Genomic DNA, 250,053 nt, shown 5'->3' with positions numbered 1-250,053 from the left:
TATCACTCAGTGAATGAAAACAGTGTATACTTTGATTTATGAAGAACTTGTACAACTGAAATATACAGGAATGCAGCAAAAGATCCAATAATGATTGTGATGAATTTATAATAAATCACAATAGTTATCTGATTAAACTCAATGTAATCAAACAAGAGTTATAAAGTGGCCTGTTGGTATACATCAGCATTCTGAATGTGCTTTCACTGGCACAGGATTCATTGGCTGTCAAATAGACTATGTTGCTTTCATCATAATGTGATGTTTCTGTTTTACATAGTTCTAGTAGTCTTTGAGGCTGTGCATTAAACACGCTGTTAGCATAAAGCCTCATGATTTTACAAAACAAAGTTAAATTATGAAAGCAGCATCACTAGCCATCTTGCTATTGTTTTCAAATCATATGCACTCTTTCTGTCTCCCTAGCTGTCTGTAAGACCACCCAGAAGTGCTAAATGCTGAGATTAATAGCACTTAGTTCTAAGGAGGTCACTTTTTCCACAGAGAAATATTAACGGACCTGTCTTTATTCATTGTTAGACTTTAATTGATATCCTGAATAAGCCTGGGTTTACATGATGCAGGCACGAATATGGACACTTGAATTTCTGATGATCACTACTGAATAATGCTAGTTTTCACAGTACAAATCATTATAACCCAACCCCATAAACTTCCTACTAAACCTCTAACTGGATTCATTCTTTTTTATTATCCTGTGCTTACACACAATGTGATGTCACTACTTGATGACAAGTAATATTTCATACTGTGTATGTAACATCATTGTGTTGCAGAACCCCCCAAATACCTCAACAATGTCATTTGTTGCACTATTCTCCCCATTTAGCACTGATAGGTTTCTAGTAACAAATATCAAGGCCAAGGAAAGGAGCTTTTAATATGTACAAATATAAAAGCTAATCAAGGATTCTTGCTAGTTTGCAGTTCATGTAATGCCATTTTAGCCATTTTCTTCCCCTCTCTACAAACTATCTAAATCAGTAAACATTGTTCCATAAATGATAGTGTATCCATGCTTCTAAAGGTTTTTATATGCATTATGGTAGGTCCAAAGGTTGAAAGAGCTAGCTGACTGATTTTCACTTTTATCTACTTTGATTTCAGTAAAGGGCTCTGTCATTCTGTATACATAAAGGCTAATGCACCCTTTGGTTTGTAGAATGTACTGAAATATTTGCAACCCTCTTGGTATCAGGTCCAAAATGTGAAGCATTATTGTAAGAGGGTATCTTTCTAATGTATTTGTATGTATAGTTTACACCTCTGTGAGGTCTAATAAAGGATAATGGTTAATAACAACTGTGTATTGAACATCCTTCCTCTCTCTCTCACACACGCACATGTACACAAACATACACACACTATAATGGTATATGATTTTTCTGGAAAGAAAACTAGTTTAGACTCTGGTCTAAACTACACATTCCATAAATGCACATTCCAGTTGGTTAGAATATATCAAAACAATGACATCCACCAACACTGCAGAGATTAGGTTTTAGTGCTGAGATGTGGTTTGATTTAGGGAGATGATCTTGATGGTTACTGGCAGATGGCCTTGTTACCTGTAGGTGACTTATTTTGCAGTCAGCCTGAAGTTTGTGGGTACTTACCCATGCTGTCCCTAATGTAATATCGTTCCTTTGCACCAACTTACATTTCTATACAAATTTTCATAGAACAAAAACAATTTTAAGCACTACCATGTTAACATAATACTTAGGAAATGTATGGAAATTGTTGTTTAAAAAAATGTTGATCTAGGGATAAACAACACATATTCATCCTTTAACTCTGAGCACATTATGCAGATGCCAGAGCCACGACCAGTTGTGTGGGTTTTGTGATCTGAACCACAATTTGTTCATAATTTGAACAGAGGAACCAAGATCACTGCATGTGTATGGTTAATGCAGTAAATATTTTGCAATATGTTTCAGTTCTTATATGAACAATTGTCAATATATGTATTGTATGTCAAGCCATGTTAACAGTAAAAAATACCCACAGACCAAAAGATTTATAAAACATGACAAAGTTACTAATAGCTCAGTTAGATCACAGGTATAGTGGCAAACTCCTTTCTTCAAGAGCTCAGTGTCTGGGACGCAGGTCATTGAATCATCTATAGTACTTTTTTGATGAAAAAGTTTTTCTGAATGACCCAGGTCTGGATACTGACATAAGGGGAAACAATCTTAATTCAGCCATTGCCCTAACTTCAAAATGGGTTTTGGTAACAGCTGAGGAGAAAGTCAATTCACAATCAATTGCCCCTTGAGAAGATACTTATTCAGAAAGCACTTATGTAAGAGAGAAAGAGGACAATAGGAAAGGAGGAGGTTAAGAGAGCAGAAGGGCACGAATGTTAAAAATACTTTAAAATCAAACATTATGTGAGAAATTGGATACTTATCTGTAAGGAGAAACTTTATTCATCTGTATATTTTCTTGTGTTTATTTTTTATAGTACAATAGTTGATTAAAGAATAGCCTCGGTCACAAAATACTAAATTAAGTTCTGTTCGAGCCCTTATAATTTTAGATTCCTATTGCATCCTTTCATCTAGTGCCTTTTATTATACATCTTGTAAATACATCCTGAATGAATATAACACAGAAGAGTGAGGATGGTTTTATGGTACTATTTCCCCCCAGCAAAAGTGATTTATCCTTTATGAACAATATATCTCAATAAGTGAGACAAGATACAGGGAAAGTCACATCCATCCATCCATCCAATCTGCCCAAGGACATCTGCACAACTGAAGTCCCTATTTTGCGGTTTTCAGTGGACCTGAAGTGGAGCACAGGTCTTGTGCTGGTCCTCCACATGGGGAGAATTTTTCCCAGGAGACTATATCTTTGAGAAGAATAGTAGTGCCTAGAGAGAATCACAAGATGGGTTAAGTAATATCTTCTATTGGCCCAACTTCTGTTGGTGAAAGAGACATGCTTTCTAGGTCCATAGAGCTCTTCTTCAGAGAACCAGAGAGTACAGGAAAGACAAACACTGACTGCACCCAAGGGAGACAAAGGGGAGAGGATGGAGAGAGACACACTCCCTTAGCTCGCTGAAAAAAAAAGAGCTTGGATTGTTTTGGGAAATGAATCCATCACTTAAATTTCTACCCTTTTCATCTGACATGTATTGATTTTTTTGTAATTAAATGTACATTGTCATTTTAGGAATATACATGGTCAATATTAAGCTTCTGAAGTGCTATTTCCCGAAAAACAGCTCGATTTTCTTTATGAAGAGTGGACTGAAATTTTCAAAAGTGACTTTGATTTTGGGAGCCCAACCTGTGACATGTTAACGGAGCGTGGTTTTCAGAAGGTGCTGAGAACCTACCCTTTAAAAATCAGGCCCTTTTAAAGTGTCTGAAGTTGGGTACCCAAAAACTGATGCACCCAACAGTCACTAGAATCACTTCTTAAAATCTTGACTAGTAGATTTTTAAGATATATTTAGGGAATAGAATCTAGTTTAATACTCTCCTATTTCCTTATCCTTGGTACAGATTCTTCGTTGTCAGTTGTAAGCAGGCCAAATATTCTTCTATCCTTTATTTATTGTGTACTTATTTGAAAAATCTCTTGGACCAAATTCATTTATTTCAGTGGAGTTGCATCCAGGTACACCAGAACTGAAGTTGGTCCCTTATTTTTATTTGGGATATTTTCTTCAATTTGCCACTTGTCATTTCTTATTGTCCTTCCTAGCTATAGCTACTTAGTTTTTACTTTGTACTGCTTATTTTTACTGTTCTCCCAATTTTCCTTCATCTCTTTGCATTTTTAATGCCGTTCATTTGTTTTATAATCCACTTCTTACAGAAACATTGGGGGTTTTGCCCATTTTGCATTTGGATTTTATTGAATCAACTTTGGATTGCAACCTCCATAACAATCTATATTTCCACTGCATATTTCTCATGCATTAGTGACACTTCTTCATTTCATATTCCTCCAAAACCTATTTTTGTGGAGACCAACATTTTTTGTCACTGCCTCCCATGCCAAAATCTTCATCATCTCCAACTTCACCTTTATTAAACACAACCCACTCATTCCCAGTTGTTAGGGCTAGATGAGCCTGTGAGCTTTTGAACATTGAGACATCCAAGCTAGAATTTCCCCAATCTGAATAATCACGAGTCACCATAGTTTGAGAGAGGAAAAATGGAGAAACCCTTTTAAAAAGAAGGGTTTTGAACTGAAGACCATCAAAAAACTGAGGGACAGCCTCTAAGCAGGAAGTTACCTATTAGCTTTGAACAGTTTCCCAGCGTACCAGGGATCTAACATTTCAGAGAGAGCACATGCCAAGTGATTGTCCCTCCATTTCTTGATGAAGACCCCCATTTCTAGCCTCCTTTTTAAAGGGGCTTTTTCCTTTTCTCTCTCTTCTGGTATAAGATGAGCAGCTTTCTTGACTCTAACTGAAGTCCATGGGCATTGAGTGAGGTTAGCACCTTGCAGAACAGACCCGTAAGTCCCCAGGTTGTAATATTAGCAGATAGGATGGAGGTAATAAAGCAGGAGGAATAAATGAATGCATGCCCAGATAAAATCAGAGCTGCCATATGGGAAACAATCGCCTGACACTCTGCAGGTAGCTGGTCGGGCTACTGATTTGCACGCGGACACCAGACTGGGTATCGAACAAAAGCCCTGAAGGGAAGGACACCTTGTCTGCATTGCAGGGTGGGAACACATTCCTGGGGAGGGGGCATCAGCACTTCTCACCAAACCAGCTGTAAAACCAGCCAGCAGCAAGTGGCCTTTGTTAAAGATAAGGACACAGACCCTTCCCTAGAAAGCATTAGGAAAACAGTTTATAGCAATACCCATATGGAAGATAATAGGGGGAGACATTTTATGAAAGATAGTAGGATATACAGAGAAGCCTCAGTGGGTAAAATCAAGGGCCCCAGAGAATCCCACAAACAATGCCTAGTGCCTAAAAAGTGCAGGGCAGTGTTACTAAGTTTGGCCCATGACTATCCATTCACTGGACATCTAGGAATACGGAGGACATTTAAAATGCATCAGAAAAAAAGTTACTGGCCTGGAATAAACCTATAAGTACAGGAATTCTATAAGTCCTATGACTTGTCCCAAAAGCAGAAAGACTAAATCTCTACAAAGCCCCATCGCAACTATTATCAGTAATTGGAGAAGCATTCCAGGATGTTGCCATGGACCTTATTAGTCCATTGCCTAAGCCATCCAAAAATGGGGGAAAATATATATTGGTGGTGGTTGACTTCGCTACAGGCAGAGGCCCTAGCTCATATAGAAACAGAAACAGTGACAACTGTTCTTCTTTCTATATTTAATAGGGTGAGTTTCCCAAAAGAGATATTATCTGATTTGTCAGATTCCATGTCCCACATATTCTCTGAATTGTGGAAAAGGTGTGGGGTAAAACAATTCACATCTGACCCATATCACCAGGAGCAAATGATTTAGTTGAAGATTTAATGGACCATTGAAATTCATGCTAGCAATGTATGTAGACAAGGATGCAAGGGACTGGGACATGTTACTGCATTACCTATAATTTGCTTACAAACAAGTACCCCAAGAATCAGCAAGGTTTGCCCCATTCAACTTCGTGTATGGAAGGAAGGTCAGAGGCCCCCTAGATCTGGTCAGAGACCTGTGGGAAGTTGACGTTGACTCAGAAGGGAAACCAATGACTGAATCTGTATTAAAACTGAGGGCTGCTCTAAAATCTATTATGCAGTTGGCACCGCATAATCTTGAAAAATCCAAGCTGTACGAAAAGCATAGTATGATGACAAGGCATGTGATGGAGCCTTTGATATAGGTGACTTGGATCTGGTATTAGCCCTTGAAAAAAAAACATAAAACTCAGACCTCATGGGAAGGTCTCTTTGAGATAATAGAGAGACTAAATGAAGTGACATTCCATGCACAGAAACCATATGGAAAGGACTCACCCCAAACTGTAAATATTAACAGATTGAAAGTTTACCATAACAGAAAGGTTATAGTAAACATGATATGCTATGCAGATGAGGACCACTAAGTATCACCCAAATCAGGGACTTTCATTGCCCCCACCGCACATTTTGACACCTTGACTGTGAGACGTGCCTCCTTGAGGCTTTTCAATACCTTTCCCACATGTGTTTTATGTTCCTCCAGGGTATTGCTAAATATAATAACATCATCTATGTAGCTAAGAACAAAGGCCTGGAACTCAGGTAACAGCTGATTGACCAGTCTCTGGAATCTGGCTCCTGCATGAATTAATCCAAAGGGTAATAAGTTAAACTCAAAAAGCCCAAACTGGTAATGAATGCAGAATTTTTCTGTGACGCTGTATCCAAGGGAATCTGCCAGTATCCCGGGTTAAATCTAAAATAGTTAAATATTTAACTCTGCTAAGTAGGGCTGTTGATTAATCAAAGTTAACTCACGTGATTAACTCAAAAAAATTAATTGCACTTAAAAAAATTAATCGTGATTAATTGCACCATTAAATAATAGAATACCAATTGAAATTTATTAAATATTTGTGGATTTTTTTTATATTTTCAAGTATACTGACTTCTATTACAACACAGAATACAAAATGTACAGTGCTCACTTTCTATTATTATTCTTATTACAAATATTTGCACTGTAAAAATGATAAAAGAAATGTATGAGGTAAACTGAAAAATACTAAGTACTGTCATGCAATCTCTTTATCATGAACACATAACTTAAAAATGTAGGGGTTTGTGTTACATAATTGCACTCAAAAACAAAACAATGCAAAACTGTAGAGCTTACAAATCCATTCAGTCCTACTTCTTGTTCAGGCAATTGCTAAGACAAACAAGTTGGTTTACATTTACCGGAGATACTGCTGCCTGCTTCTTATTTACAATGTCACCTGAAAGTGAGAACAGGCATTCACATGGCACTTTTGTAGCTGGCATTGCAAGGTATCTACGTGCCAGATATGCTAAACCTTTGTATGCCCCTTCATGATTTGGACACCATTCCAGAGTACATGCTTCCATGCTGATGATGCTCGTTAAAAAAAATGCATTCATTAAATTTGTGACTGAACTCCTTGGGGGAGAACTGTATGTCTTCTGTTCTGTTTTATCCACATTTCATGTTATAGCAGTCTCCGATGATGATCCAGAATATGTTCGTTTTAAGAACACTTTCACAGCAGATCTGACAAAATGCAAAGAAGGTACCAATGTGAGATTTCTAAAAATAGCTACAGGACTTGAGCCAAGGTTTAAGAATCTGAAATGCTGTCCGAAATCTGAGAGGGATAAAGTGTAGAGCATGCTTTCTGAAGTCTTAAAAAAGCAACACTCCAATGTGGAAACTACAGAACCTGAACCACCAAAAAAAAGAAAATTTACCTTCTGCTGGTGGCATCTGACTCAGATGATGAAAATGAACATGTGTCGGTCCACTCTACTTTGGATCTTTATCAAGCAGAACCTGTCATCAGCATGGATGCATGTTCTCTGGAATGGTGGTTGAAGCATGAAGGGACATATAAATCTTTAGCATATATCTTGCGACGCCAGCTACAACAATGCCATGTGAACGCCTGTTCTCACTTTCAGGTGGCACTGTAAACAAGAAGTGGGCAGCAGTATCTCCTGCAAATTGTAACCAAACCTGTTTGAGTAATTGGCTGAACAAGAAGTAAGACTGAATGGACTTGTAGGCTCTAAAGTTTCACATTGTTTTATTTTTGAATGCAGTTCTTTTTTGTACATAATTCTACATTTGTAAGTTAAACTTTCATGAAAAGAGATTGCACTACAGTATTCATATTAAGTTAATTGAAAAAGATTATTTTTCTTTTTTACAGTGCAAATTTGTAATATAAAGTGAGCACTTTACACTTTGTATTCTGTGTTGTAATTGAAATCAATATATTTGAACATTTAGAAAACATCCAAAAATATTTAAATAAATTGTATTTTATTATTAAAAGTGTGATTGTGTTTAATTTTTTTAATTGTGCAATTAATTGCAATTAATACTTTTAATGGCTTGAGAGCCTTACTGTTAAGTATATCTCACATATCATCCACATGAGGCATAGGGTAAGCTTCTGTGATTTTTAACAGCATTAAGTTTTCTATAATCCACACAAAATCTTACTGTATGATTTTTCTTTGCGACTGGGACAACTGGGAAAGCCCAGCAGCTGTCTGAGACTGTTATGATTCCCATATCTAGCATGCTTTACATATCCCCCTTGATCTGTTCCTTGGTTGTCCTGTAAGCCCTACTAGTTACTGGGTGTGCCTCATTGCAAGAACACCATATTAACACCAAATGAGTGAGATTAAGTTTGTTACAAAATACTTTTCCTTGGCTTTCAACACAACCATGACTTCTTTCTTTTCTACTGAGGTTAGCCCTTCACCTTATGTAATATTCTCTAAGGGGATCATAAGAACATAAGAACAGCCATACTGGGTCAGACGAAAGGTCCATCTAGGCCAGTATCCTGTCTTCCAACAGTGGCTAATGCCAGGTGCTTCCGAAGGAATGAACAGAACAGGCAACCACTCAGCAAGATACTTAAACACATGCCTAACTTTAAGTACATGAGTAGTCTCTTTCTTTTACCAAGAATCTAGGATTAAAATGATCAGACATCTCTCTCAACTTATATATTTCTGGTTTAATAAACTAATAACATATGCTCATGATAGTTGTATGGGATGCGATACTATGCCTTTTCTTTCCTATTTTCTTCTCTGAACCTTTTCCTATAACATTTAATAATTTAAAAAATCCATTTACATCCAGAAAACCCTCCATATTATCTTATCTAAGGGTTTTAAATTACCATCACCATAGTATCTGAGCATCTTCCATATAAAACAACAACAGCAAAGTCCCTGCTGGGCTTTGTTGAGTCTTTGGCTCTTCTCCCCTTCCAGGGTAAAAACTTTTTCTTGGGTTTTTTTGTTTGTTTCAGTTTGGGTATTTTCTTAAGGGGGCTGTGTGAGGTGTCAACTGTGGGAGTGTTATTCTTGCTATGGAAGAAAGGCTTTTTCAAAGAAGAGGTTTCTGTAGCATTTCCTAGAGATCAGACTCTGGATTCAACTAGCCATCTCTAGATTTTCATTTCGCAGCTGGATCCCCTTGACTGAGAGTGCTTTGTAAGCAACTGCCATTACCATGTGTTATCATTAGCCATCACTAGCTTTCTGAGAGATGACCTAATAATCACAGCTATTCTAATATACTCTGTCCCAGTGAAGCAGAGTACACGTAAATGTATATATTAAATTTATATGACACCTTTCATCACAGCACTTTACACATTGTATACCTACAACACTATGACACTGCTGCAAACTCTGGGGAAAACAAAAGCCAGCCAATGCATGGAATTAGTATTTCTTATTTTCACAGCACCTAAAATGTTTTGACTGCTTTACAGTACAAATAAAAAGAGTTGGTTTAATCACCAAAGACGTTATAATCTATAGACCACTAAAACATCCTCTCTGGCTCAGCCTAAATTTTCTCTAATACTTTGAGTACCTTCTCTCTCCCTCATTCTCTTTTTAAAGTTTTCCTCTGTATAGAAGGTATCTGTGCTGAACATTTATCATCCAACCTGCAACCCTCTCTTCTAATGACATATCCAGAGAATCCTCCATGCTTGCTGGGCTTTGCGTAAGAGAATAGGTCTAGAACACAGGAAGGGAAGTGTGCTCTGCTCCATGCAGTATTCTCTACTCCTACTTTTCCAGGGGCAGATAACAAAATAAATAAAATTATTTAAAAAAATTTTAAGCACAGCTGTATCTTTCCAAAGATAGTACATCTCAAAGCATTTGACAAGAGTGGGCAAGAAGGCATGATTAACCTTATTTACAGGCCTTAACCAACATCTGCGGCATTTTTTTCCTGAGAAGCACAGTGGTCTCTAGCAGCAGGGATCTGGGTTTATCGCTCCCAAGATCTGGATTCTGTTCCTAAATCTACTACAAACTTCCTCTGTGACTTTGGGCAACGTATTTAACGTCTTTGTACCTCAGTTATTCTGATTGCAAATTGATATTTTTCTGCTAGGAAAGTGGTATGAGGCTTCACTAATGTGTACTGAATTAAGGCCAGTGAAAGGAAGTGATGGGAACAAAACTCAGATGGTCACAACTCTCAGTCCTGTGCTCATTCTGCTAAACTAAAGGGATATTTTACAAAGAGAAGTTCCAGCCCTTTTACCTGACCATGCATTTCTCTGAAACATTTGATAATGGGGCCTGATCACTTGGGAGTAATTAGGAAACTAGAGTTTACATGAACAGTCAGTTACATAGGCATATGCAATGCAGGCATACTTAGACACACACACTAGCTTAAAGAAAAATCATGCTCAAAAGCTATACTACAGGTGCAAAATTCAGTTGCCAAAGGCTCATAACTCAGTCAAGTAGACAACAAATTTTCAGTGGATCAAAGGCACCTCTTCTGAGTGATGGCTATTCCATTCCAAAAAACATTCTCTTTCTAGTTTTTTTGGCTGTTGAAAAAAAAAAAGTCAACGGTTGGAAAATTTATAGTGGGTTCTCTCCCTTCTCTATTATCCTCACACAGAAAAGTGATTGTGACTTCTTCAACTTTCAAATAAAATTCATTTTTAGGTTGATACCAAGTCTGGGAAATTTCAGCCTCAAAAGTTAAAGTTTCAGAAAACTGAACAACTGAGTGCAGGAGTGTATAGTAAAAACTGATACACAACAGTAACTATATATTAAGTGATGCAGTCTCACTTCCCAGTTTGAAAATATACCCTACTGTAGCTAAGGTTGATAAATCCTGAGCATATTACAAAGGTGATGTGCTACCTACAGCCCTGATGCTATTCCAGGAAATCAAAACCACAGATCACGCTTTATTAAGGATCTACCTCACCCAAGCAGCTGAAGTTATAACCTTAGTGACAAGGAATATAAATAGTAAGGATAACTGGCTTCAAGTACTTGGAATAAATCATATCCATTTTCCTTTAGACTCAGTGGTGTAAAGCATGATTTAAGAGAAATATTAATCCCTAAAACATAACTTCATCTCAGTACACAAGGAGGTAGCTGCATAAATTCACATACGTCAGTACTATATACTATGTGATCGTAACTGAATAATTTGATCACACGACAACATACACACAAGATTCTATAATAGCTAAAATAGAGGATGATGTAATGAGATTAATAAATAACAGCTCTGAATTTAAATAGAATATCTCAGTGTGCTTCGCAGAAAGTCAATAAGTCGTATATGTGATGCTGGCAGACCAGGTCATGCCAGACTGTATTCAGGTCAAGTCACTTGTATATTAGTATAGATCAAAGTGACTGTTGAAGGTAGAAGAGTGTATTTGGTGTGTAGACTACATAAAACTAATAGGACATTACTGGCATTGTTTTCTTTTATCTGTATTCTGTTATGATACAGCTGGAAACATTTTCATTGTGTATATCCCTGTAACTAAACAATCCATCAAAGAAACCTTATGGAATGCTAATGAAGGACTTTATCAGAAAAAATTCTAGTTTCAAAGCAAATGGCCATTGGGCGTGATGACCGGAGGTCAATGACTCAAAAGTGCATTCCTCACCCACTGTCATCAAAGGAAACTCTCATGTGTGAGAGAAACTGTCACCTTGCTTTCTATGAGAAATTATAAACATGGATTCAAGGAAAGATCCTTCATCTCTGGACTGTTTGGACTCTTACAGGGAAGTGTACCAGATGCAAAGTGGTGATCCCGAAAGACAATATGCGTGCCCTGAAAAGACTTTTGGGAAACTGGCAGTTTATTACGTCACTGCCACTATTTGGAGTTACAAAGTGTGACTCACCTGTACATATATTTCACTTGCTTTCAGCTCTGAATAACTCTCATTCTTTTTTCTTAGCTAATAAATCTTTCATTAGTTTACTAGAAAATTGGCTGCCAGCATTGTCTTTGGTGAAAGATCCAGAATACCAATTGATCTGGGGGAAGTGACTGGTCTCTTGGGACTGAGAACAACCTGATGTGATGTGATTTTTGCTCTAAGTGACCATTACCACAAAGTTCTGTTTGCCCGGGTGGCAAGACAGACTGGAGACCCCAAGGGGACTGTCTGTGACTCCATGGTAAGACTGGCATAGTGATCCAGGAGTTCACATTTGTTACTGGCTTGGTGAAATCTCATTATAGAACACACGGCCAGCTTGGGGAATCTGCCCTATTTCTGACAGTCTGCCCTGAGGCAGGCATTCACAGCTGTGAGCCACTACAGACAGTGCAACAGTATTAGCCCCCTTTTACAAACAGGGAAGCTGAGACTCAGGAGTTTTAAGTAACTTGCTCAAAACTTCAAAGCAAGTCAGTGGTAGCGCTGAGAACAGTATTCAGGAGTTCCAACTCCCAGTCGCTTGATCTTAGCACTAGACACACACTACCTCATTACATACATTTCATGTACTCTTTCTAGGATTAAGGAACAAATGGAAGATCATATGGCGCAGTATGGGCCTTGTCATAGCATTCTTTCTCAAATCTGAACCTTAGAGTCCAGGAATGAGATACTAGCATGAATTTCCCTAAGCTTAATTACCATCTTAGATCTGATAGGCTGCCACCACCCAAAAATATAGTGTTTTGGGGCACTCTGACCTCCCCAGCCTTCCGTGGGGACTCCAAGAACCCAGATCCCTTGGGTTCTTAAAACAAGGAGAACTAAACCATTCCCCCACCTTCCCCCTCTCAGAACTTCCCTCCCTGGGCTATCCTGAGATACTGATCTAACCTCTTAAATCACCATACAGAGAAAAATCTCTCTTCCCTTCCACAAAGAGGCAAACAGATTCAAGGAAAACAGAGAGAGATTCTATCTCTCCCTCCTCCAGTCTCCCCCACCAGTCCTGGTGAGCTTTCCCAGTCCCCTGGGATAAAACAAGGGAAACAAGAAAAAAAATCAATCAGGCTCTCTAAAAAGAAATCTTTTAAATAAAAGAAAGGAAAAAGTAAAGAATTATCTCTGTAACTTCAAGATGTAAATATACAGGGTCTTATAGCTTAAAGACACCAGAAAGAGACCTTCCCCCCAGTACCAATACAAATCAAAATATTCCCAGCAACTATACATATAAAAGTTAACCAGCCAGATCCACAATTGCAAATAGAGTAAAACAATTAAAAAGCCTCCCGCCTGGTTTTTACCTTCTATTTGAAAAGAAACTTAGAGAGCCTGTAGTAATGTCTGGCCTCTCTCAGACCCCCCGAGAGAAGAACAAAGAACAAAGAACTCACACCCAAACTTCCCTCCACCCGAATTTAAAAGTATCTTGTCTTCTGATTGGTCTTCTGGTCAGGTGTCCAGTTTCCTGCTTGAAACCCTTTACAGGTATAAGAGACATTAACCCTTAACACTCTGTTTATGACACGATCCAAAAGTCATGGAAATCAATGAAAAAGACTCCCATTGACCTCTGGAATGCAGCACCTATATGAATTAGCCAACTTCGACTTTTTTCCTTATAACACTTTCATTCATTAAGAGTAGCATCATTTAAATGGAAGAGGAGTGAACAGTGTATTTAAAAGATATTTCTGTTAAACATGCTTCCAGTTACCAAACATGATAGCATAATCAATGATAGAAGACCACGTGGATCATTTAGTCCAACCTTATGCCTCATGGAAGGATTTCAGTTTCTCTCTTTAATACATTTATCTAAGTTTGCCTCAATTGTTTCTCAAAGTTTAGAATTTCTATATTGTAGTATAATGTTCCACAGTCTCATTGTCCTTAGCCATTAAGAGGAGTTTCAACAGTAGTTATTCTAAATGAAATGCTCTGGACCAAAGTTCATCCTTGACTTCAGGGAAAAATTTGGCCCATTATGTTACTTTGAAAAAATGAAATAATTTACATCTTAGTGGCTTTGCACATATCATGAATATAGATGGAGAAAACACTTGACACTATAGAGATATTAGGGGAAAAGTTTATAACATTATGAACAAATGAGGATCATAGAAATTAAATATGGAAAAAACTGTAAGATATTAGAGTCTATCACCATGCAAGTTCAGAAGGTGCACAACAGTAAGCTGGCATACACTTATCTTAGCCAAAAGCCCTAGAAGTCTTCCTGAAAACATCCTGCAGTGCTTAGATCTCTAGAAATAGTATGAACAGTTACATATAGTTCACTGCATTACTACTTGGACTTTATACATATTACTAAAAGTTTTTCTTTTAGTCCAGTTCCTCTGAACTATGCCCTCCCTGGTCTCCTGAAGAGTTCCTTATGGGAATTTAAACTCAAAATGAGGTAGCATGGGGTTTCTGGACCTCAGTCAACTATTCTCTTGAGAGATTAGTACCCAGGTAGGAAGAAAATAAGATTTTGCATAACTCAAGCAGCCATGTAATGCTGACTTAGTAGAAATCAGGACAGTTGTAAAGGACTTTGCACTTGCTCAGTCAGTTGTGCTGCAGTACAGAAACCACCACCAGACAGAACGATAGAAGCAGAGAACTGGCGGATAAGAAAAACAAAGTCAAGCATGAAGATAACCAACTAATCTCTGTGGAAATGTTGCTACCCTTCTCTCTTCCCCTTCCCCCTTTTCCCCCCAGCCTTTTCCTGAACACTACATGGTGTCACCAAAAGATTTTGTATTATTAAATTCTATTTACCAAGGAAGCAAGAGAAGATTACAGTAGCCAAATAAATTGTAACAAGTATTCACTAATTTACCAGCTGTTTCCTTCTTCAATGGAAAGTGGAAAATTTAAACCCTTTAAAACTCTCAATATGAAAATAATTCCTTCAGACTCTGGCAAGTACAATCAAGTTCTTACAAGAGGAAAGACTAACAGGCAATTTAATAATTCCTTACCAGAATACAAATACAGGCAACTGACATTGAATATTCATCAGCACTTCTAATGACATTCACAGAGTTATTTTTAAGCTTAATCAAATGAGTCTCAGACAGTTTTTGAATACGGAAAAGATGATACAGTAAATTTGTGTGCCAATTTATTTGTCGTGCACTTTACTCAAAAAGGGACCAAGATTTTGATCATCATAAAGACTTGGCAAAAATGTCTGTTTATACAATTGTGTCAGGGAGAAAGCAGTAAAAACCTTTTAAGCATCTCATTATCAATTGAAGAAAAACATTCTCCTCATTTTGATTCCAGGAGTTCTTGAAGGTCAGATAGCTTAATAAGAAATTATGTCACCCATTTTCCTAATTTAAAGGAATAATAGAATCATAGAACTGCAGGGTTGGAAAGGACCCTGAGAAGTCATCAAGACCAGCCCACTGTGCTGTAGCAGGACCGAGTAAACCTAGACCATCCCTGACAGTGTTTGTCCAACCTATTTTTAAAAACAACTTCCAATAATGGGGATTCCACAACATCCCTTGGAAACCTATTCCAGTGTTTAGCTACCCTTATAGTTGGAAAGTTTTTCCTAACATTTTACGTAAGTCTCCCTTGCTGCAGATTAAGCCCATTACTTCTTTTCCTACTTTCAGTGAACATGGAGAACAATTGATCACAGTCCTCTTTATAACAGTCCTTAATATATTTGAAGAGTGTTATCAGATTCCCCATCCCCACTCCTTTTTATGCATTTACATTTTAAATTTTAATTGCCATATCTTCTGACTGAACAGGAGGAATACCTCTTGCACTACTTACAGACACAAAGTTGACTCACACTTCATTCAAATTTTCCTTGGTTAGGATTTTTAAACACACTAATTTTCTGGATTTGCCATGTCCCAGAATGCCAGATTAGCTAAAGAACACATGATAGCACAGAAGACAAAAGCATCAAGAGCCCAATTAACTTGAACACTGCTGCCAACTACACTATTGATTTGGTTATTTTATCTTTTGTTTTCTACACACAGGTGGCTAAACTAAATTGGTTCATCTTGGCATTCAAAACTATTCAGTGAAATGGAGGAGACAAGGGCCAAATTTGGCCAGGCCTAAGTAAGTGAAACGCCTTTGAAGTCGATGGAATTGCACCTACTTACACCAAGGCTGAATTTGTCACCAAGAATTGTATGCTTGTTTATAGTCTCAGGGCTCAAAAGTGGCTTTTAAATGACTATGTTCTGGAGTATTCAAAGGGGCCACATTGCAATAGGCACTCTGGGAGTAATCTGGGCTAACCTAGAAGCACTTCTGAAAATCAAGCCATTTATTTAGGTGCTCAGATATGGATTTCCTAACTTCAGGCATTCAAGTTTGAAAATTTTGGCTTAGTTCCTTGTGCAATATAGTACCATAAATCAGCATGAACAAGTCCTTTCTGACTCCTGCAAGAGTCAGGTTATGCCCCTTTAACACAAGCACAAAAAAGGATTACCATTACCTTTATAGCTATTTATATTAAAGATCATGTTATGCAATTTTTATACACAAATCCAACCATAGTATTTATCCTGATAAACTCCTGTGAATTCCATAAATTGGCTACATTCCACAAACTAAAATGGTACCTGTATTTACTATAATTGATTATAAATGTACAGCCTTTTAATTTAATTAATTTAATCTCATATTATGAAAAACAAATTAAAAAAGGAGAAACCATTTAGAATTCATTACACTCTTCATAATCTTGACGTGTCAATTAACAGGTTTTGGTATCTCAACCTTCCATTAGCGGAAACCTATGGCAAAAGATTAGTACTACTCTCTTTCTACAGCTATTAAAAACAAAATCTTAACAATCATGTGGATGCTCATATGGAGCCAGAGTTCAAATCACTACACTGGGGGGATTTCTCACAGACTAGCCCCAAAAAAGTCCTTGGTAAAAAAAAAAAAAAAAAAAAAAAAAAAAGAAACTGTTTAAATGCTTGTATATGTAAGCAGGGGAATGGTCCCACTATTGTGGGGAACTTTCCTGGCTTCTGCACTACCCCGGTGAAATGGGCTAGGCTCCTTTATCCAGAGGCCTCTCCTGTCTGGCAGAGTCCTTGTAACCCCAACAAGACTGGGCCCAGGATTCCTGGAGGGCTCAACCGCCAACCCTGCTGTGGTCACTCAGCACAGGGGCTAGGGTGTCCCCACTCTGGGGTACTCTCTCTGCATTGGACACTTCCCTGACCTACTGATCATTACATACAATGTAAAGCAAATACAATTTATTTAATCAGCAATTAGCTTAAAAAGGAATAAGGAAAAATGGGAAAGGTTGAAGGAAACTCTGTGGTAGGGAACATCACAAACATTGTCTCTGGAATGTCAGGGAAGTTCACAGTCTATTTCTTGTAGGTTGCAGGCCTTCTTCTCAGGCCCTGGCTGTGCTGCAGGTCAGACACTTGTTCTGGTGGTGGCCACACACTCTCAGGCGCTAGGTGGCAGGACCCTTCTTCCCAGCATCGCCTCTGCCTTGTCGGGGTTACAATCCCCCTCCAAGTCTGGCATCTCCCTGTGCTGGGCCCACTGCCCAGGGTCCCCCTTGCACTTCCCAGCTGCTCACTGCACCCGGCTCCAGACTGCCCCACTCTGCCTCAGCACAGTTGCTGCTGCTCTGCCTCCAGCTACCTGGGCTGCTTCTCTGGCCCCTCTAGATCTGGCACAGCTCCGCTCCCCAGCTCAGCTTGCACCCCTGCTCTCTCCTTAGCTCAGCCCCACTCTGTCTGACCCAGGCAATTCCAGCTCACACAGAGGATGGGACCCACCCTGGCCTCCTGACTCCTTGATTAGCCTGCCCGCCCTGTCAATCAGGCTGACCTGGAGCATTGGCCTCTCCCCATTGCCCCTGAGGACTGTTAGTCTCAGGGTCCTGATTTCTCATTGACCTTTTCCCTTTCTTTCAGAACTGGGAGCTAGCCAACCAAAACACCCGCACTGAATGTTAGTAAGGGGACCCCTTACATATATAGACCAACCCTAGTGATGCTACCAGCAATACTCTTTCAATTTAACTACTCATATTGCTGATTACATAGCACCAATAGCACCTCCTCCTGTAGAATTAAGAATATGCAGCACTTCCTCTTACAGAAGTAGGTCACTGGAACTCTTGGGCCTGTACAGAGACATGTATGAGAGCCTCTAATAGCATTACAATTGGGTTTCTATACTAAGCTAAGGAGTTCCTTTTAAGTGAGGGTAAATGCAGTCTGCTTGGCAACAAAGGATTGGTGGAAAGATGTTTACATGACAATAAGAACTACCCATATACCTTATTTAACTCTGCACAAAGGCCTGGTCTACACTGGGGGAGGGGTCGATTGGTCTAAGATATGTAATTTCAGCTACAAGAATATTATAGCTGAAGTCAATGTATCTTAGATCGACTTAGGTTGACTTACTTTGTGTCATCGTGGCGCGGGATCGACAGCCACCGCTCCCCCGTCGACTCCGCTTCCACTTCTCACCCTGGTGGAGTCCCGGAGTCGATGGGGAGCGCATTTGGGGATCGATGTATCGCATCTAGATTAGACGCAATACATCGATCCCTGATAGATCAATCACTACCCGCCGATCCAGCGGGTAGCGTAGACATACCCAAAGATACATTAACTTTTTTAGTCTATTAAAGACAGTATATATTCTTGAGATGCTTTTTGTGGTTATTACTATGTTATGCAAGAAGTGCAGCTCTGTTGCTGACCAAACATCCTTAAATTAAAGGGCAAAACAGAAAATCCAGAAGAAGAAATAAAAATCGGAAGACAGAAGCAGGGGTATTGCCTAAAATCAACACTTTTTTGTAATAATCAAAAAATGCTGGAAAAACTGCAGATGTGGAAAGTTTATAGATTTTAACTTTTTCCTACAAACTCCAAGATTTATTTTTAAAGAACTTGAAGTTTATAAACTTTTCTTCACAAAAGCAGCCTGTCTTATGTCAAAGTATAATTGTCCTGCTAAGCCAGTCTTCCAGACAACTGTCTCCAGCTCAACAATTTCAGAAGCAAGAGGTTTGAATTCTGCCTGTACCACATCTCTCCTCTATCTATACTCTAAAAGATGTCAACTACAAGCCAATGTGCAATTTGTGACTAATATTACCATTACATACATTTCAGTGTTTGGGCATTCTTATTAAGTACATTTAGCATTAAGAAAAACATTGTCTATATGCTTACCTTCACCTTTAATTTACTCAACAATGAGTCTAGTTATGTCAAATCATTTTGCCAGGATTAGCTCTGTGGCATGCTTTATATAAGCTCAGAGAACAAGGGCAACGGGCAGCTAAAATTGCCCAATAATAGGTACTATGGAATGGCCTCTCCATAAAGAATAAGAAAATACTTGTTATAAGCTATTACTGAGCTTGAGATCAGGACTGCAGTTCTGGTTCCATTGAAGTGAATTGCAAAATTCCCATTGACCTCAGTGGAGCCAGGCTTGCACCCAAGAAAACAAACCCCAGCTTTGAACATAGTTCCTCTCATTTGTTTCATGATATTGCATCATTTGAATTAGTCTAGAAATGTCTAGTCTAAGTACAGCTGCTAACTGTCATTGATCTGTACAGTGGGCCCCATAATAGTAAACATTTAGCAGTGCACCATCTAAATCTCTCACTCATTAAAAATAAACCTGGAGAATGTACATTGAACTAGGACCCATGTAGACTTGGTAAAATTCTTGTGTATAACATTAATTTTTGTTTTTAATTTTTGGCTGTACTCAGACTAGGCTGTCATAAGTATGACTACCTCAACTATTTATAATAACTAAAAACCTAACAATAGTGTGACTCAACTGATCTTGAAAACTTGGATGCAAAAAAGAACATTTGATTCTATGAACCTGTCATTCATGTTATATTATAGTGGTGTGGCAGCACCGCTATTGTTAAGATTACGTCACAACTTCTGTTTAAAGGTTAACATTTCTAAGCCCTCTCAAATCAAGTCAGATTCCTTTGAAATACAGTGTGCCTCAGGGGGGTTCAGGCTAGGGTTGGTGACCCAAACTTGGAGTCATCTGAGCTAGAGGTTGCAGAAATATAGGCTCAAAAATAGCCATTTTTCAAAAAGTTACCAGGGGGAGGGGGATTTTTTGCACAGAGCTAGCTATCAAACTACTGAAGTGACATAGATCAAGATCATCTCACTCTCTTGAATTTTACCAAGGTAGGGCAGGGCACCCGTTACATCTTTGGGGGACCAAAATTGAGAATGGTGTTTGAGAAAATGTACTCTTTTACAGTGTGCATGTGCCAATACAGAGAAACAGCTAAAATGTTACTGTTCCCCACAGGTACTGGAACTAGGGGTGCTGTGGGTGCTGCCACAACCCCTGGCTTGAAGTGGTTTCCATCATATAGAGGGTTTATGATTTGATTCAATGGATCTCAGCACCCTCACTATAAAAATTGTTCCAGCACCCATGCCGTTCCCATCATTTTGTGTGCTTTAAAACTTGACACTTGTAACTGCTCTAAAATGAAAATGGTTACTTGAATTGCTTTGAAATTTGGTGTGACTCATGGGGGTATGGTGTAGCATCAGTGACCTAAATGTGGTGTCCTTTGGGGACAGGACAAAAGATGCAGCTGTCGGGGGGGGGGGACAGCTCAGTGGTTTGAGGATTGGTCTGCTAAACCCAGGGTTATGAGTTCAGTTCTTGAGGGAGCCATTTAGGGATCTAAGGCAAAAATCTGTCTGGGGATTGGTCCTACTTTGAGCAGGGGGTTGGACTAGATGACCTCCTGAGATATCTTCCAACCCTAATATTCTATGAAATGAGGATGAGTGGTAGGTAAACCTTGGCTTGATTGTTTGGGAAAAATCTATATCATACTAGCCCATGGAGGAGGAGTGGAGGGGGGCAGGGAGTGGTTACTTCCTGATCTCAGAGCAGATTAATGTGGTCTTTCCACAGATTTATAACAGAGGTTTGGAACTGACAGCACAGGTACCTTGACTGCTAAGAGAAAAGAAACATCTGCACTGCAAGGATTGCCAACATGTGGATTTTGGGTAATTCCTAGATCATGACGTTGCAGAAATGTGCAGAAGAGAAAGGAATACACCCTGACACAGGGATTTTGCTGACTACATGCTGATTGGGTGGAGAAAGATGGACTGCCTTGGTATTATGTTTCTGCCCACTCTGCTGCATCTAACCAACAACTTAAGAGGCTGTGATCTACAAGACATTGGAGTGATTCACATAGGTGTGCACCTTGTACAAATTGATGAGGTGCAAATCTGATCTCATACAAGATTTGTGTTCAGGAGTTGTGATAGTTTTGTGTGATTTGGCTGAGCATCTGAATACAGCAAGTATGAAAGCTATTAAGTGTGAGAAGAACATTAATTGGGAAATGGGAGGGGGTCATGACAGAAAACGTGTGTGTGAAATTGTATGTCACAGAAGCATTACAAGCTCTGACCTCACTATTTCTCAGAGATGGGGTACATCTATTGGACGAGGTCAGAGCATATTTCTCTCAAACATAAAATGGTCAGTATTTTGGAACAGAAAGCCTGTCTGTGATTCTTTCACCAGCCTTGCCTCAAACTCCACCCTCCAACTATTCTGAAACACGACCAGGAACACTATTCTGCTGTAATACAGTTGTCCATCATTAAAGGCACTGCATGTGAGTCAGGTCACAGGAGGGAGACAAGCAATGGCAATAGAAATGTTTATATACTGGAGAGTGAGGACTTCAGGGAGATGTGTTCCCTGCTTGCAGGGAGGGGGTAGGTAGAGTAGTGGGGAGGGGATAAGGTTGGAAGGGAGAATGGAGTGAATGGGTCAAGGGCATGGTGGGGGAGACGTGCCAAAGCAAGACTGATGCAGCCCAGCTGATGTGTGTGGGGGCAGGAGGGGGCTGTTTGTCTGTTAACTGAGGCATATGTACAAGTGACTAAATGAATACTTACTCCTATTAACAACATATCTTTTCCTGTTTAAAAAAAACTAGGAAATTCAATCAATGCAGAGTTAAGGTTGCTTGGTGGTATGTCATCTGCTAGCAGAACACTGAGAGGAACAAAAATCAAACTTCTGAAAAAAACAGAAAATACCCAGGTAAGGTTTCCCATGCATCCTTAACCCTGCCGTCTTTCAGTAATGCTCCAATATCCCCAGATAACACACACATCTTTACTCTGCCAACACCACAACTGCTGGATTGCACAAGCGCTTCACCTTCTTTTACAGTGCATTCACTTTTACCCACAGGATTCCATCTAACACTATTAAAGGAGAAAAAGGGAAGAGAATAAAGTTCAGAAAAGCAAGTGGCAGCCCCAACATATTATCAGGATATACTGATGACGTACTATTTAACGTCTCTGCTCTGGTGCAAATCCTAATCAGGCTATTCAAAACCATTGGGAGCATTGTAAGCTGTTCTGCATTCTAAAAAATTAAGAGAAAAATCTCAGCTTTTGCTGATCGCCCATACTGCACACGGCAGATTAAGACACTTGGCCCTTCATACTGGTAGAAACTCCAGCAGTTACATAAACATCATCTTTTAAGTGTTGGATAAAAAGATTCCAGCTGGGAAACTTCTGCAGGGTTGTAGAGGTTATGGGGGAACTTAAGGTAGCGCCCTTCATTTGCTCCCCCTGAAATTCTGGCCCCATTTTCTCCTCTTTCAGCCCGTGCTCCCTTAGTTTGTCCCCTTCGGACTCCTATTCTGTCCCTCACTCTGCATCTTTGCCTCCCCAACCAGTTGCTGCACCTGCAGGCTCCACCTCCTCAGCCTTGCAGGCTTCAATTGACCTGGCACTCACCTGGCTGCCTGAAAGTAAGAGCCATACCAGTCCCTCCAGCTGTCAGCAGGAACTGCATTTCCTTGAACGGATGAGAGCTCAGCTGGGATGACACATGGGCCTGCAGAGTAGTCATGGGTACGAATACGGTGCAAGATATGGGACAGTCCGTTGCCTTCAAGGTTCCAGTTGTGAATTTCTATTCTCATTGATAGGCAAAACAAAATAAAAAGTTAAGATAATGAGGCTCCCTAAGGGCTCTGTACTACTCCTATTGAAGTCAATGGCAATCTCTCCATTGATTTCGATGAGGGATGGACCAGACCCTAAGTTTTCATCTCTTCTTTTAAGAGCATTCAGATTTTACTGGCATACTAAGCTCACAGTAGAAAGTAAATAATACAGTGAGAAAAAGAACCCAGATTTAAGCTATGAACTTTTTAATATGCGTTGTTTCAGAGGAGAGAAGAGGTTTGGCCTCTAATTTTAAGACTGATTACCTGTCTGACTAGTGGCAGTATATGTTGTACTCCCCTGTAGTTCAGATGCTGCATATAGCAGCTGGTCAAGCTACTGTTAAGAGCAAAAGTCTTGCAAATTTGTGCATAAGAACAAATTGAAAAATTATCTTTCCCAGCATTATTAAAAACACACATGATATGGTATAAAACTTTACAGAGTGCTAAGATTCCAGGGCTTATGCACCAGGAAATGCTCCTGAGGGACAATCTTGGGCTGCCAGAATGCCTTGGAGGAAATGAGTTCCTGGAGAGGAAAAGCAAAAAGGGGGGAGGAATGGTAGGCTTATTTCATGAAAACATGGTTAGACCCTTTAATTTAACACAGGAAAAGCTATAGGCCAAACTCTGCATTTGTTAAATTGAGCAAAAACTCCCACTGAAGTCAACAGGAGTTTTGCTCAATTAAAAACCACAGAATTTGACCCACTGTGATTGAAGCAATACAGATATTTAAGAACTACACAATTGTTAGTACCCATAGAGAATCTTTAAACTTCTCCAAATTCCCTACATCAATAGAACTGTTAAATATATTAGGAGAAAAAGAAGAGTGGAAAAATAGGGAGTTTTACCACTGACATAAGTGGGAGAAGGAGCAGGCCCAGGGTTTCCATAACGTGTGTGTGTGTGTGTGTGTGTGTGTGTGTGTGTGTGTGTGTGTGTGTGTGTGTGTGTGTGTGTGTGTGTGTGTGTGTGTGTGTGTGTGTGTATAAAAACTGGGAATGTTGTTTGATAGGTTAAATGGAAACAATGTCTAAAAGTTGTTATGATGGAAAAAATATTGCAGAAAATGTGAAAAAACTCCCTTTCAATGGCTAAATAAAGCCATCAAAAGCCTCATATTTAACAAAATAAGAAGATAGTGGTCTACGGGTAAAGGAAACACAACACAGACAATGACACTTTGGACTATGTGTTACTTAGCAAAAAATCAGGATAACTTTCATCTGGATGTGACAAATTACTCCTCAACAGTGAATCAAAGACTTCATGCCTTTCATTACAATGAAGCATGTGATAGCTACACACAATTAGGAAAAGAAAAAGGGTAAATTCCAATTAGTCTGGTAAAACAATCATTTATGTAAAAATCAGGGGATGAAAAAAAGTTTCTTCTAAAAGACTATATCTTACTGTTGCCTGCATCCTGGCTCTAACCTGAATGCGCATCCAGGAGGAGTATTTAACTGGCCAAACCTCAGATACTTATAGAATGCTGGGATTGTGCAAACAGCAAGGCTGGGGAGATAGAATGGGTATTCACTAGTTTTCTAATGACTATAAAATGCATAGGTTGTGTAATATTTAAAATCTTGACTCCACTGAAAGCCTTGGTAAGCCTGCCTTGTTTTTTTTTCCAATTCCTCCTTAAAAATGTTTTGTCATTATTTGTTTTGATATACAAGTCTGATCTCATAGACATATATACTTTAGGTTCTTCTATATCCTGCAATTCATATAAAGAAATCTAAGTGTTTCTCCCAGTCAGCTCTCACTAATAAATATGTGTTCTCATCCCTTAATGACTATACAAATCTCTTTATGCACAGATATTAAAAATTGGTAATAAATGGGATTAAAAACCTCTTCCCATATTTCTTCTGGGACTGAGATCCTTGGCCATAATGAAACATTGCCTTGGGCTATGTCTACATTAACCTGCAATTCAGAGTGAAGAGGGCGGGGCAAAGGGGGCGTGATAGCAGTGCACATCAAAGTGCTGGGCTGTATCTCCCCCATGTGGATGCTACAGGTACAAACTAATAGGTTCCTTGTTCACATTTGAACTATGTTAATGCAAACTAGGGACCTTTTCATTTGTGCCCGCAGCATCCACATTACAGCACGGCACTTTGGTGTACACTGCTATTCACACCCCCAAAATCCAAACTGCAGAGCCCTGTAGATGAGCCCGTAGAAAGAGACTGGATTAAAAACTGAGTGAGAACTTCAACATTTAGCCCTTACTGATATATTAACAGTTCTAATAAATAAGCCCATGCCAGAAATCTTTTGTCTGGTTTTCCCATTTGGAATTCACATTCTTTTCCATCTTTCACTATCCTTTTTATCTGGGGGACGTACTGTACAGGAGACCTTTAATAAGTAATTAAGAATGCAAACACACTGTGAAGTATGATAACAGATCTTTATCCTGAGAGGCTACAAATAATTCAGGAGCCAGAAAATTTTCAGAAAAGACACTAATTAGAAAAAGGATATTGCTGGAAAAAGGAAATAATTGAGGGAGAAATACAGACTGCTTCAGTCAATAGTTCATGTGAATTTTTACAACACTTAAAAAGAGAAAGAAAAGAGTAGAGAATTCTGTAAGTGGTAACAAGTAAAGCTGACATTTTCAAAAGGGCCTGTAGGGAAATAGATACCTAACTCTCATTGAAGGTCAAGGGGAGGAAAGTGCTCAACTCACTTAGGCCCCTTGGAGAGTTCCAGCCTTCCAGCCAACTCTTGCAATGAAGGGTGCACCTTCAGTTCCCTGAAATTGACTGGGGTAAGGCCGAAATAATCAGATTTTCTGAGCATCTAGTGGGTCTGGAACATGACAGAGCCCCTCAAACCTCCCAGGGACAAATGTTCAGAAGTGATCAGAATTTAAAGCCTCAGTACCTTGAAAATCATGTACAGCTACATTTTTGCAACACTTAGCCAGCTTAGTGAAGACAAGCCATGAAGGAGACAGAGTAATCATTCACATAAGCAAAGGATGCATTGACATTATGTAGACAAACACTTCACCAGTTTCACACCTTGCTGGATCTCTTTCCAAAGGCATCTGTCTCAGTCAATACAAAGGATTTTTGAAAACAAGCAGCAGTTTGTATTTCTAGGTTTAATAAAGATCACACAGCTGCCAGCGTACGGTACTGTTAACGCTGTTTAGAAGCATGCATGGCTCTGTGGATGTGTTGTTACTATCATCATCACCCCTGCTGGCTTTATCATAAGTGACAATGGAGCAGATAATGAAGGAGGAGTGTAAGGTCAGTCAGCTCTCATTTGTGCCACTCTTTCTACACTAACTCCTGCTGGTGCCCATTTTTATTAGCTTGTTTTAATGTGTTGATCATTCTGAGCATTTTTTCTCCTTGAATTGGCACTCTTTTTAGTCATTCAACAAAAGTTTCAACTCTTCTTTTTTTTTTTTTATAAGCTTCATGAAATAGTAAAGCAACAAAAATCCCTACTTCAATACACAAATATAAGAACAGTGAAGTAAAGCAAAAGCTCCTGGAACAATGGCTTCTAAATAGCAGAGAACTGCTGTATGATGTCATAATCCTACGTAGCTTTTAGCAACCATGTTGGATGTAGTAAAACCTAGACTGGTGGCTGCCAAGTAATCTGCCTCATTCATTTTCTACCATACATAAAAATTAGAGATGCTTAGAAACAAGAAGGGTTAGAATTTTGAAAAGCCTCCCTTATACTGTGGCTCAGAGAATCCCAACCCAAAGGTGTATTCAACCTCTGTTCCACTTTATCTAAACCTCCAACATTTGGGGGTTTGGATAAGTAGTTGTAGTTCTAGCTGCAGCATCTCTCTATTTAAGTAAGTATTTCCATGATGGAAGATCCCTTCTATTATTTTTACCTATCTTTCTAAAACCATCTTTTAAAACATTCAAGCCCCAAGTTTTAATTTTGGAAACCAATGAAATTCGGTTAGAAGAATAAGTTTTTAGACCAATGTCCTTGAACACACTTTGATGATGAAGACAAGCAACCAGCTGCTGCTTCACAGATGCTGAGAAAGCTTGGAACAAAAGATACTAATTGTAATGATACATTGCAAAAGCTGTAGCCGCAGAGAACTTCGGTACAAGACAGCCTTCCTGTTAAATCAAAGGTCAATAAGAGACTCTTCCTGTTGTTCTATGACAATTATAGGCTGCTAATATCTTAAACTGGCTCCGGGGTTTCTGACTAAACTCAAAAAGAAATTAAAAGGCGGCAGCTTACACAGAAAACATGAGATAAGACTTCTGTGTTAATAAGGATGCTATTCAGCTCGCTGGTAGGAAGTATGAACTGCAATTAGACAGTGTCCAAGTAGAGATTTTTATTTTATTTTAAATTACTTCTAGTGATCCTATTTTTCCTAATGTTTGCTGATTAAGATAAGTTTGCAATGACAGCCATGTTTAATTTTTAAACAAAGCTAGCTTCTTCACCTCACCAGGTCTGCTTAAGCTTTCAAGCAGTCATAAGTGCATATTTTTAACAATGAGGATAATTAACCATTAGAACTCACTACAAGTTGCAGTGAATTTTCCATCACTAGCAATTTTTTAAGTCAAGATTGATTTTTTTCTTAAAAATAATAGTTCACCCACAGCTGTTGAACTTGAAGCAGGAATTAATTCAGGAAAGCTCTATGGCCTGTGTTATGCAGGTCAGATCAAATCATAATGATCCCTTCTGGCCTTAAAAATCTATGAATCCACTGAGGCAGTTTGCCTCCTTGCTGCTTTTCTTTGTGTTATACTGAGCTTGTAGTTAGTTACATGCATGGAGACTGAGTGACCATTTTACCTCTAAAAGTGGCTACTCCAAAGGTGGTCCCAATTGCTGCTTATACTGCACTTGTTCTATGGAGGAATAGAGGCCTTCAGTTCTCCAGGTCTTTCAACTGAATTCTCACACAAAATATTAAAGTCAGAGATATGCTGGGGCAGAAAGGTCCCAACAGTTCACTCTTTTTGCTGACCACTTACTAGCTGCTTCTCATGTGCAAAACAAGTACATCCATATAGGATCCTGGCAAAGTTCCACACACGAATGCTAAAAGGCAAAACATGTTGTTGGTAACCTATCCTTCAAGGACAAATCTATTTTAAAATACTTGCTTTTCCACAAACCAGTTTCTTTAACTAAGTTTTTAGATAAAACAGAAGACCCCTGTTAAAGAACAGAAGACTATACAATCAGTTTTTATACTATTTGATATTTTTCATTTTTGAATGTGGGGGAGGGAAGATTGTAGCAGTTCTGTATTCTTGGTGATTACTGTGCTTTTATTATGGGAAAGGGTGCTCAGAGCATGGGGATAAAGGGTCCTCATGTGTATGATTTCTAAATCAAAGTAAACAATGAATAAATACTAAATCGTGAGGCCATGAACAAAATGATGAAAAATGTAAAGGGATATGAAAGACACTAAGTCTAGCATGTTCTGATGCTTGGAAGGGTTATTTCAACATCATGATTCCTTTCTGGCTAAAGAGCAAACTTAAAAAATTATTTCTATTGGCACAAGAATTAAAATCAGAAGAACTTGCAAATATAAGTCTGAATACATAAGGAATATCATTAAATTTATTATTTATAGAGCATCATAATTGTGCATGCAGCATAAGATGTAATAGAAGACAATGTCCCTGCCAGAAACAACTTACAATCTAAGTCCAGTTGTGGGAGGAGAGCCTTATTTAATTAATTTTTTTTTTTAAATGAAGATTACCATGACTGAGTTGCTGCAGAATCTTTTTACCATTACCCTTATCTTTCCTCAGCCTCACCCCCCCACCCTACCCTTATTTATTACTCGCATTCAGAGTCACACCAAAAATTAGATTGTAAGTAAACTTGCCATTTTATTTGTTCTGTAGAGTGCCTAGCACACTTTTGAATGATATTTAAATAAGAAAGAGGACAGGAGAATTACATGATGAGCATTAAATCACTCAGTGTTTTTGCCATGACTATTAAGTGTGTGTCAAATTTCAGGAACTATGTGTGCATTGTTTAAAGAAGTAATCTCTTTATAAATGGTGTATTTATCATTAAGATATATGTCCCTATCCAGCCCCACTGCTTGGATACCAGACTCAGAAGAAAACAAAAATGCCTACAGTATTCCTACTTAAAATTTTGCTGCATTCCAAACAGAAATTTTGAAGACTAACCATGGATATTTTTATAGCTCTGCAGTAGAGCTATATCCTTTTCTATGGTTTGTTTGCTGCACAGAACTTTGACCATGGCAACAGAAACCAATAGTGCCCAATCCCATTGAAACCAATAGCAAGATCCTCAAATTCCAAAAGGCAGGAAGCACAAACCAGACTCAAAAAGTCCCCAAAGTTCTTGAGAACAAAGTTTAAGAAGATGGCTTATTATGTTTTATGCATACAGCCTAAAAATATTTTATTCCTTAGAAGTCAGAATAACACCAAAGTGACACAAGACAAAGAGTAACAAAGCAGGCTGCTCCCTAGAACAGAGAGGCACAACTCACCCACCTTATTGTAGGCTGGATAACTGCTGACAGACTGCTACAAGGTCAAGATCACACCTTAGCCTGCAAGCAGGACCAGGAAACCCCTAGATATTTTAAAGCAACAGCTTACAATTTTAACAATTTTCAATATACCACAAAAGCAACCTTAGAAATTAATCTGAAGGCCCCCTTCACTCTTAGTCATCCAAGCACAGGCTTTAGAAGCATTGACAATTCACACAAGATCACTTAGGCTCAAAGAGCCCAAGATTGTCAGGAACCTGATGTGCTCTTAAAGAAAGGCTGAGCCAGTTACTCTCTATAGTAGGTTTCAGAGTAATAGCCGTGTTAGTCTGCATCAGCAAAAAGAATGGGAAGTACTTGTGGCACCTTAGAGACTAACAGATTTATTTGGGCATAAGTTTTCGTGGGCTAAAGAACACTTTATCGGATGCATGCAGTGGAAAATGCAATAGGATGATATATATCTATATACACACACACACACACACATACACACACACAGAGAACATGAAAAAATGGGTGTTGCCATACCAACCCTAATAGCTCACTTTAATTGATTAGTCTCATTAGAGTTGGCATGGCAACACTCATTTTTTCATGTTCGCTGTATATCTATCATCTATCTATTTAGATATCTTCCTCTTGTATTTTCCACCACATGCATCAGATGAAGTGGGCTTTAGTCCACGATAGTAGAGGTGGCCAAAACTTACTGACCCCCTGAACCACATATGACAATCTTCAGAAGTTCGAGAGATGGGGCACACCTGCTGGGGCTCAGGGCTTCTGCCCTGGCACGCATGCCCCATGTGGCTGAAGCTCTGAGATCCCTCTCCTCACTGGGCAGAAGCCCCTACCTCACCACCCTGCTGCAAGGCAAAGGTCCCAAGCTCCCCACTCGCCAGTCTGGTAGGTGGAGAATGGGGGAGAAGTGTGGGGGGCTTTGCCAACTTCACTTTAACTGTAAAAAATCCACATGCTTGAGCCATAGTTTGGCCACTCCTGCTCTATAGGCTATTTTAAAGCCTGGGGCAAGCTGACTTCCCTGTGCCACCTTGTGGCACACTTAGGCAGTGGTATCACCTCCATTTCCCTCTTCATCCCAACAATAGCCCTACGAGAGGCCTACCTTACCTCAGCGAGGCCCTGCCAAGCAGCAGTCTCAGTATTGCCAACCCTCACGATTTTTCTGCGAGTGACAAGTTTTGGCTGGAGCTGGGGCTGGAGCTCAGACTCACAAGTACCCTAGAAGCTCCAGCCCTCAACTGAATTTGAGCCCTGCCTGGGGAAAGCCACCCTTTGACTGGCTGCTGCCCGACTTGCCCATCTCCTGGGACAGAGAAACCCATCAGTGCTGTCACAGAAAGAGCTCTCTCCCCCACCCCATCTCCTCAGCAACTCCAAGCCATTCTCGAGGGTCTTGTGGGCAGAAAGAGCCCAGCACATCAGGGTAGCTCTGCTCCCTCCTCTCCTGTGAGCAACAGGATTGTAAGGGGGGAGAAGGGAAGAGCCATACTCTGTCCAGGAAGAGGCAAATGGGGGATGAAGATCCCTTGAATGGGGGGAAGGGGATGCAGCTGCAGCCCCCAGGGCTACCAGAGGGGATGAAGAACCCCCAGAGGAGCAGAGGTGAGGGCAAGAGCTGACCTGATTGCAGGCTTGGGGGATGCAGAACTGACGGAGATGGGAGCATGACTGATGCAAGTATTGGGGAACAGGATTGATGTGGAGGTGGGGATGGGACAAGCTTAATTGATGGGCAGATGTGGAGGCTGAGAGCTACTGCAGCAGGGGCCAAAAATCATCTTACCCCAGAAATTTGAGAGAATTGGCAAAACTAACTGTCATGTACACACAAACATTGGGGATGGCCAGGGAGAGGTCAAAAAATCCAGACCGGCCAAAAAACCCACAATATCATCTGTTTAAAACACACATACACAATTTTGGCGGTCTAACTCATGATTTTGGATTTCTTATTGTGGGTAATACTGCAGTCTCTAGTCCAAAGAACATAAAACAAAAGGTTCTTCTGCCTCTTCTAAGCTATCCTTCTACCCCATTCACTCGTAGTGCTGACCCTCTGGACTGTTCCTCTGGAATCCTTCCCCAAGTCTGGTTTTCCCCAGGTTGGATCCTTATTCCCAGTCTACCTCCAGACCATCTGCCTGGGGGTTGGCCTTTTCCCAGGCCTGCAATAGGAGTCTCCTTCTCCCCTATCAACCTTTCCCTAGGACAAGTCACAGGACACAACCCCCTTCATGCATCTCTTCTCACCAACTCAGCCTTCCCAGCCCTTGATAGCAGTCACCCAGCTCTTCCCCAGCTGAGTCTGATAATTGAATTGTCCACTTTCCCAGCAGATCATGATCAGCTGGGGAGGCAGTTGATCTTTCACAGGTGAGGCTAAGTCCCATCTCCCTTAATGGGCAGGCCGTCCAGCCAGCCCCTACTGATAAAAATAATTAGCAGAATTTTATCATGCCACCTAAAATTCATGCTTGCCATGGCAGTTTTAATTAAAAGGACAGCTCATATGGGAGTCTTACCATTGAATTAAATGGATTATGGATCAAACCCATTGTGACTGGGTCTTCCTGAAATAAAAACATTCAATTTATATTGCATACAACAATAAGCTTTTTGCTTGAAATTATTTTTCTAACCAAGAAGTTATTGTTATTGCAGCAAAGAGTCTTGTGGCACCTTATAGACTAACAGATGTTTTGGAGCATGAGCTTTCGTGGGTGAATAGCCACTTCGTGTCTGTTAGTCTATAAGGTGCCACAAGACTCTTTGCTGTTTTTACAAATCCAGACTAACACAGCTACCCCTCTGATTATTGTTATTGGTTATTCACTATTATCCTGTTTAAAAGTTCACCGTCCAGTCACAGGCCATAAGTAATACCAGGTGACTTAAGTGATCAGTTATACACCGCAAACAATGAGTAGTGAATACACAAAGCAATAGTGACAGCAAATAGCTCATGAAAAGTGCAAATGCCAGAGTTTGTTCATAAAGTATTCAATGGATACCTATGGATAACAAATACAATCATAGCAACAGAATCAATTTGCAAATTATTTCAAATGCAAGAGAAGCCAGTATTTGTCAGATGCATTTTTCATAATGAATAATTCATCCAACTTTAGCTGTGATGCTGCATATAGACTCATAGACTCAGACTCATCGACTCTAGGACTGGAAGGGACCTCGAGAGGTCATCGAGTCCAGTCCCCTGCCCTCATGGCAGGACCAAATACTGTCTAGACCATCCCTAATAGACATTTATCTAACCTACCCTTAAATATCTCCAGAGATGGAGATTCCACAACTTCCCTAGGCAATCTATTCCAGTGTTTAACTACCCTGACAGTTAGGAACTTTTTCCTAATGTCCAACCTAAATCTCCCTTGCTGCAGTTTAAGCCCATTGCTTCTTGTTCTATTATTGGAGGCTAAGGTGAATAAGTTTTCTCCCTCCTCCTGATGACACCCTTTTAGATACCTACCCTTTTAGATACCTGAAAACTGCTATCATGTCCCCTCTCAGTCTTCTCTTTTCCAAACTAAACAAACCCAATTCCTTCAGCCTTCCTTCATAGGTCATGTTCTCAAGACCTTTAATCATTCTTGTTGCTCTTCTCTGGACCCTCTCCAGTTTCTCCACATCTTTCTTGAAATGCGGTGCCCAGAACTGGACACAATACTCCAGTTGAGGCCTAACCAGCGCAGAGTAAAGCGGAAGAATGACTTCTCATGTCTTGTTTACAACACACCTGTTAATGCATCCCAGAATCATGTTTGCTTTTTTTGCAACAGTATCACACTGTTGACTCATGTTAAGCTTGTGGTCTACTATGACCCCTAGATCTCTTTCTGCCATACTCCTTCCTAGACAGTCTCTTCCCATTCTGTATGTGTGAAACTGATTGTTCCTTCCTAGGTGGAGCACTTTGCATTTATCTTTATTGAACTTCATCCTGTTTACCTCAGACCATTTCTCCAATTTGTCCAGATCATTTTGAATTTTGACCCTGTCCTCCAAAGCAGTTGCAATCCCTCCCAGTTTCGTATCATCCGCAAACTTAATAAGCGTACTTTCTATGCCAACATCTAAATCATTGATGAAGATATTGAACAGAACCGGTCCCAAAACAGACCCCTGCGGAACCCCACTTGTTATACCTTTCCAGCAGGATTGGGAGCCATTAACAACTACTCTGAGTATGGTTATCCAGCCAGTTATGCACCCACCTTATAGTAGCCCCATCTAAATTGTACTTTCCTAGCTTATCTATAAGAATATCATGCGAAACTGTATCAAATGCCTTACTAAAGTCTAGGTATATCACATCCACCGCTTCTCCCTTATCCACAAGGCTCGTTATCCTATCAAAGAACGCTATCAGATTAGTTTGACACGATTTGTTCTTTACAAATCCATGCTGGCTATTCCCTATCACCTTACCACCTTCCAAGTGTTTACAGATGATTTCTTTGATTACCTGCTCCATTATCTTCCCTGGCACAGAAGTTAAACTAACTGGTCTGTAGTTTCCTGGGTTGTTTTTATTTCCCTTTTTATAGATGGGCACTATATTTGCCCCCTTCCAGTCTTCTGGAATCTCCCCCGTCTCCCATGATTTCCCAAAGATAATAGCTAGAGGCTCAGATACCTCTTTTATTAACTCCTTGAGTATTCTAGGATGCATTTCATCAGGCCCTGGTGACTTGCAGGCATCTAATTTTTCTAAGTGATTTTTTACTTGCTCTTTTTTTATTTTATCTTCTAAACCTACCCTCTTCCCGTAAGCATTCACTATACTAGACATTCCTTCAGACTTCTCAGTGAAGACCGAAACAAAGAAGTCATTAAGCATCTCTGCCATTTCCAAGTCTCCCATTACTGTTTCCCCCTCCTCATTGAGCAGTGGGCCTACCCTGTCCTTAGTCTTCCTCTTGCTTCTAATGTATTGATAAAAAGTCTTCTTGTTTCCCTTTATTCCCATAGTGAGTTTGAGTTCATTCTGTGCCTTTGCTTTTCTAATCTTGCCTCTGCATTCCTGTGTTATTTGCCTATATTCATCCTTCATGATCTGACCTAGTTTCCATTTTTTATATGACGCCTTTTTATTTTGTAGGTCACGCAAGATCTCGTGGTTAAGCCAAGGTGGTCTTTTGCCACATTTTCTATCTTTCCTAACCATCAGAATAACTTGCTTTTGGGCCCTTAATAGCGTCCCTTTGAAAAACTGCCAACTTTCCTCAGTTGTTTTTCCCCTCAGTCTTAATTCCCATGGGACCTTACCTATCAGCTCTCTGAGCTTACCGAAATCCGCCTTCCTGAAATCCATTGTCTCTATTCTGCTGTACTCCCTTCTACCCTTCCTTAGAATTGCAAATTCTATAATTTCGTGATTACTTTCACCCAAGCTTCCTTCTGCTTTCAAATTCTCAACAAGTTCCTCCCTATTTGTTAAAATCAAGTCTAGAACAGCTTCCCCCCAGTAGCTTTTTCAACTTTCTGAAATAAAAAGTTGTCTGCTATGCAGTCCAGGAACTTATTGGATAGTCTGTGCCCCGCGGTGTTATTTTCCCAACATATATCTGGATAGTTGAAGTCCCCCATCACCACCAAATCTTGGGCTTTGGATGATTTTGTTAGTTGTTTGAAAAAAGCCTCATCCACCTCTTCCACCTGATTAGGTGGCCTGTAGTAGACTCCCAGCATGACATCACCTGTGTTTTTTACCCCTTTTAGCCTAACCCAGAGACTCTCCACACTTCCATCTCCTATTTCCATCTCCACCTCAGTCCAAGTGTGTACATTTTTAATATATAAGGCAACACCTCCTCCCTTTTTCCCCTGTCTATCCTTCCTGAGCAAACTATACCCATCCACACCAACATTCCAGTCGTGTGTATTATCCCACCAAGTTTCAGTAATGCCACTAATGTCATAGTTGTATTTATTTATTAGCATTTCCAGTTCCTCCTGCTTATTACCCATACTTCTTGCATTTGTATATAGGCATCTAAGATACTGGTTTGATCTTGCCTCCCAGCTTTGCCCTGACCCTCCTTCCTTTCTGCCATTATAGCCCGTGCTCCCTCCTGTTTCCAACCCATCTCCCAGGTCTTGTTCCCCACTTACCTGTGGGCTTTGCTCACCTGTCCCCGTCGAACCTAGTTTAAAGCCCTCCTTACTAGGTTAGCCAGTCTGTGCGCAAATAAGGCCTTTCCCCTCTTTGAAAGGTGAACGCCATCTGTTCCTAGCAGTCCTTCCTCGAATAGCATCCCGTGGTCGAGGAAGCCAAAACCCTCCTGGCGACACCATCTTCGCAGCCAGGCATTCACCTCCATGATGCATCTGTCTCTGCCTGGACCCCTATCTTCAACAGGAAGAATCGAAGAGAATACCACCTGCGCTCCAAACTCCTTAACTCATACTCCCAGAGCCCTGTAGTCACTCTTTATCTGCTCAGTGTCACACCTCGCAGTATCATTTGTGCCCACATGGATGAGTAGCATGGGGTAGTAGTCGGAAGGCCGGATAATCCTCGACAATGCCTCTGTAACATCTCGGATACGGGCCCCTGGCAGGCAGCATACCTCCCGGGATGAACGGTCAGGGCGACAGATGGGTGTCTCCGTCCCCCTCAGCAGAGAGTCTCCAACCACCACTACCCTACGTTTCTTATGAGTGGTGGCAGCAGACCTCCCAGCCTTAGGGGTATGAGGCTTCACCTCCTTAACTGTTGGGGGTGATTCCTTCTTTCCTGTATCAAGAAGAGCATAATGGTTATCTTTTACCACAGCAGGAGGGTTCGCAGCAGCGGTGGAGCACTGCCTGCTGCTAGAAGTAACCAGCTGGCTGTGTCCACCCTGAGCCTCCTCCTCCACTGGTGTATCAAACACACCCTGAGGCATCTCCTCCTCCACTGGTGTGTCGGTAGTCCTGTCAACTGGGACAGCTACATCAGCTGTCTCCACGTGGATACTGTCCAGAAATTGCTCATGGATATGGAGTTCCTCAGCCTAGCCACCTCCTCCTGTAGCTCTCCCACCTGCTGCCTGAGAGATTCCACCAGTAGGCACCTTTCATATTGGATGCCACCCCCAGCCTGGATATCAGTAAGTGGAAATTGCAAATTACAGTCTTTGCAAGCCCACACCAGAATCTGGGTAAAAGCATCCATGCTTTGGTGCTCTGTCTGGCTACAGGCGCAGGTGGAGGAGACAGAAGCAGTGCTGGCACAGGTGTTGCGGGTCCTCCTCACCATTGTAAGCCTCCCTCTGTCAAACTCTCTCAAATTCCCGTCTACAGCTCCCTGTCGGCTCTGCTCTGCTGTAAACAGAAAGGTTTTGGATGTGGCTCGGTTTATAGGTTCAGGGGACCAATGGGTCACAGATGAGACCGACAAGAGACCCTCCCTCCCGTCCTACCCCCCTTCCAAACTCCCTTGCAAAACTACCTGTTAGCAGCTCCTGGTCGCTAAGCTCCCTGGTCGCTTGTGCGCAGCTTTATAAAGCCCTGGCCTGAGTGAATGCCCCGCCCACTGGTTAAGGCTCCGCCAATTACCAGAGGCTTCTGGCTAAAATTTTCACTAGTGGATACCCAATGTTCTACCTGAATAGAGATGCTTTCCAGGATTGGGGTCTATAGTTTGTCTGGTAGAGAAATATGTAATCTCTATTGACTATTCATCACCTTTGCACCTTTTCTTGACATCAGAGCCACAGATGAAGCAATGGAAATATTAGAATAATACCACACTACTAATTACAAAATAGCCAATCATAGTGTAAATATCTTCCCAGTTAGCTCCTTGACATTACATGGAACCAAGAAATTCTGTTTTACAGATCTCATCAAAAATTTTGAAAAACTTAAGAATCTCTTATTACTCACTTTGTAAGCACCACTATTTTTGTGAGAGAAAGTGGAGCCCATTTCATATTTTTGTTATCAAAAGAAGAGAGACAGTCTTTCATCATAAACAGATAATTTAAATGAATGTTAGAAAAGGATTCCCATAGAAACAGTTTCTTCGGATAAACCAGATAGCTTGACAGTGTTATTCTGGAAGTACTACAAGCCTTGTCTTATTAAAAAAAAAAACAACAACAAAAAGGAGCTGGCTGGCATTTTTCATTTTTGTACCAAAACCTCCAAATCTATAGTTGAGTATTTGCAGACAGTATGAAATCTGTGTTGTCTCTGATTGACAATCTTCCAGATTCACTAACCCCACAAGAAAGAAGCAATGAACAGCTAAAAAGAACTGAAAAGCCCAACATATAAAAGAAATTCAATTTTAAAAGCACTGTAGCTATATCAGAACTTAAAACATATTTTTTTAAATGCTGTGAGTTTTAAAATGGTGTTCCCAGGAAAAAGGGTGGTGAGCTCTAAAATACAATTCATTCAGGAGATGATGGGCCTGATTCTTATTTATGTTAATGCCTATTTACACTGCTCTGGCTTTCAAGTATCCTCTAGGTACAAGCCAAAGCTTCAGTCTGATTTTCATGGAGTTGTCATAAACAGATAGCTAAGGGTTAATGTCTCTTTCACCTGAAGCACCTGACCAGAGGACCAATCAGGAAACCGGATTTTTTCAACTTTGGGTGGAGGGAATTTTGTGTCCGAGGTCTTTGTTTTCTGGCTGCCTGCTTTCTCTGAGCTTTGGAGAAGTAGTTCTGTTTTCTAATCTTCTGTTTCTAAGTGTAAGGACAAAAAGATCAGATAGTAAGTTATATGGTTTCTTTTCTTTGGTATTTGCATGAATATAAGTGCTGGAGTGCTTTGATTTGTATTCTTTTTGAATAAGGCTGTTTATTCAATATTCTTTTAAGCAATCGACCCTGTGTTGTGTCACCTTAATACAGAGAGAACATTTGTATGTATTTTTTCTTTCTTTTTATATAAAGCTTTCTTTTAAGACCTGTTGGAATTTTTCTTTACTTCAGGGAAATTGAGTCTGTACTCACCAGGGAATTGGTGGGAGGAAGAAATCAGGGGAAATCTGTGTGCGTTGGATTTGCTAGCCTGATTTTGCAGTCCCTCTGGGGAAATAGGAAAGTCCTTTTTGTTTCCAGACTGGAAACGGAGAGGGGGAGTCACTCTGTTTGGATTCACAGAGCTTGTGTCTGTGTATCTCTCCAGGAGCACCTGGAGGGGGGGAAGGGGAAAAGGATTATTTCCCTTTGTTGTGAGACTCAAGGGATTTGGGTCTTGGGGTCCCCAGGGAAGGGTTTTCAGGGGGACCCAAGTGCCCCAAAACACTCTAATTTTTTGGGTGGTGGCAGCAAGTACCAGGTCCAAGCTGGTAACTAAGCTTGGAGGTTTTCATGCTAACCCCCATATTTTGGACGCTAAGGTCCAGATCTGGGACTAAGGTTATGATAGGAGTACTGACCACATTCAATATGTTTTAAAATGAAATTTTTGCAGGACATCTGGTAGATTAAGGATTAGAAGGATGACTATGGAAGATAAAACCCCTAATATTGGGATATCTGCTCACCCTACAGCCAGATCAGATGGGTCCTGTTAGTACCAATCCAGCAGTAAAAACATTTGAGCCTCTCCCTGAGACAGAGGTAAACAGAGGAAGGTTCAAAATCCTACAAGAATAGTTTGAAGAATAGCTAAGATCAGGAGGAAGCTTAGGCTGAGATCTACTCTCCTATCATTTACCTTAACTGTAAAAGGCAAACCTCAAGAAAGGAGCAAGTTTGGTGGCTAGTGTGTAAATGCTGTTTGGTGGAGGTCATAATGCCACCTGCATGAAGCTTCTTAACATAACTGGCATCTTCTACAACATCATTGCTTTGAATTAAAAATAATTCTCTAAATTAGAAGCATTTTTATTTAGGCATTCTTAAACAAAAAAGGCATAACTTGGCAGAAGAGCGAATGAAAGCATTAATAACAAGATAGGTATAGAACTCAAGTGGTGTCTTCATCGATACAATGCAATTATAACCTGGAACTATTTCATTTATCTCACAAAAAGGTTTTTTTTCTACATGACCTGTGATGGAAAAACACTATGTCTTTTAATTCTGGATATTCTTTGGATGGTCTGTTAATAAGACAAGATGTCAAATTTGTTACTGCGAGTTCACATCATTCAGCACTTTACCCTGGAGAAGCTCTACGGGTGATGCAATTTATTCAGGACTTTTCATTTCTTCCACAGGCACTATTGGTTTACTCTAGACAGGACTCCTACTACTTATTTTTCAAGCAGAACAGACCATTATGAAGGGCAAAATCTAATGACAAACCCTTTGCTATTGCAGGAACACTATACCAAGCCTCCAGTACCAGCAAGTTACATTTTCCACCTGAAAAAAATCACAAGCAAAAGTAGTGATTCCTGATGATGATGATGATGATGATGATGATGATGATGAAAAAAATAACGTGGTATTGCTGCAGGTTTCTGAATCAAGAAATTGCCAACAAATAAGTCAATTTTCCTGTACTTCTTTGGTGAGCAGTCTTGTCTTACAGGTCAAACTGTCCCAATCAGCTTTCAACTAAGAGAAAGGCACTACATACACTGCACATGGCCTAGACATTAGTGATTAAATAAACAATACCATTCTGTGTTAGTTTTATCTTGGCAATCATTTTGTTTTTACAGCTTTATAAATAAAAAAAAGTGACATTATAGTTGAATGTGGTTCATGGTAAAATGGTCTAATAGGCTCATCTCTCTCAATTATTGGTAGACGCCAAACATCTTTCCCACTAAAAAAAAATCTGATTGCCCTAGTCTGTTATCACGATCTCAATAGTCATTTTGCATCAATAGAATTATTAAAATACAATAGTAACAAATATACCTATTTTGTACAACTATGCCTGCTTTGTACTTGAGTTAGGTCCAGACAGAATCATGACTAGTTAATCCAGTATTGGTTCAACATTTAAACTATTTTAAAATCACTATTTAACACTTGGTAACATAACCCCTTTAACATATACAATATGATTAAGGCTACGTTTATGTCACGGAGGTAATGAAGGTCACAGAATCCATAACTTCCAGAGACCTCACTGACAGTCTCTGTTTCAACTCCAGGGTCCACAGAATTCTGGAGCTGACAGTCAGTCGGGTCCTAACAGGGTTCTGGTGACAGGCAACAAAGGGCCCCCTGCAAAGATCCAGCAACAGGTGACAGACTTCTGAGGAGGTCCTTCGCAGGGTTCCAGCGACAGGTGACAGCCTCGGGCAAGCAGCTGGGGTGTCCCATTTTCTTTTTGGGAAATACAGTCACCCTGCAGCTCCCAGCCCCCGTGGGTGGAGAGGGAATCCCACAGTTCTCAGCCACCACGGTGGTGGGGAAAATCATGGAGCCACAGCAGCAAAAGTCACAGACAGGTCACGGCTTCTGTGAATTTTTGTTTATTGCCCATGACCTGTCCATGACTTTTACTGAAAATAACCATGACAAAATCTTAGCCTTAAATATGACTGATAGAAGATTTCAGATTTCTCCAGAGCTCTCAATCAGCACCTTCTATCAACATTAAATTCACTTTAAAAAAAAATTTTTTTAAGGGCAATAACATGTTCATTTGGATGCAGTATTCTGTGCAAGCTGTGATTTCTTTTTTCCCTTCATTCTGCAACTTTTAATGTCAGTAAGGTTATGTAATTTACATTATTCGTTTTTTGTACCAAAAATGCACTCAAAATTCAAATAGTTAACGACATTTTTAGGCCAATGTAAATGTAGGAAATGTGTACATTTTTATGCGACACAAATACAAACTCTGAAGAGCTGAAATCCTTTCCAAAAGTACCAAAACATTCTCACACAAATATCTAAGAGAATGGGAGCCAAAATGTTATTTCATGCCTCAAGCTACTACTACACTACCTAGACAAATTATAACATTTGGAGAACAATGATACTCTGGTGCATGGTACAATATATACTTTTTAAAACTACACAGAGTGAACACTTAAAGTTACATAACTATGCCTTCATACCTGAATATGGCTCAAAATAAAAATACATTGTTTGAAAAGAGCTCCCATTTTCTCTGACTTTCTCTCATGTATCACTAACAATACAAAAACAAAGAGCAATGTGCATATCCTAATGGCAATAGTACTACATCCATTTTCCTACTTATATGAGAATGCTTGCTGAAATATCAGACTTGAAATGCTTTTTGAGTTATATCGTTCCAGCCATATTAAAGCCACTTGCTTTATTAGGCCAAAACAACAATACGAGAATGAAATACCACGCCATGCATATGAGTTCTACAGCTTTACATACATGTTTTGTATGTGGTTTTGGAAGTTAAACTTTCCTTGCAAAGACCAAAAGAATCAGTGCAAGGAAAGTTTAACTTCCAAACCCTGGCACCAACATACGTACATATTTTGCATACATAGCTTGGCAATAACAAATCAGACAGTAATTTACAAGACCAATACTGAACATTTGATTACAGAAGTTTAATGTTATCTCAACAAAGGTTAACAAGTGACTTGGTCACGGTCTATGAGAACCTAAATGTGGAAAAGATTTCTGATCTTAGAAGGCTCTTCAGTCTTGCAAACAAAGGTATAAGAAGATCCAATGGCTGGAAACTGAAGATAGACAAATTCAGACTAGAAATTAGGAGAATAATTTTAATGGTGGAGTTAATTGGCCATGGAAACCTTGTCTCTTTCGTCAATAAAAGTTAGTCCAGTAAAAGATATTGCTTCACCCAGCTTGTCTCTCTCATTGGACCCATACTCAAGGATGTGGTGGACTTTGAACCACTTGAAGTTTTTAAACCAAAACTGGATGCCCTTCTAAAAGCTATGCTCTAGTTTGACCACAAATTGTAGAGTAGATGCAAGAATTACTGTGTGAAATTCTATGGCCTGTGGTATGCAAGAGATCAGACTAGATCAGTAGGGGCAACCTGTGGCGCAAGGGCTGCACACGGCCCATCAGCGTAATCTGCTGATGGGCCGTGAGACAATTAGTTTGCATTGACCGTCCATAGGCACGGCCCACAGCTCTCAGTGGCCGCAGTTTGCTGTTCCCAGCCAATGGGAACTGCAGGAAGCGATGCAGGCCAGGGACATGCTGGCCACCACTTCCCACATCTCCCATTGGCTAGGAATGGCGAACCACAGCCACTGGGAACTGCGGGCGGCCGTGCCTGTGGATGGTCATTGTAAACAACTGTCTTGCTGCCAACTCGCAAATTACCCTTATAGACCACATGCGGCCCATGGGCCACAGGTTGCCCACCACTGGACTAGATGATTGTAATGGTCCTCCTTCCAGCAAAAAAAAGTCTATGAATAATGTAGAAATTGTCACTAAATATTTAATAATTAGTATACCTATTACATTCTATTAGCTATATATTCCCAGATATATTTGTGTTCAATAAATACAATCTTTATTACTTTTTTATGTCAAGCAATGGTTAATCTACATCTATATCTTATGGGCTGTGAAATCAACTAAAAATAAATAATTTTAAAAATGGACAAAATTTCTGTTCTGTAGGTAACAGTTTCAAAAGTGCCTAAGACAATTAAAATCAACAGGACTTTGGCTCCGAAGTCATTTTTGAAAATGGGATTTAGGCTTAAGATAACGTTTTCAAAAGGAGCTACTTGAAGCTTTAAACAATATCGTCATAAACATACAGCTAAGGGTAGCATAAAATCCCTCTTTGCCCTGTAAAGAGTTAATTCCTCTTTTACCTGTAAAGGATTAAGAAGTACTTGACCAAATGGACCAATAAGGGAAGAAGATACTTGACCAAATGGACCAATAAGGGAAGAAGATACTTTCAAACCTGCGGGGAAAGATTTTTTTGTCTGTGTCTCTGGGAGCCAGCCAGGAAAAAGGGCAGGGGAGAAATACATCTCCCTAGCTATATCTGAACTAAGCATCTAGTCTTGCAGAAATAGTAAGTAATAGCAGAAAAGAAATCAGTTAGATTACCTTTTGTTTTAACTTGTGAATTTTCCCAGTGCTAAGGGGGAGGTTTATCCCTGTCTTTGTAACTTGAAAGTTTTGCCTAGAGGGGAAATCCTCTGTGTTTTTGAGTCTTTTGTTATTCTGTGAAGTACTTACCATCCTGATTTTACAGAGGTGATTCTTTTACCTTTTCGTTAAAAAAAATTCTTCTTTTAAGAACCCAATTGATTTTTCATTGTTCTTAAGATCCAAGGGTTTGGGTCTGTGTTCCCCTGTACCAACTGGTGAGGATATTATTCTCAAGCCTCCCCAGGAAAGGGGGTATAGGGGTTTGGGGGAATATTTGGGGAAGGTAGGGCTCCAAGTGGCCCTCCCTGAATGTTTGGTTAAATCACTTGCAGCGACACTGTCATAAACAGATGGTTAAGGGTTAATGTCTCTTTTACCTGTAAAGGCTTAAGAAGCTCAGTGAACCTGGCTGACACCTGACCAAAGGACCAATGAGGTGACAAGATACTCAAATCTTGGTGGAGGAAAGTCTTTGTTTGTGCTGTTTGTTTTGTTCATTGTTCGCTCTTGGGGCTAAGAGGGACCAGACGTACACCCGGGTTTTCTCCAATCTTTCTGAATCAGTCTCTCATGTTTCAAAATAGTAAGTAATAGCCAGGAAAGGCGGATTAGTCTTACGTTTGTTTTCTTAACTTGTAAATGTGTCTTTTGCTGGAAGGATTTTTACCTCTGCTTGCTGTAACTTTGAATCTCAGGCTAAGCAGGGGGGGAGGTCCCTCTAGGCTATATGAATCTGAATACCCTGTAAAACATTTTCCATCCTGATTTTACAGAGATAATTTTTACCTTTTCTTTCTTTAATTAAAAGCTTTTTTTTTTTTTTTTAAGGACCTGACTGATTTTTTTCCCCTTGTTTTAAGACCCAAGGGGATTGGGTCTGAACTCACCAGGGATTGGTGGGGGGAAAAGGAGAGGAGGAAGGTTAATTCCTCTTTGTTTTAAGTCTCATAGACTCATATACTTAAGGGTCAGAAGGGACCAATATGATCATCTAGTCTGACCTCCTGCACAAAGCAGGCCACAGAACCTACCCATCCACTTCTATAACAAACCCCTAACCTATGTCTGAGTTATTGAAGTCTTCAAATTTTGGTTTGAAGACCTCAAGCTGCAGAGAATCCACCAGCAAGTGACCCATGCCCCATGCTGCAGAGGAAGGCAAAAAACCTCCAGGGCTTCTGCCAATCTGCCCCGGAGGAAAATTCCTTTCCGACCCCAAATATGGCGATCAGCTAAACCCTGAGCATGTGGGCAAGACTCACCAGCCAGCACTCAGAAAAGAATTCTCTGCAGTAACTCAAATCCCATCCCATCCAACATCCCATCACAGACCACTGGGCATACTTATCTGCTGATAATCAAAGATCAATTGCCAAAATTAAGCTATCCCATTATACTATCCCTTCCATAAACTTATCAAGCTTAGTCTTAAAGCTAGATATGTCTTTTGCCTCCACTACTCCCCTTGGAAGGCTGTTCCAGAACTTCACTCCTCTAATGGTTAGAAATCTTCATCTAATTTCAAGTCTAAACTTCCTAGTGTCAAGTTTATACCCATTTGTTCTTGTGTCTACATTGGTACTAAGCTTAAATAATTCCTCTCCTTCCCTAATGTTAATCCCTCTGATATATTTATAAAGAGCAAGCATATCCCACCTGTCAATACAAGCTGTCAGGAACACTATCCCTGATGATGCCACAGCACAACTGGCTGCTGAGCTCTGTGCCTTTATACTTACACACAACTATTTCAAATTTGATGACAATATATATCTCCAGATCAGTGGCACTGCTCTGGGCACCCGCATGGCCCCACAATATGCCAATATTTTTATGGCCGACCTGGAACAACGTTTCCTCAGCTCTCGTCCACTCACGCCCCTTCTCTACCTACGCTACATTGATGACATCTTCATCATCTGGACCCATGGGAAGGAGACTCTGGAAAAATTCCACCATGATTTCAACAGCTTCCACCCCACCATCAACCTCAGCCTGGACCAATCTACACGGGAGGTCCACTTTCTTGACACCACGGTGCAAATAAGTGATGGTCACAATAACACCACCCTATATCGAAAACCTACCGACCGCTATGCCTACCTTCATGCCTCCAGCTTCCATCCCGGACACATCACACGATCCATTGTCTACAGCCAAGCACTGAGGTACAACCGCATCTGCTCTAACCCCTCAGACAGAGACCAACACCTACAAAATCTCCACCAAGCATTCTCAAAACTACAATACCCACACGAGGAAATAAGGAAACAGATCAACAGAGCCAGACGTGTACCCAGAAGCCTCCTACTGCAAGACAAACCCAAGAAAGAAACCAACAGGACTCCACTGGCCATCACATACAGCCCCCAGCTAAAACCCCTCCAACGCATCATCAAGGATCTACAACCGATCCTGGACAATGATCCCACACTTTCACAGGCCTTGGGTGGCAGGCCAGTCCTTGCCCACAGACAACCTGAAACATATTCTCACCAGTAACTGCACACCGCACCATAATAACTCTAGCTCAGGAACCAATCCATGCAACAAACCTTGATGCCAACTCTGCCCACATATCTACACCAGCGACACCATCACAGGACCTAACCAGATCAGCCATACCATCACTGGTTCATTCACCTGCACATCCACCAATGTAATATATGGCATCATATGCCAGCAATGCCCCTTTGCTATGTACATCGGCCAAACTGGACCGGAAAAGGATAAATGGACACAAATCAGACATTAGGAATGGCAATATACAAAAACCTGTAGGAGAGCACTTCAACCTCCCTGGCCACACTATAGCAGACCTTAAGGTGGCCATCCTGCAGCAAAAAACTTCAGGACCAGACTTTAAAGAGAAACTGCTAAGCTTCAGTTCATCTGCAAATTTGACACCATCAGCTCAGGATTGAACAAAGACTGTGAATGGCTTGCCAACTACAGAACCAGTTTCTCCTCTCTTGGTTTTCACACCTCAACTGCTAGAACAGGGCCTCATCCTCCCTGATTGAACTGACCTCGTTATCTCTAGCTTGCTTGCTAGCATATATATACCTGCCCCTGGATATTTCCACCACATGCATCTGAAGAAGTGGGTATTCACCCACGAAAGCTCATGCTCCAAAACGTCTGTTAGTCTATAAGGTGCCACAGGATTCTTTGCTGATCCCACCTCAGCCTTCTTTTGGCCATGCTAAACAAGCCAAGCTCTTTGAGTCTCCTTTCATAAGGCAGGTTTTCCATTCCTCGGATCATCCTAGTAGCCCATCTCTGAACCTGTTCCAGTCTGAATTCATCCTTCTTAAACATGGGAGACCAGAACTGCACACAGTATTCCAGATGAGGTCTCACCAGTGCCTTATATAACGGTACTAACACCTCCTTATCTTTGCTGGAAATACCCCGCCTGATGCATCCTAAAACCGCATTAGCTTTTTTAACGGCCATATCACATTGGCAGGTCATAGTCATCCTGTGATCAACCAATTCTCCAAGGTCCTTCTCCTCCTCTGTTGCTTCCAACTGATGTGTTCTCAATGTATATCTAAAATTCTTATTATTAATCCCTAAGTGCATGACCTTGCACTTTTCACTATTAAATGTCATCCTATTACTATTACTCCAGTTTACAAGGTCATCCAGATCTTCCTATATGATAGCCCGGTCCTTCTCTGTGTTAGCAATACCCCCCAGCTTTGTGTCATCCACAAACTTTATTAGCACATTCCCTCTTTTTGTGCCAAGGTCAGTAATAAAAAGGTTAAGTAAGATTGGTCCCAAAACTGATCCTTGAGGAACTCCACTAGTAACCTCCTTCCAGCCTGACAGTTCACCCTTCAGTATGACCCGTTGGAATCTCCCCTCTAACCAGTTCCTTATCCACCTTTCAATTTTCATATTGATCCCCACCTTTTCCAATTTAACTAATAGTTCCCCATGTGGAACCGTGTCAAATGCCTTACTGAAATCCAGGTAAATTAGATCTACTGCATTTCCTTTGTCTAAATAATCTGTTACCTTCTCAAAGAAGGAGATCAGGTTGGTTTGGCATGATCTACCTTTAGTAAAACCATGTTGTAACTTGTCCCAATTACCCTTGATCTCAATGTCCTTAACTTTCTCCTTCAAAATTTTTTCCAAGACCTTACACACTACAGATGTCAAACTAACAGGCCTATAGTTACTCGGATCATTTTTTTTCCCTTTCTTAAAGATAGGAATTACGTTAGCAATTCTCCAGTCATACGGTACAACCCCTGAGTTTACCGATTCATTAAAAATTCTTGCTAATGGGCTTGCAATTTCATGCACCAGTTCCTTTAATATTCTTGGATGAAGATTATCTGGGCCATCCGATTTTGTCCAATTAAGCTGTTCAAGTTCGGCTTCTACCTCAGATGTGGTAATATCCACCTCCATATCCTCATTCCCGTTTGTCATCCTTCTATTATCCCTAAGCTCCTCATTAGCCTCATTAAAGACTAAGGCAAAGTACTTATTTAGATATTGGGCCATGCCTAGGTTATCCTTAACCTCCATTCCATCCTCAGTGTTTAGCGGTCCCACTTCTATCTTTGTTTTCTTCCTATTTATATGGCTATAAAACCTTTTACTATTGGTTTTAATTCCCTTTGCAAGGTCCAACTCTACATGGCTTTTAGCCTTTCTCACTTTATCCCTACATGTTCTGACCTCACTAAGGTAGCTTTCCTTGCTAATCCCACACTTCTTCCACTCCTTATAGGCTTTCTGCTTTTTCTTAATCACCTCACTGAGATGGTTGCTCATCCAGCTTGATCTACAACTCCTGCCTATGTTTTTTTCCCCCTTTCTTGGGATGCAGGCTTCTGATAGTTTCTGCAGCTGCGACAAAGTAATTCCAGGCCTCCCCCGCTTTTAGATCTACAAGTTCTTCAGTCCAATCCGCTTCCCTAACTAATTTCCTTAATTCTTTAAAGATAGCCCTTGAGAAGTCAAAAACCCTAGTCCCAGATCTATTTTTGTTTATCCTTCCATCTAGTTTGAACTGAATTAGCTCTTGATCACTTGAACCAAGGTTGTCCCCTACAACCATTTCTTCTATGAGGTCCTCACTACTCACCAAAACCAAATCTAAAATGGCATCCCCTCTTGTTGGTTCTTCAACTACTTGGTGAAGAAATCCATCTGCTATCACATCCAGAGGAGTTTGGATCAGTGTAGCCTCTCAGGGTAACTCAGGGAGGGGAAAGTCTGGGGGGGAAAAGACGGGGGGAAGGCTAATTTCTCCTTGTGTTCAGATCCAAGAGGTTTGGGTCTTGGGATCCCCAGGGAAGGTTTTGGGGGAACAGGAAGTGTGCCAAACACTATATTTTTGGCTGGTGGCAGCGTACCAAATTTAAGCTGTTAATTAAGCTTAAAAGTGATCATGCAGGTCCCTACTTTTTGGATGCTAAAGTTCAAAGTGGAGAAAAAACCTTGACAGATACTAAGGCAAGGAAGGGATTTGTGCCCTGGGGAAATTTTAACCTAAGCTGGTAAAAATAAGTTTAGGGGGTCTTTCATGCAGGTCTCCACATCTGTACCCCAGAGTTCAGAGTGGGGAAGGAACCCTGACAAATATAAACAAAGGCAAAAAATAAAAGTAATATAACAATTCACTTCCCCTTTCCTATACTATAACTTTGGGATATCAGTTATGATGTATATTAGCTTTTTTATTTCTTTAAGTGTCCTGAATCAAGGGTATCACTCATGTACACATTTTCATCAGCGCTATAGTTTCCATAATATGGTCATTCCAGCATAAGCTGGTGGTTTATAGACCACGAGATATGACACCCTTCCCAGCAGGTTATAAGAAGTTTCTTTGGCAAGAGGGTTTAAGTTTCTTAAATCTACACAAAATAACAGAAACACAAAAGGTTTCTTTGCTTTCTAATTTCTGTACATAGAACCATAGAGACTCAGTCTCTCTTTATGTTTAGGTGACTTCTGCAAACTCAAATGTCTTGGCTTTCTACCTAAATGTCAAAATGTTTGCTACTTTCTAATTTTAAAAGTTCTGAACTCACCTCACATTTTGAGCCTCTGCGTGTGTTGAAAGGCCAAAAATGATGGGAAAACTGTGCAGCATTCAGTCTGGACAACAGAATTTGCATCTCAAAACACAACAAGGATATGCCCATCCTTTTTACCCACTGCTCTCCACATTTCCAAAAGGCCAATATTTTTTACTTAGCTACTTGGTTAATAACACTAATTAACATTTATATAAAACGTGTTCCATTCTTTGAAAAAACATTAAACTAACACACACTTACAGCATTTCTATGAGGTAGGCATGGTGATCACCATTTAAAAAAAATCAGTATTTGCAAACAGTTACCACAGAATGGTATGTGAGATATGTGGTACAAATTCTAATTATATTTTAGATTGTATGTCAGATACTATCAGTAGCGTAGTTGAGGGTAACCTCAGATAAACAATGTACCCATTTTTCATTTGGGGAATATGGAGCTTCGTTTAGGTTAGTGTATCCACTTTTTTTTTAAACTACTACACCACTGGATAGATACTACCTTCTAATAACTATTAATATAGGCATGTCTACACAAAAATTTAGTCTGAGGCAAGCTTGAGTGTGAATCTACCCCATGCTAGCCTGCTCTACACTGTGTCTGTGTGGACCATGCTACTATGCACCAATTCCTTAATGCACTTTGATCTACTCCCATTTCAAAGTGTCCAGGCCCATACTAATGTAAATACCAATACAGACATGTTACAGTGGTATATTTTCCACTTTTCTTGGAAAAATTGTATCCTAATGGTGAGATTCAACATTCACCATCATCTTAGTAAATGTTTCCTACCACTAGAGTCAATGACTAACCTGGAATTGGGAAATATCTATGGTTATCCCTGTAGTAGCCTATTAGCAACACACAGTCATGTGACAGTAACTGGTAATGCAGAGATCTTAAAAATTTCATAAAGGTATTGATGGCAGCAAAACAAAGTAACTACAACAATGCTACTATATGCCCCAATTTAGCAAAGTACATGTGTGCCTAAATTTACTCACACAAGTAGTCCAGCTGACTTCAAGAACACTACTCACATGCTTGAAATGTAGATGTGGTTAATCAATCTGCTGAAGTAGGGCCAGCTTGCTTTTTAATTCTTTTAATAGTATGAAGCAAAATGGGGATTATTCACAAAGCCTCATTTTCAGCAAGGCTTTCTTACAGTTTCCCTATGTAGAATCCCTGCCATCAGCAGTCTCTCACTTTCAGAAGTATTGAGCACAAAACATACTCCAGGAGAGTAATGTCTTGACAAGAAGTATTTTTATGGCTACATTTTTTTTAACTGAGAGGTCAGACAGAAACACTCTTCTAGTTAAAATGTGGCAAGCCCTAGTTCAAGCAAATTATTACAAGCTAAACTAATGTACTTCACTTCTGGAGATGAAAGCTAATTAGATTGTGTAATTTATTCAGAGTTTAAATGTTAAATCCCCCACCTCAAGCCCAGATCATCATGCACACCAAAGAGGGATTAGTTAAAAGACTGAGCTAATAACAACTAGCTCAAAGTTTGACTCTGTAGCAAAATCCAACTCTGGCTCCCTTCTTTAAACTTTACCAGTAGAATCTAAAAATTGCCTCAGCTGAATTGCTATCCATTACCTCACAATTTTAAAAGGCCAAATTCTGTTCTCATTTAAACTGTTGTAAATCCAGAATAATTCCAATTACTTCAAAAAAGTTATTTTGTATAAACATCAGCTGAGAGAGCAAAATTTGTCTCATTATTACCTCAGCTTTTCTTTATCACTAAAGTGTCTTTTGGACTCCCTTTATCTCACAGTTTGAAACTCTACATCATTAACAAAAATGGCCTTAGGCTTGCTTTTCTTCCTTGTTCTTTAAAACTGCATTTTAGCATAGGGACAAACTTGGTAGACCAGAACATTTACTACTGTCAATGTTAGTCACTTTAAGGAGAGGGGTGTTCTTTTGAGGGGAAGGTGTTAAATCAATTTTTCTCTACACTAGAATTTTTTTTTACCTCTAACATATTAAGTGGCAAAATAAACAAACTCAGTCTACATAAGCAGTGATAGACACCATACATTTTCCCCCACTGACTTTTAGCTGAAAAGAATCTAGGTCCACATTTTAAGAAGTTTGCAGGCAATGATAATTTATTGGGCTGGATGTACAAATTATAAAGTGAAATTATGTAAATTGGTTAAGAGGATCATAAAGGGAGGGCAGCTGAAACTCTCCCTCAGTTCTCTCACACTTCATAGCCTGTGTATCTAAGGACTCTGAAAAGCATGGATGGAAGTTGGATTGTGGGATCCATGCTGACTGCAACATCTCAAAGAGCCTCAGTTATTATAGGGTAAACAATCATACTGTCTTCTTCGAGTATGTCAGTGAGGATCCCACTGTAGATGACTGGCAAGGAGTATCCTCTTTCAGATGGTGTATATGAGGCATATCAGCTGTGTTAATCAAATAAGGATTGAAAAACCTGGTACCTGCCTTGGCTGCCTTGTTAACTGCATAATGTTTAACAAAAGTCAGCGGGGGTTATTCCATGTGGCTGCCTTACAAAGCTCTGAGACTGGCACATTTCTGAAGCAGACTGACAAGGTCATCTGCACTCTGATGGAATGTGCACTGATGTTTGGCAGGAAAAGCTCACAAGTCAGCTGACAATATGTGGAAATGCACTGTGTAACCCACTTGGAAAGTCTCTCTGAGCCTGGCCTTTCAATACACCTAATATGGCCACAAAGAGATGGAGAGAGAGCCAAAAGGGCTTAGCCCTGTCTAGGTTATACAGTTGAGGTCTGGAAATGTCCTGAGTGTGAAATTTCTTTGCTCCTGGAGACAAATGTTTCAGAAAGAAGACTGGAAAGGTGACACTACTTTGCAAATGAACATCTGGTGTCATTTCATCACCACTTGTGCCTGTGAAATAACATGTGTGGCAGTCCAACCATGAGGACTTCGGTCTCGCTGACTCTCTGAGCTGATGTGATGGTGACTAAGAAGACCATCTTGATAGTAAAGGTGGTACAAGGAATATTCAAAAATAGCTTCAAGGAAGGCTTCACAAGCTGTAAAAGGACCACACTGAGGTCTGAGGTGGGATTTGGGTCTCTAACCTGAAGGCAGGTATGAAGAAGGCCCTTGATTAATCTTGACACTGTGCCTTTCTGCCAAATATCATATGAACAAATTGGTCACAGTACCACCCCAAGAACTGCTAGAACTAACTTGATGGATAGACCCTCTGAATATGTGGAAAGGCGGGGTGAGGGGAGGTATTAGAGAGAGAAGGTGAGCGAGATAATACCTTTTACTGGACCAACTTCTGTTGGTGAGAGAGACAAGCTTTCAAGCTTACACAGAGCTCTTCTTCAGGTCGGGCAAACTTAATCAGAGTGTTTCCCAGACATGAAGAAGAGCTCTATGTAAGCTCAAAAGCTTGTCTCTCTCACCAACAGAAGTTGGTCCAATAAAAGGTATTACCTCACCCACTTTGTCTCTCACATATCCTGGGACCAACATGGCTACATTGCATACAGGAAAGGGGTGTGTCCTTCTCACTCCTATCCCTGGCAATGACTCTTATTATGGACACAATCAGGGACAGGATGGAATGCCCACTTGAATCACCTCCAACTGCAAGGAACGTGATCCCCAGATGACCTGAAGCTGTACATGAATATCCTAGAGATGATGACCCGTGGGCTGGCCTGTATCAGGCCTGGATGCTGGCTGGATGAGCATCACTGAGAGAGTGCTCCAAGCAAGTGCAAGAAATTCTCATGCAGAGCAGGAAAAACTGCCAGTCAAAGGACCTGCTCTGCAAAAAGAAGAAGGCTTTCCAAATGGGTGACCCAGAACTATGTGAATCTGGTTGAACCCCTGATTCCAAGGATCCTGGATTATATGCTGTTTCTGAAACAGTCAGTACTCACCTTTAGCTCTTTCAAAATCCATCTAGCAGCAATATCGGTGCATCATGCACCAATTTTGTCAGATTCCAATTTCCTCACACCTTACAGTGTCAAATCTGATCTCTCGTGCATGTGCATCTATAATGAATCCACAAGGACACATACTAAAAGAAGAACCACAGCTCTCATTGACCTCTTCACACATTTTAAGCCATTCTGGAATACTGGAATCTCTCTCTCTCTCTCTCTCTCTCTCTCTCTCTCTCTCACACACACACACACACACACACACACACACACACACACACACACACACACACACACACACAGAAGAAGAAGAAAGAAAAAAGAAAGAGCTCTAATGTTCTTTTACCTTCAAATATTATCAGATACACATCGTTTGGCCTAGACACTGCAGCTGTTTCATACTTTGTCATATTATCTAGCCTCCTTTTCAATTTTCATACTAAACTGAACAAAAAATTCAAACAGTTTCAGTAAATATGAATACAAAACTGTGCTTTAACTAATATTAATCTATAGGCAAAGAATTGGTATCCTGCATATGGACAGATGACATTTTCCAACTTTAGAAGATAGGTTTGAGTTTGGGTAGAACTTTGTCAGCCCTCCCAATTTCAGTTTACAATGGGTTCATGAGTTATGTACAACAAAACTGGGTCTCAAGGGTTTACAGACTATAAAGTATGAAAATTCAAGGCAAAACAAAACAAAAACTTTTATTAGACAAAGTTTGGTTTACATGTAACTGTGATTTATGCACATACTAGAAAATATTAATCGATATTTTAATTTGGAGACTGAACAGAGTTGTTTTTTTTTAAGAAGGGGAGAGTGCACATTTTAAAAAATATTTAAAAAAAATAAATGTGCTTTATAGAAGATTATTGAGGATGGTTATGTCTGAAAAGAATACTGGAGAGGGGGCACCCAACTGGAAGAATGATTTTGGAATATGCAGGTAAATGTCCCTCCTGGTAAACTGGGTAGAATGCAGTCTGGTATTAAACTATTTGTCTATAGGCAGTAGCTGTACAGGTTTCACATCAATAGTGGTGTATCCAATGGCCACAGCTCAACCTATAGAGATACACCTTTTGGTGGTATTGGAAAAACCCTCTTTACTCAAACAAGCAAATCAGCAAAGTATTCTTGCCCAAGCTGGGTACAGCCTGGGGTCAGCTTGAGAGGGGAAATGCCCATTTAGTGCATATCCCAGTCTTCCTTTTCCTCAGCAAGACCTGCAAGTCTCTCCCTAATTGCCAAATGGCCAGACAACTTGTTGACTTGAGCCTCCCCTTCCCCACCAGCTAGCTGTAGGCCTAAGACTTGTGAGACCAGCTCCCTGGAAGCTCTAGGGGTGAGCCTTCTCCTGCACAAGGCCAGTCCTGCTCTTTCTTCTCTCTCTTTCAGGCTGTAGACCCAGCTCCTTCCAGTCTTAAAAGAAAGAGATCATCCCCCTAAAAGAGCAGCCAGTTTTATCCTCAAATTGAAACTGCCAGATGTATAGGTGATGTCATGTAATAAATGTATGAGACTTTTGACTGCCTCACCTGACCCTTGCTCACTAATCCATCTTGCTAGTTCAAACAGATGCCTTTTTGTTCATTTGTTGTAGTCTGTCAGAGTAATATTTTCTTCTCTCAGTGTGAAAGTTTCTCCAAAATGATACCTGCCTGATGGCCGGGTGGAGCACTATTCAGTCTTGGGCTAGTACATCTTTGCTATACCTAAAAATGACAACTTTAAATATCAACTGTTTCACAGACATGTAGTGCTAGAAACTTTAAACCATCGTGAAGATGCCTCTAGCCCTAGAAGATTCCGAGAGGACGAACTTTAAAGTCATTCTTTTTTTTAACTAAGCAAATCTATTTTAGGTCATTATTGGAGGCATTTTAAATTTATTTTTCATTTTGCTCTCCTGTGAGCCCTGCAAAGTTGGATTCGTAGTAACTAAGGCCTTTCTGGCCTTCCTAGCTGAGGGATAAAAGAAAGTCCCAATAAAATTCTTTATAATGTACTAAGATAGTCTTAATTATACTATAACATGTGGCTTCTACAGAATACGTGGAAGACACTCATAACTCAATCACAGATTTGTCATTTGTGGATAATGCAGTCATTTCAAACCTGTGCTTACAACACACCAACATGTATTCTATATTTTCCTCTCTCTCTCTCTCTCTCACACACACACACAACCTGCAAAATAAGTCTTTTTTGTTTGGGGAGCTGGGCTGATTTAACTGTAGATTCATAGATTCCAAGGCCAGAAGGGATTGTTATTACGTTCTAATCTTACCTCCTACATAGCACAGGTCTATAGAACTTCCCCAGAATAATTCCTGTAGCAGATCTTTCAGAAAAATAGCATAATTATAGTTCAAAACTGTTATTACAAATGCACTGCTATTGTATTTGTACTAAAAATTGTCAGTTATTGTTGGTACAAAAAATACCTTCTTTAAATTTACTACATTTCCACTATTTTAGCCCCTTTTGTGATGCTTGCCAGTATTTCCCGAGAAATGTCTTGATTCAGTCATACGACTTACTTGATAAATCCTTGTTTGTTGGCAAAAAGCACTATCATTTAATAAGTCTGGGCTATAAATGATTAAAACTCCAAAAGCAAAAATTTAAAGTTGAAGTTTAAATAAAAAGGAAGTGTTAAATAAGCATCTTTTGATAACAATTATTTTATAACTGACTATTCATTACACACACCAGTTTTCTTCACAGAAATATACTAGTTAATGATAGTATGCAACAAACTAACAGTTGAATTATTTCTTTTTAATGTAAAAGTATTCAAAGGCATATAATCATATAAGTCATACAAAGCAAGACTTTGTACAGTCACTATGTGACAAACATCCAATATATTCATTTTATATGTAACTATTTAGTGTGTGAACCCATTTTAGTAAGCTGATGTTAAATGATTTCCTTAGAGTTCTAACAATGTTTGCCTGTTTAACAAACAAAAATGCAACAACAGCAAAAAATCTCAATGATCACAATTAGATATGCTTCTCTAACTCCAAACACTGTTGGCTTTCAAGGTCATCTATGGTATAAAATTGCCTGACTTTATTGGATGTTAATTCATTAGAATTATACAAAATTATTATCTGCAAATAACATTCTTGAAAAGGTCACATAATAATCCACTCTTCCTACAACAAGCCTAATTAGTGTGAATCTGATAGTATATATATATATTCAAATATGTCCAATTTAGAAGTCAAGTATCTCATTTTCTTGGCATTACATTGTTGTGTGGTACATGAAGCTATGCTACATGGAACAAACTTTTGCATATTTAGTAGAATTTCTGTTCCATTCATGGTTACTGATCTTGCAGAATTTTTATATATATTTATACATATTTTTATAGATATATTTATATATATAAATGTATGTGTATATTATGTGTGTATGTGTATACAGACACACACACAGGTATTGTTCTCCCATTAAATATCAGCAAAGACTACAATATGGTAACACAGAAAGTTCTCTCATTATCAAAAAGACCCATAGCACATTTGCAGACGTGTTCTATTACTATTTTAAAATATGTGAATGTAATACTTAATAGAACCACTGATTTCTCAATAAATGTGTGTTTAATTACAAGTAAATCATGCGTACCAATGTCTAGACAAGTCGGTTATAAAACAACATCAATAATGATTAAAAGCTATTTCAGCAGAAACCAGTGGTCTTGGGAGAGAGAGAACAATCAAGCGTACAATATAAATATAAATTAAAAATAGTTACTGTAAATGTTAAACTCAAACATTTATTCATTAACTTAAATAGCTAAACAGAAAATACATTTCCAACCCATGACCAGACAAGGTCAGATGGAAAACCAATTCCTTCTGAGCTATTAAATTAACAAGATAATATTCTTACTAATTACATACCTCCATTTACCTGTATTTCCCGAAGAGTCCAGTTTTTATGCCAGATGCAGTAGCAAATCATGCAGTCAGATCCATGTGTCCTTTTTTGGGACAGGAGACATTGCTTACAGGTATACAAAGTCTTAATGCTTTCCTAAATTGTGATATATCCATCATCAGCAGAGTGTGTAGACATGAGACTGCATATGAGTGCCAATAGGAATGCAGACACTCTAATTTATGTATCTTAAAGGAAAACTCCACCCATTTTGGTTAGCCTAGAAATCTACAAGTTCATAAAGTAAAAAAGCGCTGCTGACCATGAATAAGCTGTTAGATTTATTTGAAAATAACATTTTAAATTACAGTTGGAGTCTTAAATCCTCAGCTGGTGGCAACCATCTTGCTTTGTGACATTGGCTGTCTAGAAACTGTGTTCCAGAGATTGGAAATAAACTAATTTCAAACTTGATTTAATACTACTTCTGCAGTTCAGAGAAAATCTTTAATGGTTAACTTTTTTTTAAAACATTCAATTTTTAATCACTGAAATTTGTTTAATGATTATAAATTATTTCATAATTGTATTAACATATCAACAGAAGAAAAAATTTATAAATGCCAGTCTATGCACATTTTTATTTTCAAGTACATTTAGCAGTTTATTCAGAAGAAGAGTTTTATAAAACTTTATGTCCTTGTAGCATATTTTCAAAAAAGACAATTTCTTCTTTTTTTTTTTAAAAAAAGAGAACTGGCCTCCAATTTTGTGAGCACAGTCAAGTTATTAGATATATAAATGCTATAACTTGTGCCCACCATTAAATTCTGAGTGCAAAATTTGGAATTTGTAACTGAAATTGGACTTCAAGAGTGTGCTTTCTGAGTTTAGACAAATTAGTTAACTGTAGGTATCTAGCTTCATTGCTTTGTGTATTTTTAGTTATATTGGACAAGCTTTAATTTTATTAGTGTTCCAATGCCAAAGTTGCTGAAAACATGAATAATTTTTTTGAGGTATAGTAAAGCAAGTGTTCTCAATCTTTTTCTTTCTGAGCTCCCCTCCCCCTACACGTTATAAAAACTGCCTGCCCACCTGTGCCACAACAACTGTTTTTCTGCATATCTAGTACATTAAAAGCTAGGGCCAGCGTTAGGCGGTAGCAAGCAGGGCAATTGCCTAATGCCACACGCCACACAGAGCCCTGCAAAGCTAAGTTGCTTGGGCTTCACCTTCAGCCCCACGTGGCAGGGCTTGGGCTTCACCTTCAGCCCCACATGGTGGAGCTCATGCTTCAGCTTTCTTCCCTAGGCCCCATGACTTTAATGCCAGCCCTGCTCTCTGGTTTATCTTGGCAGCCCCCCTGGAAAGCTGCTCGTAGCCACCCAGGGGGTCTCAGACCCAGTCTTTCCCTATTCATATTTCAAAGACCTTCTGCTAAACAGTGTTTTATTCCATCATTCTAAATATTCAGAAAAAGACTTAACAGAGTTAGAGAAGTGACTTCTCCATATTAAAGAGAAGGTGGGATGTGGGGAAAGCACAAGCATGTACATTGACACTCCTCAGAGAGATTTTTATCTCAATGAGTTTCATGGGCCCTTCATCACTCTTCTCCCCCCACCCTTATGCAATTGTTAGACTCAGAAGAAGAAACGATTATTTACTTTCAAGTAACTTGTTCTTTAAGATGTGCTGGCCTTATAAATTCTATTGTTAATGCACTTGTGCCCCGAACACTTGACTTTGGATTCTTTTGGCCAGCAGTCTCCTCTTCCTTGTGCCTCCCACCCAGAGCATGAGTAGCATGGACACGGCAACAACACAGATTCCAAGTGTCGTAGAACTCCATAGTGGTAGGGAAAGAAGGACACATCATTGAATATGTATGGACAACATCTCAAAGAAGAATTAGTTATTTACCTACAATAACTGTTGTTCTTCAAGTGCTTGTCCGTACATATTTCACTCTTGGTGTCTTGCAATTGGTGAACTCCAAGTTGCTGCCCTACGTATTTCCAAATATTGGAAAATTTCTCAAAGAAGCTGTAGAAGCTCTTTGAGCCCTAGTGGAGTGGGCCATACTCTCAATAGTGGGTCTGTGTTAACTATTTCATATAATAACCTCAGTCTTTTCTACTATGGATAAAAGTATTCTGGAGCTCCAAAGAGCAGCTTCCCTCTACTGCTGTTATACAGCCACAATCCATGTTGTGAGGTGCAGAGAAATTGGATCTGGATGGAGAATCTTTCCCTCACTTTGAGATACTATATCTGGCTGGAGATTGGAAGTTTAATGGAGAGATTCATCAGGTCCGAGAAAAGATGGTTACTCACCTTTGTAACTGTTGTTCTTCGAGATGTGTTGCTCATATCCATTCCAATTAGGTGTGCGCGTGCCGCGTGCACGTTCATCGGAAGATTTTTACCCTAGCAACACTCGGTGGGTCGGCTGGGCGCCCCCTGGCCTGGCGCCACTATGGCACCGAATATATACCCCTGCCGACCCATCCGCTCCTCAGTTCCTTCTTGCCGGCTACTCCGACAGTGGGGAAGGAGGGCAGGTTTTGGAATGGTTATGAGCAACACATCTCAAAGAACAATAGTTATAAAGGTGAGTAACAGTCTTTTCTTCTTTGAGTGCTTGCTCATATCCATTCCAGTTAGGTGAATCCCAAGCCTTACCTAGGCGGTGGGGTCGGAGTGAGATACTGCAGAATGCAAAACCATTGAGCCGAAGGTTGCATCATTTCTGGATTGTTGCACTAGGGCATAATGGGAAGCAAAGGTGTGTACTGAAGACCAAGTAGCTGCTCGACATATCTCCTGGATAGGTACTTGAGCTAAGAAGGTGGCCGACAAGGCCTGAGCCCTACTAGAATGTGCGGTAATATGACGCAGAGAAACATGAGCTAGATCATAGCAAGTACGGATGCACACCGTTACCCAGGACGAAATCCTCTGAGAAGAGATGGGTAGGCCTTTCATCCAGTCTGCCACTGCAACGAAGAGTTGGGGCGTTTTGCGGAACGGTTTCGTCTGGTCAATATAAAAGGCGAACACCCTACGGACGTCAAGGGAATGTAACTGCTGCTCCCAACGAGATGCATGCAGTTTGGGAAAGAAGACCGGGAGGAATATGTCTTGATTGAGATGGAAGGCAGACATTATTTTGGGGAGGAACGCTGGATGTGGCCACAACTGCACCTTGTCTTTGTGGAACACCGTATATGGTGGGTCCATAATCAGAGCCCGAAGCTCAGAGAATCTTCTAGTGGACGTGATGGCTACAAAGAAGGCTGTCTTCCATGACAGATATAGGAGAGAGCAGGTTGCTAATGGCTTGAATGGAGGAGACATAAGTCTCGTCAGGACCAGGTTGAGGTCCCAGGAAGGGGCGGGGCGGTGTACTAGGGGGTATAGATGCTCCAAACCCTTGAGGAACCTCAAAACCATAAGGTGGGAGAAGACAGAGTGACTACCTTCTCCTGGGTGGAAAGTAAAAATAGCCGCCAAGTGCACTCGCAATGATGAGCTAGCGAGGCCTTGCTGTTTAAGATACCAGAGGCTGTCCAGTATAGTGGGGATGGGAACTTCTGTGGGTGTGGCATTCAGTGTTTGATACCAGCAGGAAAATCGCTTCCACTTGGCCAAGTATGTAGACCGAGTGGAAGGTTTTCTGCTACCCAGGAGTACTTCCTGCACTGGGGCAGAGCAGCGTAACTCCGATTGGGTTAACCATGAAGGAGCCACGCTATGAGATGAAGGGATTGCAAGTCTGGATGGTGAAGCCTGCCATGGTCTTGGGTTATAAGATCTTGAAGAAGAGGCAGGGAGATTGGGTTGGCTGTCGAGAGGTCGAGCAACGTGGTGTACCAGTGTTGTCGGGGCCACGCAGGGGTGACCAGGATCAGGCGAGCCCTGTCCCTGCAGAGCTTTAGGAGAACCTTGTGCACCAGTGGAAAGGTGTAAAGCAGCTGGCTCTTCCATGGGATTAGGAAGGCGTCCGATATTGAGCCCGGGGCGAGACCTTGGAAGGAGCAGAATCTCTGGCATTTCCTGTTCTCGCGAGAAGCAAAGAGGTCTATGTGAGGAAAGCCCCACTTCTGGAAGACAGAATGTATAATGTCCAGGAGAATCGACCACTCGTGATACAGAAAAGATCTGCTGAGTTGGTCTGCCAGAGTGCTCCGAACCCCCGGCAGAAAAGACGCTACAAGGTCTATTGAGTGGGCTATGCAAAATTCCCACAGTTGGATTGCCTCCTGACAAAGGAGGGAGGATTGAGTTCCTCCCTGTTTGTTTATGTAGTGCATGGCCGTTGTGTTGTCCGTAAGCACTGAAACACAACGAACCTGCAGATGTTGCTGGAACGTCTGGCATGCCACGCAGACTGCTCTCAGTTCTTGGACGTTTATGTGCAAAGCTAGCTCTTGAGATGACCAGAGACCTTGCGTGCGAAGATGGCCTGTGTGAGCCCCCCAGCCGAGAGATGACGCGTCCGTCGTTAGGGACACTGAAGGCTGCACTGGATGGAATGGCAGTCCTGCACATGCCAGTGAGGGTGTTAGCCACCAGTCGAGGGAGCCTAAAATGCTCTGAGGAATGGTGACCACCATGGCTATGGAATCTCTGCCTGGGCGGTAAACTGAGGCGAGCCAGGTCTGAAGGGGACGCAGGCGTAGCTTGCCTTGCTTGTTTACAAAGGTGCATGCGGTCATGTGACCGAGGAGGCTGAGACAGGTGCGAGCTGAGGTCGTCGGAAAGCTTTGGAGGCTTTTTATAATTGAAACTAATGCCTGAAAGCGGGGTAGTGGCAGGAAGGCTCTTGCGAGTTTGGAGTCTAGAATGGCCCCAATGAACTCTATTCTTTGTGTGGGCACTAGAGTAGATTTCTCTAGATTGATCATCAGGCCCATTCACCTGAATAGGTCTGTGACGATGCCCATGTGTCTGGTGACTTGGTCCTCGGAGGTCCCTCGAATAAGCCAATTGTCTAGGTAAGGAAAGACATGTATTCGCTGACGATACAGGAAGGCGGCCACTACAGCTATACACTTTGTGAACATGCGAGGGGCTGTCGAGAGGCCAAACGGAAGGACTGCAAATTGAAGATGTTGGCAGTGCACCATAAACTGTAGGTACCATCTGTGCGAGGGATAAATGGCAATGTGGAAATATGCATCCTTCATGTCGAGAGCAGCGTACCAGTCTCCGGGATCCAGGGATGGGATGATGGTCCCCAGGGATACCATGCGGAACTTTTAAATAACATGTTGAGTCCTCGCAGGTCCAGGATGGGTCGGAGACCTCCTTTTGCCTTGGGGATTAGGAAATATCAGGAATAAAATCCCTTGCCCCTTAATTCCTCCGGTACTTCCTCTATAGCCCCGATCGAGAGGAGCGTACGAACCTCTTGCCAGAGGAATTGCTCGTGAGAGGGGTCCCTGAAGAGGGACGGCGTAGGGGCGTGAGGGGGAGGGAGCGAAATAAATTGGAGGCAGTATCCAAATTCTACCGTGCATAGGACCCAGTGATCCAAGGTTAATTGGGTCCACGCAGGGAGGAAGGAGGAAAGGCGGTTGGAAAACTGAAGGGGATCCTGGGGAAGGACTGGTGCTCTGCTCTTGGGCGCACCTTCAAAAGGTTGGTTTAGGGCCCGTCGTTGGTTTGGCGGGACCGTTATTGTGGCCCCCTTGGGGTCCAGATTGCCGCCTACGGTTACCGCGACCGCGCCTTCTGCCAAAGTCTTGTCGTGGCCTGGGTGGGGGGAAGGGGCGCTGAGGCTGGCTACGGAAGGACCGTTGTTGGGTCTGTAGGGTATGCATCCCGAGGGAATGCATAATCACCCGATTGTCCTTGAGACTCTGCAGCCTAGGGTCCGTTATCTAAGAGAAGAGGCCCTGGCTTTCAAATGGCAGGTCTTGGATGGTGTGCTGCAGTTCAGGAGATAAGCCTGACACTTGCAGCCACGAAATCCGTCTCATCGTGATTCCGGAGGCCATGGTTCTGGCTGCCGAACTGGCAGCGTCGAGTGAGGCCTGGAGGGAGGTCCATGCAACTTTCTTTCCTTCTTCCAGAAGGGCCTGGAATTCCTGGCGGGAGTCCTGTGGGACCAGTTCAGTGAACTTGCCCACTGCCTGCCAGGTATTATAATTATATCTGCTAAGCAGGGCCTGTTGGTTCGCCACCCTGAGTTGGAGGCCCCTCGCAGAATAGACTTTACATCCCAACAGGTCCATATGTCTAGCCTCCCTTGATTTTGGGGCAGGGGCTTGCTGGCCATGGTGCTCCCGCTCATTCACGGATTGGACCACCAGAGAGCATGGAGGAGGGTGGGTATATAAGTACTCGTACCCCTTGGAGGGCACCATGTACTTTCGCTCCACCCCTCTGGCCATGGGAGGGATAGACGCCGGGGATTGCCAGATGGTGTCCGATTTGGCCTGTCTGGAGCAGATGAATGGTAAAGCAACACGAGTTGGCGCATCCGCCGACAGTATGTCTATTACTGGGTCTTCAACCTCTGGTACTTCCTCGACCTGTAGATTGATATTTAAGGCAACTCGCCTCAGAAGGTCCTGGTGAGCTCGGAGGTCAATAGGGGGCGGGCCCGATGAGGATGTCCCAGCTACCGCCTCATCTGGGGAAGAGGAAGAAGACAGACCAGCGACAAGTGGCTCATGTATGGACTTGTGGTCAGGAGGCACATCAGGGTCTGGGAGGACCTGAGGATCTGGTGCCAAAGGAGATTCATCTGTACCCGCTGGAGGGGGGCGGCTAACAGTGCCCTCCGGTGCGCGATGCTGCAACGGGGCGGAGCGTGATGGTTCCAAGGGTTCACCTTGGGCCTGGTGATATGCCCAAGGCGTCCAAAAGGACCTCTGTTGAGGATCTTGGTCTGGACCTTGAGCCTCATGTAGAACCCGGCTGTGTACCTCCGAATCCCCGTAGGAGGCACTATCGGCATGCGATGAGACAGATGCATGCCGCAATGGCCATGGCGGAGCGGAGACCACTTGGGAGGAGCCCTGCGTCCAGTGAACTGCTCTCCGTGCCACACCAGAGAGTGGTACTGGGTTCCGTACTGGTACCGGGAGTGGGACTGGGACCTGCGACTAGCGCGGTGCCGGGAGGTCGACCGGGATCTTGAAGCTCTATGATGAGAGTGGCTGCGGTGTGAACGGTGCCAGGAGCTGGATCGACGTCTGGAGTATTGGGCCGGCGAGTGGGATCTCGAGTGGTGCCGTGAGTACGTTCGGTACCGAGGAGATCGGTACTGGAACTGCGAGCGGCGTCAGGATCGGGATCGGTGCCGAGATCGAGAACGCTGGCGGGACCTCGATCTTGAGTGGTGCCTCTAGGTAGTGCCGATCGAGGGCAGTCTTACCATGGCAGGCTTGCCTGTTGACTGAATAACCCACACCGGCGGTGCTGGGGGTTGAGGCAAGGTGGGCTCCGTTAATGCAATCAGTTCCCTCACCGTAGAAAATGTCTCTGGCGTTGTGGGAATGATGAGGTCTACCGAGGCATGCGCCGGGGAGCTGTCAGGCACCGGACTCGACAGCCCTTGTGAGGCTGGAATCAACGGTGCTGAGATTGTTGGTGCCGGGGCAGTTACTGGTGCCGGGCGGCTCGCCTTAGGCTGATGCTCAGACTGTGGTGTAGATAGTGAAGCGGCAGGAGCTTTGAGCTTCTTGGCTTGTGGGGAAAGGGAGCGGTGCCGGGCAGGTTTCTGGGCCGGTGCCGGCTGGTGCCGAGATGTCTTTGTGGTGCCGGTGCACTCCAGTGCCGACGAAGCCCTTCTCCTGGCTGTGGACTGTCAGGCACCCAGTGCCGAAGGTGGAGGAGTGAGGGCTGCCTCCATTAGGAGCTGCTTGAGGCGAAAGTCCCGCTTCTTTTTCATCCGCGGCTTGAAGGATTTGCAGATCTGGCACTTGTCTGCGAGGTGGTATTCCTCCAAGCACTTGAGGCAGGAGTCGTGAGGGTCTCCTGTTGGCATCAGCCTGCGGCAAGCCGAGTACAATTTGAAACTCGGTGAGCCAGACATGGCCCTGGGCACTGGGTGAGGGAAAGGGCTAATCCCCGAACCTCTGAACTATATACACTAACTACGTTTACGAAAAATTATTAAAAGTATTAACTAGAACTATAGAGAATAAACTATATAACACAATAAGTATTAGGACAAGTGAATAGCTAGGGAGGTGGAGATCAGCTAAGCTGTGCTCCACTGTTTCAACGACCGACATGGGCAGTAAGAAGGAACTGAGGAGCGGATGTGTCGGCAGGGGTATATATTCGGTGCCATAACGGCGCCATGCCAGGGGACGCCCAGCCGACCCACCGAGTGTTGCTAGGGTAAAAATCTTCCAACAAACGTACACGTGGCGCGCGTACACCTAATTGGAATCGATATGAGCAAGCACTCGAAGAATTAGAATTTCCTGGGCCATATCGATACCAGCATGATTATCTTGGCTGAGTCCTCTCCTAGGTTTCTGATGACTCTTGAAATTAGCAAAATTGGAGGCTATGCATACATTAGACCCAAAGTCCAGTGAATCAGGAGCATATTTGACAAAAATCCCTGGTCCTGGCAGAATTTGGAGACAGAACTTGTGACATTTTTTGTTCTGTTTTCTCATGAAGAGGGTTGAGCCCATCTGGCAACCTTAATGGTTGCTCACAAATTGCCTGCTAAGGCGGTCTGCCAACATCCTGCAAGCCTGGTAAGTGAAGTGTACCAAAAATGTAGAGCATTTTGACAAAGAGGGGTGGATCTTGCACCCCACCCTGGCCTGTTTATATAAAACATCATTAAGATGTTATCTGTCACGATACACTTAAACTGTTCAAAATTGTCAGGAATATGTGAAATCCAATGAATAGCCCTTAGTTTTAGGACATTTATATATAAATGAGCTTCTTGAGGACATCATAGGCCTTGAGTTTGAAGATTGTCTAGATGGACCCCCTACTCTAAACTGAAGGTGTTGCAGTGTCCCAGGCCCCAGCTAGGCTATGCCTATTGCGAAGAGAGGCAGAGGCAAACCGACATAATGGAGATAATCTTAAACTTCTAAACTTTATAAAAGAAAAACCAAGACATTGGGCAGGAACAATAATATAAAAAATTAATAGAATAATAATAATATAAATAAGAAGTAACATCAAACATTTGCTTAGAAAATTAGTAAACTGCAAATTACCGTCACAGACATGCATCTGAGGAAGTGGGTATTCACCCACGAAAGCTCATGCTCCAAAACGTCTGTTAGTCTATAAGGTGCCACAGGATTCTTTGCTGCCATCACAATAAAAGACGTTTTTCAACTCTGTCACTCCAAGAAGGAATCAGCTCCTTCTCTCCCTGGCTGCAAAGTCAAGCTTCACCCGAATTGTCCTGCCTTCACCTCTCTTCCGCTTGCGATGCTCTTTTGCTTCAACATTGCAATGACCACATCACTTTCCAACAGGTTGAGCCACAAACAGCAACTTTTCACCCAGAGAGCCAGACCCATTCCCCAAGGCCCTGGCACACTGCCCTTCAGGGTCTAGTTTCCTCTCCCCAGCTTCCTAAGCAAATCCTTTTTTACCCCAGTGCAGTCTCTTTTCACCTCCTTCTCTGCTAACTGCCCTAGGTGTATTCTGATTTAATGACTGGTGGGAAGGTCCTGATCAAGCCTTTCATAAATGGCACTGTAACTAGGTGTAACTCGCTCCATCAGAGAAAGGAAAGCACTAATTGCTGCTAGATGTACCTGCAGTGAACTAAGGGCTAGGCCTGACATCTTTAAGGAGAGGTTATAGTCTAGGATAACCTGAATGCCCATTGTATCAAGGGGATGTTGGTGGCATTGCGCCCAGGCCAAAAAGCGATGCCATTCAGCCTAGTAGTAAGCTGTACTAGAATCTTTCCTACTTTGAGTAAGGATTTCCTGGTCGGGGTAGATCATAAGTGTTCTGTTTCTGATGCCTATCCAAATACCAGGCCGTGACAAGTAGTGAGCCCAGGTTGGGGAGCTTGAGTTTCCCGCCATCTTGGGTTTGGAGATCTGGAAGTGGGCAGATCCTGATGGGTGGGCATGTGGACATCCTTAGGAGTTCCATGAACCAGAATTGTCTGGGCTAGTAGTATGGTGGTGGCTCTTCCGTATGACTTGTGATATGATAGAGATGGGGGAAAAAGTTGTATCTGAGGCTGTCTGTCCAAGAAAGCAAGAGCCCTGGGAATTGCTGCATATGGTTCCTCTGGAGCCATACATGGAAAGCTTCCTGTTTATCTGGGATGCAAAAGGTCCCATACGGGAGTACCCCATCCTGTAAATATGTTGGTCAGAACTGTGCAGTGCACCTTTCATTTGTGGTCTTGTAAATGTGTGGACTCACCCCCACAGCGCCTCCTGCTGGTTACCTCGGGGAATTAGCTCAATTCCAGCTATGGAGTGCCCTCTGCAGGCCGGTGATCCACCTGCCCTCCGCTGGCCCTGGGCCCCTCCCTGGACCTCAGTGCCCCTTTAACTGGGTCTCCCCCCTCCCAGGGGAACCCCACCCCACTATCCCCACTTTGCCTCAGTATTGGCTACTGCCCAGTCATTGTCTAGCCCCACGCCCTGGGGCCGACTGCAGTATCAGCCACTCATCATAGGCAAAAGGGTTTTGGCCTGGCTGCCTTTATCCCCCCCTTGGGCTGCCCCTCTGCAAGCCCAGTACCTAGAATTAGGCCCTGCAGCCTGGGGAGTTGCTGGCCTAGGGCTTCCCAGCTCCTAAGGCTTTCCCCAGCCCTGCCTTCCTCTAGGTCCCCTGGGTGAGTCCCCAAGCAGCCAGGCCTGTCTCTCTCTCCAGTCAGAGAGAGACTCCGTTCTGCTTCTGGCTCCCTGGCCTCCTTATTAGGCCCTGTGGCTCAGTTTGGGGTGTGGCCCCAACTGCAGCCACTTCCCCAATCAGCCCAGCTTAAAGGCTGATTTCTCCAGCCCCAGCCCCTTCCCCGGGCTCTTTTTAACCCCTTCAGGGCAGAAGCAGAGATCCACTCTGCTACAGGTCTGTAGAGGAATTTCTGCTTAGCCTGACCCTCATAGGTCATGTTTTCTAGACCTTTAATCATTTTTGTTGCTCTTCTCTGGACTTTCTGCAATTTGTCCATATCTGTCCTGAAATGTGGCGCCCAGAACTGGACACAATGCTCCAGTTGAGGTCTAATCAGCACGGAGTAGAGCTGAAGAATTACTTCTCGTGTCTTGCTTACAATACTCCTGCGAATAAATCCCAGAATGTTCACTTTTTTTGAAACAGTGTTACATTGTTGACTCATATTTAGCTTGTGATGAACTATGAGCCCCAGATCCCTTTCTGCAGTACTCCTTCCTAGGCATGATCGGTACTGTGGCCAAAGATTGGGATGCTGTATCTGCAGCATCGACCGTGGCCTAGAGAACTCTCTTTGCCATCAAGTTCCTTTCATCCAGAAAGTCTGGAACTGGGATTGATCTTCCATGGTGAGTTTACCTTTAAATTCAACAAGCCTGGTGTAGGTATTAAAATTGCATTTAGCCTGCAGAGCTTGGTAATTGGTTATATAAAATTGGAGGCCTGCAGAGAAGACCTTCCTATGCAGAAGGTCCAAATTCTTTGACCCTTTATCCAGCAAAGTGGATTTCTGTGAGTGTTGTTGAGCTCTCTCCATAGCCGCCTGTACTACCAGCAAATTAGTGGCGTGGGAAAATAAAACGTCAGCACTCCTGGCTGGCACAAAATAGCATTTTTTGGCTCTCTTTTGGGTAGGGGAATAAGATGCTGGTGCGTTCCAGACCACTCTGGCCAGTTCTAATATGGTCTCGTTGATCAGAAGGGCCACATTGGTCAGTCCCTGTTGCTGTAAAAGGTAGAGGAGTCAGTGTTGGGGGTCAGGGGTCACCTCTAAACAGGATTTGTAAGTCATTAGTGACTCTTTGCTGTAACTCTTGAAATTGCTGGTGATCATGTGGCGGAGAGGTTGACAATGGGATGACTTCATCATCCAGAGTGGACAAGGAGGCCCCAATCAGAACTGGCAGTACCAGTTCTGATTCTTTCTCCTCATACACCAATGGAACTGGCTGCCGAGAGGGGGAAGTGGTATGACTCCCACAACAGGTCTAGGCGCCTGCCATAAGGATCACAGGAGCCTCCAATAAGGCCAAAAGAAAGTATCCATCAGTAATGGAGGTTCTCATGGGAATCAATACCATGTGTCCTTGAGAGGGGGTCATAACCACAGGAATAATAATGCTTCAGATGTCTGTCCGGGCTTTTGGACCTTTGCAGAGATACTGGTGCAGTTATCTCCTCCAATTCTGAGGACAGTTCCCTTGGCAGTGGTGCTCCCATTGGTACTGAGGTGCTCCTGACCGACAGATAGGAATGGGCCCCCTCCTGCAACAATGGCAGTGTTTCCTCCTCTGGGGTAAGAATGTCTCTTAGTAAAGCAGGGTCCAAAAGAAATGGAGACTGCAGGTAGTGGGAAGATATCCTCCATTGTTAGAAAGGTCTTTGTGTGGCCCAGAGATGCCTGAAGGGCCCGATTCCTCCATCGTGGCTGGATGGTCTCTATATTGACAAGGTGGTACCGATTAGGAATTGGACCTGCACTCATGGATGAGACTGGTGAGTGTTTATCTTTCCACTCTGGTACCACAGTCACTACTGGAACTGACGGATCCTCTTCTTTTGCACCTTACCCTCCAGCCGAGGGGGTGTCTCTTTTGGTGCTAGTATAATGGGTTCTGCATGCGATGCCTCCCCCAACTGGAGTGGTTTGAGGAGGAAACGCATTTGTTTCGGATGGTCTGCTGTGGGGATCTGTCCTTACACCCATGGGAATATTTCTTACTCTCATGGGGAGCCCTGTGTGCTGAGTCCTTGGGCTTTGGTATTGGTGGCTCTGCTTCATGGCTCATGCTTGGAGGGGCATGGCTGGTCAGCTGAGACTGATGTACGTGGAGTGTCTCCCAGACTTGGGACAGAGTGGAGCATAGCCTCTTCTATCAAGAGCTTCTTTAGGTGGAACTCTTGGGGCTCTTTAGTTCTGGGCGTGAAGGACTTGAAGATACTGCACTTTGAAGAAATGTGTATCTCACCCAGACAATAGAGGCATTGGTGATGCTCATTGCTGCTGGAAAAGGAACAGAGGCAAGAGATTAAATTCTTGAAGTCCAGGTCCCTGGGCATAGTTCGTGGGGCAGAGGAGGATTTTCCCCCCCAAGTGTGAAGGTGTGTTATTCTCTTCTATACTAGACTATGTACAAACTAGAATTCATAAGCTAAAATATATAACTATTTACAATAAAGTTTTCCAGAATGAGCAATAGCAAAGGACAGAATTCAGACTCAGGACGTGTGGTGGTAAGAAGGAACTGAAGAGGAGTCAACCCGTACTGTACCTCAATCACACAAAAATCAGATATATTTTTAACAGCAATGTTCATCAGAGCCACCCAGTGTGTCCTGTGCCTCCTTGTGCTCCCACATGAAGGTATTAAAAAGGGAGCAGCTGTGACCTTCACAGCTTGTCTATATTGCATTTAGACATGTATGTTTGGCCTGTGCCAGCTGACTTGGGCTTGCAAGGCTGTTTAAACTGCATTGTAGACATTCAGGCTCAGGTTGCAGCCCAAGCTCTGGGAGCCTGTGAGGTGAGAGGGTCCCAGAGCTTCGGCTGCAGCCTGAGCCTGAACATCTACACCATAATTAAACAGCATCTTAGCTCAAGCCCTGTTAGCCCCAGTCAGCAGACACAGGCCAACCACAGGTTTTTAACTGCAGTGTAAACATACCCTTAAAGTCCTAAGCACAAATGCACTATCATAATCAGATTCGACTTTAGTCTAATTTACTGTCAGCTGGAGAACTTTCCTCTGGAAGGTAGGCTCTGACCAATTAGTGGTTGATTATAACTCCTATGAACTTTATCATCTGTGATGATGTGAGGGATGATTTCTCATAAATCACATGGAGTCCTAGCTGAGAAAACAGAGAAAGGATATATCCCCAAGGTTATTGCAGTCTCTTGTTGGGACCTGACTCTGATCAATTAATCATCGAGGTATGGGTCTCTGTGATAGGGTGCTAATCAGAAACTCCTGAGCCAGCTGTCTGTCAGCCCAGCTCCAATTAAGGGAGGTAAATTGGAGCTGGCTAGAGAAACCTGCACCTGATTGGCGAAGGGGAAACAGCTGCCAGCCTAATTAGCCTGGGGCTATATACAGGCCCAGAGTAAGGAAGCAGGGGGGAAGCCAGGGAGTGGAAGAAGGGTAAACTCTCCCCTCCTGGCTGCAGGACTGAGAAGCCCGTAAGGCTGAAACCCCCAAGAAGTATATGGTGAGAAAGTGGTGGGACTGCAAGCTGTAAATAAACTGCAGTGGTGATTGCTGAGCCAGAAGGTTTCTGAGTGGTTTTTGGAATGGAGAAGAGGCAGGACCAAGGAGGGCCCTGCCACAGTCTCCTTAAATGTGCTGCCACTGCTAGGCATTTCTTGAAGACTCTTGGTGCCATGGAAAGTTCAAAGGGCAAAACCCTATAGTAGTAATGGTTGGATCCCACTGTGACTCTCAGGTACTTCTTTGTGGGCCAGATGACTAGCTATATGGAAGTATGCATCTTGCAGGTTGAAAGCAACAAAGTAGTCTTGAGCTTGAAGAGATGGGATGATGGAGGCAAGCGTTACCATCCTGAACCTGAGATGGCTCATGTATTTGCTGAGTCTGCTCACGTCAAGGAAAGAATGAAGATCCCCTCTCTTCTTCATCAGAATCAACAAGATGAAACAAGGCCACCTGACTGTACTAGGCTCCAATGAGAAGGGTCCCTGAGGAGAGGCAGGGAAATGATGTGGGTAGGGAGTAAAAAGGGGAGGTGGATGAGGTAGCCATGGGCAATGATCTCTAAACATCCATCTGTCCAATTTTATGATAGATCATGCCTGGTGGAACAGGGCAAGGCAGCTGCTGAAAGTAGCACTCACTTGATTGAATTGGATGTGGCTCATGACTATTCTGTCAAATTTACTGATGTGGTTTAGGAGCAACGTGAGTTCTGGAAGACGAGAAGGGTTGGCTCCCTCTGTATCATAGGATTTTCTTGGCTTGATATTTAGGATGGCATCCATGACTTCGACTGGGATTAAGGACAGTACAGCCTGTTGTATGGGTCTGGGGCGTAAATCTCCAGGGAGAACGAGGCAGCTTTTGAGTTATTCAGTGACTGTAGAATGCTATCTGCTCACTAAATAGCCCCCATGCCCTCAAAGGGCAAATCCTTCATCATGGTCTGTACTTCTCTTGAGATACCTGATGCTTGGAGACACACTGCTCTGCGTATTTTCACCTCATTGGCCACAGACCTTGTTATGGTCTGGGAGGAATCAGTAACCACCTGTAATGTAGTCTTGGTCCCAAGTGAACTTTCCTTAATGATCTCTCTTAGTTCCTCCCTGCTGTTGTGCAAGAGCTTCTCTGGGAAAGCTGCCTCCCTGTCCCAGGTTAGGAAGTCCCAGTTGGTCAGTAAATTCTGAGTGTTAGCCATAGGCAACTGGAGAGGCAGAGGAGTATGACTTTTTCCCATGCAAGCTGAGCCATTTGGGGTCCTCCTTGACCTTGGGGTATTCTTGCTCAACTTGGATTTCTCTTGTACTGCTGACATGATTTAAGGAGCCTGGCTGGGGTAAGTACTCAAATCCTGCTGGAAGTACTTGGTACCCCTTCTCTACCTATTGTAAAGTAGTACTTTACAATAGGTGTCATTGTGGACAGAATATGCCATAAGGCCTTAGCAAGGTCCAGCAGTCCCTCCTTTGTGGGAAACACGATCCTGGCTGGACCAGAAACTTACAAAAAATCAAATAGCTTATGGGATTTCACTGATATTGCTGCGATCTCTATCTTTAGAGTGTCAGGAGCCTTCACATGGTCCTCCTGAAATGATTGAACATCATCAGGCACTGGCCCCAATGCCAAGGAAGCCAATTCATCACAAAAGGCCCTTTGGTGGCAATATGGGGCACTGGTGCTGCTCTGCTGCTGGAACTAATTCCTCCTGATACCTTGGAGTGATCCTGTCTTCTTCCTCAAATGTGTTGTGAAACCAGCCTCTTGATGCATGAGATGGTGGACTCCAGTAACACAATTAGGGCCATGATTACACACCATACAAGTATGGTTGATTCACTGGGTGTTGGTTAATCAAGCATCAGCCCCAATGAGCCAGTGGTGGCGCAGCTCTGTATGGGAAGCAAGCAGACCTTTCCATGGCACCAACCACTGACCTCCCAGGAGAGGGTACTCTACTTCAATATGGGGAAAATGTATGCTCCAGTGATGGTGTGGAATGTGGATCTCCAGAGGCAGTGATGCAGCATATAGGGGTCTTGGTACTGGCATCTGTCCTGGTACTGTTATGGGTCTTGGGGTACCCAGGACTGTGTGTCACCTTCTTAACTCCTTCCTCGAACATCTTGCCTGTGATAGCTGGGTGTTAGCTCCCTAACACCAGCAGCCTAACAGTCTCTCAACCACTCTTCTCAGGACTATGCCAGCTCTTTCTTTTCCTTGTTGATTGACAAGTTCCCTGGAAGCATTCCCCCGTGCCAGATATCTAGCCCCTGACACTGGCTACTCACAGAAATCCCAGATCCTCTTATCTCAAAGGAATAGTGTATTTATCTTAAATCACTGCTACTGTATAACACACAGCACTGATGAGCACTTATAATAAAACAAAAGATTTATTTTAGAAAAATAGAAGTTCCACTGGAAACAAAAGAATGACAGAAATAAACGTAACACAAAACAAAATAATAAAACACAAAGTAGGGCCTACACTTATTAATAGTTTCTTTTTCCTATTCAGTGAGGTAGGTTTTCCCTTCAGAGTTCAGTTGGTTGCAGAGCTGGCTGGCTTCAAAGGAACCAGGTTCCAATCCTTCATGAAAAACACCTGTTCAACAATATGTCTTCTCAGTAAATGGATGCAAAGTGTCTTTTTCAACCTTGATATACTGAATCAGTCTTTTGTCTTTATTCACAGACAGGGTTATCTCCACCCTGTTATAATGTTCCTATTAACCTCCAAGTGGTTTTGATTGTTTGCAGTTGTCTTTAATAGTTTCCCATTGGCTGTTCTGGGATGAGGCAAGGGTAGACAATTTAACCTTGCATTTCATCAGCAGTTCTAGGGAAGGGTGACAACTCTTTCCCACTTGAATGGACCATCACTGAGACACATGATTTTCTGGTGACTAACTTGTTCCAAGACCATAAAGCACAATTTTCAATGTAGTTACATTATTCCTAAAGTATTTCCCATACACACATCTCACAATGATTATGAATATTGTTAAGTTACAAGCTTTCAGTAGAGACCTCACCTATTACATTTCCTGGATAAATACCAGGAAAGTAGTGTATTAGATGGAGTGAGTTTGTCAGGTCTGAGATAGGAAATGCTTGAAAAGAACCTTTGCCCACTGGTTCTAATGGGCCTCCATCACAGATACTGGCAGGTGTTTTAGCACCAACTGTGGTTCCAGTTCTCCCCGGCTCATTCTCTGTTGATGCTGAGAGGTGCATGACCAGATTCATGATTTGTGTCACTGTAGGCTGCTCCTTATCCCTAGCCCTCAACACTGTATGAGGCCTGATCGATTTCTCTCCAGAGGTTTTTGGATGGTCTGTCATTAAAGGAGGACACTAAGCTCTACCTGGTGCCTCTGCATTCAGACCAGCCCCTTTTGATGCCAAACTTCAACAGCAGAGGTGATTAGTTCCTGTTTTGATGCTGTTGACATTGGAGTCATCTTTTGTGCCGAAGTGATGGTAACTGGTTCCTTTTTGGTGCAGTCTTCTTTGTCCCAGTTTTTGGTGTAGCTTGTCTGCCAGATGAGGTACTGGATGATATTGGCTTGTCCACTAGCAGGATCTTGGAGGTCATCCCCTCAGGTTCCGAGGAGACATTTGTGGATTGTTCCGAAGATGGATGAAAAGACTGGTAAGTATGATTTAATGCAAAGGCATGGGGAAGTGTAAATAAAAAAATCCTCTCTAAGATCTCTATAATAGTTGCAGAAATAAGTCCCACAAATTTCTACTTTTAAATGTCAAGAAACTAGAGATAGGAAAATTATTGAAAGTTACAATCTGGTTCTGATTCAGCTATTCATCCATAAATAAAGATGAGCCAAGAAAAAGTCAAGATAGTTAAATACTTTTCTCATTATTCCCTGTCAGCCACTGTGATGTTACATATATTTATATATTCAACTTATGTATTTTCTTTTGTATTTGGCTAGTCAGCTCAAATGGCTCAGCTCATGTTTTGGCTCATAGAGCCAAACCAGACCCTTTGGCCTGACTATCTGCAAAATTTGTGGATTGTACAGTTTTATAGCAAGATGGTTTGAATTTCTGAGACCTTCTAAAACAAATAAGGATAACACCCATCAAAACTGCTTCATGATGGTCATGGTGTGTGTTGGGGAAGGCGCAAGATAATGGTATAATTGTTCTGTGCTTGCTTCAGAATTGAGCTCAGAAAACTTTCCTGTAGTTGAAGCCTCCTCCATTTTTACCCAACTATGGAGTTTCTCCTGTAGTAATCATGCCTAGGAGCGCAAGTTACGAAAAATTCAATAAATGACCTAACTCAATAATTGTCTCTCTCTTACTGTACAACTTCTTCATTCAGAAAGAAATGTGTACACCAAGTTTTATACCCTCTGGTTGAGATCTTCAAATTCCTCTTAAGAATAATGAGTGGCAGAAAACACTTGAATACCCTTTAGAAGCTTCTATTGGCAACAACTGCAGGCAAATGCAGTACACTGCATACTATTCAGACTTTACTATTTTCCTTCAGTGCTGAACAAAAGACATCCAGATCTACCCTTAACAGTACTACAGTCTTTTGCTTTTACTCTGTCCAATATTACAAAAGCTGACCAGCATAAATTTAAGCAAATACTACTTCACACAGCTTATACTCAAAACTGTGGAATTTATTGCTGCAATACATAGTTGCGCCAAAATATTTAGGTGGATTTTCTAAGGAACTGACAATTTCATGATCACTAACAACATCTTTAGTTATAAATGTCAAGAAAAGAACATGCCGTTATATTACTTCAAGACACTTGATTATCTCAAAACCACCTATAAGAGTCACACACACATTCAACTGCTCCACCTATTTACAGCATTGTAGGAGTCAAAATATTTCCCTTGCTCCCTCTGCACAGTAACAGCATTACAGAAATTGAACAGATACATTACGAAGTGTTTTTAGGCAAACTTTTGAACCTCAAGACACTTGGTTCTCAGTCTGAAAGTTGAGTAGGTTCTGATTTTATGAGGATGTTGTCTGTATATAACTGAAATATAGCCACCCGAATAACAGGTACAAAATACTAGGTAAAAATCTTCTTGCAGCTAAGTACCTGTTCAACAATTTAAAAGTGCTGTTTTATTTTAAATTTCTGTGATTGATTTTCTACCTAGGATAGCTTCTGCTGCTAAAATATTATTTATATATGCACATACAGTACTATATATATTATAGAAAAATGTTTGCACATTTAAACACACTAAGAGAGATATGCTTATCATTTAATATGATTGCTTAAAGAAGTCAAGCTAATTGAGAAATGTCATGGGGAAAAGAGTAGGTACTTGTAAGGTCAAATTCACCCACATGCAGTGGTACAAAACAAGTCCTGTGGAAAAAATAGGCCTTGTGCTGGGCTCTTTGCACAGAGATGAACTTCATCCAGAACATAGTGCCTCAGCAAAATTTAGATGGCACTAACAAGAGGCAGCAACTGCCATTTAAAAAAAAAAAAAGATGAGAAGTGTTGGTAAAACTGAAATAAAATATAACTTAAGAGGAAAATATTAAGTGCAAACAAAATTTTCCATAGCATGCTAGAGAGTAATAAAATCATGATTCTATAAAACAGACCATTAACTCTAAATATGGAGCAAAACCCGATGTTGATGGCTAAGGAAGGATAACTGAAAAACAGTATAGTAGCGTAGAAATGATCACTGAACAGGGATTTTGGCCCTACAGTCTAAAATTCAGTAATTTTTCAATATTTAAATATTTATTCAATAGTATGTCACATTATACTATTTATTGCTTTTCATTTCACTTAAGTCTTAAAAAAAAACCCTGTAAAACAGAAAAAGTTTACCTGGTTTTATTTATTGTTCAGAAACAGACAGTGCTTATTAGACTCAAAAGCTCAGAAATGAACATTAAGAGTCCATAAACTAACTTACTGAAACAAAAGGTCTAGCAAATATTTATTTTTACAGGCATGCAAACAGAATAAAAGATAAGTTCCAGATATATTAAGCATCATCGACTAAATTTATTTACTTTTGCATTTCACATTAGATTTTAGATTACGTCTGATTTCACAGTAACACGATTCCATGTAAATGCAGGAGGAGTTACTCAAAATAATTCTAAATTACTGATGTAAATGGTATTAAGAAGAACTATGTTAATATTAAACGTGAAAAGAAAAGGCCATTTGATAACAGACAAGATTTTAGGCAGCAATTTATAACATGAACTTAGTTGTCGTAATTTAAAACATTTTAGTTTTCTGCCAGAAGTGGAGTATTTGAAACCTAAAAGGAAAAATATGCATTTTATTTAGATTGTGACCACCTAGATGCATTGGACACAGATGCACCTATTGAATTTGTGAGGCTGCAGACTGACAGAAGCTACCTTGTGCTCCATCTCTGCAGCCATGGAAGCTACTCCAAATCTGAAAAAGCCAAGTATACTCTCTACGGTCTGTACTGATCACAATTTATGACTTTACCTGATACTACAGCCATGAATAGCAACTGTGCTTTTTGTAATGTGGGTTGGAGACAGTACTGAGCATGTTCCATTTTCTTCAACTATCAGACAGACACCGCTGAATTTTAAAAGGGGCCAAGGGCTGTATACAGTCTTCTCTCAACTGACAGCTTTGTTTTAACAGTTAACCAAGGAAGAGGTCTTAGGTCTTTTAGCCCCCCTGAAAAAATTGGCATTCATTTTGGTGACAGCACACCCCATGCTTTTAGATAATAGGACTTTCTCCCCAAACAATAGCAACTGCAGAGTCCTCAGTAACAACAATGTGGGAAGGAAAGTGCCCTTCCCAACTCACAGATAAGTGTTTTTTTTATTTTCCTAAAAAGGCTCAACCCAAACCAAAGCTTATCTTCTTTCCTCCCTCAGCCATCCAAGGATGGATTATAGCTCTAGGATTTCATGCTGGCCATAAGAGAGCAAAGAGAGCCTGCTATTTTGATCAAACTGGTTCAAACTGATCCAAAACATGAATTTTGTTGTTTGATTGAAAGCATTTGGTAAACTTCTATTTTGAAGTAAGTTTCCATGAACCTATAATGACATTTATTATAATTGTCTGAAACAGAAGTAGGCACTGGTCCAGGTCTCTCCTTGGTGCCAGTCAGTGGTGGAGAAGATATCTGCTGATAGAGAAAAAGGGTTAGTGCAAGAAATCACAATAGCGGTTTGATGCAAAAGTGAATTTTAACTAAATAAAAAGTAGAATTACAAGAGGAAGTAAATATTAAAGAAATTGGGAAAGGGGAGGTGCTCATTTTTTTTCTTTACTCAGTTTCGTGGACAGTTTCCTGATGGTCTGGTAAGTTTAGGGTGACCAGATATCCTGATAAAATCGGTACTGTCCCGATATTTAGGTGTTTGTCCTGAGTCCCGACCAATCTTTGGTCGGGGCACAATTTGTCCCGATATTTTGTTCTGCTGGCAGCACTCACCTTTAATTTATTTATTGCTGCTCCGCCGGCAGCACTTGGCTTTTTTTCCCCCCTCTCTGCCAGCAGACTGCTTCCCCACCCCTGTGTCCCAATATTTCTTCCCTCTCATCTGGTCACCCTCGGTAAGTTGCTCTGACTAGCTGAGTGCCATGTGCATGCAGATACCTCTTGAAGACTGGAGTATGGGTGTGTGTCAGAGCCTGTGGAAGACTGGCACGATGACCTGGACATAGGCAGGCCAGCCTGCCATTCAGTGCAGTGTTCAGGAACCATAGGCTAATGGACAGTACAAAGACAGGAACCATGGGACCAGGGGCAAAAGTCAGAACTGGGGTCAAACAGGAAACAGAAGCCAAAGCTGAGGGTCAGCAGCATAAGGTCGGAGCTGGAGCAGTCAAAAAACAGGCCGACAGGGTTCCGCGACCAGAACGAGGCTGAGGGCGGATGCCAGGTACAGGGCAAGGTTGAAGTCAGGAACTGGAGACGAGACTGAGAGTCAGGTATTGAACAAGAGGGTCTGTAGCAGCAGTAACCCAGAATCCATCTTGTTGCACAGACAACTTCCTGTTTCTCTTTCTAGCTTAAATAGTGTAACCAGGCCAGTAAGGGACTCTGTTTGGTGCAGTGCAAGGCCTTAGAGCTCCCAATTCTCCTGTCATTACTATAGCCATCCAATGGTGTTGGGGATGCAGCAGTGGCCTACGGGCCCAGGTTCAGGACCTGCAGATCCTCACAGGGTGGATAAATGGAAGTCAGAACTAGTGCAGAGGTACACAGTTACTATGCAGATGGCTCTGGCATCAAATAGATCCCTTAGGCATCTGCTAGGTCTGGGCAGGTCTCATACTTTCCCCATGGGGGGACAAATGCTGCCCCTCAAACAGCAAAATGTGGAGGAATCGCCACAGAAATTTCCTTCCATACACCTTTATCGTGTTTCTAAACACAGGAGAGGATAATAGGACATTAAATCTGGAAGATTCTTTGAGGCAAAAATTGAAGTTTCTATTCAGAGTGGGAGAGGGAGGAACATCTGAAATTATGACCTGGGTACTGACCTGTTGGTGTTTGTGGCACTGATCCTTTCAGATGGGAAACTGCCTCCAAACCCTGACAAGTACATGCATCAGCAATGAGTGAGGACTGCCATCTATATCTTCAGATAAAAAGGTACACAATTTACTGGACACAAGTTAAAGGATTCAGCTTTGCCTGTATTAAGGCAACGGTAGTATTTTAAACCATTGCTACCTTCAAAGTTTTTTTTCAACTTGTTTCTTAAAAAGAAGATTTGAAAATCAATTCCACTTTAAAATAGAGACCAGGGTTTAAAACAAAATAAATTACTTTGCGACCGTCCTTTTACATGTGTAATAGTTCTTTTCTAAAACTGCCTTAAGTGAAAAGTAAAGCCTAATTTAAAAAGAGCATGTGTAGAGATTATGGTATCCTGTGAATTTTGCTAAAACTGATCCATTAAAAGGAACTACTAATCTGCACTGTTCTAAAAGTCTACAAAGGAGCTAATAATCCATGGTCAAAAATACCCCTACTTAAGTAGTTCTAACCAATATATGGCATTACAAGTACTATTCAAAAGGTTAGCCTCTTTATAATGAGTCATTTATACAGGGTGAACTCATAAGCAATTGAAGTGGCTTCTATTCAATCTGTAAAATATATAAAGGTAGACATGCTTGGAGAACACATTAATTTACAAGGGACACCTTTCTTAAATATATCTGAAAGCTGCTTAACTTCTATGCAAACATTAAACAACTAAGAATGCATATTTCATCCTACATGTTAATACTAATTTTTTCTCTCTTTTCTCAAGGTTTTTTACTTTCAATTTCTAAGTCTATGCGAAAGGTAGATGATGATGATGATATGATACTAAATGCGCTCAATATAGGAAAAGCTCTTTGGAATGGAGGTAAAACAGAGAAGACAGAGACTACACCTACTCTTGAGCACTACAAGATGGAAGACAGCAGCTTTCTGGATGAAGAGGAAGACAGAAACCCAAAATTCTTAGTGAGTTTCCATTTTTTATTGAACACTAAAACATGAATAAAAGCTCAATTTATAGTCCTTTTAAAAGGGTTAAAAGCTTACAATTTAAAAGAATGTTGTGGTGGATGGTTTCAGTTACAAGATCATGCAATTACTGAATGCTAAGTTTTCAAATATAGGTATCTAATTTTAGTCACCTAAATCTGAGTTTGGGAAACTAAACAAATGACCTGATTTTTACCAAGATTCCAGGGGGTCAGAATCTGTAAGAAAATATCAGTCTACTTTTTTATCACCGTTTGAAAATTTTGCCCATTCTGTACTAAAAATATATCTTAGAATGTCAACTGGATTAGCCATACATACCAAGATGGTTTCAATCCCACTGAAAAACTAAACTGAAATTAAGATGATCATCCACGTTATTCTAACATGCACTTTGATTTTAAGGTTTCTTAGCCAAAGTCCCAACGTGTGGCATTGTATGTCTTTTAAATGACTATCTGTTATAATGCCTTTGTTTAAATCTTTTTTTCTTACTTCAGAATATAGGTTCCAAACACAATTTCATAAGCTATGGTTCGCCACTGAACCTAGGTATAAAACAGCTACCTTATCTTGCATTGAAAGGATCTATGGCTTTTCCAGCTGATACTGAAATTCAGACTATTGAATCAATACAGGAAAGGAGAGAGACCGGAGATGAAGAAAACTCAGCTAAATTTCCTATAGGAAGGAGAGATTTTGACAGTAAGTATGTGTGTATTTTTCCACAGAAAAAATATTTCAAAATAGAATATAAAAAGAGTAAAATGATTTTTTTCTTCAGTGCTCAGGTGTATGTTGGGAAGAGTCTATCGACCGTGCTGGCAAGTTTGAAAACTGTTGGCCTCCTCTCTAAAGAAGCATTGGTTGCCAATTTAATGAAACTTGGAGTTACTGTGCTTTTGGTATTGCTATATATGTACATCTAAATACTACTATCTGTATTTCAAAATAGAGGGAAACATGATTGACTTTCACTAGATAACCTAGTTGTAATAGTTATGATGTATTGTTACTGAAACTGACAATTCTGCAAATCAAAGACTTGTCACTATATTTGTCTAATGAATAATATATGTAACCTACTTTAACATCATATATTTGGACACTATGAAGCCAAAATGTGTTAATACACCTGTTATCTTGTTCTTTCAAAATGTACAATGTTTATTATGGAATAGTAAATTTACTATATACATCAAAATAAAAATAAGATTCATAGTCTAAAAAAGTCAGTTAACTTTTTCTGACCAGCAATCAATTTATTTCTGGCTATAGCCTTGTTGCTTTTTGGTGCTCCATCTAGTCTGCTGTCCAGTTTCTCCTGTAGTATGTTTGATACCTTGGGTCTCTTAATATTTGTGTACTGAGATGGTTCATTTTCATTATTGCAGATGACTTTCTCACTATTCAGAGCCACGTGTTCCCTCTTTGAGCTCTTGTTTCTTGGCTGACAACTTTTTACTTTTTCACTTTTACTTCTATTCGGAAGAACATTTTCAGAACTGGTTCCAAGTGCTGGTCTTTCAGGAGGTGACTTTACATCTTCTGTTGTGTAAGAGAATAAAATATTTTAGGAAGGAAAAAAAAGTTATTACTCCTAAAGTAGTTAGCCAGGATAGTCCTAGGATTTAAATGGCATAAAGGTCATGTATTTTAGAAAGAGAGTGCTTTCTTAAATAAAATGAATAATAATAATTTGACTGGCCATCAGCTAGCCAACAACTATAAACACACCTAAACATAGACACTTCATCATTAAATTTTAAAATGCATGCATAAATGTAACCATCAACAACTTCAGGAAATAAGTTTATATACAAAGGTCAAAATGTTGCAAAGGATGAATATGTCCTAACAGTAATTTATATAATACACATCATGTAATGTGTTCTTGTTTAAAAAGTAAAATTAACAATTAGTCATAATTTTCCCATTCAATATATAAATTTCCCTGAAGCACTACATCATCTCCGTAAAATAGGTAAAAAGAAACCTGACATACTGTTGGTTAAAATTTATTTGGGGATTATGATGGCAGTAACTAATAAATTATTTACAATCTATACTGCTAATTTCAAAGCACTTATCTCACATAGCAAAGACTAAAGAATATTTTAGATCAGTTTTTACTGATTGTAACTTGTGCAAAGCTATTAAACCCTCAGTTTTGTTTTTCCTTGAAAAAAATCCTTTACATTTGACTTTTAATAAAGATTGCTGTAGTAGTCTATTTGATAAAAAACAACAGGTATAAGACCTGAAAAATCAGGAATAAAAATTTCTCATTCACTCAAACATAATTCAGTTTACCTGAAAAAGGCTCAGCTTCTAAACAGAGAGAAAGCATTTGTTTTGGTGCTGGATGTATGCAAGTTGGGATTTGGCTCCTACTGAAGAAGTGCTGACCCTTCTTCTCAGTCATCAGGTCATCCTTGTAGGTACAAGCGAACTGGGACCTGATTAAGGGTTGCTTCATCTATAAAGGGTGAATGAAACTACTTTTAATTTTTAATGTTTGTTTAGAAAATTATTTTAAACTTTATTATTTATTGGTAAAATAAAAAGTCTTGGGTATCATTGTTTCCCCCTCCCTCCCTTCCTCCTAGTTTTAACTTAAAAGGTAAAATTAATCAAAAATTACCTAAACTACAAGGAAAGTTAACACAACACAACCAAGGTGAAATAAATTGTTTATGATATTTTGTAATTATATATAAACTAGTTCTAGAAACATTTTATTTAACAGTGACTTGAGGCATTTTAAAATGAATATTTGTTTGATTTTTTTGACTGGTCTCTTTTAGAAAGCTGCATATTTAAGCCTTTTAAAAGCCCATCAGCCTAAACCTCTCTGTAAGAGATTTTTCTTTTACCTTCACATTTGGTAGCATCGGTTTACCATTTTGAGCTGCTGTCATAGCGAGTATTTGCCTAGAGCCAAATCATCCCTTACACAAGCTATGAACAAGATGAGCCCACTATTTCCTTTGAAGAGTCAACAAGGAACTTTCATTGGGATAAGGCTCCTCATCAAAACAAACTATGTAAAAGAATGGAAAAAATAAAACCTCAAAAAAAGCACACACCTCCCAAAGAGAGAGACAAATACCTATAGCCCAATATAAAATTTGAGTCAAATATACTAAAAATTGGTCTAACTGTAAAACACTCAATATTATTCTATCCCCTTCTTGTTAGATGAAAATTTGAAATTTTCAACTCCCTCACAAAACCAAATAATTTCCATATAGAGTGTAAAAGGCAGGCCATACGATTTCCACAGATATACTGTCCAAGTCCCAAATGCATGAAAAGCATCTGCATAGCCTGAGTTGTTGGAATTCTACAGTACCAAAGAACACTATCATATCTACCTCTGCTGTGTTTTTAAAGACAATTTATTTCCACCCCTAAGCTTCCAAAGCCAGAAACCCAGCTGATTAGTACAGATCAATCAGAAAGTATTGTTCAACAATAAAAAGAGAATAAAAGTGACATTATGGGCTGTATTTCCGTATTCACTGGAGTCAAGGACTCCAGATCAAATTTGCTCAGTTTATATACAAATATATGGTTTCCCCAGCTACCAGCACTACTAAATCAAGCTTTGTTCTTTCTGGACAATTTATCACCAATAATACAGATTCTGCACACCAAATTCTGTCCTGAGTTCTAGCTACAGAATTCAGCAGACTTCAAAGTGGCTGACAGGTATCAATAAAGGAGACAATTACTTTATAATTAGAATAGCCAACTAACAACTCTACTGAGAACATACAAGTAGGGCTGTCACGTGATTAATTGCACTTAAACAATAATAGAATACCATTTATGTAAACATTTTGGATGTTTTCTACATTTTTTAATATATTGATTTCAATTACAACACAACACAAAAAATACAGTGCTCACTTTATATTTATTTTTATTACAAATATTTGTGCTATAAAAAAACAAAGGAAATGGTATTTTTCAATTTCACCTCATACAAGTACTGTAATACAATCTCTATATTATGAAAGTTGAACTTACAAATATAGAATTATGTACAAAAAAAACTGTACTCAAAAATAAAACAAACAATGTAAAGATTTAGAGCCTACAAGTCAACTCAGTTCTACTTCTTGTTCAGTCAGTCACTCTGACTAACAAGTTTGTTTATATTTGCAGGAGATAATGCTGCCTGTTTCTTGTTTACAATGTTACCTGAAAGTGAGAACAGGTGTTCCCATGGCACTGTACCTGGTGTCGCAAGATATGTTTGTGCCAGAAGCAGAGAAGATTCATATGTCCCTTCATGCTTCAACCACCAATCCAAAGGACATATGTCCATGCTAATGAGGGTTCTGCTCGATAACGATCCAAAGCAGTGCAGACCGACACATGTTCACTTTCATCATCCGAGTCAGATGCCACCAGCAGAAGATTGATTTTCTTTTTTGGTGGTTCAGGTTCTGTAGTTTCCACATTGGAGTGTTGCTCTTTTAAGACTTCTGAAAGCATGCTCCACACCTCATCCCTCTCAGATTTTGGAATGCACTTCAGATTTTTAAACCTTGGGTCAAGTGCTCTGGCTATCTTTAGAAATTTCACATTGGTACCTTTTCGTCAAATCTGCAGTGAAAATGTTCTTAAAACAAACAACATGTGGTGTGTCATCATCCAAGACTGTTGTAACATGAAATATATGGAAGAAAGTGGGTAAAACAGAGCAGGGACACAATTCTCCCCCAAGGAATTCAGTCACAAATTTAATTAATGCAATTTTTTAATGAGCATCATCAGCATAGAAGCATGTCCTTTGGAATGGTGTCCAAAGCATGAAGGGGCATACGAATGTTTTGCATGTCTGGCACATAAATACCTTGCAATGCCAGCTACAAAAGTGCCACGTTCAGGTGACATTGTAAATAAGAAGCAGGCAGCAGTATCTCCTGTAAATGTAAACAAATTTGTTTGTCTTAGCGATTGGCTGAACAAGAAGTAGGACTGAGTGGACCTGTAGGCTCTAAAGTTTTACATTGTTCTGTTTTTGAGTGCAGTTATGTAACAAACAAACAAACAAAAATCTACATTTGTAAGTTATACTTTCATGATAAAGAGACTGCACTACTGTATTGTATGAGGTGAATTGAAAAATACTATTTCCTTTGTTTATCATTTTTATAGTGCAAATATTTGTAATAAAAAATAATAATATAAAGTGAGCACTGTACACTTTGTATTCTCTGTTGTAACTGAAATCAATTGAAATTGGTTCCTGGCCAATGGGAGCTGCAAAGCCAGCACTTGGGGCGGGGGCAGTGCACAGAGCCACCTGCCATGCCTCTGCCTAGGAGCAGCAGGGACAAGGTGCCACTTGCAGGGAGCCTCTTGAGGTGAGCACCCCCTGGATCTGGCACCCCTAGCCCCCTCCCACACTCCAACCCCCTGCTTTAAGCCTCCTCTCACAGACTCCCTCCCAGAGCCCACACCCCACACTCCCTCACCTACCCCAACCCTGCACCCCCTCCTGTACCCAAACTCCTTCCCTCTTAGTTAACTGGAATTTTTCACTTACAGCACCCCTCCCTATTTCCCCAAAATGCTGGATAAAAAAGCTTTTATTATATTATTCTCACAGCAAAATGACTGACCAATTAGTCTACAGTTGATGAATAACACAGAAAAAGCATCCTGACTGGTTAATAACGTACATTGGTTAATAATTAAATCACTGTGTTTAAATATCATGCGCTGCAAAGAGACACAGGAGACACATTAAAGAACCACTTGCGGCTTTCAAGCCTCAGTTTGAATATCACTGGTTTAAGGTTTCCAGCCTGGAGGACTCTTCCCCTCTTCTAAGCTAGCAGATGTTGTGCCCCATTTGGACAGGGACAAAACCTTAAAGGCTTTGACATTTATATCGTCAAACATTGGTTATTAGGTTAACACCACTGACTTTGATTCCTGCAGATGTGCAAAACTACCTAAGACAGCAATAACCCTCACTTATCCTTAGGAAGCAACACATTAACCATCAACCATCCAGAGGGTCACACAATAGTCAAAAATATTACAGATCTTTCCCATGTTTTTCATGGTAACATGGATGTTACAATTTGTGCAGAGCTGACTAAGATATTTCATCTACGTGACAGAACCAGTACATAGAACATCAAAGTAGTCAAAGAAACAACAAGGGTTTCTTTTTTACTTTCACAGGCCTCAGTGAGGCAAGTCAGCTCTGAAAGCTTGTAAGAACATAATGATTCAAATGTCATGGGTGATGTCCACTGCGATCGTTTCAAGCTTGGACACTTTAGGACTTCAACACTAGGGGCCTGCCAAAAAGCCATTTGTCTATATACTTCACTGGGTCTTGGCTCTTGGTCTCAAGGTCTAGTTCTCCTCTGCATTACACCCTGTGTAAGTCATTTCCAACTGTGCACTTCAAAACCCTAAATAAAATAATTGTCCACCTGAGTATATTTGATACAGTGATGGCTGCCTGAGTCTGCAGACAGCATGAAACAATAGTTCTTAGAGATTTGAACTGCCCTTTTCATTTCAATATGATATTAAGTCCCAAGATCCACTGAGGAAGATATACTCCAACAGCTGTACTATGGGGTAAATCTGCTGCCCCCAGAGACAAAGGGTCCTGCTGTGCTCCTATGTGGAGAAAAGGGAGATCATGCAGTTTCCCCCACCTTGCTAGAAGACAAGAGGGATCCCCTGCCACAGCCACTCTCAAAGGGGGTCAGGACAATGGGCTTGGATGCCTCATTTTGTGGTATGCTGGAGGCATATGTGGGGCCCAAAAGGCCAGATTAGTTAGCATATGCTCTCACTTGGTCTTCTTGTATCTTTAAAAAAAGCATTTTATTTAGTTTGTTTATGATATGCCACCGAGAAGCCCATTTTTTCCCTTGTATTAATTGTTACTAATGTATGCCCTTCTATTTATTTCTAAAAAGTTACATCTGATAATCTGCTCCAGATCTCCCTCCAGCCTCTGCATACAGACAGAACTGCCAACACTTAGTCAGTAAAAATGCTCAGAGTGGGTTTTTATATACTGGGATAGCATAACAGAATTTAAAAGACTACATCAGTAACAACAAACACATGTTTTTATTTTCTGGCCAACCAATCAAGATATTCTCTGGAGAAGGAAAAAAGAGTGGAGAGATAAAGAGGAGGAAATCTTTTCCTCACCCTTTGTGGAAAAAATAGGAAGGGGTGGTTGAAAGAGGCTTAAAAGGAAAGAGAAAGAAGGAATGGCAAAATGTCATTTGCCTTGACAAAACCAAAGTATCGCTTTATTCAATCATGAAAAATCTCTTGACCATCTCTCAGGTAATAGCAAGTTTTTCTTGCCCCAAATCCATCAAAATCTTTAGCAAGACATTATACCAGCCTTTGACTATCCCAGGTTTACTCATTGTTTTGAGAGCATTCAGGGTTAAATCACCGCATCACTGGGATTTGAGGGTGCCTTGAGACTCACAGGATTTGGCCCTAAAAGAGCTGTTTAGATGGTTCCTGGAATCACAAATACTGTTCTCCCATGTGAGTAGGGTTTATCAGATTCTAATACAAATTAATGGATAGCAAAAAAAGGCTAGAATTAGTCTTAATGCAGAATGTCTATTGTGCCAAAAAACAAGAAAAAATGCTTACTGCACTCCTCAGAGGTTGAAAACACTAAGCAAAGATGTTCCTCATAATTCTCCATTAAAAACAAACAGATTTGGTTTGGTGCAGTAGATGAGACTAGTATCTCAGGCCTGGTCTACACTACGCGTTTAAACCGATTTTAGCAACGTTAAACCGATTTTACGCTGTACCCGTCCACACAACGAGGCCCTTTATATTGATATAAAGGACTCTTTAAATCGGTTTCTGTACTCCTCACCAATGAGAGGAGTAGCACTAAAATCGGTATTACCATATCAGATTAGGGTTAGTGTGGCTGCAAATCGACGGTATTGGCCTCCAGGCGGTATCCCACAGTGAGCCATTGTGACCGCTCTGGACAGCAATCTGAACTCGGAGGCACTGGCCAGGTAGACAGGAAAAGCCCCGCGAACTTCTGAATTTCATTTCCTGTTCGGCCAGCGTGGAGCTCTGATCAGCACAGGTGACCACGCAGAGCTCATCAGCACAAGTTACAATGCAGTCTCCTGAGAATCGAAAAAGAGCTCCAGCATGGACCGCACGGGAGGTACTGGATCCGATCGCTATATGGGGAGAGGATTCAGTGCTAACAGAACTCCGTTCCAAAAGACGAAATGAAAAAGTATTTGAAAAAATTTCCAAGGCCGTGATGGAGAAAGGCCACACCAGGGACTCAGTGCAGTGCAGAGTGAAAGTTAAGGAGCTCAGACAAGCCTACCAGAAAACCAAAGAAGCAAACGGAAGGTCTGGGGCAGGGCCGAAAACATGCCGCTTCTACGCTGAGCTGCATGCAATTCTAAGGGGGTCCGCCACCACTACCCCACCCCTGTCCCTGGATTCCGAGGTGGGGGTGGTAATCTCAGCCATGGTTGAGGATTCTGTGGACGGGGAAGACGAGGAGCAAGAAGAGGAGGACGAGCTTGCAGAGAGCACACAGCACTCCGTTAGCCCCGACAGCCAGGAGTTTTTTCTCACCCAGACGGAATTACTCTCCCAGCCCTCCCAAGCCACTAGCCCAGACAGTGAAGCCATGGAAGCGACCTCTGGTGAGTGCACCTTTGTAAATATAAAACATGGTTTAAAAGCAAGCGTTTTTTAATGATTGATTTGCACTGAGGACTTGGGATTCATTCGCGGCCAGTACAGTTGTTGGAAAAGTTTGTTAACGTGTCTGGAGATGGAGCGGAAATCCTCCAGGGACATCTCCATGAAGCGCTCCTGGAGGTACTCCAAAAGCCTTTGCAGAAGGTTTCTGGGCAAGGCAGCCTTATTCCGTCCACCATGGTAGGACACTTGACCACGCCATGCATGTAGCAAGTAATTGGGTATCATTGCATGACAAAGCCTAGCTGCGTATGGTCCCAGTGATTGCTGGCGTTCAAGCAACATCCGCTCTTTATCTCACTGTGTTATCCTCAGCAGAGTGATATCGTTCATGGTAACCTGGTTGAAATTCAGGAATTTAAGTAAGGGGACAGAGATGGCCATTCCTACTGGGCTGTTTGCCTGTTGCTTAAAAGAAATCCTTCCTTGCACGGAGCCAAGCGGGGAGAGGGGAAATAGCGCTGAGCTTTTTCGCGTTTGGCTATCAGGGATCTTCCCTGCTACCAGCCACACGGTGGGGGAGGGGGGGGAAGGGGGGTGATTAGCAGTGATCTTCCGTGATCTTCCATGATACCAGCCATGATACCAGCCATGCAACCTTGTAGTGAAATCACATGTGCTATGTAAGGTGAATAGTGTTGTTCACTGTGAAAGAGTATAACCATTGTTCCGTAAAAGGTATCTTTTTAAATACTTCTCTCCCTTTTTTACATCCCTCATGCAGCTGCACATTTTTCAAGTCTCCCTACTCCATCCCGAAGGCTATTTCAGATAAGGCGGAGGAAAAAGACGACGCGAGACTAAATGTTCTTGGAAATCGTGGAAGTAACCCATGAAAGAGCTCATCTGAATGAGTGGAAGGACGTGGTATTAAATTACAGGAAAGATGCCAGTGAACGTGAGGACAGGAGGGACCAACGTGAGGATAGGAGAGACACTCGAGATAAGAGGTGGCGGCAGGAAGATCAGAGGTGTAGGCAGGAAGATCGGTGGTGGCGGGATGCAACGCTGGGGCTGCTGCGTGATCAAACTGATATCCTCCGACATCTGGTGGAGCTTCAGGAAGAGCAGTGGGATCACAGAGTGCTGCTGCAGCCCCTGTATAACCACCCTCACCACTCACCATGTTCCATGTCTTCCTCACCCAGACGTGTACGAACGCGTGGGGGAAGGCTTCGTGCACCCGCCCACTCCACCCCCGTGGACAGCCCAACCAAAAGGCTGTCATTACATTGAAATGTTTTTAGTAGCCTTTTCCTTCCCTCCTATCCTCCTCCCAAACCACACCCGGGATACCTTGTCAGTTCTCCCCCTCTTTTTATAATGACTTTTTAATAAAGAATACATGATTTTTAAATGATAGTGACTTTATTTCCTTAAGCAAGCTGTAATCAAAGGGGGAGAGTGGGTTGCTTACAGGGGTATGAGTCAATCAAAGGGGGGGAAGGTTCATCAAGGGGAAACAAACACAACAGTTACACCGTACCCTGGCCCGTGATGAAACTTGTTTTCAAAGCTTCTCTGATGTGCACCGCTTCCTGGTGTGCTCTTTTAATCGCCCTGGTGTCTGGCTGTGCATAATCAGCAGTAAGGTGATTTGCCTCAGCCTCCCACCCCGCCATAAAGGTCTCCCCCTTACTCTCACAGAGATTGTGGAGCACACAGCAAGCAGCAATAACAATGGGGACATCAGTTTGGCTGAGGTCTGAGCGGAGTCAGTAATGTGCGCCAGTGCACCTTTAAACGGCCAAATGCACATTCTACCACCATTCTGCACTTGCTCAGCCTGTAGTTGAACAGCTCCTGACTGCTATCCAGGCTGGCTGTGTATGGCTTCATGAGTCATGGCATCAAGGGGTAGGCTGGGTCCCCCAGGATAACTACAGGCATTTCAACATCCCCAACTGTTATTTTCTGGTCTGGGAAGTAAGTCCCTTGCTGCAGCCGTTTAAACAGAGTAGTGTTCCTGAAGACGTGAGCGTCATGAACCCTTCCTGGCCATCCCACGTGGATCTTGGTGAAATGTCCCTTGTGATCCACCAGTGCTTGCAGCACCATTGAAAAGTACCCCTTGCGGTTTACGTACTGGGTGCCCTGGTGCTCCGGTGCCAAGATAGGGAGATGGGTTCCATCAATCACCCCCCTACAGTTAGGGAATCCCATTGCAGCAAAGCCATCCACTATGACCTGCACGTTTCCCAGAGTCACAACCTTTCGTAGCAGCAGCTTAATAATTGCTTTGGCTACTTGCATCACAGCAGCCCCCACAGTAGATTTGCCCACTCCAAATTGATTCCCGACTGACCGGTAGCTGTCTGGAGTTGCAAGCTTCCAGAGGGCTATTGCCACTCGCTTCTCAACTGTGAGGGCTGCTTTCATCTTGGTATTATGGCGTTTCAGGGCAGGGGAAAGCAAGTCACAAAGTTCCATGAAAGTGCCCTTACGCATGTGAAAGTTTCGCAGCCACTGCGAATCGTCCCACTCCTGCAAAACTATGCGGTCCCACCAGTCTGTGCTTGTTTCCCAGGCCCAAAATCAGCGTTCAATAGCTAGAACCTGTCCCATTACCAGCAGGATCTCCAAAGCGCAGGGGCCCGCAATTTAAGAGAATACTGTGTCCGTGTCCTCATCACTCTCGTCGCCGCGCTGCCGTAGTCACCTCTTTCTAGCCTGGCTTTGCAGGTCCCGGTTCAGCATAGACTGCATGAGAATGTGCGAGGTGTTTACAACGTCCACGACTGCAGTATTGATCTGAGCAGGGTCCATGCTTGCCGTGCTATGGCATCTGCACAGTTCACCCAGAAAAAAGGTGCGAAACAGTTGTCTGCTGCTTTCAGGGAGGGAGGGGTGAGGCTGCACCCAGAACCACCCGCGACAATGATTTTTGCCCCATCAGGCACTGGGATCTCAACCCAGAATTCCAAGGGGCAGGGGAGACTGCGAGAACTATGGGATAGCTACGGGATAGCTATCCACAGTGCAACACTCCAGAAATCGACGCTAGCCTTGGACCATGGATGCACACCGCCGAATTAATGTGCCTAGTGTGGCCGCGTGCACTCGACTTTATACAATCTGTTTTACAAAACCGGTTTATGTAAAATCGGAATAATCCCATAGTGTAGACGAACCCTCAGAAAGATAGCTTTTCCTTAGTCAAATGTCAAGCAAGCTGTAATCAAGTGTATTGGATACACAGAAAATCTTGATAGCTTCCTGTTGATGGCCTTCCAAGTCTCTCTTTATTTGTACTGGAATCATAAATAGGCAAAACAATTCTCACTAGCAGCAGCTCTTCGAGAACTAAACAACTAAGAATAATATCCAGCTTCACACATTGCTGTCAAGTCACTTTATATAGACATAATCAAGTCATATGAGAAAGGCAGACTGAAATTCTCTGCTTTATAGAGCTTTTTGCCTTGAAAGAATTTCCATACACAGTAAAATTATAATGAACTTCAAACTTGACAAGATTTGCTAGAGTCCTTTAGCCACAATTGTTTTTTAAAACGTAAATTAGTGTTAGGTTCCTTTTTGGAAGAAAAGAGTACCTCATATAAGAAAGTTTGTCTCCAGTTATATTAAGCGAAATAAGCCAAACTACTGGAAGTTCAGTACAGTTGTTTTGGGTTAAATGTGCTAACAATGAAAAAAATGGTTACTCGCCTTCTTGTAACTGTTGTTCTTCGTGATGTGTTGTTCATGTCCATTCCAATCAGGTGCGTACACGCGCATGTGCACGGCAGCATGAAGATTTTTCCCATAGCAGCATCCATTGGGTCAGCCTGGGTGCCCCCTGGGGGCACTCCTTCAAGGTGCTCAATAGAGAGCACTGTCGACCTGTCATCCCCTCAGTTCCTTCTTTCTGGCTACTCCAACAGAGGGGTAGAAGAGTGGGTATTGAAATGGACATGAACAACATATCGAAGAACAACAGTTACAAGAGGGTGATAAACTTTTTTCTTCTTCGATTGCTTGTTCATGTCCATTCCAATCAAGTGACTCCCAAGCCTAAATTCTGGAAGCGGGGTTGGCGTTATGCACTGATTGGAGCATGCTCTACCGAAGGCAGCATCATCTCTGGCCTGCTGGCTAATCACATAATGCGCAGTGAAAGTATGTATGGAGGACCACATCACTGCTCTGCATACTTCCTGGGTGGGAACTTGCGCCAGGAACGCTGCTGAAGAAGCCTGCACCCTGGTGGAGTGCACTGTGAGCAGAGGAGCACTCCCAGATGCAGGATGTGATCCACGACAAAATTCATTGGGAGGAGACTGGAAGACCTTTCATCCTGTCTGCCACAGCCACAAACAGTTGAATGGACTTCCGGAATGGTTTTGTTCTCTCGACATAGAAGGCTAGCACTTTGCAGACATCCAATGACTGAAGCCTCTGCTCCCTGCCACTTCAGTGCGGCTTAGGATAGAACACAGGGAGGAAGATGTCCTGGTTGATATGAAATTGGGAAAAAACCTTCGGGAGGAAAGCTGGATATGGCCTGAGCTGAACCTTGTCCTTCTAGAACACGGTATAAGGAGGCTCCAATGTTAGGGCCTTGAGCTCGGACACCCTCCTGGATGAGGTTATTGCTACCAGAAATGCCACTGTGTATGAGGAGATAGAGCAGGGAGCATGTCGCCAGTGGTTCGAAGGGTGGCCCCGGTCAGTCTGGAAAGGACCAGACTAAGGTTCCAGGCTGACACCAGCTGTAGGATATAGCCTGTCGAGACCTTTCAGGAAACAGCTGATCATAGGGTTGGAAAAGACCGACCAGCCCTCTGTGCCTGGATGGAAGACAGAGATTGCGGCCAAGTGAACCCTTATTGATGACATGGACAGTCCCTGCTCCCTGAAGTGGAGAAGGTAGTCCAGTATGAGTGGTATAGAGGAGAAAGGCGAGGATGAATGTTGCTGCACCGATCAGATTGAGAATCTCTTCCACTTGGCAAGATAGGTAGCCCTGGTGGAGGGTTTTCTACTGCCAAGGAGGACTTGTCTAACTGGGTCTGAGCAGGAGAGCTCGATGGGGTCCAGCCATGGAGCTTCCATGCCATGAGGTGCAACGACTCAAGGTTCGGGTGCTAAAGACAGCCATGATCCTGAATTACTAAGTTCAGGAGGAGCAGCAAGGTGAGGGGAGCTTCCACGGATATTTCCAAGAGAGACGTACCCAGTGTTGGCCGGGCCAGGCTGGAGCTATCAATATCACTGAAGCCTCTTCCCTCCATATCTTGAGGAGCATCTTGTGAATGAGAGAGAAGGGCGGGAACATGTAGAGGAGATGGCCTCCCCATTGGAGGAGGAACACGTCCACGATGGAGCCCAGGCTGTGATTCAGGAAGGAGAAAAACGGCTGGTGATTCCTGTTGCATCGCATGGTTAACAGGTCTATCTGGGGAAAGCCCCACCATTGGGAAGATTTAGTTTGTGACGTCTGGGCATAAGGACCACTGTGGAACGACCTGCTGAGAGGTACAATGGTGCCCAGAGAGGTACAATGCTTGCAAGTGTACTGAATGCTCTACGCAGAAGTCCCACAACATGAGGGCTTCCTGGCCCAGGGAGAGGAGCGTGCACCCCGTTTGTTGATATAGAACATCGTCATGGTGTTGTCCATCATGACTGATACACATTTCCCTCTCAAGTGAGCTCAGAAAATCTGGCATCTCAGGCACACCATACTCAGCTGACGTTGATGTGGAGAGCAAGTTCCTCCTGAGACCAGAGGCCTTGTGTCCTGAGGTCTCCCAGATGTACTCCCCAGCCCAAAGTTGACACGTCCGTCAATAGCGAGAGGGATGGCTGAGGACCGGTGAAGGGGACCACTGCACTGACTACCTGTGGGTCGAGTCACCACTGGAGGGAGTCAAGGACTGGGTGAGGTAGAGTCACAACTATGTCCAAACTGTCCTGAGCCGCCCGATACACCAAGGCTAGCCACGACTGGAGCGGCCAGAGTCTGAGCCTGACATGTTGCACCACATAGGTACAAGAAGCAATGTGTCTTAGAAGTTTCAGGCAATTCCTTGCTGTGGTGGTGGGAACCTGAGACTTCAAAAGATGTCGCTCAGGGCCCGAAACCTCACTTCTAGGAGATATGCCTGTGTCAAGTCCAGTACCACCCCGATGAACTCTATCCACTGAACCAGGGACAGGGTCGATTTCCCCACATTGAGGAAAAGGTCCAGTTCGTCAAACGCCATTCTTATGAAGTTGACTTGTGCCTCCACTTGAGACCTGAAGAGGCCCTTGATGAGACAGTCGTCGAGGAATGGAAACATCTGTTTCTGCCAACTGCACAGGAATGCGGCTAAAACTGGTATGCATTTGGTAAACACCCAAGGTGCTGCTGACAGGCCGAACGGGAGGACTGTGAATTGACAGTGGTTGTTGTTCACCACAGACCTGAGGTACCTTCTGTGGGATGGAATGATTGCAATATGAAAATACGAGTCCTTCAAAGAGGGTGACATACCAGTCCCCTGGATCCAAGGAAGGGATTATGGAAACCAAGGAGACCATGCGGAACTTAAGTTTCTTTAAGAATCTGTTGAGCTCCCGCAGGTCTAGGATGGCGTGAGCCTGCCCTTGGCTTTCGGTATTAGAAAATACCAGAAATAGAAGCCCTTGCCCTTCTGCTCCTGAGGAACTTCTTCCGCTACTCCTAGCAACAGGAGCGAGAGCACCTCCTGTATAAGGAATTACTCATGAGAGAGGTTCCTGAAGAGGGATGGGGAAGGGCACAGAATTGAATGGAGTATCCCCTCTCGACTGTGCGGAGAATCCAACAGTCCGATGTGATGCAGGACGACACAGGGCAGAAAGGGGATAGTTGGGACAAAAAGGTAGGGCAGGGTGGATCGAGTCCTTGCGCTGGTACACCATCCTAGATTGCCCCTTCAAAAGGCCTATTTCAGGCCTGAAGGTGGCTTGGATTGGCCAGGGCCCAGGCCTGAGGACAGGTGCGACCTCTTTCTGCCACTCCTATTCCTCCTCCTTGAACAATTCTGTTGTTGGAAGAACTGTGGCGGAGCTTGCGACCTGAAGTCTCTCCGCTGCATGGTGGGGATGTTAAGGCGCAAGGATTTGAGGGTGGCTCTGGAGTCTTTCAGACTATGAAGCCTTTTATCTGTCTTTTCAGAACACAGAGTCACACCCTCAAAAGGAAGGTCCTGTATTGTCTGTTGGAGCTTGTAAGGGAGGCCAGAGACCTGAAGCCAGGCGCACCTTCTCATGGCCACCTCTATAGCCATCACCCCCAGAGCCGCATCAGCTCCATCCATCGCCACCTGCAGGGAAGCTCGGGAAATGAGCTTACCCTCATCAATGAAGGCCCAGAATTTGGCACAGGAGTCTTGCAGCAGCAGCTCTGCAAATTTTGCCATTGCCCCGCATGTATTATAGCAGTACCTGCTGACAATGGCCTGATGATTTGAAATGCAGAGCTGCAACCCACCCACAGAGGAGACCTTCCTCTCAAAAAGGTTGAGTCTTTTTGCCTCCTTATTCTTAAGGGAGGGTCCCTGGTAACCTTGCCGCTCGCCCTGATTGTCAGCATCCACGACAAGGGAATCAGGTGGCGGGTGCGAGTACAGATGCTCGTAGCCCCTAGATGGCAAAAATAGCACCCTTCATTGCGCTTAGCTCTGGGGGACAATGAGGATGGGGTCTGCTATAAAGTTTTGGTCATGTCCGATATGAGGTCTCTCAGTCATTGGCTTTTTAGACTTGTTCAGGGAAGAACAATCCCTCTCCAACTTCTTTTTCTTCTGAGGCACCGGTGATTGAGACTGGTGCCTACCCACCGAATGGACTCAGGAGGAGCCATGACGGTGCTGAGGGTCTCACACAGAGTCCTGTCTCGGCACTTGTTCCTGGGATGTCGGCGCCGGGGCACTCCACACAAAGGAGGTGGTGCTGGGCACGGGATTCCCTGAACCCAGGTCTGAGTCGGGGCACAGAGCTGCCTCCATGAGCAGAACTTTGAGCCGCTGCTCTCTGTCTTTTAAAGTTCTGGGGCAAAACTCGCGGCAGATTCTGCAATGGTCCTTTTGGTGACCTTCATTTAGGCAGCTTAAACATGCGGTGTGTGGGTCACTTTCTGGCAAGCGCCTGGTGCAGACCTCACACTTTTTGAACCCCAGGGACCGTGGCATACCATGGCTCGGGGGAGGGAGACCCCCAACACACTCTAAACTAACTATAAAACTACTACTAACTACAGAAGAACTATAAACAAATTAAACGGACAGAGATGCTTGCTAAAGCAAGAGCTATGGGACATTCAGCTAACCGTCACTGGTGGTAAGAAGGAACTAAGGGAGTGGCGGGTCAGCAGGGCTCAATATTGGAATGGACATGAACAAGCCCTTGAAGTAGTAGTACAGGTTCTAAAGTCATATTACTGTGCATTAGAAAATATATCAGTAGACCAGAAAAAAATCTCTAATAAAAGTCTGTTAATTCCCCAAGTATTTTCTGTAGCCATACCCATCTTGCTCTCATTCCTTTCTGTTGCACAGCTTCTCCCCTTATTGATCACTAATGGGTTAATGACCCCTCTACGAAATTCAGAGGCAATCCAGTATTGTTGCTGGAGGCTGAAGGACTAAGCCCAGACATCTGCACAGATTTTCTGTCTCGATCAGTGGAATAGGTTGATGGTTCAGTTTCTCCTGACCATTTTATTTTTATTAGATAGATTTTTATGCAGAAACAGCTTTTCTTCCTCTTCCTCTCCTGTATCACATATCTGGCAATGTGATGGTTTCAACCACCCAGATCCACCACTGCAGCACCTCCTTTCCAGGACTTCTCTGAACCCAAGCAGGCATGGCATGGCTGTTCTGCAAACACAGGCTAAATCTAAGCAGTGGTCCATATGAGAAGCAACATTCACAGGCTCTTCAGTGGGCAAATTATGCTCTGCCTGTTCACAATCAGCTGACCCTGGCACTGCCAGGGCATGGGGCTCAAAACCGGATTGGCATGTCAGGTTCCGCCAAGAATCTGTGACTCCAAAGCAGTAAAGCCCAAGCAGGAGTTTCTGAGCACTCCAAGAAAGAGTTTAAGGTCAAGGAGGACAATATCCAGTCAGCTCAGGGCTATGTCCGGCAACAGATCCAAGCAAGAGGAAGATTAAACCCTGAAATGCTCTAAATGTTCCATTCCACAGATAAGAAGAGAGTTCTCAGCTCTCTGGGAAAAGAAACAGAGTGCCTGCGCTACTTCTCTTCCTCTCACTATGAAGCAGGGGATCCCTCATGACCTTGCAAACCCAAGAGACTTCAAGTTCCAAAATGGCAAAAGCAAGCATCACCATCAGAGGCAGCATTTAGTATTGTTAATGAACAAGCGGGTGAAAATCAAGAGTCAAGCCCTTTCTCCTTTGCCTTCAGCACACTCTTATCTGAGGGAGTGTTGAATAGAATAGAATATCAGGGTTGGAAGGGACCTCAAGAGGTCATCTAGTCCAACCCCTTGCTCAAAGCAAGACCAATCCCCAGATTTTTGCCCCAGATCCCTAAATGACTGAACTCACAACCCTGGGTTTAGCAGGCCAATGCTCAAACCACTGAGCTTTGTTGGGGCCTTTCTCCTACACGGAGGTAGGAGGCTCACCATGCCCTTTCCACCCTACAACATGTCTGGCCATGCAGAGAAGCCTGCCACTCCCTTGAATCCCTCTCAGATTGCTGTGCAATGGGAATTGTGCCTGTCTGGTGTCTGCCCAAGAACCCACACTCACAGTCAGGGAAAGGGGCTCAGATTTCAGGCAGCAGCAAAATGGGAATTGTGCCTTCTGATCATTCCCTTGCTCTGCCAGGGAAGGAGGCTCGGACTCTAAGAGGTGGGAAAGAGAGTCTCTCTCCATTCCTCTCCTCCACAGCCTAGCTCCACACTGAAATGTAAGGCACACCTTCAGGCAGCCTGTGAACAGCTCCAAGGCACATGAAGATTATGCTCCTCACAAAGTTGCACCAGTATGAGATTACATGGTGGTGAGAAATCCCTTCCTGTGGCCAAAATTATACTGGGTTATTAAGTAAAGCCCTCAGTGGTACTAGGTTGCCTCTACAGTACTTACTTGGGAGCTAGCCAGCCTTGGGAAGCAAGCAACCCGTTCTGCTCCTGCGTACATCTAGCAAGCTAATTCTTCAATCGAGATATATGCACCAGCACCTCTCATTGGTTGAGAGGCCCTCAGGTCAGAATAAATACTATGCTATCTCTTACCTGTAGTACAGCCAGGCAAGCAATACATGCCTTTCAAGCATTATTTGATAGATGGTTTCCTGTATATTCCTCCTTTGAGGACATTATAAGATCCAAATAAGGATGGACTGCTGATTAAAACCAAATGTTAAACTATAATGTTTTATATGTAAGCAAAGAAATTTCTTAAGTTTTGGGAGCCTAAGGTTGATGCAGCAGTAGTTCCAACAGTGAAAGATAACCATACCTTCAGAAAGAGACTTCCTTCCAAAGACCATAACAGAGGACACACTACACAACAATTTCAAATCCTTAGCTACAGCCTTTCATACCAAAGGTTTTTCATATATTTAGTAACAAAAGCCTACTTGGTGGCATGGAAATGGTTCATTGTCTTGCAACAGGTTCTTTGCTCACTGATTCGGTCCTGGTTGAACATTGTGTGTGATTTGTGACAAGTGCAATTATTTCTAATTCACTGGTGCAAGGAAGCCAAATTCTGTTTCATACTGGGGACTCTATGTCTGTGTCATACGACACACTCTAATTTGAACATGAGGCTTGTCTGTCTTCTCTGTTGTCCTTTACTTCCATGCTGGACTGAAATTCTAAGGGGCAGTGAAACAGGGTTAATAAGGGAGAGTCGTTCAATTTTGATTGTCCTCTAATCACATGGAAGCCCAATGGGTAAATAATTGGCTACCACTCAGAGCAAGCCAGTTTCCTAAGTCTGAACTCCAGGGGACGATGTAACAAAGCAACAGATCACCTTGTGGGGCATTTTGATCACCTGACAAAGTTGATGGGGGAGGTCACATGACAAAGGAGACTGACGGTTATAAAAAAATGGGTCACATCAGTCGTTTTTGAGAGCAATGTACTAGAAACAGATTGCTGACTACAGAAGTGAGAGGAGTCTTCATCTTCCCAAGGAGAAGCCATGTGCAGAAGGAAAGGAAGAGACAGAAAAGATTGTGAATCCATAAAAGACTCTGACTCAAGCCCAAAGAAAGCTCGTCAGTGAGGAAGCTGAGGTAGGGGTTTCCCAACGGGTGTTTTATTGTTTTGTCTATATCTGTATATTTCTTATGCTAGTTAAAATAAAGAATCATTGTGTTAGAAACCTTTACAAAGATTGTCCGTTATGTGCTTAAAGTATCACGTGTTTCTGGAGAAATAAAGGGTAAACCAGAATGACCCCAATGTTGGAGCTCAGGGAAACTGTGTATTTAAACAAATAGGCTGTCAGCACTGGTCCTTGGTGCGAAGGGCAGCTGGACCACAGGCAGAAAGTCTGTGCCCAGGAACTGTGTCAGAGAGGTCAAAGAAAGAGAGAGTGCTGGAGCTTACTCAGACCAAGGGAAGTTTAGAATCACATAGTTCAACCATGTGGGACTCAAAGTCTCCTGGTGAGTGTCCAGCAGGGGGAGCTTTAAAAGGGTTGTTACACCATGGTACTCCCATGTATAACAAAATCAGTCATCCTGAACAGATATCTTGTGTATCCAAACTTACAGGTGAGGAGTTATTTGGGGAGACAGAGAAACTAGTAGTTGAGACAGAAGAGAGGCCACAACCCTCACTATCATAGCCAGCATAGCAATCCATTGGGTTTAACACTACCAAGGGTATTCAAGTAGAGACTATTACTCTGGCAGAAGAAAAGAATTTAGAGCAGACACTACAAGAAAACCTAGATAAACTTTCCTTTGAACCAACAAAATCCTCAACATGCCAAAGACCATATTTGTATACAAGAGCTCATAATTCCTGTATCAGGCCTGGTCTACACTACGCGTTTAAACCGATTTTAGCAGCGTTAAACCGATTTAACGCTGTACCCGTCCACACTACGAGGCCCTTTATATCGATATAAAGGGCTCTTTAAATCGGTTTCTGTACTCCTCCCCAACGAGAGGAGTAGCGCTAAAATCGGTATTACCATATCGGATTAGGGTTAGTGTGGCCGCAAATAGACGGTATTGGCCTCCAGGCGGTATCCCACAGTACACCACTGTGACCACTCTGGACAGCAATCTGAACTCGGATGCAGTGGCCAGGTAAACATGAAAAGCCCCGCGAAATTTTGAATTACATTTCCTGTTTGCCCAGCGTGGACCTCTGATCAGCACGGGTGGCAATGCAGTCCCAAATCCAAAAAGAGCTCCAGCATGGACCATACGGGAGATACTGGATCTGATCGCTGTATGGGGAGACAAATCTGTTCTATCAGAGTTCCATTACAGAAGACGAAATGCCAAAGCGTTTGAAAAAAATCTCCAGGCTACACAGTGCTGCATGACAAGCGTAACGGAAAAGAATCAAATGGACGCTCATGGAGGGAGGGAGAGAGTACTGAGGACTCCAGCTATCCCACAGTCGTCTCCGAAAACGATTTGCATTCTTGGCTGAGCTCCCAGTGCCTGTAGGTTCAAACACATTGTCCGGCTTGGTTCAGGGTATAGCTCGTCAATTTACCCCCTCCCCCCACCACATGAAAGAAAAGGGAAAGAAATCATTTCTTGACTTTTTTCAATGTCACTCTATGTCTACTGAATGCTGCTGGTAGACGCAATGCTGCAGCAGTGAAGAGCAGTATCCGCTCTTCTCCTCTCCCCGGTGGCAGACGGTACAATATGACTGCTATCCGTCGTCACCATCAGCCCGTGAGTGCTCCTGGCTGGCCTCAGGTGAGGCTGGCCAGGGGCGCCTGGGTAAAAATAGGAATGATTCCCGGTCATTCCCAGTAGATGGTACAGAACGGCTGGTAACCGTCCTCATCATAGCAACTGAGGGCTGAGCTCCATCAGCCCCCTCCCTTTCATGTGTAAAGAAAAGATTCTGTACTCCCTGGACTATCATAGCAGTGGGATGCTGGGCTCCTCTCCCCCCACCACTTAATGTTCTGCCTGGACTGTCATAGCAGCGGGAAGCTGCCTCCCCCTCATTTTATCTCACTAACAAGTCACTGTTTCTTATTTCTGCATTCTTTATAATTTCATGACACAAATGGGGGGGACACTGCCACAGTAGCCCAGGAAGGTTGGGGAGGAGGGAAGCAATGGGTGGGGTTGGTGCAGGGGCAACCCTCGTGAATGGCATGCAGCTCGTCATTTCTGCGGGATCTGACATGGAGCAGCTGTGCTCTCTGATACACTGGTTCTCTAGTACACTTGCCCCATATTCTAGGCAGGACTGACTCTATTTTTAGATACCATAAAAGAGGGATTGATTGGGGAGTCATTCCCATTTTTGCCTTTGCGCCCCCGGCCGACCTCAGCCAGGGGCACCAATGATAGCAGCAGACAGTACAGAATGACAGATAACCATCATCTTATTGCCAATTTACAATGGCAGCAGATGGTACAGAACGACTGATAACCGTCTCTGCTGTCATGCAAAAGCAAATGAATGCTGCTGTGTAGCGCTGCAGTAACACCTCTGTCAGCGGCATCCAGTACACATACGGTGACAGTAAAAAAAGAGCTGAACGGGCTCCATGGTTGCCGTGCTATGGCGTCTGCCAGGGCAATCCAGGGAAAAAGGGTGCGAAATGATTGTCTGCCGTTGTTTTCCCGGAGGAAGGAATGAGTGACGACATTTACCCAGAACCACCCGCGACAATGATTTTTGCCCCATCAGGCACTGGGATCTCAACCCAGAATTCCAAGGGGCAGGGGAGACTGTGGGAAAAGACGGTTACTCACCTTTGTAACTGTTGTTCTTCGAGATGTGTTGCTCACATCCATTCCAGTTAGGTGTGCGCGCCGCGCGTGCACGTTCGTCGGAAACTTTTTACCCTAGCAACTCCAGTGGGCCGGCAGGTCGCCCCCTGGAGTGGCGCCGCCATGGCGCCCAATATATATCCCTGCCGGCCCGCCCGCTCCTCAGTTCCTTCTTGCCGGCTACTCCGACAGTGGGGAAGGAGGGCGGGTGTGGAATGGATGTGAGCAACACATCTCGAAGAACAACAGTTACAAAGGTGAGTAACCGTCTTTTCTTCTTCGAGTGATTGCTCACATCCATTCCAGTTAGGTGACTCCCAAGCCATACCTAGGCGGTGGGGTCGGAGTGAGAAGTCGCGGCATGGAGCACTGCAGTTCCGAAGGCCGCATCCTCTCTCGACTGCTGTACCAGGGCGTAGTGGGAAGCAAAGGTGTGGACCGATGACCAGGTCGCTGCCCGACAGATTTCCTGGATGGGCACACGGGCAAGGAAAGCCAGCGACGACGCCTGCGCCCTGGTAGAATGTGCAGTCACACGGCCCGTAGGGACATGGGCCAAGTCATAACAGGTCCTGATACAGGACGTAACCCACGAGGATAACCTCTGGGAGGAGATAGGAAGCCCTTTCATACGGTCCGCTACCGCCACGAAAAGCTGGGGGGATTTGCGGAAGGGTTTGGTCCTCTCTATGTAGAACGCGAGAGCTCTACGGACATCCAGCGAGTGGAGCTGCTGCTCCCTGCCTGAGGAGTGAGGTTTTGGGAAAAAAACCGGGAGGAAAATCTCTTGGTTGACGTGGAAGGCTGAGACCACCTTGGGTAGAAAGGCAGGGTGTGGTCTAAGCTGCACCTTGTCTTTGTGGAAGACCGTGTATGGGGGGTCTACCACAAGGGCTCGGAGTTCCGACACCCGTCTAGCTGAGGTGATAGCTACTAGAAAGGCAGCCTTCCAAGAGAGGTAAAGCAGGGAGCAAGTAGCTAACGGCTCAAAGGGGGGCCCCATGAGCCGGGACAACACCAGGTTAAGATCCCAGGTTGGAGCAGGGGGACGGACGTTAGGGAATAACCGTTCCAGCCCCTTAAGGAATCTCGACACCGTCGGGTGAGAAAAAACGGAGCGACCGTCCGCACCCAGGTGAAAGGTGGAGATAGCTGCCAGATGGACTCGCAACGACGATAAGGCCAGACCATGTTCTTTGAGGGACCAAACATAATCTAAGATTTCGGATACCGAAACTTCCATAGGGCGGAGATTTCTCTCTACGCACCAACAGGAGAAGCGTTTCCATTTTGCCGAATATGTGGCTCTTGTGGATGGTTTCCTGCTGCTCAAGAGCACCTCTCTCACAGGCGTGGAGCAGCGCAGCTCGGAATCAGTTAGCCACGCAGGAGCCACGCCGCTAGGTGCAGCGACTGCAGGTCTGGGTGACAGAGGGACCCGTGGTCCTGGGTAATCAGGTCCGGATGAAGGGGCAGGGGAACTGGGTCGGCTACGGCCAAGTCTAGCAGCATGGTGTACCAGTGCTGTCTGGGCCATGCCGGGGCCACCATGATCACACGAGCCCTGTCTCTGCGCACCTTCAGGAGGACCTTGTGAACCAGAGGGAACGGAGGAAACGCATAGTACAGGTGGGTTGACCACTGGATGAGGAAGGCATCCGCTATCGACCCCGGCTCCCTGCCCTGAAAGGAGCAGAACGCTTGGCACTTCCTGTTCCCCTTGGACGCAAAGAGGTCCACCCGGGGATAACCCCACCTCCGGAAAATGGAGAGAGCGACGTCCGGTCGAAGGGACCACTCGTGTGACAGGAAGGATCTGCTCAATCGATCCGCCAGCGTGTTCCGTACTCCGGGAAGGAAGGAAGCCCTGAGGTGAATGGAGTGGGCTACGCAAAAGTCCCAGAGTCGTATCGCCTCGAGGCACAGGGAGGAGGACCTGGTGCCGCCCTGCTTGTTGATATAATACATGGTCGTCGTGTTGTCCGTGAACACGGCTACACGATGACCCTGAAGCTGATGACAAAACGTTTGGCAAGCAAGGCGGACCGCTCTCAACTCCCTCATGTTGATATGTAGCCCCACCTCCTCCTGGGACCATAGGCCCTGCGTCCGCAGGGTCCCTAGGTGGGCCCCCCAGCCTAGATCTGAGGCATCCGTTGTCAGGGATACCGAGGGCTGAGACGGGTGAAAGGGAAGACCCGCACACAATACGGACTGGTCCACCCACCAGCCGAGGGAATCTAAGACCTTCTGGGGGACTGTGATTAACATGTCTAGCGGTTGCCTTGGCCTGTAATGACTGATAAGCCACAGCTGGAGAGGCCTCATGCGGAGCCGAGCGTAGTCGGTCACAAAAGTGCACGCCGCCATGTGGCCTAACAGGGTTAGACATGTCCTCACTGACGTCAACGGGGCTGACCGCAAGCGTTGAACGATCGCCGCCATGGTCTGGAACCGCTGCCGAGGCAGCGAGGCCCTGCCCACAGTGGCGTCCAGGACGGCCCCGATAAATTCCACCTTCTGAGTGGGCCTCAGGGTGGACTTGTCTGTGTTTATCAAGAGGCCCAGACTCGCAAACATGCCGGTGATCACGCGGACATGGCTGTACACCTGCTGTTCCGACGTGCCCCGAATCAACCAATCGTCCAGATAAGGGAACACGTGGACACGGTTGCGCCGAAGATGCGCCACGACAACTGCCATGCATTTTGTAAACACCCTCGGGGCCGTGGACAGGCCAAACGGGAGGACCGCAAATTGATAATGACGAGCCCCCACAACGAAGCGGAGGAAGCGTCTGTGGCGTGGCCAAATGGCAACGTGGAAATACGCGTCCTGCATGTCGAGGGCGGCGTACCAGTCTCCCGGATCCAGGGATGGAATAATGGTCCCCAGGGATACCATGCGGAACTTCAACTTCACGAGGTATTTGTTGAGTTCTCGCAGGTCGAGGATAGGCCTGAGGCCCCCCTTGGCCTTGGGGATCAGAAAATAGCGGGAATAAAACCCCTTGCCTTTCTCGTTTTCGGGAACCGCCTCTATAGCTCCTTTGCTGAGGAGCGTCTGCACCTCCTGCCGAAGGAATTGTTCGTGAGAGGGGTCCCTGAAGAGGGACGAGGAAGGAGGGCGGGAAGGAGGGAACGAAACAAACTGCAGGCGGTACCCCGTCTGCACCACGCTCAAGACCCAGCGGTCCGATGTTATTTGGGACCACGCCGGGAGGAAAAACGAAAGGCGGTTGGAAAACGGAGGGGAAGGATCCGTAGGGGAAACTGTTACTGCGCCCTCGAGCGCACCTTCAAAATGAAGGCTTAGGACCAGGCGGGGGTTTTGAGGAGCCTTGGTTCTGCCCCCCCTGGTTCCCCGACTGCCTGCGCCTCCCGTTCCTGCCGCGGCGCCTGTAAGGGTCCTGCCGCTGGCGGAACTGGGAAAACGGCCGACGGTGCTGCTGTTGTTGCGGCCTAAAGGGTCTACGCTGTGTCACGGGGGTGTGCATCCCGAGGGACCGCGCAATGACCCGGTTGTCCTTTAAACTCTTAAGTCTGGGGTCTGTCTTATCGGAAAACAGGCCCTGGCCTTCGAAAGGAAGGTCCTGTATCGTGTGCTGGAGCTCTGGCGGAAGGCCGGAAACCTGCAGCCAGGAGATGCGACGCATCGTAACTCCTGACGCGAGGGTACGGGCAGCCGAGTCCGCAGCGTCCAAGGAGGCTTGTAAGGCCGTGCGCGCGACCTTCTTGCCTTCGTCCAGGATGGCCGCAAACTCTTGGCGAGCATCCTGTGGCAGCAGCTCCTTAAATTTGTCCACTGCCACCCAGGAGTTAAAGGCGTATCTGCTCAGCAGGGCCTGTTGGTTAGAGACCCTGAGCTGCAGCGCCCCAGCCGAATACACCTTACGGCCAAGGAGGTCCATCCGCCTGGCTTCTCTGGATTTGGGGGCCGGAGCCTCCTGGCCGTGACGCTCCCTATCGTTCACCGATTGCACTACCAGTGAACCGGGAGTCGGGTGAACATGTAAATATTCGTACCCCTTAGAAGGGGCCATGTACTTCCTCTCGACTCCTTTCGCTGTCGGAGGGATGGAGGCCGGGGACTGCCAGATAGTATTGGCATTGGCCTGAATGGTCCGTATAAACGGCAGGGCGACCCTGGTGGGAGCATCGGAAGAGAGGATGGTGACAATTGGGTCCTCTATCTCCGAGACCTCCTCTGCCTGCAGACTCAGGTTTTGAGCCAATCGCCTGAGGAGGTCCTGGTGCGCCCTGAGATCCAGCGGGGGGGGGACTGTTGGAGGAGGTACCCGCCACCGCCTCATCCGGGGAGGAGGATGATGAGACCCCAGGCACAATAGTGTCCAACTGAGGGTCTTCCTCAGCCCTCGCCTCTGTCTCCGGAGCCGCAGCGGAGTCCTGCTGTTTGGACCCTTCGTCCCCTTCCGGGGAGGGAGGGGGGCGAGACAAAGAGGCTTCAGGGGCCCTACGCTCCGCAGTCGCCGGCCTAGCAGGGAGCTGCTGGGGGCCCTGGGCCTGATGGTACGCCCAGGGTGTCCAGAATCCCCACTGTGGGGGGCCTTGGTCCTGCAGCGGCGGATCAGCAAACAGCGCCGCCTGCCGGTCGGTGCCCAGCGCATAGCCGCTGTCCGTCTGGGAGGACACGGACGGCTGCCTCGAGGGCCACGGCGGGGCCGACCCTGGATGGTACGGGTCTGCGCGGGCCGGCACGGAGTATCGTCTCGGTGCCGGGGACCGGTGCCGGGAGTCATAACGGTGCCGGGATCGGGACCGGGACCGGGATCTGTCACGGTGCCGGGCGCTGCTTCGGGACCGGGATCTGTCACGGTGCCGGGCGCCGCTTCGGTACCGGGCGCCGCTTCGGTGCCGGGACCTACTACCAACTCGGTGCCGGGAGATCGACCGGGACCGGGACCTGCCACCAGCTCGGTGCCGGGAGGTCGAGCGAGATCGGGACCGGGACCGGGACCTGCCACCAGCTCGGTGCCGGGAGGTCGACCGGTGCGGCGAGTAGCGTCGGGACCTGCTCCTGGAGTCGCGGTGCCGGTGTCGACTGGAGCCTGACCGCGACCGTCTCGATGCCGACCGGTGCCGCGAGTGCGACCGGTACCGCTGAGGGGAGCGGTGCCGGGACTGCGAGCGGCGTCGGGATCTGGAGCGCCCAAGACGTCGGGGCCTGGATGGCGAACGACTGTCCGTGGGCGGTGCCGACATCATGGGCTTGCCTCTGGACGTGACCCGCACCGGAGGAACCGGGGGTGGCAGCCGAGTAGGCTCCGTCAGGGCAATAAGGTCCCGAGCCGAGGCGAAGGTCTCCGGTGTGGATGGGACCATTATCTCAACCCCAGATCTCATGGGGGAGCTCGGCGGCACCGGACTCAACAGACCCGCCGGGCCCGGAGTCAACGGTGCTGACGGTGCCGGCGGCGCCGCGGCCGATGTCGAGGCCGGGCGTTCAAGCCGGGTCTGCCTGGCCGGAGTATTAGACTTCGACGGCCTAGGCTCTGATTCCGGTGCCGGAGAAGGTCGGTGCCGAGGAGTCTTCTCGGTGCCGGAGCGATCCGGTGCCGGTGCCGAAACCACGGTCTGCGAAGTCGACGAGTCAAGTGCCGCCTCCATTAGGAGAGTTCGGAGCCTCTGATCCCTCTCCTTTTTTGTCCTCGGCTTAAAAGCCTTACAGATGCGGCACTTGTCAGATCTGTGCGATTCCCCGAGGCACTTCAGGCACGCTTCGTGGGGATCGCTGGTAGGCATGGGCTTCTTGCAGGCCGCACACTGCTTGAAGCCTGGCGAAACAGGCATGAGCCTGGCGCCCGGTGCCGGGAAGAGCTAAGCCCCCGGCAAGAAACTACTTAACAGCTATTTACTAAACTATCTACTTAACAATACTAATTAACAACTATATAGAACTAGAGATAAGCGATAAACAAGCGATAGAAACTAGGAGAGCTAGCGACGTGGAGGACAGCTATGCCGCGCTCCACAGTTCCAACGACCGACACGGCGGTAAGAAGGAACTGAGGAGCGGGCGGGCCGGCAGGTATATTGGGCGCCATGGCGGCGCCACTCCAGGGGGCGACCTGCCGGCCCACTGGAGTTGCTAGGGTAAAAAGTTTCCGACGAACGTGCACGCGCAGCGCGCACACCTAACTGGAATGGATGTGAGCAATCACTCGAAGAAGAACTATGGGATAGCTATGGAATAGCTAACCACAGTGCAACGCTCCAGAAATTGACGCTAGCCTCGGACCTTGGACACACACCGCCGAATTAATGTGCTTAGTGTGGCCGCGTGCACTCGACTTTATACAATCTGTTTTACAAAACCGGTTTATGTAAAATTGGACTAATCCCATAGTGTAGACGTACCCTCAGACTCTTCCTTCTTATCAATCCTCCAGATCCAGAATCCTAAGAAATGGTTGGTAGTTGTCATAGCAAAGTACAGGTCACATGTTACATATCTTGTCAACATGCCAATCAGAGCCCTGCCCAAAGAAACAAACCCATTCATAACTGGATAGCTGCTGGAAAGGATTCACATCCACCAGTTGTTCAAAGTCAAGTAAAGCTTTTGAACCCAATGCAAAGAATTGCTCACCCAGGAGTCATAGCAGGCATGTCTCTGGCCATAATTTTACTATCATAGAATCACAGGGTTACAAAGGATTGCAAAGTTCATCAAGGTAAAGATTTGCAAAGACCCAAAACTTCATTGCATCAGTCATTCCCTGACAGTGATCATCTGTAGCCAGATATCCCCAATGGCTAAAATTGCAGGTGCCATGCATTGACTTCATCACAAGTGGGTTTTTCAAAATGAACTTGCAGAAATTTCTTCTGAGAATATAGAACCACACACCTGATACAATGCCAAGTTAGGCATCATACTGAGATCACATCCTAATGTCTCTGTGAGCAGGTAGGTACAAACATGCTGAAAGCCAACCCAATTTTCACTCTAGATTGCACACACTCACTATGGAAGGAAGACTCTTGAGGCAGGAAACATACTTGGAAGACAAATTTCCAAAATTTCAGAATACAAATCCTTTTAGTTCACCTTGACACTATATCACAGTCACATGTTTGTTTGTTTTTGTTCAATCTGACATGTAAACATGATTCTATGGAATCGGATCAGTTGTCCATTGAGTGCAGTATCCTGCCTATGAGAGAGGCCAGGTACCAGCTGCTTCAGAAGAAGGTACAAGAAACCATGTACTAGGCAATTATGATACTCACAGGGGATGTCTCCTCCTATCTCTCATTAAAGGTTGGCTTATGATTGAGGCATGAATGTTTTTATCCCTTCCAAAACCAGGAAGAAACCAGGAGGTCAAAGGTACTCCATGGCAATGGAAATAACATCCTGGGAAGAGAAGAATCTGCTACCTTGCAAGACAGTTCGCATAAAGGATACAAAAGAAAGGGGGAAAAGAAAGTTGAACGGTTCCTACTCCTCCACTGGCTCAAAAGGCACTTTTGACTTGCAAGTTAGCCAAGGAACACATGTACCTGAAGAAAAGACCAGTTCTCTTGAAGCAAAAAGACTCCTTCATCCAGACCAGCAACACCTACAGTTAATATCCTGGACATTGGAAGAGAAGTGTACTTCAGCATGGATTCTCCATTAACCTATGATGTATTTTAATATCCAGCCAGGGAATTTCATTAATTGGACAAATTTACTTTTCTGATGAAAGAGGAAATCGAAAGCTCTTTGGGGCACTGACTACCTCTTTGTTTGTATAGTGCCTAGCACAACAGAGCCCTGATCTCTAGATGTTACTTCAATATAAATATCATAATAAAAATAATCACAAAAGTTCTGATTTGAGTCCTACAGCCAAGCACCATGCAAACATGGGTGGTGTTCCATATGCAGGCACATCAGAAGGCAAGATTAATCAATGACAGATTACACAAGCCTATAGCTGGCCTTTCTAGTTGCCATTACCTTGATAGACAGGTTTTGGAATTAGTTCCTCTACCTATACAAGAACCAAATTGGTGCTGTTGTGAGGAGAAGGATTCTTATGGCTCCAGAAACCTCTCTATGTAAGATAAGTTCCTCTTTCCTGGGAAATAGTTCTACCACCATTTTATTCTAACCCTTAACATTCCTAGCACTTTAAAGATGCATCTCAAGCATTTGGAGAATGCAGAGAATTGCTCACACCAATTGCACTCTGTTCATTTCATTTTATCCAGAATAACAAGGCCTCAAGGTTGCTCCAAGCAAGAGGTTAAAATCCTGCACCAGCTGGCATGCAAGGCATCTGTGAGAGACTACTCACAGAAATCCCTAAGGGCGCTGAGGAAAAGTGTATGGGCCTCATCTGAGGGCTTGGCTACACTGGAGAGTTGCAGCGCTGTAAACCCACCACCAGCGCTGCAACTTACTCACCGTCCACACTTGCAAGGCACATACAGCGCTGCATCTCCCTGGCTGCAGCGCTGGTTGTACTCCTGCTCTGCCTCGGGTATAAGGATTGCAGCGCTGGTGATGCAGCGCTGCTCCGCAAGTGTGGCCACCAAAAGCGCTGTAATTGGCCTCCGAGGTATTCGGAGGTATCCCAGAATGCCTGTTCAGCCACTCTGCTCATCAGTTCGCACTCTACTACCCTGGGCTCAGGTGACCCACCCTTTAAATGCCCTGGGAATTTTAAAAATCCCCTTCCTGTTTGCTCAGCCAGGTGTGGAGTTCAATCAATCAGTGAATCTTTCCAGGTGACCATGCCTCCACGCGCCAAACGAGCCCCAGCATGGAGCAATGGCAAGTTGATGGACCTCATCAGTGTTTGTGGGGAGAAAGCTGTGCAGTCCCAGCTACGCTCCAGCCGTAGGAATTACGATACCTATGGGCAGATCTCAAGGGCCATGCTGGAAAGGGGCCATGACCGGGACGCGGTGCAGTGCAGGGTTAAAGTAAAGGAGCTGCGGAGTGCCTATTGCAAAGCCCACAAGGGAAACCGTCGCTCAGGTGCTGCCCCCGCGACCTGTCGCTTTTACAAGGAGCTGGACGCGATACTTGGGGGTGACCCCACTGCCAATCTGACAACCACGATGGACATTTAAGAGCAGGGAGAGGAGGAGAAGGGGGGGGGAGGAAACCGAGAGTGAAGGTACTGGGGTGGGGGGAAGACACCCTGGAGTCCCAGGAGGCATGCAGCCAGGAGCTCTTCTCAAACCAGGAGGAAGGTAGCCAGTCGCAGCAGCTGGAACTTGGTGAAGGAGAAGCAGAGGAGCGGGTTCCCAATAAGCCGCTTTTAGTTTCAGGATGCAAATGTTTCGGGGGTTGGGGGGGCGGGTGTAAAGGCTGTATGCATGCATGCCTAGATGTGGAATAGCCCATTGATGTGGTCTATCACGTCGTGGTAATTGGCCTCGGTAATCTCTTCAAAAGTTTCTGCCAGAGCGTGGGCAATGCGCTTGTGCAGGTTTATAGGGAGAGCCACTGTGGTCCTTGTCCCAGTCAGGCTAATGCGTCCGCGCCACTGTGCAGTGAGGGGTGGGGGGACCATTGCTGCACACAGGCAAGCTGCATAGGGGCCAGGGCGGAATCCGCATTGCTGTAGAAGACCCTCCCTTGCTTCCCAGGTGACCTGCAGCAGCGAGATATCTTCCAGGATTAACTAACTCCTGCACTCATTCCCCTTTACTCACCATTTCTTCGCTGCTGTGGGTTCTATGTTCTCTGTTTGGTATGTGGAAAGTATGCTAAAGTGAGACTGTAAACTCCTTCACTGTGATTACACACAATGCTGCCTCTCTGTTAAATGTTTCAATTTTTGTCTTTCTAATAACAGTGTCCTTGAATACTCGACTGGCTGTATCAGAGACTGCTGAGAGGCTACAAAACCTGAGAAAGAAGCCACAAAAAAGCAAAGAGAGAGTAAAAAACTGCAGGACTGGAGGGAAAGAGAAAGCAGGAGAAAGGCAGTGGCTAAGAAGAAATGCACAAAGCAGCTGATAAGCATCCTGGCGCGCCAAACGGACTGTATCCAGTCACTCGTAGCCATGCAGGCAGAGCACTACCGTGCCGCTCCCCCGCAGTCCCAAAGCTCTTTCCCTTGTGCCCCAATGTCAGCTCAAAACCCCCTTCTCCAGCATCCAGGTTCTTACCACCACCAGCTGCCCCCAACACCCGTATGTTCACCTAGCAGCCCTGAGAACTACGACCCTTATCCTCTGCACTCAACCCCCATCACTATGCAGCATTTTCATCCTGAAGTGCAGAAGTCATTGCACAGCACTCCAGACAGGACATATTCAAACCTCTGACTGTACAGTTCACCAGCCCACCCCCCTGCCCTTTTAGTTATTTTCTTTTCAATAAATGAATTCTTGGCTTTTAAAATAGTTTTTTTTATTGCAGCAAGTGAAAGATACCGTAGCCCAGGAAAAAAACAGGCACTGCAAATCATTGTAACCACTGCACTTCACTCCTGTGCAAGGCACCAAACATTACTGTTGGCTTTCAGCCTCAAATTCCTCCCTCAAGGCATCCCTAATCCTTGTAGCCCTATGCTGAGCCTCTCTAGTAGCCCTGCTCTCTGGCTGTGCAAATTCAGCCTCCAGGCGTTGAACCTCGGAGGTCCATTCCTGACTGAATGTTTCACCCTTCCCTTCACAAATATTATGGAGGGTACAGCACGCGGATATAACCGCAGGGATGCTGCTTCCCCCAAGTCTAGCTTCCCATAAAGAGATCTCCAGCGTCCTTTTAAAAATGACTAAAAGCACACTTCACAGTCATTTGGCACCGGCTCAGCCTGTAGTTGAACCGGTCCTTGCTCCTGTCAAGCTTCCCTGCATACGGTTTCATGAGCCAAGGCATTAACGGGTAAGCGGGATCTCCAAGGGTCACAATGGGCATTTCGACGTCCCCTACTGTGATCTTCCGGTCTGGGAAAAAAGTCCCAGCCTGCATCTTCCTGAACAGGCCACTGTTCCGAAAGATGCGTGCATTATGCACCTTTCCAGGCCAGCCTGTGTTAATGTCAATGAAACGCCCACGGTGATCCACAAGCGCCTGGAGAACCATAGAGAAATACCCCTTCCGATTAATGTACTCGGATGCCAGGTGGGGTGGTGGCAGAATAGGAATATGCGTCCCATCTATTGCCCCTCCACAGTTAGGGAGACTCATTTGTGCAAAGCCAGTCAGAATCTCCTGCACATTCCCCAGAGTCACGGTTCTTCTTAGCAGGACGCGATTAATGGCCCTGCAAACTTGCATCAACACGATTCCAACGGTCAACTTTCCCACTCCAAACTGGTTCACGACCGATCGGTAGCTGTCTGGAGTTGCCAGCTTCCAGACTGCAATAGCCACCCGCTTCTCCACCGGCAGGGCAGCTCTCAATCTCGTGTCCTTGAGCCGCAGGGTGGGAGCAAGCTCCTCACACAGTCCCATGAAAGTGGCTTTTCTCATCCAAAAGTTCTGCAGCCACTGCTCGTCATCCCAGACTTCCATGACGATGTGATCCCACCACTCACTGCTTGTTTCCCGAGCCCAAAAGTGGCGTTCCACAGTGCTGAACATTTCCATTAATGCCACAAACAATTTAGTGTCATACACGTCAGGCGACTCGATATCATCGTCAGATTCCTCACTGTCATTTTGGAGCTGAAGGAATAGCTCAACTGCCAAACATGATGTGCTGGCGACAGTCATCAGCAAAGTCCTCAGCAGCTCGGGCTCTATTTCCCACAGAAATCGTGCTGCACAGAAGCTGTTGGGAGACTCACAATGGCGCCCAACGTGGACGGAAAAACAGTGACTGCTGGAATGTGAAGCGATGCACCATGGGGCGTTGGGACAGGAAGCAGAATGACCCACATCCTTCCATCCCCTTCCCACAACCCACGGCGCCAAAATGGGATGAGGTGCTCTGTGGGATAGCTGCCCACAATGCACCACTCCCAACAGCGCTGCAAATGCTGCAAATGTGGCCACACTGTAGCGCTGGTAGCTGTCAGTGTGGCCACACTGCAGCGCTTTCCCTACACAGCTGTACAAAGACAGCTGTAACTCCCAGCGCTGCACACCTGCAAGTGTAGCCAAGCCCTAAGGAAGATTTGCAAAGTAAATTTCCATTGCTCTGCAGAGAGAGCCTTTTAAAGAAGAGTGCTACTGGGTTGGTTTCCACATAACACTTTGCTTTATTGGGTGGGGAGAGGACTTCTGCAGCCCAACATCTCCCACAATTCTGTTACATATAGGCAGCTCCCCTTCACTGTGCAGTTTCTGGAGGCAGTTTAAAGTTGCAGCACTGCTCATGCTGGCCACATCCCTTCTCCTGATTGCTGCCAGATCTTCTACTTTTGTGCTACCAGGTCATTGGCAGTTCATTTTATTCCCATATCTTCCTTTTTTCAACCATTTTTTGAGCAGTGAGGAGCAATTTTCTGCTCTTCCAAGCCTCCTTCCGGTCAGGGTCTTAACAGCATGGTGTTTATAGCCATGCAGAGCCTCTGCTACAGCAAATCCCTGCCCCCTTTCAGGCATGGCAAAACAGCTGTGCAAGCATTAGGCAAAATCCAAACAGTGCTCTATACATGAGACAGCTTTTCCAGGCTTGGCAGAAAGTGAATTACATCCAGCCTGTTCCCATCCAGCTGACCCCATCTCTTCTAGGCCCTGAGCTCTGAATCAGATAAGGATGTTGGAGACCATACTTCTCCAAACAGCTGCAACTACAACACAAGAAAAATCCAACCCGGAGAGACAGAGCAGAGCAGGGACAAATTCTAACAATGAGGAGGATTTCAGCCAGCTAACCCAGGTAGTAAGTCCTGGAGCGACAGAGGACCGCAAAAGGTAAGACCCTTGCAGTGCTGCCAATGGGTCTTAACTGCTTTCAGGAGAGAAGCAGGGCTCATATCCATCCTGCTCCCTCATTCCCAATTCAAGTCAGAAAACTCAGGTAATGAGACCCTCATCTCCCACTGAGGGGGAGTGAGGCCCTGAAGGGGAGGACTTTGAAGGAGACATTTCTAGAGAGCTCTAGAACTGCATAAAGGCAAGCTACAAAAGGACTCTGAGTCAGCCACTCATGTCCAGAAAATGTATCAACCCCAACCCCCCCCAAAAGAACATAAAGGGAAAGAGCCAGTTCTGGCACTGAGCCAGAACCTGTTTTTGACTCCATTACAGAGTCTAGTCAGTCCTGCCAGTTAAGCATTGGCAACCCTGATTCAAAGGAAGGAACCTCGGGTAAGTATGTAGATAAATTTTCAGTTACAGGGTGGCACACCCAAAGTAGCAGGACACACCTTTTGACTCATTAATTTACTCATGCTACAAGAGGTAATTATACAACAAAGAGAGCTGGAGTTTCCATCTGCTTTTATTTCCCTCTAGAGTTAGGCAGGAGGGCCACCCGGAGCAATTTGTTTATGTACATACGGATGTCTCATGAATCCTTCTGAGACATCTCTGTGAAACTTTCATGTAAGTATTCTGTAATCCTCTGCTGAATGTTTCTAGGGAGGGCTGTCTTATTTCTTCCTCTGCGGTAGAGCACTTTCCCATGCCACTCAGCAATAATGTCGGCATGCACCATTGAGGTACCCAGGCCAGTCTGGCCCATGCGGCTTAAGGACGCCAGCAGTAGCTGTGCTTCCTCTGTCTTTATTATCCTCAGGAGCGAGAGGAGCTAAAATCAGGACTGCCTGTGGAAAATGGTCCCAGTATTCGGTGACACTGCCTTATACTACTAGAATTATGCAACCAAGCAATTCCTTCCTCATTTCCCCAACCCCAGGCAGGCCATGCTCATCATAGCTGCTGCTGTGACTGGCTCCATGCACAAGCAATCCCAAGTAGAAGTGAGAATGTAGCGCTTTAAACTTTAGGGGAGCAAGGGAGTGAGTTTAGCATCAAGTTTCACTTTCCATAGAGAATACACTGACAATGGTAACTGTGTGTTTTAGTTGCAGCTTCTGCCATTGTAGCCTTCAGGGTCTCCTCCCACTCACACCCACAGAACATCTGAGACAGATAAGGAGGAGAAAGAAGAGGATGCAGGATGACATGTTTCAGTAGATCCTGCAAGCCAGTGCTGAATCACACTGTGAGAACAGGGTCTGGAGGATGACCACTGCAGATAGCGTGGAGAAGGATAGAGTAGAGAGGAGAAAGGTGAAGGAGAAGGATAGGGAAATGCACCAGGATGGACTGCAAACTTTGGTAGAACTTCAGGTTCAGGTTCAACAATCCTGTGCTCACCTCCCTCTGCAGCCTACTGAGAATCAATATTAGGACCTCCCTAAACACCCTCCCCACTCCAACATTCCATATGGCATCAGCAGTTGCTGCACTAACCTTATCAACCCTAGGGGACATTAAAGACAGTAATAGCTTCACATACACTGACCTTTGAAAGCCACAGTTCCTGTATATGTAGCTGAAATGGACATGAATGTTCATTCCCCTTCATAAGTTCTGTTCTCTTAATTTATTAAGCTTTAATGTATTTGTTCTTAAATTGCCCAGGGGTATTTTTGCATAGATTTTTATAGAATAAAATTCTATAATTGGAACATAATTCATTTTTATTAGTTCACAATATATGCTGGCTGGTGCTCAACAGTTTGACAGTGCCCACTTACCTGATACTGCACAGTGTCACACAACTCATAATATTCACAAGCAAAATTAACAGGTGCATTAACAATGTTACATTCCTACACATACAGCAATCATCACACAATTCATACCAGGCTGCAAAAGAGCAGGGCCTGGTAGAGGACACAACAACACACACACACTACTCTGTCTCACTATTAAAAAGGTCTTTCAAAGCCTCCCTCAGCCTACTAGCTCAGTGTTGAACTCTTTTAATAGACTTGCATCTGGCTGTTCAAATTCAGCAGACATCTGCTCCATCTCCACCCTCTACCTTGGCTGAAACTTTCTCCTTTGCTTTCCAGAAATTATGCAGGCCACGGCAGGCAGCTGGGATATTTTTCTCACGGAGGTCCAGTCTTGTGAGTAAACAACAGCACCCCTTCAAATGACCAAAGGCATATTCAATTGCCTTTCTGCACCTGCTAAGCCAGTAGCTGAAGAGTTCTTTGGTGCTGTCGAGGTGGCTGGTGTACAGCTTTCATGAGCGAGGGGAGCAAGGAATAGATTGGGTCGCCCAGGATCACTATTGGCATTTCAACATTGCCAGTGGTAATCCACCAGTCAGAAAAGAGAGTAACTTTAGTCAAATTAAGTTTGTAGTATAGACATGACCTCAGCCTCAAAGCAAATATCTTCCCTAAAAATTCTTCCCCAAGACAATGATTCCCCTGTTATCCTCCTTTCTTTGAAGATATGATCAGAGAGGAACTGGAGAAATCTGACAAAGGTAAAGTCATTAACAGACAGGACCTTAGACTCCACAAGCTGCAAGAATCAAAAAATGCTATTACTGAAGTCCCAAAGGCTGATGCTGCAGTGGCAAGCCTCAGCTGAGGATATGGATATCCCTTCAAAAGGGAATTCTTCCATAAATACCCAACAGACAGGAAAGTGGAAGCTCCCATCAGAAAGAATTTCAAAGCTTCCTCTCCTACCCCCAGAATGTCCCTCACTGTGACATGCTTTGCAAAAGCTAAAAGGTCCTTGATGGAAGACATTAGGGACCTGAAGGACAGTGACCACCCTGGCTCCAGTGCCATACTTAAGAAACTTTCCCTAGCAACAGCATTCGTGGCTGATGCTTCAATGGATGCAATGAGATTTTCTGCCAGAGCCAAGGCATCCAGCTCAGCAGCCACAGGGTACATATGGCTAAAACCCTGGAAGGTAGATGCCTTCCAAAATAGGGCAAACAGTGGACTCCAAAAAGTCCTGTGCTCATCTCAGTTCACAGCATCTCTTGTTTTTGGAGAAAAGGTAAAATAGCAGCAGAAAATGCAGCAAAAAATCTAAGCAGTCCCTTCCCACACCACAGAATGCTGTCAGAAGGGAGTACAAATCTGTTTTCAGGCAGAGACACTCCTTTCGTACCTCTTCCTCATAAAAGTAACAGAGAAAGGACAGCAGATATACCAATGGAAAGTTTTGGAACCGAAGCTTGGCTGGAAAGGCCTGAGGTGGTTCTGCAGCCCACCAAGCCACATTATGACAATAAGTGAATGTGCTTCCACCCAGATCTGAATCTAGGAGGCAGAATCCTCCATTTCTCAGTGAACTGGTCCACAATGACCACAGATAAGTGGACAAGGGAGATAGCGAGCCAGTGATACTCACTTGAGCTGCAAGCTCCATCCCATCCCTTCTTCTTCCAGTCTCCCATCTTCAGCAACACTGCAAAGCAATGAACTGGTTTGGAATGAGACCTCTGATCTCCTGGACTTGGGAGCAATAGAATGAGTTCCCTCAAAAGAAAGGTTCTCAAGGTTCCACTCCATCATCTTGATTATACAGGAACCAATAAGGGAGTCAGAGCCATCCTCAACCTCAAAAAGTTCAATAAGTGGATGAAGAAAATGATATTTCAGATGGAGACCCTAGCCTCTATGGTGTCATCCCTGTCTCAAGGAGACCTTCTAACTTCAAGGGATTTGGCAGATTCTTATCTCCACATTTCCATAGGACTATGCCACTGCAGGCTCCTGAGATTTACTTGTGGTACACATCATTACTAGTACAGTAACTCCTCACCTAACGTTGTAGTTATGTTCCTGAAAAATGGAACTTTAAGTGAAACAATGTTAAACAAATCCAATTTTCCCATAAGATTTAATGTAAATACGGAGGGTTAGGTTCCAATGAAATTTTTGGGGGGCAGACAACGGCATTATATACTGTACTGTACTGTGGTTGGAAGTGCCCCTGGCTTGCCCCATACAGGCACGGCCCACTGCAGGCAAAGATGCTAGGAAGCACCTTTGCAGCAGCAGCTTCCCTGGAGAAGAACAAGCTCAGACTTTGCCAGGAATGCTCCAGGCCCTCCTGTTCCTGTCTCTGCTCCACTCCAGGTCCACCTCTTTCCCACCCCCACTCCACCTCCTCTCTGGAGCACACCACATCCCTCTCCCCCTGCCAAAGTCCTAAGTGCCACCAAACAGCTGTTTGGCAGCACTTAGGACTTTCTAGGAGGGAGGGAGAGGAGCAGAGATGCAGTGCTTCCCCGCTCCTGCCCCTTCCTCCCAGAAAATCCTAAATGCAAAGTGCTGGGAGGGAGGGGGGTAGCAGAGAAGCCCCATGTCTCCACTCCTCTCCCACCCTCCCAGAAAATCCTAAACGCTGCTAAACAGCTGTTTGGCAGCACTTAGGACTTTCTGGGAGGGATGGGGAGGAGCAGAGACACGGCGCTTCCCTGCTTTTCCCCCTCCCTCCCAGAAAGTCCTAAGCACTGCCAAACAGCTGTTTGGCAGTGGGGGAAGAGCTGGGAGGGAGGGGGAGGGTGCGGAGAAGCGGAACTTGTGCAGTGCTCCCTTGTAAAGTCGCTGCTCTGCCACAGACTCTTAGAAGCAGGCAACCAAACGACGTTATAAGGGAGCATTGCACAACTTTAAACAAGTATGTTCCCTAATTGAGCAGGGACATAACAGTGAAATAACGTTAAGCGGGACGAAGTTAAATGAGGAGTTACTGAACAAAACACTCCCATTTGGTCTCTCCTCAGCCCCCAGGTTCTTTACAAAGATGCTGGCAGTGACATTGACCAGACTCAGGTCATAAGGTATGCACCTACAACCCTTTCTGGACAACATCCTGATCAGAGCCTACCCCAAGCTGCAGCTCACAAAGACATGATTCAGACTCTGGATCTCCTACAACTGCATGGTTTTGTAATAAACATCAAGAAAAGTTTCTTGATACCTTCGACAAGGATAACTCATGTGAGAGTGGACAAAAACACCCCAGTGGCAAAAATCTACCCATCATTTGACAGAGTCCAGAAGAGCCAGGATCTCATATCCGTACTGTACACATGCAACAGGCCAACCATAGCTCAGAGTCTTCAGTTATTGAGCCTCCTAGTGTCATGCATAGGGATCACTTCATGGGCAAGGCCACACCTCAGGGGTCACCATACTTTCAGGAGGAAGATATGAGATTTCTCCTCAATGCTCATGATAGATCTGGTGCTCAATTCTCTAAGGCGGTGAACAGTCCCAATAAATATCCTCAAAGCCTCCCCATATCTCTTGACGATCCGGAAGGAGAAATAGTGGCTCAGTACCGAGATATGATAGAAGTCATCTAGTCCAGTCCCCTGCACTCATGGCAGGACTAAGTATTATCTAAACCAGTGGTTCTCAAAGCCAGTCTGCCGCTTGTTCAGGGAAAGCCCCTGGCGGGCTGGGCCAGTTTGTTTATCCGCCGAGTCCGCAGGTTCAGCCGATCGCAGCTCTCACTGGCCGCAGTTCGCCACTCCAGGCCAACGGGGGCTATGGGAAGTGGTGCAGGCCGAAGGATGTGCTGGGCGTCCTTCCCGCACAGCCCCCATTGGCCTGGAGAGGCAAACTGCGGCCAGTGGGAGCCGCAATTGGTCGAATCTGTAGACACAGTGGGTAAACAAACTGGCCAAGCCCGCCAGGGGCTTTCCCTGAACAAGCGACAGACCGGCTTTGAGAACTACGGATCTAGACCATTCCTGATAGCTGTTTGTCTAACCTGCTCTTAAAAATCTACAATGATGGAGATTCCACAACCTCACTAGGCAATTTATTCCAGTGCTTAACCATCCTGACAGTTAGGAAGTTTTTCCTAATGTTCAGCCTAAACCTCTCTTGCTGCAATTTAAGACCATTGCTTCTTGTCCTGTCCTCAGAGGTTAAGGAATAATTCTTCACCTTCCTCCTTGTAAAAACCTTTTATGTACTTGAAAACTGTGTCCCCTCTCAATCTTCTCTTTTCCAGACTAAACAAACCCAATTTTTTCAACCTTCCTTCATGGGTCATGTTTTCTAGACTGTTAATCATCGTTTGTTGCTCATCTCTGGACTTTCTCCAATTTGTCCACATCTTTCCTGAAATATGGCACCCAAAATTGGACACAACACTCCAGTTAAGGCCTAATCAGTGGAGAGTAGAGAAGAATTATTTCTTGTGTCTTGCTTACAACACTCCTGCTAATACATGCCAGAATGATGTTTGCTTTTTTTGCAACAGTGTTACACTGTTCACTCATATTTATCTTATCTTATGGTCCACTATGACCTCCAGATGCTTTTCCGCAGTACATGGACATAGTCACTAAAACTAATACCAGAGAATAGAGTTGCCCTTTATATATATATATGAAAAATATCCTTCGTATTACAGTCAGTGGTTGAAGGGAAGTGGATAGGAGAAGAAGGAGGATAGTATTCTAAAACAAGCATTACTTGGCTAAACTCTTGTCGCCTATATCCACTGTTTCTATTTCTATCAGATTCAACTAGACGTTAGAAGCTAACTGCCTTCCATGAGAATTATCATAGAAGAAATAACTGAAGTTGTTTTAGAAGCAGTCATCATACAATTATCTTAGAGTAAGGAGTACCACAGATCACTCTCAAAGGTACCTAAACTCTCATTCCATGTTTATTCGGTCTCTGGTAAAATCTCAACCCCAGATTTACATGTGTGATTCGCAAATAGAAAATGAGGGTTTTCTTCAATGAAAAAATAAAATCCACTACGAATCTATTAAAAGAATTCAACCAAGGACCAAACCCAATCCAAAAAGCATCATACAGAATTATGAACACCTCACTCTGACCACTAAGTAAAGAACTACAGGTAAGTTTGTGTGACTAAAGAGAAAGCTTGGTTCTCAAAAAGCAGCCCTCTTAGCAAAAGGAAACAGAGGCAAGAGTAGCCTGAGGAAGAGGTAAGCAGTCTTCAAGGAAGGTTGCCTATGGGCCTAAGTCTTTGTAGCATCTAATTGCTAGAAGTCAGACTTTGACCATCTTACTCACCCTGATGAGTAGATAGTCATACAAATAATCCCACTGAAGTTAGGGAAAATAAGGCAGGCACAATCCAGGCCAAAGAGCACCTAAACCTCTCTAAGCGACATAGCTGCATGATTCAATGTACCTCAAAAATAGGGCTGAATGAATTAGTCCAGATAAATTAATAATCCTCTTTCCCACCTTACAAAACTTCTTAGATCTTTCAGACTAAACATGAATTTTGAGAATGTTTAGATATTTGATCTGCCTCCTTACTTTTTTTTCCAGAAGAAGATGCAGGAGATCCAAGCATCTCTTATACTTACCAGCTCTTGCAAGTGTGGTAGGGAGGATGAGCAGGAGCATACTTTCTCCTCTCCCTCAAGGAGTCAAGAATAGGCATACTTCCTCACTAGATCTCCTTTTGAGGAATGTTTGATCTTTTTGTACCACCTCCATTAACTCTTCAGGAATGGGATATGCAAACATTTCTGCGTCTTCTGCCCCCGTCCTGAATTGCAAAGCAGCTACGGGACTAACATGCCCCAAATTATACTGCATTATTCCTCATGCTTTCACTTACACTTTGCTAACTCATTCAGCTGAAATTTGGCACAATGGAAACTCTCCACAGATTTTTACTCTAAAATCACAAATCCACAATAACCCAGTTGCTTTGTCCACCATCTGTATTTTTTAAAACTACACACACACACTTTGCTCCTGGTTTCAAACTTACAAATCTGTAGTTGTATTCATAACTGCCTATAGAGATGCTTTGGTAAACAACTGCTTTGGAGGATACATTTCTTTGGAAAAATTAGTGCACGCAAGTGTTCCACTTTTCGTTTACCAGATTTTCTTACAGATCTTCATTACACAGTATTACATTAAAGCTCAGCAGGGAATTTTAGTTCACACCAGCAGGGTCTACATGAACCAATTAATGTGCACCATGTCAGCAAGACTTAGAAATCACACCCCTGTACTTTGTATTACTGCTTTGTATAGACAAGCCCATAGACAGATGCTTTTCATTGCAACAGAATATGTTAGACCATTTGGGGAGAAAACCAATTTGCACATCTTAAAAAGCTCCTGAGAAGCATTAATGAAAGAACAACTCCTAAGTAATTACTGATTTATTTGAAATATGAATAAAACTCTTCTTAGCAATGGCTCTAATATTTAATTGTTAAAAAGAAATGCTTAGTACACCTTTACCTCAATATAATGCTGTCCTCGGGAGCCAAGAAATCTTACCATGTTATAGGTGAAACCGCGTTATATCGAACATGATTTGATCCGCTGGAGTGCACAGCCCCGCCCACCTGGAGTGTTCCTTTACCGCTTTATAGCTGAATTTGTGTTATAATGGGTGGCATTATAAAGGGGTAGAGGTGTACATGATGAGACAGAAGAGTAAATTTTACTTTAAATAAACCCCTATATATTCTGTGCCAATTGTCTGCAGCTACAGTAGATGCTGGTCCTGTAACTATGAAGTATCAATGTAAAGAGGCCATATACATTCTAAAAATAATACAGTAGAACACTACTACTACGACAAGATGCCAATTTGTTTGCCTTTCACCCCTAAAATAAGAGACTTGATTGTAGGTAGTCTTTAGCCAACAAACTTACATTTGTCTGAATAGTTTGCATTATAATTTATGCTTCGTAAGTAGACTTTTTAATTAAATGCAATTAAAAAGTCTTCAGTAATCTGGATATAATTAAACTAATTTGAACCATATGAATTTTTTTTCAAGGAAAAAATTCTTAGAAGTATTAGGCACTAATCTTTGCTTAGCACTGCAGGGATGAGGGAGCCATAAAGGAAATAGTTATGGCTCTCTGTGTCCTAAGGGAAAAACTAGAGGTTGATTTTGCCTCCAGAGTAGTTCTCATAGTCTTTCCCCTTCCCTTAGCTCCTGCAAGAAAGGCAGTCAATCTTGTGCTATAAAAATAAATTGGGTGGGAGTCACAGCACCACCACAAGGAGCACAGGCAAGAATGGGTAGAACCATAACCATGCCTCCTCCCCAGTGTGCTCCTGCCATTGGAGTGGTGTCTGCAAGCACCCTAGTCAAGGTTGTAAAGATTGCCGCTGCTACATGTGCCTTTTACCACCCCACAAGTATTTCTGTCTGGCCACATTCTTCAGAATGTCTCTGAGAACTGCTGTGGCCACGGGGATTCTCTACATTCCTTTTTGGTGTGGCAGTGGCTTTAAAAGTCACAAAAGACTGCTACCAAGTAATGATCCTCTGCAGCACTAAGACTAATTTTGATTACACCATAAAACCTCCTTTACCTAAGAATCAAAAAACCCGAGACACAGTAACTCCTTACTTAAAGTCATCCCTGTTAACATTGTTACGTTGCTGATCAATTAGGGAACATGCTCGTTTAAACTTGTGCAATGCTACCTTACAACGTTGTTTGGCAGCTGCCTGCTTTGTCCACTGCTTGCAGAAAGAACAGCCTGTTGCAGCTAGCTGGTGGGGGCTTGGAACCAGGATGAACTGGCAGCCCCTCATCGGATCCCCACTCCCCTAAGTCCCTTGTGCAGCAGCCACCCAGTAAGCTACCAATTGCTGGCAATTCAGCTGTTCCTCCCCTCACTACCATGTGCTGCTCCTGCCCTCTGCTTCGGAGCTGCTCCCAGGAGCCTCCTGCTTGCTGTGCAGGAAAGAGGGGAAGAAGGGGGTTAATGTCAGGGTGTCCCCTCCCCCCCTACTTCTGCCCCCCACTTACCCCTTCTTCATATAGAGCAGGGTGGGGACAGGACAGGGCTCAGGACGGAGTGAGCTTGCTGGCCGCAGCTGCTGTCTCAACTTCCTGATTTTTTTAAAGGCAATGTACTTAAGAGTGGAGTCAGCATACTTAAAGGGGCAGTGCACATCTCTCCCCCCCCCCCCCCCACAGGGCGTGAGTCTCTGTCTCTGTCTGCCATGCTGTCTCCCCTCCCTCCATTCGTGCTGCCTTGTAGAGTGTGAGGCTACATTAACAATGTGTTAAACTTTGAGGGCTCAGGCAAATGCTAGTTCATCATTTAGCAGTAAGGCATTCCCCAGGAAATTCCCTCTTCCACTCTCTGACTCCACCACCTCAACCAAGCTTCACAATCAGCATTGCTGTGTACAATATTAAATTGTTTGTTTAAAACTTACTGTGTGTATACATATGTTTTTTGTCTGGTGAAAAAAATCCCTGGAATCTAACCCTCCCTATTTACATTAATTCTTATGGGTAAATTGGATTTGCTTAACATCGTTTCGCTTAAAGTCGCATTTTTCAGGAACATAACTATAATGTTAAGTGAGGAGTTACCGTACTATTGTTTACATTATTTTTCTGTTCTTACCCTGCTGAAAAAGTGAAAATGTTTTAGTAATCAAGAATCAGCTTCCAGAGTCACATTTTTGGTAAGTTCTGTGATGGAAGCCTGACTCCTGTGCATGTCTTTCAAGAGACTTGAAAGGGTTTTTTTTGAGTATTAAGAATAATTATTTTTAATTAATAAACACTCTGGACTTTCTGATACTGAACACAATTGATCATTGACTGAGTCTTGAACTCTTCATTCAGGCAAAAGAGCTCCTATTGATTTCAATAGGCCCTACAATGTACTTTAACTAACATATTTTCATATTTTGATGGATCTAACCAGAGTTTAATTTATCACTAACAAGCAGACTAAAATCATTGTTATCTGGTTTATTTTTCAGCTGACATATTTTTGGAATCTGTTTTAGGCTTAATTTCACTCTTAGTTTACCATGATTGTTCCTTCATTTATTTGATAGCTAAACCTATTTATATGAAACAGGAATATATTTAGGATACACAGACATGCTTCAAGTTTGATGGTTTGCTTTATTTTAGTTCCACAAGGAATTGTACTGAAAACCCAATAAATCTACCTGAGGTTGAGACCCTGATAACATTATGTCACAGAGGACTACACGCACTAGGCTGCACTCTGTGAATAACTAAACATTGCCCCAACATGCCAAGTTAATTCATTTTGGCACTAGGAGGTGGTGATTGTTTTGTTTCTTCCTCACACACCCCAAATAATATTGTTTAAGAATTATTTCCCACTTACGGAAAGTTACTTTTAGTTATGCTAGTCTACTGTTTGCTCTTATTGCTAAATAAGTACATTTTACCACAAATTAATAATACCACTTTATTCTTTCCTTATCTATTAAAATGGATCTAATTTATTTCCTCATCTATTGCTAGAATCCATCTGCTGGAACTAGATGGCCAACTTTCATTTAGCTCCCAACATCCACATGCGAGGGATTAGTCCTAGCAAGTCCCAACACAGACTAAATTTTGCACTTCTGCTAAAAAAGCATTCATGGAGCTGTCAGTGCTGTTAAAGACATTCTCCTAAATGATGTTTCTAACAATATAACTCACTATTATAAAGTAAGATTTCTGTCTGAACACCACAACAAGATATAGAATTTAAGTTTTTAATTTTAAGTATTTAAGTTTCATGTTCAGAGAGTTCTTGCTTTGTAACAGGATTTTGGAAACTAGAAACATAAAAAGATGCCCATAAAATGATACTGAAAAATTCCATTGTTGGTCTTTGGCAGAGCCCAATTTAGCAGGAATGCAAAATTAAGAGTTAAGGCGCATGTGTTTGTCGTCATTTTTGCTTTTATTATACTTTTTTAAATTACATAGACTATGAAAATATATAGATTAATTCAACATACCTCCATGCACTAGAATGGCATGTCCACAAACAAGTTTTAAGCCTTTTTTCCTACAAACTTTGCTGTTCTCATTTATCATGTCACTCTTCTAGTCAGGCCTATGTCTGTATTGCTCCCTCTTTACGGAGATATAACTAATATAATCACCAATATGCTTCTTCATTTATGGAATCCTTTTTCAAATTGGGATTTTGGTAAAAATTACCAATATGTATTATTATTATTTACACACACACACACACACAATTTATTTATTTATGTATATGTGTGTGTGTGAGAGAGAGATAGGGACTGAATGCATAACACAAAAGTATTATTATATTACATTCATACAATATATATTATAATATTATATAAAAACAACCATACAACACCTTAATTTTTCTTTCACCAACAGATGTTTTAATACGTTGTCTGAGAGGTTTTGGAGAAGACCCAGTGGATTGTGCTGGAGATCTACATTTAAAAAAAAAAAAAAAAGAATAAATTCTTAACTAATTACACTTCAGCATTTTGTAACAAAAATTCCTACGCTTAAGAGCCCCTCAGAAACAGGGGGAATGGAGGAATACAAGCTTCTGTTCCTCTATCCTTTCTCCTGCCCTTCTCCCACACCTCCCCACCCCCCAAAAAACCCGCCCTGTGTGCATGTGAAGTACTGAAGGGAAGTACAATAACATTTCTGACTTAAGGTTTCAGCAACCGTCATATGCTGTTAGGATTTAAGTTTAACCACAAAGTTGTGATTCTGCAGGCACATCATTGTTACTTGTGGCATTGGCAGTGCTACAGCAAGTTTCTTCCCATGATTGTCTTCAAAGGCTTCTGGTCAGTCTCCACAGTAACTTCTATCTATCTCTCTCTCTCTCACCCACCCACCCACACTCAGATGGCAGTTTTCATAGACAGACAATTACACTTCTATTTTTCAGTTTGTGCATAGTTCATTTCCACTGACACAAGACTTGGATGCATACACGAGTGGTTTTGCTTCTTGCAGTAACAAAATCTGTTCTTTGCTTGGAAATATACACCTAATGGTTACCTCTTTATTATCACTGTCAGCCAATGTGCCTGCTCTGACAAGTAGTGGTTTCATTTCAGCAGAGATGGAACCTTTCTGGGTGTTCCCTCAAAGATCTGAGTCTCATTAAGACACTTTTAGCTGTGCCAAGACTTCTGCAAGATGAGGTACAAATTTGGCAAGATGAATTGCCAACATCAGTAGCTTCTCTAGCTCAGTGACCTAGTTCCTTCCACAACACCTACAAAAAGTGGGTGTTCAGGATATTATTAGCTTTGCAGACCAGTATAGGAAGATGTGACGGGGTGCACCTCACCACTCCAATGCCTCCTACTGGCTGTCACGAGAATTAGCTCTTCTTGCCAGTGCACCTCTTCTGATGGTCCCTCGCCTCCATCACTTCTGCTCTGAGACCCACGTCACTCCCAGTACCGTGGCATCCCCTTCAGTGACACAGCACTTCGTCCATGTTACGCTCTGGGTTCCCCCATTTTGGAGGCTCTGCAATATCTGTCCAGCCACTTTCCCCAGTGGCAACTGCATAGTTCCACCATTTCCCCATGGGCAACATTACTCCATGTGCCAGCCCAGAAACCCTGTAGATGGCAGATACTTGCTGCATCCCCTCCAACTCCTCTTTAGATCTCCCTGGGCCACTTCCCCGCGGTCCCAGCACACTCTTTGCCCTTGCCTCAAGGCCTCAGCCTGCAGATCCGTGCAGTCCGCCAGAAGCTGCCTTTAGCTCCCCGGGTCTCTGCCTGCAGTCCTGTTCTGTCCACAGTGCTTGCTGCCTTCAACCTACAAACAGCCAGTCTTCCTCCCTTCTCAAGCTCCAGGGAGTGACTGAAGCTGCTCTGCAGTGCTTCTTACAGGTGACAGCCCGGCCCCAACTGGCTGCTCCTCGCAGCCCACCTCTGATGGCTGCCTCCTGTGCAGCCTCCCAAGGGCTCTATTAATCCCTTAGAGCCCAGTGTTGGCCAGGCACCCCATCACAGAAGGGCATTTGATGAGTAGGAGGCAACATGGAAGAAAGCACAGAAACAGTTATGGGAGAAGTAGACAAATGGAATGCCAAAGATGGCATCCTTGATGGAATGAAGGGGATGGGAGTAGCAACATAACTTTGACAATAGAAAACTGGGAGAAGCAAAGTTACGTAGGACCTTGAAGGCTTATCAATGAGGCAGGGAGCCAGAGAAGAAAAGAAAATGTACACAATTCTAATACATTATGGAAATATTTAGTCTATGTTCATTACAAATTTACCCTAAAAAACACAGATAGTAGCCCTAACTGGAGCAGTCTCCTTATTTTGATATTCTCTTCAATGCATTTTCTCTGGTGGCTAAAAAAGAAAAGCTGAAAATGCTATGGGAAACACAGCAGGTAACCCCTTTCTGTCATCAATAAGCCTTCACAATAATTACAACCACCCCTTATTTTCCTTAAGTATTTGCACTCCAAGAATACATACACACAAGAAATTGTTTCAATATAGTCTCCAGTGGAGAGCAGCAGGGATCCATCTAATAAGGGAAGGATGAAACAAATTCTGTCAGATTTGCAGTATACACAGAAGAGACTGATTCAGTGAGAAAAATCTCACTTTGTCTGGAAAATTCTAAAATATTTTTGAAGATTTATTGTTAATATTGGTACTTTTAGTGCCAAAAGATACATAGATGCCAGCAACAAAATACTATCAATATCAGATAAAGGAAATTGTAGCCACTCCTTAGCAGTACCTCTGTGGAAGGTTTTTTTCATTGTGAACTTCTTGCCAAGTTTAAGAATCAAAAGATAAAGCCCTGGAACCATCCAGTCTAACCATTTAAACTGAAAGCTCTGTCAAGGCCAACACAGAGCTATAGGGGAGGGATAAAGAGAAATGATTTGAATCTCTCAAAGTTTCATGCATGAGACATGTTAGTTTTCTCTTCCAACCTTGGCCTTAAAAATAAACATAGCTTTCTGGAAAGTGATCAGATCCCAGGCACAGCTGACCATTAAGTTTAAACAGATTTTTGAGACCGTTCAGTATAAAAAATAATGAAATCTCTTGACATAACAAATAAATTTGTTAAAATTCAGAAGAGACTTAGAACCAAGTCATTTGATCCTAAAACTGAGAATTTTAAACTAACAAATAAGATGGCAAACTACAGTAAGGTTTAATATTTCCTATGTTTCTTCCAGTGACCAACCTGGAATGCAAATGTATTGGTAGTGTTATAGATTAGCAGAATATGGTATTTTGGGGGAAAGTGATACATTTCACCGCATAGGTAAAACATTTTTATAACAGAAGAACTTACAAACAGTATTATACCCCAGACGTGACTGTATTTAAGTGGAGGATGAAGTGATCCCTTACCTATCACACAATGTTGAGAGTTTTATTGTTTGTAAAGCAATTGAGAACCTCAGAATAAAGGTGCTACAGAAGTACAAATTGTTAAGAGATTTTAGAGTCTGAAGGGAAGAAAGGAAAAAAGGAAATAAATGTGATTTCCACTATTTTAGCAAAAAGAATCCCTCAGTTTGTGTAAAATTTCTTTCTTTTACTTAACAGTGACCGTTTAGTGTGGTAGATTCACTTCTTTGAATAAGTTACTAGTGTTAAAATTATGTTTTTTGAGCTATGAACACACTATTCTCAAATGAAGTGAAAATTAGACATACTGAGAAAACAAAAAAAATGGAAACTTAAAAAGTTGACAGCAAATTGACAATACATCTCTTAGTTTGCTACTAAATTATTTGCTTTGTATAAGCAAGAATATTATTCTTGTTCTTCAGACCATTTATTTTGTTTTATAGATTTACTAGTACTCACCTAAAGAGCGTTAAGACAGAGGTGATTCCAAATGGTGTTACATTTTCATCACCATATAATAGTTCTGCTTTGTTTTTGGTGGGAAGATTGGCAGCTTCTTCATCCAAAAGAACTAGTAAGGCCTTCACAGTTTCTCTGCCACAGTAGGCAGTGCCATGGTTTATGGCATGTAATTTTGGCTGAAAGTAAATAGAAATTATTCCATCCAAGTAAATATTAATAGCAGCATACAATAAGAAATGCTACAATGCATCAAACCAATCAACAAGGAATCCATCTTCAACAGCAGCGAGGTGCTTCAGAAGAAGGTGCAAGAAATCGCCCACAGACAATTATGGAATAACCTACCAAAGAGAATTTTCCTCCTAACCTCAGGCAATTAGTGATATTTAGCTAATTGCTAGATGGAAGCATGAGCTTAATAAGATACACAGATAAATATCGGAGTCTGAGCAATGAGACTGCACTACAGAAGTTAGGTTGGGAAGAAAATGAACAGTTCTCCATCACATATTCTTGAGTGCTATGGGGCACACAGCTACATTCTGGGGCAGTCTAACACCAATCCCTTTTACCAATTAGCCAACTCTTTTCACAGACCTGACCAGAGGTGTGTTACGTATAACAGCCTCCAGGTTGGCATAAAATAAATCCCTCAGGATTTTCCACAACAATGGAGAAGTTCTCAAAGAAAATAATCTACATCTGGAAATGCTCAATCCTGCTCTCAGCAGCAGAGACAAAGAACTTCATAACCACTATGGTACTGCAAGAATTGCAGGGTTGCTATAAAAAAAAAAAAAAAAGAAAGGTAAAAAAAAGTAACAATCCTGTACAGAAGTTTAGTGTTTGTTTTTTGGTTTGTTTTTTAAATGTAGATTTTTTAAAACCACAGGGTTTCTTGTTTACATGTCAAAAGCACACTGCAGTTTAAGTATCAGAGGGATAGCCGTGTTAGTCTGGATCTGTAAAAAGCGACAAGAAGTCCTGTGGCACCTTACAGATTAACAGAAGTATTGGAGCATAAGCTTTCATGGGTGAATTCGTCTGACGAAGTGGGCATTCACTCACAAAAGCTTAAGTCAGTCTATAAGGTGCCACAGGACTCCTTGTCACTTCTTACTGCAGTTTAAATTTGTTCTAAAAGATAGGACAAGTAGCAATAGAATGTATAAAATCAGTTAACTAATCTTAAACAATCTTCTTGAATAAATCAAATTCTATTCTTCTATCTACCTGATTACACCAGTTAGTGTATCTACCTTTCAAGAAGTATAGCAATATATGTCAGACATTTACTATAAGTTAACAACTAGTAAATAGAAATAGCAACTACAGCTATGGTTGTCACTTAAAATTAAAACAGAATTGTCTATTTCATTACGATTTAACTTCCCTACAATTAGATTCTGAGCCAATGCAGCCATTACATTACCACATAATGACTTTTGTACAATATCATGTTGTGTCATGGCACAACTGTCTTGCTCCACTACAAATTAAGGCATTCAGACTTAAATGGAAAAAGCAGCCACATGCAAGCATCGTTTCTCTGATGCTTGTTAAAGCTATGCCCATGGCCCATTTCTTCTTGCCTCCAAAATAAATTGACTAGTGTCTCATGAATGACTTATTGCTACTCCAGGTCCTATATTGATCAATCCAGGTCACAATAGCCAAATTCTGGCCAGAATAGTAAACTTCTCAGAACGTGATGAAAAATCCCATTAACCATTAATTCAGGCTTCGTATACTTAAATTAAAGCAAAGCTTCCTCCCCGTGGAATAATTATTTAGCTGAAGCCCAGGGATTCCCACAACATCAAGATATGGCAAAGAAAAATATTGCCAGGTTAAAAGTTTTGTATCTGTTTGCTGCAAGGCAACTTTTTCAAGTGCATTTTATTCAGAAATGAATTAGACAGACAGCCTTCCTAGCAATACTACATTGTAAAAGCACCAGTTGTGGCTCCATAGTTAAAATGAAGTTGAATTTTGCACTAAAAGAAGGGATTAACCTTTGTTAGGTACAAAAAATACAGCATACCCTCCCCAAAAATCACAGCACTTACTGAGAATAAAAAACCTATTTTTCTGAGACTTTATAATGGAATCTATTATTGAATCCTATGAGAAATATAGCACCCAGTGTTGGGCCTTGTTTGTCCAAAAAGATCTTCACAAAATACAGATGCTTCATGTCTCCCATATAGTTAAAAAACCTCACTGAACTCATAAACATAGGCTATATTTGATTTTTTTCAAGAATGAATGGCTATTTGCCCCTATTATTCTTAATAACTGTACATTTTTTCAGCAGACACTAAAGAATAATATTCTTCTACAAAGAGTTTCACCAAAAACTGCACTTTTTCAAAATTGCTGAATCTCTCATTGTTCTCAAAGGGACTGACATTACAGGCTGCCCTCAGTTGCCCATTTAGAGAAGGGCCTCTATTCCCCATTGTTCTCAATGGGCCCAAGTATTCCTCTTCACTTCCTCACAATATAGGATGCCACCATCTTTGGCTTCTCTCCTGCAGGGAACAAGGGAAATGGTGGCCATTTTGATAGGGGACATCAATCTATGTCTTATGTTCCATTGAGAACAAGAAGAGATAGCAGCCATTTTGATACAACAGTTCTTTGAGAGTTTTTCCTAAATAATAAGATTTCATGCAGAAGCTTCTGCTGGAAGAAAAACTTTCAGTTATGAAAAACAACAATAAGAGTGACTATTAATCCTAAATATTTATATTCAAAAGCTACCTGTTCCACCAGATCTATTCAGAAGGTAGGATAGAGGAGGAAAATGTTCACATGCAGAGAATCAGTGGGTGGGAGAAGTAGGATGTGTTTATATGGAAAATATGGAGGACAGGAGTAAGGGGAAACTGCACAAAAGGGAAATTGCACAGGGAAACAGAGAAGGGCAAGAAGTAGAAACTGGGGGACACTAAAAGAGAGGCAAATGTGATATAAACTCTAGCTGCTTGTGCTCCTTCAGAGTGGCATAAAGCAGCCAGTCCATATTGGTAAATCTGGACACAGAAAGTTAAACCTATAGAAAATAATTTAAGGGATCTCTTCAAATCATTAGGAATATCAAATGGTGGCATTCTGACTTTTTTAATTAAAATTTTATACATGAACACTAAACAAAGAAAATTCCTAGACAAAACCGAAATGAAGATGAAGTTAAGGCTAAGGGTACATATCAGTAATCTACAGTAAAATACATTACAGAGATGTTAGAGAGACAAAGTGGGTGACGAAGAGGAGATATGTGCGCTCGAAAGCTTATCTCTCTCACCAACAGAAGTTGGTCCAATAAAAGATATTACCTCACTCACTTTGTCTCTCTAATATCCTGGGACCGACATGGCTATAACTACCTATTACTGCACTGAAGAGATCCCAAAACAAAGCATTATAAACCAGGAAAAATCAGAATTTAAAAGAAATCCAAATATTTTAAAATTATGGAAATCACAGTTTCACCACATAAGTAACCCGAATTCTGCACTGTAGCGATACCCCCCCCCCCTTTGGGACGGAGAGAGAAATGGGGAGAGCAAGACAGAGAGAAAAATCTATTGAGTCTTTACAAATCAATTTAAAATCGCTAATATAATCTGGGACCACAAATAGTAATCATAATCATATCATTATTGCATAGTCTCTACAGAGCAGAGTTAAGGTTCTTTGGATATGCATTATTGTATCTTAACATGTTTGGATTTAAATTTAACGTAGTGTGTTCTGAGTTTATATAGATTGATTTTGGGATAACTATGTCATCAATGTATTTTATCCTAAATTACTTATATGTACTCTCAGCCTTAACTGCATCTTAACATAAATTGTCATTTAAATTCCCCAATAAAATAAACTATATTCATATTAGTAACAGATGAGTTATTTTATAAATATGTAATATTTTACAAACTCTGTTATGAATGGGAACAATAAAATAACTTTTTAAAATGCAATTTAATAAGTTTATCATTTTAATATAAGAATTTTTTAGTTAAAGTATAATGGCTTTTTGAAAACCATATTATAATCCTAAAGGATTTAAAGAGTCTTTCAACAAATTTAAGTGTACTTCGCTACACAGGAAATGACACTATTCTGTATGATTGGAAAAAGATTATTCTGTATTTCAAGTTATTAAAAAAGACATTGGCTTTCTTGTAAAGCTATATAGTAGTAGAACAAAAGGAGGCCCATTACCCGCGCTGGACTCATTCCAGTGGTGTTAGCAGTCACAGCTTCATGTTGAGAATTGATAATATTTTTAATCCTCAAATCCAAATCTTGTAAAACTTCCTCTGCGGCTCGACAGAAGGGATCCCCACTGTTTCGGCCTTTTATCAAGTGCATCTTGATTGTTGATAGAATTCGCCCCCCTGCAATTCTGAAAATAGGCATAGAGTCATCCCCACATTAATCTTGGCAATGCTTTAATACACCTATTACTTCTGAACACAGAGTCTTCACAGTTAATCAAAACTGTTCAGAGAACAGCTTTGATCTTTTAAATATAACAGCAGTGTGCAATTAAATACTATCCTTTGACATAATAGTTTACTAAAATATTAAAGATTAGACAAATCAAAAGGAAAAATAAAAAGGTAACCAATTCAACATTTGGCAGTACACTGATCTACAAGACAAAGAGGAACTATATTGGCTGGAAAGAAAGTTCTGATAAAAGTATCTTCTGCAAATAAGATGGTTACTCACCTTTGTAACTGTTGTTCTTCGAGATGTGTTGATCATATCAATTCCAGTTAGGTGTGTGCACGCCGCGTGCACGTTCGTCGGAAGATTTTTACCCTAGCAACCCCCAGTGGGTCGGCTGGGTGCCCCCTGGAGTGGCGCTGCATATATACCCCTGCTGACCCAGTCACCATTCAGTTCCTTCTTGCCAGCTACTCTGACAGAGGGGAAGGAGGGTGGGTTTGGAATGGATATGAGCAACACATCTCGAAGAACAACAGTTACAAAGGTGAGTAACTGTCTTTTCTTCTTCGCGTGCTTGCTCATATCCATTCCAGTTAGGTGATTCCCAAGCCTTACACAGGCGGTGGGGTCGGAGTGAAATGTGGCAGAATGTAAAACTGCTGAGCCAGAGGCTGCAGCATCTCTTGATTGTTGAACCAGAGCATAATGCAAAGCAAAGGGATGGACCAAGGACCATGGAGCTGCGCGACAGATCTCGTGGGTATGTACACGAGCCAGCAAGGTGGCAGATGAAGCCTGAGCCCTGGTAGAATGCACGGTGATGTGGCTTGGGGAAATATGAGCCAAATCATAACAAGTGCAGGTGCACGTCATCGCCCAAGATGAGATCCTCTGAGAGAAAACAGGTAAGCCTTTCCTTCGGTCTGCTACCATGACAGAGAGTTGGGGCATTTTACGAAATGGTTCTGTCCATGCAACATAAATGCGAGCGCTCTACAGACGTCCAGGGAGTGCAATTGGTGCTCCCATTGCGTTGAGTGTGGGTAACATGAAAGGCCGAAACCACCTTAGGGAGGAAAGTCGGGTGTGGTCGTAACTGCACCTTGTCTTCGTGAAACATAGTGTACAGCGGAACCACTGTAAGAGCCCTGAGCTCGGAAACTCGTCTGGCCGATGTAATGGCCACGAGGAAAGCTGTCTTCCAAGACAGGTATAGCAGCAAGCAGGTCGCTAACGGCTCAAATAGAGGAGACGTAAGTCTGGTTGAAACCAGGTTGAGGTCCCAGGTTGGGGCTGGGCGGCATACTTGAGGGTGTAAGCGCTCCAAGCCCTTCAGGAACCTCAAAACCATAGAGTGTGAGAACACGGAATGACCACCTTAGCCTGGGGGGAAGGTAGAGATGGCTGCCAAGTGTACCCTCAGTGATGACACCGCTAGGCCCTGCTGTTGTAGGCCAGGGGTAGGCCAAATAGAGGGGATGGAGACCTCAGTAGGAGTAAGATCAAGTGTTTCGCACCTGTAGGAGAAACGCTTCCACTCGGCCAGGTACGTTGACCAGGTGGAAGGCTTCCTGCTACCCCGGTTTAGTCATGCAGCAGCCACACCGTGAGGTGAAGAGACTGCAGGTCCGGGTGGCGAAGCCTGCCATGGTCCTGAGTTATAAGGTCTGGGTGGAGTGGCAGGGTAATTGGGTTGGCTATTGACAGGTCGAGCAACGTGGTATATCAGTGCTGCCTGGACCATGCTGGAGTGATCATGATGATGCGCGCTCTGCCCCTGCGGAGTTTGAGCAGGACCCAATGAACCAGCGGGAATGGTGGGAAGGCATAAAGGAGTTGGCCCTTCCACGGCATGAGGAAAGCGTCCGAGATCAATCCCAGGGAGAGACCTTGGAAGGAGCAGAACATCTGGCATTTCCTGCTCTCGCAGTAAGTGAACAGGTCTATGTGGGGAAAAGTCTCCACTTCTGGAAAACAGAATGCATCACATCGGGGCAGAGCGACCACTGGTGAGACAGGAAAGACCTGCTGAGTCGAAGCGCCAAGGTGTTCCGAACGCCTGGGAGAAAGGACGCTACCAGATTTATCGAGTGGGCTATGCAAAAGTCCCAGAAATGGATGGCCTCCTGACAAAAGGGGGGAGGACCATGTCCCTCCCTGGTTGTTTATGTAGCACATGGCCATTGTGTTGGCTGTAAACACTGAGATACCACGGCCTCACAGCTGCTGCTGGAACCCCTGGCGGACTGCTCTCATTTTTGGACATTGATGTGGAATGCCAGCTCCTGAGAAGACCAAAGGCCTTAAGCTCGAAGGTGACTAAGGTGAGCACCCGAGCCGAGAGATGACGCGTCCGTCGTCAGGGACAGTGAGGGCTGTGGCGGATGGAACGGCATCCCTGCCCACATGAGGGAGGGAGTTAGCCACCATTCTAGGGAGCCTAAGGTACTTGAGGGAATAGTGACTATTGTGACCATTGACTCCCTGTCCGGGCGGTACACCGAGTTGAGCCAAACTTGGAGAGGACGGAGGCGGAGCTTGGCGTGTTTGGTTACAAACTTGCAGGCAGCCATGGGATCCAGGAGACTGAACCAAGTGCGGGTCGAGGTCTTTGGGAAAGTCTGCAGACCTCGGATGATTGTTGCCATCGCCTGAAACCACGGCTGTGGTAAGCAGGCTCCGGCTAGGTCAGAGTCCAGGATAGCTCCTAGGAAGTCTAACCTCTGCGTGGGAACCAGAGTGGATTGTTCTATAGTAATCATCCGGCCTAGACGTGTGAATAAGTCCTTGACGATGCCCACATGCTGAGTGATTTGTGTCTTGGAGTCTCCTCGGATAAGCCAATCATCCGGATACGGAAAAATGCATATCCGACGTCAGCGAAGGTAGGCGGCGACTATGGCCATACATTTGGTCAATACCCGTGGGGCTGTAGAAAGGCCAAACAGCAGGACCGTAAACTGGAAGTACTGATGGTTGGCTAGAAAGTGGAGGTATCTCCTGTGCGGAGGGAAGATGGTGATGTGAAAGTACGTGTCCTTAATATCGAGGGCGGCATACCAGTCTCCAGGATCCAAGGACGGGATCATGGTTGCCAGGGATACCATGCGGAACTTCAACCTTATTATAAACTGGTTGAGTCCTCACAGGTCTAGGATAGGTCTGAGACCTCCGTACGAGTTGGGGATTAGGGAATAACGGGAGTAAAACCCCTTGCCCCTTTCGTCCATCAGCATGTGCACCTCTTATAAGAGAAATTGCTCGTGAGAGGGATCCCTGAAGGGGGACAGGGTTGGAACAAATTGGAGGTGGTATCCATACCCCACTGTGTGTAGGGCCCAGCAATCTGAAGTTAACTGGGACCACGCCAGGAGAAAGTAGGAGTGGGATCCCGGCCTGTAACGGGTACGCTGCCCTCGGGCGCACCTTTGAAAGTTCGCCTTTGGTCCCGGTGGTGATTACGAGGGACCTTGATCTTAGCCCTCTAGGGGTCCTGACGGTCGTCTGCGACCATCTCGGCCGCGCCGTCTGCCAAAGTCCTGTCTCTGGCTAGGCACAGAGTACTGCGGTGTGGCTGGGGACGGAAAGGCCTGCATTTGGTCGCCGGTGTATGCACGCTGAGAGAGTGCATTAGGACCCTGTTGTCCTTCAGGCTTTGCAGCCTGGGGCTGTCTTTGCCGCAAAGAGGCCTTTACCATCAAATGGTAAGCCCTGAATGGTATACTGCAGCTCCAGCCGGAGCTTTGAAACCTGAAGCCACAAGATGCGCCTCATGGCAACACCCGAGGCCAGAGTCCAGGTTGCTGAGTCTGCTGCATCCAACGAGGCCTGAAGGGAAGCTCTGGCCACCTTTTTCCCTTCCTCCAAGAGGGCAGCGAACTCTTGGCGGGAGTCTTGAGGGAGAAGCTCCATAAACTCAAGTACCGCCACCGAGGTGTTATAATTATAGCGGCTAAGCAAGGCTTGTTGATTTGCCAATCAGAGCTGTAAGGCCCCTGCAGAGTACACTTTGCGGCCGAGTAGGTTCATTCGTCTAGCCTCCTTCGATTTCGGGGCTGGCGTCTGCTGGCCATGCGGTTCCCTCTCCTTAACGGATTGAACGACCACTGAGCAAGGAGGAGGATGGACATACAAGTAGTCACACCCCTTAGAGGGCACCATATATTTACTCTCGACTCCCCTGGCCGCAGGAGGGATAGAGGTTGGGGACTGCCACATAGTATCCGCATTTGCCTGGATGGTACGAACAAACGGGTAGGGCCCCTCTAGTGGGACAACCGCCGATAGAATGCCCACTACCGGTCCTCAACCTCCAAAACCTCCTTCACCTGGAGGTCCATATAGAGTGCTACCCTCCTTAGGAGGTCCTGATGGGCTCTCGGGTTGTTGGTGGGCACATCAGAATTGTGGTCCTGAACATAAGAGCTGTCCACATGGGATGACACTGATGCATGTCTGGATGGCCATGGAGGTGCTGAAAAACCATGGTCAGAGTCTCTGACTCTATCGGACCTTGCCCAACTTGGCACCGGGGACTGGTACTGGGAGGCGTACCAGTATCTGGAACGAGATCCAGACCTGCGACCAGAGCAGTGCCGGGAGGTCGACCGAGATCTCGAGGCTCGACGTCAGGAGCGGCTACGGGAGTCACGGTGCCTGTAGCGGTGCCGGGAGCTGGAACGGTGCCGAGAGTAGTGGGTTGGCGAACAGAATACCGAGCGGTGCGGCAAAAGCAACTGGTACCAAGGAGGAGAACAGCACCAGGACTGCAAGTGGTGTCGGGAGCGAAAGTGTCGACGGGACCTGGAGCGGTGCTGTCTGCTGTGCCGACAGAGGATGGTCATATCAAGGGAGGCTTGCCAAGAGACTGTAGTACTCGCACTGATGGTGCTGGGGTCAGGCAGCATCGACTCTGTCACGGCAATGAGATCCCTCGCTGTTGGGAATGTCTCCAGCGTGGAGGGAACAGTAGGCTCAACCACAGTGCGTACCGGGGAGCTGTCAGGCACCGGATTCGACGACCCTCGTGGGACTGGGATCGACGGTGCTGACATCATCGGTGCCTCGGCAAGTGTCGGTGCCAGGCGATCCGACTTAGACGAGCTCTCTGGCTGCGGTGCAGTTGGCACGGAAGCAGCGGGAGCAGGGAGCTCAACCACGGCGCGTGCTGTGGAACTGTCAGGCACTGGATTCGACGGCTCTCGTGGGACCGGGATCGACGGTGCTGACGTCGTCGGTGCCTCAGCAGGCGTCAGTGCCAGGCAATCCGACTTAGACGAGCTCTCTAGCTGCGGTGCAGTTGGCACGGAAGGAGCAGGAACAGTAAGCTCAACCACGGCGCGTGCCGGGGAGCCATCAGGCATTGGCAGGAGTCGTCGTAGGCTCTCTCAACCTCGGAGAGAGGGAGTGGTGCCAAGTCAACTTCAGTGCTGGCGACGGCCAATGCCAAAAGGCCTTGGCAGTACCGGCGGGGTCCGATGCAGAGGAGGCGCTTCTGCCCGCTGATTGATCATCGCTCGGTGCCAAGGGCGGAGGGGTAAGTGAAACTCCCGCTCCTTTTTGTTCTCGGCTTAAAAGCCTCGCAAATGGGGCACTCAGCTGTCAAGTGCAATTCCCCAAGGCACTTCGAACAGAGTCGTGCGGCTCTCCTTTTGGCATCGGCTTGTGGCAGGCTGAGCACGGTTTAAAACCCGGTGAGCCGGGCATGGGCTCCGGCACTGGGTGCGGGGAAGGGGCTACTCCCCGAACCCCGCTAACTATTACTAAACTAATTATGCTAGTAAAGAAAAAACATATAACTATATAAATATATAAGGATTATAACTATATAACTATTTACACAAGAACTACGAGTAGCTAGGGAAGTGGAGGTCAGCTAAGCCGCGCTCCACTGTTCCAATGACCGACACGGACAGTAAGAAGGAACTGAAGGGTGCTGGGTCGGCAGGGGTATATATCCGGCGCCATAGCGGCACCACTCTAGGGGGTGCCCAGCCGACCCACCGAGTGTTGCTAGGGTTAAAATCTTCTGACGAACGTGCACGTGGCGCGCACACACACCTAACTGGAATGGATATGAGCAAGCACTTGAAGAAGAACTGTTGCTCCTGCTCCCTGGGCTGCACTGAGCATGATCTGCACTCAGGCGCATTACTGAGTTTGAGTTTTTCCGGTGCCGCGGGTCGCTAGGAGTTGCCCTGTAGAAGGTCCACTGCCAGTACTAGAGCAGCAGGCAGGCTCAATGCCAATGTTCTTTTCAGCACTGGGGCAGAGTGCGCCGTTGGCACCGTGTGTTTTCGGTGCTGAGTGGACTGGCGCTGAGATCTTCCTGGTACGGGAGATCGAGTCCCTGCCTCTGTGCTCCGCAGGAGCTGTGGCTGAGGCGTTGTGACAGCCTGAGGCTCCTGCCTTCTGCACTGTCAATACAGAAGGTAAGGATCTCGCGGGAGACCTTTTACCCTTGTTAAAGTCTCTCCTCAGAGACTGTTGCGCTTCTTGCCTCTGCTCCTGAGAGTGTGAAGCCATGCTCCCAATTGGTTCAGATGTGGCTGGGAGTGTGAGGGAGAGAGTTTCACTTTCCCCATCTCCGAAGGCGGCTGTAGAAATTTTTCCATTAATAGCATTTTAAGTTGCAGGTCCCTGTCGCGACGAGCCCTGGTCTTGAGGCTTGTACTGTGAAGGCACTCTACGGGAACGTGTGTTTCGCCGAGGAGCTTCATACAGCGTGAGTGCCCATCAGGCCTTGGCATGGAGAACTGACAGGAAACACACTTCTTAAATCCTGAAGTCCCTGGCATTATGAATCAGAAATGGCAGGGGAGAGTGTCTTAGCGGAAGACAAGCTTGAGGTGAAAAAGTTTTTTGTTTTTTTTTAAACTAACTTACTAAATTATGTAACTATTCTAATAGAAGGGAAACTACTGGGATGTTACTAACAACTGTTCCTATGTTCTTTGCAACTGTTTCCTAGAGAGACTAAGCAAGAGAATCAGCACTGCCTTGAGTCCTGTCTTCAGCCGAGGACGGTTGAGAAGGAACTGAGACGAGGGTGGGACGCGCGCACTCAGGCAGATTCTAATGAGACCGCAAGATGCCAGCTGAGTGCATGTGTCCCGATCAAGCACTGCTACTGAAGATCTCTGATCAACGGCGCCGGGACGCACCATCACCTAAGAGTGGAGCACCCATAGGGACAGCACTCAAAGAAGAAATATTGTTGGAAGATTGTTGGTTGATTGTGTTTGGTCATTTGACTGATAGGCATGTGTGTGGCCTCCTAATAAACACAGGCCCTCATGCTAGAAGTAGGCAATAAACTGTGACCCCGGTTGGAGATGCCATGACTTGGGAGGTCACGAAGATGGACTACGTTGTTTATCCAGAGCTGGACTCTTTTCCCAGGTAAACCTATGCAGGGAATTAACTGAACCATCTTAGCAACGCAAATCAACCAACCACAATCAGGATGGTCATAAAACCACTGGATTCTGGTAGTTCCATTACAAAGTCCATGGAAATGGCCTCTGAGGACCAAGATGGGGTGTCTAAAGATTGGAGGAGGCTGCAGGGTTTCTGACATGGGATACTGGTGTGGGCACAAACCTTGCAGGAAGCTACAAAAATCTCTCTCATGGGGCACATTCAGGGCCAGCAGAAGAAATGGGACATGAATTGTTGGATTTTAAATCACCCTAAATATCCTGTCAAAGTAGCATCATGGCACAGTTGAAGAACTGCTAATCACAGGTCCGGAGGGAACACAGAGGCATGTGATCCCTTCCTGGGTGTTGTGCATTTCTTTGTTGATAATAGCCAACTCATTGGGCACAATTCCGGACACAGAGGCAGAGTGGATGAGTGTAGACAGGTCCTAGCAGCCAGTTGTATTAAGGAAGTTATGAGACTTGAAAACGTGAGCTAGCTCTGGACTGGGGTCTCATGGGTCAGAGCCATATCTTTAGGACAGCCGCTGGCACTACCATTTCTGGCTCCAAGGCTGTAGGTAAAAGGTAAAGTTGAACTGAGAGAAGAATAGGGCCCACTGGAGCAGTTGTTGGTGTAGGGCCAAGGCCATACACAGGTACTCCTGGTTCTTATAGTTGATAAGCATTTGGACTAGATGGCAGGCCCCTTCAAAGTGGTATCTCCACTCTCCAGTGGGGGTCTTAATTGCCAAGTGTTCCTTTACAACAGGCCTGCACAACATGCAGCCCACATGGGCTCACTGTGCAGCTCGAGGGCAAGCAGCACGGTGGGGCTGTCGGTTTCGCCCAGGGCCAGTGCAACTGTCTGAGATTTTTTCTCCCTCCCCTCACACAGAGTGTGGCACGGCTGATTGGGCGACTGGGCCCAAGTTAGCTGCTTCCATTGGCCTCCAGCAGGCAGAGTCCCTCCCCCACTGCCACCCTCTTCTGCCTCAGCGTCGCGCTGCAGCACTCTGCAGGGGAGGGGCTGTGTGCTCGGCAGCTTGTTTGGTTGGATCCACATGAAGCCAGCGGCTAGAGCGGCATGGTGGTAAGCGGAGTCCCAGGGGGCAGTCAGAGAGCAGGAGGGCGGTTAGATGGGTTGGGAGTTCTGGGGCGGGGGTCTGTCAGGGGCGGAGAGTGGTTGGATGGGGCATGGGAGTCCCAGGGGTTTGTCTGGGGGCGGGGAGTATGAATAAGACAGAGGACAGGTAAGGGGTAGAGTTCTAGGGGGGGAGTTGGGGGGGGCTCAGGAGGGGGCAGTCAGGGGACAAGGAGCAGGGGGGTTGGGGGTTCTGAGGGAGGTGGGAACTGGAACTGGGGGTGGGACAGGGCTCAGGTGGGGCTCTCTCCCCATCTAAAAAAGTGGTGCCCTGGCTCGTCAGGGAGGAGCCGCCTTCCAGAGGCACCGGAGAGACAAAGTGTCAGCTTGCAGGGGCGGCAACCCCCAGCCATGGAGGAACCGGCGAGGCACAGGGGGGTAGCAGCTCTGCAAAAGTGGAGGCACCGCTAGCGGGGAGCAGCCACAACCCCCCCCGCCCCTCCTGCAGCCTGGCGTCCCCCCTAACTGGGGCTCCTGCAGGCTGCAGCAGATGCATGCGGTTGGCAGCCCCCCTGTGCCCCCAGCTCCTCCTTCACCACACTCGGGCTTTGTTGCTCCTGGGTGTGTGAGGCACCCAGGCACGGGGCACTGAGCATGCTCCGGGAGGGGCAGTGGCAGCCCACACTCCTGGGAGCCGCAGAGCCCAGCACAGCAGGGGAGTGCATGGGGGGCCGGCACCCATATGCATCTGCTGCAGCTTGCAGGAGGCCCAGGGGAGAGGCGGGGGGGGCCAGGCTGAAGCCTGGGCAGAAGGGGCAGGGGGCATGGCTGCTCCCCGCTAGCTGTGCTGCCACCTTTGCAGGGCTGCTGCCCCCCTGCACCGGGCCAGCCCACGGCTGGAGCTCACCACTGCCACAAGCAGGACGTTCTGGCTGTCTGGTGCCTCCAGAAGGCAGCTCCTCCCTGCCGAGCTGCTGCAGCGGCCCAAGCCTGGCAAAGCCAGTGAGTGGACTCGGGGCGGAGGCTGCTGGGATGGGGTGGGGAGAGCAGAACCTGAGCTCTATAAAGGCTCATTGGGATTTGGGATTTGCTTCTCAATGAACGAAAAAGAGATGCAATATCTCTCATTAAATTTGCAAGGTAATGATGAAAAGTACAAATGTTTTCTTTCAACAGATCTGGTGTTTTTCATTTTTCCATGAGTGACTAAAAATTAAAATAATTTTTAAAAATTGTTTGCTTTAATTGAAAAATTCTTAATTAAGTATCACACTTGCCCCTCCTGCCCCCAACCTTCCTTTCTGGCCCACAGTTGTTTCGGTGGGGCAGCGCTGGGGAAGGAGGGTTTGTTTCCATGGAGTGGGCAGCACTAGGGGTGTGTGTGTGTTGTGTTTCGGGGGAGAGGGAAAAGAGTGGTGGTGTTGCGGTGGTGCTGGAGCAGCGGGGTTCGACCCTCAGATGTTTTCTTTGGATAATATGGCCCTCGCCGCTTTACAAGTTGTGCAGGCCTGCTTTACAAGATCTTGTAGTTTTGCTCAGCAGGGATGAACTTCCTTGAGTAGTATGTGATAACATGCAGTATTTTCCCAGATGCATGCCTCTGGGAGAGGACTGCCACAAACACTATATTAGAGGCTTTGGCTTCCACAGTGAAAGCTTGCATCATGTCAAGGTAGACCAATACTGGAGCAGTAGTGAAGACAGGTTTCAACTGCCTGAATGTGCACTCAGCCTCAGGCAACCATGGAACTGGGCATTTTTCCCAGAATAGGGCAGTGAGGGACTCAACTTGGTTTTGAAGCATTGGAAATGAACCCCCAGCATAAATTTGTGAAGCCTAAAACATGTTGTAGATCACACATATTGCAAAGGATTCCCCAGTTGCAAATGGCATAGACCTTGTATGGATCCAGCTTGATTCCTTCCGGGTCCATGATGAACTCTAGGAACTCTGTGAAGGTCTGATCAAATGCACACTTCTCAAGTTTAGCACAGAGACTATGTTCTCAGTTTCTACAGGATTGTGTGGATGTAAGTGGTATGTTGGTCCAAATTATCTGACAAGATCAATATATCATTTAAGTACACCTCCACAAAACTGGTCCAGTAGGTCTCATAGTACATCGTTAATGAAGGGCTGGAATGTCACTGGGGCATTAAATCAATCTGAAAGTGGCTATAGCAGGTTCAAAAGGCAGGTCTTCCATTCATCCCCTCTCTAAAATAAGCTCTTCAGAGATCCAGTGAATACACAAGGAGCACCCCTGTGTTCCAGCAATCAGGAAACTGGGCACCAGGTAACAGTTCCAGATTATCTGACAGAGTGCTCAGTAAATGAAGCAGAGGCCACCATCTTTATACAAAAAGGACAGAGGTGCCAGCCAATGAAGTCAACTTGTAGATAAACCCCCAGGCCAGGTTCTCAGAGAGATTCTTGCAATGCTGCTAGTTCAGGCTTGACATTGTGTACATCTGTCCAAATGGCATCTTCACTCCTGGCTGAAATTCTACGGACAGTTGTAGTCCCAATATGGGGGAAGGGTTTCCACATTCTTCTTCTCAAAAACATCAGTATTCTTATAGCAGTTGGGGGAAAGTTCCAGAGTTCCCACAAAGGGGGTTTCAATGTGGGCAACTATATCTGTTTGAGACCTTCAATGTGTACTGGCCCCTCGCCATCCTGTTGGCAGAATTCCTATAGCACAGCAACTTTCTGCTCTCACCAGCATAGAAAATTTCAGCCCAAATCGTTAAAGTTTAGCAAAGTTATAAGCAACTGAAAGAGAAAATAGGAGGCAACCTTATCATATGCAGTGCTACCAGACCCAGCCATAATTAAGATCACACATTGAATATAGGTGACAAGTAATGCTTGTTTTAGAATACCAGTGCTCTTCTTCTCCTAGCCCCTTCCCTTCAACCACTGATTGTAATACGGAGGATTTCTTTAATTATATATATATAAAGGGCTGTGTATACCAGTTCAGCAATTTGGCAGTGCCTGGAGTCCACTCCTGGCAAAAAAGGTTCTTCTCTGTCTTCGCAGACATCCTGCAGAACACTGCTAGCCACAATAATATGGACATCATTGATAACACTGGTATCCACATGGTTTGAATGCAGCACTGTAATAGGGCGTCTGCCCCACACTGGCATGTAAGGGATTAAAAGAGGCCTGAGGAGGCAGCGCAGGAAGCAGCCAATAGGAGAGCGGCTGCAAAGAATAGCCAATCAGAGCCTAGCAGGCTCACATAAAAAGGGCTGAGGTCCAGAGGTAGTTAGTGGCTGCTGTGAGCTAGAGGAGAGGACTGTGTCCCTAACAGGGCCGGCGCTTCCATAGGGCACCAGGATTTGGGAGGGTGGCATTTTGCTGCCCTTGGCAGCGAAAGGTCCTTCCGCGCTCTGGGTCGTCGTCGGCAATTCTGCGGCGGGTCCTTCACTCGCTCCGGGACCCGCCACCAAAGTGCCCTGAAGACCAGGAGCGCGGAACAACCACCCCCTGCCACATAATTGCCGCCAACGACCGGGAGCGCGGAAGGACCCCTGCCTAGGGCGCCAAAAACCCTGGCACCACTCCTGCCCTAATAGGCTGCAACCCTGCAGGACCTTGGACAGAGCAGTGCAAGCAGAGACCTGGGGAGTACAGAAAGAGTTCCAGACAAGTTGCTGCAACTGGGTAGGGTGCTGTGGCCACAGGGAAGCGGCCCAGGGAAATGCAGCGGTAGTCGAGGCAAAGGAATACAGTAGGTGAATGCAGTTCACTGGGTCAGGACCCAGAGTAGTGGGTGGGCCTGAGTCCTTCCACTCACCACTGAGGAAGTGGTTGCACAGAGATTCCCCCTTCTAAGGTGGGGTGGGGGGAAGAAGGAGGGTAACTTGGATGGTGGCACAGCCAAAAAGCTGAGTCACAAAGTGGACACTGAGTTTCTGGGAGCTGTAGGCAGGAGCAGAGACAGAGTGCTGGTGTGCAGACCGCGGAGGTGAGCATCAGCCTCAAGCTCATCCCCAGCATGACCAGGAGGAGGTGCCAGTATGACAATGAAGGACTGCACCCCATGACAAGCACCAACAGAATTTCAATCTGCCAAATGCACACGTCACCACTAGCCTAGTGTAGTTGAATCTTCCTTTGCCAGGCCCTTCTGAAATCAGGGTACAGTTTCATAAGCCGTGGCTAAAGAGGTTAAGAAGGGTCCACTCAAATAGTAGGAACAGTGACTCCATTTATAACAATGGCATTTGGTGAAAATAATGTCATAGCTTATCCATGAAGGTAAAATCCCGATCTCTAGGATACCCTTACATCATGCACCAGTGCATCCCACATTAGTGTCCATGAATCTGTCTCATTAGTCAACCAGGGTCTGCATAACAATGGAGCAATACCTGTTACAATGTATGTATTCACATGCGCCTTGCAGGGGACAAACTGGTCATGAGTGCCATATCAATAACCCTGGCCCAGTCTGAAAAGTTCATTCTCTCAAAGCCAGCAATTATTTCAGGAACATTTTTAATACCCTTCACCTTTGGGTAAATCCTAGTCTTGATTGCTCCACAAAAGCTCCATCACAATTGACTTGCCAACTCCAAACTGGCTAGCAACAGGCCTGTAGCAGCGTGGTGTAGCCAACTTCCAGATTATTCTAGCAGTTTTGCTTCTGGACTGGCATGACATCCCTCATGCATGTGTCCTGGCACTGGAGGGTCAGGGCAAAGCTGATCACAAACCTCCAGGAATATCTGAAGGGGAAGAGCATATTTGGATACAGACTGGCTAACCTACTGAGGAGGGCTTTAAACTAGGTTTAAAGAGAGCAGGTGACCAAAATCAATAGGTAAGTCCAAAAAAATGGAGACCTGGGAGAAGAGTCAGAATTTAGGGAGAGCATGGGCTGTTACAGCAGGGATAAAGGAGAGACAAGACAGAACTGGAAGGGGAGAAAGGGGGGGGGAGAGAAATAAAATCAGTATTTTAGGGTACATCTACACTACCCGCCGATCTGGCAGGTAGTGATAGATCCATCGGGCTCAATTTATCCTGTCTAGCGTAAATGCAATAAGTTGATCCCCGATTGCTCTGCCATCGACTCCTGTACTCCTCCGCGGCGAGAGGCAGAAGTGGAGTCCATGGGGGAGCAGTGGCAGTCGACCCCATGCCATGAGGATACGAAGTAAGTCCACTTAAGATATATCGACTATTCTCGTAGCTGAAGTTGTGTATCTTAGATCAATCCCCTGCCCCAGTGTAGACCAGGCCTTAGATGTGTGTACACTAATGTGAAAAGTATGGAGAATAAGCAGGAAGAACTCAAAATGCTAGTAAATAAACACAACTGACATAGTTGGCATCACAGATTGACTTGGTGGGATAATACTCATGACTGGAATAATGATATAGAAGGGTACAGCTTACTCAGGAAGGACAGGCAGAGAAAAAAGGGAGGAGTTGTTACCTTATATATTAAAAATATATACACTTGGACTGAGGTAGAGATGCAAATAGGAGATAGACTTATTGAAAGTCTCTGGGTAAGGATAAAAGGGGTAAAAAAACAAGGCTGATGGTCTGTAGTAGACTCCTACTATGACACCTTATCAGGAAGAAGAGGTAGATATAGCTTTTTTTAAACAACTAAAAAAATCATCCGAAGCACAGGACTTGGTGGTGATGGGGGACTTCAACTACCCAGACATCTGTTGGGAAAACAACATAGCAAGACACAGATTATCCAACAAGTTCTTAGAATATATTGGAGACTTTTTTTATTTCAGAAAATAGAGAAAGCTACTAGGAGAGAGGCTGTTCTAGACTTGATTTTGACAAATAGGGAAGAACTGGGTGAGAATATGAAAGTGGAAGGTAGCTTGGGTGACAGTGATCATGAAATGATACAGTTCATTATTCTAAGGAATGGTAGAAGAGAGAACAGCAAAATAAAGACAACGGATTTTAAGAAGGCAGACTTTAGAAAACTCTGAACTGGTAGGTAAAATTCTATGGGAAGCAAAGTCTAAGGGGGAAAACAATTGAAGACAGTTGGCAGTTTCAGAGACATTAAGGGCACAAGAGCAAATTATCCCACTGTGTAGAAAAGATAGGAAGTATGGCAAGAGACCACCTTGCCTTAACCAGATCTTCAACGATTAAAGATTAGTGTCCTCCAAAAAGTAGAACCTAGCTCAAATTACAAAGGCTGAATATAAAGAAATAACAACAGTATGTAGGACAAAATTAGAAAGGCCAAGGCACAAAATGAGACCAAACTAGCTAGAGACAAAGGGTAACAAGAAAACACATTTTACAAATACATTAGAAGCAAGAGGAAGACCAAGGACAGAGTAGGCCCGTTACTCAATGGGGGTAGGGGGGGGATAATAGAAAGTGTGAAAATGGCAGAGGTGCTTACTGACTTCTTTGTTTCAGTTTTCACTAAAAAGGTTGGTGGTGATTGGATGTCTAATATAGTGAATGTCAGTGAAAATTACATAGGATCAGAGGCTAAAATAGGAAAAGTAGTTAAAAATTACTTAGACAAGTTAGAGGTCTTGAAGTCACCAGGACCTGATGAAATGCATCCTAGAATAGTGGTTCTATACCAGGGATCCAGGGCCCACTGTGGGGGGGTTCTATATCAGTGGGTCCACCAAGCAGGGTCGGCATTAGACTTGCTGTGGCTCAGGGCAGAAAGACAAAGCCTCATTACATGGGGCTGAAGCCTGGGCTTCCAAGCCCCGCCACCCAGAGCTGAAGCCGAAGTCTGAGCAACTTATCTTCACAGGGCCCACTGTGGCGAAGGGTCCAAAACAATTGTCCTGAATTGCCTAGAATACTCAAGATAACTGAGATGTCTGAGCCATTAGCAATTATCTTTGAAAAGTCATGGAAGACCTTTGCACTTCATAAAAATAATTTTGTACATTAGAAGTAATTAGTCCAACCCTTTTAATGTATTTTAAAACTGGCACCATTTATGATCAGCAACTTTTCCCCCTAACATTTTAAATGCCAAAATACAGGTTAGCATCTGTTCTGTACTATGAACTGACAGACACAAAGCAGTTTTGTGGTAGTTTCCAAGATTCATTTAAACAATATTTCTGTTTCACTGAATTGCAATACATTGTAAATGTTCCAAAGTAACTGAAAACAGAGACTTACCTTACAATTTTTCATGTAACCGTGAAAGTTTAAAGAGTCCCTATATAAATGGAAGGTTTACTGAGTATATTGCCTCTGCAGATCCACACTTTTAAGAGATGGACAACTCTGAGCTACAAGTTCCACAGCAGTTCAGAATGCAGATACTCTGAGGCCACCTGAACTCCACCAAGTGGATCCAAACATTCAGTGCAAGGCTGTATAAAGCTATGCAACCACAACTGCCTCATTTTCTCTCTTACCTAAAATACAATCATCTAAGCCTTCAAATGTGGGTGTGGCTTTACAATGACAGAATACAAAGTAAGAGAAATTGAGTCATTCCTTCTCAAAAGAAAACCTATCCACTGACCTATACTCATGGTCAATTTCAGCCTCAGGCTGAATAAGCTGCATAAGCAACTGCAAAAATGATGGTTCATGGGGCTCACACAGATCCTCTTGAGAACTGCATGTTGACCAAAAGTGTTGGACCAGAGGGCTTGAAGAGCCTGAAGCAGCCACTTATTGCTAATTCTAAGAGCTGTGCAACAGTGTCACTTAGTGGCTAGTTTTACATAGGGAAGCCAGGGCCCCACCCAGGCACAGCAACCCTGCTGCTGATCTACTCAGTCTACTCCTCCCTAAACTCAGAGATGTATATGACCACAACCATCACAAACTCCAAGTGTCAGACCATGGGGCTGCAGCTTATTTACAGCTTTTAGAAGCCTGGAAACTTCATGATGGCATTCTAGAGAGACTGAACCTTAATGTAACTGGCATTGAGGCCCATCTCCAAACTGGTCTGAAGGAATAAGGATCTTCAGAACTGCTAATACAGTGGATTTATGGATTTTTCAGAGTAGTACACCAAAAGAACTTACCGTCTCCAAATCCTCAAGTATACAGAAAGGTATCAAGTTCACTGGCAATGTCTCATTGTGTATATTTGCTTATCATGGAATCATTCAGATTCATGTGCTGCACAACTAGACTAGGCATGCTGGGCTCTGTTACCTGGTTCTTAACCCAAAAGTCATCTATAACAAGAAACTGAATATATTTGTTAGCTCCAGGGCCTCCTCAACCATTTCTTAGTGGCAAGGATGATGGTTCCTTGAAACTTGGCAATTTTCTGTAGAACCCTACAAAGGTAGGGTTACTGAAGAGAAGAAGACAAAACAGTTCAAAGTTCCAGGGAATTGCAAACATATTTATTCTGCTGGACTCTTGAACCTGCTGAAGAATTCTGTACCTTTTCATAGGCTTGGCAAGTAGGTCAATTGACTGCCTATTATGGTCAAATACTGTCACATATTCCAGCAAGATTGCCCTGGCATGGCAATCAAAAACCACCTATCTTTTGGCAAGCCTACTTATATATCTCCATCACTCTCTTTTCTACATGCTAATGCCCCCATTAGGAAAAAAGGGGAAGTTGGGCATCTTGACTGGCTGCAGTCTTCTAGAACAAACGCTGTATGTATATCTTTATTTTTATACCAGGCCATGTACATGGTTGTTTACAAGACATATTCAGCTAAAAGACATGGTCCCTGCCCTGAAGAGTTTACAATCTAAACTGACCAGATACACAGAAATTAACTCCAAAAGGGAGTGGGGGTGGGAGAGGAGGGTTCACAGTCATTAAGCCTCCTTCCACAAACACAAAGAAAATGTACAAAGCCATTAAGCCTTTTCCTTAAGCAAAATCTTCTTAACTATTAACACCCACTCCCAACACTTCTCCCATCCTCAACAAAGCAAACAATTCACATTAAATACCCATGTAAATAAGCCCTCACTCCTCCCCCTCTCAACAAATATCCCCTTCATAAACCATGTGTCCACCTCCTGCATATATCCCCAACCAAACCTTGCAGATAATATGAAAAGTTCTATGCTAATAATGGAGCTGACATCACATTTATATTGAGGTCCCTCCCTCCCTTCCTGCTCTTGTCGTCCTCCTGCTGTAGTTTGAGCCCACTGAGTTTGCTGCATGGAGGAGGAGGGGCTGCCTATCCCCTCTCCCTCTATGTGATGTGGAGTGTCTAAGCATCCTAGGACCGATGGGGCAGTATGCCTGAAAACATTTTGATTGTCTGGAATCTTCTGGAACAGCAGCAGTTACACACAGAACTAAACGGCTACTGGTTGATTAAAATACAAGAGATATTTCATAATCTAGAGAGCATTCCAGAAAGTAGTGAAACATTAAAAACCAGTGACCATAAATTATGCAGCCTTGGAAAGTAAAAAATCATTTATATGGAAATTTTTTACTAGACATGAACATGGAAAAACTGTTATAGCTAAAGTACAAGTTCTGTTCTTTTGAGTACGTGACATTAGATAGAATGGAACAAAACTTGCTGCATTCTTGAGATGTGTCCAATTTCTGTCAGAACAAAATTATTGCATTGAAACTGCAAGAAAGGGAAAACTCGTCTGCATTAAAATTTGTCTTCTGTGCACAACTCAATCTTTTGCGGCGGCATCTTGAAGCACAAAGTCTGCTGATGAAGACAGTGATGTGAGTGACAATGATAGTGACCCTAATTCTATTTCTTCAATCTTCTGATAAGATTTTTGCTGCTTCATCTGGTTCAGCATTGAAAAACTTCTACTTCTGGAAAGTCTTCAGACATTCATCAAATCGGTGTTAAGAGGTTTTTCTGGTAATAAGACATTCTATCCAAGGACAAAACTTGACGGTCTGTTTGCTAAAGGTATTTACACCAGCATTACACCATTTCATATAGTTGAAAATCCTTATATGCTAGATTTTTTTCATAAATTGTATCCAGTGTGCAAAATACCAAGTATGAAATGGCTTGTGAGAAGTCTTCTGAATGCTGAAGTGATCAATGTGAAAAGGAGTTGGTGTTCTTATTGTGCAAGCTCGTCATGTGTGTCTAGTGCAGAGGTGGGCAAACTACAGCCTGCAGGCCACATCCGGCCCATGGGACCCTCCTGCCTGGCCCCTGAGCTCCTGGGCCAGGAGGCTAGCCCCTGGCTCCTCCCCCATTGTTTCCTTTTCCACACAGCCTCAGCTCACTGCGCCGCTGGTGCAATGGTCTGGGCGGCGGGGCTGCGAGCTCCTGGGGCAGCTGCAGAGCCCGGCCTGACCCTGTGCTGCGCAGTGCTCTGTGCTGTGCGGTGGCGTGGCTGGCTCCAGCCGGGCAGCGTGGCTGTAGTGCCGCCAGCCACTGGTGCTCCAGGCAGCGCGGTAAGGGGGCAGGGAGCAGGGGGGGTTGGATAGAGGGCAGGAGAATTCAGGGTGGTTGTCAGGGGGCATGAGTGTGAATAGGGGTTGGGGCAGTCAGAGGGCAGAGAACAGGCTGAATGGGGGCAGGGGTCCCCAGACGGCAGTCAGGGGTGGGGACTCCAGGGGCAATCAGGGGACAGGGAAAAGAGGTGGTTGGATGGGGCAGGGGTCCTGGGGGGGAGGGGGGCCCATCAGGAATGAGAGGAGGGATTGGATAGGGCAGCAGGGGGCAGCAGTTCTAGGGGCTGTCAGGGAACAGGTAGGTTGGATGGGGCAGGAGTCTGGGGCCGGGCCATATCTGGCTGTTTAGGGAGGCACAAGCTCTCCTAACCGGCCCTCCATACAATTTCCGGGAGCCGATGTGGCCCCCTGGTCTAGTGTCTGATGGATGGAGCAATATTCAAAATGAGGGTGTCATCAGCTTCATGGTAACAACTCCACAACTAGAGAGTTTTACTCATAACAATGTGCAACTGAGCATCACCACGTAGCCCAATATATTGATGACTAGTTTAAAAATATAATCAACGAATTGGGTCCACAAAAAGTTGTTTCTGTTGTGGCAGAAATGCAGCTAACATGAAAGCAGCTTGGGCTTTTTGTTGATGAATGAGAATCCATACCTTCTGCATTATGGATGTGCTGTTCATATAATACAGCTTTTCACTAGCAATGTTGAAGATCTGACAACTTTCTCATCTCATGTCAAAAATTAAAAGCATTGTTAAGTTTTACAAAAAAACAAACAAGTACCAGCAGCCATTTTTTCCAGCACAAATTTAGTTTCATCCACATTGAGTAAGCCTTGTTATACTCAATAGGTATCTTCTATTATAAATGTCTCAAAGATCTTAAAATATGCAAGAAGGCTCTTCACTCAGTTGCTGCTGAAGAAGAGATGGCTTGGTGTCACCCCCAGTAATCTAAACTGAAATTCTTGACTATGCCTGAAGGATGCAAAATTTAAAATTAATTTCATTGCTTAAATCTGTAGCTCAGTTCATTCCGAAAACGAAAAATGATGGTTCTATTCTGTCTGATGCCAAGAACAAGTTCCTGGACATTAAAAAACACATTTGTGAGATACTGAACACAGTCCATTTACAGAAGCTGAAGAGGGGGAAGAAAAAACCCAAAATAATATCACAGCAAAATCAAGTGACCTTTCTGATGATGAATTTGATCCAATTTGTGATCTCAGAGTGGCTGTTGTAAATTTTAAAGGGATATACAAACAAACATAAATACAATTCTGATGGAGGTAGCAACTTATAAAGCAAGCAGCAGACTGTTCAGTCATAAAACAACATGAACTGCAATCCCAGCAGATGAATCAAAACAACTTGCTGCTTCCTCGCAGAAAGGGTCATGTCCTCCTAGAACTCTAGCTACAGTGGCAGAAATTCTTTTAACACTTCCGTGTACTACAGCATATGTGGAACAAAAAACTGGTTGATTTGGGGAATAATTCATTTCAAAACCAGAAATATACTGGAAATATACTGAATAATGGTCCTCAGAGAAACTATGCGGAACTTCAACCTTACCATGAATTTGTTGAGTCCGCGCAGGTCCAGGGGTTGGTGCCTTTGCGGGACGGTCCAACATGGGATGGAGCTCTGAGAGAGGCACAGGTAGTGCCGGCAACTGCAAGGGAGCAGCAGGTTGTTTATGCTGCTTCAGTTCCGGAGACAGCGAGCAGCGCCACACTGGTAGAAGTGCCAGAGGTGTCCGGTGCCAAGAGTCTTTGCCGGTGTCCGGAAGTGGTGCTGACCTTTCTGGTGCCACAAGTGCACTTTGAACTGATGAGGTCGGCACCGGGTCTCAGCCAGATGTCCTCAGCTCCGCACCAAGTGCCGCTTCCATAAGGAGCTGTTTCAAGCGAAAGTCCTGCTCCTTTTTAGTCCAAGGCTTGAATGCCTTACAAATGCGGCACTTATCAGATTGATGAGATTCCCCAGGCACTTCAAACGAGTCATTGGGGTTTCCCATAGGCATCAGTTGAAGGCAGGTCAAGCATGGTTTGAAACCCAGAGACCTAGGCATCAGCAAGAGTACCAGGAGGGAGGGGCCTCTTATCCCCAACTACTATTTACACTAAGAACAATAACTATTTACTGCTACTGAAGAACTAACAACAACTACTTTTAAAACTATAAACAAGTGCTACACTAGAAGCTAGGGAAGTGGAGTTCAGCTAAGCCGTGGTCCACAGTTCCAACGACCGTCACAGGCAGTAAGAAGGAACTGAGAGGGTGCTGGGTCGGCTGGGGTATATATCCGGCACCGTAAGGGTGTCACTTCAAGGGGCGCCTTAGCCGACCCACCGAGTGTTGCTAGGGTAAAACTCTTCCGACGATCGTGCACATGGTGCCCACACACCTAATTGGAAACAATATGAGCAAGCACTCAAGTAAGATTCTGCCTCTCTCCTGCAACTACAGGTTGAGAATGTACCATTAGCCAGTATGAGCGGCTTCTCAAGGATCCATACCACTGTAGTTACAGGCCGTATGAGAGCTGCTGGAGCTGAAATGGTTCCTTTCCTTCTCTGACTAGGTTTTCTTCTAGAATTGGAGTCAGCAACACAGAGAAGCTGCTGCCGCCACTGGAACAGTCCCTTTGAACTCCCTATAGTGGGAACAGGAAGATAGCTGGATTTTCCAACATGAACTGCTAATGCTGGTGCCTGTGCACACTCCTGTGTGCCTAAAAAGACTCCTGGAGACTTCCCAAGTAGCTAGGGATTTTGACTGCTCCATTCTCTTTCTCCCTAGACTCTGATGAAGATGGAACTGGGAGGATCTAGTGTATTGCCGTTTCTGGGAATCAGCCTAACTGCCTGAACCAGGGCAGGACAGAATCTGCACATGCTCTCCTTCTCCCTCTTCCCTGGAGTAGGGATAGCTGTGGAGACCATATCCTTCCCAGAGATGAAGGCTGGAAGAAAAGGACAGAAGGAAGACATCCATGAGAGCAGGTAACTAAAAGGTCTACATATGGGACTGGAATACTTGCCAGGTGCCCTTCCTGGGGTTTGCAGACATGTACTAGAGCCAACCCAGCTCTAGCAGCAACTTCTTTGCCTCCACAGGATATGGGGCTCCTGAACCTGAGGTTTCCCAGTTGTTCCGATACTGGTAAGTCCCCTTTTGGCTGTTATTTCTTCTACCTCTTCCTGGACCTTACAGTAGCCTCCTGCTTCTTTGCCTCCTTAGATATTTCTGCCACTCCAACTGCAGCTCCTCAGCCTCAGTTCATTCTTACCCCCTCCCATGATCCTTAGGCTTCCTGTAGTTCCAGTGATTCCTTCCCCTCTGTTCCCCATGAAAGCCACACAGTTCCTGTCTCAAGGTTTTGATGCAAAGGGATCTGGTCTCCACAGCATCCATAGAAGATGCCAGCTATCTCACCTTGCTGGATACCCTTTTCCCTGTCAAACACCCTGCTCCAGCAACTGCTCTCCAAAGTAGCCTGTCCTGCTCCTTAGCAGCCACCCAGCCTCTCCTGAGTACATGGATGCCTAAACCAAAGACTTCTCCATTGGCTCATTCTTTGGTAATCTTTGCTCTTGCAAGGGCTTTCTGGCTCCTTTCCTCTCCCCCAGCCAGGTCCAACATCTGGGTAATTAATAGAATATACCATGTTTGAAATAACCGCACTAACGGGAAGAAGAAGATCAAGTCCCAGCCCAGACTCTCTCTGTGTAGGATGTAAAAGAAGTACCCTGCAATATTGCGTGTGCATGTGCATGCCTCTCAGATAAGCTGCAGAACATGGGCCCCAATTGGTTATAAAAAGCACCAGTATTCCTCCTCCTAGGGCCCCCCTGCAGAGTCTCTCTCTACAGTTGTAGTCGCTCTCTCCTTATAAAGCTGAGCACAAGCCAACAGTTCAATTTGTCTCAGTCAGTAAAAGTGGGAGTGCAGGGTCCATCTGCCCTCCTCAGTGGCAGTTTTCCTTCCATTTTTACTACTGTGGCCTAGAAAGCCTAGGATCTCTCTGGGTTTAACAGAAACATTGTGTTGTCTCTCAGGGCAGGTTTCGTCATTGTTTTACTCTGGCCCTTTTATTCAGAGTAAGTGGGAAGAACGAGTTTGAAGTTCTCACTCTAAGTGTTGGGCCACCTTCAGGTTGTTGATTTCCCACAGTAAAAATCTAGGATACCTATACGTATTTTGGGATATCACCTAGGATACATTTGTCAAGCATCTTGTTTTCTTTAAGCCCTCCTTACTATTTCTGGGAATCCCATCTGGATCCTTGTTCTTCCTTGCCTCTCTTACTTACCCTTACATGTGGGAGAGAAGACTACACAAATAACACTATTTACTCTGTCCAATGGAAAAATCAGCATCTAGCAACAGTGTCTTCAGTCAGTGCTAGAGGTGCAACCAAAGCACCCCACTCCTCCTTCCTCCCTCTCCCATGCCCCTTACAGAATAGCACAGAGGAGAACCGCACTGGATGTTTTCTGTGCGGCAGTAGTGGTGACTATAGAAGAGTCCAAAGACAGATCCTAAGTAAGGTTTTACAAGTGCTAACAAAAAGAGGATTCGCCAAAGAAACAAAACCAGACACTGAACCACTACAATGATAATGACTGTATGGTTATCAAGATATATAGAACCGTTGTGAGAGCATTTTACATCTTGAGGATACTGCTGGAAACTACAGCTCAGAAAACCAGAAACCACCTGGAACTCAACAACTACTGGAATAAGCAAGAAGCAGGGATAGCTAGAATTTATCCCTGAAAGAGACCACAAGATAGAAGACAACAATCAAAGGTTCCTATGGGACCTAATGTGCACACCAAGGTCTGAAATTAGAAAAATTTAATCCAGCAGAAGACAGTCCTGCTGCCCAAAGAGAGTGAAAACAATAGGGACCATGAATAATAAAGTTTCCAGAGCTACACAATTTAAGCTATAAACATTTACTACTCCAGGGAGGAGTGGGGCGGGAGCTATCAACAATCAATAACTAAATTTACAGAATTCAGAAAACAAAAACAAAAAACCAAGAATACCCCCATACCCGGGAAGAAAAAGAAGAGAAAAAGAGGAAAACTCCATTACCGTGGATCCAGGACTTCGCCGATGATTTCTTCCAGCTTGTCGACAAAATTAACAAAGTCTGAAAGTCCCTTTACATGGGTTCTTAAAGTATCAAATGGTGAAGGTGCATAACCTTTTCCTCCAAGTTCTATCATTCGGATGAAAGATGTTGCCATCTATTATCAGAAAAATATTTAGGTAGATAGAACTATAGTGGTAAAAGATGTGTATAACATTAGGAAGAGAAAATTATGAATTGTTTTGAAGAAGTAATCCTCTCCCAAGGCAGAAAGGCAACTGGTTGTTAGCATGAACAGTCCTAGCGAAGTCAATGGGGTTACGCATTATAGTAATCATTATGCCTGGTGACAACCATTGGCAAGATCACAACTTAAAATAGTGCAGCATTATATGAGGTCCAAAATTATTCAAAATTAGGTCCAAGTAATTAAATTTGGCAAAAGGTTGTGCTTAAACTTTAAAATATCACTGCGCACTATTTTATAGATATATGCCCGAGTAACTTTTTGCACGCAAGCTGAACTCAACAGTCCTACTCATAGATATGACTAGGATGAGGGACATACTGTGCTTTATTAACATTTTTTACAGTGAGAATGACTAAAAGTTAGTCACTGAAGTGGCCTAATTTTCCAGACACCCACAACTTTCCTGCGGGGAAAGGGGAGAAAATGAGAGCTCAGGATGTTCACCACTGCTGAAAATCAAGTCAAGTCAGTTTTATCTACTATATAAATATTGTAAAGTTTTCATATATTTATGCAGTAGATCTATACATATAGTAGATAAAGTATTATTAAAAATATAAAGACTGCCCCACGCAGAACACTTCCTATTTTACAGCAACTTTCAGAAGAATTAGTTTTCTACTTCTACTTTTTTAGATAAACAAAACTTTTGACAATCCTATCTGTTTGCAAGGATACAATAGTAATTGTGTATATAATTTTTAACTTCAGATTATAAAAAGCTCATGACCTCTTAGGACTTGCAAACAGTACAACTGAAATAATTCTAGCAAAGAAAGAAAGCAGATCTGCCAACATTCATATCTTTGCTCTGTTAAAGATTTGCTGTGGATTGCATGTGGTTCATAGGACCTTGCGTCCTCAATGGAAAATATTTTGGCTTCATGTAATTTATCCTAGACAAAGATGCCAAAAAGAGAAGGCTTCTTTATACAGTAGAGAAGTTTCCCCTTTGGCAACTGAGAAGGAGAGAGGGTAATGAATCCAGTCCAAACACTTTTTTTTTTTTAAACACAACATTAATACAACATTAGGAGCTGAAATAATCCTAGAACTGAAGTTTCACAATTTTTTCCATATTTATTCAACCATAAGATCATGGGAGTTCAGCTGCTTCAGCATAAATAAAGGTTACTTTACCCTACAGTAAGAGTGGTTTTTCACTGCATCAGTGTATTCCACTGTAGCTGCTCATGCACCTCATGTACACAAGATCAAACTCTTTCAAATAGCAGTGTTTCTCAGGGCCACATACACACCCTATGATTTCTTGTGCTCCCACACAAGGACATAAAGGGCAGAGCTGCTGCAACCCTCCCTTAGTTTCTTTGCCGTTTGAATCCCATGGTAGTGGAGGACTCTGAAAAGCAAGGATGGAGGGCAGATTGTGGGATCCACACTGACAATAACATCTTAAAGAACCAGTTAGTGTAAGGTATGTAACTTTTCTCTTCCTGTATGTGTCAGTGTGGCTCCCATTATAAGTGACTGACAAACGGTGTCACGGAGTCCCCGGGCGATGCTCTGGAACTGCTCTCTATGAAGCCAGTTAAGATTCTGGTGAAATCTCCTCTCTGTGAGCAGACTGTCTTCAGGGCAAGGAGCTCACACAGCTTCCACCTTCCTGGGTCTGACCTTTGGAGCATTCAGCATCCTCTGCCCCTCCGTGCACTTCCCGCAGCAAGTCTGCCCTGGCGGGCTCCTGGGGAAGCCACAAGGTCCTGCACCCCCACTTCGCAGTCAGACGTGACTCTTAGCCAACCAGTAAAACCGAGGTTTATTAGACGACAGGAACATGATCTAAAACAGAGCTTGTAGGTACAGAGAACAGGACCCCTCAGCCGGGTCCATCCTGGCGGCCAGCGAGCCAGACAGCCACGTCTGCCCTCACTCCTCATCCCCAGCTAACTTCAAAACTAACTCCGCTTCCAGCCCCTCCTACTCTGGGCTTTGTTCCTTTCCCGGGCCAGGAGGTCACCTGATCTCTTTGTTCTCCAACACCTTTAGCTATCTCCTTGCAGGGGCGAAGTTTTTTTCTGTCAATGTAGCAAAGTAAGGCTCAGAAAACTTCTAATGTATATAACTTTGCTCCTGAAGAAGAGTGGGTTTCAGGAAGAAGACAGGCAGATTTATTGGTTGATTCAGATGGAATCCCAAGCCCACCATGGGGATGAACTTTGATTGAGGTTTCAGCACCACCAAAACCTCATGAAACACTGTGTAGGAAGGCCCTGCTGCAAGTACTTGGAGTTCCCTCATTCTCCTGGCTGATGCAATTGCAACTAGGAAGATAGTCTGGAGTAAAATGCAGTCTGAAAGGAGCTCAAAGGGTGGTCTTTAGAGTCCTGAGAGGACAAAGTTGAGGTCCTAAGAGGAAGTAGGCCCTTGAGGAAATCCAATACCATCAAGTGAGTGGAGACCAAGCATGACTGTACAGGCAAATAGCAAGCAAAAATGTCCGTGAAGTAGGTTTCATCTGCATCAGTGATGCTGACTACAGGTTAAGTGGAACTTTATTAAACCTTATGAACTGCTCTGTCCATCTGGTTGAGTTGCTTCCAGTTTAAATCTGTGCTCCCTGTTCCCTTGGCGTCCCCTCAGTGACAGCCCCTCCAGGGAACATGGGTCCTCTGACTCCAAGTCCATTGATCATGACACAAGGTGGACCTCAACTGGCCAAAGCATAGTAAAATGAAGGAAGTAGTAGCAGATCCACAGTACTGAAACCTAAATAGTGTTCAGGCCCCATAGAGCATCCCAAATAAAGAACTTCTTCCAATTTGACAAATAAGTTCTTCTGGTGGACATCTTCCTGCTCTGTATCAGGATATCCTGGACTTATCTAGAGCAGTCCGTCTATGGCACTTAACCAGACAACATCCAGACCATCAGATGCAGATTCTAGATGAAATGTCTGACTACAGTGCTGCCTCTGCCAGTATGGAGCTACACAAACAATTTTGTCAGTCTCAATTTTGGAAATCACTCTGAGGATAAAGGAGAGTCAGTGGAAAGGCATAAAGGAAGCTTGGCTTCCAATGCAGAAGAAAGGAATTAGGCAATGTTCCCAGACTCATGATCATCCCTTTCAAACAAATTCTGACAATTGGCATCATCCTGGGTGGCAAATGTGTCTACCACAGGAACCCAGCCAGTTACAAAATACTGTGTATATGATGGTTCTCCACAGGAAGAACTTGCGATTGGCCATGGACTGCCTGCTCAGGAAGTCTGCCATGTTATTGCTGAATCCTGGGAGATGGGATATTGGGGTTATCCCAAGTCAATGGCATCACATCCATAACTTGATGGTCCACCAAACACAGAAGAAATGAGTATGAACCTCCTGGCTTGTTGACGTAGTACATCACAGACTTGTTGGCTATTAGGTTCAGCACTGTGGCATTTTGAAGACCAGATAGTAAGTCCATACAGGACATTGATATAAAGCTGAAAGTCTTCCAGGAACCAGGTCCCTCAAATCTGTAGATGGTCCAGGTTGTCTCCCTCACTTGCTCCTGATGCACTAGTAATTAAAGTTCTTGTTGGGAGGTGGGATATAGAAATGCACACCTCCATGTCCATTTTTAGGTTCTTTCTACCATCTCTGTTATGCAATGCCATGAGGTGGAACCACAACATTCTTTTTTATTTGAGTGTTTTGTTGGAGAAGAGAGTCAGAGTGGCTACAGGGAAGTCTGGCAAGCAGTGCAACATACCTGCATGCTAACATAGGGCATAGCAGCCCCAGACACATTCATACTGTCATCGTTGACTTGGTTTTTATTGCAAGTAATGGCAGTTGCACTGAGAGGAATCTGTCATTGGGAAGGTATGCTCCTGCAAACCTGGATTTGATCTAGGCTTCTATGAAGACTGTCACCTGTCATGGAATAGACTTTTGTCATTCACCAGGAGACTCAGCTGAGAGAATAAGGACAGAGCATAGTTCAGGCTCACAGCCATCTCCTCCCGAGATATGCCTGTGATCAGCCAATTGTTGAGGTAATCACAGACATGGCTACCTCTCCTTCTGAAATGAGCCACTACTATTGCTAGGCACTTAATGAAGATTTAATGCCATGGAAAGTCTGAATGGCAGTATCTTGTTTTGGTAATGATTGAGCCCCACTGTGAATCTTAGGTACCTCTTGTGGGCTGGATGGATGGCTATGTATAAGTACGCATCCTGCAAGTCAAGAGAAGACCAAATGTTACCATTCTGAAACTCAGGCATCATATGTATTTGTTCAGTCTAATGTCTAGTATACTATTAAGACCCCTTTCTTCTGATATTTTTGTCTTCTTCCTGAAAGAGAAGAAACCCTCTTCCCTGGTACTCTGTAGGTACTTTATGGCTCCTAGATAAAGCAGTAAGACCATTCTTGTTGTAATATTTTCTCAAGAGAGGGATCCTGAAGGAAAGGGCACGAAATTTGGTAAGGATGTCGTCTGGAAATGGACAGGATAGCCTGTACTGCCAAATTTGCCAGCTGTGAAGGCTGCCTAGGCATGGCGAAGAAGGGGCAAGGTGGTTCCCAAAGATAGGTGAAAGCTCCAGACTGACTCGCTCCCATCAAATCTGCTGTATCTGAGTGCAAGTCGGGTTAGCCAAGAAGGTGGAAAACAGTCACCCCCTAGAGTACCTGGGCTCTCTGTGGGTGCTTTGATTGACAACCACAAAAATAGGACTGTGTCCTCCGCTGGGGCTTATACTTTTAAGGTTCCCTATAGGGGGCCAGCACATAAATCCCTAAGGACAATACCATTGCTTTGAAAGGGAGTGGAGTACTTAGTCTATTTTCTGCTGAAGAGCTCCATCCCCTCAAAGGGCAGGTCTTCTAAAATGGCCTGCACCTAACAGTATGCCAGACACCTGAAACCATGAGGCCCATCTCATAGTGACTGCCCAGCTATCAACCATATAGCCATATCAGTTGTGTCCATGGATACCCATAGCTACATTCTGAGGACCATATGGTCCCACTTAATGATTTCCTTTAACTCATCCCTGTTTCTCTTGGTTTTTGGACGAGAAGGGAGTGACCTTCAACCCAAGAGAGAAAACAGTACTTTAATTACTAGGCTCTATTTGCCAGTCAAACAGAGTTAGAGAGAGATTGATCAACATGTCTTGCATCCAGAGAGGTCCAATTTTTTGTGGATCTGTATCCTTTGGTATGCCTTTTATGGACTCAGATTTTTCTTGTACTTCCAGAACAACTAAAGACTCTAGGTTTGGATTTGCATAAAAGTATTCAAAGCCTTTGAGGGGCACCCAATATCTCTTTCTCCACTCTCTTCGAAGTGGGAGGAAGAGTTGCCAGGATTTGACACAGTCCTCTGACCACTTCCAGGATCCCTTCATTAACGGGGAGAATAATTCTGACTGGCATCGTGACACTCAAAATACCAAAGTCTGAGATGCTTCTTTAGTATAAATGAAGTCTCAACATCCAGGGTCTTCACAATGTGGGTCTAGAAGTCCTGAAAATCTAAAGTCAATCACTGGCACTGAGGCTGGTGTCAGTGCCTATTCTGGCAAAGATGAAGACTCTGTGGCTGGAGACAGGGATTATTGTGATCCCTCTGTCACGTCTTGCTCTTGGGGACCGTGTCCAGTTCTAGTGTGGGAGGCCTGGCTAATGATGCAACCAGAGAATGGGATCTCCCCCTCTTTCTGTAAAGATAGGGGGGTGCGGTGGGGAAGGAATCTATTCCTGAATGCGTGTGATGACAGTCTCCAGTAAAGACAATATGGCCAAGGTATCATGCCACATGGGTACTGGCCTGACCAGTGCTAGCCCAAGTACCACTCATCCGGGGCAGTGCTCTTAATAAGGAATCCCACGTGTAGTCCTTAGGGTCACACACTAAAGGCAGAGGGAAAAAAAAATCTCTGCTCAACACCAGCAAGAATGAATACAGCAACAATGGCATGGAAGAGCATATCATCTTTGTACAGCAGTGCCATAGGTAGATAGGGCACTGGGGCTGATAGTCTCTTTCCATTGCAGGGAACAACTCCGGATATTTTTCAGATTCCTCCAGAGTATGTCTCAGATCTTTGCTGGGTTCCATCAAAGATAGAAAGGTCAGCATCAGAGATCTCATTCCCTCTGCCATTCCTGATCTGGTTAAGGACTCATATGCTCTGTCCTTGGAGGAATCATGTTTTCTTTCCTCTTTATGGGACTTCACTTAACATTTGCATCTATGTTTGAACTCCATTCAGCTGCATGAATGAGCCCCATCTTTCTGTATAGGCACAGGTGCTGGATTTCCTGCCTTGGGTAAGCACCAAGGCTGTCCATTTTTGGTGCTGAGATTTTCAGTTCCAAGGACCTGGCCAGTATTGAAGGAGTCGGCATCAAAGTCACCAGCGCTGGCTCTGCTGGTGCTTTCTTCAGATTCTTTCTAGTGCTCGATCTCTATGTACAATGGATGCTCGAGGAAGTGCTGGCACATACTGGTTTATCTGGCAGTGACCATCTCCTGTGGTTCTAAAATGAATCATATGGGCTGCTCCAATAGATATAGCTTGAGCGAAAAGGACTTGTACATAAAGCACCTGTCCAGGCTGTAGATATCCTAGTCTAGGGAAAAGGGGCATCAATTGTCCATGCTTGATAGGGATCAGTCTCTCACAGGATGGGCAAGGTTTAAACCTTGACAGTTGGAGTCTACTATGAGGCATAGCAGCTGACACCCAGCACCTTGTTCGACTGTGCAGGCATGGTTTCCAGGAACTTCTCCCCTCTTTTTTGCAGGGAGAAGGGACATCCAAATGAAGGGAGTGTAAAGATGACGCTTTCTTCATAAATGTAATGAAAACAAAAACAGTTTTTGAAGTATCTAAGAAGTGTTGCACACTCATTAGGTTCCATCTTGCTGTCATATGCAGAAAGAGGAAAGTAAAGTAGGATCACAGCTGCTGCATAAGCCCTTGTGAAGAAGCACAAGAAGGCCCAGGGGGCATGTATGGCACCAACAGACACTGCTATTCAAAAGAATCTGATCTTGTACGCATGAAGTGCATGCCCATTTACAGTGGGGCCCACAATGACACGTATTTAAAGAACATGATATACTAAATCCATTTCCAGTTCCATTCAAAATTATTCTTAACATCAGATTCAAAATTAGTTTGAATGTGTTAACAAAAAACAAAACAAAACAAAAAAGTAGCATACAACTGGGTGCTTTAAAGGTTGGAGACCTTTAAACAAATTCTCATCTCCTTATCAACTATGTGTAATTAAAACAGTATCCCTGACAGTGATATACCTTATGAGACAGGATCTCAATATTTGCCTTTTTAACACTTATTGTAAGCAGAATATGCTCCAAAACTCTTCTTTCACTACCTCTTAGAGGGAATTTTCACTGCTCTGATATGGTCTGCATGAAATTCCCTAAATCATAAAGCTTGTAATCATAAAGCCTAAATCATAAAGCTTGTAATAAAACAAAATGTATTAAAAATAAAGAAAAATTGAGTTGAAGCAGAAGAAAATGCATACGTAACATATTTAGAACTAAAAACTGTGCAGCAGTTAAACCAGATCAGTATGTGTAACATACTCATTCAGGATTCTAGTCATTACTTTGGATAGACAGTTTTGATTCCTGTTGCTCTCATATCCTTTTTACAACTTGGGGTACATGCACACAAAATTGTTTCCTTGCTCACCTTTGCATCTGATGTTCAAGTAGGCATCCACCCCACTCTGCAAGCTCTTTGCCTACCTCTGGACTAGAGCAATCTATGACACGTGTGCTAAAGGTGGCACGCAAGCTGATTTTCAGTGGCACTCACACTGCCTAGGTCCTGACCACTGGTCTGGGGGGCTTTGCATTTTAAATTTATTTTTAAATGAAGTTTCTTAAAACATTTTAAAAACCTTATTTACTTTACATACAATAGTTTAGTTCTATATTATAGAAAGAGACCTTCTAAAAATGTTCAAATGTATTCCTGGCACACAAAACCTTAAATTAGAGTGAATAAATGAAGACTTGGCACACCACTTCTGAAAGGTTGCTAACCCCTACTCTAGTCTAAGAGATAGGCTTTTCAGGTTATTTGTCCTGACTGGATGCATTAGCCTGATTCCAATTTGTTCTCAGCCTCACATCTGAGTTTAAAGACACATCACTCGCATTTTTATAATTATTTCATTACTTCTGATCTATTCCAAATATGTATTCTTGGAAGATTAATGCGGATTTGACACATACCAGGAAAATGGACATTTGTCTCTTCTGTGCAGCATGCTTTAGATCAGTGAAGGCTTCTCTTCCAAGTCCTCTATCAGGAATATTTAGAATATGAGCCAGGGCCAGATCATTATTAGAATTCACCAACAGGCTTAAATATGCATAAACAAATTTCTTCACGATCAATAGCAACTGCATAAGAAAGTGTCAAGTTAGCTTATGTCTTAAAAAAATTAAAATAAAAAACTATTTAAAACTGAATTAGATATATGCAGAAATCATCATTCTGAAAGAGTAAGAATATCAGTCATGCTGAATTACAAGACATTGACTTCTATACATATGGAGACTGGAAAATGATGAATGTAAGCCAGTATGGACCAAACATGTGGCATTTTTATGTGTTGCAAGTTTTTGTACATAATGCTACATTATCCACCTGAGATTTAGAGCATTCTAATTTCCCTCTCTCTTCAAACACTTTGATAAGCATCAGTTTCTATCTGACATTATCTGGGGCTTCCTCCATAAACATCTTACCAATAAAGGCGCTTCTTTCATAATCTAGGGCCCCACTGAAGTCACTGGAAGTTTTGCCAATGGTTCATGATTTGATTTTTAGTGAATCCACTTTTCAACAAGGTACTAGAACTTAAAGTGATAAACTGTGACCCCCCAAAAATGTATTTATATTACAGTTGCACTCTAGCATGCTAGGCCCCATGCAAACATAAGAAGGCAGTCCCTGACCCGAAGAATTTACAGTCTAAGCAAGAACAGACACACTAAAAGGAAAAGAAAATAGATCGGTGAAGAAGGTAAACAAGATTATATGGTTACTTAGGAAGTTATACGTATCTGAGTGGTTTTTTTTAAATGGGATAGCTGGGACGGAGATGTAGGAAGAAGAATCGTAAGAAAGGGAGAAGACACTAAGAACAAGAGGAAAAAAGTAGAGGAAAACTGAAGTTTAGAAAAGGAAAAAGAAGGAAGGGTGAGAAATGTATTTGTCAAGTAGACCAAGGAAAACTTATGCTGGTAGCAGCGGGGCAGAGTAAGGAGAAAACAAGAGTCCAAGTTTCAAAACAAGTCTGATGTCAGGTAGCTGAGAAAGTAGTTCTGGGGATGGAAGCAGACATGTTCTAATTTGTCCCCAAATACCATGCTGGAGCTCCCTCTTTTGGTAAGCATATGAATACTGGAGGGGGCAAGAGACTCCTACTGGCTGGTCAGTCTCCCCATGGTGGAGGTCAAGAGGAGAAGGGACGGGGAGGCATGGGTACCCAGCATTTTCAGGAAGCCCATGCTGGTTTGACTGAGGACAAGCAAACGCCAACTTATGCCCCTGTCCCCTTTGAATTTGCTAGAGCTGGCATCACTACTGTTGGTGAGAGAGTTTCTCTAATGTGTAAGTGGGGTAAAGGAGTGGAAGTTAAATAAAATCTGAGGTGAAAATCCTACTGGAGCCATTACCTCACTGTGCATTTGTGAGCAAGTCACTAGACCACTATTCAAGGCAACATCTGAGTATAAAAGGAGGAGAGAAGACAAGTTATGGCCCGCAATTCCTGCCTTGACTATGCATAAGGAAAGTTAACTTTTTCTTTCACTTTAATGGGGACCTAACCTTACACCCCCTAACTAAGGGCTCCTACAGAAGCCTGGTCCTGCTCTTCAGGCTTGCAGAAAGACCCGCATCTCTTGATTCAAGGGGGCAGAGGAGAGCAGCATATAGCATGTTTTCTAGTCCTCTAAGCAGAGGCATGAACTACCAACAAGCTCAGGTGTGATACTGGAGGTCAAGCATTCCCTACTCTGACAATTTAGACTTGCAACACAATTTGCTCTTCCTCAATTATTGCATTTCACCTATTCACTTTTGTATATAGAGTGAATATTTGTTAGAAGTTGTAATGAAGACAAACAAAGTTTTACCTTCACATTATCCTGGCTGTGTCTCACTGGTGTTGAGGGTATGGAAAGACTAGAATTGTTCTCTTCTGATAAGCCAGAAATAAATTTTAACAGTTGAACCTTCAGTAAAATATTTAGAGTAGGATTAAATATGAAGATGATTGAAACTTGAAAAAAATTAGTAATTATTTCAATACTGTAAATAGCCTTATCCCAACAATGGTCTCCTCCAATCCTTGAAAGAGGAAGCAGACTGCAAAGGCCTCTCTACCCTTGAAGAGGCAAAAATATCAAAGAGGAACCTGTATAAGCAAGTAACCGAGATGCAAGCCTGAAAAACTAGTTTATGGGATAAGTTTTTATATGACAATGCTGGGCAGCAGCATACTCAAGCTTGTGTTGAAAGGTATGTTTGTCACTGTTTCAGCTGATGCCTCCAAAACAGAAAATGTAGGTCTACTGGTAATGTTTAACCAAAAAAGGAAGCTGCACACAGGAGGAAGAAAAGAAACAGCTAAAAAACAACCTAGGACACTGGAGGCAGAGTCAAATCCATGCCTAAGAAAGCTAGGAGGAAAGGTGGAGGCAGGGGCAAGATGGACAGCTATTTGCCTCAAACATGAAAAAAAAAAAAACATTCCCAGAATCTAGACCAGAGAGGCAAAACCATCTTCTGCTCCTTTCTATTTGGTTACACTTTAAGAATCTTGACATAGATCTAAAATTGTGTATGCCATTTTTCATCCTCTAGTCAAGCATTTTGATTATGATATTTAGATTTTATGTCAAATTCCTTTTCAATTAGACGTGGTTTATGGAAAACCACCACGTGCTACAGCCAAAATTGAGGCTCACTCACTGAAACTCAGATAGGTACTCATTGTACTCTGGAGGTCGATTCAAAATAACTAAAATTTAGGAAAAAAATAGTATTTGGTGATATTTCTATAGTTGACAGACATGGCAGCAAAAATAGAACATGAACGACTTACCATCACTTATCTCACTCAAACTGGGCCCTAAAGATGGATGAGGCTGTCTCTCATCAATCCGTTCAGTTCATTATTACTAGTAGCCTTTTACTTTTATCTTCTCACGATTTATAAAATTTAGGGTTTGGATCAAATAAAGTAACTGTAGTTAACCAAAACTGCCTTTCACTAACTTATCTTATTATGTATTCATTTCAATTGTTTCTCCCACAGAATCTTTGAAGTTTATTTCAATCAGTATCAGTCTATTGATTCTTCATGTTCAGAAGTACTATAAATTGTTATAGGCACACAGCAACTCTCCAAAACAGGTCATATTTTTGGAATTTAATGTACTCTCATATCCACATTGATATATCATTACAAAGCTTATTTTATGTATGTTTAGATGAGCTATGATGTGGATCAGTCAAGTGGTGCCATAAGACTATAGGTAAGGTGAAACAATCGTACCCTAAATTAGAATAATTTTTTTGCCCAGTTTAGAAATACTGAAGCTGGACTATGACTACAGTTTTCTGTTTAAATTAAAATTAACATCTTAATGTGTGTTAATTAACACCTTAATATGGCCAAAACCATCAACAAAGAATGTATTCAAAGATGCATACTGGTTTTGCATGGGTAATTTTTTTTTTTCAGATCTGATGAAGCTGTTTAGCAGATGGCAAAAATGGCAGATATCAACATATTGCATATTTCACATCACACATTAATAGCCAAAGTATCTCAAGTTATGACCACTGTTTGTGCTGCATAGTAGATAGATATAAATGAACGTGATTTCCTAATGTACTGCTTCTCCATTTGTAAGCTTTTGTACATACAAAGTAGCATCTATTCTGATAAAAAGTTTTAATTTGTAACTGCCTATGCATGCAGTACTAGCCTTCTTGAAATATTCTGGAAACTAACTTTTTAATTCAGTGACATTTATGCAAAGGTCAGTATTAGTATTATAGATGAAAATACATAGCTTTTGCATATTTGTAATATGAAGCTATGAGAGCAACAACTAACCTAATAAGTAGTGAAAACAAAGTCCACAAACAAGTCCTTGACTCTGCATTGAAGAGGCATAAAGAGCATGTTACAGCTCTTATCAACATTTCATCAACAATATGACAAACCCATTTGACCTTGAATCACATCCAGAGGTGATCATCATCATATTTACTGGACTGCAGGTAACATCAGGTGCACAACTCTCTACTGAAAACAGCAGGATGTTGGTGAAAAACAAATGGAGAGATTTGGGAGAGATGCACCCAGTTCTGATGGAACATATAGCTTCTTCTGTCAAGTTAAGAAATCTCACATCAAAAACATTTGCTGACATGGCCTCAAAGACCAAATTTAAGTCTGGCAAGGGAGGAACAATCACAGCAGCTATCAGTCCATAAATTGTTTTTCACAGAGCCTTGTCCTTAGTAAGGATGCAGAGATGATGTTTCAATGGCAATTGTTCTTAGTCACAGAATAGAACCTGTGCCTATGTTCTTCTTTCATGCAATGGAATAATGAGAAGAACAAAAAGCTGAATTAGTGCATCAGCTGGAAGCTCAAGCTGAAAGAATCCATGAGCTAAGAGCATGCAACAAAAACCACACAGTGTACATCAGAGATGTCATGGCTGTCATACAAACAATGTCTGGAAACAAATTCCACATATACAGTGAACTGGTTGCTGAAAACTTGAGGCAGGTCCTAAAAGGATCTGACAAAGCTAATTCTGTAATCAAAGTCTTTGGCAGATGTGACAACAATAACTCCTTGAAAACTGCAAAAAGACAGCGCTGGATGGGATCTAAGGTGGGATGCAAGAAATACCCAGTGATTGGTGGATGCCCTGTGCCTCCATGGAAAAAAATTTCTAAATGTGGCATCCAAGAAGCAGTCACTTGTAAGATTCCTCTGTGAATGTATGGTTCAAGACGCACCCGAAAGTGTAGGAGCACATCCAGTACAAAACACTCCTCCTTACTGCAGACTTGTCCAGTGGTGGAGTAGCAAAGTCCATCGCCGGTAGAGGTGTTGAAGAAGCTCAAGTCTCATACAGTACTCAAGAGGAAGCAGACGCAAAAAATGCTTCTGCATACTATATGTGCCAACACGGCTTCTGGGTCTCTTAATGCCAAAGGAACCATAGAATTAGGTCATCTGGTACAGATGTTTTAGTCCCTGTTGTTTACTACCTTCAAAAAAATGGAACACAGATAAAATGTGGATTGAAGCAGGCACCATTACCAGCACAACTGATGTGTCACTTCATACCTGCATGGGCCATTTGTAATGCATTCCTTTGACTTCTGCAACACACTTCCTGCTGTACATCCATTAACAGAGAGTGTCACTATCATCCTTATTTGGTATGGGGAGGAGAAAAAGGAATCGTTATTTAATGTTATCAAAACAGAGAGCTTACTGCTTCAGAGGTCTTGCCAACATTGGAAGAGAGTGACAGACAAGGCACAACTTCTGCAGCAAGAAGTTGGTAACAGAGCTGTACAACCAGACCAACAAATAAAACCAACCAACCAACCCAAAGACCCACAGACACCTGATTTACTTATGCCTCAATCTAGCCATCAAAAAGGACAAGCCACAGGCCAAACTATCATGTGAGGACAGTTTCGAAGAGTATGTCAAAAGAGCATCTTGGCAAACAAATATTTAGATGTCTTAGCACACAGGTAAACCAGATATTGGATCACCACTGCAAAATAGATGGAAAAATGTGGATGATGAACAACTTTCTGTATTCTTCAACAGGGCTTTAGAGAAGAGCCCAGAGCTGGAGCATAGAGCGGCAGGTTCTTGCCTGGAGCTGGAGCACAGCTCCAAAGCCCTGATCTTCAAGGCATCTGAGCATCTTCAAGACCTTATTTGTGCTTCTACCAGTAGGGGTCATTGCACAATAAACTGTGTGCTGCCTACAGACAATATTCCCTGCATAGAAGTGTACATGCCAAGGCAGCAAAGACTGTGGTAACCCATTGTGCTGCTTTCTTGATGTGTCCACAAGCGTAAGTCACCCTGTTATTCCTCTGCCACAGCATAAAAGGAATTTGTTGGTGCTAAACAGTGTGACAACTCCCCATCACCCCAATCTGTTATCAGCCAAACTCCTTAGAACTCATCAGCCCTTACTTGCCTTGCAGGTAACACTTCCTGAACACCACCTTGCAGTTCCTGAACCCCCTGGAAGAGCATTTCTCTGCAGTATCCAGCCCTGTTACTGTACACTCACAAATCTATTGTCTACAAAGAAACAGAATAAACTCTCAGCTGAGAATGCACACCTCACTGTAAAACACTACTAAGATGAATTTATAATAAAACAAGAATAAGTTTATTAATAAAGAAAAGAGATTTAGGGGATACTATCAGAGATCATAGAAACAGAATATGGCTACAAATAAAAGTATAAATCACACTTTCTAGGGAATAAAACTCAACTCAACAGGCTACAGTCCTTGTCTAATGCAATTTTCTCATCTACAGCCACTTCTTAGCACCATGCAACCCACATGACTGGAGATCCACTGTTCATGAATGCAAAGAGCATTGACCTTTTTGTTCTGAGTGATGGATAACCAAAATGTCTTTTTGCTTCTCCTCATAGCCTCAAAGTTGATGGTCTGTGTCACCAGAGTCAGGATGAACCCCTGGAGTTCAGACTTCAGCGTCTTCCCATACTGAAGATTTCACATCCTCATGTTAAATTTGTTCCTCCCGTGTATCAAGGATGCAAATGAACCGCCTATTGTCTCTTCCATCACCATGCTCAATTTTTATTGGAGATGAGAAGATCACTATTCTCCCTCTTTTATGGAAGAAAACCCTGTTTCTCCCTTCGTTTCGTTGCAGACTTTAAAGCATAACAGTAAAAGTGTCTAATTCCTTAATACATACATTTCATAATATTAATGACTAATAAGTCACCAGCTTTCACTTGATATCTTACACAACATTCTTTATAGATAAATATCGTGACAAAAATGGAGTTTGGTGTAATGAGTTTGTCAGGCTTGACAGGAGTAGCTGTTACATGACATTGAACCCTTTAGCAGTGGGCATTGAGGGGTTCTTAGGGTCACACCCACCCACTCTCAGAGATAATGATGACTAAGCTGATGATAATGATGTTGACTAGAAGTCACCAGAGCTATTACATTTAAATGATACCTTTATCAATTACTAGATTTTGTAATACCCTTGGATTGTTGTTGTGATGCTTTGAAGTCACAAAGAAATCCAATTTTATGTCTTGAAATAATATATAGAGTCATTAAATTAACAGGGACAAAAGCAAATATTTAAAAAAGTGGTCTTTTTAATGTGTTTATGACATCATTGTTTATCTTGATTCTATAATGGCACCACTTGACAACTCCACATCATATCTCATCTTAAAGTAAACATAATAAGCTTTCAAATGGTATGTGATGTGCATGTTTGTAGAGAGGGTACATTAAGTCAACCAAATTGGTGGTGTCTGCCACTCACTTATTACATTTCAGTCAGGTGAGTTTTCTGCCCCCAAAGACTACCTGACCCTTAGAAGGACTGTGGTTTCCATGAGACAGGAGGGTAGGGAGAAATGTTTAAATCACAAAAGTTTACTCTTTAAAAACAAATTTAATAATTACAAAACTAAACTTTCTTCCCCACAGAAAAACTAAGCAACAGGTATGAACAATTCATGGCTTCTGAACAGATCTTAATATTATTGCGCTTCTGATCTGGAGTTAACTATATTGGTACACAATTTCAAACATAAAGAGACATACTTACATGGGATATCTCTTCAATTTCAGATTTAGGTATTAATGTATGACACTGCTGGCAGATATCAATTAGATCTAACATATTACTTCTCTTTAAGAAGGAGTCATAAGCTTTTTTGATATCAGCATAATTTTCAGGTGCTTCCATATTCTCATATGTCAATCCCAGTTTATCATGTAGCAAGTATTTCCAGGTTTCCACCACATCACTAAGAGACACTGTGAAATCTCCATGAAGCTAATATAAAAAACGGGAAAAGTAAAAGAAAAGCATTATGCTTTGCTGGTAGTGTAGATATCAAAAATTTTAATAAAACAACATTCATATCTTTTAATACACTCTGTACACTGAAGTATTTTAATGCCGATTCATTTATATTAAACTCAAGGAAAAAAATGTTACTTCTAACTAGAGTTCTTGAAGTGTATTGACCATGCAGTTCAACAGACTTAGGCTATTTATTGGGGATCAATTTATTGCATCTAGTGTAGACGTGATAAAAATCAATTCCCGATCACTCTACCGTTGACTCCGGAACTCCACCGCAGCATGGGGTTGTGGCAGCAGTCGACTCGCCACCATCCTCACGGTCAGGTGAATCAACCTAAGATAGCGTATCTGAAGTAGGTGTATCTTAAGTCGACTCCCACCTCCCACTGTAGACGTAGCCTTAGAATATGCAATCTATTAGTCTCTAATTCTTAAGATAACAATGGTTCCTTCTGGCTTAAAAAAAAAAAACTATGGATCTTTAAAGACCTGTGCACATGCAAAACTATATTTATGAGCAGATGTGGATTAAGGTTCCTGCAGCCCTGGGTCAAAGCACGTGGGAGGCCCCTCCACACCACTTTATGCCTGCAGTCCCAGCCCATTCCGCTCCTTCTGCTTGTGGTCCCACCCCAGCCTTACCCCATTCTGCCCCTACCTCCATGGCCCCACCCGTATTCCACCCACATCCCTGACCACCCACTCCAGCCCCGCAATCTGTTTGCTTCTTTCTGCCCACCCCCACTGCAACCCCAAGATTAATAAAGCTTTGCTCCTCTGCCACAGCGGGGAGTGAGAACTCCCCCAGTCCTGAGGCAGCAGCAGGGAGTGAGAGCTCCTCCTATCCCAGGGCCACAGCGGAAGTCCCAGCGCTGGGGCTTCCCCCGCCCCACCAGGGGTGCCAATTTTTCCAGGGCCCCCCAGGCATGGGCCCCATTGGCCCACTGGATAATCCGCCACTGTTTATGAGAGTAGTCTGATTGGCTTCAAACAGGAGTATTCACATGCAGAAAGTTCAGCATGTGCTTAAGTGTTTGTAGTGTAGGTTTGCAGCAAGGAGGCCATGTGCATTCCAGAAGTAGAAATCTGCACTGACAATTTTTGGAGGAAACCCCTACCTTTAAAATATGCATTAACAGAATACTTGAAACAAAGTACCCTGTGTGAGAAGGAGCATGGATATCCAAGAAGGTAAACTAATTTTATTTTTCTATAATGTAGTTAATACTCCAAGTCTTCATTGTGAAGCTGCTAGGGTTACTACACCCACATACTCAAACCAACAAAAGCAATAAAATGAAGATTTCAGCCACCTGTGACAGGGTATACAAACCCTACATAAGCAACCAGTGGTTAAGGAACTACTCTAGGCTCAGCCAGCCACACCCACCACACCGGTAGGAAACGCTTCAACTGAAGGAGGAGTTAAAAGGGAGGGGAGCAGCTCATTTGATGGCAGCCCAAGGAGGAAAGCAGACCTGTAACTCCAGCAGTGAGCTGAGGGAAAGGCAGAATCTCTGCCCAAAAGGTCTCTCCATGAGGGAAGGGAGGACCTGGTACAGTCCGAGAGGGAAGCATTCCCCTCTCCTTCCCGTATGGGCTCCAAGTTTTGTTAATTCCCCTTTACTTTGTTTGGGCTACCCCAGCAGGGGAAAGCCCTAGGACTGATCTGACCCAGGAGAGTGGGCCACACCTCAGGAGGAGGCAGTTGCTGCCTGAGAGAGGAAAAGTTAAAAAAATAGGGATGTTTTAGTCTTGAGACGACGACTGAGAGGCCAGATACATTTTCAAATAAAAGTTAAGGGCTGTAATAATGACAGTGATCAGTTGTTCTCTATGTCCACTGAAGATAGGACAAGTAGTAATCATCTTAATCTGCCACAAGGGAGATTCAGGTTAGATACAGCAGGTCTCTGGTATCCGTTGGGGTTGTGTTCTTGAAAAGGGCAACAGATACTGAAAGGACATATACCAGGGACCCGCTGGTACAACAGTGGGGTAAGTATGAGGGAACATTTGGGGTGAGAGGGCTCCCAGAAAAATAGGAGGTCCTGTAAAAAAAGTGTGCTACCACTCTGCCCGCCATGCCAGAGCATGGGGGCTTGCCCCACTCCACCCACCCAGCGCTTCTGCTAGGGGCACAGGGTTAAGTGCTTTCTCTGCTCCACTCAGGCTCCAGCATCTGGCAGTTTCTTGGCTTGACTTTGCTCTAAATCAGGTATTTCTGATTTTCACCCAAAATCAATATGGTTCTGACCACTGATGCCTAGAACACTCCCTGAGGTTTTGGAATCAGATGTGCTGTTCCAAAGCTATCATGTCACATACAGAGAAACAGTGACCAGCCTTGCTTTGCTTGGCCAATGATGAGGAAGTTATGCAGGGTGGAAGAACGAATTGCAACTTCCTACAGAAGGTTCAATCTCTTTCGAGCCAAGGTGCTGGGGGAGTAAGTTCCAATGCATAGAGTCCTCAAGAAGAATGCTCTACCAGTATGTTCTGTGCATAAGTTATGGTCACCAGCAGCAAGTTTCTTTGTTCTCAGTTGTTCATTCCTATTAGTAGATTCAGGCCTGGTCTACACTTGAGTTAGGTCAAAGGAAGCTGCCTTAAGTTGACCTGTTAATGTGTGTACACACTACCAGGTCCTTTACGTTGACCTAAGTCGCCTCTGACGTCAACTTCTGTAATCCACCTCTGTGAGAGGCGTGGAATTTAGTTCAATTTTCATGGGCCGACTGCAAGGTAGTGCAGATGCAGCACTGTGTAATTTGATTTGATTGGCCTCCAGGTAGTGTCCCACAATATTCATCTGTGACCGCTCTGGAGATCATTCTCAACTCTGCTGCACTGCAGCCAGGTACACAGAAAACAGCCCCTCCTCTGCTAAAGCCCCAGGAACTTTTGATTTCCCATTTCCTGTTTGATCAGCTTTGGGAGCGTGCCAGCTTGAGCACAGCGGATCATGGAGACTACATGCCCCAAACATGCTCCAGCCTGGTCTGCATAGGAGGTGTTGGATCTCATCATTGTTGTGGGGGGAGAAGAGTCTGTACAGGCAGAACTCCAATCCAGCTAAAGAAATGTCGACATCTATGTAAACATCACTCATGGAATGTGGGAGAAGGGCTACATGAGGGACACACAGCAATGCCATGTGAAAATAAAAGAAGTTCACCAAGCATATCAGAAGGCAAGGGAGATGAATAATCAGTCATTCTGGTCCTGAACCCCATACATGCCAGTTCTACAACGAGCTGCATGCGAATCTCGGGGGTGACCCAACCAGCACCCCCACAAGCAATGTGGACAACTCACAGGTGTGTGAGTCTATAGACAACAAGGAGGATGATATGGTGGATGAGGAAGAGGAGGAGGAGAATGGGAGGCAGGCAAGCCATGGATCCATTCTCCCCAAAATCCAGGAAATATTTTTACCCTGGAGCCCTCTGGGTCCCAGGACATCATGGTGGCCAACCATGATGCCAGGGAAGGCACCTCAGATGAGTATACAATTACAATGAAAGTTCAGTTAAATTTTAGCAGGCACACACATTCACAGTAAATATGCAATATCACTGAACAAGGGAGGTGCTGTGGTTCTCTGCTTACAAGAGGCCGTTCCAGCTACACTGAGGCTGGCCCCCAGAAAAGACAATTTATGTGGACTAGGATAGCCCAGGAATCCTCCATGGATCTCTCTAGGAAACTTTCATGGAGGTACTCTTCAATCCTTTGCAGAAGGTTTCTGGGCAGGGTAGTCGGGTAGTCTTATTTCTTTCACCATGGTAGGACACTTTCCCACGCAACTCCTGAATTAATTCTGCTGGCATCATTGCAGGACACAGCATAGCAGCATATGGCCCAGGTCTATACCCAGATGCTTGCAGCATCTGCTTCCTTTCCACCTCTGTTAACCTCAGGAGACTGATATCACATAGGGTCGCTGCGGCAAATTGCCGGCACTATTTTGATGGGTCTCGCGCTCTCTCTTCTTTGGGGAGGGTTCAGGGCACCATTTCTTGCCCCTGCAGTGGAATGTTAACTGCCCCACTAGTCTCCTAAAGGAGGGGAGTGGAGAGGGAGGGACCTGGGCCTGCCCTCTACTCTAGGTCCCGGCCCTGAAGATAGTGGTAAATCACTTGAACTGACATTTCCTTCCCCTGGGCTAGTTCCCTCTCCTGCCCTTCAGCTTGTGGGGAGCTTCCTGCCCTCCCTCTGTACAAGCCAGGTGCTCCTTTACCTAGGGTCTTGGACTTCTTAGCTCACCGCAGCACTTCTCCAAACTGTCCTCTACTTCCCTTCAAACTGTCCTCTACTCCAATTCCCACACTGTCTGATTGAAGCAGGGGGTTTTATCATGTGACTGGCTTCAGGTGCTCTAATTAATCTATAGCAAACTTTCTTCCCCTTACAGGGAATAAGGCTCCCTTCTAACCCTCTTCTGCTGCCCTCTGGCCATGCTGTATCACAGTCGCCTAGGAGAAACGGGGGAAGTTCTCATTAAAGGTGCTCTTACATGGGGAAAAAAGGGCACGTAGATGCACCCTGGCCCCCATGTTCCAGATCACCAAACCATGCGGCCACTAATGTGCCTTTACTGTGCTCAGCAAATAATTTAAAGTGGCTGATAAAGGACTGAGGCCCCATATGAGAGATTCCACAATTTGGGAGTGAAAATGTTCCCCTCCACCCCATTCGTAAACAGTTTCCCATGGTTCTGTGGGGGAGAGCCATTGTTCGATTAGCTACCTGTGCTCCCGACATGAGCCTGCCATAAACTTCATTAGAAGTGCGGTCACCAATGACCCAGAGGTGGCACACTCACCGTGGCTCGAGCAGCAAAACAGCACAGTGAACAGTTACTGATTCCATTAGTTTATGGCTTGCACCTAGTACAAGGGTGGTTTTTTGTTGTTTTTTTAGAACAGTTTTATTCATGTACAATCACTCCTTTATTTTGCCCCGACAGCTGGAAATGTGTCCTTTGGTGTGTCATCAACACCTGAAAGTAGTGTGATTAGAAGGAGAAAGAACGTGGGAGGGCATGTTCACCGAGATAATGAATGCCTCCAGGACAGCTGACACAGATATAGAGCATTGAGGATTTCACTGTCCGAGAAATTAGACATGGAGAGCAGGAAAGCTTCCAATGAGCTAGAGTGTGCGGCGCAGGACAAGATGCTTTGGATTATGAGGGACCAAGCAGACATGTTGAGGCATCTGGCTGAACTGCAGGAACAGAAGCAGAAGGGTAGAGTCCCTCTACAGACCCTGGTGGACAGGCAGACAGCATTGCCTGGTGCAGAATCACCTTCCCCCACGCATTCCATTAGGCGTGGGCAAAAAGTCCATTCTCGCTTTCACTTAACTCGGGGAGGGAGGAAGGTACAAGAAACAGAAGGCATCCATTCACAGACCTCTGATGGTCTGGAATGCGGTGTTGTTACACAGCTCAAAGTTTCTCCTGTTCGAACTGTACAACCCCCTTTCCCCAAGCTTAGCTTTTCTTTCTGTTCTCCCTCTTTACTTATGTTTGTTAAATAAAGTAAATAGATTCAAGAAAAAAAAATGTTCTTTACTGAGTAGACTAAAGAATAGTGGGCTTGGGCAGCAGGTTGTATTTAACAGGGACAGTAATACAAGGCAGGTGAAGATTTGGGAAAGCACAATGCACACAAGCAGCTCACATTACTGTGACTCATTACTGAAATGGATTTTCAAAGCCTTGCAGATATGCATCGCCCCTTGCTGTGCACTTATTGCCCTGGTGTCTGGCTACTCAAAAATGGCTGCCATGTGATCTGTCTCAACTACTCACCCCTGTGGAAAATTTTCCCGCCCCCGATATTATGGAGCACACAGCAGGCAGCTATAACCATGGGTATGTTCTCCTCACTAAGGTCCAACCTGGTTAGTAGGCTTCTCCAGCACCCTTTCAAATGACCAAAGGCACATTCAACCACCATTCTGCACTTGCTGAGCCTATAATTGAACTGTTCTTTACTGCTGTCCAGAGAGCCAGTGTATGGCTTCATGAGCCATGGGAGCAAGGGGTAGGCTGGGTCCCCCAGGATAACTACAGGCTTCTCAACATCGCCAATGTTAATTTTGTGGTCTGGAAAGAAAGTCACGGATTGCAGCTTTTTGAACAGACCCAAGTTACTAAAGATGCGCGTCGTGCATCTTTCCTGACCATCCTATGTTGATGAAATGCCCCGTGATCTACCAGTGCTTGGCAACACCATTGAAAAAGCATCTCTTTTAGTTCATGTACTCTTTGGCAAGGTGGTCTAGTGCCAAGATGGGGATATCGCCCCAAATGCAATTAGGGAACCCTCTCATGGCAAAACCATCCACTATGTCCTGAACATTTCCCAGATTCACTACCCTTCATAACAGAAGTCAATTTATGGCCCTGCACACTTGGTGCACAGCAGCTTCCACAGTTGATTTCCCTACTCCAAATTGATTCTCCACTGACCTGTATCTGTCTGGGATTGCAAGCTTCCAAACAGCAATTGCCACTCACTTCTCCACTGTCAGAGCAGCTCTCATTTTTGTGTTGCTGAACTGCAGGGCAGGGGAAAGCTCTGCACAAAGTTCCTGGAAGGTGGTCTTCCGCATTCGAAAGTTCTGCGGTCACTGCTCATCATCCCATATCTGCAAAACGATGCCGTCCCACCAGTCAGTGCTTGTTTCACGGGACCAAAAATGGCACTCAGAGGGCAGCTGCTCCGACTGCCAGCAGCAACTGTGAATTGGTTTTTTTCCTATGGCTTCCAGCAGGGCTGCTTGCAGGACATCATTATGTTCCATGCAGCAGGTCCTACTTCGCCTCTGGAAATACTGCAGGAGAAGGCATGAGGTGTTTGAGATGCTCACAGCAAGAGTGCACAACTGAGTAGGCTCCATGCTTCTGGGGTTATAACATACACATAGCAGTCTGAAGGAACGAAAACCACTGAGTCGCTTCCTGTTAATATGAGGGAGGGAGCACAATGCATCATGGGATGCCAAAGCTATGTTCCCGTTCTTCCCTCCGACAATGTTTTGGTCCAATGAGGCATTGCACATACTTCCCAAAATACACTGCAGCAAGTTGCCCTTTGGGATAGCTACCCACAATGCACTACTTTGTGCATCAATGCAGGCGCTACTAGTGAGGAAGCACTCCGAGACAATGAGCATGATGTGGCCACGTACAATCGACTTCATTAATTCAGGGGGCTCGAGGTCATATTAGATAAAGTCAACAATTTTGTAGTGTAGACAAACCCCAGTATAATTCCTACTGGACCACCTTCTTTGAACAATGTTTTACTCATTTTACATAAGCTACTAAACCTTTAAATGGCAGTCATATATTAACATTTTCAAGTGCTATGAACCAGCATTGGCTTTAAACCTCTGACCTACTAATAATAGATGTTATTTCCATTTTCTTTTAACATACTGTATTGATTAGGACATGTCAGTACTACTGACATGAATGTTATTCTGCAGATTATAAATTAAGGCATCTTATCTGAAAGAGTATACATACACTTTCTAAAATATTCCTATTTCAAATTTTCCATGTAAACCCCTTCATAAGGCTAGTCACTGTGAAACCTTTACCCAATTAAAACAGCAGTAGATAAAAGTGTTCTCACTTTGTTTTGAAACAAATTCCTTCAAATGTAACTAGTTAAAATAAGACTTCAGTATAACTCAGCCCCAACCTTCTCACTAGATCAAGAACTTGCAGAGATTAAGTGTTTATATTTGTGTTGTAAAAACATTTTAAATCCAAATAAAAATGCACTTCAGATATCCATTTCCATGGTCAGGTGCCCACCATGACAGTATATTCTATTATTCATACAACCGATTGAGAGAGTCTGTGGTTTAAAAAAAAAAAAAAAAAAAAGTCAGAAAATGTTTTGCTAGGAACACATGCCAGCTGGCTAATACCTGAAGGAAGTTCAAAAAGTTCAGTGCCTTCATTCTGTGATAGACATCAGGAAGATTCTATTTCACAAGCATAAAACAAGGAAAGCAAGGTTTACACATTTTAAAAGCACTTCAGTTGTACTTTTTACTAGTATGTTATATCACTCATACTCTCTTTGGACTTTTATTAGAGTCTTTGCTCAATCTAGGATTAAATCTTAATTATTCAGGTTTTAGAGGGTTTTTTATAAAGAGACTTCACAGGTACTGCAGGTTCTTTCTAGGGCTAACTAGTTAGCAAGGCAACTGCTATTATTGTAAAAGTTGTTTAAGGATAGAAAGAGATGCATGTTGCAGCCTTCTCCCTGGCTGAATCCTCTGAGTAGATGGTCACCATTTTGCTCTATTGGACCCAACCTTTTGATCCCCCAGAGCTTCAAGATAACTGTCTGAGCAGCAGCCAAGTTGTGTTTAACTTGGGCCTCTAAGACATACCATTGAGATGCTGATTCACTGCCCAGCACCCCTCCTTGGCAAGAAGACTGCAAAATCCCAACTTCTATCTACCCTCAGACCATCCTGAACTTCCCAAGCCAACCCAGTAGTTTATGCATTCTATCTAGCCCCACAGGCACTCTGGATTACAGTTTAACTTTTTGGGGAACACATGTTCCTTTGAGGCTTTGCGCGCACACACACACACTTTACCCAGAAAGCACAAGAGTTAGAGCTATGCGAAACAAAGCTTCTGAATACTGTCCCCCTTAGACTGGTTTCACCCCTATTGTGAGCCTCTGGGTTTGGTTCAAGTCCTTAAAGGGGGCAAGGTCTCTCCTGCAACCATTTTTTCTGCTGAGATTTCTGGTTCTGGCAATGACATAGCTCCCCTTGCTAAAAGAGCATATCATTTTAGAAACAGCAAAAATTTTTCTTTGGTCCTGTCCTTCTGCTGGGATTTTTTTCCTGTAACCTTGTATGGGATTGCTAGCAAAGAGTTGTTAGAAGTCAAGAGATCTGCCTCTAACTCTAGGGTAAAGCTAATCAATGTTGATGACTTGTTGATGGCCATGGTTGTTTCCCAGACATCGCCTGTTTTCTGCTATAAAAATGGAAGTTAAATCCACTCTGAAGGTTATAATTAAATGCTATAAAACAGAAGAATTCATATTCATATCAAACAAGACATGTTCCCCAAACTGTAACCATGCATGATCTTTGAGCTTTATTAAAACACTGCTTTTAGTGTTTATTAGTATTGAGAATATTTCATACCATTCTAAGTAATTAAGTTATGTACCAATAAAATACAAACATCTATTACTTACACATTGTAGGATCACACTTTTTGTTTGGGTCCTCATGGAGATATTTAAAAGAAAAAAAGATGAAACCTCAAACAAGACAAAGTACAGCTCTCCAAGTTCCTTAATGGGGACTGAGTTTACACAGTAGCTTTGAAGTGAGTATAATGCAACAAGATTTACTTCCTTTGCATGAGTGAGGGCACACCAGATCACTCCCACTATCATTTAACTAGGTAGTAAAAAATAATCAAAAAGACAGACAACAGTGGATGGACTGGTCATTCACCTCAGCCAACAGACCACTTTCATTGAGAAGACTGCTGTATCAGTGGCACACCCTGGTCAGACTGACTGACCTACGTGGGCTAAGCCAGTACATCATCTTTCAGGGTACAGTGCTGGCCACAGCAGTAACAAAATTCTGACCTCTCCAGCCAGATCCAAACTGGGGCTTCATTAGGAGAAGTGATGGAAGAGGAACAGAAGAAGACAAGAAAAAACACTCTGTCTTCTCCCAGTGGATAAGACACAAAGACAGCTAATTGGTGCATATGCACTGCAGCCTCCCTTTTAGAATCCCGATGCATAAGCCACAGAGGAAGGCCTGATCTACACTACAGAGTTAGGTTAACATAGATTGACAGAAGACCGCTTATGTCAACCTAACTCTGTAAGCATCTACACTATCATGTTGCTGCCATTGTTGTAAGTTGACCACTAGACCAACCTAAAAACTACTAGGTTGATGTAGTAGGGTAATGTCTGTGTAGACACTACACTGCTTAAATTGCCTGTTGTTGCCAACCCGAATCCCACTACCCCTGGGCAGCAGGGCTCCAGCTGTTAGTGCCCCCACAATGCCCCACTTAAATTGGTGCAAGCACTCCTGGTGAGGCACACACCACCACCAGACAAAGCATAATGTGGACACACAGCCGATTTAATTACTGCAGTGGCTACAGATCGACCTAACTTAAGTCGACTTAATTTTGTAAGTATAGGCATGCCCCAGTACATGAACTCCTGTGGGGCCCAATCCAGAAAGTGTATTCAGAACTCACCAATCAGATCAGGCCCCTATAGCGTGGACCCCAGAATAATACTATCCTGCTCTGGTCAAATCTGGCCACTATATGGGTTTAATACCCAGTCCGCCTCTCCCTCAATGTGAAGAGGACTAGGCACACTTGTGGTAACCAGCTGAGATTTTCCCCAGACACCTTAATCAAACACATACTGGTTTGGATTAAAACATAAAATAAGTTTATTAACTACAAAAGGATAGATTTTAAGTGATTTATAATGGATAACAAGCAGATTACCTAGCAAATAAACAAGACACGCAAACTAAGCTTAACCTATGTAGTACATCGGATATGAATAGCAAATCCTTGCCCTAAGTGATGATGCAAGCAGGCTGCAGATTCTGAAGGCGCAAACTGCATTGGCTTACAGCTTGGAATCCCCAGGTGTTCTATTCACAGGCTAAAAACCCCTTTAGCCTGGGTCCAGCACTTCCCCCAGTTCAGTCTTTGTTCATCAGGTGTTTCCAACAGTCTCTGTGGGTGGGGAGTTAATGAAGAACCATGATGTCACTCCCCTGCCTTAAATAACTTTTGCATATGGCAGGAACCCTTGTTTCAAAGCTTGGTTCCCATGCCAGTCAGTGGAAAAACTGATATCCCAAGATAGAGTCCAGCACCATGTGACCTAGTCACATGTCCCTGTAGTGTCAAAGCAGCCATGAGTTAGCTGCTGTTTCTAGCATCCTCAGGAAGGCTCCTCCATCCCCACCCTGGTGGGAGATAAGCTTCTAAGACCTATTGTTTTTTCCTAATGGCTCAATAATTGAATGGGTCCTTCCCATTCAGCCATCTAGACTGAGAGCCTTTTGCCTAGTGGGCATTCCCCAGGTGTAAACACATTTGTAATACAAATGTATAGTCAATATTTCCTAACTTCAGATACAGAAGCAATACATGAACACAAATAGGGTAATCATATTCAGTAAATCATAACCTTTCCAATGAAATCTCACATTCAATTTATGCAAGATAAGTAATGATGTCATAACCATATCATAATATTACTATAAAGAGTATGAGGTACAGTGTCACAGGCACCTAACACCAAGAAAGCGTTTGCCTCTGAGGGTATGGCTACACTTACAGTTGTAGGCCTTGTCAACACTACAGAGTTGCAGCGCTGGTGAGGGGGTTACAGCGCTGCAACTTAGGATGTGTACACACTTGCACAGCACGGACAGCGCTGCAACTCCCTTTTTGCAGCGCTGGCTGTACACCCGGTTGAGCCTCAGGTGTAGAGGATCAGCGCTGGTCAGCAAGTGTAGACACCCACCAGCGTTTTTATTGACCTCCGTGGCATAAGCAGGTATCCCAGCATACCTTAGAAGCCTCTCTGGTAATCATGCAAACTCCACTGCCCTGGGCTCACCTGACCCCTCCTTTAAATGCCCCTGGAATTTTAAAAATCCCCTTCCTGTTTGCTCAGCCAGGTGTGGAGTGCAATTAAGCAATCAATCACTCAGCGACCATGCCTCCACGCACCAAACGAGCCCCAGCATGGACCAATGCAGAGCTGCAGGACCTCATCAGTGTTTGGGGAGAGGAGGCTGTGCAAGCACAGCTGCGCTCCAGAAGGAGAAATTATGATACCTATGAGCAGATATCGCAGTCCTTGATGAGAAGGGGCCATGAACGGGACGCGTTGCAGTGCAGGGTCAAAATTAAAGAGCTGAGGAGTGCTTACTGCAAAGCTCGTGAGGGAAATCGCCGCTCAGGAGCTGCCCCCACGACCTGCCGTTTTTACCAGGAGCTGGATGCCATACTTGGGTGTGACCCCACTGCCAATCCTAGGAGCACAATGGAGAGTTCAGAGCAGGGAGAAGTGGGGGAGGTTGTAGAGGACGGCGACAGTGAGGCTACTGGCGTGGAGGGAGACACCCCGGAGTCCCAGTACACATGCAGCCAGGAGCTCTTCTCAAGCCAGGAGGAGGCTAGCCAGTCGCAGCAGCTGGAAGTTGATGGTGAGGAAGAAGCTGAGGATCATGCTCGGGGTAAGTAGATTTTTACGTTTTGGGAGAGAAGGGTTTTGGTTATGGCTGCCTGCATGCATGCCTAAACGTGTAATAGCCCATTGATTTGCTCTATCACTCTCTGTAATCTGCCTCGGTAATCTCTTGAAAAGTTTCAGCAAGAACGTTTGCAATTTGCTTTCTCAAGTTGATCGGGAGAGCCACCGTGGTCCCTGTCCCGGTCAGGCTAACTCGTCCGATCCACTGTGCAGCGAGGGGTGGGGGGACCATGGCTGCACACAGGCAAGCTGCATAGGGGCCAGGGCGGTATCCACATTCCTGTAGAAGACCCTCCCTCTCTTCCCAGGTAACACGCAGCAGTGATATGTCTGGCAGTAGGAAACCCTGTTGAGAGTTTAGGGATACTTGAGTGCAGGGCGCCAGGTTCACGTTTCCCCAGCCCATGGCGCTCTGTTGTTAACCCCCCCCTCCCAGCACGTAGCCAGCCACGCGGTGCGCTCCGGTGTTCCCCACCCCACCTCCAAGCAGGCATCCAGCACCGCTGTGTGCTCCTGAGTTCCCCACCCCCCCTCCCAGCACGTAAGCATCCACACGGTGTGCTCCGGTGTTATGCACCCCCCTCCAAGCAGGCATCCAGCACCGCTGTGTGCTCCGGTGTTCCCCACCCCCCCTCCAAGCAGGCATCCAGCTCCGCAGTGTGCTCCGGTGTTCCCCACCCCCCCTCCAAGCAGGCATCCAGCTCCACGGTGTGCTCCGGTGTTCCCCACCCCCCCTCCAAGCAGGCATCCAGCACCGCGGTGCTTCCCCCCCCCCCTCACCAGCAGGACGGCGTGAACGCGGACCAAAGAACACCCCCCCACCCCAAGCAGCTCAACACCTTCCTGTTCACTACTGTCCCCTCTTCAGGACACTAGCTACCTCCTGTACCCATTGCTGATGAACCCTAGTGACCCATTGGTCAATTCCCACTCCCATGGGGAAACAGGGGCAAAACCACTCACCCCATTGCTCGCCATGACTTAGCTTGCCTGCCCCTCTCTGTGTTATGTGAGAAGGATGCTACCAAAAGTCTAAAAAGTCCTTCAACGTGTGATAATAAACAATGTAGCCTCTGTGTATTACATGGTTCTCTCTCTCTTTTTTCTAGTGACCTTGACTACTGCAGCCGGATCACCGGCCTCACGTAGGTTTCAGAACTTGAGACGGAATCCTAGAAAATCAAAAGAGGAATTGATCAAATCTGTTATGAGCCACTACAACAGAGAAAGTAGGAAGACACAGGAATGGAGAGAGAAGACGTATGAATGGAGAAAGAGTGTACATGAATGGAGAAAGAGTGTACATGAATGGAGGTAAACAGAAAGCAGGAGAAAGGAATTGTCTGCCAAAAAAACCACAAAGCAGATAAGCCTCCTGGCTCGCCAAACTGAGTCTTTCGAGTCTCTTGTAGCCATGCAGACAAATATGTACCGTGGTAACCCACAGCCCTCCCAAAGCCCTCTTCCTTGTTCCCCAGTATTTCCACAAAACAACTTTCTCCAGCAGCCAGTTCCTTATTTTCCCCAGCTGCCCCCAACACCTGTACGATCACCTACCAGCCCTGATAACTATAATTCTTACCCTGTTCACTCCATCCCCATTATTCTGCAGCATAGTAATCCTGAAGTGCAGCAGACATTGAATAGTGATCAAAATAGGGCATATTCAAATCTATGAATGTACAGTCCACCACCCCAACCCCCTTGCCTGTTATGTACTGTATGTTGAATAAAGGTTATTTTTCTTTTTCACTACGTTATATTATTGCTGGAAGTGGTAAATATTATACACCAAGGTAAAGCAAAGCACATCAAATGCATCAAACATTACTGTTCGCTCTCAGCATCAAATTGCTCCCTTAAAGCATCCCTAATCCTTGAAGCCCTTTCCTGGGCCTCCCTATTAGCCCTGCTCTCTGGCTGAGCAAACTCATCCTCCAAGCGTCGAACCTTGGAGGTCCATTCCTCACTGAATCTTTCACTCTTCCCTTCACAAATATTATGGAGGGTACAGCACGCGGATATAACAGCGGTGATGCTGCTTTCCACCAAATCTAGCTTCCCATAAAGACAGCGCCAGCGTGCTTTCAAACGGCCAAAAGCACACTCCACAGTCATTCTGCACCGGCTCAGCCTGTAGTTGAACTGGTCCTTGCTCCTGTCAAGCTTCCCTGTATATGGTTTCATGAGCCAGGGTATTAAGGGGTAAGCGGGGTCTCCAAGGATCACAGTGGGCATTTCAACGTCCCCTACTGTGATCTTGCGGTGTGGGAAAAAAGTCCTGGCCCTCAGCCTCCTGAACAGGGAACTGTTCCTAAAGATGCGTGCATCGTGCACCTTTCCAGGCCATCCTGGGTAAATGTCAGTGAAACGCCCACAGTGATCCACAAGCACTTGCAGAACCACGGAGAAATACCCCTTGCGATTAACGTACTCTGATGCCAGGTGGGGTGGTGACAGAATAGGAATATGCGTCCCATCTATTGCCCCTCCACAGTTAGGGAACCCCATTTCTGCAAAGCCATCCACAAAGTCCTGCACGTTCCCAAGAGTCACGGTTCTTCTTAGCAGGGTGCGATTAATGGCTGTGCAAACTTGCATCAGCATCATTCCAACGGTAGACTTTCCCACTCCAAACTGGTTCGCCACCGATCTGAAGCAGTCTGGAGTTGCCAGCTTCCAGATTGCAATAGCCACCCGCTTCTCCACTGGCAGGGCAGCTCTCAATCTCGTGTCCCTGCGCCGCAGGGTAGGGGCGAGCTCAGCACAAAGTGCCATGAAAGTGGCTTTTCTCATCCGAAAGTTCTGCAGCCACTGCTCGTCATCCCAGGATTGCAGGACGATTTGATCCCACCACTGAGTGCTGGTTTCCCGAGCCCAAACGCGCCGGTCCACGGAGCTGAGCACGTCTGTTACTGCCACAAGCAATTTACTGTCTTCACAGTGAGGCGATTCAATATCATCGTCTGACTCCTCACTGTCACTGTCACTCTCACTTTGCAGCTGAAGGAATAGCTCCACTGCCATGCGCGATGTGCTGGCAACATTCATCAATAAGGTCATCAGCTGCTCAGGATCCATTTATAACAAATATCGCAGAAAAAGCGCTGTAGAATCACAATACCGCCAAACTGCTCGGAATGTGTAGCAAAGCACCACAGGGCGTTGGAACAGGAAGCGGAAAGACACTCACACTTCCTTCCCCTTCCCACAAGCCACAGCGCCGAAATGGGACGAGGTGCTCTGTGGGATAGCTGCCCACAATGCACCACTCCCAACAGCGCTGCAAGTGCTGTAAATGTGGCCACACTACAGCGCTGGCCCTATACAGCTGTACTAACACAGCTGTAACTACCAGCGCTGCAAAACTGTAAGTGTAGACATGGCCGTACAGCGCTGGAAGTTACAGCTGTCTTCGTACAGCTGTGTAAGGAAAGCGCTGCAGTGTGGCCACACTGACAGCTACCAGCGCTGCAGTGTGGCCATATTTGCAGCGCAGTTGGGAGTGGTGCATTGTGGGCAGCTATCAAGTGGCTGCAACATGCTTTTCAAAAGAGGGGGGCGAGGGGGAACGTGGGGGGGGGAGAGAGAGAGAGAGAGAGAGAGAGAGTGGATTTTTGGATCTGTCAGCTCCCTGCCTTGCAAGTTCTAAGGACTGGAACACACATATCACCAACCTGTAATCAATTTAAAAGTTTCGAGCCCTTCCCCCACCCCTCTCTTATTCACTAAATGCAAATTATGCACTCCTAAATAGCCTTCAGACCACATAAGCAGCTGCTCAACACAGACTCCCCCTCCCCCTCTGCCGTGTGACTCCTCTCTTCAAGCAAACAGCTGTGAACCTTCCAAAGCAATTCCCCTGCCTGCCTTCGCTCGCTCGAGCAAACAGAAGCTGTGTTTGTTTTTTAGATAAGCAGCTCGGGGGAGCTCGGAGTTCAGCCATTCTTCTGGTTTGTTGTGAGCAGGCATTCTGGGATAGCTCCTAATACCCTGGAGGCCAATAATAGTGCTTTTGGTGGCCACACTTGATGACCAGCGCTGCAATCGTTACACCCCAAGCAGACCAGGTGTACAGCCAGCGCTGCAGCCAGGGAGTTGCAGCACTGGATGTGCCTTGCAGGTGTGGACAGTTACTAAGTTGCAGCGCTGTAAACCCACCACCAGCACTGCAACTCTCCAGTGTAGCCAAGCCCCCAGAATCCCAAGCAGAGATAGGTGCCTATCTCCAAGAGAAGAGCAGGGCTTAACACACATCGCTCAGCTTGGCACCTCAGGCAATGAGCCACCTAGCATCCTGGCTTTTGTGAATCCCATTCTAAGTTGCCTCTATCTCCCCCCATTCATTGTACAGTGGCACCAAACTCAAGCTGTGTGAATCCCAGTGATTTTCTAGACACCTGAATGTTAGGTGCGGCAACACTCAGCATCACCACAACTGAGCTCCTTTGTGAATCTACCCCCTAGTGGCCAGAATGAACATTGATAGAAGAGGGAGAAATTGAGAAGTCACACCAAAAAAAACAAACCTCAGAAATATTATTGTAATACTGAAGTTGAGAAATTAGACATATAAAAGTCAGCAAATTAAGTCCAATGTTTTAAATTGTGTGCCTAAAGCTAAGGCTCCTAAATCTTATTAATGCCTAAATATAGCAGTCTGATTTTCATAAGAACTGATTGCCCAGAAGCTTCCATTGGCAGATCACTAACCTGTTTATTGACTTCAGCCATTGATAGCTGTAAAGCCATCATCATGCAGTCTGCACCACAAACAGTAGTCCTTTCTGAGTATGAAAATAAGCACCATTGTCTTCTAAAACACTTGATCATATTTATGATCTTTTGCTGAAAGGTAGCCATACTCCTGAAGTGGAACACAGAGAGAGTGAATTAAGTCTATAAATATAAATGCAGTGTTAAAACGATCATTTTCTAACAAACACTTTGGGGACAAGGCACCCCACATTTATCAATCTCTCTCCATTCTCATTAACCCTATGCAATTGCTGTGATTTATTCCTCTGACTTGTCTCAACATAGTGCCCCCTCACCATAAAGAAAACAGAATACAGAGTTTATGCAAAAAGAATACAGCAGCAGTTTTCAAACTTTTTGATCTGAGCCACCCCTTTGAGTTAAAATTTTTGGTTGCATCCTCAACCCAGACAAAAAGAAGCGAGTCGGGGTGCAGTGGAACACTCCCTCCCTGAGCCTCATTACGCTGGAGTGAAGCCTGAGCTGCCTGGAATCACTGCTCATCCCCCCCAACTCCCCAAATATTCCTCTGCACCACCGGGGGGAGGGGGGTGCCCCATAGTTTGAAAACCTCTGCTCTAAGGATAACCACTCATTGTAGAAGGCTAAGCTGTATTCCCTCCCTTCTTCTATCCCCCAGAAGAGAAGTACTTCTGGTGCCAAGGCACTTGCATCATCCGTCCCCACCTCTAGTTCTGCCTATACAAAATCATCATAGGAAGTGCAAGACTTCGGGTCTGATCAAGTATATCTAATCCACCATCTAATACAGCCAGCACCAGATGCTTCAGAAAGATGTGAGAACTCTGCAATAATCAGAAATGCACCCCACATTAGATCTCATCGTGATCTCAAACAATTTGCGATCAGCTTAAATCCTGAAACATGGGTTTAATACTAACTCCACTATTCTCGTTATTCATATAAACAGCCAAACTTTTTGAAGCTTGCAAAATTCTTGGCCTCATTGACTTCCCACGGCAATGTGTTCTTCCATTTAACTACACATTGTATGAAAACTATTTCCTTTTTTCAGTTTTTAATTTGCCAACTTTTAATTTCATTGAATGTCCTCCCTTTTCTTGTATTATGGGACAGGGGAAACAGAAGCTCCCTATACCACTCATTTTTATACGCTTTTATCATGTCCCCTCTTACTCACCTCCTAAAGTAGGCAATCCCAATCCTTTAAATCTGTCTTCATGAGCATGCTTCCAGGCCCTTAATCATTCTCATCACCCTCCTCTGAGACTACAACATCCTTTTTGAGACAGGGTGACCAGTCCTGCCCACAGTATTCCAGACGCGGCTGCACCTTCCTGTTGTCCATAAAAATTGAAACTTTTAACCCATGTTTAACTTTTAGGCAACCCAGGCACGTGCCTACTGTGGCTAATTGGAAATCCAGCGGGGCGGGGGGGAGGGGTAGAGGACAGGGTCAGGACGGTGCTAAAAGCTGACACGGCCCATGGAGGGCGGGGAAGTCACCGGTGGCCCCACTCCATTTAGAGCCCCCGGGCTCGGCATCGCCCTGTCACAGCCCGCAGGCGAGTTAGCCCCAGCCAGCCACCAGGCTGCGGGGCCCGCGCGAGAAGCAAGAGTCCGCGCAGAGACTCCGCCCGAGCCAGCCGCGGGGACTGGCCCTTCCGGGGGCAGCTCGAGCACGGTCCGGCCCCGCCCGAGCGCAACGGTCACAGCCGCTGCCCCCTGCCCTAGGCCGGCTAGGCAGTGCCGCTGGCGGCCCGCGTAGGGGGCAGCGCCGAGCACCAGGCCAAGGGAGACTCCCGCCCCAGGCACTCGGCTGGGCCCCCCCCCAACTCCTCGACTGTTCCCGCCACCCCCGTCCCCTCTCCCCGCGGGAGGGAGCGAGGAGTTACCTGGCCCGGCTGGGGCAGCTCGGCGGGTCCCTAGCTCAGAGAGAAGCGGTTGGTTGGTTGCCTAGTTACCCATTCGCACGCGCCCCGCCGCCGGAGGTTTAAATTTAAATCTCCCGCAGCTGCCCAATCAAAGAGCGGGCAGCCTCCGACCCGGAAACACAAGGGGCTAGGGCCGGAAGTGCCCACGAGCTAATACAAACTCTTCGCGGGCGAGAGATCGGCAGGGAGGCGCAGATGTACGTAGCTGGCGGCGCGTGCGTTTGTGTGCCGCTCGGTGCCGGCAGCCGTCGCCCGCTGGGGTCCAGGTCTCCGCTCCCGTCGGGGCCGGGGGAGAAGGGGCCCCGTAGAATGTGCCCTGTCTGCGGCTCTCTGGGCCGCAGCCCTTGGCCTTGTTCTCGGCACCCCACCCCCAATGTCTGCTGCTTGCTCCCCTCGCCCCGTGTCTCCTCCACGCTTCGTCCCTTTCCTAGCCATGTTCAAATAGACCCGGCTGCTGCGTGTGCCCAGGGCGCGAAGCAATGCCCTGCTGCCAGCCCCCACCGTTAACAAAGCGTGAGCCAGGCCCCAGATCGGCAGTAGATTTGGGAGGAGGGTTGTCTTTAAATTCGCCCTGTGGGTTCTGAATCTCTCGGATGTATTTGGCTCGTGGTTTTCAAGGTTCCTTCCCCGCCCTGCAGCCAGAGAAACTTGCTTTAGATGAGAATCCAAGCTTTTTTGTTTGGCTCCAGGAGCTGGGACCTTAAGAAGAATACCAAATAGGGAAGGATTTCTCATAAAATCACGACTTAGCAACACTAGTAACATATCTCCTGCTGCTTTTTTTTTTGCCCCACTGAGATGATGAGTTCCCACTCTGTTGGGTGATAACATTTGTTATCCTTGTTGATGAGGAAACTCAGCCAAAAGTATTTTTTTCCCAGTGGGTGACTTTTTTACTTGCTTTAAGTCAGTGCTTTAAATCTTCTTTCCTTACCAATTTGTTGATGCTTCTAAGTAACTAGATGCTTGTTTTTGTTTACATTCAGCACTTTGATAGGCTTTCTACAAATCTTAATTATGTGGAAAATGGTTTATTTTAATAGCAAATGTAGAATATGATGTCATCAATCATGCTTTTCAGTATAAGAAGAAGAATCTAAGGAGCTGTGAGAAACATAGGCCTCAACATTTGCCTTTTTCCAGGGGGATAATGGAGGGGAGCTCAATAGGCCAACTATGGCCTCATCCAGACTAGGGGAGGAAAATCGATCTTAGATACGCAACTTCAGCTAATAACGTAGCTGAAGTCGAATATCTAAGATCGAATTACTCACCCGTCCAGACGGCGCGGGATCGATGTCTGCGGCTCTCCGTGTCGATTCCGGAACTCCGTTCGGGTTGATGGAGTTCCGGAATCGATGTAAGCGCGCTCGGGGATCGATATATCGCGTCTAGACTAGATGCGATATATCGATCCCCGAGCAATCGATTTTAACCCGCCGATACGGCGGGGTAGTCCGGACGTGGGCTATGACTCAGTATCTGTATCGATATAACTAGGTGCTTACGTCCACCAGACTCATGCACAAATATGTTGATGCAAGGCGACTTGCATCAACCTCTCTTCATAGTGTAGAACAACAGGCATTACAATTCTGTTTTCTGACATTTATTTTGCATTTCTACAGTATCTTTTATCCAAACATGCTTGTAATGCCACACATAAGCAGCACCACTAAAATGTAGTAGTCCTCCTCTGCACGGTGGGCTACACAAGAGTGTAGCAGGGAAGATTTTGTCCTTTACTCCTGTGAAAAGCTCCCTGAGATATCTAACATCCATGCACGTCCTTGCTGAGGGATCTGAATATGTTGGAGATGTGAGGATTCTTCCACATCAATGTTAACTGTCGAATGCCAGTGGACTGAATAAAGAAAACTGTTGTGAGCTCCCTGCAACCACCAGTTCTACAGCAGATCTGAACTAGTCATACACAAAAAATTCAGTGGACATTTTGGTTTCATCTGGTTTTAGAGCTTTATGTTTAGGGAATATCTTTATTGATTGATGGCTTATTGAAGGGTGGACATAGAGAAACTGTTAAAAATTGGTTCCATTCTAAAAAGTGACTCCAGAAAAAATGACTACATATTTTCAAAAGTAATTAGGGCTGTTAATTAATCGCAGTTAACTCTGGTGAACAACTCAAAAAAATTAATGGCGAATAAAAAAATTAAATGTGATTAATCACGGTTTTAATTGCAATGTTAATAAAATACCAATTGAAATTTATTAAATATTTTGGAAAATATTTCTACATTTTCATATATATAGTATTCTGTGTTGTAGTTGAAATGAAAGTGTATATTATTTTTGTTTACAGACATTTGCACTGTAAAAATGATAAAAGAAATAGTATTTTTCAGTTCCCCTCCTACAAGTACCATAGTGCAATCTTTGTCGTGCAAGTGCAATTTATAAATGTAGATTTTTTTTTATTACATGACTACACTCAAAAATAAAACAATGTAAAATTTCAGCGCCTACAAGTCCACTCAGTCCTACTTCTTGTTCAACCAATCACTAAGACAAACACGTTTATTCACAATTAAGGGAGAGAATGCTCCTCTCTTCTTATTTACAATGTCACCAGAAAGTGAGAACAGACATTTACATGGCACTTTTGTAGCAGGCATTGCAAGGTATTTACATGCCAGATATGCTAAACATTCGTATGCCCCTCATCTTTGGCCACCATTCCAGAGGATATGCTTCCATGCTGATGACACTCATTTAAAAAAAAAAGTGTTCATTAAATTTCTGACTGAATGAATTGTATGTCCCCTGCTCTGTTTCACTCTCATTATACCATATATTTCCTGTGATAGCCATCTTGGATGATGAACCACCACATGTTCATTTTAAGAACACTTTCACTGCGAATTTGACAAAACACAAAGACGGTACCAATGTGAGATTTCTAAAGATAGTTACAGCACTTGACCCAAGGTTTAAGAATCTGATGTGCCTTCCAAAATCTGAGAGGGATGAGATGTGGAGCTTGCTTTCAGAAAACTTAAAAGAGCAACACTCGGATGCGGAAACTACAGAACTCACCACCAAAAAAGAAAATCAACCTTCTGCTGGTGGCATCTGACTCAGATAATGAAAATCAACATTGTCAGTCTGTATTGCTTTGTATTGTTATCGAGCAGAACCCATCATCCGCATGGATGCATGTCTTCTTTAATGATGATTGAAGCATGAACGGACGTGAATATTTAGTGCGTCTGGCACGTAAATATCTTGTTATATTTGCAACAGTGCCATGAGAACCACCTGTTCTCACTTTCAGTTGAACAAGAAGCAGGTAGCATTACCTCCTGCAAATGTAAACAACTTCTTTGTCTTGTATTAGGTGACTTGAAAAATACTATTTCTTTTGATTTTTTTTACAGTGCAAATACTTGTAATCCAAAAATAAAAATTAAGTTAACACTGTACACTTTGTATTCTGTGTTGTAATTGAAATCAATATATTTGAAAATGTAGAAAACATCCAAAAATATTGTATTCTATTGTTTAATAGTGCGATTAATCACAAATTTTTTAATTGTGCAATTAATTGCGATTAATTTTTTAAATCACTTGACAGCCCTAAAAGTAATATTAAACAAACAACAAATGAACATTTTAAAATATTTAAAATGTTTAAATTGTTTAAACAGTTTTAAGTGATACTGCAGTCATTATTGCCAACACCAAAAGAAAATAAGTCTGAGTTGCTTATGTGTGCCAGTGACTTTCTCATCAAGTTTGTCCAGTTTATAAGTTTAAAAAATTAATACTGGGACCTTCAAACTACCAACCCTGCAAAGGCAGCCTGGGAACTGAAATTATAGCTGTTTATCATCATTGTCAATAATAAAGATTCTGCAGGCCAAGTGCCCTCATTTACATCTGGTCAACCCCAATTGTATTCACATTCTACCTTCAGCTATAGATATGCAAACCTATTGCATAAATATAAATTAGATCAGAATTAGAAGACCATGGGGATGCAAAGGTGGCCCTACAGTTGGGAATGAACAATTATCTAAATGATGTACAAGCCAGAAAAGAATTCATGTCAGGAAGTTGTCATCTTAGATGTCAATTTCAAGAGTAGAACTGCATTCTGACTTTTAAACTATTGATTCTAAAGACAACCTCTTCTGTTTTGTTGTTGTATCTGCTGATAAACTAATGTTGTATTTTGATATACTACTGTGGCAGCAAGTTCTCTAAAACATATATATTTATTTTGATATATAGCTCCATGCCCTACAGAAGAAGTTACATCTGTGCTAACTTGATTTTTACCAATGAAGATGAAGCAAGACTCTGCTCGAAATGCTACCTACACTGTGGATTGTGAGGATTATGTGCATGTGGTGGAATTCAATCCATTTGATAGTGGAAATGTAGGTTCCCTAATTGCATACGGTGGCAATAATTATGTAGTTATTGGGACTTGCAGATTTCAGGTGAGTATATGTCTTTATCAAAGATTTTTTTAGTTTACAATATTTAATAAAGATGAATTGAAAGGCACTGATAAAATAGTATGTTGGAACAAAAACACTTTTACTCTATTTGTAATGGGTCTAATATATATTCGCCAAATAGCTCTGCTTCACACACAAACACATTGTAACTGAAATTGTAGATAGTTCTCTGTGAGGTTTTCATTCTGCTGCTACAAAGTTTCATAATGTCATAGTTCACAATGAACAGGATTTACACTGAAGATTACTTGGAAAGTAATCTTTGTTGCAGCATCTCTGAAGATCCTAACTACTACCTGAAAAGTTACGCAATTTTGAGTTCACGCTATTCTTTGTGTAATTGGGTATCTGCTGTGCATCTGCAAAGTGCCGTGTTCTATCACATTCCATTCAACTTTTTCTTTAACACCAATCTGAGTCCTGATCTCTATTTTGGGTACCTATTATTAATGATTTGTGTCCATGTTAAGTTTCTGGCTAGCTCCCAAAATGCCAGAGATTAATTACATTATTTTTGCTTCTAAATGGTTATACTAAAATACTGCAATATTTCAGAAAATGATATTGTAGCGAGGGGGCCCCACTCCCCCACGCTCCTGAGGAGAACAGGCCAGAAAGGGCGTGGCCGTGGGCGGAGCCCCCGCCGCCTGTCCCCCCCTGCCCCCCCCCCCCCCCGGAAGTCAAAGGGCGGGACAGGAAGTACAAAAACCCGGCCCCAGGGCTCAGTTAGAGGGAGGCGGCCAGAGAGAGCAGATGTTAGGGCCCGAGCTCCCGCTGGGCCCAGCCTACCTAGTCCCGGAGGGGTACTGGCCTGACCTCCCCTGGGGCCAGTACTCAGAGGAGCCGACTGAGTGGTCCGACGCTCGGCCTGTGGAGGAGCTGCCTGGACCTCCCGACGCCCAGTACCCCGAGGAGTGGATTGGACCTCCCGACACCCAGTACCCTGAGGAGTGGACTGGACCTCCTGACGGCAGACATCCTGAGGAGCCCATGGTCTGGGACGCCCCGGACAACGCTGGCAGAGGGCAGGTACCCAGCGAGGGGGAGGTTGGAAGTGGCCCGGGGGCAGCCGACCCCAGTCAGGCTGCAGGCTCGCCTGAGCCAATGGCAGTGTGTTTCCGTCAGGATTCCCCACTGACCGTCAGCAGCGTTAACAGCTGCTAGGGCCCCGGGCTGGAACGCAGTGGAGTGGGAGGGCCTGTGTTCCCCCTGCCACCCCTCCAAGGGTGGCAGACTCCCCCTCCCCTGACCTGAGGAGGCCGTCTCAGCTACCTTGTTGCTCAGCCCCCGCTGAAAGGCCTGAGCGTAGACTGTGTGCTGCCCCGCCCTGCATTAGGGCCTGAGCTTATATATATATACTGTTACCTTGTTGCTCAGCCCCTGCTGAAAGGCCTGAGCATAGACTGTGTGTGTTGCCCCGCCCCGCCCCGCCAAGGGCCAGGGTGTACTTATATACTATTCTCTCGTGCTCAACCCTGCAGCAAGGGACGGGCCCGAGGCAGAAGGAGTGAGGCGAGCTGGTGTGGCTCCCCTCCCCGCTCAAGGAGGGTCAAGCCCTGGCCGTGCTCTACTACAGATATTATTTTGAAGGATAGAGAGAGCTGTTTTCCTGTGTGGTACAAATATTTTGCATTTGTGATTTTTCTCTTAGATCTATCTGGCTTTTTAAGAAATGGTTAGGCCTGAAATGAGGACCTAACTTTGTGATAAGTAGTATATAGTTCGCAAGGTGCCTTTTTTCATGCCAACTGACTCAGTGATAAAAATTATGCCATAAACTAGTGATTACTTTTAAAAGGGTCTCAGATAAGAGGGAAAAATTTTGAAGTATTTCTAGCAAACATGGCAAAACTCCACAAAATATATCAAATGAATGGCATTCACGTGTTTAAAATTCTTATACTGCTTTGTCTGCATTGAAATACAGAATTGTACAAGTAGAAACAGTTTTATTTGACTATCCTCACTCTGAACATCTCTGCATACTTACTGTTGGCAAATAGCTGGGTAAAACTTTAAGATATTATTCTGTGAACCCATAATTTTATAAATAATCAAGTAATACAAATTGTTTAAAAAGGGGCATACAGTATCTTATAGTGTTGGGTTTCTTTTTGGTTTATGTGCTTGAAGACCTATAGGGGAACTTTTTATCCTTGAACCAAATTTCTAAAATTTTTGCACTTGGCTGTGTGTGATAGGACACTAATGCATATACAATAACAACATAAAAGCAACAGAGTCCTGTGGCACCTTATAGACTAACAGATGTATTGGAGCATAAGCTTTTATGGATGAATACCCACTTCATCAGAAGCAACTCTGCTTTTTACAGATCCAGACTAACATGGCTACCCCTCCAATATATTCATAGGATTTTTTTTCTTTTTCTGCCAGTTGCTGACACAGTACAGCAGTACATTTCCAACAGTTTCTGTAGTTAACTTTGATACTCTTTACTACATAGTTCGGGATTTACCTTTATTTTATCTGCTGTATGATAGCAGTTCTCCACACATTTAACAACGTTCAGTAACTAACTTGGAAACTAGTTAGCTTGGAAAACCTACTACATACTATTGACCTTTTGGTACTTTGACTTCTTTCTTAGCTCTTGTCAAAGGTTCTAAATGGGCAACACTTGAAAATAATATCCTATATGTACTCAAAGATCAGATGCCATACAAATTTTTCCATATCCTCCACAGATTTCAGGTACATTATTTGAAGTTCCTATCTCTGAGAGTTAGTCTCAGTATTTTTGCCCGTTCAGAGTTTTACCTTTCTGCTGAGACTGCTAACAAAGATGTGACTTGCACTGTTGGCTTTGTGATATGCTTACCTGTTCACTAGAAACTGGATGGAGACCAACCACTCACTTATGTATCACAAGTTACTGAATATTATTATTGCTGTTTATATTGTAAAATCGCTCAAAGTATGATTTTTGCCACTGTACAAGCATATCGAAAGACATGGTCCCTGCCATGAGGAGCTTACATTATAGAAAAGCAATCAAATACACCTCTACCCCGATATAACTTGGTCCTTGGGAGACAAAAAATCTCACTGCATTATAGGTGACACCGCGTTATATCAAACTTGCTTTGCGCCCTCCTCCCCGTTCCTTGTTCCCTGACTACTCTCTCCAGAAACCCCCGTCCCTAATCACCCCCAGGACCCCACCTCCTACCCAACCCCCCATCCCCTGACTGCTCAGACCCCCATCCACCTCCTGCCCCCTGACAGGCACTCACTAGCAGCAGCAGGAAGCAGAGCAGCCCGGACCCAGCCCGCTCCACTCTGCTGCCTCCCAGCCGCAGCGCTCCGCTTCCCGCTGCCAGTGAGTGTGGGGAGGTTGGGGAAAGGATTCCCCGCCTCCGCACTCACCTGCATCAAGAAGCGGAGCGACATGGCCCCAGCCCGCTCCGCTTTCCTTGCCCCAGACCCAGCCATGTCGCTGGGGGGCGGCTGGGGAAAGGTCCTGCACTCAACGGCAGCGGGAAGCGGAGCGCCACGGCTGGGAGCTGGCGGAGTGAAGCTGGCTGGGGCCGTATTGCTCCGCTTCCTGCTGCAGGTGAGTGAGGGGAGGTTGGGGAAAGGACGCCCTCAGCACTCACCTGCAGCAGGAAGCGGAGCGCTGCGAATGGGAGCTGGTGGAGTGGAGCGGGCTGGGGCCAGGCTGCTCCGCTTCTGCCGCTGCTGGTGAGTGCGGGGGGGATTCCCTCCCCCCAACCCCCTCCCCCGAGCGACACAGCTGGGACCGGGGTGAGGGAAGCAGAGTGGGCTGCTCCCGGGCCACTCTGGGACTGCGGGGCCCCAAAAAGTACCCTCCCACAGCTCCTGCCCCCCAGACCTTGGGTGGGGGGAGCCCCTGACCGCCCCCGAGACCCTCTGCCCCTTATCGAACCCCTCGGCCCCAGCCTGGCCCTGCACCCTTAACACGCTGCTCAGAGCATCGTGTCAGAGCTTTACTGCCTTGTATGCGAGCCCACCTTATATCAGGTCGTGTTATATTGGGGTAGAGGTGTAGTAGTTTTGGGTCACCACAAGACTTAATTCACACTAATCTAGAATTTAAGGGCTTGTTTGAAGGATCAATAATAGCATATCATTTTCTGTTTATTACAATGTTTTATATATTTAGGAGGAGGATGCAGAAGTTGAAGGAATACAGTATGAGACATTAAGAACATTTCATCATGGGATCAGAGTCGATGCCATAGCATGGAGTCCAGAAACCAGACTGGATGCTTTACCTCCCCAGATAAGGTATTTTAAAAACCTTTAAGTTCTGAAACAACTTCTCTTTTGTCTGTCCGCCTTTTATTCCTTAATGCAAAAGTAAAGTTAGACTCTTTGAATGAAATCCTAGCCCCATTGGAGTCAATGGCAAAACTCCCATTAACTGCAGCGGGCTCAGAATTTCACCCTTTGACTTTAGTTAATTTTTACTTTTTTCAAAGAACCATTCAGTTGTGAATTAGTCAAAATAATGAATATGAAAGTGGATGTAAATAAAATATAATGAACCTTCTCTGTAGTTTATCTAGAAAGAACACCCACTAAGGACTCTCCGTAATGCCCTATTCTACAACAATAAGTCTGCATTAGGACTGGGTGAAATTCTCTCTCTGGTACAAGCCAGTGTCATGCAAGAATCAGATGTTATTTGTAAAACCACAGAACTGTGGGACTACAGTAAAAGAGTTTTTTTAAAACCTGGTTTTATGCTTTTATTAAGTCTGAACAAACTGTTGACCCTTAAATAGTAGTACCTATTTAACAATTAGAAGTACTTTTAATGTTCAAGCAGTGTTTCAAACATGGTATATAAATGCCAGATCTCATGTTTGTTAAAAATAAAATGTTTAGTGTTAATATCATTCTTCTATTTTAAACCGCTACTAAAGCATGCTAGAAATTGCTTTATGAACTTACATTAGGATCTCCTTCAATTGCTATTATAAATGTTTTAACTTCTCTAGCCATTTGACCACCACTGGTAGTAATAAATGCAAATGCTAATTATAATTTACTATTTTCAAAGATTTCACAGTTGATTCAATATGTGACTTATTTGGTTGGGCAAAATGGATAGTTTTCTTTCAATATAAAGTATCCCTGCCACCTGACATGCAGCTACAATACACTTCATTCCAATTAATACTTTAAAGACTGTTATGTCCAAAAGGGAAATATAATATCTAGAAGCATTTTCATTTTCAAAAGCATAATCTGAATTTCCTTCTGAAAATAGAAGTGAATCTTTAACTTAAGTTGGGATGGAAATTTTGCAAGTGAGAAATGATTAAAGGGCTCCCCCCCCCCCCCCCGATTATTCTAGATTTTGTACTGCAGCTGCTGATAGGAAGTTAAGACTATTCGCTTCAGATCTCCAGGATAAGAATGAATATAAGGTAAAATACACATTATTGGAATTTATTTTTATCTTTTTAGCCTCTAGTAGAGTTTAGTCTGAACGCTTTATCCCCTAACCTACATGTTGTATTAAAAGCTAGCTAACTGTAATTGTACTGTAAAATAAATATGTACTATTATGTTCCGCAACATTGAATGTGTCCTAATACCTGGAAACATTTAATCAACACATTAAAGAAGGAACGGTCTGTATGCAACGAGTAATTGCAATTTATTCCTGTTCTGTACTTCTTAATAGAAAAAAAAAATGACTGCATAACTGAATTTAACACAATTCTAGAACAGCAAGTAGGTAATTATTTATGCTTGGACTAAAATGAGGCAGGGACAGATTGTCAACATGTGAGCTTGAAGTGGGGAAGTGAAAAGATTCTATTACATACTGAAAGCTGGGGGCAAAAGTTCATACTAGTGTTTTTAATATCTAGGCTTTCTTTAGGAATGTTCTATAAAGGAAAGAGTTAGCGAGTGAGTGTAAATTAGGGATACAGCATAAATGTTTATTTTAAAATGTTTGGAAAATCATTATTTTCTGTTTTCATTGCAACTTTTAAGATTCTCCTTCTATAATCATCATAATTGAAAGCATTAATACAGAAATCAGTGCAGTCACTTATACCATAATTGTAGAGAATTCTGAGAAATACGTTCTTAGACTAGCAGTTGCTTTTTTGTGAAGCCATATGAAAACAAACACATATTTCAAAGAATGTTTATAAATGCATTAGCCTTTTATTCCATTTATTTAAGGCTGAGGTTCTCCATCTGGAGAGTGCAGAATGTATTCCCATGGTTGGGAGGTATGTGAGAAGCCGCTCTTGCCTTCAGAGCTGAGTGGGCTGGAGAGCGGCAATGCTGTCCTGGCACCCAGCTCTGAAGGAAATAAGTATGGCATGGTGTAGTATTGCCATCATTGGGTGCTGCCTTAAGAGCTGGGCACCTGGCCAGCAGCTGCTGCTCTCTGTCCACCCAGCTCTGAAGGCAGTGCCGCCACCTGCACCAGTGGAGAACTCATACATCTGCTTTAGAAACTTGTCTTGTGAAAATTTTGTCTACAGTCATTTTTTGTAATGCCTAAGTGACTTAGGCTCCAAAGTCCCTTTTCAAATGTGACTTAAGCATTTTGGGCTTCTGAAAATTCTACCTTACATCTTGATGCATAATAGCATTCTAGTTCCTACACTTATTGTGTAATTGACTGTGTAGTGATCAGTGCATACAAATGTTCAATTGAAATTCAAGACAAATTTGCTAGGAAAATCGACACTGCTGAGAACTACATTTATTTTTTCTCATCAGCATTTTCATTTGTGGAGTATTAACCTGTCAGTTTTATATTTTTATAAAACATTATGCATTTTTGCTTTATAAATTCTTTCATTTTTACTTATTGTATTGTACCATAATCAGGTTTCAGCTCATCTGCCTTATGAACGATGATTGATTTTCTTGTGTGTGTTTAAACAGACAATGGAAAAAAAGCCATAATTCAATCAGTAAAGAACCAAAATGAGTATGGGTGTTTGGAATGTAAACACATGTGCACATGAAGTTGCATGCACCACCCAGCAGTGCTGTAGCACTCCTGCCCCTAGATCCAGCACTTTCCTAAAAGGAGGAGAGGCTGCAGCTATCACTGTCTTTACTGTTGTGCCACTCTTGATCCACCCTCCTAAGCCACCTGACTAGTTGCTCCTCCTCTGTAAGCAAAGGAGCATTGTGTCAAAGTTGCTGAAAATGCCATCCAAGGGAATTTATCTGTTTGCTCTGAAAAAAATTTTTTTAAAGGCGAGAGCTTCTGTAATACACAACACAGTCCTAAAACATGTTATAGGTGCTCAGAACTTGTTGAGCATCCAAGATCAGACCAACCTCATGTTTGGCTGTTTTTTGGTTGTTTTTTTTTTAACTTGATACCACAGTTTCCTAATGACATTTGATTGAAAACTACCTGTTGCATATAGCTGGGTGTCAAAATTACGGTGGATGTATGGAGAACTTTGATTCAACATAGTACACATTTTACACACTAAGGGACTTTGTAAAGATACACAAAACATGCAAAAGCAGTTAAAGAATAGGATTAGTCGGACTGTAACCACTAAGCCATTTTTGTTTTTTAATAGTAAACCTAATTTGCATTTGGCACTTTTGGAAGGATTTCACAGACTGTAGTCTGACATTACTGTCTTAGATCAAATCAGGTTTTCCTCTAATTATCAGCAAAGAACTGAAAGCAGACTCTTGTTAAATTTTCAAACAGGCACCTCTGGGCTTTCTCCCCTGCTCCTCCAAACACTTGGTAGAGCTCCCTGTAAACATCTGTTAAGCTACTTCATTATCCTCCTTCATGCTCCTCCTTAAAACTCTCATTTGTGGTGAAGCCCATAAAAAATAACTTAGAACAGTTAGAGTGCTGGTGTGTAAGATCAGTGTCTCCCACACTGACCAATACTGTCTCTTTTCCTTGTTCTCCCCTATCTGTGTAGATGTGTTGTATCTTGTCTTAAAGTTAGACTGTAAACCCTTTGGGGGCAGACATTATCTTTCTGTTCTGCATTTATAGAGCACCTAGCACAATGGGGTTCTGGACTGTTACTGAAGCTTGTAGGCACTATGTTAATACAAATAATTAATAATGGTATAAGTTTGTATTCCTAACTTTAGAACCCCAACTTCATTTTAAATGTATATGCTTTCCCTATAGCAATTCTCAAACACATTGTAGAAGCTTCTGGAATGCTCAAATATTGCTGTTTATCAGAATTATTATTTTTATGACCTCAGTATGAAAATATTTCTTTGTTTTGATTGACAGATCTTTGATGGCCACTCAGATTACATTAATGATCTGGTGTTTGCCCCTAAAGAAGGTCAGGATATTGCAAGTGTGAGTGATGATCACACCTGCAGGTATGTATTCTCTTCACAGTGCGATGGAAATCCTGGACTGCTTTAGATGGCTCCAATGAGGAGGGAAGCTATCCCTTGCTAGCAACTCCGATAGGCTTAGGCAAAGAGAGCCAAGCGCCTATCCTACTGTACCAGACGTTGCCACAGCACTGCAGATGTAACAGCCAGAGATACTCTTTCTCTGTCCCCTGCAGTGTGGCGGACATCAGGACTCCTGAGCAGCTGCAGCAGGGAAGGGACAGTAGCTGCTCAGAATTCCTGGTGAGCTGCAGAGGAAGTGATGGCAGATTTATGAGGAGGCGGTGCCTTTACCTTCTCCCTTGAGTGACAGGGCTGACTCAACACTTATATTTAAAAATCACAGGGGAAGATTCAGGAAACATATTTAATTAAAAATCAAATGTGGTTAGAGAGTCAAGGGCCATAGTGACCCCAAAACCACAGGTTGATGCCTCTGCACTAATGGTTCAGTGATAAATAATGCAGTAGAGTCTCTTCAAGGGTACATGACAAGGAGTGCTGGAATAGAGCATTCTACAAGGGAGAGGAAAGCCGAAGAAAATGGTGACCCTTGAATATTCCAAAGAGATGGGGAAGATGTCAGAACAGAGGTGATTTGTGTAGTTTAAGATGATTATGATTTGTGTTTTTATAACAGTCACTCTTAAATAGATCAGTAGCCAAATGACACCCAAAATAACCCCTACCTCTGATTTCTCCATTTAAGAGTAGGAGTGAGGTTCCTCTTTCGCAGCCAGAAATAAATAAAATTAAAGCTAGAAATGATATGTAATGTGTGTACTCAGGAACAGATCATCATTGGGGACAGATCATCATTGCTCCAGTAAGATAAACTGAACGACATTGATTTACACCAGCTGAGGATTTGGCCTTTAGAACCCATGGTAAAAAGTGTTCTCTCTCTCTCACTCACACACACACACCTCCCCCCTCCCCGAAATGTTCAGTGTAACATATATTGTTAAAATCAGCCATGTTGGAAAAGCATAACTCTTTTAAATGGCAAAGTAAGACACTTCTAGGGTTTAAAAACCTAGAATGGGAGTTGCAAACTTATCGGGAGGAGCCACATTATTCCAAATTGTATTTTGTTAAACAAGACTATTTAAACTTCTAGGCAATCCTTTTCTAAAGGAATTATTTTTTAAATATCTCATTATTATGCACAATAGCTGGACTTTCTAATTTATCATTTTGGATGAGATTTTGGTCTGTCTTTTAGGGGGAAAAAATGAAGAGAAGACTTAATAAATACAACTCAAAGGCTATGAGCTCCTTACCTCTATGAGTAAGGAAGACATTTCATACAGTGGGCTACACGATGTTAAATTAATGCCCACTGGGAATTCAGCGGTATTACCTTGGTCACTAGAAGGGTCCTGTATTTTTTTTCAAAACATACAACAAAAGTTTTTTTAAAATGATACTTTTAAGAGATACTAAGAGCATTCTCTTTTCAATCCATGTCCTTGGTTTCTTCATTAAAATAGACTAGTACTAGGTGTTTCTTCAGGAAAGAGTTGTTTAAATATTTCCATTAAATACAACGCATTTAGTGATGAAAGAAAACTGTTTAAACTGTAGTAATCCACTTGACACCAAAAGAATAAAAGATAAGCTTTTTAATGAAAGTATAACACTACCGAAATTTGAACTCAATAGCTTTGAAATATAAGACAGTCACTTTATCCATTGTAGACTGTAAAGTCTGGCTAACAGCCATGGGAAGAAGTGGGATGTATTTGGCCACCTGAGAGTTCTCATATTTTTTTCTATTCTTGGGATAGAAACGTGGAGAATGACAATAACATTTTCATTTAAAAATTGAATCTAGAGCTATGCTCCAAAAATCAAAAGAGTGCAATCCACAGGTCTTACAAAGGCCTTCTAAAAATTAATAGAAATCATATTTAATTTGTTGTATAATTTGCCTCTTCAACAAAAATGTGAAAACAGCTATTACTTGCTCTAGGAATAGGGCATCTGTTGAAATGGTTATGCCATGCAGTACTAGAGCAATTAGTACAAGAATACAAAAAGGATAAAGTTTCCAGTGTTTGGGGGTATTGCTAGATTTCTCACTGTTAGGTCCTGTATAGATACGAACAGTGCTCTCATTCCAACTTGCCTGTAGTTGATACAGTAATTCTCAATGTACAGCTTTCTGGACTTCATAGAAGTGTCTCTAGTTTTTTCCTGTTTTCCTCTCTACAACAGTGGATTTAATGCAGTTTTAAAGGCACTGAGTAATATTATTACTATATCAAAAATATTAATTCTGTGGAGATATAGAAATATTTTATTCACTAAAACTTTTTGCTATAATGCTGTCAGAATATCAGTGATGGGCCTAATCAGTTCTGGGATGAAGACCTCCAGTAAAAGTCTAGATTCTGCTTTGATGATTCATTAGGTGGTACGTTCCTTGTGAGTCCAGGTTGAATAAGTCCTGTAGTTCAACAATTCCCAAACTGTAGCACTTGCTACGAGTCCATGATGTAGGCACCCCCTTATTTCCAGCTGCAAAATTGAAATGAGAATAAATACACTGATTTTCTATGAAAGCAGTTCCAGTAATGGTGTGTGAAGTCATGAACAAAAGTAGAGGTGTCCAGAAGTCCATTTCTGTATTTAAAATATGGTCTGCACTGTTAAAAATGTTGAGAATTTCTGTTCTGATATAGCATTAAGAAGCGATATTCTGCTGGAGGTGCCACCTTTCAGTGAAAATGTCAAAGCTGATCGATCATGGCCATTAAAGATCCTAATCTGCCTACATGCAGTGTCAATTGATTTTTTTTTTTAACTTCCTCTCCTAAACATCTGTACATTACAGTTGATTCATTTAATTCCAGAGGTAGCTACATTTCTGTGGTGGATGAAATGATCCCTGAAAATAGTTTGTGTATCAACTTAAAGGGATGCTGTTGATTTTTAAAATCTCATTTGTGCACATTCTTTTTAACCTAAGATGTAGGTAAATAGGAGATCTTGGAGTTTGCAGGGAGATATTTTTCAGTTTTACTTTGTGCATTTGGCAGCACGGTTTTCGCGGTATAATATGTCAAGCAATTTCCCATGTGCTTTGGGTGAGTCTTTTTTTCACAGAAGAAGAGAGAAAATCATTTTTTTTAAAAAATTGAAAATGTTATGGCAAAATCACAACAATTAACAGAGGGCCATAGAGGCAGGTGTCATACCTGAAACAAATATTAATCATAATTATTATATTAACCAAACTTGAAAAATCATTTCATTTCAGTGGTAAACCATGCAAATTAATGTGGAATATATCAGAACAAAGTAAAAGCAAAGTAATTATGCACAACATTTTTTTATTGTTATTTTATATCTCCTCAAAGAATATTCAAGTTTGGGCATTGATATACTTCCAACTGAGAGCCACATACTGTTGTTCTAATAAAAAATTAAACTGCACAATTTGATTTTGGATGTCATCTCACTGCTTGACTAGAGTTTCAGTTGGTTTTTCATGCTCTGTCAGTGATTCTCAACCTATTTACTATTGTGGGCTGCATCCAGTGCTACCTATATGACCCTGAGGATGTCACATGGGCTGCAGCTGCGTGCTGATTTGGGCCACAGGTTGAGACCCAAGCTGAAACTCAAGTATGTCAAAGGGTTCTGAATATACTGGTTAGCACCAATTTGCTGGGAAATGATCTGAAAACCTGTCTGAACTCCCCCGGGTAGCATCAGAACTCTTGTCGGCCAATGGCAGGCACCCCTTGTTAGAAGGGCAGCAGTTGGTCAGTAATGCTATCTGTGCCATGTGTTAGGATTGGCTGTCACCATCCAAGGCTGGGTTCAGACACACAACCTTCCTACTCCAGCACACACAGCAGCACCCATCTACCCACCCTTATTTTTTATATCATGGCAAAAGAGATGTATATTGCAGGCTCATTCCCCCTTTTTTTGTATGTGTATGGTGCTGCTTTGTTGCTGCATTTCAGATAATTTCTCACTTCCATTCATTTTGGACTATTCATGCCAAGGTACAGGCTTTTTCATTGACATGGACTCTAGGGGTCACAATTGGGTTCAATCTTTTTTCTCTTTTTGTTTCACGTGACCACAAATTTTGCTAATGCATCCTGGCAGCAAGGGTTAGATTAGTTTCTTGAATGGAGATATGTGGGAGAAGAATTGACATCAGGAAGGTGTGTTTCATTGTTAGAGATTGGATTTGCTGGAATGCCAAAATTTAGTGCAATGTTCAGTGGTTTCCCAGTGCAGTAGCTTGCCCAACACTATGAATCTTGGTAGATCTATGTGACCTTTGAACAGTTGGGTTGCTCAGTATTATAAAAACCAAAATGAAGGAAAGCCAGTGATGGCTCTGGACTGCTGTTTCTTTCCCTTGTCCTTCACTTTTGTTAAAACCATTTCCAGGACATGTTGTTCCTGGGTGTCATTTTGTTAATTCAATAAACATTTCAGATTCTTGGCCATAGTGTGCACAAAATTGCTGCCTGCCCTCATTTGTTCCTGCCTCCTGCAATGTTGAATATCTTTGTCACCACTCTTATTTAGACTTTATAGCACATATTCAAAATTATTCCTTTTTTTTCTTGCCAGAATTAAAAAATTAGCAGATTTTTATTATACTCTGTATTATTTTATCCTTACCCTATTTATTCTGGCAGAACACCACCTCCAGTATCTGGAATGCATTGATACCTCTTTTTTTATAATGCTACCAAAACATTTCTTCTTTAAGGACTGAGACTTCTCAAATCCAAGGCTTGTTGAGCTCATTCACCAAGATAGCTATTATGCATTGTAATGGGTTACAATGGAGAAGGAATTGGAATAAGATTAAAGATTGTGACATAATGAAAATATTTCCTGATTTTTGGATTCCATAGTCTTATATTCTGCCCATTTTTTGTTGTTGTTGTATGCATCCTAATATGTCCCCCAGATGTGATTCTGTTTAGCTTCTATTGCACTGCTGTTTGTGGTCATTATGAAAGTTTAAGCCTGTCTCCTATGTACAGTATCTGATAATCCTGTAAAAGTAAAAGCAGTTTCTGAAACAAATCTTTGGAACTTAGTTGAATAAGCTTTAATTATGAAGTTATTCAAAAATAAATATTTCAGGTTAATTTTGTCCTATTAATGTAATACTAAGTAACCAGTTGTTCTTCTTCGAGTGATTGCTCATATCCATTCCAGTTAGGTGTACGCGCCGCGCGTGCACATTCGTCGGAAAACTTTTACCCTAGCAACTCAGTGGGCCAGCAGGTCGCCCCCTAGAGTGGCGCCACCATGGCGCTCGATATATACCTCTGCCGGCCCACCCGCTCCTCAGTTCCTTCTTATCGCCCGTGTCGGTTGTTGGAACAGTGGAGCGCGGCTTAGCTGACCTCCACTTCCCTAGCTACTCGTATTTCTCGTATATAGTTACGCAGTTATTACCCTTTTATTTATATATTTGTATAGTTATATGTTTTTTCTTTGCTAACATGGTTAGTTTAGTTAGCGGGGTTCAGGAAGTAGCCCCTGCCATGAACCCGGTCCCGGAGCCCATGCGGGGCTCACCGAGTTTTAGAATGGGCTCGGCCTGCCAGAAGCCGCGGCCGAAGGGAGATCCACACGACTCCTGTTTCAAGTGCCTCAGGGAATCACGCTTGACAGCTAAGTGCCCCATTTGCAAGGCTTTTAAGCCGAGAACAAAACGGTGTGGGACTTTCACTTACCCCTCCACCTGGGGCGCCGAGCGATGATTAAGTGGCGGGCAGAAGCGCCTCCTCGGCACCAGACCCCGCCGATACTACCAAGGCCTTTCGGCACCGGCCGTCGCCGGCACCGATATCGGCTCGGCACCGCTCTCTTTTTCCGAGGTCGAGAGAGCCTACGATTCCTGCTGGTGCCTGATGGCTCCCCGGCACGCGCCGTGGTAGAGACCCCTGCTCCTGCTGCTTCCGTGCCACCTGCATCGCAGCCAGGGAGCTCGTCTAAGTGGGATTACCCGGCACCGACACCTGCAGAGGCACCGATGACATCGGCACCGTCGTTTCCAGTCCCCCAGGGCCACGGAATCCGGTGCCTGGCAGCTCCCCGGCACGCGCCGTGGTAGAGCTTACTGCTCCTGCTGCTTCCATGCCAACGGCACCGCAGCCAGAGAGCTCATCTAAGACGGATCGCCCGGCACCGACGACGTCGGCACCGTCGATCCCGGTCCCACGAGGGCCGTAGAATCCGGTGCCTGACGGCTCCCCGGCACGCGCCGTGGTTGAGCTCCTGCTCCTGCTGCTTCTGTGCCAGCGGCACTGCAGCCAGAGAGCTCGTCTAAGTCGGATCGCCCGGCACCGACACCTGCTGAGGCATCGACGACGTCGGCACCGTCGATCCCGGTCCCACAAGGGCCGTAGAATCCGGTGCCTGACGGCTCCCTGGCATGCGCCGTGGTTGAGCTACTGCTCCTGCTGCTTCCGTGCCAGCGGCACCGCAGCCAGAGAGCTCGTCTAAGTCAGATCGCCCGGCACCGACGCCTGCTGCGACACCGATGACGTCGGCACCGTTGATCCCGGTCCCACGAGGGCCGTTAGGATCCGGTGCCTGACGGCTCCCCGGCACGCGCCGTGGTTGAGCTACTGCTCATGCTGCTTCCGTGCCAACGGCACCGCAGCCAGAGGGCTCCTCTAAGTCGGATCGCCCGGAACCGACGCCTGCTGCGGCACCGATGACGTCGGCACCGTCGATCTCGGTCCCACGAGGGCCGTTAGGATCCGGTGCCTGAGGGCTCCCCGGCACGCGCCGTGGTTGAGCTACTGCTCCTGCTGCTTCCGTGCCAATGGCACCGCAGCCAGAGGGCTAGTCTCAGTCGGATTGCCTGGCACCGACGCCTCTGAGGCACCGACATCGTCGGCACCGTCGATTCCGGTCCCACAAGGGCTATCGAATCCGGTGCCTGACGGCTCCCCGGCACGCGCCGTGGTTGAGCTTATTGCTTACGCTGCTTCCGTGCCGACGGCACCGCAGCCAGCCAGCTTATCTAACTCGGATCGCCCGGCACCGACACCTACCGAAGCTCTGACGACCTCGGTACCGTCAATCCCGGTCCCACAAGGGCTGTCGAATCCGATGCCTGACAGCTCCCCACTATGCACTGTGGGTGAGCTTGCTGTTCCCTCCACGCCGGAGACGTTACCAACGGCGAGGGATTTCATTGCCATGACAGAGTCGATGCTGCCTGATACAGTCTCTTCAGGTGACCGTCCTCTGTCAGCACAGCAGAGCGGCACTGTTCATGATCCCGGTCCCGCAGGCACTCCAGGTTCTGTCGACACGCCGGGCGCCATCGGCAGTCCCGATGCTGTTTTCCTCATCGGTACTGGTCGCACTCGCTGCACCGCTCGGTATCCCTTCGCCGACCCGCTGTCGGCACCGTTCCGACTCCCGGCACCGCGGCGGGTACCTTGACTCCTGTAGTCTCTCCCCGAGCCTCGAGATCTCGGTTGACCTCCCGGCACCGTTCTGGTTGCGGGTCTGGATCTCGTTCCAGGTACCGGTACGCCTCCAAGTGCCGGTCCCCGGTGCCGAGTTGGGCAAGGTCCGAATGAGTCAGAGACTCTGCCTGTGCCTTCTTTAGTACCTCCATGGCAGTCCGGACACGCATCTGTGTCATTCCATATGCGCAGATTCTATGCTCAGGACCATGATTCTGATATGATGGCCAGCGGGTGCCCGCCCCGAAGCCGAAAGAGGCTTGGCGAATGGACCTGCTTGGCCGCCAGGGTACTCTGCAGAGGCCCTGCAGTTCTGGGTAGCAAAGCAACAAGCCTTGCTTAGCTGCAATAATTATAGCACCGGGGTGAAGGAGTTTCTCCCTCAAACCTCCCGCCAGGAGTCCGCTGCCGTCTTGGAGGACGGGGGAAAGAAGGTTCCCGGAGCGTCCCTCCAGGCCTCGTTGGACGCCGCAGACTCTGCGGCCAGGACTCTGGCCTTGGGCGCCGCCATGAGGTGCATGGCTTCAGGTTTCAAACCTCCGGCCGGAGCTGCAGTTTGCCATTCAGGATTTACCCTTTGTTGGTAAAGGCCTCGTCATGGCAGGGACAGCCCCAGGCTGCGAAGCCTGATGGTCAATGGGCTCCTAATGCGTTCTCTCAGCATGCATACGCCGGCGACCAAACGCAGGCCTTTCTGGCCCCAGCCGCCATACTCTGTGCCTAGCCAGAGGCAGAACTTTGGCAAACGGCAAGGCCAAGGTGGTCGCAGACGAACGTCAGGCCCCCTAAAGAGCCACGGTCAAGGTCCCTCGTAATTACCACTGGGACCGAAGACGAACCTTCCAAGGTGCGCCTGGGGACAGGGTACCACCTTTAATTTGCTCCAGCCCTGTCCCCCTTCAGCGGACGAAAGGGGCAAGGGGTTTTATTCCCGTTATGCCCTAGTCCCCCACTCGGGCGCAGGTCTCAGACCTTCCTGGTCCTGCACGGACTCAACCGGTTTAGAATAAGGTTGAAGTTCTGCATGGTATCCCTGGGAACCATTATTCCATCCTTACCTCCTGGGGGCTACTATGCCGCCCTGGATATGAGGGACGCGTACTTTCGTAACGCCATTTTCCCTCCGCACAGGAGGTACCTCCACTTTATAGCCAACTGTCAATCTCCTGGCTTACGGCCATAGTCGCCGCCTACCATCGATGATGTCGGATATGCGTTTTTCCGTATCAGGTCGATTCGCTTATCCGAGGAGACTCTGAGACACAAACCGCTCAGCGCGTGGGCATTGTCACGGTCTTATTCACAGGCCAAGACCTGATGATTCCTATAGAGCAATCCACTCTGGTTCCCACGCAGAGGTTGGACTTCCTAGGGGCTATCCTGGTCTCCTACCTAGCTGGAGCCTGCTTATCACAACTGCGGTTTTAGGCGATGGCAACAATCATCTGAGGTCGAAGGGCTTTCCCAACGACCTCGGCTTGTTCTTGTCTCAGTCTCCTGGGTCCATGGTTGCCCGCAAGTTTGTAACCAAACACGCCAAGCTCCGCCTCCGTCCTCTCCAAGTCCGGCCCACCTCGGCATACCGCCCGGACAGGGAGCCAATGGTCATGGTGGTCACCGTTCCCTCGAACACCTTAGGCTCCCTAGAGTGGTGGCTAACTCCCTCCCTGATGTGGACAGGGATGCGGTTTCATCCGCCCCAGCCCTCACTGCCCCGGACGACGGACGCGTCATCTCTCTGCTCGAGTGCTCATGGTCACCCCCGAGCTTAAGGCCTTTAGTCTTCTCGGGAGCTGGCATTCCACATCAATGCCCCAAAAAGGAGAGTAATCCGCCTGGCGTGCCAGGCGTTCCAGCGGCAGCTGTGAGGCCGTTGTATCTCGGTGTTTACAGCCAACACAACGGCCATGTGCTTCATGAGTATCCGGGGAGGGACATAGTCCCCCCCCCTTTTTTTGTCAGGAGGCCATCCATTTCCGGGTCTTTTGCATGGCCCATTCGATGGAGCTGGCGACGTCCTTTCTCCCAGGCGTTCGGAACGTCTTAACGCTTTGACTCAGCAGGTCTTTCCGGTCTTACGAGTGATCACTCTGCCCCATGTGAGGCGTTCTGCTTTCCAGAAGTTGAGATGTTTCCTCACACAGACCTGTTCGCTCACTGCAAGAGCAGGAAATGCCAGATGTTCTGCCCCTTCCGAGGTCTCTCCTCGGGATCGATCTTGGACGCATTCCTGATGCAGTGGAAAGGCCAATTGCATTATGCCTTCCCACTGTTCCCACTGGTTCGCTAGGTCCCGCTCAAACTCCGCAGGGGCAGAGCGTGCATCATCATGATCGCTCCAGAGTGGCCCAGGCAGCACTGATATACCACGTTGCTCGGCCTGTCAGTAACAGACCTCATCACTCAGGGCGACAACAGGCTTTGTCACTCGGACCTGCAACCTGTTCACCTCACGGTGTGGCTCCTGCATACCTGAGTCGGGGTGACAGGCAGCCTTCCACCTGGTCAACGGACCCGGCCAGGTGGAAGTGTTTCTTCTACAGCTGCAATACGCTCGATCTTGCTCCTGCTGAGGTCTCGATCCCCTCTATTCGGCCTGCCTCTGACCTTCAGCGGCAGGGCCTGACGGTATCATTGCTGAGGATACACTTAGCAGCCATCTCTACCTTCCAGCAGGCTGAGGTGGCCGTTCCGTGTTCTCACGCTCTATGGGTTCGAGGTCCCTCAAGGGCTTGGAGCGCTTGCACCCTCGGGTGCACCGCCCAGCCCCATCCTGGGACCTCAACCTAGTTTTAACCAGACTTATGTCTCCCCCAGTCGAGCCGTTCACGACTGGCCCTCTGCTATACCTGTCTTGCACGACAATTTTCCTCGTAGCTGTTACATCGGCCAGACGGGTCTCCGAGCTCAGAGCTCTTACGGTGGTTCCGCCGTACACTAGGTTTCACAAAGACAAGGTGCAGTTATGACCGCACCCGGCTTTCCTTCCTAAGGGGTTTCGGCCTCTCATGTTACCCACAGCTCAACGCAATGGGCACAACCATTGCACTCCTTGGACATCTGTGGAGTGCTCGCATTTATATTGTGCTGACAGAACCTTTCCCTAAGGAGCCCCGGCTCTGTCGCGGTAGCAGGCCAAAGGAAGGGCTTGCTTGTTTTCCTCTCAGAGGATCTCATCTTGGGTGATGGCGGACATCCCCACGTGTTATGATTTGGCTCATATTTCACCAAGCCACATCACCATGCATTCTACCAGGGCTCAGGCTTCATCTGCCGCCTTGCTGGCTCGTGTACCTACCCACGAGATCTGTCACGAAGCTCCATTGGTCCTCGGTCCATACCTTTGCTTCGCAGTATGCCCTGGTTCAACAGTCGAGAGGCGCTGTAGCCTCTGACTCAGCAGTTTTCATTCTGCCACATTTCACTCCGACCCCACCGCCTTTGTAAGGCTTGGGATTCACCTAACTGGAATGGATATGAGCAATCACTCGAAGAAGAAAAGACGGTTACTCACCTTTGTAACTGTTGTTCTTCGAGATGTGTTGCTCATATCCATTCCACACCCGCCCTCCTTCCCCACTGTCGGAGTAGCCGGCAAGAAGGAACTGAGGAGCGGGTGGGCCGGCAGAGGTATATATCGAGCGCCATGGTGGCGCCACTCTAGGGGGCGACCTGCCGGCCCACTGAGTTGCTAGGGTAAAAGTTTTCCGACGAATGTGCACGCGCGGCGCGTACACCTAACTGGAATGGATATGAGCAACACATCTTGAAGAACAACAGTTACAAAGGTGAGTAACCGTCTTTTCTTGGGGTTTTTTTGTAATGAAATGTGAAGAGTTTCCTGTGTGATACTGTTAAGATTTATACTGAGGATCATGAAGTGGTAGTGAGAACTTTTATTCTATACTGTAAATTCCTTAAAAATGAAATCACTACATTTAATCTGTTCGAAAACTACCTCATGGACTTTTTTCAGAGGTTACTGGCAGAAACAAAGTTCAGTTTCTCAGTATGATCATCTTTCAAAAACAGTTTATTTAAAAGTTTTGAGTGATTTTTTTTTAGTTCACATTAGGAAGGAAGTACGTTAATATCTAAGGAGCTCAGATAGAATAGCCCCAGCCAATTTGTTTTCTGATGAAAGAAAGCTAGTACTTTAAGGATTGCATCCTTGCAAAAGATTTTCTTCACAGAGTAACGATTGAGCCTTTTTAATCTTAAAATAACTTACTGTATTTGTAGCCATGTCAGTCCCAGGATATTAGAGAGACAAGGTGGGTGAGGGTAATATCTTTTATTGGACCAGCTTCTGTTGGTGAGAGACAAGCTTTCAAGCCACACAGAGCTCATCTTCAGGTCTGGGAAAGATACTCTGAGCATCACAGCTAAATGCAGGATCTGGCCACAGCACTCCTACTGAAGGAATATCTGGACTCATAGAAACCATCTTCAGACCACTCACCACACAAAGGACCAGCTTCCTTTGGACACAACTGACTTCCTCCACAAACTCCGCGACATTAACAACCTGCCTCAGAACATCATCCTCGCCACCATAGATGTCAATTCCCTAAACACCAATATCCCTCAAAATAACAGTATAACTGCCTGCCTCTAATATTTACAAGACAATGGACAACCCTCAGATATTCGCCTCAAGCTCATTGCCAAGCTCATTGCCAAACTCATCAATTATATCCTCACCCATAACAATTTTACATTCAACAGCAAACATTTTGTCCAAACCATGGGAACTAGGATAACTCCTCAATATGCCAACTTCTTCATGGGTCACCTTGAAAAATTTCTGGACAAATGCACCACACAGCCAATGATAAAACTGAGATACATGAATGATATTTCATGGCTTAAACTCCCTCATAGATTTCCAGCACCTGACAACCACATCTTCAACAATTACCACCTCACCATTAAACTCTCTCTGGAACACTCCTACACTAGCATCAGCTTCCTTGTCATCACAATCCGCTTCAACAATGGAATCCTACAGACAATCATATACAAGGAACCCACAGATCACCATACCTACCTTCATTGATCCAGTAACCACGCCAAGCACACCAAGAAATCTGTTATCTACAGCCAGGCACTCAGACGCCACATAATGTGCAACGAGGGAACCTCTACAAGCTCATCATCAGAAGCAAGCTCCCCCAAGACGCACCAACTCAAAGCAGCACAGACTTTGCCAGAACAACAGATGTAAAACCTGCAGATATATGAACAACATCCCCCACAAAACCCCTTTCAAGATCCATGGATCCTACACTATACCTATCACAACATTTGGAATACTTCATCTAGTGCACTAAATGCCCCAATGATAACTATGTGACTGAAACCAGAAAATCACTACACCCTTGAATAAGCTCACACAGGAAAATAAGACAAAAACACCCTATCACCTGTAGGCAAACACTTTTCACAAGCAATCACTCTATATCTGACCTATCAGTCCTCATCTTCAAAGGAAACCTGCATAATACTTTCAAAAAACAAACCAAGGAACTTAAATTTCTTAGCTCTGCTAGACACGGACTGAAAAATCATGGACTGAAGAGACACTGGATTTATGGCTTATTACCACAGACTGTAACCCATGAATCCTCCCTCCCTTTTTGTCCTATGACTGCAGCGGTGTTAACAGACCTCTCTATCTTGAATGGTCCCTTAGAATATGTGCTAACTGCTTATGCCAGTGGTTTTCAGTGTGTGGTCCATAGACCCCTTAGGGTCTGCAGGCTGCCTAAGATTTCCAAAGGGGGCTGCACCTCCATTCAGAAAAAAAGCACAAACAAAAGCCTCTCCCCCTCCCCAAAAGATTTTAAAGTATCTTGTCCCTTTATTGGTCCTTTTGGGTCAGGTGTCAGCCAGGTTACCTGAGCTTCTTAACCCTTTATAGGTAAAAGGATTTTGGTGCCTCTGGCCAGGAGGGATTTTATAGTATTGTATACAGGAGGGTTGTTACCCTTCCCTTTATAGTTATGACACCATGTATTTAGCTGTGACAGTGCATTTCCCAGACCTGAAGAAGAGCTCTATGTAAGCTCAAAAGCTTGTGCTGGTGAGAGACACAAGTTGGTCCGATAAAAGATACTACCTCACCCACCTTGTTTCTCTAGGGTAAGATACAAAATCAAAGACAAAATTATTGAGTGCTATAAGAAGACTTGTACAAAAGAGAAGACAAGATCAGGAACTGTGGAGAAAACAGTAAGGGAGAGCAAAATTTTACTTCTGCCAGTTTGGTTATGATAACTGATTTACTGACTGCGATCCAGTTTGGCCAAAGCTTTGATTTTTACATGTTTGTCACTCATTACTGAACCACAGAGAACTAGTAAATGAGTACATAATCAAATACGTGTGTAATTGTAAATGGTCATAAATAACCTTGTCCCACTCCTTTTAGTCAAAAGGAACTCTTCTGGTACATGCTGCCTATCTGAGGGTAAATCCTTTCAGACTAAGTAAGATGGCTCTTATTGTTATGCAGAAAAGAAATGGACAGAAGAGATGGCCATATTGTTCTCCCATAGGACTCATGAAAGATAACATGCCTAATCCTACCGTTTCAACATAGAATAAACCAGATACAGGCATAGAACTTTGCTGTTTACAGAGTAAAGGAGAGAGCATAAATTTGTCTCCACACCTAATAACCTCATTCACAGCTGGGAAGAAGACACGATAGCATGCTCCCTTAGCCAAAATGATTCACCATCCTCAGTTATATCGTAATTCTCTCTCCCACACAGTAAATACACATGAAAAGTGTTGATTTGACTTGGAGTATCTACAAGGCACAATATCTGGCAGTGGAAGAAAGTACTGTACATTTCTAAATTACTTAGTCAAGCAGATATTCCATTTTTTTAAAACACTTGTTAGTTTTTTAAATAAAGACACTGATCCCTCAGGATTGGAAACCCTATGATTTCTACAGGGAAAACAAATATTTGATCTGCTGTGGTTTGGCATAGGAAGCTAACATTGTTCACTAAATGTGTTTACTTTACTTCATATCTATTTTGTCTAGACTTGTGATGTATTATTTGAGAGTGTGTAGAAATCTCTTACATTTAAAATGTTAAGCACCCTGGAAGTCAGTGAAAGTTCCCCTAGAATAAACAACAGAAGTGTGTAACTACTCAACTCTAAAGACTATACAGGGCATTTTATTTAAAACCTTATGAACTGCTATATTTCTATAGCCTTATGCATATGTAAAGAATATACATATCCACACAGTACGAATTTAACTGTTTTAATGAGTATAGTTTACGATGTGATGTCACATTATAATTGAACTATTTATTTTGAAGAAAAAGAGTTTTTGCTGGGGCAGGAGCTTTAGATATCACCCTGTATTGTGAAAGCATCATCCATGTTTCATATACAGTAGAACCTCAGAATTATGAACACCTTGGGAATGGAGGTTATTCGTACCTCTGAAAAGTTTGTAATTCTGTACAAAATGTTATGATTCTTTCAAAAGTTTACAACTGAACATTGACTTAATACAGCTTTGAAACTTTACTATGCAGAAGACAAATGCTGTTTTCCCTTTATTTTTTTAGTAGTTTATGTTTAACAGATAATGTACTGTATTTGCTTTTGGGAGGGGAGGGAGTGTATCTGCTGCTGCCTGATTGCATACTTTTGGTTTCAAATGAGGTGTGTGGTTGACTGATCAGTTCGTAACTCTGCTGTTCGTAACTCTGAGGTTCTACTGCAGGGGTCGGCAACATATGGCACGCATGCCAAAGACCGCACGCCAGTTGATTTTTAGTGGCACGCTGCTGCCTGCTGGGGTCCTGGCTGCTGGCTCCGCTCAGCCCGCTGCCGAACCCAGGCCAGCAATGGGCTGGGCAGGGCTGGCAGTTGGGACCCCAGCGGGCAGCAACGTGCCATTAAAAATGCTGCCCAGCCCAGCCTGCTCTTCTCTGCCCACCCCCCACTGCGCTCTCCTGCAAGGGCAGGCGGGCAGAAGCTTGGTCTTGCTGGCTGCTGCTGCAGGGCAGCCTCTACCAGCAGCCAAGCTCTCTCCCCCACCTTCCATCAGTATGCTGGATTCCTGCCCCTTTTCCTCTCCCTCCCTGCAGTGGAACAGCTGATGGCCCGGGAGAGGGAGGGGGAGAAGCAGAACCACAGCCGCAGCGTGCTCGCTGCTCCGGAGGAGAGGCGGGGACAGGGCCTTGGGGAAGGAGGGTGAAATAAGGGCATAACCCCTCCAGTCCCCTGCCATGAGCCGCTCAGGGCAGGGAGCTTTGAACATCCCCACAACTACAGCCCACACCACTAGCCCCCTGCCCTGACTCCTGAACCCCCCGCACCTCCCAGCCCCCTGCAACCCCCCATGACCCCAGCCCTGACTCCTACACCCCCCTCACACACCCCCAGACCCCTGCCCTGACTCCTGAACCCCACACACACCCAGTCCTCCGCCCTGAGTCCTGCACCCTCCACACCTCCCAGCCCCCTGCCCTGACCCCTGCAACCCCCCAAGACCCCAACCCTGACTCCTGCACCCCCCTCACACACCCCAGCCCTCTGCCCTGACTCCTGCACCCCCACACACATATCTAGCCCCCCACACTCCATGCCCTGACTCTTGCACCTCCCACATCCCCATCCCTACCCTGAGCACCGAACGGAAGCTCCTGCAACCCACCCCCCATTCCCACCTGCACCCCTCATACTAAATGGGAGCTGCCCAGGTAAGCACTCCACACCCAAACCTCCTGCCGCAACACTGAGCCCCCTCCCTCATTCTAGCTCCTGGCCAGATCCTACACCCCAACCCCCAGCCTGCTCCTTCACCCCCAGCCCTGTGCTCAGTGCACTCCCACCCTCAGCTCAGTGCAGAGAGAGAAAAAGGAAGAGAATGGGCTAAAACCACGGAGAATGTAGGTATCTACTCTATGTGGGCAGGGCTGGGACCCCAGATCGGCAGCGGGCTGAGCGGGGCTGGCAGCAGCTGGCGGATGCAACCCCAGACCAGCAGCAGGCTGAGCGGGGCTGGCAGCAGCCGGTGGATGCAACCCCAGATCGGCAGCGGGCTGAGCCGCTCAGCCCACTGCCGGTCTGGGGTTGCATCCGCTGGCTGCTGCAAGCCCCACTCAGCCCGCTGCCAGTCTGGGGTTCTGGCTTCCAGCACCTTGCCAGCTGGGATCCTGGCTGCAGGCCCCACTCAGCCCACTGCTGGCCTAGGTGAATGGCCAGCAGCGGGCTGAGCAGGCCGGCGGCGGAAGTTGGGCATTTCAATTTAATTTTAAACATTTTGAAAACCTTGTTTACTTTACATATGACAATAGTTTAGTTATATAATATATAGACTTCTAAAAAATGTTAAAATTTATTACTGGCACGCGAAACCTTAAATTAAAGTGAATAAATGAAGATTTGGTACACCACTTCTGAAAGTTTGCCAACCCCTGTTCTACTGTATAGCACTATAGGGTTATTGTACAGAGTAGCTCCCACATTATGGTTCAGGGTAGGTGAGGGTCAAGTGGGCCATTGATGATAGCACTTCTTTGTTTCCATCCCCAAGTTAATTATGGAGGGAGAATGCTTGAATATAGGAAGAGAAAATAATAATGTACTACCTTTGTGTCTCCTAAAAAATTCATTTTGACATCTGGGTCTCACCCATTGAAAATCTCAGCACTCACAAATCCCTTCAACTTGAGTGAGATTTGTACGTGTTTAATACCTCTCAGTATCAGGCCTTCTGTTAGATACCTTTGAGTTCAAAAGATGGAGTATAGATACCAGATCTCATCTGGTTCTGGCCACCTCTCTGTCAGCAGGCTAAGGCTGGAAATTAATGTTTTTACTAACACCATAAATAGTTTTTTGTTTTGTTTTTTTAAATTAGGGTTTGGGACTTGGAAGGAAATCAAAAGGCTTATTTTGTTCTACGTTCCCCTGGAATGAGTGTGTGCTGGCATCCTGAGGAGGCTTTTAAGGTTGTACTTTGCAGATTATTTTTTTTAAACCAGTATGTAAATGTGTGTCGCTTTTCTAAACTATAAAATTTTGAAGCTATAGTATGACTGGAGTTCGCTGTAGAAGCACATTCTGTATTATTCTGCATTATCAGCAGATTCTATAATTTGGCTGGTTCTTCTTCAAGTAGTGTCCCTTTGGATGCTCCACTGTAAATGTGTCTGTGTCCCTGCGATGCTGATTGGAGAACTTTGGTAGCAGTCTCCATCTGGACCAGTAGAAGCTTCCTAACAGTCGGGGGCCACCAACACACAAACTGTGGCCGTGCCCCCTCAGGCCACCCCTTCTCTCCAAGACTCTGCCCTTGCATTTCCCCTTTTCCCTGAGGCTCCGTCCCATGCTCGCTCTTCTCCACACCGCTGCCCTCCACCCCCACCCCCCACTTGCCCTTACAACTGGTAAAAAGGGTTGGGGCCATGGCCCCCAGCCCTCCCTGTTCCAGTACCTCTCATGTCTGTTCAGCCCACCCATGCACCCCTCCCTGCCTACCAGGAGGCTAGCTAGTGTGCACAGGCGATCCCTCCTCAGTTTCTTCTCAACAGCTCCTGACTAGAGGTGGAGCTATAGTTGTCCGTTCTTGGATTGTTAACTCACTTAGAATTGCTAATTGTAGCTTCTTTTAAAGCTTCTTTTTCTTTATTCACTTTATTTACATTTTATTTTGGCCCTTGCCTTTAAAAAAAAAAAAAAGAAAGAAAGAAAGAAAAGAAGAGGACTTTGTCTTCTGCTAACCGTTGTTAGGAGGTCCCCACTGGACAAGAGTATGCTCAGCTTCCCAGGCTTCAAAAATTGCCTCAGTTGTAAGGAATCTATCTCAGTGACTGACAGACACGGTGCATTCATTGCTTGGGAGAGAAACACATTCCACAGAAGTGTGGCTTGTGTCAACAACTGAAGCCCAGATTAAGGAAAGACAGAGACCTGAGGCTCAAACTCCTACTCATGGAGTCAGTCCTTCAACCTCTGGAGTCCCAGCAGGAGCCCTTACTGCAATCCTCTACTTGGAAGGGAGGTGAGCTCAGGAAGACGACTGTGAGCTACTCATGTAAAGCCTCTAAGAAAAGGGCATAATCTAGTGATACTTTCTGTAGCGGTTGTCCCTTTTGTGATAGCATAGATAAATAGCCTGGAATTTTAATTCATTTTGATTTCTCAGCAAACCTTCCAGGTTCTCTTCCACATTTGGGAAGAGGTTCAGATCTCCTATCTGAGGTCTCTCTTTAATGGAGCATAAAATCCACCAAGTGGCTGTCACGGCACTCCATTGTCCACTGGAAGGTTTCTGAGTATTTCTAACTTCCAGATTCATCATTCTCAAATGTTAGAGAGAGAATGCCAACTTGGGATTTGAACTTAGTTCTTAATTCTCTTATGAAACTTCCCTTTCAGCCACTAGCTACTTGTTTGCTTTTAAAACTTTCCATGGAAACCATCTTTCTAGTGGCAGTTACCTCTGCTCAAAGAGTGTGTGAATTAGGGGCTTTGATGGCTGACATGCCTTACACTGTCTTTGAGGTAAAGGTATAGACCACATCAATGCGTCCTACCAAAGTCATTTGACTTCTCTATCAATTAGATTGTTCATCAGCCAGTTTTCCACCTTAAACCCCATCAGAATAAGGAGGATGCTGCCCTTCATTCTCTTGACCTTAGTAGAGTGCTAGAGTATATTGGATGGTACTAAATCTTTTAGAGTCTCTCTGAGACTAACTGTGTCTGTCAAAGACCTAGCAGAATGCCAGCGTCCACCCAGAGATTTTCTGGTGAGTTTCCGGCTGCATCCTCTCCTGTCATGGAGCTGCTAATGTGCTGTGCCCATCTAAGGTCATAGCTCCCTCTATCAGATCTCAGTCTACATCTGTTCCCCTATTAAAAGATGTTCCTATAGTGGAAAGCTGCTACATGAGTCTTCGTTCACACCATCTTGAGACACTATGCCTTAGTGCATGCCTGTAGACCAGATGCCGCCTTCAGTTTTGCAATCAGTTCTAGGCCAGATTCTGAAGTTCCCACCTCCTTTGGAGGGTACTGCTTGAGAGTCACCTAAAGTGGAGCACCCATAGGGACTGTACTGAAAGAAGGAAAGATTACCTACCCTTGTGCACTAAATGGAGTTCTTTGAGATGTGTCCCCCCTATGGATGCTCCACTACCTGCCCTTCCTTCCCCTTTGCTTCAGAGTCTCATCTTGATGGGGCTTTTGCAGTAGAGAAGGAACTGTGTGCAGGTCATCTACCACAGCCCTGTAATCCCTTGGCATGGGGCATAAGGGTTCCTAGAACACATGTGTGAACCAGACAAGCACTACTGTTGAAAATCTTCAGTCAAAGATGCATGCGCACCTCAACTGGAACAGCCACAGAGAGGTACATCTTGAAGAACCCCAGTTACTGTACAAGGTAAGTAACCTCTGCATTCTGAGCTCTGATAACATTTCTCTTATGTTCAGCCTTAGTTCCCACATACAATGACTTTAGTATTCCCTGATCATTATGAAGCAGATACAGCTTATAATTCAAATCACTGTATTATTATTGGTGTTATTTATAGGGCAGTTGATTAATTGCAGGTAACTCATGCAATTAACTCAAAAAATTAATTGCGATTAAAACATTTACTGTGTTTCATTGCATTGTTAACTAACAGAATACCAATTGAAATTTATTAAATATTTTTGGATGTTTTTCTACATTTTCAAATATATTGATTTTAATTACAACACAGAATACAAAATGTACAGTGCTCACTTTATATGATTTTTATTACAAATATTTGCACTGTAAAATTATAAAAGAAATAATATTTTTCAATTTACTTCATACAAGTACTGTAGTGCAATCTCTTTACTGTGAAAGTGCAACTTACAAATTTAGATTTTTATTTTTGTTACATAAATGCACTTAAAAACAAAAGAATGTAAAACTTTAAAGTCCATTCAGCCCTACTTCTTGTTCAGCCAATTGCTGAGACAAACAAGTTTGTTACATTTACAGGAGATAATGCTGCCCACTTCTTATTTACAATGTCACTTGAAAATGAGAACAGGCGTTCACATGTTATTTTTGTAGCTGGCATTGCAAGATATTTACATGCCAGATATCCTAAACATTTGTATGCCCCTTCATGCTTCAGCCGTCATTCCACATGATTAAACCCTTGCTGTGCATTCATGGAAAAGCCTATGGTGCATCATGTGTAGCATGTGAATTGATAGATGTCAGTTATTTATATTAACTGACATCTATATTTTCTCCAATACCCACCCATCTCATAAAAAATTAAATATCGGTGGCTGGGTTATCATTTTGTTTTAATTGTTGCCAGAATGTTAACATACATGACCACTTTCACCCCAAAAAGCTAGGTGTCACACCTTCCATTCCTGTTAATGCTTTGTTGCAGGAGCACTTGGTTTGCTGTGCAGTAATAAAGATTTAAATTATGGCCAAAATTACAAAGAATGCAGTTTACAAAAGTTTGAGTAAAATCCCTGTGTTGCTTTCTTTTGCAGTTGATGGTAGCAGAGAAGAATGGAACAATACGGTTTTACGATCTCATTACCCAGCAGGCCATTCTGTCTCTCCAGTCTGAACAAATTCCATTGATGTCCGCACATTGGTGTTTAAGAAACACCCTTAAAATTGGAGCAGTTGCTGGAAATGATTGGTTAATCTGGGATATTACTCGCTCCAGGTATCATTGTCAAAGTGGGGAAGACTTCCCCACACCATCTCTTCCATTTGCGTGATTAGGGATGATATTTTTGATGTTTTACATAGCTAAGTAGAACTTCATTATAGTTATAGCCAGTGCTTAAGGCCCCAGTTTGATAAAGCTTTTAAGCACATGCTTAGATGCTTTGCTAAATGGAAATGAACTGGGGCTTTAGTATCTAGCATTTCTATAATAAACCACTCCCGCTCTCTTCTCCAGGGAATTTGTGACTTTACCGTTATCATTCGCAAACAAATTCTTATAATGATTTCTTTTTAAATAATGTGTAATGCATTATTTGTTACTTCAGCTAAATTGCTGTTACAATTGAAATGTTGGTGGAATTGAATTTAGACTAGTGCCTTTTGATGAGTTGAGGGAGAAAATAGGGGTTTAGAAAGAATTACGAGAGTTTCCTAAGGATTTCCATTCCCCCCCGCACACACTTCTTTTCCCTCCCTCTTCACCGATATGTTTTCCATTTCTTTCCTTCCTCTTCCCAACAGAGACTCAGCATCTGGCCTGCCCATGCTTTCAGCTGAGTAGGGTGTGACCTAACTGGGCCTGTCTGATCTCAAGAATGATATAAGCCTCCCCTCCCCAGCCATCCAGTCCATTCACGTTACGCTATTTTTACATATATACATATATAGTAACATATATGTTACTATAAGTGTTGGGATTGTACGGCTTCTGGTGATTGTACCAAAAGCAACTCTTTTACACAATTAAAATTCTGAAAATAGAGAATAAATGGAAAACATATGTTTTTAAGATTTAGAAGATGACAATTCCTTATGAACTTTTATTTGAAAATTGAACTTTATGGGCCAAATCATGCCTTCCTCATTCAGGATGGTGAGCATTTACTTCAGTAAGCATATTCATTGACTTCAGTGGGACTACTTGTGCAAGTAAGGCCCTGATCAGTTAAATTGGGACTACTTACAGGTCATGAAGTTAAACCTAGGAATTCGTCTTTGCAGAATCAGAGCCCAAGTTGTTAAGGTTCAGGAGTGTGCTATGCCTTTGACCTTTCCAGTGGCACCTCTTTAAAGTGATAGGCCTACACCTACACTTTTAGAGTAGAATGCCACAATTTGCCCCACTTTTAAACTCAATCACCAGTCTTGTTCATCCATTACATTATCTCACCGGAACCAGTTGGCTTTGGCCTCTGTTATCAACTTCTCTCCAGGAGCTGTAACTAGCTGGTAAACAGCTCCTTCAAAACAAAGTATTATTTGTTAATCCATAGAATATATCAAGCAGAGAGAAAAGGATTAAATCAACAAATGCCTAAGCACATATTGTCTTGCATAAATCTAAGATTTGCTTCACACAAGTTGGTAGGCCTTGGGTTCTCCACCTCCCACCTATTCTCCTGGGTACCATGTTACAGTCTTCTTTTCTTCAGATCCTCAGTCTCCCCCAAGGCTCAGATCTTGGCATATGGTGGAGGAGGGAAATAATCTGCCTAAAGGAGAGCGTGCAGAAATGGTGACAGTGAGGCAGAATTAAGGTTGTAGTGCATGGTCTGTTGCACATGGTAATTGTGGTAATGGGGTGTGCTTGTATGTGGAGGGATAGGGGATGTGTATTATTAGGTGGCTTAACTTTTCAATTCCTTGTTTTTCTAGTTTTATATCAGGCATAATATACATATAGCAACCCAAACTGCTTCACGGCATGTTTTTTTGTATATTAATCATATTGAAGCCTCTTTTAGAGTATAGGCACTAATATGTCTTGAACAGAGAACTAGAAATATCTTTTAGTTTCTGTGACAAACTACAACCACCATTCACAAGACAAATTCTGTAAAGCCTGAAGAAAATTGTTAAAAACTAAAAAGTCATTTTTGAGAGCTATTGCAGCTTTCATCTTTTTCCCCCTCCCTCTCCTCCAGCTGTACTACTTTAATCTGTCAAAACTCACATGTGGAAAACAATACAAGACATGGCATGATTGTCAAAAGAATTTTTGTCTGTCTGTAGATGTTTTCCCACCTCACAACTTGAACCTGCTACTCTTTTTTAAATGATCTGTACTTTTTGTCCTTGTGATGTGAAGTGTATCATTTCCTATAGTTTGTGGAATAGATGCTTACTCAAAATGTCTTTTTTTTATAGTTATCCACAAGATAAGAGACCTGTCCATGTGGATCGAGCCAGATTATTCAGGTATAGTTTGGGAGAGGAGGGTTATAGTAAATTAATTTGAAGAAAAATTATATTAGTAGCCTGTTTAATTTTAAAAATCTCATTTTAGCAAGTGTTGTTTATTGTTTCCAGTAATACCTACAATGTGTTGCATCTTGTAGTATAGCAACGTTACAAAGTGAAAGAATTTAACAGTTTGTATGTTGCTAATCGGTGGGGCTCTACACAAGTGCAGAGGTCTGCCTGCGTGTACGCAGTTGTGGGATTGGGGTCCCAATTCCTTCTAGCGTATGTGTCTTCTTTCTATCAATAGACTGTTAGCTTTTAGATAGCTCCATCCCGCAAGATTCTAGTCTCAATGGGAGTTGAGAGTGATTGGGACTTGACAGGATAGAGTCCTTAATGTATAACACATTAATTAATTCATTTTTATTTCATGTAGATAGGACTGAACGGGGTGTGTCTTAAAAATATAAAGTATCTCAGTGCATGTATTTCACAGGTTGCAGCAGAATTTAGGGTGGCTTTACGCAATATTTAACTGCAGACAAAAAATCAGATTTGCGTATGCTCATGATGGTATAACACGTATTTAAAAGCACTTTGGATTTATTCATAGGTGGTCCAGAGTGAATGAAAACTTGTTTGCAACCACTGGCTATCCAGGAAAGATGACTTCCCAGCTTCTAGTTCATCATTTAGGACACCCTCAGGTAAAATTATACAATTCTATATTTTGTGTTGTATCAATCCATTCTCTTTAAATCCATGTATAAACAGCTATACCTTTAAAAGTTCATGAAGATCATGTAGAAACAGTTACTACTTCATCTTTTTCCATGCCAAAAGTTACCAGAGGAAAATCTTAGAATACTCTCAACTTTGGATTTAGCACTTTTTCCCCCACTCTTTTTAGCTATAATAAGGCCAAATCAGAAGGTTCTGATACTTTATGATGTTTAAAATAAGCCTATTTACAATTCTCGGTGTTCTGAAAATACGTACAAATAAAATGTATGTAAGGTACAAGGAGGGACTTTCTTTTATATCTTTTAATTACCATAGAATTCTCCACTCCAAGTAATACTGACAGAATCATCATTAGTGGTATTAATGGCTCAAAAACAAATTGGACAAACATAGTTTACAAATGCAATCAGATGATTAACTGTGGTGGCTTTTTGTCACATCTATATTATTGAACTGATTACCAAGTTGAGGCTGGAGAAATACTATCCCAGAGTATGATATTGGGAAGGATGGTAGAATAAGTCATGTCTTTGAAGCACTAAGCAAGGATCATCAGTCAAATCAAGTGGACATATGCCACAAACTGTTTTTTGTACAATTGCAAGAGGAATGAGAATCTGTTGATCTTTGTTCTTTCCATCATTTGTCTCTGTTTTTTCACATGCAAGCATTAAGACTGTTCAGAATCTTAGAAAATATTAATTGTATCTGCTTTATTAAGGCAACTTAAATCATACCACTTTTGAGTTTTATTTGCATTCTGCAAGGTACAAACTAAATAACCTATAAGATATCGTACAGTATTTTATAATTCAAATGTATTCCAATTCTCTAATAGAACAGAGGAAAGGAGGTTTTATGTTAGGCAGATTTTCATTGTCTTGGTCACAAAAAGCATACTATTTCCAAGCATACTAATTGTAACCTTAAATAACAGCAGCTTTTACTAAAATCATCTGGGGTGTGGAGACAGCCTTTGTAGATACTCTGCAAAGATTCAATTCTATCACTTGTAGAACATTTTGCAGTATTGTATTTTAACAATATGCGTACAATAGCTGACAGAAATATAATAGTAGGCAGTGAGATTTTTAACTTAAATACTCCTTTTTTTTTCTTTAAGGAATGGTGTGGTGGGTTTTTTTGCAAAAGTCTCACATTTTAGTTGTCTATTGAACTTGTGATTGCATATTTAGTTCTGGTTTAGTAAATATCTGTATGATATGTTGAAAAAAAGTCTTTATTTTTTTTTATTATTATTATTTTTAGCCCATTCTTATTGGCTCTGCAGCTGTTGGATCTGGTTTGACCTGGCATAGGACTCTTCCATTATGTGCAGTTGGCGGAGATCATAAACTTTTCTTTTGGGTAACAGAAATGTAAAATAAATGTGTGCTCTGATTTATTAAATTCTCAAATATTGTCCCTTGTTGTAGTAAGAAATGAAGAAATCTAGTCATTCTTGTATATTAATATTTATTGGAACAAGAATAAAATAACCAAAACACACGAAACTAAACTTAAATCCCTTTTGCTTGTTTTTAGATGACAGTTATAACAAGATTTGTTAAGGCAGATACTATGTTTCAGATAGTGATGTGACTTTCATAATAAAACATAAGTACCTTTTTTCACAATATTTGTTGATGAGATGTTTTTTAAACAACTTTCTTTAGACCAGTGGTTTTCAAACTTTTTTTCTGGAGACCTAGTTAAAGAAAATTGTTGATGCCCACGACTCAATGGGAATGAGGGGTTTGGGGTGTGGGAGAGGGCTCTGGGCTGGGGCAGGGGGTTAGGGTGCGGGGCGGGTCAGGGCGCTGGGCTGGGGGTGCAGGCTCTGGGGTAGGGCCAGGGATGAGGGGCTTGGGGTGCAGGAAGGGATTCTGGGTTGGGGTAGGGGGTTAGGGTGCACGAGGGGGTCAGGGTTATGGGCTGAGGCTGGGGGGTTTGGTGTGCAGGAGGGGCTCCAGGTTTGTGGGGGGGGCTCAGGGCTGGGGCAGGGGATTGGGGCACAGGCACAGACTTACCTCCGGCAGTTCAGTGGCACAGCCGGGGTGGACTGCACTGCGCCACGGAAGCAGCCAGCAGCAGGTCTGGCTCCTAGGCGGAGGCACGCAAGCACTGCCCTCCTCCTCTTCCCCCCTCCCCCTGTTCCCTTTGACCTGTTCCTGGCCAACGGGAGTGTAGAGCCAGTGCTCGGGGCAGGGGCAGTGCACGGAGCCCCTTGGCCCCCATTCCTAGAAGCCAGACCGTTCCTGGCCACTTCCAGGGCGCAGTGCTGTGTGGAAATAGGTAGGCACTAGCCTGCCTTAGCTGGGTAACACCACCTGTGACATTATTGACGTGAACTGTGACCGTATAGATCATTGTTGCAACCAAGCTCCTATAGTTGCACAAAACTTGTACAAAGGAGGTCAAGTAAGATGTCTATGGAAAGGTTTTGATTTACTGTTTATGATTATGCTGTCTGTATATGTGTATCATTTTTGTATTTGAAGTTACAAATTTTGGCTGTGTTTGATTCTAAGTAGCATCAGTGAAGCATTTGGTCAGCTTCTTGAGAAGGGACTATTCTGAGTAAGTGCCCAATCAAGAAACACTTAACGGACAGTGGACTTTGGGAGATTCCAATCCACATCTGAGCTTTCCTGGGAACATTCAAACTAACATGTAAACAACGGCGTCGGCCTGCAAAAAACTGAATCATTCATGGACATGTGACTTACCCAGGTGGCTACAAATTCCATCTTGTTGCTGTGATTTTGCACAGAAGAAGAAAGGCATTTCCACTCACCAGAGAGAATATAAAAGGCCCTGGAAGCCCCTCAATTTTGTCTTCAACTGGCTCAAAAGATGGCCTCTCCACCCCAGAGAGATGCCTCAAAAGAAATGAACAAAGGACAGTAACTACGGGGGTGTGAGTGATTGCTGGACCCAGGCCATAAACTACAATGTTGGTCTGAAAAGGATTGGGCCCAGACTAGGAAGGCATCCAGTCTGTGAAAGAAGCTTATTGGAGCATCTCAGAGGGTGAGATTTACCTGTATTCAGTTGTTAACGTGTTAGGCTTAGACTTGCATTTTTTTGTTTGATTTTGCTTGGTAACTTACTTTGTTCTGTCAGTTATTAGTTGGAACCACTTAAATCCTACTTTTTATACTTAATAAAATTATGTTTGCTTATTAATTAACCCAGAGTAAGTAAGTAATATTGAGGGAGCAAACAGCTGTGCATATCTCTGTATCAGTGTTATAGAGGGCAAACAATATGAGCTTACCCTGTATAAGCTTTATACAGAGTAAAATGGGTTCATTTGGGGTTTAGGCTCCCAGAAAGACTGAATACTGGGTGCTGGGAAAGTCCCTGTTAACTGAGAAGTCCCTGCTAAGGGAAATGTTAGTTTCGGTAGAACTGCCGGGGGGCATGGCCCAATCTCTTGGTCTGCGCTGTGTGTCTAGCTCAGCAAGATGGGAGTGGAGGGAAGCCTTCTCTGGCAGAGGGGTTTATTCTCAGTGGTATCTCAGCATTTCTTCTTCGAGTGATTGCTCATATCCATTCCAGTTAGGTGTGTGCGCCGCGCGTGCACATTCGTCGGAAAACTTTTACCCTAGCAACTCAGTGGGCCGGCAGGTCGCCCCCTAGAGTGGCGCCATCATGGCGCTTGATATATACCCCTGCCGGCCCACCCGCTCCTCAGTTCCTTCTTACCGCCCGTGTCGGTCGTTGGAACAGTGGAGCGCGGCTTAGCTGACCTCCACTTCCCTAGCTACTCGTAGTTCTCACGCTCTATGGGTTCGAGGTCCCTCAAGGGCTTGGAGTGCTTGCACCCTCGGGTGCGCCGCCCAGGCCCAACCTGGGACCTCAACCTAGTTTTAACCAGACTTATGTCTCCCCCAGTCGAGCCGTCCACGACTGGCCCTCTGCTATACTTGTCTTGGACGACATCTTTCCTCGTAGCTGTTACATCGGCCAGACGGGTCTCCGAGCTCAGAGCTCTTACGGTGGTTCCGCCGTACACTAGGTTTCACAGAGACAAGGTGCAGTTATGACCGCACCTGGCTTTCCTCCCTAAGGTGGTTTCGGCCTTTCATGTTACCCACAGCTCAACGCAATGGGCACAACCATTGCACTCCTTGAACATCTGTGGAGTGCTTGCATTTATATTGCGCTGACAGAACCATTTCGTAAGGTGCCCCAGCTTTGTCACGGTAGCGGGCCAAAGGGAGGGCTTGCTTGTTTTCCTCTCAGAGGATCTCATCTTGGGTGGTGGCGTACATCCGCACTTGTTATGATTTGGCTCATATTTCCCCAAGCCACATCATCGTACACTCTACCAGGGCTCAGGCTTCATCTGCCGCCTTGCTGGCTCGTGTTCCTACCCACGAGATCTGTCGCGCAGCTCCATTGGTCCTCGGTCCATACCTTTGCTTCGCAGTATGCCCTGGTTCAACAGTCAAGAGAGGCTGTAGCCTCTGGCTCAGCAGTTTTCATTCTGCCACATTTCACTCCGACCCCACCGCCTACGTAAGGCTTGGGATTCACCTAACTGGAATGGATATGAGCAATCACTCGAAGAAGAAAAGACGGTTACTCACCTTTGTAACTGTTGTTTTTCGAGATGTGTTGCTCATATCCATTCCACACCCGCCCTCCTTCCCCACTGTCGGAGTAGCCGGCAAGAAGGAACTGAGGAGCGGGTGGGCCGGCAGGGGTATATATCAAGCGCCATGATGGCGCCACTCTAGGGGGCGACCTGCCGGCCCACTGAGTTGCTAGGGTAAAAGTTTTCCGACAAATGTGCACGCGCGGCGCACACACCTAACTGGAATGGATATGAGCAACACATCTCGAAGAACAACAGTTACAAAGGTGAGTAACCGTCTTATCTAGTGACAATCTTGAGGGAGTTTCTGTGGCCAAACCCATCACACCGCCAACGGAACTTTTTAATGTCCCGATCGGCAGTGCTGACCAGAGCAAGGCACCCCAGCGCCTTACATGCCTTGACCCAGTACTGGGTCACAACCCACAGATTGAAAAACACTGCTTTAGACCATTTAGTTGACAATCTCAGCCAGGACAGGCTTATTGCTAGAGGAATTTGTATATTGTTTGTCAATATGAGCAGCATTAGCAGAGCTCTTTAAAGTTCTGTGTATTGCACCTGCAACCAACATGCCTGGCTCTAGCCAATGTTTATAGTTAGCTTTCATGAACAATAATATTCTAAAAAGATAAACAATTTTATCTGTTGTCAGGAAATGTGCTTAGTTTTATCAAGTTACTGTGGTGAGCACATTTACTAGATATACTTGGGATGAATAATACTGAAATGGATAATCATAATTATAATCAAAGAACAGGGCTCACCCTAGACCAAATGGCACCTCAGGCAAGAAGCATATTTGGCTTCTCCCCTTCCATTTGTTAAACTTTTGAATACCTTATTTTTTATTGCATTTGTATTGAAAACAGAGAATACTAGGGAGAGCAAAAGCCTATGTTCCATGGTCTTAGAAAGTCATCAAAGATTACATATTAAGCATGATAAAAGAAGTAACAATATTTCTTTTATATTGTTGCATAGATCAGGGTTTGATAGATATCTCTGGCTTCTCATTAAATAACATCCTTTATTAACCACTACTTACACTCTTCAAGTCTTAAAACACAAGTACACTTTCACAATTACATGATAAAACAAGGTTCACAATATCTCAGCTGGGCTCTCACCTCACTTCAGTTTGTTCTTATATCTCACTGACTGACTGGCAATGCCTTGCCCCTTATATACTCATGAGAGCATAGCTGATAGCATTCTAGGAGGGTTCAAGGAAAATATAGTTCTCAGAAAGTTTGAAGGTTCCATGAAATTCTACAAAGGTCCAGAACATTTGAAGAGGCTAGTGAAAAATTAATCTACATATGGAATACCTGAAACATTTTACTTCAAATATTCTATTTTCCCTTTTGTTGCTAACAACAAACACAGCACACCAAGACCGGCCCCATCAAGGCCAGCACCCTAGGTGGTCACTTAACTCTAAATCCAGCCTGGTCAAAGAGTAATCATTTTTCACTTTTGTACAGCAAAATCAAAGCCATTTCCCCACTGCTATGCCTATGAGAAATCTGGAAAATTGACTTATTTTCATTGTATTAATGCATGCAAGGAGATGAACAATTATTCTGACCACTATTCAATTAGAAATGCTTGACACTTTATATCAGTAGATAATAGACACACTTGCAGGGCTTTGGAGTGGAGTCTGGAGCTGGAGCGCAGAGCCGCTCCAAAGCAGTGGAGTTGCAGGTTTTTGCCTGGAGCTGGAGCGGAGCCGGCGCACAGCTCCAAAGCCCTGCACATTGCTTTTGCTTTTCAGAGTTAGTTTAAACAATTCTTCTCTTACGTTAGGAGGCCTGACATAGTGAAAACTGACATGAAGCTTACCATAATGGATTTCTTGCTGTTGTAGAGCACTCTTCTTCCAGCCTATAATAGGGACAATTAAGGCATTACAACATTACAGCTCCACCTAAGGAGACAAAAGGTCCTGTGCCTAATAGCTGAGTCCTAATTGTACAGCCTCAATCTAATCCATTTTCCTCCAGTTTTTCTATATGTCTGGTCCCTGGAAGCATGGTGTGATTGCTTGGACACCCAGTTCTAAGTATAGCTTATAAAAAGATTACCACCACAATTATATTTGGGGATAAACTAATATTAAAATTGTTTAGAAGCCAATTGTTGGGAAAATACTGCACGCTTATTTATTCCCCACAAGCTGTTACAACCAAACAAACAAAAATCTGTTTGGAGCCTAATATGTCACATTGTTTCAAATTTTATCATTTTAATTATCAATAAAAGGAAAATGTTTCTTATAAATTCAGTTGATATGGCTACAAACCAGACAGTCATTTTAACCATATGAATTGTCATGTGATTCCAATTAAGTTTAAAATTGCCCTCTTCTAAACAGGGAAGTCAGGTCAGTGTGTCATCGCCATTTTGTTATGCATTAAAATTCTGATTATATTACTTGTTTGACTACTTTCCACACACAAAAAAAGCTATAATAACTTAAGTATTGTGCATCTAACCTAGATTGGAAACACTCATTTATACAGCTGTTAATTTTCTGTACCACCATGAACAGTCTTAAAATTAGACTATTCTAAATTATTTGGAAGACCTTTAACTTTCTGTCATAGGGTTACCATCTGCTGCAGCTTGAGTTCCAGTATCCTTACTAAAGAAACAAAAGCTGATGTTATCACAAAGCTACCTCCTACAAAGCTTTGGATGTGAACAATTCCAAAACACAAATTAAAGCAACTTGTCAATATAGAAATTGGAGGAGTTTAAAATGCTGAAATAATAAAAACAGCTCGTTTTGCTAGGCTTCCAATGAAAGGGATAATTATTGAAAGGATATCTGAGATCCTTGTGTGGAAAGCAAGAAAATTATTAGCAACAACAGTTGAATACCACAAAGACAGGGTAAATAGAGTTGGTGTGAGAATATTTGTTAGAACTAAATATAGATAACTATTTTGGTATAACAATGGAGTCCCATTAGGATCAGGACCCCACTATGTCTGGGCCGTGTAGGAAACCACCATTTAAAAAATGTCTCTGCCTTGAACAGTTCGATAATTAAAGATAAGATGGAACAAATAATTGGAGGGGAAAGGACAGGGGTTGGGGATAAGAGTAACGATAGGAACTCCTGGATACATGGACTAGTCTTGTGCATAATTAGGACCCATTGCTGCAAAGAGTTATGCACATGAATACTTCCATTTGGTACTCCCATGCATAATTCTGCTGGAGTGTGACCTTCCCTACATGGTTTCCTGTAATTTAGAGATATAAGATCTAGATGAGCTGCACTCCTGAGCTTTAAATTAACTGACAGAAAATCTTGGATGATGATGTACTGTATATCAGGCAATTAGAAGTAGTATCCAACGGCCATGATTCAGAACGCCACCACCCTTGTTTTCACTCTAGATCAGAAGTGGGCAAACTATGGCCCGCAGGCCACATACGACCCGTGGGACCGTCCTGCCCAGCCCTTGAGCTCCCGGCCGGGGACGCTGCCCCCGGCCCTCCCCCACTGTCCCCCATCTCCCGCAGCCACGCCACCACATGGGCAGCAGGGTTGCACACTCCTGCAGAACAGAGCGGCAGCGTGTCTAGCTCAGGCCAAGCAGCGCAGCTGCCAGACATGCTGCTCTGAGTGGCATGGTAAGGGGGCTGGTGTGGGGGGGGGTAGATAAGAGACAGAGGGTCTCGGAGGGGCAGTCACGGGACAGAGAGCAAGGGGCAGTTGGATGCGGTAGAGGTTCTGGGTGGCAGTCAGGGGATAGAGGATGGGGGGATTGGATAAGCATGGGAGTCCTGAGGGGGAGGCCTGTCCGGGGCAGGGGTGTGGATAGGGACAGGGAACAAGGTGGGGTCCCAGGGGGCCTGTTAAGGGGTGGAGTGTAGATAGGGGTCAGGGGACTGGGAGCAGGAGGGTTGGATAGAGGGTGGCTGGGGCGGGGGCGGTTGGATGGGTCGGGGATTCTGAGGGGGGCAGTCAGGGACTGGGAAGTGAGAGGGGGCGGATAGGGGATGGGGGCCAGGCTGTTTGGCGAGCCACAGCCTTCCCTACCTGGCCCTCCATACAGTTTTGTAACCCCCAAAAGTTTGTCCACCCCTGCTCTAGATGCTTCTGCAAGACCTATGTCTGCCACAGTACTGATGAAAAATCAGCTGGTTTTAGGAATGGCTAGATTGAGGAACAAATGGAGTTAGCTGTCTCCATTTTATGTATAATGAGAGAGAAGTAAATGTACCTTTTTTAAAAAATTATGTGTAATTTGATTGTATCCCTCTTTCCCACGTTACCCTTCTTCATATGTCACTGCCTGGTTAGATTGTAAGGTATTTTGGGCAGGGACCATGTCAATGGCCCTGATGCTGATTGATACTCTGGATGCTACCATAAATTAGATTTGCCATTTTCTGTAGATTATCTTTCTTTTCACTAACTGTCTATGCTAGGCAAAACATTGAGTACAGTATGTGAATATTTGGGAGACATTTACCTAATCAACAAACATGCTAACAGACAGAGCCTCAGCTGGTGTAAATTGTCAGAGCTCCATTGACTTTGGTGGAGTTATGACAATTTACAACAGTTGAGGATCTGCCCCATAAGTTTAGTAGGGGAAGAGAGTAAGTGTTGTCCAGTGATTTAGAGGACAGAACTGCAAGGCAAGTGTTCTTTGGCTGAGGCAGGTCCATAGATCCTTACTGGGATCTTCAGGGTGTTTGCAGCTTCAGAGGCAGTCAAACCAGTCAATCATAAGCAGGGACTAAGTTTCTCCTGATATTGGTGGACACATTTCAGCAAATGGAATAATGTTGTCGGGGGTGTGTACCTAGGGAGTATTTGTTGAGCTAGCAGTCTCTTGCTTTGAGGTGCTGCAGCATGTTTTTACCTTGCAACTACAGCAAGGCTCTAGCTCTAGCGTGGGAAGTAAACCAAAAATATGTTCCACGTGTGCATTTCCTCTTATTGAACCTATGGAATCAGATATAGGCAAGTTTGTTTTCCCAGGCATACCATTTTTCTGCAAGTTCAGGAAGGGGGCACTGAAGATCTGCCTCCTCCATAGGTCAGAAGAGAAGCAAGGACAAATGGGTGGCATCTGCCAAAAACAGTTCATATAGATTAGCAATCAAAGAACAGTGCCTCTAAGGCAGTGGTTCCGAAACTGGGGTTCGTGAACCCCTGGGGGTTCATGAAATGTTACAGGGGGGTTTTGGGAAAAAATTCTCTAATGGGAGACAGAGCTGTCCCTAGGGATCCCAGGCACCACAGGGCCAACAGCCCAGAGCCCTGGGGACTTCCAAGAGCTAAGCAGATCAAAGCAAGCATATCTATCACACTGAGGAGATTTAAACTTCAAGATGCCTTATAAGAAATTGAAAGGGAGGTGGATTTTTTTTTGCTGTTTTTAAAATTAAATAGGCTGCTAGTATTTTTTTTTTTAATTATTATGAAGAACAAGTTTAAGCTTTGTTGTAATGTGCGTTGTTTGCCTGGACTACTCAAGATCTGAATGTTGTGTAGGAGGAACTCTTCGAGTTGGCTTCTTAAATACCTTTATGCTGTTTCACATCTGATACTCCTTGATGAAACTTAGGAGCCTTGTCTTATAACAGGCTTATTCAAAGTGATACAAGCTGCAAAAGTGAGATCTTGGAAGAGTGTTGCCGTTTTCATAATGTAATAAAATACTATAACGATAAATAATAGTGTGTAATAAGCATGTCATAAAAAGAAATGTTATACTTTCAAGATCACTGCTTTTATACTTTATCTGCAGGTAAAGGAGAAAATCCCTGGAAATATTCGTTTTTAGAAGGGGCTTCATGAGACTTGACATTTTAGTGAAAGCGGTTCACGGGTGGTTAAAGTTTGGGAACCACTGCTCTAAGGTGAAATTTAAACTGCCAAAGCCTATGCATCCTAGACACTGAAACAGTGATGAGCACTATAGAAGAGCATAGACAGAGAAATTTTTTGGTGCCCTACAAATCCCATTTTTATTTCACCTGTATATTATAAGCATTTTTATATTGCACTTATACATGCAGTTGACAATGTCTCACATACGCAATCCAATCTGCTTTGAGAATTTGTTGTTACATTTTGACAGAGACCTAAGTATTGTGGTGTTCCTGGTGCTACGCAAATCCCATACTACTGGAGAAGAAATTATTTTCTACTTTGCGTGGTTATGTATTTAAGTTTTAAGATTTTTTGATTTTTTGAATTTCTTTTAAGGACTATCTCAGAACTGCTTTCCGGGATTTGGAGGTGTATTGCTAAGTCTGCTTTTCTTAGTACTGTTTCTATCATCTATAAAGTGTGTGTTTTGGAGGGAAAAAAAATGAGCAGTCACTATTTGTTCAGTGTGTTTCTCGTGTACTTTTCTACAGAACAAAATCATTTTTGTTCTTTACCAGAGTTCAGACTGTAGCATTTTTGCTAATTCCGTTTTTATTAGTACAGTCATAGCTCAGATGAAGATATTACAGTATTACTATAAATGTTGCACTAATAAAAGTATTTAAAAAGTCGGCTTGTTCAAACATGTTTTGATCAAATTGTCAGTGTCCAGAATTAAGAATAGGAGGAAAATTCTATGAAGTTTCCTTAGTATAACACTTGGTGGATTTAAAAACATAACAGGCATAGCCAAAGAATTTCAAACCAGCTAACATTTGTTTTTCATTATGTCTTTTAAAAAAGAGATTACACTAGAAATTTGCTTTTGTGAATGTATTTAACTGTGAAGGGCTGATATGCCAGAAACTTTTATTTGCCAAAGTGGTACATATTAACACATAGCTAAGTCATTGGGATATCAGCGTTTTTTTATTTGCTTCAAACTATGAAAAAAAAAATCTGTTGAGGACATATCAATTTCTTACATGTAGTTTTGCCAGAGTTTCCTTTGTAAGCATGGATTTAGAGGACTTCATGGGGGGAAAAAATGAATCTACTTGCTGACCTTTTCAGCTTGTCTATTGGACCACCTTAGTAAAAACAATTGTTGCCCCTATGGAGGATCAGATGACACCATGTCTGGGAAATTTCCTTGGATCAGCTTTTTGTTTCTGTTTAATTTACTTCTTAGTTGTATGGTTATTTTATTTCTGTGCTGATTATTAACAGAGTACTGTATCTTGGGAACTGTAACATTTGTATAAGATTATAAAATATATATGAACAATTGCAAGTTACAGTAGTATTTGCGAGTTTACTCAGCTTGTGCAAACAATTTGAATTATTGATGTTTCATTCTGTTGTTGACTAGAAGTTCCATTTTTATGCAATATAAGAATTTCAGTGCCAATTTAGTTTTCCATATTATTGTCATTAGGGCATGCAGATCACAAGACGTGCTGATGGTATATTTGATCTTCCTGGTGCTGGAGACACAACTTTGGTATTTTCTGTGTAGATACATCTTTAGTACTTCTAGTTGGCTTAAGTCCCTCTAAGATTAGCTTCTCACCAACATGCAAGCTCACCTTAAAAATAAATTTTAAAACAGCTGTCCTGAACCTGGACAGCACTTCACTTTGTGTGTGTGTGTGTGTGTGTGTGTGTGTGTGTGTGTGTGTGTGTGTGTGTGACCATGTTCTGCCTTCAGTTACGTGCACACATTATCTACTTTACTTTGACTCATAGCTTGTATCAGTTTATAATTATCCAATAAATGGGATGATAAGAAGCAATAATTCAAACCATTTACTGAGTAAACTTGGATATTATCCCAAGTTTATTATATATCTTTCCACTGGAGTTTATTCATTCTTTATTTATTAGTAGGAATTAGTATTTCAAGTTTGACTTAGAGATGGAAGAACTAGTTCAGATAAAATAAAAAACACTTTTTAATAGGGTTTGAAAATAGTTGGATAATTTTCCTGCTGCTTCTATGTTTATTTCATTTTCATTCCCCTCTGTACTTCCTGGGGTATGTCTACACTACGGGATTATTCAGATTTTACATAAACCGGTTTTGTAAAACAGATTGTATAAAGTCGAGTGCATGTGGCCACACTAAGCACATTAATTCAGCGGTGTGCGTCCATGGTCCGAGGCTAGCATCGATTTCCGGAGCGTTACACTGTGGGTAACTATCCCGTAGCTATCCCATAGTTCCCACAGTCTCCCCCACCCACTGGAATTCTGGGTTGAGATCCCAATGCAAAAACAGTGTCGCGGGTGATTCTGGGTAGATGTTGTCACTCAATCCTTCCTCTGTGAAAGCAACAGCAGACAATCATTTCGCACCCTTTTTCCCTGGATTGCCCTTGCAGACCCCATAGCATGGCAACCATGGAGCCCATTTTGCCTTTTGTCACTGTCACCGTATGTGTACTGGATGCTGCAGAGAGAGGTGGTACTGCAGTGCTACACAGCAGCATTCATTTGCCTTTGCAAGGCAGCAGAGACGGTTACCATCTCTACTGCACCATCTGCCATGCCATTGTAAATTGGCGATGAGATGACAGTTATCAGTCGTTCTGTACCGTCTGCTGCTGTCATGGGTGCTCCTGGCTGGCCTCGCTGAGGTCGGCCTGGGGCGCATGGACAAAAGTGGGAATGACTCCCCGGGTCATTCCCTTCTTTATGTTTTGTCTAAAAATAGTCAGTCCTGCCTAGAATATGAGGCAAGTGTACTAGAGAACCAGAGAGCACAGCCGCTCCGTGTCAGAGCCCCAGAGATCCCGTAGAAATGATGATCTGCATGCCATTCTAGGGGGTGCCTCTGCAACAACCCCAACCTTTGCTTCCCTCCTCCTCCAACCCTCTTGGGCTACCGTGGCAGTGTCCCTCCATATGTGTGATGAAGTAATAAAGAATGCAGGAATAAGAAACATTGAGTTTTTAGTGAGATAAAATGAGGAGGAGGAAGCCTCCAGCTGCTATGATAGTCCAGGCAGTACAGAATCTTGTCTTTAGACCTGAAAGGGGGGCGGGGCGGGGCTGATGGAGCTCAGTCTCCAGTTGCTGTGATGAAGACGGTTACCAGCTGTTCTGTGCCATCTGCCGAGAAGGACCGGAAGTCATTCCCATTTTTACCCAGGCGCCCCCGGCCAACCTCACAGAGGCCAGCCAGGAGCACTCACGCGCTGATGATGAAGACGGATATCAGTCATATGGCACCATCTGCACTGGGAAGGGGATGCTGGTGTTCAGCGCTGCAGCACCCTGTCTAACAGCAGCATGCAGTAGACATAGGGTGACATTGAAAAAAGGAGATAAATGTTTTTTTTTCCCTTTTCTTTGGGGGGGGGGAGGTGGTAGGGTGTAAATTGACGACATATACCCTGAAACACCCGGGAAAATGTTTTTGACCCTTCAGGCATTGGGAGCTCAGCCAGGAATGCAAATGCTTTTCAGAGACTGCGGGGACTGTGGGATAGCTGGAGTCCTCAGTACTCCCTCCCTCCATGAGCATCCATTTGATTCTTTGGCTTTCCGTTACACTTGTCGCACAGCACTGTGCTGCGGCCTCTGTCTATCGTAGCCTGGAGATTTTTTCAAATGCTTTGTCATTTCGTCTTCTGTAACAGAGCTCTGATAGAACAGATTTGTCTCCCCATACAGCGATCAGATCCAGTATCTCCCGTATGGTCCATGCTGGAGCTCTTTTTGGATTGGGACTGCATCGCCACCCGTGCTGATCAGAGCTCCATGCTGGCCAAACAGGAAATGAAATTCAAAAATTCGCGGGGCTTTTCCTGTCTACCTGGCCAGTGCCTCTGAGTTCAGATTGCTGTCCAGAGCGGTCACAATGGTGCACTGTGGGATACTGTCTGGAGGCCAATACCATCAATTTGCAGCCACACTAACCCTAATCTGACATGGCAATACTGATTTCAGCGCTACTCCTCTCTTTGGGGAGAAGTTCAGAAATCAGTTTAAAAAGCCCTGGGCAAACAGGAAATGAAATTCAAAGGTTCGCGGGGCTTTTCCTGTCTACCTGGCCAGTGCATCCGAGTTCAGATTGCTTTCCAGAGTGGTCACAATGGTGCACTGTGGGATACCGCCTGGAGGCCAATATCGTCAATTTGCGGCCACACTAACCCTAATCCGACATGGCAATACTGATTTCAGCGCTACTCCTCTCGTTGGGGAGAAGTACAGAAATCGGTTTAAAAAGCGCTTTATATCGATATAAAGGGCCTCGTTGTGTAGACGGGTGCAGGGTTAAATCGGTTTAACACTGCTAAATTCGGTTTAAACACGTAGTGTAGACCAGACCCTGGTTCCAGCTGGGAGCAGAAGTGCTCTGAGACAGCTTTCTTTGCAGTATTTTTGGCCTGACCATAAGCAGGAAGTATTAGAAATCACAAGAAAGTCTATTCTTGCAAGATCTCTTGTCCAATTTTGCAGACCAAAGAAGTTCAGATAAGGTTTGACTAAGTATCTAAAGCTTTGGAAGTTCAATCATTACTAGTTTCCCCAGTACTGTCTGGAAACATTAAACTACAGACATTTCTTTGTTAAAGGAGATTCATTCTTCTTCCATAAAGTGTACAATGTTAAGGTAGTTAAAAAGAGTTCTTTTAGGCATCTTCTGGATAACATCTTCCTCAAAAACCACACTGGTAACACATGCTATATTTAAGATAGAGTTCCAACTATTACGGGCAATTGAAAGCCTGGGATTTTAAATGACGTCTTGAAACATATTGCTTTGGGACTGAAATTTTCCAGGGTTTGGCTTTTCAGAGTGGAATTTTTTTTTAACTTTAAACAAAATAAACTGCCCTTGTGTTTGTATTATATTAAATCCAACACCAACTTGCTTCTATCTTCTAATGAAATGTGCATGTAGAACTCAAAAATAGCAGAACTAATTGCTCATTAAGATCTAGGAAATAAGTAAAATATGTTTATAACACATTAAATAGAATTTGTTGTTTGAATTTTTGATTGATAAAAAACTAGAAAGGTCCAAGACTTTGGGGATGCTGTGAGACATTTCATCTTTTGATCACGTTTAACCCTGGTTCAGATTTAGGTCTTGCCTAGATTAGGTATATTCATACTAGTGTGATAAGGCAGTGTAGTTCCTCTGGTGCAAACCCTTAATGTAGACATGGTACACTGATGTAGGTCTCATTTTGAATGAGCAGACTGTATCTGCATGGTTTTGCTCTGGTAAAATGACCTTGATGTAGTTACATTGCTGCAAATTTCCCTAATATGAACGAGTCCTAAGAGTTTGACTGGGCTGAATAAAAAAAGACTAAATTTGTGACTTTATCAGACTCTGGGCTTTTCAACTTTAACTGTTTACAGCTTAATGGAGAATGAGAGAATGTTTGTAATATGTCTATGACCAATATGTGTGACTCATTTTTCCCACTGACTTTGTATTACTAGCCACTGGTATATAGGCATTAATTGCTTCCCCTGAACAGGGGGTTAGGGCTGGGGTCTGAGTCAGTAGCGTGTCTGAGTTAGTGAGAACATGCCCTCAAGAACTAAATGGAATCACCAAATATGAATCAAAGTCTCAACACCCAGGACATTAGCTCTTAATACCTGGTATCCCCAGAAGGAGGAGATGTGGAAACATCAGGACTGCAGTTTGGGACAAAAACAGAAGAGGTCCAGCAATTGTGTTTTAGGGGTGCTGCCAGAAAGACATAAGGCTCAGGAAGTCAAACAAGGAGACAGACAGGGAGAGAGCTGTCACGGAGTCACCGGGCGATGCTCTGGAACTGCTCCCCACCAAGCCAGTTAGGACTTTGGGGAGCCTCCTCTCCCTTGGAGCAGACTTGTTCAGGGCAAGAAGCTCACACGTCTTCACCTCCTGGATCTCTCCTTGGAGCATTCAGCATCCTCTGCCCCTCCGTGCGCTTCCCACAGCGAGCCTGCCCCAGCGGG

The 250,053-nt window shown here is 43.9% G+C and overlaps 3 protein-coding genes across 4 annotated transcripts; 2 read left to right on the top strand and 1 right to left on the bottom strand.

The window, feature by feature from the left end:
* Positions 1 to 77,864: 77,864 nt before the first annotated feature.
* Positions 77,865 to 196,614, bottom strand: PARPBP (PARP1 binding protein). Its single transcript, XM_030544399.1, has 14 exons — positions 196,530 to 196,614; positions 195,815 to 195,971; positions 194,608 to 194,761; positions 177,299 to 177,529; positions 171,531 to 171,629; positions 169,617 to 169,787; positions 161,128 to 161,282; positions 136,893 to 137,076; positions 132,657 to 132,835; positions 129,171 to 129,252; positions 83,746 to 83,911; positions 82,684 to 82,980; positions 80,430 to 80,481; positions 77,865 to 79,062 (listed from the first exon to the last, which is right to left on the bottom strand). The coding sequence occupies exons 3-14, from the start codon at positions 194,755 to 194,757 to the stop codon at positions 79,041 to 79,043; spliced, it is 1,788 nt and encodes a 595-aa protein (XP_030400259.1). The 5' UTR covers positions 194,758 to 194,761; positions 195,815 to 195,971; positions 196,530 to 196,614; the 3' UTR covers positions 77,865 to 79,040.
* On the top strand, positions 81,109 to 82,632 carry PMCH (pro-melanin concentrating hormone). Of its 2 annotated transcripts, XM_030544423.1 has the most exons (3): positions 81,109 to 81,408; positions 81,933 to 82,137; positions 82,217 to 82,349. In XM_030544423.1, the coding sequence occupies exons 1-3, from the start codon at positions 81,157 to 81,159 to the stop codon at positions 82,264 to 82,266; spliced, it is 507 nt and encodes a 168-aa protein (XP_030400283.1). In that variant the 5' UTR covers positions 81,109 to 81,156; the 3' UTR covers positions 82,267 to 82,349. The 2 variants fall into 2 exon arrangements, with proteins under 2 accessions (XP_030400283.1, XP_030400273.1); XM_030544413.1 differs by having other exon boundaries at positions 82,071 to 82,632.
* A 66-nt stretch (positions 196,615 to 196,680) lies between the features above and the next one.
* NUP37 (nucleoporin 37) lies at positions 196,681 to 235,206 on the top strand. The gene is made up of 10 exons (XM_030544386.1): positions 196,681 to 196,765; positions 200,823 to 201,034; positions 205,203 to 205,327; positions 206,403 to 206,475; positions 209,316 to 209,410; positions 226,814 to 226,904; positions 230,455 to 230,636; positions 232,790 to 232,840; positions 233,439 to 233,532; positions 234,839 to 235,206. Exons 2-10 carry the CDS (start codon positions 200,873 to 200,875, stop codon positions 234,950 to 234,952), a joined length of 987 nt encoding a protein of 328 aa, XP_030400246.1. The 5' UTR covers positions 196,681 to 196,765; positions 200,823 to 200,872; the 3' UTR covers positions 234,953 to 235,206.
* Positions 235,207 to 250,053: the final 14,847 nt, after the last annotated feature.

The sequence above is a fragment of the Gopherus evgoodei genome, chromosome 1, assembly GCF_007399415.2.
Source record: "Gopherus evgoodei ecotype Sinaloan lineage chromosome 1, rGopEvg1_v1.p, whole genome shotgun sequence".
NCBI classification, from domain to species: domain Eukaryota; kingdom Metazoa; phylum Chordata; order Testudines; family Testudinidae; genus Gopherus; species Gopherus evgoodei.
Note: the sequence above shows the minus strand (reverse complement) of the source record. Positions and strands in the feature narration are given on the sequence as shown.

Excerpts from the sequence above, each read along its gene's own strand:
- PMCH (XM_030544413.1), top strand. The coding sequence starts at position 81,157 with ATGCATATTTCATCCTACATGTTAATACTAATTTTTTCTCTCTTTTCT. Across the intron at positions 81,409-82,070 it reads ACAGAAACCCAAAATTCTTA|GAAAGGAGAGAGACCGGAGA; the intron begins GTGAGTTTCCAT and ends GAATCAATACAG.
- PARPBP (XM_030544399.1), bottom strand. The coding sequence starts at position 194,757 with ATGGCTACCTTTCAGCAAAAGATCATAAATATGATCAAGTGTTTTAGA. Across the intron at positions 83,912-129,170 it reads TTGGTGAAAGAAAAATTAAG|ATGAAGCAACCCTTAATCAG; the intron begins GTGTTGTATGGT and ends CACCCTTTATAG. Across the intron at positions 80,482-82,683 it reads CAGAAATAAATTGATTGCTG|GGTTTGGAGGCAGTTTCCCA; the intron begins GTCAGAAAAAGT and ends TGTACTTGTCAG.
- NUP37 (XM_030544386.1), top strand. The coding sequence starts at position 200,873 with ATGAAGATGAAGCAAGACTCTGCTCGAAATGCTACCTACACTGTGGAT. Across the intron at positions 201,035-205,202 it reads TTGGGACTTGCAGATTTCAG|GAGGAGGATGCAGAAGTTGA; the intron begins GTGAGTATATGT and ends TTATATATTTAG. Across the intron at positions 205,328-206,402 it reads GCTTTACCTCCCCAGATAAG|ATTTTGTACTGCAGCTGCTG; the intron begins GTATTTTAAAAA and ends CGATTATTCTAG.